General features: G+C 42.1%; 2 protein-coding genes and 1 non-coding gene across 4 annotated transcripts in view; all 3 read right to left on the reverse strand.

Moving 5' to 3' along the window:
• Nucleotides 1-7,526: 7,526 nt before the first annotated feature.
• On the reverse strand, nucleotides 7,527-7,601 carry Trnas-uga (transfer RNA serine (anticodon UGA)). The gene has a single exon. It is a non-coding gene; the product is annotated as a tRNA-Ser (tRNA).
• Nucleotides 7,602-22,013: 14,412 nt separating this feature from the next.
• Nucleotides 22,014-144,742, reverse strand: LOC126266716 (uncharacterized). 2 transcript variants are annotated; one of them, XM_049971185.1, is made up of 5 exons: nucleotides 71,973-72,163; nucleotides 53,375-53,480; nucleotides 43,654-43,847; nucleotides 32,686-32,940; nucleotides 22,014-23,046 (listed from the first exon to the last, which is right to left on the reverse strand). In XM_049971185.1, exons 2-5 carry the CDS (start codon nucleotides 53,451-53,453, stop codon nucleotides 22,861-22,863), a joined length of 714 nt encoding a protein of 237 aa, XP_049827142.1. In that variant the 5' UTR covers nucleotides 53,454-53,480; nucleotides 71,973-72,163; the 3' UTR covers nucleotides 22,014-22,860. The 2 variants fall into 2 exon arrangements, with proteins under 2 accessions (XP_049827142.1, XP_049827143.1); XM_049971186.1 differs by lacking the exons at nucleotides 53,375-53,480; nucleotides 71,973-72,163 and adding an exon at nucleotides 144,688-144,742.
• An 85,180-nt stretch (nucleotides 144,743-229,922) lies between these two features.
• LOC126267903 (uncharacterized) overlaps nucleotides 229,923-288,358 on the reverse strand; it is a 171,494-nt gene continuing 113,058 nt past the window's right edge. The window contains exons 3-7 of the mRNA XM_049973213.1: nucleotides 275,874-276,211; nucleotides 259,550-259,739; nucleotides 245,849-246,056; nucleotides 236,947-237,025; nucleotides 229,923-230,001 (exon numbers count right to left, since the gene is read on the reverse strand). Of these exons, the coding sequence (XP_049829170.1) occupies nucleotides 229,923-230,001; nucleotides 236,947-237,025; nucleotides 245,849-246,056; nucleotides 259,550-259,739; nucleotides 275,874-276,211 (894 nt within the window). The remainder of the gene's footprint in view (nucleotides 230,002-236,946; nucleotides 237,026-245,848; nucleotides 246,057-259,549; nucleotides 259,740-275,873; nucleotides 276,212-288,358) is intronic.

Raw genomic sequence — 288,358 nt, forward strand, 5'->3', positions numbered from 1 at the left:
GGCAGAATACGGCGCTGAGGTCGGCAACGCCTATATAGGAAAACAAGTGTCTGGCGTAGTTGTTAGATCGGTCACTGCTGCTACAATGGCAAGTTATCACGATTTACGTGAGTCTGAACGTTATGTTTTAGCCGGCGCACGCCCGATGGGACAAAGAATCTCCGAGGTAGCGATGAAGTAGGGACGACCATTTCACGAATGCACCGTGAATATGAACAATCCGGTAAACATTAAATCTGCGACATCGCTGCGGTCGTAAAAGATCCTGCAAGAACGGTACCAACGACGACTGAAGAGAATCATTCAACGTGACAGAAGTGCAACCCTTCCGCAAACTGCTGCAGATTTGAATGCTGGGGCATCAACAAGTGTCAGAGTGCGAACCATTCAAGAAAACATCATCGATATGCGCTTTCGTAGTCGAAGGCCACTCGTGCACCCTTAATGACTTCACGACACAAAGCTTTACGCCTCGCCTGGGCCCGTCAACACCGAGATTGGACTGTTGATGACTGGAAACATGCTGTCTGGTCGGACGAGTCTCCATCGAGCGGATGGACGTGTACGGGCATGGTTACAACCTCACGAACTCATGAACCCTGCATGTCAGCAGGGGACTCTCCAAGCTGGTGGAGGCTCTGTAATGGTGTGGGGCGTATGCAGTTGGAGTGATACGGGATCCCTGATACGTCTAGATACGACTCTGACAGGTGACACGTACGTAAGCATCCTGTCTGATCACCTGCATCCGTTCATGTCCATTGTGCATTCCGATCGAGTTGGGCAGTTCCAGCAGAACAATGCGACACGCCACACGTCCAGAACTGCTATAGAGTGGCTCCAGGAAAACTTTTCCGAGTTTAATTACTTCCGCTGGCAACCAAACTTCCCAGACGTGAACATTATTGAACATGCCTTGCAACATGCTCTTCAGAAGCGATCTCCACCCCCTCCCACTCTAGGGATTTATGGATAGATCTGCAAGATTCATGGTGTCACTTCCCTCCAGCACAACTTCAGGCATTAGTCGAGTCCATGTGACGTCATATTGCGGCACTTAAAGGTGCTCGCGGGGGCTCTACACAATATTATGCAGGCGTACCAGTCTGCAGTGTATATCATCTCGAGTAAAGTCACATAGAAATTCATCATTTAATGCAAGAGTAGCCGGGCAACTTAGGAGTGGAGTAAATGCGTCAGAGAAAATCGTACGTCATAAACGTCGGTAAAGTAATTATAGATCGCTCTGGAAACGTCACGTTGGTGTGAGTGAAGGACTCGATATATGCTCTTTTTCGAGGTGCCTTCAACCAGAGGAGATCAACAGCGGCCTGCGACTTGCTTTCATCATACGGCGGAACATAAGGAGGTATGGGATGCAGTACACACTCAGTAATGCCCGGAAAGTTCGCCGATATAATACGGAACTCAGAAGCAGATCAACGTTCATGCGATCCCGAAGAGATGGTCTCGGACTCAAGAGATACATTCAGATGTTGAACTGCAGCTGTAATGTTATCGTCAGGTCTCAGCTCTGTGAGACAAGAGGACTCCTCGAACGGAATCTTTTCAGTAGAGCAGAGAAGGGAAGAGGAATCGTCTCTCTAGGCTTGTTTTGAAGTGGAGGTGGATGTGACGCAGAAGCTACAGCGGCAAGGACCTACGTGAGGTTAACGGCCGATCACAGTCCTTAATCCCAATTATAGTTCATAAGGGCCATTAAGCAATGGCTCGCATTGCCCTTCAGGAACTTGGTTAGACACGATGGCCGTCACTTGGGGAACAAGGTGCATTGAAGTTAGCCTTTTACAATTTCAAGAGTGGTTTTAACACCGTGACACGACGAGGGTAGTTGGTACGGAGTGGTCCAGGTCACTAGATATAAAACAACTTTATGTTCTGTGTAAATTATAAGTACTCGGCATCCACACACCTGCAAATGAAAGGTGATATAGCGTTTTATCACAATGTCCATGGATCAAACACCACCATAAACTTGTAATCCACGTTGAGCGGGCCAGCGTTGCCACAGTCTATTCCCTATGTCTCCATACGGAAGCAGGACGGTCTTGAGAAAACTGTCAGTAACTTAGCGTTGGGAGTTAACCACCCTCACGTTTGTGTATTCCTCCCCCGCGTTCACCAGAATAAGCATTGTATTTGAACCATGGCGTTGAGTGAAAGCGACTTCTTGTCTGTGCCACAAAAGGAGCCTGCCAGCCTGAAGCGGGCCCCGAGACTAGACATGGAACACATACTATTCGGTATCGACATAAGCCACGTGACGCTGTTATGAAGTTACCTTGATCATATCTACAAGCCAATCATGAATTTCTAACGACCATCACTGCGCATGCCGAGCGGACTTTTCAAAGTTAAAACTAAGGCTACTTGCACAGGGTGACAGTTATTGAACTATATGAAATAAAATCATCACAACATCTGAACGGTTTGCGTTATAACATTCAAACTACGCGGTTGGCTGAGAGGTGCGACAGCAAGCATTATGTGCATGGTTTAGCGACGAAGCCCGATTTCTGTTGTATGCGTTCACCAATAAGCAAAATTGGCGCATTTTGGGGACTTAGAATCCGCATTCCACGATAGGTAAGCCTCTTCACCGTCAACGGGTGACTGTGCGGTAGTCAGTGTCTGGTCACGGCATAATCGGTGCGATATTCCATATTGCATGGTGACTGCCAAACGGTATCTGAAGGTTTTGGAAGATGATTTCATCTCCATTATCGAAAGTGACCTTGATTTTGACAAGATGTTGTTCATGCTGAACCCCATCGAAGCAGGAGAGAGTTTGATGTCCTGGAGGAAAACTGTGGTGACCTAGCTGTGGGGTACCCAGAGGCCACTGGCATCGGCCTCGATTCTCCGCCATATTCTCCGGATCTGAACGCATGCCGTTCCTTCCCGTGGGGCTGTATTAAAGATAACGTGTACAGCAATAATCGGAAAACCATTTCTGAGCTGAAAACAGCCGTTCAGGAGGTCATCGATATGAGTCATGAACGCGATATGATGAGAGACAAACTACAAAGCGACGCACACAAGGACTCTCACGACTTTGAAGAGAAACAAGGAAGCTCTCGCGACACTGCTGTATAGCGGGAACTGCCAGAAAGTACTCGCCTGACAGGTGAAGCGACAATTCACCATCGACTGAGCTACCCAAGCTGCTCATGAACCATTCCCACACCTGCGCTGATCTCCTTCCTTCCAAACTTCACAGAAGCGCTCCTGTCAAACTTAAATAGCACTCTTGGAAGAAAGGATATTGCGGAGATCCGGCTTAGCCACAGCCTGGGGGATTTTTACTGAGTGAAAATTTCACTCTGCAGGGGAGAGTGCACTGATATGATGTCCTGTAACTTGAGCGGGAGAGCGTCTGTGCAGTTTAGAAAGTAGGAGACGAGGTACTGGCGGAAGTAAAGCTATGAGGAGAGGTTGTGAGTCGTGCTTGGGTAGCTCAGACGGTAGAGCACTTGCATGCGAGAGGCACAGACCCCGAGCTGGAGTCTTGGTCCCGCCCACAGTTTTAATCTGCCAGGAAGTTTCAGACCACTGAACATTCCACTACAGAGTGAACATTTCGTTCTTTATCATTTCCTCTTTCCATATTATGCTCTTCCCAACTCTGGAGATTGCTTTTGCGGCTTTACGTTGTTTTCACATTGAAATTACACTACTTATTCTGATGAAATAATAGTAACATAGAGTGACACATGTCACACAGAGGGCGTTCCAAGCCCTGTCACACCGAGGTCTGCTGAACAGGTGCATGTAAACAGCGGTCTCACTTTTTATGTGTTCGCTCTAAGCTTGTTGATACCAGTACCTACCAATTTTAATTGTATATTACGGGTATGCTCCTACCAACTGTAATGTTCATACGCAGGTGTAGTTGTGATTTTTTGTTTTATACTCTCTGGTCGTTATGTGAAATTTTTAACTTCTAGCACTGAGGATGGTCTCTAAGTGACCGAAAATCGATTTTGCGGATAATAAAACAAAAAAATACGACCAATGCTGTTTCTCCTTCCAACAGAGACGAAGTTGCGAATTATCCCTTTGATACCTTATCTCAAACGAAAATTTATCTCTTCAGTAAGGGATAATTAATCAAATTTTAATGACAAAAATAATCTAAAAGTTGGTGTAAAATAATTGTAAACTCTATATGTAATTTGCCCCCCCCCCCCCATGACCCATGGACCTTGCCGTTGGTGGGGAGGCTTGCGTGCCTCAGCCATACAGATGGCCGTACCGTAAGTGCAACCACAACGGAGGGGTATCTGTTGAGAGGCCAGACAAACATGTAGTTCCTGAAGAGGGGCAGCAGCCTTTTCAGTAGTTGCAGGGGCAACAGTCTGGATGATTGACTGATCTGGCCTCGCAACATTAACCAAAACGGCCTTGCTGTGCTGGTACTGCGAACGGCTGAAAGCAAGGTGAAACTACAGCCGTAATTTTTCCCAAGGACATGCAGCTTTACTGTATGATTAAATGATGATGGCGTCCTCTTGGGTAAAATATTCCGGAGGTAAAATAGTCCCCCATTCGGATCTCCGGACGGGGTCTACTCAGAAGGACGTCGTTATCAGGAGAAAGAAAACTGGCGTTCTACGGATCGGAGCGTGAAATGTCAGATCCCTTAATCGGGCAGGTAGGTTAGAAAATTAAAAAAGGGAAATGGATAGGTTAAAGTTAGATATAGTGGGAATTAGGGAAGTTCGGTGGCAGGAGGAACAAGACCTCTGGTCAGGCGACTACAGGGTTATAAACACAAAATCAAACAGGGCTAATGCAGGAGTAGGTTTAATAATGAATAGGAAAATAGGAATGCGGGTAAGCTACTACAAACAGCATAGTGAACGCATTATTGTGGCCAAGATAGATACGAAGCCCACACCTACTACAGTAGTACAAGTTTATATGCCAACTAGCTCTGCAGATGACGAAGAAATTCAAGAAATGAATGATGAGATAAAAGAAATTATTCAAGTAGTGAAGGGAGACGAAAATTTAATAGTCATGGGTGACTGGAATTCGAGAGTAGGAAAAGGGAGAGAAGGAAACATAGTAGGTGAATATGGATTTGGGCTAAGAAATGAAAGAGGAAGCAGTCTGGTAGAATTTTGCACAGAGAATAACTCAATCATTGCTAGCACTTGGTTCAAGAACCATAAAAGAAGGTTGTATACATGGAAGAACCCTGGAGATACTAAAAGGTATCAGATAGATTATATAATGGTAAGACAGAGATTTAGGAATCAGGTTTTAAATTGTAAGACATTTCCAGGGGCAGATGTGGATTCTGACCACAATCTATTCGTTATGACCTGTAAGTTAAAACTGCAGAAACAGCAAAAAGGTGGGAATTTAAGGACATGGGACCTGGATAAGCTGAAAGAACCAGAGGTTGCACAGAGTTTCAAGGAGAGCATAAGGGAACAATTGACTGGAATGGGGGAAAGAAACACAATAGAAGAAGAATGGGTAGCTCTGAGGGATGAAGTAGTGAAGGCAGCAGAGTATAAAGTAGGTAAAAAGACGAGGGCTGCTAGAAATCCTTGGGTAACAGAAGAAATATTGAATTTAATTGATGAAGGAGAAAATATAAAATTGCAGTAAATAAAGCAGGCAAAAAGCGATACAAACGTCTCAAAAATGAGATCGACAGGAAGTGCAAAATGGTTAAGCAGGGATGGCTAGAGGACAAATGTAAGGATGTAGAGGCTTATCTCACTAGGGGTAAGATAGATACTGCCTACAGGAAAATTAAAGAGACCTTTGGAGAGAAGAGAACCACGTGTATGAATATCAAGAGCTCAGATGGCAGCCCAGTTCTTAGCAAAGAAGGGAACGCAGAAAGGTGGAAGGAGTATATAGAAGGTTTATACAAGGGCGATGTACTTGAAGACAATATTATGGAAATGGAAGAGGATGTAGATGAAGACGAAATGGGAGATAAGATACTGCGTGAAGAGTTTGACAGAGCGCTGAAAGACCTAAGTCGAAACAAGGCCCCCGGAGTAGACAACATTCCATTAGAACTACTGACGGCCTTGGGAGAGCCAGTCGTGACAAAACTCTACCAGCTGGTGAGCAAGATGTATGAGACAGGCGAAATACCCTCAGACTTCAAGAAGAATATAATAATTCCAATCCCAAAGAAAGCAGGTGCTGACAGATGTGAAAATTACCGAACTATCAGTTTAATAAGCCACGGCTGCAAAATACTAACGCGAATTCTTTACAGACGAATGGAAAAACTGGTAGATGCGCACCTCGGGGAGGATCAGTTTGGATTCCGTAGAAATGTTGGAACACGTGAGGCAATACTGACCTTACGACTTATCTTAGAAGAAAGATTAAGAAAAGGCAAACCTACGTTTCTAGCATTTGTAGACTTAGAGAAAGCTTTTGACAATGTTGACTGGAATACTCTCTTTCAAATTCTAAAGGTGGCAGGGGTAAAATACAGGGAGGAAAGGCTATTTACAATTTGTACAGAAACCAGATGGCAGTCATAAGAGTCGAGGGACATGAAAGGGAAGCAGTGGTTGGGAACGGAGTGAGACAGGGTTGTAGCCTCTCCCCGATGTTATTCAATCTGTATATTGAGCAAGCAGTAAAGGAAACAAAAGAAAAATTCGGAGTAGGTATTAAAATTCATGGAGAAGAAGCAAAAACTTTGAGGTTCGCCGATGACATTGTAATTCTGTTAGAGACGGCAAAGGACTTGGAAGAGCAGTTGAACGGAATGGACAGTGTCTTGAAAGGAGGGTATAAGATGAACATCAACATAAGCAAAACGAGGATAATGGAATGTAGTCAAATTAAATCGGGTGATGCTGAGGGAATTAGATTAGGAAATGAGACACTTAAAGTAGTAAAGGAGTTTTGCTATTTAGGAAGTAAAATAACTGATGATGGTCGAAGTTGAGACGATATAAAATGTAGACTGGGAATGGCAAGGAAAGCGTTTCTGAAGAAGAGAAATTTGTTAACATCGAATATAGATTTATGTATCAGGAAGTCCTTTCTGAAAGTATTTGTTTGGAGTGTAGCCATGTATGGAAGTGAATCATGGACGATAACTAGTTTGGACAAGAAGAGAATAGAAGCTTTCGAAATGTGGTGCTACAGAAGAATGCTGAAGATAAGATGGATAGATCACGTAACTAATGAGGAGGTATTGAATAGGATTGGGGAGAAGTTTGTGGCACAACTTGACTAGAGGAAGGGATCGGTTGGTAGGACATGTTTTGAGGCATCAAGGGATCACAAATTTAGCACTGGAGGGCAGCGTGGAGGGTAAAAATCGTAGAGGGAGACCAAGAGATGAATACACTAAGCAGATTCAGAAGGATGTAGGTTGCAGTAGGTACTGGGAGATGAAGAAGCTCGCACATGATAGAGTAGCATGGAGAGCTGCATCAAACCAGTCTCAGGACTGAAGACAACAACAACAACAATATGTAATTTGAAACTTCCTGGCAGATTAAAACTGTGTGCCCGACCGAGACTCGAACTCGGGACCTTTGCCTTTCACGGGCAAGTGCTCTACCAACTGAGCTACCGAAGCACGACTCACGACCGGTACTCACAGCTTTACTTCTGCCAGTATCCGTCTCCTACCTTCCAAACTTTACAGAAGCTCTTCTGCGAACCAAGCAGAACTAGCACTTCTGAAAGAAAGGATATTGCGGAGACATGGCTTAGCCACAGCCTAGGGGATGTTTCCAGAATGAGATTTTCACTCTGCAGCGGAGTGTGCGCTGATATGAAACTTCCACAGCCTAGGGGATGTTTCCAGAATGAGATTTTCACTCTGCAGCGGAGTGTGCGCTGATATGAAACTTCCTGGTAGATTAAAACTGTGTTCCCGGCCGAGACTCGCACTCGGGACCTTTGCCTTTCGCGGGCAAGTGCTCTACCAACTGAGCTACCGAAGCACGACTCACGGCCGGTACTCACAGCTTTACTTCTGCCAGTATCCGTCTCCTACCTTCCAAAGTTTACAGAAGCTCTTCTGCAAAGGTCCCGAGTTCGAGTCTCGGTCGGGCACACAGTTTTAATCTGCCAGGAAGTTTCATATCAGCGCACACTCCGCTGCAGAGTGAAAATCTCATTCTGGTAATATGTAATTTACTACAGCATAGTTCCTAAAACTTGTACACACAAGTAGCATACCGTTAAAAAGCGTGTCAGCGTGTAAGTTGCATGTAACGAAGTCATGGGCGTAATACCAGGTAGTTACGGTTTTCTCCCTTTGCCTGTACCCAGTTTTACCGCAAATCTACTTTTTCTGTAAAATACAATCCGCATAAGAAACCATCTGAGCTGTCATTTAACGCTGCACATATTCGTAAAGCCTGTTAAAAGTAATATTCATTGTATTTAATACTTTCAAATTTATAATAAGACAACATAAGTTCCTTACTGGAATCAAGATAAAAAACACACAAATCTAACGAATTATTCAGGTGTGACACCAAGAAACCTCATGGTGGTACTGAACTAGCCGGCTTCTTTCAAAGTCTAACGGGCGAGAACCATTGTTACCAACTCGCAGAGAGAAATATGAGGGTTCCTCGTTTCTCCCCCTCCCCATATACCCGAATATACAACAGTTCTCCATACATCTGGAATCGTAATGCGGCAGGGGAAAGGAAGAGGTTGGTTCATTTGAAAATAAACAAGATGGCTCTGTTGAACTCGTTTCCCTGGTACTAGTCATAAGCACAACTGGACAGCAGAAAAAAAAAATACTTGCGAGACTTCAGATTCGAGGTAAAAAGGCATGAGACGAAATAAATATTAAAATGTGCTTGAACACACACGTTTCACACTTACTCATCGGCCGTTGCAAGTGGTTCAAATGGCTCTGAGCACTATGGGACTTAACATCTAAGGTGATCAGTCCCCTAGAAGTTAGAACTACTTAAACCTATCTAACCTAAGGACGTCACACACATCCACGCCCGAGGCAGAATTCTAACCTGCGACCGTAGCAGTCGCGCGGTTCCGGACTGAGGCGCCCAGAACCGCTCGACTACCGCGGCCGCGTTGCAAATACTAAGGTAATGCCTGATAAGTAAGGGACACACTGGATACCAGCTTCACTCTCGGAACATGTTTTAGAGGAAAAAATAAATAAGGGCAAAAGTAAATACTTTGGTACAACTGTTAATCGATTAGCTTGCCACTACGAGTGTAAATGGCAGGAAGATCTTCCACAACACTGTGAAGCCTCATTTCTCTGAGGAATAAGGAGAACAAAGGATGAATGGAAATTAACAATTTTAAATATTTGTTTAATAATTCATATAAATTGATGGGCTAATTTTGCGGTATTTGAAAGGATTAAAATTGCCCTAGAGATATCAGTGTGTCGCTGAGAAACCAAAGAATTATCCTACAATTTCACAGGAGACAACGGACTACCCCTCGCAACTCCATCTGTCTGCTCGTAATACGGGTCATTAAATAAAAAGTAAGTGGATGTCAACACATACCGAAAGAAATTAGTTAATTCAGCACCAAACCTGGCCTCAATTAACCGCCACGAATCAGACAGAGGAACACGAGTGAAGAGAGAGACCACATCGAAACTCACTAAAATATCATTCAACCGCAGTCCCCCCAAACGACGTAAAAAATCAGCTGAGTACCTGATATGATGTTCACACCGACCTACTTGTGGGCTCAACAGAGAAGCAAGATGCTTGGCTACACTATATGTCGGAGTGCCGATGTTACTCACTATAGGACGGAAAGGAACCCCTTCCTTGTGAACCTTTGGAAGGCCATATAACCTAGGGGGAACAGCACTATAGGTGTTAAGACTCTTGATAGTGTCCTGCGACAAACCACTTTTCTTCAGGAGGCTGTTGGTCTCTCTCTCAACACTTTTTCTTGTGTCAGCGTATCGCAGAATCCTTGTTTGGCCTCATGGTAAGGAGAATTTGAATGTCTTTCTAGAACATCTGAACTCGATCCACCCGAATATTCGTTTTACGATGGAGGTGGAAGAGGATGGTTGCCTTCCCTTTCTTGACGTGTTGGTTAGGAGGATCATTGGGACATGCAGTCTAGAGGAAACGTAGCCACACCGACTTGTACTCACAGGCTAATAGTTGTCACCATCCGGCTCAGCGTGAAGGGGTACTTCGTACCTTGCTACACAGGGCACATGTCGTTTCTGACGCTGAGACTTTGCCAGCTGAGCTGTCCCATCTTGAAGTTACATTTCGTCAAAATGGTTATAGTGATAGATTGAACGTGTGTTGCGCTATCGACCAACTGTACATCTGGTGATTGATGATAATTTGAGTCAACACCTAAGTCTACTGCCCTTTTGCCTTACGTAGGAAACACGTCCAACAAGATCGATCGTATTTTACGGAAATACGATGTGAAATGTGTTTTCCGACCTCCATCTTAAATTAGAGCTCTCTTGAGTTCCGTTAAGGATGATCTTGGACTGCCTAAGGCGGGTGTATATCATATTCCTTGTAGCTGCGGCTTGGCATATATTGGTCAAACTATCAGGTCCGTGGAGGACCGATGTACTGACCATAAACGGCACGCACGGTTACAGCAGCCAAGTAGATCTGCTATTGCCGAACATTGCTTGGATACGGGTCACCCCATGTTATTATATAACCGAGATATTGGCATGCACGTCCAGCTATTGGGACAGTGTTATTAGGGAGACAGTTGAGATTAAATTAGCGCGAGCAACAGGCATGGAGGTTTCTGTTTAAACTTGTTTGGAATCCAGCTCTCTCCCTTGTCAAAAAACAGAGGCACAGAGCCAATGCTGCCTCACCTGCGAATTCATAGTCTCACTATCGATAGCTTTGACTTAGGTCATCTTTGGTGGCACTAGTGTTCAGTGGGTGTGTTATCTTTCCTGCTTCAGTCCGAGAACCGAGGTTTTAAAATTGCATGTACGCCCCCTGTCCGTTGCAGTTTGCCTTGAAAATGGCGGGGTGTTCTCCCGCCGAAATATCGGCGGTCGCTGAAAGTGTTACCTGGCTGAATTCCCAGAAGTTATTTGAAAGTACCTTACTGTGTTTCACCTGCCCACTTTCTGACGGACGCCCCTTCTGTTGTTCCCTGAGACCCTCTAACCTAAAAAACCGCACAGTCCCTTCCACACAGCCCCCGCTACCCGTGTAACCGCCTTTTGTGTGTAGTGGACTCCTGACATATTAAGCGGAACCCTGGAACCCACCACCCGATGGCGCAAGTCAAGGAATCTGCAGCCTACACGGTCACAGAACCGCCTGAGCCTCTGACTCAGACCCTCCACTCGGCTCTACACCAAAGATCCACAGTCGGTTCTATCGACGATGCTGCCGATGGTGAGCTTCACTTTAATCTCGCAAGCAAGACTGACAGCCTTTACCATTTCCGCTAGCAGCCCGCAACCAGAGAGAATGTCCTCCGATCCAAAGCGACACACGTCATTGGTACTGACATGAGCCACCACCTGCAGATGGCTGCACCCTGTACTCTTCATGGCAACCGGAAGCACCCTTTCACATCCAGAATGAATCGCGCAAGAATGTACATTGAGTGCACACTGGCTTCCGTCCCCTCCTTGGCAGCCATGTTCCTAAGGGGCCCCATTATGCGCCTAACGTTGGAGCTCCCAGCTACCAGCAAACCCACCCTCCGTGAATGCCCAGACTTTGCGGGCCGAGAAGCGTCCTCTGGAACGGGGTGGACGACTTCATCCGGCTCAGAGAGATCGTCAGCCACAGATAACCTCCGAAGCCTGTTCGTCAAACGAACCGGGGAGGCCTGACGATCAGCCCCACGGAAAGGTTTTCGCTACCTGTCAGACTTTGGAATGATCTCCCACTCGACCACGGGTGAGGGGTCAAGCTCAGCGCAGGCAGTACCCGGGGCGGCCACAGCAGTGGAGCGATCGGAGGACACGTGGGACGTGCCCGACGTCCCTCGCATCCCCTCGTCCGACTCCCCACAGTGACGCCCCCTGACAGCAGCCTCAAGCTGTGTGACGGAAGCCAACGCAGCCTGGAGCTGTGAGCGAAGGGTAGCCAGCTCAGCTCGCATCTGTACACATGAATCACAGTCCCTATCCATTACTGCACTCCTCTTGTTTGATTCTCATAAAAATAATTAACAAGCGAACGGTGAACTCACCTTAGTAGTAGCAGGAACTAGCGGTGCGCTCTCGCTGATGGTCTAACTGACACGGAGCTGTTCTAACCGTAAATACAAGAAAAAAAATTCAAAACCACACCTTCTGCTGAAAAAATTATGGCTACAGTGTTTTTCAATTCCGAACGACTCTTGCTTGTGGACATCATGCCAAGTGAAACAACCATAAATTCTGATGCATATGTGACGACACTGAAGAAACTTCAAGCTCGACTGAGTCGTATTCGACCACATCGGCAAAAGTAGGATGTTTTGCTGTTGCACGACAATGCACGGCCACATGTCAGTCAAAAAACTATGGAAGCCATCACAAAACTCGGATGGACAACACTGAAACACCTGCCTTACAGTCCTGACCTGGCCCCATGTGTCTATCATCTCTTTGGGAAACTAAAAGATTCTCTTCGTGGAACAAGTTTTGAAGATGGTGACACCCTTGTGCGCGCTGCCAAACAGTGGCTCCAGCAGGTTGGTCCAGAATTTTACCGTGCGGGTATACAGGCGCTCGCTCCAAGATGGCGTAAGGCAGTTGAGAGGGATGGAGATTATGTGGAGAAATGAAAATATTGTTCGTAAAGGATGTATCTACACACTATAAAACTTTCAAACATGTCCAATAAAAGATGGATTTAAAAACATAGTGTGCATTTCTTTTGGAGTTACCCTCGTAGAAACTTCAGAATGTGGTGAAACTTTTTTTTTTCAGTTTCCTAGCCAAATACAAAGTGGAAGAAACCGGATGAGGTATGTATTCATAGTCGTTATTTATTACAGTCGCAGAGCAATTAGCACTAATAAATGTACCATTCTGAATGTGTACCAAAGATCTTTTGAAAGCTGCTTCATACTGCTGGATTGATATTCTGCTCCCCCACGGCCTATCACAGCACTGGAAAACAGTTTAGTCAGATCGTGACTGAGTTTATATTCCATTACAAAAGTGCTTCATGGTGCATATCTGCTTCTGGCACCATCATACGCAACTAAAGACAAATACAGATTGTTGATTATACCTATGGAACCAGTTCTTGTTGAGTGGACCAGTAAAGTTCCCACAGGAGATTTATTAAACGTAAACTGGCAATCATTTGCTTGCTTTACATACTGCATCACTAAAAGTGACGAAACAAATAAAATACAAACCCTTATTTTGGGTGAAAACCGGAAACTATCGATATAAATGGATTTCCTTTCATATAAGAGCGTAGCAGAACATTTCACACGTTTGGTCTAGGAATCGTTAGAAACGTAATGCCCCCTGCCCACCTGATATTTTGTCTTCCTCTTCTCTAGAAGCGGTGGGCTAAAAGTCTCACAGTGCTACGAAAACAAGCATTCACTGAACAACTGTAATTCTGTTAGCTGTTAACAAAACTGTCAGTGCGTTTCAGGTGGCCACATATAAAAAAAGGTAATTATCGCATTAATATCAGCGGTGTATGAGAAATTAGGTTAACTGCACTATTACTTGTGTAATAGCAGTAAGACAAACTGACAAACTGTGTTAATGTTAAAGTCATTGCTTCATTTCAGCTATAAATGAGAAAAGCTGTAACTGTCGACTCCAATCCATACAGTACGTAATAACAGAAACTCGGCTTTGTGCTCCGAATCACGTGACTTACATATCGGTCTCAGTGTAATGCCGTCACGCGCAGTCTGTATTATTCATGGTCTATGGGTTTAGTCATAGACTATGATACAACATAACCCGCGCATGTCCGTATCTCTGCCGTGTTAAGGCTTGAAACCAACATCCAAGTCGAGTGACTCTAGCAGGACGTCGAGTTCCTGCCATTATGCGCTGTATGAAGCGGAGCTGGCAATTACAGTTTTTCTCATTTGTAGCTGAAATCAAGCACTGATTTTGACAATTCAATGAACCGTAGTAACACTGATACACTAGTAGCAGTGCAGTTGACCTAGTTTCTCCGAAATTTCTGGTAATAAAACAATGGTTATCGTTGTTACATGTGGTCAAGTTGAAACGTATTGAAAGCTCTTTTTAACAAGCGAAAGAATCACTGTTCTTTAATGAATACTTTTTTTTCACTGTGAGTTCTTGTAGGTCACCACTTCCACAGGAGTCGAAGAGAAAATAACAGTTTCTCCATCATCATTAGTTTTTTAACGATTCCACAAGAATGTATGTGATATGTTCTAATACGTTTTTATAAGAAAGGAAATTCGTTAATGTGGATAATGTCAGGTATTTACACAAAATAAGCGCATATATTTTCGACTTTTGCTTAATGCAGTACAGATATGGAAACGATAGCAAGATAGCTATCGGAATTTATTATAAAACGTTGATTACACTTGTGTAGTGAGGTAGATATTAATGATATGTAGTCTCAAAATTTTATTCATTCATCAAGTTTTACATCCAGGGACCAACATCCATCCTAACTTTCAACTCATGGAAATACATATGCGAGGACTTTTAAATAATTCCCTTTCACAATTACGATTTTCATCCGTTTGTGAAGCGTGTAGCGTCAAAGGACTTCTTCGGATATATACGAAGCTCATACATTATGCTGCTAATACAAAGTACAAAATTTGATCTGGAACAAAACTACCCTGTAGATGGAGAGCCCTCACGGACGTGGAATGAGTCAAGATCCACAGCAACAACAAGAAAATCTGTATTAACATTCATGTACCTCTCTCTATACTCCATAATTATATTCATACCTACAGCAGCTAGTTAATTAAAGTATAAAGAACGTTGCTGCTTTGAAAAAAGCTGCTGCATCCTCGGTTACAATCGATACTGGCTATTTGCCTCCCACTGATAGCTTAATACTAACTTGATTACACTTGAATTTTTCATAGAAAATAATTACTGATATCTGCACAAACTGAGTCTTGCTTGCAGCCCATTACTATTTTAAGATATAGTTCTCAACACACATTTGTACCTACCAAGTAACAACAGAACTTTTTAATTACTGAATCTAGATATTCAAGCAATAAAAAGTGTGGTTAATTTCAGTATTGTTTTCTTTTGAATTAATAGAAATTCCCTGTTGCTTGGTTATATTAGATGGGAGGTTGCTGAATACCTTACCTCTGCAACAGAATCCATTACTCCTCTTGGAACACTGGGCAAAAATGCAAAGTGCACATGAAAATGAGTATGATTGCCTTGTATTGTGTTAAGTACATCACAGTTCAGCTGAAACTTGTTTTTGTTGTCAGTAAGAAAAACCATTAAGGAGTATAGATATTGGGAAGTAAGAACTCCAAGAGCCTTAAAAAGCACTCTGCACAATGTGTGGTCAGCTTCCATAGCTTTGGACGACTAAAGTGCTGAAGTATGTGTGTAAGATCCCACTTCTTTAACGATAAATCTTACTTGAGATTGGCAGCCGACTTTCCTTGCTGGTTAGCTTGCTGCTCCAACCTCCTTTTCTCTTCTTCTCCGAAGTATGTTTGCTAGGAACAGGAGTTTTTCAAGACTCTTTACACTTATAAAAATAATCAGTCATACGCAGTTTCTTTTGCTTCACTCAACAACGTATATTTGTACATCAGACTTATACAAATCTCAGTCTCCACACAAACAAATACTATCAAGTAAGTCTCTTCACGTCTCCAAAGGTTTGAAACAAATTAGATTTACATATAAGGTAAGGTTGGCTTGATAACCTTGTACTTTCCCCAATACACGTCTTATCCTCTCTATGTCCATAACATACGTTAATTTAAAGTCTTTTTCCAAATTCAGTGGTCTTTTGTCACTACAATAGACAAAGTTACAGAACAGCACTAAATACATAAACATTCCTTGTTCTTTCACTACAGCTTTCATGGATCGACACGCAAACGTTTTTCGGTGCCGTTCGACCGCCGAGTCTACAGTTGTCTCATGATAAACTTCTAACTTGCACACACAGACAGGTGATGCGCAGTAAATAGGCTCTCTCACACTTATATTTAAAATACCGTGTGTTCGAGATGGTAGAAGGCCGAGTGGTTCTAGAATTTACGCGGAAATTCTCGAAGCACTACAAGATGCTTTACACAATAATCTTTTCTGGTCAATAAATACTATTTACTACACATGTCTAAACACTTTATTCAGTTAAAGTTCCCTGCCCCAGAGTATTTATTTACAGTAGAGTGAAAATATACCAACACTAATGTCCTACACCACCCACCCCAAAAAAAATCATCACTTGCATGATAGCAATGTATACCCCGAACACTTTACACATACATTAATCAAGCTTTATATCACTGCATTTGTCTTAGTATCATTGTATATTTCTTATAGATTAACTTCTATGGGATCTGCAATAGGCTATATTATGTTTGTTAAGGTTCCAACTTTTTCTAATAGAGTGTCAGGGGAGTACATTTCACTTCATGACCTGCTGCCAAACAGTTGAACAGAATTCTAAAATCAGTATTTAGTACAAAAGAAGAATGAAAGTACTGATGGTAATAACACAAGCACTTAATTTATCGTAGAAAAACAGCACTTACACAACATTAACATCCTTATACTGTAGAAAGTTATTGCTGTATCACGTAACACAGATCTTTTATATTCAACTTTATTTAATCCAATTTTTGCTGCAGTCGAAACTTTGTATGAGTGGCAAGAAGAAAAAAATAATTCTTAAAAATTAAAATGATAACACAGTTTTAAGGCAAAGAGATTTGGGGAATGCTATTCTGAATTACACACACTAACAAATATAAGGTATTATGTTTGTCGCTTGTCAGTGACAGAGCTTAAGACAAATACAGATAAGGTATACTGAATGGGATTTAAATTCATTAATTTATTTCACACAAAGAACAGGAAACTGCAATTCAGCTGTAGGTGATTTGACTTCTGCAGCTATGGGTGTCTTCTTCCTGTGGAGTCTCACGTCATCGTCTAGTCTTATTTTAGAATACTCAACAACTGCAACTTCTTTTTAGTTGAAGAATGTGATTACCAAGGAGAGGACAGTTTGAAACATGTTTATTCAGCTAAAGAGAAACATTATTCCTAACGTCCTGCAAAGGTGAGGTAACCGATTTCCTAAAAGGGTTCTCCACATAACAAATGGACATTTGTTTGTTCTTTTCTGGCCTATTTTTCACAAATAAACATGATCATTGGTAATAATAGATAAACCACTCCTGTATTTACTGTTCAAGATATTGGTATTAGTAATTTTAGGATATGGTTAAATTTGACAAATGTAACACTCCAGCTTTTTGTTCTGTTCCCTAGCCAAATACAATGTGTAAGAAACTGGATGACGTATGAAAACGTAGTCGTTGTTTATTACAATGGCAGATCGATTAGCACTGATATGTGTTCCAATCTGAATGTGTATCAAAAAAACTTGGAAGCAGCTTCAGGCTGCTGGATTAACATTCTGCCTCTCACAACTTACCACAGCACTGAAAAACACATGCAGCAGGTTTTTATTTAGTTTATTTGGCAGCACGAAAGTCCTTTGTGGTGTTGATCTGCTTCTGATGGCATCATACACAACTATACACAATGAATGTATACTGTTCCCAGAATGAGATTTTCACTCTGCAGCGGAGTGTGCGCTGATATGAAACTTCCTGGCAGATTAAAACTGTGTGCCCGACCGAGACTCTAACTCGGGACCTTTGCCTTTCGCGGGCAAGTGCTCTACCAACTGAGGCACCCAAGCACGACTCACGTCCGGTACTCACAGCTTTACTTCCCTCAGTAGATTCTTTTAATGTAAACAGGCTCTCTTTTACTTGCTTTATGTGCTGGCCTCACCAAATTGCTAAAGTGTAAAAATATGAATACTTATTTTGAGTAAAATGGGACCTTGTCATAATAACAGGGTTTCATTTCTTATAAAAGCATAATAAAATATTTCACACGTTTTGTTGAGGAATAGACAGAAAAGTAATGTTACCTGCCAAACTGATAGTTCGTGTTCCACTCCAGTGGAAACGGTGGTCTAAAACACAATGCAACAAAAGCAAGTATTTACTGAAGTACTATATTTTTGTTGTTTATAAACGTGTCAATACGTTTCACCTGGCCACATGTAATAATGGTAATGATCGCATGAATATTAGGAATTTCTGAGAAATCAAGTCAACTGCGCTACTGAATGTGTAATAGCAATAAGACAAATTATATTCTTCTTAAAATCTCTGCTTGATTTCAGCTATAAATTGAGAAAAGCTGTAACTGTCAACTCCACTCCCCACAGTGTATAATAATAGAACCTTGGCGTCTTGACTTAGATGTTGGTTTCAGTGTAATGACGTCATGTGGCGTCTATGTTATCTATGGTCTACGGTTTTAGTCACAGAGAACCAGTAAGCAAGATATGACTTTGGCCAAGACGGAACCTGCAAGGAAAATACACTCCTGGAAATGGAAAAAAGAACACATTGACACCGGTGTGTCAGACCCACCACACTTGCTCCGGACACTGCGAGAGGGCTGTACAAGCAATGATCACACGCACGGCACAGCGGACACTCCAGGAACCGCGCTGTTGGCCGTCGAATGGCGCTAGCTGCGCAGCATTTGTGCACCGCCGCCGTCAGTGTCAGCCAGTTTGCCGTGGCATACGGAGCTCCATCGCAGTCTTTAACACTGGTAGCATGCCGCGACAGCGTGGACGTGAACCGTATGTGCAGTTGACGGACTTTGAGCGAGGGCGTATAGTGGGCATGCGGGAGGCCGGGTGGATGTACCGCCGAATTGCTCAACACGTGGGGCGTGAGGTCTCCACAGTACATCGATGTTGTCGCCAGTGGTCGGCGGAAGGTGCACGTGCCCGTCGACCTGGGACCGGACCGCAGCGACGCACGGATGCACGCCAAGACTGTAGGATCCTACGCAGTGCCGTAGGGGACCGCACCGCCACTTCCCAGCAAATTAGGGACATTGTTGCTCCTGGGGTATCGGCGAGGACCATTCGCAACCGTCTCCATGAAGCTGGGCTACGGTCCCGCACACCGTTAGGCCGTCTTCCGCTCACGCCCCAACATCGTGCAGCCCGCCTCCAGTGGTGTCGCGACAGGCGTGAATGAAGGGACGAATGGAGACGTGTCGTCTTCAGCGATGAGAGTCGCTTCTGCCTTGGTGCCAATGATGGTCGCATGCGTGTTTGGCGCCGTGCAAGTGAGCGCCACAATCAGGACTGCATACGACCGAGGTACACAGGGCCAACACCCGGCATCATGGTGTGGGGAGCGATCTCCTACACTGGCCGTACACCTCTGGTGATCGTCGAGGGGACACTGAATAGTGCACGGTACATCCAAACCGTCATCGAACCCATCGTTCTACCATTCCTAGACCGGCAAGCGAACTTGCTGTTCCACCAGGACAATGCACGTCCGCATGTATCCCGTGCCACCCAACGTGCTCTAGAAGGAGTAAGTCAACTACCCTGGCCAGCAAGATCTCCGGATCTGTCCCCCATTGAGCATGTTTGGGACTGGATGAAGCGTCGTCTCACGCGGTCTGCACGTCCAGCACGAACGCTGGTCCAACTGAGGCGCCAGGTGGAAATGGCATGGCAAGCCGTTCCACAGGACTACATCCAGCATCTCTACGATCGTCTCCATGGGAGAATAGCAGCCTGCATTGCTGCGAAAGGTGGATATACACTATACTAGTGCCGACATTGTGCATGCTCTGTTGCCTGTGTCTATGTGCCTGTGGTTCTGTCAGTGTGATCATGTGATGTATCTGACCCCAGGAATGTGTCAATAAAGTTTCCCCTTCCTGGGACAATGAATTCACGGTGTTCTTATTTCAATTTCCAGGAGTGTATAACTTTGGTAAGAAATATAACTTTCCTATGTAAACAAAGATGTTGGCAGCATGGCAGATACTGTGCTGTATCCGTGGAAGGTGAAAGCAGAAAAGTGTTTTTGTCACATCTGTAAATGCGAAAATCGGAACAAGAAGCACAAAAGAAAGGAAGTTCGCCTAAAGAGCAATAAATGGTAAATATACAACTCGCGAAGTGTAGTAGTTAAACAAAATTGTTATCTCACACAGGTCAGCTGCAGCATTCAATTTGCCATCAATATTGCAACAATGTAGACTCAACATTAAAATATGTATTATGCTATATGAACATGGGTGAAAGTCCGAAACGCGCATTTGCTTAAATAAAAATAGATAAACAGTGTCTGGTGGCTCTTTTTCCCAAAATAATAGAATTTTAGAGTACTAGAGGATATTTGTCTCCTAGGCTATACAGACCATGGAGTCGGCTGTTGTGTGGCCTTGACGTGGTTCTTTCATCTAAGCCCAAAGGTGTAAAAATGTTCTAAATTGTTTTTAATCTCAAAATTATTTCAGTAGAGATTCCTTGAAATACCGGGAAAGTGAACACATGTAGTGCAAGAAGTAATGCTTTCCTTACAAGTGGTCTCTTCATCACTGTTCTTGTTCACTCACGTTTGCCAACAAAAAAAGTACAAACAAATGATTTCACAAAACATTAGACTATCTTTTTTAACTTATTTTTTATGTCAAATCTAACCAACAGGTGAGAAAACGCAATCTGAAAAAGATGTTTGAAATTTGGGAGCGGCAAGAATTTTCAGAAAGCGCGTCAGAATAAAAACCGAAACAAAACTGAAATTAGAATCCTCTCTGTAGCCCTCACGTATCTACTAACTATATGTAAGTAGCTGTATCATATAAACATTATCTGTGAAATGCAAATGTTTTTGTCATCTATGCCCTATGCTATCTAATAATCTGGAAAAAAACTGATCTAGTGTAGTAGAAGATATTACATTCATCTCTCAGTCTCTGCTGGATAGTGTCTCGATGTTGCACAACAGTACACACTTACCAGCGTAGGTGAAATTCTGATTAATATATTTTGTAATTATGCCCAAGGCAGGCAGCTTCACTCCAGCTGTGAATACACATCAAATGAATGGGCTACATTTCGAGAACGTTGTTCTTAAGTGAACACAAGTGGGAGTATGACACATGTGAGAAGATTCATTAAACAAAGGTCATGGAGAACGATAGCAAATTTGTAAGGTAACATCTTCAAATTTGGTATGATGATCAATAACCACATACAGCTCTGTGGAGCCTGTGCTTTTAAATTTCTGTCGTACAAATAGACACGACAAACGGAAAGCATATTATTACTGACAAGCTTCGTGCCTACCACTTTGCTTGCGTAGACTGTATGGTCTGCAGAATTTGTTTTTCTTTAAACAAATGTAACTCTACATATTGTGCAAATAGTGTATCGAATCCACGCAATCTAAGCTGCAGACAGTGTATTAAAATTTAATAGAGGGGTTGTTTGTACCAAGTGGCTGTAATAAAAGTCCAGCTACTCACATAGCTCCAGTGTGGGCTGTAATTATCGTATGGCAGCGAAGCTTGGTCGATATTGTAATGCGTTAATGCGAATCCTATTTACACTGGAAAAAAAGTTCCAATTTCGGCCACCAGTTGCAAATCTTGGACTGTGCAGCATCTCGACGCCGTCTGCGGTGCTCATATTCAACAGACTGTGTGAGCAGCGTCTGGTAATGACATCAACCGCATGCCTTTCACAGTTGTTTTACATTTTATGCCCACATCCAGTTCCTAATGCATTACGTATGGAAACATTTCTATGCGTCTTTCTCCCATTCACAATGCCAGATTTGCACCTTGTAGCCAAAACTGGAAGTCAAATACCAATATTCATAGGCTTATCTTTAAAACTATTTTAATATACTCAAATACTTTCATAAAAATTTTTTGGACACCTGTTTCACCCACTTAGGGGTTGAATTTCCACAAACACTGAGGGACATTCTTATATCTTTCTTTATTTTTTTAACTCACTTCTGATTTTCGAGGTAATATTTCCTGTATAAACAAACAGCATGTTGTAGTTAAGGTACAAAATTAACTAAAACTTGTCAAATCATTTTTAAATCAGGTTATGGAGCCCTGCTATCGTTATGTAGGGGACAGGACTTAAGTAAAAAACTGAAAAAAGTCGAATTCGTCTTTCTTCCAGTGACGTTCTTAGCTCCAAGCTGTTGTTTGCAAGTCGCTTACACCTGACTCGTGAAGAACGCCCTTGTGTAGAGAACGCTGTCAGAAACCTCTAAGTTTGCCTAACGCTAGCTCTCAGTTACAGAGGCAAAATTAGTTTCCAACAAATGCAAATCCTGTAAAAAATGTATTCAATTAATTCCGTAACTATTCATTGAAAGTCATAGTGACGTTTAGGTATATGATAGCGATAGAACAGATGCATGAAAACGAATGTAAGTCAGATTATTGCGGGTGTAGAACTTTCAGTTATGTTAGATAATTGTGCCAAATGTAATACACGAGTTCTCCCGATTTTACACCAGTGGCACTGGGGGATATTATGACCGGAAAAATATTATAGCACAATGACTCCCATCTCCCAGAATAAATTTCTTCGCCAACAGTTAGATTTTTTGTAAGGAATACCAGTTTCAACAATGTGAAAAAAAAAACAATTTGTGGAAGCCATGTCAGGGACGTTGTGGAACACATTTTTTTCCCACGATATAGAAATTTCCCTCACATTCGTTGGCCAATTTCACAAAACAACTGCGACAATAATTATTAGTCACACGTACAGGTTGTATGGAATTTCTGGGGAGGTAGGAACACAGTCAGTTAAAGAACGAGGAAAATATTTTGCCAAGTAATCCAGCACTGTGTTTTTTCTTCTCGCGGGGTCCCCAGCCAAACATAACAGTTAGAGATCTTCTGAAGCTTTCCATGTCCATTCCACCTTCTTCTAAAATGTCTGTAAGCTTCTTGTAACCTTTGTGTTGCATTGCTGCGAGTACCATGTCCTGTAACAAATATTTTCATCGGATATTAGCCAGTGATGTGATTGTTGAAATCAAACGAAAATAAGTACAGACCAAGGTAACTAAATGATTATATGGGGTGTGGCAATAACGTTACGGGACTGTTGCTGTAAAACATTTTATTTTAAAAAAAAAGTACTTACTTACTGTCGCCCTCAATACACTCCCTTCTTCTATTCTTACAACAATTCATGAGAATTTTCCATTTATGAAAGTGCTGGCATATTCCTCTGTGACCTCCCTGAGGACACGTGCCGCTTATATCCTCATTGATTCAGCGGACTGAAATCTTGTTTTTTTTTAGTGCAGATTTGAACTTGGGGAATAGATAAAAGTCTCAAGGTACTAGGTCAGAAGAATAAGGTAATGGATCCAACAGTGGGATGCTGTACTTATACTTGATGTAGAACCCTTGTCTAGCCCTTTCACGATTAAAGGCGCTTCTTTCTCTTATTTCTGACGGAGTTGAGCAAGAACCTGAAAGTAGTAATGATCATCAATATTTTTACCTTTAGGGATCCAAGGAAAATACACAACTCCATAAAAAAAAGCAAAAATCATTGGTTTGTATCCTGAATTGCTCATTCGGGCTGTTTTCGCTCTTTCTGATGTTGCGCTCTTCCACAGCACATGTTGGCTCTTAGTTTCTGGATCATGACTGAAAAAGCAAGATTCGTCACATGTTACCACTCTTTCCAAGAAATTAGGTTCATTTTCACTGGTATTCAAAGTGTGAGTAGGAACATTCTCACAACCTTCTTTTTAATGGACCGTGAAAATTTTCGGCAGCAGTTTCGCGCACTCTTTTCTTATGTTAAATTGGTGACGTAAAATTTTCCTTAAGCATTGTTTGTCAATCCCTCCAATTTCAGCAATCGATCGAATAATCGACTGACAATCAGGTCGAATCAGGTTACCGCCTTTATCGATATTTTTATCCGTTTTCATATTGAAGGGCGTCCTGGGCGTGAGTCATTTTCAACGTCTCTTCCATCTTGAAAATGCCTGATCCTCTCCAAAACCCGCGTAGGTCATGAACAGTCTTCACCATACATTTCTTTCAGTAATAAATAAATTTCGGTAGCAGCTTATTTTTCTGGCATAACAATATAACCGATCTTGACAAATGAAGTAACGGCCATGTTGATTTGTCTGTAGACATGACAGATGCCCGAATTCGACTGAGAAGGTTTCACCCTTTACAGCTCTTGGTCGTTAATTTTTAGCGCATGCGCACTTACGACGTGATAGCATTAGATCCGTTATCTTACAGCCACACCTTGTAGAATTAAGACTAAGAAGGTAACAGAAACACTTTCGTTTTAAAGCTTAACGATTCTTTTTATTTCCAAGGAAGTTAAAACATGTCATCTGTACTCTAGAGGCGCTTGGAAATGCAGCCAAAGAGGTCAGAAAGGCGCAAACTGCCTTTCCCCTACAGGCTGTGAATTCGTATTAAATCAGAGAACCATGCAGCTGTCGGAGGAGGAGTGGTTTACAGTGAAGGACGATAAAATGCGGTCACTGTACAGCGGTAGCGTCCGTCCTGCCTCTCACTCCAGCAGGATGGAGTTTCTCTGACCAACTTACAACCACGGCTCCATCCGCTAACACATGGCTGCATGCTCCCTTGAAAGCCTCCCAGACATGTGGTTTCTGGGATTGCAAACAAATTTTAGTAGAGACCTGGCCTCTGTTGTAGCTAATGACGAGACGAGCGGGCTAAAGCTTGTAAAATTTGATATAGTATCCAGCCTCGAGCTTTTAAGAGGCTGATTTTAGCACACTGAAGAGTGCTGGCTCATTCTTTTTATTCCAGTCATCGGCCAGGCACAGCTATCTACTAGACTATTTTAATTCTTTGCGCGGAATTCCTCTTCTTTTACCATACACTTTAAAAATGAATGTCACTGATTTTCGTATTTCTGTACGCGGGCGCCCGCGCACGCATGTGCGTGCGTGCTTGCGTGAAAACTCGCACACGCGTTTCTGTGTGTCTGTGTGGTGCATCTGTGTGTGTGTATGCCCTCGCACATTTTAGGGCATTTTTGATTTTAGATTATTGTTTAAGTTTTGTTATTGTGCACTTTTATCCACACTCGTCACATAATATTTTAGTATCGGCATCAAAGCCTTTCTGCCTTGCACCCTGTCCAAAACATTATCATCATCATCATTATCATCGTCGTCGTCATCATCGAATTCTGTTAACATAGTACATAGCTCAGTGCAGTAATACAGTTGCTTTAATACAACAATGAATAAAAAAGTTATGAGTGTTGTTTATACAGCAGAATATTAGCCCAGAAAGTCATCTCCAATCCCTATTAGGATTTTTGTGGTTTATTCATGCAACAGATCACAGACAGTTCCTTCTGCCATGCTTGTGTGCTAGAAATAGTGTTCCTACATGCAAAGTTATGTACGAAACAAGGGAAAAGATAACGTGTAAATGAATGGACAAACTGGCAAGAACTGTCTCCAGTAACTTGGAGATCAACTCTAATAACTCCAAGATCAAAGGGGCGTAAAATCAGAAGAATTGCGAAAAGAAAACAAAAATGTATAATCGAATAATAGTATCTTTCAATATGTACTCCCTTAAATGAGAGGAGGTATGAAATCAACACTATGTATTTAAAGGGGATAAATGGATATTTTTATCACTCTAAATGGCATAGCAAATATTCAAAAGAAATTACAAAAGATTAACGAAAAGTTAATCTTTGTTGCTCAAAGTGCAACTTGTGGATATCTGTCAACGAATTAATCAATGGGAAATTGCTGATATTTGTGTTATGGGTATACCTTAGGCCAGGGCCTAATCCCCATCATACAAATATAAGCAATATCGCAAATATGAGGCATTGAATTACATAATCAATTCAAAATTTATCTATTAGTAATAGATAATACAAATAAATTTGGTAACTAAAATAACCAGGAAACTTTTTCATGCTACAAATGCTCATAATGAAGTAATTGTAAATTTACTTAAATGTGATTTGCAGAGTATCCATGTAGATGTAGATGTAAATAACACCAGGAAACACTTTACTCTTCTAAAAACCGTTTACTGTTGCTTTGTCACTAAACTTTCACCTATTGAAGAAGGGAGCAGTTTAGAATGTCTGATTCAGTTTGGTTTCGAAATTTATTCTTTTAGGCTTTTTGGCAAATATCATAAGCTATTTAATAAATGATCAAAATTTATTATACAAGCACTTTCTGAGATATAGACGTCTTCTGTTAGGTTTGGTGAGTTTTCATTCTTTTTGTTGTGTCTTTGGGTGTTACTATTCATTTAAATTGTTATGGTCTTCATGAATAATTTCATTAGCAAATTTATTTGTCGTGGTTATGTGTCTGAAACGCCTAATTTGTTAAGAAGACGTTTGCAAGATGTGTTTGTGTACTGTCTCACATTGGTTGCACAATAGAACACAAAAAACTTTCTTTCTAATGAACTGCTTAGCAAAAATGTCACACAACAAACCACTATTGTGTATTAATTGTACCTACAATCTGAACTTATGTTATTTTCCACCCTTGAAGGTTTAAAAGTGGGGGGCCAGACTTATTTCCGGTTTACAAGACAGTCATTTTGTTTACATATCAAAACTAAAGTTTACATTCTCTGTTTTTACTTTTTTATTGGTTTACTTTGCTGGTGGTTATGTTTTTCTTCTAAATGTAAACATTTACTGATGATTTTGTTGAGATTAGAGTATATAATTTATTAATATTTATTTTTCATAATTTATTTATAATTTATTTTTTATAATTTTTTATAATTTATTTTTATAATTTATTTATTGAATTTGGTTATTTTCTGTCTTTTTTAGTTTCTTTTGTTCCTGAGGGAGTCTTAGGATTTCTATTTTGGTTTAATGAGTCGGTCTCATGCAACAATTTTTTAAATTCTTTTGGATTTTCATTATGTTAAAATATTTATTTATGACTGTTTCTTTCATCCAACTTTGTTTATTAATTAATTGTTGTTGGTTGTTTCATTTATTGATGTTCCTGTCAAATTTTACATCAATGATTTGTGTATTCTCATATGCAGATATGAATATAATTAAATATTACTTTGGTATTGACTATTTTCCTTTTAGTTTTTTATTGAGTTTTTGGATTTGTTCATTAATAAGCATTCTAATGTTTTTGGTTTTTATGGTTTTGATTTTAATAATTATGCTTCTCGTTAATTAGCTACTCTTGTTAATGTGGGTGGTTTATTTATTAATTCTTTATAGACCAACACCAAAGACTTATAATTGTGGTTGGTTTAAGTTTTTAAGTGGTTGTATATCTATATTTATGGTTGGGTTGGGAGCAAATTATGAGTTTAGTTTAAAAAAAATTATTTCTCTTTCTACTACAAGACAACTTGGTTTAATTGTGAGAATATTGGCTATGGGTTATCCAAAGCATTATTTCTTTAACTTTTTGGCTCAAGATTTATTCAAGGCATTATTATTTGTGTGTGCAGGTTTCATAATTCATAATTTAAAGGATTCTCAGGATATTCATTTTATAGGTTCTATACCTTTATACCTTTAACTTCTGTATATTAATGTTTCCAGTTTGTCTTTGTGTGGTATGCCTTTTCTGGCTGGGTTTTACTCAAGGGAAAAAATTCTTGAGATGGATTGTTTGAGTTGAATATACTGTTTAATTTTTTCTTATTTTTTTCTACAGGTTTAACTGCTTTTTATTCTTTTAGTTTGTTTTATTATTCAATATCTGGGCATAATAATATTTACTATAGATTTTCTGTTGATGATAAGCACTATGATATGTCATTTGGCATAATTGGTTTAGTATATGATGCTGTTCTTGGTGGTAGTATTTTGTTTTGATTAATTTTTCCTATTCATCATGTGATTGCTTTACCTTGTTGTTTGAAACTTTTAACAGTTACTGTTGTTGTTTTAGGTGCTTATTTAGGATATCTTATTTTTTGTTTGATTTTTCATAAAACTTATTTTCTTTGAATATTTTGTCTTTTGTTAGACTTGATGGCTCTATATGATTTACATCTTTCCTATCAACTAAGTTTATTAAATATATACCTTTGAAATTGGGTTATTATTCATAAAAATCTTTTGATTATGGTTGGTCTGAGTTATTAGACCATTTATTTATTCAATTAATTATATTTAAGGTTGGTACAACTCAAATCTTAAGATTTATCTTTTAAATTTTTTATTATTTATTTTAGTGACATTATTTTTCTTATACCTAAATACCTTATAATTAGAGCTTGACACTGAATATGTTACGGAGATAATTTTCTTTTTAGGTATTTATAAGTATAATTTATACAATTTTTACTATGAAAATGTAATGTTTTATTTAAACTATATAAATGTTAGAAATGTTAACGGAGTTTAACGACTTATATAAAAAGTTAGCAACTTTCATACTGGCGTTACATTTCCTTAATTGGTACTTTATAGTTCAGTTATATTATTGGCAGTAATATGCCTCATTTTTGCTTCAGTTAATGAAGAATAAGAGTAATTATTTACCATCCTTTCAGGTTGAAACTGACTGCAATATTTCGCTTCTTATTCTGTTTAAGGTTGATTAATTATATAAATACATTTTGAATGCAAACCCAATGTCATAGTTAATTGCAATCCTTTTATTCTGCTTATTTTAAATCTCCTTATTTTTATTCTTAATATAGTCCTCCTAACACAATGAAGAATATTGTTGATACTGTTCAGATTACAATGTCTGATGTTTTATAATAATTACAATTGGTAGAATTAATGTGTTTTTATATCAAAGATTAGAAACATTACAACAATTAGAAAGCCTCAGAGGGAAAATGGTATTTGTGACAAGCTTTTTGGGTCATATCCACTTTCAAATGGTGATCTTTTTTCTCAGTCATTGATTATTATTTTTGATACTGTTCTTGTGAGGAGTGTAACGATTACTGGAATAGTAAATCTAATAAATATTCTTGTAGATAATACTAGGAGTGTTTTTATTGATTTATATCAGCCTTTCTGATTAGAAGTCAAATGTACTATTTATACAAGGAAAACAATTATCTTTGTCATCAATAAGTTGAGATACATAGGAATAATCACACTACCCCTATGAAGTGTCAGTATCACATTGCTGCTTCATATCCAAATTGGTGTCTTTGTGACAACTGGTTTATTGAATGTCGAAGTAGGCACGTTATTAGGAAGATTGTTCTAATAATCACATGAAGTGCATGGAACCCAAATGTAAAAAAAGGGTATTGATCCATATACTGCGTCTGCATTAAAGGAAGGTGCTTCTTAATATTCACATGCTTGAAGTATTGTGAAATATAGTCCTAATAATACTGTAAAGAATAATCCTTGTATTTCTTGAGTGGGATTAGATTCTATAAGTCTGAGGTGTGCTCATGTTACAGTTACTCCTGAAGCTAAAAGAATAGCTCTATTAAGTAATGGAATTCGTATGGGATTAAAAGTTGGAATTCCTGTTGGCGGTCATAATATTCTGGTTTCAACTGTTGGGGCTAGTCTTCCGCTGAAGAAAGCTCAGGATAATGATACAAAGAATAAAACTACTGATGCAATAAATAAAATTATTCCTGAAACTTCCTGGCAGATCAAAACTGTGTACCGGACCGAGACTCGAACTCGAGACCTTTGCCTTTTGTGGGCAAGTGCTCTACCACCTGAGCTACCCAAACACGACTCACGCCCCATCCTCACAGCTTTACTTCTGCCAGTACCTCGTCTCCCACCTTCCAAACTTAACAGAAGCTCTCCTTTGAAACTTGCAGAACAAGCACTCCTGAAAGAAAGGATAATATTTCTAATCTTTGATATGCGCTCTGCTGCAGAGTGAAAACCTCATTCTGAAAATTATTCCTCATTGTAATCCAATAGATAAAAATCCTGTATGTAATCCTTGATATGCTCCTTCATGAACTACATCTTGTCATCACTGAATTATTGTTAATGAAGTAATTCAAAATCCAATTACGAATAGGTTAATACTGAGTAGATGAAACCATTTTGCTAATCCTAATAATACAACTATTGTTCCATTTGCTCCTGTCAATGATGAAGGTCTATAATCTATTAAGTGAAATGAGTGGTTTGAGTGGTTTGTTAACGCAAGTTCAGTATACTTCTCTAGAATATGAAGATTTTAAAATCGAGAAATCGTAAGTCTGGATTATGGCTACTGCTGATTCTAGGATTAATAGAAGTATTTGTCCAATAATTAATAATGAAATTAATTTATTGCTGTAGATGCCCTTGTATTTCCTAATATTGCTCCATTTGCTCCTATTAATGATCATAGTCTATAATCTATTAAGTGAAATGACTGGTTTGAGTGAGTTGTTAATGTAAGTTCAATATACTTCTTTAGAATATAAAGTTCTTAAAACTGAGGAAACTTAATTCTGGATTATGGCTACTGCTGATTCTAGGATTGGCAGAAGTATTTTTCCAATAATTAACAATGAAATGAAGTTTATTGCTATAGATGCACCTGTATTTCCTAATAAGGTTAATAATAAGTTTCCAGCAATTATATTTGCTGCTAGTCATACTGCTAAATTATCTGATTGAATAGGTTAGGTTAGGTTAGGTTAGTGGTGTTTAACGTCCCGTCGACAACGAGGTCATTAGAGACGGAGCGCAAGCTCAGGTTAGGGAAGGATGGGGAAGGAAATCGGCCGTGCCCTTTCAAAGGAACCATCCCGGCATTTGCCTGAAACGATTTAGGGAAATCATGGAAAACCTAAATCAGGATGGCTGGAGACGGGATTGAACCATCGTCCTCCCGAATGTGAGTCCACTGTGCTAACCACTGCGCCACCTCACTCGGACTCTGATTGAATAACATTTCTAATTGATTCAATTAGTACTATAAATGATATTAGTGTAGGTGGTGTACTTTGAGGTACAAGGTATCTAAATATGTGATTACTGTGTTTTATTCAGCCAAATAATATAGATCTTAATCATATAGGCAAAGCAATTGCGAAAGTTAGTACTAAATGTCTTGTTCTTATAAAAATGTAGGAGAATAGTCTTATGATTTTATTGAATGATATCATAATTAAAATTGAAATAAAGGTGAATGTTGTTCCATTAAATGATTATGGTTCTAATAATATTTTAAATTCAATATGTAAAGTTAAATTAAGTTTATTTCAGAAAATATTAATTCATGATGGTGTAATTCAAAATAATGATGGGATTAATAACAATCCTAGGTATGTTCTATTTCAATTTAATGATAAGTTAAAGATATTTGTACATGAATCAAATGTTGAGAATAAATTTGTTATCATTATCAGGTTAGATTTTTTATCTCAATTGTTCTTTTCTCTGCTCATTTAATATGAATACGTTAAAAAGAGTTTATTTAATTAAATAGAATTAAAGTGGCTGAAAATATAATCAATAGAAAGAATCATTTGACTGGTGATATTTGAGGAATTTGGATTAAAATTCCTCATCAGAAGTAGATGTTAATTTACTGTTATTTGGTTTAAGAGATCATTACTTAGTTTAAGTCATCTGATGTTTCAAGGTGTACTAATTATTTAGTTATTTTAGATTGCCACTAACTCCTTAAATTATCTTACATAATCACTTGATAAGTCAATTCACTGATGTTCTATCAATAACAATTGGTATGGTTCTGTGGTCTGCCCCACAAATTTCTGAGCATTGACCGAAAAATAGTCTGGGCCGACTTATTGTAAATGTTCCTTGATTTAGTCAACAAGGTGTGGCATCAGTAAATAATAGAATAACGTTCACAACAAGTATTAATATAATAATACTGTCCAATGTAATAATAATAGAACCCAACATCTTTACACTCAGTCATCCATGAACCCCTCCACAGAATACTGAAACGAAAAGTCAAAACAGCTGTCATCAAAGTTTTCAGCCACTCTCTAACGGCAAGCACACCCAACCCCCCCCCCCCCCCCCCACAAAAAAATTGGCTCTTCTCCCCCCTCTCTCTCTCATACACACACACACACACACACACACACACACACACACACACACACACACACGCGCGCGCGCGGTATAAACGTCATAGTTAGAAGTTCGTCACGAACATACAAAACGTTAGGTTGGCAACAAGTAGGTAAATATACCAAAGAAGATGAAACATGTAATGGAGTCGCAATATTTACGCCGTGAAAAGAAGTGAACGACGAAATAGTTGTATCGAGTGACAAAAGAACAATAGTGCACCACAAAAAAGAGTGAGAAACATGGTGGACAGTGTGTGGAAGGCGAGAACAAAAAGATGTGATTATACGACAGTGATAAAAGTGGTAGTGCGACCTCCAGCCCAGATGTGAGGAAACGCAGATCAGCAAATCGTAAGCATTTACTTTTTTTACAAAAAATCGCGAAGTGAACCGTTTATAATCTATAACTAAGAAAACTGTATCGTTATAGATCCCATTGATGATGTCTTAGAACAGGAGAAGGTGAAACGCGTATGGGATACATAAAGTAACTAGCAGCAGGAAAAGGCAGTTTCATTTACAAAACAAGTATTTATATGCTTGTGCGGAGGATGGCAACACAAACAAACTTGTTATTTACGTACGTTGAACTCGTCGGACCGGAGTATGTGGACGAATCTTTTGAAGTCCTTGCTGGTCCTCATCTTGCGGGAGAAGAAGCTGAAGAGGTCGAGCGGCGGGATGGAGGCGCGCACCTCCTGCGCCATCCGGTGGACGGAGCGCGCCGCGCGGAGGTGGGCGGCGGCGGGAGGCTGCAGCGGCGGCCAGCCCAGCAGCGACGTCACGTTGCTCAGCAGCGCGTAGCCCGGCACGCGGTGCCGCTCCAGGAACGACAGCGCCTGCGCACAGCGGCCGGTTCACAGTAAAGGCGTAAAGTGCCGATACCTTTCCACTGGCACAAAAGCACGGTCAAAAATAACCAACTGCTGGCCATTCAAATTGCTACACCACGACGGTGAAGTGCTACAGACGCGAAATTTAATCGACAGGAAGAAGATGCTGTGATATGCAAATGATTTGCTTTCCAGAGCATTCACACAAGGTTGGCGCCAGTGGCGACACCTACAACGGGCTGACATGAGGAAAGTTTCCAACCGATTTCTCATACGCAAACAGCAGTTGACAGGCGTTGCCTAGTGAAAAGTTGTTGTGATGCCTTGTGTAAGGAGGAGAAATGCCTACCATCACGTTTCCGACTTTGATAAAGGTCGGATTATAGCCTATCGCGATTGCGGTTTATCGTATCGCGACATTGCTGCTCGCGATGGTCGAGATCCAATGACTGTTAGTAGAATATGGAATCGGTGGGTTCAGGAGGGTAATACGGAACGCCGTGATGGATCCCAGCGGCCTCGTATCACTAGCAGTCGAGATGACAGGCATCTTGTCCGCATGGCTGTAACGGATCGTGCAGCCACGTCTCGATCCCTGAGTCAACAGATGGGGACGTTTGCAAGACAACAACCATCTGCACCAACAGTTCGACGACGTTTGCAGCAGCATGGACTATCAGCTCAGAGACCGTGGCTGCGGTTATCCTTGACGCTACATCGCAGACAGGAGCGCCTGTTAACGACGAACCTGTATGCACGAATAGCGAAACTTCATTTTTTCGGATGAGTCCAGGTTCTGTTTACAGTATCATGATAGTCGCATCCGTGTTTGGCGACATCGTGGTGAACGGACGTTGGAAGCGTACATTCGTCATCGCCATACTGGCTTATCACCTGGCCTGATGGTATGGGGTGCCATTGGTTATACGTCTCGGTCACCTCTTCTTCGCATTGACGGCACTTTAAACAGTGGACGCTACATTTCAGATGTGTTACGACCCGTGGCTCTACCCTTCATTCGATCCCTGCAGAACTCTACATTTCAGCAGGATAATGCACGACTGCATGTTGCAGGTCCTGTTTTGGCCTTTATCCTGCCCTGGACAGCACATTCTCCAGATCTCTCACCAATTGAAAACGTCTGGTCAATGGTGACTGAGCAACTGGCTCGTCACAATAAGCCAGTCACTAATCTTGATGAACTGTGGTATCGTGTTGAAGCTGCATGGGCAGCTCTACCTGTACACGCCATCCAAGCTCTGTTTGACTCAATGCCCAGGCGTATGAAGGTCCTTATTAGGGCCAGAGGTCGTTTTTGTGGGTACTGATTTCTATCTATGCACCGAAACTGCGTGAAAATGTAATCACATGTCAGTTCTAGTATAATATATTTGTCCAATGAATAACCGTTTATCTCTTGCATTTACTCTTGGTGTAGCAATTTCAATGGCCAGTAGCGTACTTCATATCTTTACACCAGCGATACTCAAAGTGTGCTCGGCGGAGCCGTGGGGCTCCAGAAATCCTCTGGGAGGGTTCCGCCAAAATAATAGCAACCTAAGGAAAAGCCACGTCTTGTCACATATGGAAAAAAAAACATCCCTTACAAATACAAGGGACATTCAATAACTACTGTATTACAATTTTTTTCTAAAAGCAGGTTGGTTTCATTTAGGAATCCTATACTATATTATTCCCCACTTTTTCCGCTACGAAACCCTATTTTTCAACATAATCTCCGTTCAGTGCGACAGCCTTATGACTCCTTCCAGACCGGCCGGTGTGGTCAAGTGGTTCTAGTCGATTCAGTCTGCAACCGCCCGACCCCTACGGCCGCAGGTTCGAATTCTGCCTCGGGAATGGATGCGTGTGATTCCTTAGGTTAGTTAGGTTTAAGTAGTTCTAAGTTCTAGGGCAGCAAAGGACTTGGAAGAGCAGTTGAACGGAATGGACAGTGTGAAAGGAGGATATAAGATGAACATCAACAAAAGCAAAACGAGGATAATGGAATGTAGTCGAGTTAAATCTGGTGATGTTGAGGGAATTAGATTAGGAAATGAGACGCTTAAAGTAGTAAAGGAGTTTTGCTATTTGGGGAGCAAAATAACTGATGATGGTCGAACTAGAGAGGATATAAAATGTAGACTGGCAATGGCAAGGAAAGCGTTTTTGAAGACGAGGCATTTGTTAACATCGAGTATAGATTTAAGTGTCAGGAAGTCGTTTCTGAAAATATTTGTATGGAGTGTAGCCATGTATGGAAGTGAAACGTGGACGATAAATAGTTTAGAGAAGAAGGGAACAGAAGCTTTCGAAATGTGGTGCTACAGAAGAATGCTGAAGGTTAGATGAGTGGCTTACATAACTAATGAGGAGGTACTGATAGGATTTGAGAGAATAGGAGTTTGCGGCACAACTTGACTAGAAGAAGGGATCGGTTGGTAGGACATCAAGGGATCACCAATTTAGTACTGCAGGGCAGCGTGGAGAGTAAAAATCGTAGAGGGAGACCAAGAGATGAATAGACTAAGCAGACTCAGAAGGATGTAGGTTGTAGTAGGTACTGGGAGATGAAGAAGCTTGAACAGGATAGAGTAGCATGGAGAGCTGCATCAAACGAGTCTCAGGATAGGAGACCATAACAAGAACAACAACAACAAGTTCTAGGAGACTGATGACCTCAGATGTTAAGTCTCATAGTGCTTGGAGCCATTTGAACCATTTGAACGCCTTCCTGGGAGGTCCTGTATACCCGAATGGTATCACTCTACTGGTCTATGTCGGTAACCACGTCTTGCTGCATCAATAACCTCTCCACGTTCCACATACTGCTGTCTCCAGGGTGCATCCGACATTGGGTCTAGCAGGTGGAAGTCGGAAGGTGAGAGATCTGGCCTGTAGGGTGCATGAGGACGAACAGTCCAATGAGCATTCGTGAGCTCCTCTAGGGTGCGCAAACTTGTGTGAGACCTTGCATTGTCATGAAGAACAAGTTCGTTTGCATTTTTGTGGTGACGAACACGCTGAAGTCGTTTCTTCAGTTTCCTGAAGGTTTCGCAATACTCTTCCGCGTTGATCAATGCACAATGAGGGAGAACATCAAACAGAACGCGCCTTCAGAGTCCCAGTAGACTGTCGCCATGACTTTACCATCCGAGGAGGTCACTTTAACTTTTTCTTCGGACAAGAGATGGTGTGGCGCCACTCCACCGTTTGTCATTTTGTTTCCGGTTCGAAGTGAAGAATCTCTTTTCCATCGCTTGTGACGATGTTCGGTGAAAAACTGGCACCATCAGCCTCATAACGTGCAAGAAAATAGGCAGAGATGGTCCTTTGTTGCTCTTTACAGTTTTTTGTCAGGTGCTGAGGAACCAGGTGGGCAGACACGTTTGAGAATCCCGGCTGGCGGACAAGTGTGTCAGCACTACCAACAGAGTCGTCCAGGTGTGCAGCGATGTGCCTGGTTGTGATCCGTCGATCATCTCGAATGAGCTGTGTGCGGCCAGCCGGAGCACGGGAGATTGGACATATTTCTGCGACCTAGTTGCGATGATAACAGACGCCTCGCCTGCCGATTCAGCGTGCTCTTGTTCACTGCCAGTTCTCCGTAGGTATTCTGCATGCATTCATGTACAGTGGCTACTTTGCTGACACGTCTTTATGCAGTATCGGAGCAGCGGTAATACGATCTCGTTCAAACTCTGTGGGGTGCTAATAATGGCGTCTTTGTTGCCTTAAAGGCATTCTTGACTAACGTCATCTCTCCACGTCTAATCTCAGAAGTAACTGACGTCATAAATGATGCAGCGTGTTTTTGAAGGTAAACGTGGAGTTACTAGCACCACTCTTATGTGACTGGCACGAAATTTGAAATGGCTCTGAGCACTATGGGACTTAACATCTGAGGTCATCAGTCCCCTAGAACTTAGAACTACTTAAAACTAACTAACCTAAGGACATCACACACATCCATGCACAAGGCGGGATTTGAACCTTCGACCGTAGCGGTCGCGCGGTTCCAGACTGTAGCACGAAATTTGAACAGACATCATCTGTCAGATGCGGGAACGCGTCCACCAACCTTCGTTATGTCGCACTGTGCTTCTTGCGGTTGCGATATTTTTTACGTCACTATATTTGGACGCAGCGAATCGAAAATTTAATGGTCACGTAGATTGTCAAACAAATAAACTAACGTCTAAATAATCGTGAAAAGTCACTCTCTCTCTAGCTGTCTTGCCTCTGTGTCACAGCAGCTTTTTCACACGTAACATCAAATTTGTAGTTAGTTTCTACATTTGGGTGACGAAGTGGATGGCCACGCTGCTGGTGCTATTCTGATTGTTATATACAGAAGCGGTTGTTCTGCGTAGAACAGTGGTTACAGCATACTGATCTTTCGAGCGCTGCAGCAAGTACCTACAAACAGCTCCTGGCCCGTTCATTGTGAAGTGTAGTATGAGCCCCATTAATGATCCTCTAGCATTCCGCACAACAGTGCACCACGTCAGTCGTAATTACCACCTGTCAATGGCGGACAGCACGACTAGGGTTCTTGTAACATGCCCCAGGTACACCATGCAGACGTTCATTATCCTTTCTGCCGCTGTACCACATGTGGGGGGACAATGGGTTTACGTATTACATAGCGATGAGGAGCTTCCGGATTGCAAGACTGTTCAGTTATTGTTACTGTACAGCAGGGCCGCACAAACACGGAAAACCGTACGCGTGCAAAGCGCGGTGCAGCGAGTGCCTGCACGGTGCATCGCTTCAACTCGGCATACTTCGCCTCAACTCGACTTTCTAGGGAGGCCGACGCTGTGCGCTGCCGAATGCGCTGCCAGACGGCTTAGTCAACATTGGAACACGTAAGCGCAAGACAATTACCGGAATAATGGAACCATCTGCTCCAAAAAAATGGAAAATTGCCGAAAGTCAATTTAAATCGGAATGGGAACTCTCCTACTTTTTTGTGCGTTGCGACGATAAAGCCAAATGTCTAATCAGCGGTACACTAATTACGTGTGTCAGAAAACCGTCTATTGAAAGGCACTACAGCAAATTGCATTCAGAAAAGTACAGTAATATAACAGGGGATGCCAGAGAGGAAGAATTACGGAAGTTGCAAACTCTTGCAGAAGAGAATTCTGTATCTACAAACGAGGTTTGTTGCAAGTACTTTAGCATGTATATTTTGGTTAAAGGTCATGCGAAACGAAATAACATTTGTTTAGATTTTTTAGTTTCCGTTTTCGCATAAATTATTTCTAAAATATCATTTTTCTCTGCTTTAGGGTGAAGAAGATGAGGGGTGTTGCGAAAGAACTCTCTGAGCTAGTTACAAAGTTTCTCTTCGTTAAGCAAGAGCTGGGAGGCCATTTATGGACGGGCCATTAATAAAAAACATTATGTTGGACGTCGTAGAGACAATGAATCTCACATTAGCCCCCGCGTACAGCAGAATACCACTCCCAGAATGACAATACATCGGAGAATCAACGACATTGCTGAGAATTTGCGTGAACAACTGGCAGCCAAAATTGAAAACTTGAAAACTTGATGAGTCCACGGATATTAACGACACGGCTCGGTTAGCAATATTTTTGCGTGGCGTGGACGACGACCTACATGTACCGGAAGAGCTCCTGGATATGATTTCGTTGAAGGACACTGTTACAGGGGCGGATATTTTAGCAGCTGTTGAAATGGCAGCTGAAGGAATAGGACTCCGTTGGGAAAAGCTGTTTTCCGTAACCACAGACGGGTCACCAGCAATGTGCAGTAAAGCAAAAGGGTTTATTGGCCTACTGCGGAAAATACTTAACATGCCGAATTTACTTTCCGTTCATTGTTTTGCACACCAAGAGGCTCTTTGTGCGATAGTTGTCGGTCTTCAAGATGTGATGAAGGTGGTGGTGCGTATCGTGAACTACATTCGTCCTCATGGACTCGCTCATCGTCAATTAAAAGAATTTTTGATTTCCTTTGAAGAGGAGTATCCAGATATTCCCTACCACGCTGAGGTGCGTTGGCTGAGCAAAGGGAAAGTGATTTCTCGACTTTTTCGACTACGCCACACTGTGGCTCAGTTTTTGGAGAGCAAAGGACGTCCGGAGCCACTTTTTCATGACCCTGAATGGGTAGCTGATTTAGGATTTTTAGCTGACATTATGGCTCTCCTAAATGATTTAAGTCTGAAACTCCAAAAAGGAAACAATCTCATCTACGATAAGATCAGCAAAATAAACGCTTTCCAGTATAAACTGAACCTCCTCAAAAACAGCCTTTCAGAGAAAAATACCCAACACTTTCCTGGACTAGGTAAGCGAGATATAAATTGTACCTTTATGAAAACAGCTTGATTTTTATAACCGCTCTAATCGAAACGGTACTATGTTTTTGTTTGACAGCATCTGTGAAGGAAGGAGCGTGCTTTGAAAAATACGTCGAGGTGCTACAATCCCTTGAAAATGCGTTTAACGACCGATTTCAGGTAATGTGCCGGTATATGACATACAGCTAAATAAAGGAGATTTCGTTACATATGCAAGTGTAACATTACATTAAAACCAATAGTACACATTACATGTTTATTAAAATCTACCGCATTTTAGTACTTCGAAACAACGGCTTACATTACTTTCATTTATTAACATTGGCGTTGTTATTGTTTCGGGAAATTACCTACCTGCAGCCAATTCTCGATGTTTCCGGGGAAACCTTTTTCGTTGGATATTGAAAGTGCGCCTTCAGATTTACATTTCGAACTAATTGATTTGCAAAGCGATGTTCACCGATAGGATGTGTTTTACAATACAAAAGGTGTACTCCAATTCTACCAGAATTTGCCGAAGGAAGAATTTCCCAAGTTACACAGAGAATCAGCAAAGATTATTTCTATGTTTGGTTCCACTTGTGTATGTGAAAGGTTTTTTTCTGTTTTATATTGTACAAAATCTAGATTGCGTGCGAGTACAAAAATGGTTCAAATGGCTCTGAGCACTATGGGACTTGACATCTATAGTCATCAGTCCCCTAGAACTTAGAACTACTTAAACCTAACTAACCTAAGGGCATCACACAACACCCAGTCATCACGAGGCGGAGAAAATCCCTGACCCAGCCGGGAATCGAACCGGGGAACCTGGGCGCGGGAAGCGAGAACGCTACCGCACGACCACGAGCTGCGGACTGCGTGCGAGTATTTATAATTGTAATTTAAAGAAATTATCTCAGAATTGCTGTCAGCCAATCTCTTGTTCCAGATCTTAGTAGCATAATTGCAAACAAAATAAGGAGCTCATAGAAAGATAAATTTGTGTTGAAACCAAATTTAAAGTTGTTACCATTACAGTTATTATATAAATCTCTTTCGTGCCGGTACACCAAACTAAGCTCTCCACCTAGTGTACATTAGTATTTGGCAATGAGGAAGACAACAGGGTAAAAGCTTTGAAACACGTCGAGACAGGCGGCGCGAGCGACGCAAGCTAAGGAAGTGAAAGGCAGCGCTGTTGCCCACTGTGCGATGCACCGGTGCAAGCACCTTGTGCGGCCCTGCTGTACAACTATAGCCAGTGAAATAACTTACACACCATGGCGTTTTTATATCTTTCACTCCGTAAACTAGCAACGGCGGCGAGCTTAATATGAATCGTGATCTTCAGGTCCCTTATACTTCGGCGTGAAGAAATCCACGTATTCACATTGTGTTTCCCTTGACAGCTGAGAGTCAGAAAGACTTTCATTTGACTCCACATCGGCGGCTGCACTGTCGTTTAAGTAATCATCCACTGTAGCAACTTCGTCATATGGCACCTCAAACTAAGTTGATCCATATTTGGTGAATCCCATCCTACAAGAATCCGAAATAGCATTCGTGAATCGAATCTAAAATCTCATTATGGTTCAAATGGCTCGAGCGGTTCCAGACTGTAGCGCCTAGAACCGCCAGGCCACTCCCGCCGGCAAAATCTCGTTAGCCAAAGTCATTAACGACTAGACAACGGTGGTAGAAAGTCCTATGGTTGCAGCATTGAAATCGGAAATTTTATCAGATTATTATCCAGTCATCCTCAGTTACATTTCCCGAGAATGAATAATACGGATACCGCACCGCATCGTTTGGTTTCGATACTCTTCGATTTTGGTGTCACAAGGATTAACGAGCGTCTAGATGGATAACTTAGGTACGGTGGATTGATTTCACCTCAGGCCAAAAAGTCTTTCGGGTTTTTTGATAAAGCGGCAGGTAAAGATCCCATACATGACTTGAGGCTGGACTGGAATGATTATTCGAACGTCATCGAAGGACAGCTGAACGCTAATCATGACTGACAACAGTCGTCACAAATGCAGCTCCGAGAACTTCGCAACTTCCAGAAACATGTATTGACAACCATTACCATAACTAGTTACGCATATTTTGCGATTTATGATTATTAGATAATCGTACATCACTCTTTCATCTGGAATCCCTTTTTCTTTAGTTTCTTACGGATGTCCGGGATGCAAGAACGAAACTGACTTTTGCGCCATTTTGTCATATGACGGTTGGCAGCCGTGGATTTTTCATGTTCTTTATCTGCGATCCTTCCCACTAGTAGCCTGATAGCTTTTGTGTTGTGAGCATTGTTGTTTGATGTTTATTTTCGTCATGGAGCAGACGACAATCGCGAAACGTATCCTAAATGATAAAAAGTTATTACGAAAACAGTGAAAGTCCCACGGCAACCCTTCGTGAATTGCGTGTGACACTCGGGCGTAATGCTGCTCAGACAGAGCCGTCAGTTCGGAAGTTGATCGGGAAGTCTGAGACACGGATTCTGTTTAAAACGTTAAGAAAACAGGACTACTGCGTTCTGTCCGCACGCAAGAAAATATTGCTGTGCGGTGACCGTATACCCCAGAAATTGGGCTCGGCGACTAGCTCAGCAACTGAATTTGTCACAAAGTTCACTGCATGAAATCCTTTCAAAAGATCTGAAAAATGCATGTGCATAAGATTCAACTTACACAAGACTAGAAACCTGCAGCTCATGGAAAGAGACATCGATTTGCTCAGTGGGTCTCTGCTCGACAAGCGGAGAACGAGAACTTCACAAAAAGAACCATTTTCTCGTATGAGAGGCACTTGCACCTCAGTGGGTACATCAATAAGGGAAACTGCAGAATTTGGGGTAACGAAAATCCACGAGTGACTGTAGTGTAAGTAGGCTGTTTAGGTTTTTTTATTGGTAATGCCACATAGCGTTCTGTATGAAAGGTTTTTTTTTGTTGGTAACGCCACATAGCGCCCTGTATGAAAAATCACTGGCTGTGCTGTGTGAAGTCAGTGGCTGGCTAGCATTGTTGTAATACTCGCCATTGTAGTGTTGGGCGGCTAGATGTTGACAGCGCGTAGCGTTGCGCAGTTGGAGGTGAGCCGCCAACAGTGGTGGATGTGGGGAGAGAGATGGCGGAGTTTTGAAATTTGTAAGACTGGATGTCATGAACTGCTATATATATTATGACCTTTGATGATATTAAGGTAAATACATTGTTTGTTCTCTATTAAAATCTTTCATTTGCTAACTATCCCTATCAGTAGTTAATGCCTTCCGTAGTTTGAATCTTTTATTTAGCTGGCAGTAGTGGCACTCGCTGTATTGCAGTAGTTCGAGTAACCATAATTTTTGTGTGGTAAGTGATTTGTGAAACGTATAGGTTAATATAGTCAGGGCCATTCTTTGTAGCGATTACTGAAAATCAGATTGCGTTGCGCAAAAAAAAAAAAAAAAAAAAAAAAAAAAATGTGTGTCAGTTTAAGCACAGTCATGTATAATTGTTCAAAGGGGACGTTTCATAGTAGAAGATGAGACGCATCCACAACGCACAACCGAGTGGTGTGAGTTCTGTACAGGAGGAACATGCTTCCTGATTAGTTTTCTCTCTTACTTATGAAAATGACGATCTTTGGTTTCAACAAAATGTTGCGACGTGTCACACTTCCGGTGAAACGATTTCTCCGCTGAATAAAAAGATTCCTCAAAAAATTATTTGTTTGTTTCACAACCAGGAATGGCCTGACACATCATTTGATCTTACGTCTTGTGACTTTTTTTGTGGGGTTTGTGATACGAAAAGTGTAAGTGAACAAACCACAAACAGAACACCAATTGAAAAATAAAATTAAAAGGCTTATTAACGGCATCCCACCATCGAGAACTTCAGTGAACACAACGCTCGTTGTCGGGGCGCATTATTTGGTCATATGGGGGATATAAGTTTTCATACATAATGGGAGAAGTTATTTACTGTGTTAGTAAAAAAAGCATTACATTTTGAATAAAATTTGTACGTTCTACAGCACTTTAATATTCCTCCCTACTTCCCAGATACACTCTACATTATTGTACACGCATTTATTGCACATTATGAAATGCCACAAAAAGTTGCTGTGAAAATCAGACCGCAATTGAGTGTTCAAAAAAAGTTTGGCCTAATGTATGAACATGTTAAGAGCACAGGAAGCGTCAGCAGTGAAAAAGGAGAAATCCTATCAGTTTTTTCTTCACTTCTGTGAACTGATTATCGATAGGTCAACAGTTTAAGTTTTCGGCTACAGCACCAATATTTACACAAAGTTTCATATAACATCTCCCAGCAGACAATAATCGCGTATAATCTTTCGTTTGCTTGAGTCACGTCATGTTGTTTCCTGCACGCAGGACTTACCTTGTGCAGCGGCGCCTGCTGGTACAGCCAGTCGCCATATTCTGTTATGTCAGGGTCCTGCAGGCGTTTTAGGAACTCCCTCACATCGGCGCTCGTCTCGTTATAGTGGTGGATAGTCTCGACTATTTTGTCGAATGGCACGATTTCACACAGTTCCGTATAATCTTTGTATAGCGTTGTCTCCGACACAGCACCTGCAATAAATACACGACCGAGGCAATAGGGGCCAAGTAAAGAAATAACACTTCAGCAAGTATTATCTAGGTGCTCGTGTTAGACATGTGAAGTAATTTCCAAATATCAGTCAAATGTTTCACACTATATAGTACATGAAAAAAGGAAATTTCGATTCTAATCTGCGACAAATTTTCTCAAGTGAAATGGAAGTGGTATATATTAATCAGTGACCATATGTGAGGAAACGTATAAAATTGTCAAGACATGAAACGAGTAGTATGTAAGAAATTATTTAAGAAAAAATTAATAATGGACTATTTCAAACCTATAAGTAACATATGTTAACATTATACCGAACGTTTCCCCAGAAAAAATCATTGATGTGGCCATTGATACAATAACTAATAGTAAAACCACAGCAACAAAAAGGCGTTTGGTTTGTAGATTAATAGTTGTGTAACCAGTAGGAATATTAGGATTTTAAGTGATTGCATTATAGAATGAGTTTTAATGACTATTTTAAATAGCAATATTATTATTGTTTTCTGTATACCATGTAGTTTGTGATGGAGTTTTTGTTTTAATTTACGATGTTCAGCGGTCTTAATGCTGCTCCTGGCATCTGAGGCAGGCGGCTTATTAAGGATTATTTTTACAGGGTTTCGCTGTACTATCATAACTAGTAGTTTGGCAAATACTGTTGTCACTGCAAAGGAGTTTAGTGTGTGTACAATTATTAGAAACCCGGTTTCACAGAGAAAATGTTACACTGGTTTAAAAACAGCCTAGTTTCGTGTAATGTTCGAGAGCTCTACATTCGTGAGGGTGTGTTGCCTTCCAATGATGGACTTCCTGTTATCTCCAGTTCATGCGAATGTATCGTTCTACGGATCTCACTTATCTATACGCACATATATCTGACGAATATTGAACACTTCTGGCGAAAGTCACACTGGATGTAATACCTGTACAATCCGGTCTCATTCTCAGTTTCTGACACTCGCAGAAATGAAAAACACTGCGCTGATGGCTCCGATATTTAAAAGCTATTTTTCAATCTAAATACAAGTCATCCCAAATGCCTACTTCAGTATCTACCGTCAATAAACTTAATTAAAAAACCATTACAATCTGTATCTCTGTTGTTCTGCCTTATGGTGTTGTTATGACATATACACTGAAGCGGCAAGGATCTGGTGTAGGCAAGCGTATTCAAATACAAAGATACGTAAACACGTACAAACGCCTACATAAGACATCAAGCGTCCGACACAGCAGTTAGATGTGCTACTGCTGCTACAATGACAGGATATCAAGTACAGCGCGAGTTTGAACGTGGTGTCGTGGTTGGCGCACGAGCGATGGGCACAGCATCTCCGAGGCAGTGATGAAGTGGGGATTTTCCGAGCAACCATTTCACGATTGTACCGTGAATATCAGGATTCGGGTAAAACATCAAATCCCTGACGTCGCTGCGGGCGGAAAAAAGATCCTGCATGAACAGGACAAACGACGTCTGAAGAGAGTCGTTCAACATGACAGAAGTGCAACCCTTCCACAGATTGCTGCAGATTTCAATGATGGGCCATCAACAAGTGACAGCGTACGAACCATCATCGATATGAGCTTGCGGATCCAAAGGTCCACTTGTGTACCCCTGATGACTGCGCAACCCAAAGCTTTATGCGTCCCCTGGGCCCGTCAACACCGACCTTGGACCGTTGATGATTGTAAACATGATGCGTGGTCCGACCAGTCTCGTTCCAAATTGTATCTAGCGGATTGACGTATACGGGTATAGAGACAACCTCATGAATCCATGGACGCTGCATGTCAGCAGGGGACTCTGTAAGCTGGTGGAGACTCTGTAATGGCGTGGGGTGTGCGCAGTTACAGTGATATGGATGCAACCATTCATGTCCATTGTGCATTTCGGCGGACTTGGGCAAATCTAGCAGAAATACGCGACACCCCACACGTTCAGAATTGCTACAGAGTGTCTCCAGGAACACTCTTCTGAGTTTAAACACTTCCCCAGGCCACCAAACTCCACACACATGAACGTTACTGAGCGTATCCGAGATGGCTTGCAACGTGCTGTTCAGAAGAGATATCCAACCCCTCGTACTGTTACGGACATAAGGACAGTCCTGCAGGATTCATAGTGTAAATTTCCTGCAGCAGTACTTCACACATTAGTCGGGTCCATGTCATGGCGTGTTGCGTCGCTTCTACGTGCTCACGGGGGCCCTACACAATATTAGGCAGGTGTGCCATATTCTTTGGCTCTTCTGTGTAAATGATACAGGACAGTGTACGAGGACATTAAAAAAAAAAACATACAAACAGTTCAAAGTTGAAGTAGCTAATCAAGAACAATGGCTGCAAATATTACCAATATTATAACAATATGAACAATAAAACAAATACAAAATATTAATCATTATAGTTCACCGACACTGTAAACTCAAAACTGTAAACAACACGTAGGATAATTCTAAGTAAGTCACAAAGAAAATCTCAATGAAAGTAGATGTAAAATAGCTTTAAGCAAACTTTGGAGACCTACAGGCTAAATAAACCAAACGAAATTGTAATTGCTATTAGTTGGGTGTAAGTTAAGTGGAAGACAGAATAAGTAAAATTGTGAAAAAGAAATAAACTAAAATTACTATGTAGTGATCCAAAAGAGTTAAAAAAAATCTGTCAGAACCAAAATAATGTGTCGTTGGCTGTTGTTGAAACATCTCACCAGTCTGTGAACCTTCAGGGAACACAAAAAAATGTTTGCTACACACACCGGGTTTAGCCGTCCTGTAACACGTGAAGCCCAGGCATGAAGTTTTCATCCATATTCGGGTCTCCACGCCAGTTTAGTCGGTGAAATAGAAAATGGGGCCATTACGTTTACCGGTGATAATTCTACACATCGTTTAGTATAACAACATGTCCTATTAACAGAAGTCCTCGTTAGGTGCATTTTGAGTTAGAGACGGATCCATGTTCGACATACAAGCAAATAGTGGGTATGTCCAATAAGAAAGAAGAAACTAGACGATACAGAGAAAATTCTTCAGTACGTACCTGAGAAACAGAAATAATTTTATAACGGTATCTGCCAGAGGCCAGCGAAGAATGGACGACGTAAATATGAAGCATATCCACCACTGTCTGCTTTGCTCTATTTTGATTATCATTACATTTTGAGAACATAAAGAATAAACCTGTATGCTCGTCAGAAACTCTTTTATGGCTACAATGATTATGAATCATCTATACTAGCGTAACACAATAATTCCACTGCAAACGGGACGCTAATTGCCTCATCAACAACATTATAAGGTTCGAAAAAGGGTTGTTTTCAATACTTTGATACTGGATTACTGAGCGCAGTCGATGGCTAAAGTGTGTTGCAACGGTGTGTATTTTTTCACGCTGGGCCCATTGCCACATAGCAACGCCGCAACGCCACACCATGCTTAAACCGTTGTCTAATACAACATTTTTTTGCGTCCCCTGAAAAATTTACCTTCTCGGACATGACCCCCTTTCCAACACTCCAATTTTTCTTTGTTTTTACTTCCGTAGTGACTGATCTTAGGTCTAGGCGCTTTAAGTTAGAAAACATTGGTGAATTTCCTTACATTTGGACTATTTTCAGTTTGAAGAGCCCCTAGTTTACACAATTAACCTCCGGCTCAATAGTTATTACCTTTAAGAGGAAAAATACTGTGTCATTTCCGCCTTCATTTATTTCCTCACTGTCGTAATGCAGAATATTCTCAAAATGGATTTTTTCTCAGACCTCTAGCGCACGTCTTGATGAAGTCATCGACTTTGCTGTGTACACTCATATACTTTCACGTACACTAGACTTTCAGTTTATGTATGGGACATGTTTTTTCGATGATTAAATTGAAAATAGCTCCTATCCCAGGCAGTAGCAGATACAGAAAATCCTCAAGGAGGGGGCGCTAAAGATACCTTGAGCTAACTTTACTTATACCATAATAAAAAATAATCAAGTCACACGCAAAGTTTAACAAAGTGATATGAAAAAGCTACAGTTGTGGTTCTCTTCCTTAAATGCTGAATTCTATGCGCCTATTCTTCCTGGAAAATTGGTTGATTACATCGTCAATAGGACAACCAATGTCAGGGTGGGTGTCCAACAGAGCCAAGCCATTAAGTCGATCCTCCTTGATTGTCGACCTTAGCCATGTCTTTGAACGCAAACTCATTTTTAGCTCATGGTAGAATGCTAAGAGCATGTTCTACTTCTGTCAGAGTTGTTCGACGAAAGATACACGCCCAAGACTGGAAAGTTGCACTTGCTACAACTAGGTCGTTTAACTTATTCATTCTTCAGTCTAATATTTCTGCTCCTGAATGTAAACTAGCATCCTATCAGGCCAATAGTCCGTATTTCTAACGCTACCTATCGGAGGTTCTCTGTACAAGAAATCAGTAGAATATTCGCGACTTTTCCCGAACAAATGCCAGACAGAATAACGTATCGATATCACTAGAATGGCCGCGACTTTTCTCGTAGGTATGTGCTAGCTATCCATGTTTCAGAGAGAAACGTATAAAATACGATGACGCGGATGCGAGTGCTGCATAGGAAAGTACAACTACTCGATGACTCGACGCAGTCGAGTCGACTGACGAAAGAAACGAGCGGATAGCGTGCCGTCTGATTGGCGGGGGCGGCGAGGGTGGCAATGTTGGCGGCCCCGCTAAGGGGAGCGGGGCAGCCCCCCCCCCCCCCCCCCCCCATATGTATCCGCCACTGATCCCAGACCTAACAAAGGTTTTCAGATGTTTCCATTGGTTGTGAAACAAATGCCAGAACTGTAATCTCGCCCCCCCCCCCCCCCCGCTCCCCAACTGACCCTTAACATAGACAAATGTAACGTATTGCGAATACATAGAAAGAAGGATCCTTTATTTTATGATTATATGATAGCGGAACAAACACTTGTAGCAGTTACTTCTGTTAAATATCTGGGAGTATGCGTGCGGAACGATTTGAAATGGAATGATCATATAAAATTAATTGTTGGTAAGGCGGGTACCAGGTTGAGATTCATTGGCAGAGTCCTTAGAAAATGTAGTCCATCAACAAAGGAGGTGGCTTACAAAACACTCGTTCGACCTATACTTGAGTATTGCTCATCAGTGTGGGATCCGTACCAGATCGGGTTGACGGAGGAGGTAGAGAAGATCCAAAGAAGAGCTGCGCGTTTCGTCACAGGGTTATTTGGTAACCGTGATAGCGTTACGGAGATGTTTAGCAAACTCAAGTGGCAGACTCGGCAAGAGAGGCGCTCTGCATCGCGGTGTAGCTTGCTCGCCAGGTTTCGAGAGGGTGCGTTTCTGGATGAGGTATCGAATATACTGCTTCCCCCTACTTATACCTCCCGTGGAGATCACGAATGTAAAATTAGAGAGATTCGAGGGCGCACGGAGGCTTTCAGACAGTCGTTCTTCCCGCGAACCATACGCGACTGGAACAGAAAAGGGAGGTAATGACAGTGGCACGTAAAGTGCCTTCCGCCACACACCGTTGGGTGGCTTGCGGAGTATGAATGTAGATGTAGATGTAGATCCCCACCTCCACCCAAGTTTCCCAATTGGGACTCTATCTTTGCCATATCAATCCGCTTGATATTTCACTGTAGACTCTCTATTCGACAATGGGTCATAACAAAAGAAAACCGATGTACCTATAAAATGAAAAGTGAGCTGTTCGACAACGACTGGAAGAATACTCCGATTTATTCACAAACTGAAACACAGTCACAGTACAAAAGGTACTATAGTTCGTACCTCGTTCGTGCCGAATCTAAGTTCACTAGAGCCCAAAACAAAACAAGACAACTCAACCAGAAAGTCGAGGAATCTAAAACCAAGTCGTCGCAGGAAATAACGAAGTCTTCCGAAGAAGCAATCCGATAAAAATCCAAGTCCACCACGGCAGGTTCACAAACAATTTCACAAGCTGCTAGACGTTTCGAAGTGAAGCTGCACGGCCAGTGCTCATCCTTATAGAGGATGGTCACAAACAGTCTTAAAACCTTGGAAGGGTGCTGCAGAGTAAGCTGCGCCGAGAAATAATTGTTAAGATAAAATTCTGACGTCAGACAGTTTCCAAGTTAATTAGCACTAAGTTAGCCAATGAGACAGTTGCGAGCGCAAATTCACGCGGTCCGCAAGAAGCGTCTCGCGCCAGTTGTTCTCATAGCGCACGAGGGTGCTCAGCCCTTTCCTCTGGTTCCATCCTTCCTATTGTCCCATGTACACCTTTTGTAGCGGTCTCTTCTTCGATTTTAGGCTACCAAACGAAGCATTCGTTTGGCGACACCGTCTCTGGCGGGTCGCTTGAATTTGCACTCTCAACTGTCAGATAGGTTAATTTCAGTGCTAATCAATTCGGAAATGGCGCAACATATCGATTTCATTCCTGACCATCATTTTTCAACACAGTCTACTCTGCAACATTCTCACAATTCTCTAGCATTTCTATGTTGGATTTTCTTATCGCCAGTCACCTTCCTTAAGGCTGTGTTTGTATAAAAGAGCTTTTCATCAACGAAAACATCTTCTTTGGTGTATGAAATCAAGGTGAAAAATTATCAGCCTGGTAGAAAAACGGCGTTGAGCGATAACGTTATACAGTGAAGCTTGGATCTCTGTAGATCAGCCGGCCGCGGTGGTCTCGCGGTTCTAGGCGCGCAGTCCGGAACCGTGCGACTGCTACGGCCGCAGGTTCGAATCCTGCCTCGGGCATGGATGTGTGTGATGTCCTTACGTTAGTTAGGTTTAAGTAGTTCTAAGTTCTAGGGGACTAATGACCACAGCAGTTGAGTCCCATAGTGCTCAGAGCCATTTGAACCAATCTTTAGATCATATTGATTGATTTTCTGCGCTCATTTAGTACTTTGAATGAGACGTGGAGCCACTACTGCACCCCGAAAACAGTCAGCAAACAGAGACGTGGGTGGACATCGGCGGTTTCGCATCCAGATAGGACGAAGTCGATTTCATAACATGGAATGGTTATAATTGGTGTTCAAGAGGAATTGCACTTGCTGATGAAGTTCCTAACGACAAATTAATAGTGGCGAACGCTGCACAAGTGTTCTAGTCAGTCTGGACGGAATAATGGGGGCTGAATCATAAGTGGATCCACATTTCATTCACTAATTGCACACGCCTGTGATACTGATTGGTAGTGGGATAACTGAGTAATTTGAATATCCGCTATGTTAACTAGTAGAGAGAGTGTGGCAGATATGATACACGAGTTGGGATGTAAGTCATTACAGCATAGACGTTTTTCGTCGCGGCGAGACCTTTTTACGAAATTTGAGTCACCAACTTTCTCTTCCGAATGCGAAAATATTTTGTCGAGCCCAACCTACATAGGTAGGAATGATCATCAAAATAAAATAAGAGAAATCAGAGTTCGAACAGAAAGGTTTAGGTGTTCGTTTTTCCCGCTCGCTGTTCGGGAGTGGAATAGTAGAGAGATAGTATGATTGTGGTTCAATGAACCCTCTGCCAAGCACTTAAATGTGAATTGCAAAGTAGTCATGTAGATGTAGATGTTTTAGCACTTTATGACTGGAACTGCCATCGACACCAGTAAAGAGATTATGATAACCGTAGATTGTCTACACATCGGGAAAGCGTACGATGAAGTGTATCGACTTAAAGGAATCACGTCGAAATGTAAGTGCACTTTCGAATTTCAGAACAGAGTCTTCTAGAATCCGGCACATAAATTTTCTCCTTGCATTTGTCCCCAAACTAACTAAATAAATAATTAGTAATGGACTGAGAAAACTTCGGGATATGGAGGGTATCAGTGTCCATTCTTTTCTCCACAGCTCAATAAAGTTCAACAAATTTTACGGTTGTCTTTATTAGGTTCCCCTCATTGCTCTAGGTGATCCAGTAGATTTCTAAGCTCTCAGTCTGTTTTCCAGATACAGAATGACGAAACAAAGAAGCAACACCAAAAAAAATAATGTAGAGTAATGAAAGTTCGCGAATACATTCGTTTATGCAACAGATTTGCGTGATAAACATTGCAAGCTCACAAGTTAATGTAAGCGCGAGATAAGCCATTGCAAATGTGAGATGCTAATAGGTTAATAACCTGTGTAACAACCAGAGCGCTGAACGCAGGCATGCAAACGAGCATGCATTGGTTGGACAGGTGCTGGGCGTCACTTTGTGGGATGGAGTTCCATGCTTGTTGCACTTGGGCGGTCAACACAGGGACGGTTATTGCTAGTTGTGGCTGACGCTTGAGTTGACGTCCGATGACGTCACATATGTAGTAAACTGGATACAGATCTGGTATCGAGCAGGCCAAGGCAACATGTCGACACTCTGAAGAGCGTGTTGAGTTACAACAGCGGCATCTGGGTGAGCGTTATACTGTTGGAAAAGACCCCTGGGAACGCTGTTTATCAGTGGTAGTACAATAGGTCGAATCACGAGCTTAAGGCACAAATTTGCGGTCAGGATGCGTGGGATAACCTCGACAGTGGTCCTGCTACCACACGAAATTGTACCCCAGACCGTAATTGTAGGTGCGTCTCCAGTGTGTGTACCGCGCAGACAGGTCGGTTGCAGGCCCTCAAACGGACTCCTAACCAACGCACAGCCACGACTGACAAGGCAGAACCAGCATTCAATAGAAAACACAGCAGTTCTCCACCCTGCCCTTCAATGAGCTCTCGCTTGACACCACTGAAGTCACAAATGGCGGTAGTTTGGGGAAAATGGAATGCATGCTACATGGCGTCTGTCTCAGAACTGTTCTCTAAGCAACCAAGATGTAACAGCTCGTTGTGTCACTATCGTGCCAACTACAGCTCATATTGCTGCTGCACATGCAGAACATTCGCCAGAGCCATGTGCACATTACGGTGGTCTTACCTCTCGGTAGTGCTGTGCGGTCATCCGGAGCCCGATCTTCTTCCGACAGTACAATCTCGTGATTACCGTTGCCTGCAATCATGCGCAGGATAGAATCTCATAGGTCATTAACTCTCACGACCTTTATAGCGTGTATTTAAAGCAAACTTGATCTGCAGCCTCACAGAGGAACTACTAGCGCCAGTCTTATACGACTGGCGCGAAAGTCGAATAGACATAGTCTTTCGGATTTAGAAACACGCCTACCAACTTCCGTTTTATCGTACAACTCCCTCTTGGTGTTGGCATTCCTTTCAGTGTCAGTGTAGCTGTGTGTCAGGAGGATAATCAGTCAAAACATTAACAGAGCAACAACAAGCCTCCTGCAGCAAAGCTCAGTGACACTAAAATTAACTTTCAGTTACATTATTAGACATGATGACACCACCATTAGCACGTAAGCTTACTTTCGATCTTCTCGACTACACTGAGACAGTTGTCATCGCTCTGCACGGAGAAAGCTCTATGGGATACACTGTAAAAGGGTTCAGTTTAAAAGGACGATCAGAGCTCGGCATCATTATGTACATCACAATGGAGAAAGTTTCACCTTTCGAAAGCAAGGCTGCCGTTGCTGCGAGGAAGTAGACCAAACACGTAGGTGGTAAATGCTGTCTTCCGAAATCCATTGGAGATGAAAAGATTATTTTCTCCTTCTGAAACAGACAATTAATTGTTAATATTAGCTTGTTACGAAGGGAGCACATAATTGGCATTGCTTTGAAAGCAAAATAGGATCAGCATGTTACGTAGAAGTATAGCAATTGCACGACCACTTGTTAAAATTAGCATGTTAGATAGGATAAATATAAATGGCATTTTACTGAAAATAAAACGAGTTCTTCACTGTTATAATTACAGACTGATAACGGGTGTATTGTAGCAGCGTAATGCTGATGCACATTTCACGTCTATAGCAAATGTTCCATACAAAGCATAATACAAACTTCCTTAATTTCATAATCGATTGAAGATACCGACGAGAAATTTTCAGCAAGTGATAGCATGCAAGGTCCATAGTTTGCTCTGTTTGTATTTACAATATTTTATATTCCGAAATTTTGTCGCAATATTCTGTTGATGCGATGAAGGAAGAAGGTAGGAAGATGCGGGTTCCACATCTCGTCGACAACAAGCCATTACAGAGGAAGTACGAAAAATGGAAGGGGAAAGAGGGCGTCCATGTTCTCTTCAGAGGAGCCATCCCTGCATTTACCTCAAGTGATTTAGGGAAATCTCGAAAAAGCTAAACCAGGATGACAGGACAGGGATTTAAAGCGGTGTCCTAACGAATAGAGGTAGGCTGTGTTTGCTGCTGCGTCACTTCATCTGGTTTTCCGGAGAACGGGTCCCATTGGGAAAGGGATATAGTGATACAACGCTTGTTAATGCAAGCAGAGAAACTTTAAAAAATTAGACGGGACAGTGTCATGTGCCACGATTCTAGCTATGAAAAAATAGCATAACGGGGTTGCAAGACTGATCGACGTATTGCTTAAAAAACTTCATATAGTTGGCTGCAATGTAATCGGTACGCATGCGACATCATGCATTATCTAATAGGTTCCGAAATTCCGCACATAGAAATGCTGTTCTGCCGGAGCTGATACCCCGGGTTCTGTTAGTCATAGGAAGGTAGGGTCATGTGCTCTGGGTAGCTATTGGGGGTAGGACCATCCGTATACCAAACAGAAGGACCGTCTTAATGTCACTACAGTGCAGTACAGCTGTACAGTGTGAAAGTTTAAACATTACACTCTTCCTCCTGCTGAGGCAAATGGAGTAAATCGGTTGACTCTTTTTGCATTCGATGTTGCCTACGATGTAGAGAATGGGAATAAAGAATGAAAGAGGAAGCCGCCTGGTAGAATTTTGCACAGAGCATAACTTAATCATAGCTAAAACTTGGTTCAAGAATCATGAAAGAAGGCTGTATACATGGAAGAAGCCTGGAGATACTGGAAGGTCTCATATTGATTATATAATGGTAAGACAGAGATTCAGCAACCAGGTTTTAAATTGTAAGACATTTCCAGGGGCAGATGTCAACTCTGATCACAATCTATTGGTTAGGAACTGTAGATTAAAAGTGAAGAAACTGCAAAATGGTGAGAATTTGAGGAGACAGGACCTGGATAAACTGAAAGAACCAGAGGTTGTACAGAGTTTCAGGGAGATTACTAGGGAACGATTGACAAGAGTGGAGGAAAGAAATACAGTAGAAGAAGAATGGGTAGCTTTGAAAGATGAAATAGTGAAGGCAGCAGAGGATCATTTAGGTAAAAATACCAGGGCTAATAGAAATTCTTGAGTAACAGAAGAGATATTGAATTTAATTGATGAAAGGAGAAAATATAAAAACGCAGCAAATGAACCAGGCAAAACGGGATACAAGCCTCTCAAACATGAGATCGATTGGAAGTGCAAAATGGATAAGCAGGGATGGCTAGATGACAAATGTAAGGATGTAGAGGCGCATATCACTAGCGGTAAGATAGATACTGCTACAGGAAAATTAAAGAGACCTTTGAAGAAAAGAGAACCATTTGCATGAATATCAGGAGCTCAGATGAAAACCCATTTCTAAGCAAAAAAGGGAAAGCAGAAATGTGGAAAGAGTATATAGAGGGTCTATACAGGGGCAATGTTCTTGAGGACAACATTATTGAAATGGAAGAGGAGGTAGATGAAGATGAAATAGGAGATATGATACTGCATGAAGAGTTTGACAGGGCACTGAAAGACCTGAGTCGAAAGAAGGCCCCTGGAGTAGACAACATTCCATTGGAACTACTGACGGCCTTGGGAGAGCCAGTCCCAACAAAACATTACCATTAGTGAGCATGATGTATAACACAGGCGAAATATCCTCAGACTTCAAGAAGAATATAATAATACCAATCCCAAAGAAAGCAGGTGTCGACAGATGTGAAAATTAGCGAACTATCAATTTAATAAGCCACGGATGCAAAATACTAACATGAATTCCTTACAGACGAATGGAATAACTGGTAGAAGCCGACCTCGGGGAAGATCAGTTTGGATACCGTAGAAATGTTGGAACCCGTAAGGCAATGCTGACCCTTCGACTTATCTTAGAAAATAGTGCGTTTCTAGCATTCCAGTGGAAGAATCTGCAGGAGAGACGCTCAGTAGCTCGGTACGGGCTTTTGTTAAAATTTCGAGAACATACCGTCACCGAAGCGTCAAGCAGTATATTGCTCCCTCCTACGTATATCTCGCGAAGCGACCATGAGGATAAAATCAGAGAAATTAGAGCCCACACAGAAGCATACAGACAATCCTTCTTTCCAAAACAATACAAGACTGGAATAAAAGGGAGAACCGATAGAGGTACTCAGGGTACCCTCCGCCACACACCGTCAGGTGGCTTGCGGAGTATGGATGTAGATGAAGGTGTAGATGTAGACTCTCTTTGAAATTCTTAAGGTGGCTGGGGTAAAATACAGGAAGCGAAAGGCTATTTACAATTTGTACAGACACCAGATGGCAGTTATAAGAGTTGAGGGGCAAGAAAGGGAAGCAGTGGTGGGGAAGGGAGTGAGACAGGGTTGTAGCCTATCACCGATGTTATTCAATCTGTAAACTGAGCAAGCAGTAACAGAAACAAAAGAAAAAATCGGAGTTGGAATTAAAATCCATGGAGAAGAAATAGAAACTTTGAGGTTCGCCGATGACGTTGTAATTCTGTCAGACACAGCAAAGGACCTGGAACAGCAGCTGAACGGAATGGACAGTGTCTAGAAAGGAGGATATAAGGTGAACAGCAACAAAAGCAGAACGAGAATAACTGAATGTAGTCGAATTAAATCCGGTGATGCTACCATAATTTGATTAAGAAATGTTGTTGTTGTGGTCTTCAGTCCTGAGACTGGTTTGATGCAGCTCTCCATGCTACTCTATCCCGTGCAAGCTTCTTCATCTCCCAGTACCTACTTCAATCTACATCCTTCTGAATCTGCTTAGTGTATTCATCTTTTGGTCTCCCTCTAAGATTTTTACTCTCCACACTGCCCTCCGATACTAAACTGGTGCTCCCACGACGCCTCAGAGCATGTCCTAGCAACCGATCCCTTCTTCTGGTCAAGTTGTGCCACAAACTTCTCTTCTCCCTAATCCTATACAATACTTCCTCATTAGTTATGTGATCTACCCATCTAATCTTCAGCATTCTTCTGTAACACCACATTTCGAAAGCGTGTATTCTCTTCTTGTCCAAACTCTTTATCGTCCATGTTTCACTTCATACATGGCTACACTCCATACAAATACTTTCAGAAAAGACTTCCTGACACTTAAATCTATACTCAATGTTAACAAATTTCTCTTCTTCAGAAACGCTTTCCTTGCCAGTGCCAGTCTACATTTTATATCCTCTCTACTTCGACCATCATTAGTTATTTTTCTCCCCAAATAGCAAAACTCATTTACTGCTTTAAGCGTCTCATTTCCTAATCTAATTCCCTCAGCATCACCTGACTTAATTCGACTAGATTCCATTATCCTTGTTTTGCTTTTGATGATGTTCATCTTATACCCTCCTTTCAAGACACTGTCCATTCCGTTCAACTGCTCTTCCAAGTCCTTTGCTGTCCCTGACAGAATTACAATGTCATCGGCGAACCTTAAATTTTTATTTCTTCTCCATGGATTTTAATACCTACTCCGAATTTTTCTTTTGTTTCCTTCCCTGCTTGCTCAATATACAGATTGAATAACATCGGGGAGAGGCTACAAACCTGTCTCACTCCCTTCCCAACCACTGCTTCCCTTTCATGTCCATCGACTCTTATAACTGCTATCTGGTTTCTGAAGAAATTATAAATAGCTTTTCCCTCACGGTATTTTACCCCTGCCACCTTCAGAATTTGAAAGAGAGCATTCCAGTCAACATTGTCAAAAGCTTTCTCTAAGTCTACAAATGCTACAAATGTAGGTTTGCCTTTCCTTAATCTAGCTTCTAAGATAAGTCGTAGGTTCAGTATTGCCTCACGTGTTCCGATATTTCTACGGCATCCAAACTGATCTTCCCCGAGGTCGGCTTCTACTACACTCCTGGAAATGGAAAAAAGAACACATTGACACCGGTGTGTCAGACCCACCATACTTGAAACGGACACTGCGAGAGGGCTGTACAAGCAATGATCACACGCACGGCACAGCGGACACACCAGGAACCGCGGTGTTGGCCGTCGAATGGCGCTAGCTGCGCAGCATTTGTGCACCGCCACCGTCAGTGTCAGCCAGTTTGCCGTGGCATACGGAGCTCCATCGCAGTCTTTAACACTGGTAGCATGCCGCGACAGTGTGGACGTGAACCGTATGTGCAGTTGACGGACTTTGAGCGAGGGCGTATAGTGGGCATGCGAGAGGCCGGGTGGACGTACCGCCGAATTGCTCAACACGTGGGGCGTGAGGTCTCCACAGTACATCGATGTTGTCGCCAGTGGTCGGCGGAAGGTGCACGTGCCCGTCGACCTGGGACCGGACCGCAGCGACGCACGGATGCACGCCATGACCGTAGGATCCTACTCAGTGCCGTAGGGGACCGGAGCGCCACTTCCCAGCAAATTAGGGACACTGTTGCTCCTGGGGTATCGGCGAGGACCATTCGCAACCGTCTCCATGAAGCTGGGCTACGGTCCCGCACACCGTTAGGCCGTCTTCCGCTCACGCCCCAACATCGTGCAGCCCGCCTCCAGTGGTGTCGCGACAGGCGTGAATGGAGGGACGAATGGAGACGTGTCGTCTTCAGCGATGAGAGTCGTTTCTGCCTTGGTGCCAATGATGGTCGTATGCGTGTTTGGCGCCGTGCAGGTGAGCGCCACAATCAGGACTGCATACGACCGAGGCACACAGGGCCAACACCTGGCATCATGGTGTGGGGAGCGATCTCCTACACTGGCCGTACACCTCTGGTGATCGTCGAGGGGACACTGAATAGTGCACGGTACATCCAAACCGTCATCGAACCCATCTTTCTACCATTCCAAGACCGGCAAGGGAACTTGCTGTTCCAACAGGACAATGCACGTCCGCATGTACCCCGTGCCACCCAACGTGCTCTAGAAGGTGTAAGTCAACTACCCTGGCCAGCAAGATCTCCGGATCTGTCCCCCATTGAGCATGTTTGGGACTGGATGAAGCGTCGTCTCACGCGGTCTGCACGTCCAGCACGAACGCTGGTCCACCTGAGGCGCCAGGTGGAAATGGCATGTCAAGCCGTTCCACAGGACTACATCCAGCATCTCTACGATCGTCTCCATGGTAGAATAGCAGCCTGCATTGCTGCGAAAGGTGGATATACACTGTACTAGTGCCGACATTGTGCATGCTCTGTTGCCTGTGTCTATGTGCCTGTGGTTCTGTGAGTGTGATCATGTGATGTATCTGACCCCAGTAATGTGTCAATATAGTTTCCCCTTCCTGGGACAATGAATTCACGGTGTTCTTATTTCAATTTCCAGGAGTGTAGTTTTTCCATTCGTCTGTAAACAATTCGCGTTAGTGTTTTGCAGCCGTGACTTATTAAACTGATAGTACGGTAATTTTCACATCTGTCAACACCTGCTATCTTTGGGAATGGAATTATTATATTCTTCTTGTAGTCTGAGGGTATTTCGCCTGTCTCATACATCTTGCTCACCAGATGGTAGAGTATTGTCAGGACTGGCTATCCCAAGGCTGTCAGTAGTTCCAATGGAATGTTGTCTACTCCCGGGGTCTTGTTTCGACTCTGGTCTTTCGGTGCTCTGTCGAACTCTTCACGCAGTATCATATCTCCCATTTCATCTTCGTCTACATCCTCTTCCGTTTCCATATTATTGTCCTCAAGTACATCGCCCTTGTGTAGGCCCTCTATATACTCTTTCCACCCTTCTGCTTTCCCTTCTTTGCTTAGAACTGGGGTTCCATCTGAGCTTTTGATATTCATACAAGTGGTCCTCTTTTCTCCAAAGGTCTCTTTAATTTTCCTGTAGGCAGTATCTATCTTACCCCTATTGAGATAAGCCTCTACATCCTTACATTTGTCCTCTAGCCTTCCCTGCTTAGCCATTTTGCACATCCTGTGGATATCATTTTTGAGACGTTTGTATTCCTTTTTGCGTGCTTCATTCACTGCATTTTTATATTTTCTCCTTGCATCAATTAAATTCAATAATTCTTTTGTTACCCATTGATTTCTACTAGCTGTCGTCTTTTTTCCTGCTGCCTTCACTACTTCATCCCTCAAAGCTACCCATTCTTCTTCTACTGTATTTATTTCCCCCATTCTTGTCAATAGTTCCCTTATGCTCTCCCTGGAACTCTGTACAACCTCTTTTTCTTTCAGTTTATCCAGGTCCCATCTCCTTAAATTCCCACCTTTTGCAGTTTATTCAGTTTTAATCTACATTTCATAACCAATAGATTGTGGTCAGACTCCACATCTGTCCCTGGAAATGTCTTACAATTTAAAACCTGATTCCTAAATCTCTGTCTTACCATTATATAGTCTATCTGATACCTTTTAGTATCTCCAGGCTTCTTCCATGATTCTTCTTTCATGATTCTTCTTTCATGATTCTTGAACCAAGTGTGTTAACTATGATTAAATTATGTTTTGCGCAAAATTCTACCAGCAGGCTTCCTCTTTCATTTCTTAGCCTCAATCCATATTCACCTACTACGTTTCCTTCTCTCCCTTTTCCTACTGACGAATTCCAGTCACCCATTACTATTAAATTTTCGTCTGAATAATTTCATTTATTTCATCATACATTTCTTCAATTTCTTCGTCATCTGCGGAGCTAGTTGGCATATAAACTTGTGCTACTGTGGTAGGCGTGAGCTTCGTATCTATCTTGGCCACAATAATGCGTTCACTATGCTGTTTGTTGTAGCTTACCCGCATTCCTATTTTCCTATTCATTATTAAACCTACTCCTGCATTACCCCTATTTGGTTTTGTGTTTATAACCCTGTAGTCACCTGACCAGAAGTCTTGTTTCTCCTGGCACCGAACTTCACTAATTCCCACTATATCTAACTTTAACCTATCCATTTCCCTTTTTAAATTTTCTAACCTACCTGCCCGGTTAAGAGATCTGACATTCCACGCTCCGATCCGTAGAACGCCAGTTTTCTTTCTCCTGATAACGACATCCTCTTGAGCAGTCCCAGCCCGGAGATCCGTATGGGGGACTATTTTACCTCCGGAATATTTTACCCAAGAGGACGCAATCGTCATTTAACCATACAGTAAAGCTGCATGCCCTCGGGAAAATTACGGCCGTAGTTTCCCCTTGCTTTCAGCCGTTCGCAGTACCATCACGGCAAGGCCGTTTTGGTTAGTGTTACAAGGCCAGATCAGTCAATCATCCAGACTGTTGCCCCTGCAACTACTGAAAAGGCTGCCGCCCCTCTTCAGAAACCACAAGTTTGTCTGGCCTCTCAACAGATACCCCTCAGTTGTGGTTACACCTACGGTATGGCTATCTGTAACGCTGAGGCACGCAAGCCTCCCCACCAACGGCAAGGTCCATGGTTCATGGGGGGAAGTAGTAAATGTGTTTTGCTATTTGGGGAGCAAAGTATCTGATGATGGTCGAAGTAGAGAGGATTTAAAATGTAGACTGACAATGGTAAGGAAAGCGTCTCTGAAGAACAGAAATTTGTTAACATCGAGTATAGATTTAAATATCAGGAAGTCGTTTGTGTGTGTGTGAAATCTTATGGTACTTAACTGCTAAGGTCATCAGTCCCTAAGCTTACACACTACTTAACCTAAACTATCCTAAGGACAAAAACACACACCCATGCCCAAGGGAGGACTCGAACCTCCGCCTAGACCAGCCGCACAGTCCACGACTGCAGCGCCTGAGACCGCTCAGCTAATCCCGCGCGGCAGGAAGTCGTTTCTGAAAGTATTTGTATGGAGTGTAGCCATGTATGAAAGTGAAACGTGGTCGATAAATAATTTAGAGAAGAAGAGAATAGAAGCTTTCGAAGTGTGGTGCTACAGAAGAATGCTGAAGATTAGATGGGTAGATCACATAACTAATGAGGAGGTATTGCATAGAATTGGGGAGAAGAGAAACCTGTGGCACAACTTGACTAGGAAAACGGATCGGTTGGTAGGACATATTCTGAGACATCAAGGATCAGCAATTTAGTATTGGAGGGCAGCGTGGAGTGTAAAAATCGTAGAGGGAGACCGAGAGATGAATACACTAAGCAGATTCAGAAGGATGTAGGTTGCAGTAGGTACTGGGAGATGAAGAACCTTGCACGGTATAGAGTAGCATGGAAAGCTTCATCAAACCAGTCTCCGGAATGAAGACCACAACAGCAACACACGATGTAGGCACCATTAGTTGATATGCGATTACTTATGAACACCCCAAAAATGGATTTTTTTTATCATTGTTTCGTACCAAAACTGAGCTGCGCCCTCCAAGACGGCTATGCTCAACAAATGGCTAAAATTTTGAAGATTTATTCCTAAGATTTCGATCTCGATAAAATCCCTAAAGCTTTATTGATTTATTGATCTCCACCAGACTACTACGAAAGTTGGCCCATCACTCCATACTATGCTTTTCTCTGTGCTCGATATTCCTTCTGTCACCAGACCGTGCTACTCTACTCGATCTTGGTCTTGTCCACACTAGATTACGGTAGTCAGGTTTGTGGCTCAGCGGCTCCTTCTGCTCTGAAATTACTTGAGCCTGTTCATCATTATTGGGTGCATCTGGCTGTTAGTGCCTTTCACACTAGTCCCATCGACAACCTCCTCGCAGTAGCGGGGATTCCTCTGCTACAAATACGTCGGAGCCAAATCCTGATTTCTTACGCAACTGTCAGTCGACAAACGATTCCCTGATCATCCCACGTGCGCCATCCTCTCTGAAAACAAGGGATGTGTCCCTCCTGATACCCGCCCGCAGCTCGTGGTCGTGCGGTAGCGTTCTCGCTTCCCGCGCCCGGGTTCGATTCCCGGCAGGGTCAGGGATTTTCTCTGCCTCGTGATGGGTGGGTGTTGTGTGTTGTCCTTAGGGTAGTTAGGTTTAAGTAGTTCTAAGTTCTAGGGGACTGATGACCATAGCTATTAAGTCCGATGTGCTCAGAGCCATTTGAACCATTTTTGAACCCTCCTGATACCGATCTCGGGCGGGACTGCTGGGAAGTGCCCCCCCCCCCCCGCCCCCTCCTTGGATGATGCCTCGACCACCTATTACGAACGACCTATTCCACGGTTCCAAGATCTCTGTCACCCCTATGATATTCCGGTGACTTTTACATTCCATCCTCTGCACTGATGGTTCTAACACGATGGATAAGACAGGATAAGCTTCTACGTTTCCTTCTGGCATGGAACACCATTTACTGCTGGGATCACGTAGTGTGTTCACAGCAGAGCTGCTAGCAATTAACGAGTCAGTCCATTTTGTTACTTAGGACTCCCTCCACAGTGTTTTAATATGCACCAGCTCAGTAAGCAGCCTGCAGGCTACAGACCGATGCTACCCTCGTCACATGCTATTCATGACCTTCTCTCTGCTCTTGGCCACGCCACCTACTCAGTTGTCTTTTTTGTGGGTCCTAAGGCATGTGGGTATCCTAGGGAGTCAACTGGATGACCATTCGGCTAGAGAGGTAGATATTTATCCCCCATTCCCTTTCATGATTCCAGGTGCAGATATGCGGATTCAAATCAAATCTCTTTTTTTTCGCAAAAGTGGAATGACATCTGATGCACTACCACTCTCAGTAATAAACTACACACAATGAAGCAGACTACTGCAGTTTGGGGCTCTCCTATCCGCTGTTCTCTGAAACAGTTCACTGTCTTAAGCCATCATACTAGACTCGCCCATTATTTTCTCTTGCCTCAGGAACCACCCCCACAATGTGGCTGTGGAACCAGGCTGATGGTACCCCATATATTGGTGCAAAGGCCAGTTCTCTTCGCACTTCGTACTAAGTATAGCGTTCCAGATTCCTTGCATTTAAGTTTAGCAGACGGTTCACGAATGGCTGAACTGGCCCTCAGTTTCCTTCTTGAAAGTGGTTTTTATTTTCAGTTATATTTTTATTTCCTCATGGAGCAGGGGCAAGGTGGTTGTGGTCGGGACCTCTTCGTGTTTTATTGGGTCTGAGATCCATGACCACTTCCTGTATAGAGACCACTCTTTTATCCCTCTGTTTTTCCAATTTTTATGTTTGACCTACCGTTTTATGCCTTCGAGTGTGTTTTTAGGTCCCTCGATTTATAGTTTGACCCCTCTGACTGGATCCGACCAACTGATGACCTGTTCAGTCCCATAACACCACTCAATCAATCGATCAATCTATCAATCAACCAAGAACTAATTTTTTTTGGTTAGACAAACATACTGAATATTGCACCTTGTAGGTAAATTACAGCAGCTAGTTGTAAAGAAAAGAAACGATCGCAAATTCTGCATGCACAAATGAAACACTGAGGAGGGATGCCGTCTGAAGATAAGCTGGAGAGACGGAAGCGATCACAGCGTAGAGTGATACATTGTAGCCACACTTTAAATTCATTTGCGTTAAAGAAAATGGTAGTATTTCGTAATTAGTGGGACTGTTTATAACTTGACAAGTTAAGTACATACTGTATTTGATTCTTTGACTAAATTTTGATATTCGCTTTCTTTTGGTATTAATGATATAGGAGCCTAAGGAAATGATTTTACTGTTTTCACTGTGGCTAGTGATGGTGTCCCTGCTCCACACTCAATTATTTACACAATTTTTTTAGAAAATAAAGTTATCGCTGACAATTCTAGCTCCGAATACAAAATCACCGCAAAATCTTATAATTTACCAGAATATTTTAGCGCATAGGAGACAATGTGTTTACATCTTTCGATAGTGTCAGTTTGTATAAATATTTTATGCTTTGATTTGGTTTATCATTTATATTTCATGGTGTAACTGCGAAGTCACTGACTCTTTTGCTGATTTGAGATATGATCTTTTACCATTCCCCGAAGAAATTCAAAAACAAGAACATCCTGTCATTCGAAACACTTGGTCCAGCGTTCCTCAGACTTTTTCCCTCATTTCATGTGTTCTCCCGACTTGTTAGCAGAACTACCCGAAGGCGAAGATGAGCACCGAGTGAAGTACGTCCACTTTGTTCAAAATGGCTCTGAGCAGTATGGGACTTAACATCTGAGGTCATAAGTCCCCTACAACTTAGCACTACTTAAACCTAACTAACCTAAGGACATCACACACATCCATGCCCGAGGCAGGATTCGAACCTGCGACCGTAGCGGTCGCGCGGTTCCAGACTGAAGCGCCTAGAACGCTCGGCCACACCGGCCGGCTCCACTTTGTATGACAACACCAAAGTTCACTTATTTCCGAACAAAACCATGTATTTCTTCTAACTGCGTGTACCAGAAAGCTGGAATAGATACTGCAGATAGTGTCTGTCTGTGTGCGTGTGTGTGTTTGCATGTGTGTTTCAAAGTGGCACTCAAGCTGGGCAATTGTTCCTAAGTATCGCAAAAAATAAAACAATTTCTAGTTAATATTTCAGGGAGTATTTTAAATTTAAAGTAGTATACACAGAATGTATCAGAGGTAGTAGCGGAAACTCGCAGGGGTGAGGATATACGATAACAGGAGGAAGAACCGTTTGCAAGAAAAATTGCGAATGTCTGGTTTATGAGCCGTCCCTGACTTCAGTGCAAAATACTCTACTGGTTAGGACAAAATTGTTTGAAATGTAGGCTTCCGATTAAGTCCCCGTTGAGCTGGGCTTAAATTTAGCCCATTACGAATTTCAAACATTAACGGTGAGAACAACACTACTCCTGTACGTTACATGTTACGAGGGTTTGCTGAAAAGTAATAGCTCCGAAATTGTTATGAGAAAAATCATAAAGCTTTTTAAACAATACAAACTTTATTAACATTCTAAATTATTATTCTTAATTTCTAAGTTTCTTCAACATAATCACTCTGGAGAGGAACACATTGCACCCAACGAGAGACCAGTTTGTTGACAATGTCACCGTAGAACGTTTGACTTTGTTGACGGAGCCACAACCCCATTTCTGCTTGCAATGCTTCATCACTATCAAAGTTGTCGAAGGTGTTCTTTAAGTTTTGGAAACAGATGAAACTCGGATGGGGACAAGGCAGGACTGTATGGAGGACGATCGACGACAGTGAAACCAAGGCGTCGGATTGTTTCTGATGTCGCAGCGGTCGTGAGTAGTCTGGAATTGTCATACTGGCGCAGACGGCGCTCCATGTGTGGACGAATTCTTCGAACTCGCTTACAGTACGCTGTTTCCCACGCACCGACATGGTTACACTGCACCTCGCCATGTTACACTCTACAGTTCGGAGCCCTCTAGCGGCGGAGGCTTGCAACTTGCATCAGCGAAGCGGGAAAGTCGACCCTGTGGTATGCATGACATGTAGGACAGGCGGGGTCAGAGGTGCGATTCTTGTGTTTTTTCCTACTCGTGAGTCTAGTCCGGCAGCCCTGCACCTTTAGCTGACAGCTTTTATGGGGAAGAGACAGGTGTCTTGTTTTAGCGATTTTGAAGCTTTCTAGATTTGAAGTGAGTTAGTGTTTTGGAACTTTCGATCTCAGTATTTACCTTGTAACTGATAGACATCTGTCTGCTGTAGCAAAATCCTAAAAATTACCAATTCCTCGTTTTTAAGTTCATAACCTAGCTCACGCTTTAAGGTTGGTTGTTTGTTAAACAAGTTCCCATATATGGCAGCTGATACCAGAAGTTCAGAAATCAGCGCCACGGGGAAAGGATCCTTCGAAATAGCTGGGGCAAATGTCCGCAAGCGTAGCTTTTCCCCACAACATTCGTCTTTTCTTTCTTTAGTTTCAGTACTGAACGAATAGGTGTACTTAAGATGTTTAATCGACATTAATTTATAGTTCACAATTTTGCAGCGACTGATTCAATATTAATAAGAGTAGTTCGACTTCGCCGGCCGGTGTGGCCGAGCGGTTCTACGCGCTTCAGTGTGGAACCACGCCACCGCTACGGTCGCGGCTTCGAATCCTCGGGAATGGATGTGTGTGATGTCCTTAGGTCAGTTAGGTTTAAGTAGTTCTAAGGTGTAGGCAACTGATGACTTCAGCTGGTAAGTCCCATAGTGCTGAGAGCGATTTGAACCATTTTGGAACTAGTTCGACTTCATGTAACAGAAACTAGGAGAGAAAAACACGCTCACACAGTTGTCGTGTATCAAGTGAAAGGAGGCTAAAAAGCTAGTAGAAAATACATCTTCCGTTAGAAATGCAACTAAACGGCTTGGATGTAACGAACCCGCATTGCGTAAAATAATTAAAGTAGGATATGGAGTGGCATCATTGAGGTGTTTCAAGACAGTATTTTCTGAGACAAACAATTGACGGGTTACTACATCAGCCTCAATCGTATGTTCTATGGCTTTACGCTTAAATGCGTCCGGCATTTTATCATTTCAGCTTGCCGAAAGTAATGGTGTAAACCAACCATTTAATAAAGAAATTCAAGTAGCAGCGGAAGACTGGGGCAACCGGAGAAAATCAGTATCAGGAGGATAGTAGAGTTCATTAAAACACAAGTGGAACTTTTTAGGCAGAATCTTGGAAACTTTGCAATCTATAGGGAAGACGAAACAGGAATACAGACTTTAGCGGGAAAACTGCAAAAGAGAGTGGCAAGAAAAGAGGAAATAATAATAATAATACAAGCTGTTTCCTTTCCTTGTGTTAAAATGTTTTGTATTTAAACTAGTTATGGCAGTGTCATGACTTGATGTTTAATAGGATCAGTAAGATGGAAACAATGATGGTGATGACTGTGATGATTTTGATATAGTAAAATATTATACAAGTTAATAGCGGCAGTACCCGACAAATATTATGATTTTCCTTTAGTCTACTCTAATTACAATAATTTCTTTTTGATGATGATGATGATAATGCTGATGATGAATTTCGTTTGTAGGGCGCTCAACTGCGCGGTTATCAGCGCCCATGCAAATTCTCACTCTTTTCACCGTCTAGTTTCGCCACTTTGTCGAATGATGATAAAACGATGAGGTCAACACCAACATCCAGTACTCCGACAATTGCTTTTTGTGTGGAATTTTGCTCCATAACAGTATGATGTTTACCCCAGGCTAGGGGGAGAGATCCATTTCCTTCATTTCTTTGATAAATAAAGCATTAATGCATTACACAAGCAATCTTGAACTTCGGCTGCCATGTAAAGTATGATCCTAGGTGTACTATGTACAATTTTCGTTGTAATTTAACCAGAAAATCAGAAGAAAAAAAATAGAAAAGTGTTAAGTCCGCACCTTTGCCTCGCCTGCCCTAATAGTTCGGAACAAAATAAAAAAATTCGGAGGCATAGCTTTTGAGCCCGCCCTCGTACCTACAACGCTTCCTTGGTAAAGGAGCTCGTTCTCTCATTTGGATGCAGCATTGCAGTCGCCCCTGCAGTGAACCACAAATTCCTTCAAACACTCCCGATCCTCTCGTGAAGCTTGACAAGACTGGACAAGTAGATGCTCCAATTCTTAAACCGTATCAATGGAATTGCTGAAATCTTCACTTTTGAGATGACCGCAGACAGAAAAATCTGAAGGATTAATATCAGGTGACCCAGGAGACGGAAGTCCGTGCCCTGCCCCACCTTTCGGAACATAGTTGCGCCTAAGTACCTTACATCAGCAGAACGTGCTCGTGAAAAATCGTTTACGTACCACATCCCCCAATCGTGTCCCACACTGTACTGTATGGGGACGTTTCCAACAGTTCACATTTCACTTTTATACTTCCCAGGAAGAACACAACACACTGGAGTCACTGCCGGCTTGTAACCTAACGTTCGCAGTTTTAACTCACAAACGGCTCGTTTGCACACTCCTGTCTATTAGAATGTCTCAGCTTACGTGGACTTGCACTTCCACCAGTGTCAGTTTTAGCTGTTAGCTCTGGTACACAGTGGGTACTGGTATGCACAATGCTGAGGTCAGTGATACTCCAAATGAAATATCCTTAAAGTACATCACGGTTAATGATAACAAATGACAGACCCTCAACAGCAGATAATACACCTTATAATAGGAAGTTGGTTCCAATTGTTACAGTTTGCTACTACACTGACGGGAAAAAAGTCACAACACCAAGAATAAGTTGTGCGACATAAAGTTTGCGAGAGTGTTTGCTTATCTGATGTTTATTCAAGTTTCGCGCCATTCGCTTATGAGATGCGCCAGCAAGAGAATGCTGATCAGGTTTGCTTTAACTGCCCCCTGTAGCGGTCGTGAGCGTTAGGAACCTTTGAGATGAAACTTAGGATTGGAGAGTTGATGTTAGTCATCTACATCATCATCTACATCTACATTTATACTCCGCAAGCCACCCAACGGTGTGTGGCAGAGCGCACTTTGCGTGCCACTTCATTACCTCCCTTTCCTGTTCCAATCATGTATGGTTCGCGGGAAGAACGACTGCCGGAAAGCCTCCGTGCGCTCTCGAATCTTTATAATTTTATATTCGTGATCTCCTCGGGAGATATATGTAGGGGGAAGCAATATATTCGATACCTCATCCAGAAACGCACCCTCTCGAAACCTAGGCAGCAAGCTACACCGCGATGCAGAACGCCTCTCTTGCAAACTCTGCGACTTGACTTTGCTAAACATCTCCGTAATGCTATTACGCTTACCAAATAACCCTGTGACGAAACGCGCCGCTCTTCTTTGGATCTTCTATATCTCCTCTGTCAACCCGACCTTTAAGGCGATAAAGAAGCCAATATCAGCACCTCATTTAGTTTGAACGAGGTCGAGTAATTGAGCTACGAGAAGCTGGACGTTCCTTCTGCGATACTGCAGAAAGACTTGGTAGGAATGTAGCCAGTCTACATGACCGGTGGCAGCGGTGGTCACAAGAATGTACGGTCGCAGGAAGACCGGGCTCCGGATGATCAAGTGTCAGTACCAAAAGTGAAGGCCCTCGTGTTCAGCGTATGGCTCTGGCGCATCGTAGTGCATCTGCAGCAGCAATTTGAGCAGCAGCTGGCACCACTGTGACACAGCGAACTGTTACAAATCGGTTACTTCAAGGACAGCTCCGATCCGGACGCCCTGAAGCGTGCATTCCACTGACCCCACACCAGCGCCACTTTCTACGTCGGTGGTGTCAAGCGAGAGCTCACTGGCGGTCAGGGTGGAGGTCTGTCGTGTTTTCTGATGAAAGTTGGTTCTGCCTCGGTGGCAGATACGGCCGTGTGTTTATCAGCACGAGGACAGTTCAGGGCGTGCAAGCACCCTCTCCGTGTGCTAGACACACTGGACCTAACCTCGAGTTGTGGTACGTGGTGCAACTTCGTATGCAGCAGAAGCACCCTCGTGGTTATCCCACGCACCCTGACTGCAAATCTGATGATTCGACCTGTTGTGCTGCCATTCATGAGCAGAATTCCATGGGGTGTTTTTCAACAGGAAATCACTGCGCCACATGTCGCTGTTGCAACACAACATGCTCTGCAGTATCGACACGTTACTTTGGCCTATTAGACCACCAGGTCTGTTTAAATGGCTCTGAGCACTATGGGACTTACACTACTGGCCATCAAAATTGCTACACCAGAAATAAATGCAGAGGATGAACGGGTATTCATTGGACAAATATACACTCCTGGAAATGTAAAAAAGAACACATTGACACCGGTGTGTCAGACGCACCATACTTGCTCCAGACACTGCGAGAGGGCTGTACAAGCAATGATCATACGCACGGTACAGCGGACACACCAGGAACCGAGGGCCAACACCGGAGTTCCTGGTGTGTTCGCTGTGCCGTGCGTGTGATCATTGCTTGTACAGCCCTCTCGCAGTGTCTGGAGCAAGTATGGTGGGTCTGACACACCGGTGTCAATGTGTTCTTTTTTCCATTTCCAGGAGTGTACTAGAACTGACATGTGAATATATTTTCACGCACTTTGGGTGTATAGATCCTGAGGAATCAGTACCCAGAACAACCACTTCTGGCCTTGATACGTCTGGGCTTTGAGTCAAACAGAGCTTGGATGGCGTGTACAGGTACAGTTACCCATGCAGCTTCAACACGATACCACAGTTCATCAAGAGTAGAGACTGGCGTATTGTGACGAGCCTATTGCTCGGCCACCATTGACCAGACATTTTCAATTGGTGAGAGATCTGGAGAATGTGCTGGTCAGGGCAGCAGTTGAACATTTTCTGTATCCAGAAAGGCCTGTACAGGAGCTGCAACATGCGATCGTGCATTATCCTGCTGAAATGTAAGGTTTCACAGGGATCGAAGGAAGGGTAGAGCCACGGGTCGTAACACATCTGAAATGTAACGTCCACTGTTCAAATAGCCGTCAATGCGAACACGAGGCGACCGAGACGTGTAACCAATGGCACCCCATACCATCACGCCGGGTGATACGCCAGTATGGCGATGACGAATACACGATTCCAATGTGCGTTCGCAATGACCCCTATAACTTAGAACTACTTAAACCTAACTAACCTAAGAACAACACACACACACACCCATGCCCGAGGCAGGATTCGAACCTGCGACCGTAGCGGTCGCGCGCTTACAGACTGTAGCGCCTAGAACCGCTCGGCCACATCGGATGGAGCCAGATCTGTCTCCAATCGAACACATGCGGGAAATCATCAGACGATAACTCCAGCGTCATCCACAAACAGCATTAACCATCCCTGTATTAGCTGACCAAGTGCAACTTCATCTCAGAAACTGACATCCGGCAGGTGCACAAGACAATGCATGCTCGTTTGCATGCTTACATTCAAGAGTCTACCGGTTAAACCGGTTACTAATGTACCAGCACTCAACATTTGCAGTGGTTTACCATGCGCTTGTCTTAACCTGTGATCTTACCGTGTTTATCACTTAATTATATTACGTAGACAAATTTATTCCCGAAATTTCATTAATCTACATTAAATATTTTTTGGAGTTGCGATTTTCTTTTTCGTCAGTGTATCTATGAGGACATATGTGTTGTATTGTGTGCTAACCTAATGTCATTGCAGACTAGTCTTAATGTTACGCTGCGGCCGGTACATACCTGGTACAGTGAGTTGAGGCTGGGTGAGCTGGTGAGTGTGCCCTGGTGGACACTCCACTCTGCCACTGCTGCCCGCAAGGTGCTGCGAGCGTGCCCCTACTGTCAACAAGCCCGCTGCACGCGCTACCTGGTCCAGCATACGTGACGCTTCCTCCCTTGTAGCCGAGCGTGTCAGCAGTAGCTGTACTGGTGGTAACGGAAAGAGCCTGACGTGCTGCAGCCATTAACTGAGGTCGCCGACGATCCGTAAGTATTTGGCGCTTTGCATCACAATAAATAAAGCACGGCAGAAAATCGTTTTCCCCGTATTGCGATGCGCGGAAAAAATAAGAAAAAAATTCAGGAAGTATCTCAAATTAAATTCTTACAGACATTTATTAAAACTCCATCTATTGCCGTCTAAACCACCTATGCCATCCGTTTCCTTAGTACTCTGGTATTAGTTTCTCAAGCGCTTCTCTAATTACAAAAGAATTGCCCAGGCGCGAGTAGGATTCGAGCACCGAGGGCCGTACAAATTTAATTATGTGTACAGACTGCCCATCCATTCCGAGAATTGAGAATCTCGACAATTTTGCCTGTTATCGACGTTGATACTGGCGACATATCGGTCCCAGGGATTTCAAGACCTTCCAGAATGCTTTAATTTCAAGTTTGAAGTCAGACAACGAATCGCAAAAGAAATATTTTCATTCTGATATAGTTACAAATTGACAGTTTTCAGTTTTATCCTTTACGTTTACTGTAAAATCTTTCTTCTTGCCAAATTTCATTATTCTACGTCAAGCGGAAGTACCCGTAAGTTTTTCATAAGTGACCATATATTTTTATTGCACTAACTTAGAAGCTTCGCTTTTTTACATCGCCAAGGGTTCGTAGACCTTAATATGGGACCTAAATTTCAAATTTGTAAGTCGACCCAGTCCAGAGAAAAATGGTTTTGAAAAGTCGGAAATACAGAGAGACGGACAATCCGAAAAACAATGAAAAATTCATTTTTTGTTTCAGAAATGTTGCAGGTGATAATCTGACTGAGTAATACAGAAGCATTTGATCAATGTGACACAACTGTTTTTCACATTATCATACAATTTGATGGACTTAAAGACCTGATACGCAACGTAAACGTCACTGCAAGACAGATTCTAAACACCCACTGCGACCCATTTTCATTCCCTTATTTGTGTATTTATTTACGTTACGAGAGTATCACTGGCCATGGAAGTGTAGTACTGTCGGATTGCGTATTTCGTGCAATGAAATTTGAAGGATACTCGTTGTGTGATAATACACACATCAAAAACAGGTTTGCATCACCTCGGTTCCGAGAGTTCCGGAACCTGTACAGAAAAATGTAATAGAGATCAAGATAAAGCTAATTTCCCCCTTTTTATTGCTCATGAACACGGACACCACACATTGCCTGTTGTACCACGACACAGCGAGACCTTCAGAAGTGGTGGTCCAGATTGCTGTACACACCGGTACCTCTGATACCCAGTAGCACGGCCTCTTGCATTGTTGCATGCCTGTATTCGTCGTTGCATACTATCCACAAGTTCATCAAGGCACTGTTGGTCCATATTGTCCCACTCCTCAACAGTGATTCGGCGTAGATCCCTCAGAGTGGTTGGTGGGTCACGTCGTCCATAAACAGCCCTTTTCAATCTAACCCAGGCATGTTCGATAGCGTACATGTCTGGAGAACATGCTGGCCACTCTAGTCGACCGATGTCGTTATTCTGATGAAAGTCATTCAAAAGATGTGCACGATGGGGGCGCGAATTGTCGTCTATGAAGACGAATGCTATGCCAATATGCTGCCGATATGGTTTCACACCTCCCCCCATGAACCATGGACCTTACCGTTGGTGGGGAGGCTTGCGTGCCTCAGCGATACAGATGGCCGTACCGTAGGTGCAACCACAACGGAGGGGTATCTGTTGAGAGGCCAGACAAACGTGTGGTTCCTGAAGAGGGACAGCAGCCTTTTCAGTAGTTGCAGGGGCAACAGTCTGGATGATTGACTGATCTGGCCTTGCAACATTAACCAAAACGGCCTTGCTGTGCTGGTACTGCGAACGGCTGAAAGCAAGGGGAAACTACAGCCGTAATTTTTCCCGAGGACATGCAGCTTTACTGTATGATTAAATGATGATGGCATCCTCTTGGGTAAAATATTCCGGAGGTAAAATAGTCCCCCATTCGGATCTCCGGGCGGGGACTACTCAGGAGGATGTCGTTATCAGGAGAAAGAAAACTGGCGTTCTACGGATCGGAGCGTGGAATGTCAGATCCCTTAATCGGGTAGGTAGGTTAGAAAATTTAAAAAGAGAAATGGATAGGTTAAAGTTAGATATAGTGGGAATTAGTGAAGTTCGGTGGCAGGAGGAACAAGACTTCTGGTCAGGTGACTACAGGGTTACAAACACAAAATCAAATAGGGGTAATGCAGGAGTAGGTTTAATAATGAATAGGAAAATAGGAATGCGGGTAAGCTACTACAAACAGCATAGTGAACGCATTATTGTGGCCAAGATAGATACGAAGCCCACACCTACTACAGTAGTACAAGTTTATATGCCAACTAGCTCTGCAGATGATGAAGAAATTGAAGAAATGTACGATGAAATAAAAGAAATTATTCAGATAGTGAAGGGAGACGAAAATTTAATAGTAATGGGTGACTTGAATTCGAGTGTAGGAAAAGGGAGAGAAGGAAACATAGTAGGTGAATACGGATTGGGGCTAAGAAATGAAAGAGCAAGTCGCCTAGTAGAATTTTGCACAGAGCACAAGTTAATCATAGCTAACACTTGGTTTAAGAATCATGAAAGAAGGTTGTATACGTGAAAGAACCCTGGAGATACTAAAAAGTATCAGATAGATTATATAATGGTAAGACAGAGATTTAGGAACCAGGTTTTAAGTTGTAAGACATTTCCAGGGGCAGATGTGGACTCTGACCACAATCTATTGGTTACGACCTGTAGATTAAAACTGAAGAAACTGCAAAAATGTGGGAAATTAAGGAGATGGAACCTGGATAAACTGAAAGAACCAGAGGTTGTACAGAGTTTCATAGAGAGCATAAGGGAACAATTGACAGGAATAGGGGAAAGAAATACAGTAGAAGAAGAATGGGTAGCTCTGAGGGAAGTAGTAGTGAAGGCAGCAGAGGATAAAGTAGGTACAAAGACGAGGGCTGCTAGAAATCCTTGGGTAACAGAAGAAATATTGAATTTAATTGATGAAAGGAGAAAATATAAAAATGCAGTAAATGAAGCAGGCAAAAAGGAATACAAACGTCTCAAAAATGAGATCGACAGGAAGTGCAAAATGGCTAAACAGGGATGGCTAGAGGACAAATGTAAGGATGTAGAAGCTTATCTCACTAGGGGTAAGATAGATACTGCCTACAGGAAAATTAAAGAGACCTTTGGAGAGAAGAGAACCACGTGTATGAATATCAAGAGCTCAGATGGCAGCCCAGTTCTTAGCAAAGAAGGGAACGCAGAAAGGTGGAAGGAGTATATAGAAGGTTTATACAAGGGCGATGTACTTGAGGACAATATTATGGAAATGGAAGAGGATGTAGATGAAGACGAAATGGGAGATACGATACTGCGTGAAGAGTTTGACAGAGCACTAAAAGACCTGAGTCGAAACAAGGCCCCCGGAGTAGACAACATTCCATTAGAACTACTTACGGCCTTGGGAGATTCAATCCTGTCAAAACTCTACCATCTGGTGAGCAAGATGTATGAGACAAGCGAAATACCCTCAGACTTCAAGAAGAATATCATAATTCCAATCCCAAAGAAAGCAAGTGTTGACAGATGTGAAAATTACCGAACTATCAGTTTAATAAGTCACAGCTGCAAAATACTAACGCAAATTCTTTACAGGCGAATGGAAAAACTAGTAGAAGCTGACCTCGGGGAGGATCAGTTTGGATTCCGTCGAAATGTTGGAACACGTGAGGCAGTACTGACCTTACGACTTATCTTAGAAGAAAGATTAAGAAATGGCAAACCTACGTTTCTAGCATTTGTAGACTTAGAGAAAGCTTTTGACAATGTTGACTGGAATACTCTTTTTCAAATTCTAAAGGTGGCAGGGGTAAAATACAGGGAGCGAAAGGCTATTTATAATTTGTACAGAAACCAGATGGCAGTCATAAGAGTCGAGGGGCATGAAAGGGAAGCAGTGGTTGGGAAAGGAGTGAGACAGGGTTGTAGCCTCTCCCCGATGTTATTCAATCTGTATATTGAGCAAGCAGTAAAGGAATCAAAAGAAAAATTTGGAGTAGGTATTAAAATTCATGGAGACGAAGTAAAAACTTTGAGGTTCGCCGATGACATTGTAATTCTGTCAGAGACGGCAAAGGACTTGGAAGAGCAGTTGAACGGAATGGACAGTGTCTTGAAAGGAGGATATAAGATGAACATTAACAAAAGCAAAACGAGGATAATGGAATGTAGTCAAATTAAATCGGGTGATGCTGAGGGAATTAGATTAGGAAATGAGACATTTAAAGTAGGAAAGGAGTTTTGCTATTTAGGAAGTAAAATAACTGATGATGGTCGAAGTAGAGAGGATATAAAATGTAGACTGGCAATGGCAAGGAAAGCGTTTCTGAAGAAGAGAAATTTGTTAACATCGAATATAGATTTATGTATCAGGAAGTCATTTCTGAAAGTATTTGTTTGGAGTGTAGCCATGTATGGAAGTGAATCATGGACGATAACTAGTTTGGACAAGAAGAGAATAGTAGCTTTCGAAATGTGGTGCTACAGAAGAATGCTGAAGATAAGATGGATAGATCACGTAACTAATGAGGAGGTATTGAATAGGATTGGGGAGAAGAGAAGTTTGTGGCACAACTTGACTAGAAGAAGGGATCGGTTGGTAGGACATGTTTTGAGGCATCGAGGGATCACAAATTTAGCATTGGAGGGCAGTGTGGAGGGTAAAAATCGTAGAGGGAGACCGAGATATGAGTACACTAAGCAGATTCAGAAGGATGTAGGTTGCAGTAGGTACTGGGAGGTGAAGCAGCTTGCACAGGATAGAGTAGCATGGAGAGCTGCATGAAACCAGTCTCAGGACTGAAGACAACAACAACAACAACAACATGGTTGCACAATCGGTCAGTGGATGGCATTAAAGTATGGTACAGCCGTTACGGTGCCTTCCATGACCAGCCGCGGCGTACGTCGGCCCCACATAACGCCACCTCAAATCAGCAGGGAACCTCCACCTTGCTGCACTCGCTGGACAGTGTGTCAAAGGCGTTAAGCCTGACCGGGTTGCCTCCAAACAAGTCTCCGACGATTGTCTGGTTCAAGGCACATGTGACACTCGTCGGTGAAGAGAGCGCGATGCCAATCCTGAGCGGTGCATTCGACATGTTGTTGGGCCCATCTGTACCGCGGTGCATGGTGTTGTGGCTGCAAAGACGGACGTCGCCATGGCCGTTGGCAGTGAAGTTGCGCATCATGCAGTTTATTGTACACAGTTTGAGTTGTAACACGACGTCCTGTGGCTGCATGAAAAGCATTATTCAACATGGTGGCGTTGCTGTCAGAGTTCCTCCGAGCCATCATCCGTAGGTAGCGGTCATCCACTGCAGTAGTAGACCTTGGGCGGCCTGGGCGAGGCATTTCATCGACAGTTCCTGTCTCCTTGTATCTCCTCCATGTCCGTACAACATCGCTTTGGTTCACTCCGAGACGCCTGGACACTTCCCTTGTTGAGAGCCCTTCCTGGCACAAAGTAACAATGCGGACGCGATCGAACCGCGGTATTGACCGTCTTGGCATGGTTGAATTACAGACAACACGAGCCGTGTACCTCATTCCTGGTGGAATGACTGGAACTGATCGGCTGTCGGATCCCCTCCGTCTAATAGGCGCTGCTCATGCCTGGTTGTTTACATCCTCGGGTGGGTTTAGTGACATTTATAAACAGTCAAAGGAATTGTGTCTGTGATACAATATCCACAGTCTTCAGGAGTTCTGGGTAACGGGGTGAGGCAAAACTTTTTTTATGTGTGTAAATGTTATATTCTGGGACTTAAATGATACTGAGTTTTCCGAGCAACTTTCAGGAATGAAGAAAGCAGTTATGAAAAGCATATTACACTTTTGTTATTTGTTATCCACGATGAACTTCCAAAAAACTCGATTTATAAATCACTTTAATTTTGTGGCGAATTTCGTAGTACCAAGTGCATCGCTGCCAGCTGTGCATACTGTAACTGCACCGTTTCTACTGGGGGCGAGGGGTTATTTCGGAGCCGAACATTCGATGGGTACAGTGCAGTATCGCCGATAATGCAAAGATTTAGACTCATGGTTGCTTCTGTTTTCAGGTTCGGGAGTCAGCGAATCGCTGCAGTCTAGAGAATATGATAAGAATTATGCGGAAACCAGTGACTAATGGATATGAAATGTTAAATTAGTGTCGGCGATATATGAGCAGGTGAAATCTCATTGGAAAAAGAAGATTAACAAGTAATACAGATGAAAGTGGGAGTAAAGTGTTATGAAAGCAGTAGCATTTCGAGTTTAAGTGGCTCAATTGCGTGGGAGTGATGACAAACAGTAAGTGTTCTAAAGGGTGTAAATTTTAATTTGGCAAACCAGAATAACTCGAAAAATAAGCTTCACACGAAAAAATGTGTGGAATCCAAAGTTGATTATTTTTGAAGGGGATATCTGCTGGTGCTAAAATTAGCCCGCCACCCCAACCCCCTGGGGGTAAATCAAGTTTTCATTTCTACGTGGAAAATGGTTACGGATAAATACAAATACTTATTTACTTTTTAAATTTTGATTCGCTAAAACTAAAACTCTCCCTATTGGGTGGTGTTTCAGAGAGAGGAATTAGTTTTACAAATGTTGACCCAGATATTAATTTTTTTCCGCAGATACGGGTAAGTGTGATCTGATTCTGATGACCTAAAGTCAACATATTGACCCAAGATATCCTCTAGATGTCTGTGAAAACTACATGAAAATCCGTCAAGTAGTTTTATAAATTAGTGTATTCAAACAGAGAAATTGGCAGATATTGTGATTTTAGGAAACCTTTAAATCAAAATATTTTTTCCGTGATATGATTTTGATGAAATAAAGCGTAAACGTTGCTCAAAGTTACTTTCAAGTTACTTTTGAAAACCTATTTAAAATTCGTCTAATAGTTTAGGACATTAGCTTGTTCATTCAGACAAACAGACAGACACAGCGGTTTCAGGAAAAACCTTTAAATTAGTATATTTGTTTCATGATCCGATTTTGACGCAGTAACGCCTTTATTTGGCCCCGCGCCAGGCTCTAGTTACCTATTAAAACCACAAGAAATTTCGCCTAGTAGTTTTTGGGATTATCGTGTTCAAACAGACAGAGACAACAGATTTATAGTTCTAATATCAGGATAGATTTTCCAAAGTGATAAATTATGATTTTTAAAGTATTAAATTCGTAAGAAGGACAAGAGTAATTAATGATCCAGTTTATTCACAGAAAGCTGCATGTGATTATATATGAAGTCTGTGGACGAGACAGTATAGACATTGTTGGTAGTTTCCATTGCCGGTACATATTATTGTGAGAACAATTATGAAAAGTCTTCCGTGAATTTTATGTGTGATCCTATTACGTTTTGAAGAACAAATTTGTTCACAGCGTGATCTAGAAAAGGCGTCAGAAAAGAACAGACAATATTACAATCTTGAACATGGCTAACGTTCAACAACTGTATGTAAGTTTTCATGAAGGATACAATCAGCGAACCGGTTGCACAAATTTTATAGCAATGACTAGGTTTCGATATCAGCTAAGCGTTGGAGTTGAAAAGGAAATATGTTTATTTATTAAATGGGATTATACCAAGTCAAGCCAAGTGGAGCAATGTTCCAGAAACTGTGTGTGTTTGTGTTTGTGCGTGTGTGTTGTTATGGGTGGATGTCGTTGTGGATCCCAGTGCAGACATGTAGCTTATTGTCCTCACCAACGAGGCCAATGATTTGAACGTTGCCGTGGATGACTATCAGATGCCACATGCACTAAGTCTGCAAGGCACATGGATTGACCGTGCGACTGGCAGTCAGGAAAGTTATTCCAAAAACTTACTCCACCTCCATGACATCAACTAGCATCAACTTCGCGGTCTAGTGCCACCACATGGGCTTGATTTAGTGATCTCAGATGCAGATGCTAATTGTGCTGTATTAATCTGTGCAGTAGCTAGTACTGTGCCGATAGTTCCACAAAAATTACATGGTAACCTAATCTAATAACGGAATAGTTCTCTTGCAGCAAACATTACGACAATGGAAAGCCATTTACAGTTGACGATAGTCATATCTCCATAAAATACACATAAGAAAGACAAATTACCCCCCGCTTCTTTATCTCGGTCACCAATCGTACGCAGCTTAATCCCTGTTATACGAAAATTAATTTCCCTGCTACTCAGAATTAATCTTCTTGTTTGATAACGAAATAATCCGTCTAAAGATGTGTTGTGGATAACATTATACACCCCATTCCTCTTCTGGCGAAGTATTTATTACCGTGCCGACGTTCTCTTTAATGGGATCTACTTCTCATTTTGTCATGACGATTGCTACCGTTTTTAAGATGTTTTTCAATTTCTCTGCCTAAGCTGGTTTAAAAACAGCGAAATTTGGGAGATAGTGGCTGATGAAAGTCGCGCAGATTAATTGTGATCACCTGCTTTATCTCGTTGGAGAATTATGTGTACTTAACATAGAAGCTCTGCACCTTTGGCCGACATTCATATTCGTGATTAGAAGAGCTGTTTACTAATAGAAACGTTGATTATGCGTTAACAATGTGCTACGTTTTTGATGGACGAAGATCTTTGTACTACTTAGGCATTCTATTTCTCCGTCAGTCCTGAGATAGTATCTAATCCTTTCCAGGCTTTGGTCGCCGTGACCTCGGGTAGCGAGAAAATTACATGGGTGTACCATTACTTTGAGTCTGTAGCATGATCCTGTGTGAACTTATCTATAAATATACAACGATAAATTAGTTTTTAATTTTTTTATTTTTTAAAGTGGGGCTTGTTAAATGCCTACCTATTGGAAAGCCAGATGTGTCTATACAGTGTTCAAAGGAATCAGGGGAACATTTGTCTGTTCTTGAAAGACTGCTGCGTTAACTTTGTTCTAGTACTTGTCCTTCTAGAAGTGTTTCGCGGTGGTCTCGCGGTTCTAGGCGCGCAGTCCGGAACCGTGCGACTGCTACGGTCGCAGGTTCGAATCCTGCCTCGGGCATGGATGTGTTTGATGTCCTTAGGTTAGTTAGGTTTAAGTAGTTCTAAGTTCTAGGGGACTAATGACCACAGCAGTTGAGTCCCATAGTGCTGAGAGCCATTTTTCTAGAAGTGTTTGTGCACAGCTTGGCTGGCACATGAGCTTCTCATGGGAGCACAGGTGTTCTGAGAGTGTTGTTACTGTGGTCGTAAGTCCGAAGACTGGTTTGATGCACGTCTCCATGCTACTCTATTCTGTGCGAGCCTCTTCATCAAATAATTACTGCAACGTACATCCTTCTGAAACTGCTTACTCTATTCATCTCTTGCTCTCCCTCTATTATTTTTACTTCCAGTACTTCCCCCCAATACTAAACTGGTCATTTCTTGATGTCTCAGAATGTGTCCTATCAACAGTCCCCTCCTTTCAGTCAAGCTGTGTCACAAATTTCTTGTCTCCCCAACTCTACCTCCTTATCAACTACGTGATCTTCCCATCTAATCTTCAGCATTCTTTTGTAGCACCAAATTTCAAAAGTCTCTATTCTCCACTTGTCTAAACTGTTTATCGTGCATGTTTCACTTCCATACCTGGCTGCGGTCCTAACACTTAAATCTAAATTCGACATAACAAATTTCTTTCTTCAAAAACACTTTTCTTACCATTGCTAGTCAACATTTAATATTCTCTGTACTTCGTCCATCGTCAGTCATTGTGTTGCCCAAATAGCAGAACCCATCTACTACTGTTAGTGTCTCGTGTCCTAATCTAATTTCATCAGAATCACTGGATTTAATGGGACTACATTCCATTATCCTTGTTCCACTTTTATTGATGTTCATCTTATATCCTCCTTTTAAAATTATGACCAACTGCTTTTCCAATTCTTTTGCTCTCTGCGATAAAATTACAATGCCATCGATGAACTTCAAAAGTTTTATTTCTTCTCCCTGAACTTTAATCCCTACTGCAAATTTTTCTTTTGTTTCCTTTACTGCTTGCTCAATATACAGATTGAATAACATCGGAGATAGGCTACAACCCTGCCTCACGCCATTCTCAACCACTGCTTCCCTTTCATACATCTCAAGTGTTATAACATCACACACATCCATGCCCGGGGCAGGACTCGAACCTGCGACCGTAGAGGTCGCTCGGTTCCAGATTGTAGCGCCTAGAACCGCACGGCCACACTGGCCGGTCCGAATTGCACGTCAGTTTGTATCGGACCTACTTTCCGCTTTTTTTGCAGTTGTATTAAACGTTTGCAGTTTTTATTGTTCTGTATTACAAGCGTTCATCACGTCTCAAATGCTGTAATTTCTGTGTTACATCTATCCGCACCAACTAGGTAAAGTATCCATTACTAAATGTCACGTAGCGTACAGCTTACCTCCAGTTCGACGTGTATGTTTACACGACTGTTGTCTTGTCACGGTCCGAGCGGCTGCCCCCGCCGGAGGTTGCAGTCCTCCGTCGGGCATGGGTGTGTGTGTTGTCCTTAGCGTAAGTTAGTTTAAGTTAGATTAAGTAGTACGTAAGCTTAGGGACCGGTGACCTCAGCAGTTTGGTCCCATAAGACCTTACCATAAATTTCCAATTTTACACGCCTGTTTTGTTTCACTGCTGCTGTTTATTTAGATGACGTCACATTTGTACAGATCTGTAAGCGTGGTTCTGTTTCTGCACTACGTCTGCTGATGCTGGTGTGTTTTAAGGTAAGATATGAGATTGCTGCTTTGGCTTCTTTGCGCTTTTTCTCCCTTTCACCTAATACTGTCAAAATTTCTTACCGGTTTATTTGTGTTATATGACTACGCCCTACCTCACACATTTTGTTTACCAATATTTATTAGCAAATATTACCTAAGCTTTCCATTTAAGGTATTTTCTAAATCACTTATTTACTCGTTGTAGAGTTCATGGTAGCAGCTTGCCCCTCCTCTTGTTAACGTTTTCTTTTTTTTTTTCCTTGCTTTGTAGACATCCAAAAAGGGGGAAACGCGTTCTTAAATTATCATTATTTTGCAACCGAAAATTTACGTATTACGTTATCTTTGTACACGGGATGTAACGTAATTAAGAGCGAAAACAGATATGGACGAAAGTATTCGATAACAGAAGCGAAAAAGTTCGAGAAACATGTACCCACGAACGAACCGTTTGCTTGACAGTTGCGAGTAAGTGTTTACAAACCGTCAGTGACATAAGTAGGAAATATTGTTCTTGTTGGTACAATTTGGTCTACAATTTGATACCCAGAACCCGTGCGTCCGCCTACTGTTGTGTCAACTAACACGCCGGGAGAAGATAACGAACGGTTTTGTCGACTGAGCGACAGCAACCGGATTTCTTGCTCTCTATGCTCAATCGCTAAAGTGTTCCGCCCTCCCTACAAGGCCGCCAACTCAACGTGAAGACTACTCGCCAGCTGGCAGATCTAGGGCAAGCGAAACTTGAGCGTGCCCTCCTTGTAAACAGCGGCAGCAGCTGATAGTTCCTCGGCAGCAGGAGCTGCTCTGACACGGGCACTTAACAGGAAACATGAGATTTCTCAAGACACAGCAACGACTTCTGCACAAGGCGAGTAGTCAACGTATGAATTCCATGTTCAGTTGTCCCGGTTTTTTATGGACAAATGGTTCAAATGGCTCTGAGCACTATGGGACTTCGCTTCTGAGGTCATTAGTCGCCCAGAACTTAGAACTACTTAAACCTAACTAACCTAAGGACATCACACACATCCATGCCCGAGGCAGGATTCGAACCTGCGAGCGTAGCGGTCGCGCGGTTCCAGACTGTAGCGCCTACAACCACTCGGCCACTCCGGCCGGCTTTTTATGGGCAATTCAAAAGCAAAAGTCTCACGAATAGACACGGTTCCTTGGAAAAAGTATTACCTATGTTTCGTTTAAATCATAGTTTCTTTGATTATGGTATGGTACTACACCAGATGAAACTCTTACATTATATGAAAAAATATTAACAGATGTTGCTTTAGTGATTTTCTTTCTTTTACGTCTGCCGCTCAGTTGTAGAATTTTGGAACACGTATTATGTTCGAGTATAATGTCTTTTCTGGAGACTAGAAATCTACTCTGTAGGAATCAGCATGGGTTTCGAAAAAGACGATCGTGTGAAACCCAGCTCGCGCTATTCGTCCACGAGACTCAGAGGGCCTTAGACACGGGTTCACAGGTAGATGCCGTGTTTCTTGACTTCCGCAAGGCGTTTGACACAGTTCCCCATAGTCGTTTAATGAACAAAGTAAGAGCATACGGACTATCAGATCAATTGTGTGATTGGATTGAGGAGTTCCTAGATAACAGAACGCAGCACGTCATTCTCAATGGAGAGAAGTCTTCCGAAGTAAGAGTGATTTCAGGTGTGCCGCAGGGGAGTGTCATAGGACCGTTGCTATTCACAATATACATAAATGACCTGGTGGATGACATCGGAAGTTCACTGAGGCTTTTTGCAGATGATGCTGTGGTGTATCGAGAGGTTGCAACAATGGAAAATTGTACTGAAATGCAGGAGGATCTGCAGCGAATTGACGCATGGTGCACGGAATGGCAATTGAATCTCAATGTAGCGAAGTGTAATGTGATGCGAATACATAGAAAGATAGGTCCCTTATCATTTAGCTACAAAATAGCAGGTCAGCAACTGGAAGCAGTTAATTCCATAAATTATCTGGGAGTACGCATTAGGAGTGATTTAAAATGGAATGATCATATAAAGTTGATCGTCGGTAAAGCAGATGCCAGACTGAGATTCATTGGAAGAATCCTAAGGAAATGCAATCCGACAACAAAGGAAGTAGGTTACAGTACGCTTGTTCGCCCAATGCTTGAATACTGCTCAGCAGTGTGGGATCCGCACCAGGTAGGGTTGATAGAAGAGATAGAGAAGATCCAACGGAGAGCAGCGCGCTTCGTTACAGGATCATTTAGTAATTGCGAAAGCGTTACGGAGATGATAGATAAACTCCAGTGGAAGACTCTGCAGGAGAGACGCTCAGTAGCTCGGTACGGGCTTTTGTTGAAGTTTCGAGAACATACCTTCACCGAAGAGTCAAGCAGTATATTGCTCCCTCCTACGTATATCTCGCGAAGAGACCATGAGGATAAAATCAGAGAGATTAGAGCCCACACAGAAGCATACCGACAATCCTTCTTTCCACGTACAATACGAGACTGGAATAGAAGGGAGAACCGATAGAGGTACTCAGGGTACCCTCCGCTACACACCGTCAGGTGGCTTGCGGAGTACGGATGTAGATGTAGATGTAGATGAACTTGTCTATTCCTTCTCACGTCATAGATGGCGACATCGTTGCATTATAAAGGGCCAGTGAGGCTAACTTTTCCATCCAAATGATATGACAACTTTATATGATACCGACCCTTCTATCTTTTCAAGGTGTAAAATGTAGTAATAATCAAGAGGGCAGAGGACAAAGACCCGACTGACCCTAAGACATATAAACCGATGTGTCTCATTAACATTCTGGCAGAGGTACAGGAGGGAGTGCTGGCTGTACGACAGACTTCAGTCGCACCGACAGCTCTTCGGCCATAGCCCGTCAGTTTGGTTTTCGACAACATAGATCCACTGACGACGCAGTAAAGAGGGCCATAGAAATGACACAGACAATACATGACAAATTCATAGTAGCAGTACTAATTGACATAGCTGGTGCTTTCGACAACCTCTAGGACATACCCATAGCTCCACTACTGAATACACTAGAACCCAACGACATTGCAAACGGGTTGATTTCGTTCGCAGATGACCTTATGGTCGTGGTATCTGCGAACTCCAGGTCCCACTTGGAGAGCAAAGCCACGCCGCCCTTCGCGTTCGAATTGGTTCAAGTGGCTCTGAGCACTATGGGACTTACCATCTGAGGTCATCAGTCCCCTAGAACTTAGAACTACTTAAACCTAACTAATCTAAGGACATCACACAACACCATCCATCACGAGGCAGAGAAAATCCCTGACCCCGCCGGGAATCGAACCCGGGAACCCGGGCGTGGGAAGCGAAAACGCTACCGCACGACCACGAGATGCGGGCACACTGAAAATAAATCCAATTATAAAGGTAACTAACATATCTATAAAAACGAAAGCTATGGCAATATACCTAGGCATTTATACTGACGAACATTTACGCATTAACGAAGATGCCACCCTGACAATTAATAATGCGACGAAACTCATGCATAAACTTACAAGACTGAACACTATAAGATACAGACTACCCCTGCAGACAAGGAGGACATGTTTCAGACTACTCTTTAAGTCAGTAATTTGTTTCGCGGCTAGTGATTAGGCACATCCATTATGCTCAGGTATACACAAAACCATTGTGAGGGGCGGCCAGAGGAATGTTCTTCTCAGAATCTCGGCGGCTTTCGCCACGACTTCGATTGAGTATGTTGTGTGTGGTATTGCGATTTCTCCCTATAGGTATTACAGTTCGTCACAAAGCAGCAGAATACTCGCTGAAGAGGGGAAGACGCAACAAAATAAGAGAAATAACTGGAAAAGGCTTAACCGGCTGACGGAAATTAAACAACAAGTGCAGAATTGATATACGGCAGACAAAATGATAAGGGAAGACGAGTCTACTCGTTCTTCCCCAGTATCTAAGAACGGATGAATTGAAAGTACAGGAATCCAGCACGCGGCATGGTGCACTTTCTCACAGGTATCGGCCCGTATCCTGTCCATCTCTACAGGTTTGGCCTAAAACAGGGTCACACCTGTGCCTGTCATGAGAATTGCACACCTGAACACACAGTGCTCATCTGCCAATCCCTAGGATACATGGGAACCAGTTTAGGAAACCAGGACACAGGACAGTTAATACGCAGACAAGATGACTGGAACTCTATAAACAACATCGCGAGAACTACATTCGGCATACAAACAGGAGAGACCATACGCTAGAATAAGACAGGCCCCACATATGACAGATCAGCAGTACACGATAAACGTCACAGATACAAACGCGGACACTGAATCCGATACTGCGTCACACACAGGAAGTGAAGACCAGATAAACGTACAAACATAGCAAAAGTGAAGTAAGGTTCTCTAACACTAAATCAAATCAATATGAAAATGAAAATCTGTATGTAGTTGGTTGCTATACCATTTCATAGAATGTAATACTATCTGAAATGTGACATATCTTCTTCTTTCGCTGCATCAAGCGTGACTGGCTCGAAGTTTTATCGAGCTCTCGCACCTTCTACAGCTGACTATGACATTTTATCTAAACTCTCAATATCCACTGTTACCTCAAGTTCGGAAACACATTGTAACCTAATTAATCAATATATTATTAATTAAGTATTACCATAGTCAAGACAAGTTACGTAACAGATGTAATTGTAATTACAGAAGGTAAGGAAAGAACTGTCACATCATAACTGCGTCAAACTACCATCTCTTGTTTCTTCCATTAAATACACTTTCAGTTTTAATTTAAAATACATTCACAACCTATTATGTATCTTATTTATTTATTTTTATGTAAGTTACCAACAAGTTTGAACAAAATTGTACCTTTTTATATATTTTTTATTTTTATTTTCAACCAAAAAATTACCAAAATTTAATTACCCTGTGAACTAATAAAAGCGTGAAGTAGAGAAAGAGAGAGAGAGAGAATCAGTAAAAAGTATTTTGTATCTTAACTCATTTCTCGTCGAATGTTATAGGTATCCGGGTTCTGTTTATCCATACATCAAAACAGTAGGCCATTATGCAGGAACATATTTTCTGATGAAAAATTATTTTAATTCATATTTTTCAGTTTTCACAAATTAATGCTCTTCTTAACAAGAACTGCTAAATTCTAACTGTAACATGTTACAACAAGAATTCTTTACAACACTTAGCTCCCGCCTAGATATGACTCATACTCCAAGTCAGTAAGAACAGAGATACATCAGTTTCAGTGTAAAGATAATCTCACATGATCGATATAATCGATGCCCTTGACCAAAGAATAACAGTTAGATTGATATTTCATGAAAGCAAAAATAAGTGCAATCTTCAGGAGAGAGCAGCGTAGAGAGCTGTATCAAACCAGCCTTCCGACTGGAGACTACAACAAGGACATAGATTTTATCTTTTTGAACAATTATGGAAAACAATAAGTATGATAATAATAATAAAGCTAAATGTTCTCGACGTCATAAATGAACGAAACTGTGAAGTACGTTAGAAATACAAAAACCGTTAATTTTATGTCAGCATTACGCCCGTATTTACGTCAAAATTATAGAAAATATACAATTTGCAATTTCGATCTTTTTGGATCGCGCTGTGAACTATCATGCATCGGTTCCTTCGATACTTGACGGAAAAACAGGTGTATTGAATAGTTCCGTTACATGATGTAGAAGGTCACTCAGGCAAAAATGTGGTTGAAGTGTGGGTGCACTTAGTTTTATGTTGCTCGTTTTTGCGTAGGTTGACAGACTGAGGAAACATGAGAACAACCTTTGTTACTTAGATGGGTTGCCACTTACCAAAAACGTAGTTTTCGACCGAAACTATTCATAATATATCATTGGATGTGTGTTACAGTCAATACTTCCATCAGATCTAATGTTCTCGGTGTCAGAGCCAACCGCGTCAAAAAACAATTTTTGCGTGAAATGTGCGTAGCTACGAGTTGGGATGCATACATCATTTGTTTATTTATTTTGCTTTCTAGTAATTTGTCTATTCAGCCACTTACAGTATTACATTTAACAGCTAACCAAAACGAGGTAAAATATTAGTTTATAATAAAAAAGTAACATCACATACAAGGTGACTCATCTAAGCTGTGCATGTCACATGTTTAATGAACCGTCTATGATATCGTAATTCTGTTTTTATCCAAATGAATTGTGAATAAGTCTTCACTTAAAGTCGTATGGTCTCTTTTCATAGCTACATCAATTGGAAGTTCGCTGGAAGTATGGTGACTTCTGGTGCCGTTACCGTTGTTCTAAAAGAGACGAATTCAACTGTGTTTCACTCTTCAAAATCTGATTTCTATTTCCATATTAATTACAGTACCGAGAACTTGGGATTTATTTGTTCTGAACATGAAACTTACTGCGTTGTGCGGAAGTCCGTCATTTCATACCCAAATAAGGAAGTACATCACCTCGGATAAGAAGAAAACTGAGTGGGTGCAAAATGCGGACACTGATAGATTATAGAGCACATATTGAACAAATTGAAAGAGAGATTCCATTTCTGAAAACGTCATCCAAAGTCACTACACAGCGTCGGAGTTACAGGGGACAGTGCCTGTGGCTGGACCACTCCATTGGTGGCGAACGTAGATCTGTTCGCTGACAGACCGCAAGCTAAACTTCTCAGAGTGGACGTTTGTCGTCTGTTTTTCAGTGACAGCTTTGATTCCTGTGATTTCGATACTACGTAGTGTCGTCGATGAAAGTTTCGGACGTGGGTCGCTTCCGGCTGTCTACTTTCCATTGTAGCCATAAATTCACTCCACGTTTGTCGCCATGAAGTGTGTAACACTATTACACCGACAACATCGATTCAATAGGGCATGTGCGCCTACACAGAACCTATCAACACATTCTCCACTGGACATTCACTCCGCTGGACTGCGGCAATCAGTGGCATTCAGTGAATAACAGACGTCACAATTTTCGAGAAACCAGTTGGTACGTACCCGTCGTTAGCGTACAGCGATCGGCTACCCATCAGACACTGAAGAGCCACGGGTTTGCTTATGTACAAAGCGTTACCTCCCTGGACTGCTTCGATCACAAGAACGACGACACGACAAGCACCGCAGAGGTCCTACGTGCGAGAGACCCACTTCCTTTGCCGTGTCGCGTCTGCAGAACTGGATCAGAACGAACACTTCCGCGTCCCGGCTATATAGGGCGGCGTAAGCCAACACGTCGGCGATTCTCTGCACCGAAGTTCTGGGCCAATTCACGAACCGGCTCTCAGTAGCCCATCAGTCCGATCGATAGCCACCACACCGGGAACTACCACATTCTAGAGATATCCCGAGACGTGCCTATTAGTCAATGTGCGGTGGTAAAAGCAAGCCGCAGCGCGTTGTGTGAAGCAGTCACCCTCCGTTCCTGGCGGTGGCGCTGCTGTTGCAATCGCAATTTTGGTGTCTCCCTCTGGTGGGGAAGGTTGCCTGTTCACGTGCATTTAAGGGCCGCTATGAGCTCGCCAGTCGGTCAGTTGGTCAGCCGGGTCAGTGTGGGGCAGTCAGTGTCTCTCTGTCGTCTGTCGGTCTGCCGTAGAATAATAGCTGCCTCTGTCATGTTTGTCGGATTCGGTGTCAGCGAGTTTATTGCTTGAAGTGTAACGGCCGAATTCCTTAAATATGATTTTATCTTGCCTATCATCTTGAGAGGCGGTATATGTGTAATGTAGAGCATGTTTGGCCAGCTTTGTGTATTTTATGTATGACTGCATTTCATGGGCTTTTATTTAAACGCTCATTTTAGTATATAAAGTTGCCACCCTTCCACCAAAAAATTTAAAAAAAAGAATCAACTTGCACATTGGGTGGCAAGTTAATCTTTTAATGTTAGTGTTTTGTGCCATTTCCATCCCTCCTAGGGGGTGCATAGTTTATGTGCTTGTGTGAGTTGTTAAAATTTTTAGTTTAAAGTAATCTGGTATGTTGCAGATTTGCACCAGTGTAGTCTTCCAGCGGTTGTTGCGGTCGTGACTACGGCCGTGTCAAAAGGGAGCGGCAAAGTTCTCAGACCGAAAGCTCATACAGTCACAAATTTGTTCTTTCTGCCTCTGAATAAATTGTAAATTGATATTTAGATGGTGCTTTATGATCATAATTTTAAATTTGTTTAAAAAAATAGGCTTTTAGGAATGAAATTTCCATTTGTTGAAAGAAAATTGATTTGTTTTCATCAGTCACCCACTGGCAACTACTTCCAGGCTCACATAGCGTGATTAAATGTGTTAATGTTCTTGGTTCACTAGTAAATAAAGTAAATTCTTAAGAAAAAGCGTGGAAAGTAAATTCACGGTTCAGTCAGCTACCTTAGGGATTATCAGTGCCATAGTCTTCACATCCTACTAAGTTTATTCACTGTGTTTTCCAGGCGTATACTTGTTCGTCTCTGAGAAGTTGTATTATTTGTTATTGAGAAGAGGAGTTTTCCTTTGTTATTTAATCTGTCCACTGTGGTTGTGACAAACACTTGTTCTTATTTACCTGTGGGTTGATATTTTTTATCAAGCATCTCCCCATCGGAGATACAGCAGTGGCGACGAGGTATTTGAACCCACGAGGTCTCGTGTGTGTTGTTGTTTTTCTGTGTCTTATTCTCCCAGGTGACCTGATATTCGGTTTCTTTTTCTCGTTTCTCCAGCCAGTATCCGAACCCACTGACTTGACGCCACAAATGTTGTCAGGTCATGCAAGGGTTGGTCGCCACAGTAGCGATCTTTCCAGCGGCGTGCGCCAATGGCTCCCAACGCCCTTCTCGGCCAGACCTCCGCCTAAAGAGCTTCGCGCCGTGCCTCCTCCCTTTCCCTCTTTCGACAGGAAAGTCGAACCTGGGGCGAACTGCGTGGCACGCCTTGAGCGGCATGTTCTGGCGTATGGTATCTCAGGCGACGCGCATCGTAGGAGATTTCTCCTCGCTTATGTTGGACCAGAGGCCTACCGCGGTCTTCAGCAAATTAAACATCAATTAGAACTACATGCCCTATGATACGAGGAAGAAAAATTTTACTTCCAAGAATGTTTTGAGTCGCAGGTACACGTTGCTGCAGCGTGGCGAAAATTTTTCAGCTACCATAAGCAACAGTATTCTACTGGGAATGGATCGTGACGCTCCAAGGTCTTTCTCGGGAATGCCAGTTTCGGTGTTCCAATGAAGCCTGTGAACAGTATCACGCACCGTCAATCCTTCTGGACATGATTCTGGTATACAGACCCAATGAGCGACTTCAGACGGACTTACTGAAATTGAACGATCCCACGAGACTTGTCTTCAGATCGTTCGAGCATTCGAGCAGTCCATCCGTGCATCAGCTTGCATACAAAACTCTTCTTCTATCTATGAGGCCTGAAGAACCCAACAGATGCCTTCCTGCATTAACTGTTTCATCGTGCATCCTCGGCAGCAGTGCCGGTTTCACTGCTCCAAATGTACTTCCTGTGGCAAGACGTGTCACAAAGCGTAGGTCTGGCTATCCTCCACCAAGATGGACGTGGATTCGGCTCAAGTGGACACTTTCCCGACGGATAAATCGGATTTGGCGGACTCAGAGGTGCTTAAGATCCATGCCGTTCCTCCAGGTGTTAGCCAATGATCGCCATGTCGACTTTCAGGAAGATACCAGTTCCAACGCCCGATCACCGTGGAGAAAACCTATCCGCAGATGGGCTCTCCGCCACTGCAACCATTCTCCCAGCACCTCTTCATGTCCAGCAGTGACATAGTGGAAGTCAGTTCGCGGCCCTCTTCCAACGTGGGACCACGACCTGTGAAGGGCTGATGACCCATGCGCGACTGACATGTACGGACTCGACCTCTTCACCGTTTTGGGACTGGAAGTGACTGATTCGACCAGTAGCGTCCAGCCAGGCACTGAAAATCTTTACTCCCACACTCTTCACGAAAAGAATCACTTAGTAGTTGAGCCTTCTACTCCAGGCATTGTGGGATCCAAAGCACATGTCAGCCTGCTCTCAATGGCCATGCCCACGTTTTCAAGTCTCGGAACGTCCCATTCGCCCTGAGGGATAAGTTACAGGTCGAGCTGCAACGTTTGCCAGACGCTGGCATCTTGACGGCACTCTCCAGTAGTCAGTGGGTGGCACACCTCCTGCTGGTCGACGAACCGGACGGCTCCATCTGCCTGTGTGGCGATTTCAAGAACACAACGCATGTCTGCGGCTTCTGATGGATCAGGTGTCCCGCGGTTTGCTGGCAATCAACACGCCTTTCGGTCTCTTCCACTCAATCGCCTCCCCTTTGGGAATACGAGGGTATCAGCTATATTTGGAATACTTTATGCGGAATGTACCGAGCATTCAACAACCTAGAGAACATCGTCACTGCGACACGGTCCGCACAAGACCTGATTGCTAACCTAGACGCTTTTTTCTATGTGCTCCACGTTGGAAATCTTCATTGTAACTTGGACAAGCGGAGTTTTTCGTTCCACAAGTGGAGTACCTGGAACATATTCTCATCGCCTCCAGCATCTGGCCGATGCCACAATACGTACGTTCAGACTGTGCAAGATTTACCACCATCGACAAATCTCAAGGAACTTCAATCCGTATTGCGCCAACTGAATTACTGTCGTGAGTTCATTACCCATGCTGCACCTAACGCTCCACTGCACATCTCTTACGCAAGAATGCCGTGGAATTGGGACTCGACTTGCGGCCGCGCTTTCCAGGCCCTTAAGCGGGATTTGCTTCAACCCCCCTGTCTGATGGTTTACAATCCGTCACTTCTCGTGGTCATCGCGGCGAACGCATCCGATAGTGGTACAGGAGCCGTTCTCGAACGACTGGTCGCGTTCATCTCGAAGACACTGATGTCGGCCCAGTGCCATTATCGACATATAGAAAAACAAGCCCTGGTCATTGTCTTTTCTTTTAAAAACAATTTCGTGACTATGCCTAAAATCGTCATTTTACCCTACTGACCTAACACAAACCATGGCTGCCACTGTTTCGCTCGATGCCAACATCCAACAAATTCGGTTCGTTGCCTTCAACAGGAGACTCTGTTTCTCTCCAGTTATTCCTACTAAATTCAGTATCGTTCTACGAATAACCATGCCAACCCAATCTCCTTTCCTGCTTGCTGGTGGGAGAGGACTCCCTCTTTGATTCACATCTGGAAGTATGTGGTCACTTACAGGTAGATAATGGAGACGAAGCAGCTCTCGTCTCACTCTCTATCAAAGCTCTATCAGTGGCCCAACATTCTGCAGAAAACCCAGTTCCTCACAAACTTCTCCTTCTGATCCCGCAAGGGTGGCCATGGGACCACTAGCAGATAGACAGTTCAGACATTCAAGGGTAAAGGCATAGATGGCATCAATTCTCTGCTCTCAATAGTGCCTTGTTGCTTCAGAGCGAGAAAGGCCCAAAATCGAGTGGTCATGCCATCTTGTCTTCAGCGCCAGTTCTGCATCTGCTTGCACCAAGGTCATTGGAGCGTTGTACTGACAACATTTCTGTCGCAGCAACATATACAATGGAAAGAAATAGACAGTGCTACCTTGGTGGGCACCTGCACATCTTGCCAAAGCAAAAAAGCATCCCCAGTGAGCCGCCACTTTCTGTGGCCAGAGACACAATTGCATTTCTTGGACCCTTTTCTCGTTCATTCGCAATTCATCGCAGTCGACGCCGGCTCTGGTTTTCCATTCATCTACTGGATTTCTTCTGTGTCATGTCAGCATGTCGTTCATGCCTTGACCCTTATCTTCATAACTGAAGGTCTTCCAGGAACAATAGTCACTGACAGTGAGCCTCAGTTTACATCCATTGTGTTCACGTATTCCTGCACATACAATGGCACTGCTCTTGTCCACACAGTGCCTTTCCACCCCGCACCCCACAGCGGGAGATCGTTGCCCAGGCACCCCCTTCGGTAATCCCTTCATCTTGCCCTGTGGAGGGTGGTCTTCCGCTGCCCACCCCAGACAAACAGCAATGGACGTCGACCAGAGTGTTCCACACTCACCAGGGGGCCCTACTGATGCCATGGAAATCGACTGTTACCCGAAAATCAACTACGGTCTCACTCATCCTCTAGCTGGGAAGGAAAGCCATGTACCCACCATTCGCCTACAGGGATCGCCAGTCACTCAGACACTGGACCATCATGAATTTGCTTATGTACAAGACGTTGCCTCGTCGGACTGCGTCGATGACAACACTCACGGCAGACGGCAAGACAAGCACCACCAGAGCTCCTGCGAGCCAGGGACCTACCTCCTCCGCCGTGTCACGTGTGCAGGCCTGGATCGGAACGAATTCCTCTGCGCCACGGCTGTGTAGTGCGGTGCAAGCCAATATGCTGGCAGTTCAGACCACTGGAGTTCTGGGCCAATTCGAGCACTGCCTCGTAGCAGCGCATCAATCAGAGCCTGGTGGAAGCCACTGCAGCGCGATCCACGACTTTCCAGCGATGTACCCAGCTGTATCTGTCAACCAGCTATCCCAATCGCTCAGACTCCTACCTTATGAATTATGAGTGCCGTAGTTTTCACATTCCGCTACGTTTATTCACTGTGTGCTCCTGTTTGTGTCCGAGGAATTGTATAATTTCTTTTGTTGAGAAGTGTTTCCCTTTGTTATTTAACCTCTCTACTGTGGTCGTGATAAACCCTTGTTCTTGTTTACCTCTGTCTTATTATTTCTTATCAAGCACCTCTCAGTGGGAGATATAGTACGAGTATTTTCATTTAACGTAAAAGAAAGACAATGTAAATACACACAAAACGAGAGGAAATATAAGAGCATTTGTTGACGCAGAGAACACACAACTTCAAAAGGATGAATGTTATTGTTTATCCTATTTTTACGAGAATGTAAATAAAAGTACAGGAGTTGTTCAAAATGCTTGCCTCCAGCATTGGAGCACGTTTGACATCTGCATGTCATTTATTGACTCAGGCACACAAGGACCCCGAGCACAGTCCAGACGTCTTCTCTTGCAGATATGTCCTTCGGTGAGTCCACAAGGGATTCTTGCACCACTTTCTTCAAATGAACCCGTAGGAAAATTTCCAGGGGGCTTCGATCACGCAACCCAGGCAGCCAAATTAAGGACCATTTGAACAATCTAGCGACCTCCAAACCAGTCCAATTTGATTTCTGGCAGATAGACAAAAATATATCATTGTCCAGTCATTCTGGAACCACGCACTCCGATCTACTGCAAGCGGCACCTCCGCCTATTGGTATGACTTTATCCAATAGCTGCCTTAAGCTCTGTGCTCCTCTAACTCCACCAAAAACGAAACAGGTATCACAGATGAAGTACCCGAGGACGCGGTTCAAACTACACGTGAGCACTTAGCTTTGATTGCATGTGTCTGACTTCCTACTCTATCGCAACTGCGCTTAGGCAAACCTAGATTATTGATATGTCCTATGTGGCTTAGATGCAGACTTTGTTATGCCATAACGTTTACATTTTGAAGTGGCGCTGAATTTTGTTTACAGACATAGATTCCATAACGAATATTTTTGTCTTTATGAGAGCCATTACAAACCTTCTAATATTGTTGGTATCTTTTTGGTACATACAGTATGGGCCGTACAAATTTCGGAATAAAAATGCTTAAGAATTAATTAAAAATTCTTCTGTAGTTATAATGTGAAGACCAGTGTAGCATTAAAATAACATTAAAAACCACTTGTAACATAAAATATATAAGCATTAACTTTATGTTAGCTGAATTGCTCTCTTATAAGAATGCGCAAATAGGTCTGTGCACAGACAGTCTGGTGTCTGTCGGAATAAACTTAACATATGTGGGGAAATATTTATTCAACATTTCTATGTTCACAAATAATTTTTAGTATGCATTTCAATCTTAAAAAAAACATTTAGTTTAAATCTCTCGATAAACTGATGTCAGTGTCACAATGACAGAGAGTGGTCTCCTTTATTTTCAGCTAATTAAGAGACGCCAGAAAATGACACGACTGAACCCCATCCTGATTACTGACAGTTTAATCTTTTAAGAAACGCCAAAAAATGACACGACTAAACCCCATCCTGATTACTGACACTTTAATCTTGCTTCTGAATCTAACGTTGTGGTACGTGGGGTATCTGCAGACATCAGATTGGATGCATCCATAGTACTGGCTTTCCCCTTTCCTACTTATGGCCCACTCGGACATCCATTTTGTATACGTTCTTTCTTTCCTACCTTAATGAAAATTGTAGTGTGAGAGTGGAACCTGGATAGTGCTTCCGTTTCCGAATGCTAGTTTGATAAGGTTATGAACTGTCTCATCAAGTTATCTATTACAGTGAGTCTTTATGGACATGATGTTTAGTGTTATAGCCCCTGTAAAACATTCTTCCACCTCTCACGGCATGCAGGTCTGTTGACAACAGCTGTAGTTTGCTGCGTGGAATGAGCTGAAGTTTTGTATGGATTGGTAAATGTCCACTAGGAGTTTCTTTTTCTTGCGCCTGTCCGTGAAGTATGTTCATTAACAAAGTGCCATAAATTACAACTATTCTACGTACGACTAAGTGAGCTGATTTGTTACATGTTCCGCAGATCACATGTATGATTTACATCGAAATCACGTGGAACAAATCAATTTCTAGGATACGTGTATATGATTTGTTTGTAATAGTAGCAACACGATGGCCATTTACAGGTTAACAAGTATCTCATCAGCTTAATCTGAATGAGACTGGATATGTTAACCTACAATACTACATACGTCATTTGCAACACACTTACGGTTTTTTAGTCACAAATGCTACCAGTCTTTAGTTAAAAAGTCGTCCATAGAAAGGAAAGTGTTCGACAGAAAAAAACACTTTGCGTTAGATTTAAAAGTTTCCTTGCTATCCGTCAGACGTTTTATGCTATTCGGCATTACATTCCTGCACATTAAAATTTCTGAGTCACTGACAAATTTAGTAATGAGATATAAAGATAATTTTTTGTTGTAGTGATGTAGCTGTGGACATCACCATTGTTCTCAGATTGTCTTGGATTATTTGGGACGACTTTCATTAGTGAATACATATACTGTGAAAAATGGTTGTAATGTCCTACTTCCTGAACAGGTATGTATAACATAATCTTGGATAATACGACATATTATTCTGACTCCTCGCTCTTGTGTAATCAATACTTCGTCATGTGTGATTGTTTACCCCCAATTGTTTGTTTCCAAAATTAGGCATTTTAGGAAGAACAAAAGTATTTCAACTTAGTGTCTGAGCAGTTCAGTAATATGTTCCTTTCAGTTAAAGTCTTCAGTAATATGTACAGTCAAAAATGTTGAGGATTCTCCACTGTTTACCGATTCCTACTCCTTAGGTACATCAACAGTTGTTGTTATTCCGTTAGTTGCAAAAAACTAAATATTTTTTTTAATGGAGGGGTGTTCATTTTGAGACAATTACTTAATAATTCTGTCCTGCCGTTCCTTTGACTCTTAAAACGTTAAATGTAACATTTAATTCATTTGCCGTAACTTCTCACACGTCTTGATGCGTGTAAAGCCGAAGGTCATTCACATGTGCGGGGTGAAACAGCTAAGACAGACACACTCAGTAATATCGACACGAGTAATTGTTTGTCGGGGAGTGGTTTTATCGAGTTACAGCGCACAATGTGGTGAGTTTTGCGACTTAAGACAGTGATTTTTAAAGTTTATAGCTGACAAATTATAACATCCATTTCGTTTTTAAAAATTGATGCATAATAATATTTTTCGTAAAGCGTTGCAGAGACCATTCGAAGCGGACTTCAACATCGTAATATGTGTGGAGCCTGATCAGGTAGTCACAGATTAAAACCGCAGAAAACCGGTTTCCCAACGCGGTTACGTGTGTCTTACTGAAACAAATGTAAACAAATACAAAATTCTGGTGTTTATCACTATGATTATCATATCAAACGCTCAAAATGTTGATCTTGAGCGCTGATACATGCCATGAAGTTATTCCTGGGAGACACATACTGCACGCTGGATAACATCTGGAATTATCACAGCACAGGTTCGTGTTATAAGACGTTCCATATCTTCGCGAGTCATCAGCGTTTGCACGTAAACCTCTTGTTTAGATTTTCCCCGCAGATGAAAGTCTAAAGGTGTTAAGTCTGCAGACGATTCTGCGATTTCAAAAAGGATCGATTCAATTGCGTCCAAATAGTCTGCTAAGAAGGTATGTGTGGAATAGGGCGGGGGGGGGGGGGGGATGGGGGAGGAGGTATCTGTCACGTTGCAACCATATGGATGTCAGGTGCAAACTTGCATCAGAATATCTACTCAGATTTGTAGATACTTTAGGGTATTTAGTTCACCGCCATTGCAGCGGGGACCAATAATGCGATTCTTGAAAACCAAGTTCAAGATAAAGATAGTTATTCGTCCACTTCTTTCAGCATTTATGGCTTGTCAATTGATCAGTAGCGTCTATTTTGAAGACTGACTTGCCCGTGGTTTGTGTACGATGCTTCTACAGTGAACTAAATCCTACCCTGAAACATCGCATTTCTTTACAGTTTTCATTGTCCTCATTCGAAGAACTGTAGCCGATTTTGAAAGCTAATTACCGTGAAGCTGTTGACGGAACGAATCGTGGAAAGAACGAAACGCAGCGGAGTATTGTATAGTATCCACAGAACACGTGTTTCGGCTGAACCCACTCACACATTCAAGCCGCCTCGCAGCAAAGCGTGAGGTGTGTCTTGCATTTCTCAGTTGCTGTTCTTCTCAGTTGGCGTACTAGTCTTCACACTTCCGGTTTTTTTAGTTTTTTTAAACTGATGCTTACAGAGATATATCCTTCTAGCATATAACCGCACTGTAGCACTTTCACGTTTGGCGACATTCGCCATAAACCAAAATCATATTCACAGTTTCGACTGATGTGTACGTTGTGAAAGTGAAAGACTCAGTAGAGTCACGAGCAAGTTGTCTGATCGCTACAATAGCAGAAACATACTAATGGGCCACAAGCGCACAGGTAAACACTTAAACCGAACCTGAGTTGCACGTTTGTTTACATTTGGTAAAGCAAGGCAAACATTTGGGGGATGTGTCTGTACTCGCAATGGCATGACACTACAGCGTTGTTATCTTGCCACTGTCTGATGAAGTCCGAAACATATTACATGTCTGTGCTTCGCCTTCGAAGGCCACTTGCAACGCCATAGAAAAAAAAATACAGTTTTGTTTTGAAAAAAGAAATTCAGCTACGAGGGTAAAAAAAACTCTTGCGAAGGTTGTAAAATTCGCCACGTTGTCTGCTACAATTTGGTGAAAACGTCCAGTAGTATATAAACACGTGGGCGGTATACCTGCATACCACTGTCCTAGTTGCCTCAGAGAGTATAAGAAATAGAAGCGGACCCAAAACTGAATTCTGTGGGACTTTCTTCGTCTTTTCGCCCGTCACTAGATTGATTATTCAACCAAATGTTTTGCATGTATTTTATTAAGTGTAATTTAAACACGTTGTTTGAAAAACCCGAAACATTGTCTTTTGCGAACAATGCTATTAATGACATTTTTTTAAAAAAATGAAAGTCTTTCATTCCACACAAATAAAATCAACTGCAACGTTGTGTAATAGTTGATGCAAAGCTCGCATTGATTATTGAACCAAACCTTTTGCATATATTTTGTTAAGTGTAATTTAAGCACATTGTTTGTAAAACCTGAAACATTGTCTTTCACAAACAATGGTATTACTGAACTTTTTTAAAAACATGAAAGTTTTTCATTCCACGCAAATAAAATCTACTGCAACGTTGTGCAATAATTGATACAAAGCTTACATGGATTATTCAATCAAACTTTTGGCATGTCTTTTATTAAGTTTAATTTAAACACGTTGTTTGTAAATCCCGAAACATTGTCTTTCACGAACAATGCTATTACTGATTTTTTTTAAATGAATGTCTTTCATTCCACCCAAATAAATTCAACTGCAACGTTGTGCAATAGTTGATGCAAAGCCTACATATTACCAATACATCGCTGGCAAGGAATTAAATAAATAAAAAATGTCAGTGTACGTTTTGCATCCACGGAAATACTGCTGTTTTTAAAACAACTTAAGTGTAAGCTACCCAGGTAGGCCTTACAACCCGCTCCACAGCTATTACAGGGTGATGTTTTCCACCAAGTAAAAACTCTAGAGATTGATCGATGAGAGGACTGGGAACAAAAACGGTCTAGAACTTAGGTCCGGGAATGCATGATTCCCATGCTAAATACCATTTATTCGGTCATACATTGTTACAGAGAGTGCGGTCTAATACGCGCTGTACCATGCAACCATAGTCACAGTATGGTTTCCATATGCCTTAACGCATGCCTGTACGTGCCATAGCATGTTTATGTCTCACACGTTCACATCGGCCAGGCTGCATCTAAACAGTGTTACAGGCAGCATGAATACGCTGCTCCAGTGTCTCCACATATGGAATGGGCTCTGCATGCACGATACTTCTGAGATGGCCCCATAACCAGAAATCACACGGGTTGAGATCCAGTGAGTGAGCAGGAGATGCAACTGGACCCTCTCGTCTGATCCATCGACCAGGAAAGACACGATTGAGATGCGTCCGGACGTTAATGGCGAAATGAACTGGAGCTCGATGATGCAGCGGCCACATAACCCTTCATATCTTCAAAGGCACTTCTTCCAGCAGGGGAGGCAAACTCATCCGCCAGAAGAGGCACTAGTTCTGGCCTGTTAGGCGACGTCGAAGGGGGACTGGTCCCAAGCTATGGTAACCAATTAGCCCATCACACGCATCTACATCTACATCTACATCTACATGACTACTCTGCAATTCACATTTAAGTGCTTGGCAGAGGGTTCATCGAACCACAATCATACTATCTCTCTACTATTCCACTCCCGAACAGCGAGCGGGAAAAACGAGCACCTAAACTTTTCTGTTCGAGCTCTGGTTTCTCTTATTTTATTTTGATGATCATTCCTACCTATGTAGGTTGGGATCAACAAAATATTTTCGCATTCGGAAGAGAAAGTTGGTGACTGAAATTTCGTAAAAAGGTCTCGCCGCGACGAAAAACGTCTATGCTGTAATGACTTCCATCCCAACTCGTGTATCATATCTACCACACTCTCTCCCCTATAACGCGATAATACAAAACGAGCTGCCCTTCTTTGCACCCTCTCGATGTCCTCCGTCAATCCCACCTGGTAAGGATCCCACACCGCGCAGCAATATTCTAACAGAGGACGAACAAGTGTAGTGTAAGCTGTCTCTTTAGTGGACTTGTTGCATCTTCTAAGTGTCCTGCCAATGAAACGCAACCTTTGGCTCGCCTTCCCGACAATATTATCTATGTGGTCCTTCCAACTGAAGTTGTTCGTAATTTTAACACCCAGGTACTTAGTTGAATTGACAGCCTTGAGAATTGTACTATTTATCGAGTAATCGAATTCCAACGGATTTCTTTTGGAACTCATGTGGATCATCTCACACTTTTCGTTATTTAGCGTCAACTGCCACCTGACACACCATACAGCAATCTTTTCTAAATCGCTTTGCAGCTGATACTGGTCTTCGGATGACCTTACGAGACGGTAAATTACAGCATCATCTGCGAACAGTCTAAGAGAACTGCTCAGATTGTCACCCAGGTCATTTATATAGATCAGGAACAGTAGCGGTCCCAGGACGCTTCCCTGGGGAACACCTGATATCACTTCAGTTTTACTCGATGATTTGCCGTCTATTACTACGAATTGCGACCTTCCTGACAGGAAATCACGAATCCAGTCGCACAACTGAGACGATACCCCATAGCTCCGCAGCTTGATTAGAAGTCCTGGCTACACCGATGCTGATGAATCGCTGTCGCCATATCAAAGGAGTTCTGCATACTGTCCCACAAATGACTGTTATAAAAGTTGAAGATACCACTCCACGTAAAGATGGCCTCATCTGTGAATAGCATGGATGACACAAATCTGAGGATCGTGGTTGACCGTTGAACTGCTGCTTCCGATGTCGAAAGTCTGTCGCTAGTAAGCCCTGCACATACTGCAAGTGATAAGGCAGTAACAGATGTCATGGAGAATGTTCCACTTGGTCATCTGGCTTACCCTCCGCTGGAAAGCCAACTGCCTGGTACTGACACGGCAGTCGCGTTACACAGTGTTAAATCACATTTTCCTCTAAGTCTGGTGTTCGATCACATCGGGTACGTCCTTCATGATTTTCTACTTCCTGAAACGACCCTGTCTCAGACAAACGGCGAAACGCTGTTGCGAACATTGAGTGCTGTGGTTGTTTTTAGCGGGGATAGGTCTCCTGATACAATCTTGCTGCCCGCCACCCGCTGCTATTTGTCTTTCCGTAAGTACACACCACGTCGGCAAGCTCTCGATTCTAATTCGGAACCGCTGTGTACAGCGCTGTACCACATCCACTACAAGGTGAGACGGAAACAGAAGTGAATCGGACACAACATTACCGATGACTAGGGTGGGAGACGGCGCTAGGGCCTGATGTACGAGGAACAGTGCCACCCTCTAGGATAATTTCATCGCCGATGTACTGTCAAGAATACCAGACGGTGGAGTGTCAACAATTAACATCACACACAATCAATCCGAGTACAAAATTCTGTTAATGACTAATAAAAAAGATAGGAAACATTTTCTAAGAATGTGTAAACACATGGGAAAACTGCAAAATGAAGATCCTCGTTGGCTTTCAATAAAAGAAGGTTTAGGAAAACCTGGAATCGAAGATCTGAAGAGACTGTACACAGGTGAGGACGATATCTTATTTTTCAGAGGGCACATTGATTCAGATTATTGGAGAGAGTGTATTCTCAAGAAAATTGAGGATGATATAATTTTGCACACACACATCACTTGGTGACATTTTGGAGTATTAAAATGTGCTGATAAGATTCAAGCATATTGCTGCTTCCCAAATATTCGCAGGAAAGTACACCGACAGCTAAGGTAATGTTAAATTCGTCAGCTAGCCAAACCAGGAAATTTTTGTGTGATGGATTTCCTACATCCTATTATCCCTACTAAACCACTGTCGATCGTTTAGGTCGACGTCTGTGCTCCTCTACCGTCATCAAGAGGAGGATGTAAGTATATTGTGGCCTTTCTCGATCTATTTACTAAATATGTCAAACTACATCCGTTAAAATCAGCTTCTGGTTCATCCATAACCAAGAAACTGGTCAAAGATTCTATATCCAATGTAGGGAGACCAGAGGCTATTCTTAGGAAAATCCTGTGGAATGTATCTTTCGGGAATTAAACCAGTTCATGTGGACATATTGCCACAACCAGCAAACAAAATGGATCTATTATTTTGACGATTTTCAGGAAATTGTGACCAACATGTCACATACTAAAACAGAGTACACCACGTACGAACTGATGTTTGGAAAACAGGTGCAGAATGACTGGATTCGACCAATACCTAAGACAGCAATTCGCATAATGTCACTAAAAAATAAAGTACACCACTCCTTACACAATAAAATCTACGATGCAAAGAAAAGAAAAATCTAATTAGGCATAGTTAGAAAATGAAACATTTTGATGGAGAACAAACAATGTATTTCCCATAATAGTGTTCAAAGGTCATACTTACATAGCCCCCATGCTCCCCACGACAAATTTTACAAATTATATATATATATATATATATATATATATATATATATATATATATATATATATATATATATATATATATATATCAGTTCATGACATCCAGTCATACAAATTTCCTTTTCTGATGGACGCAAGTCCAGATCGTCCACTCTCAAAACTTTCCCATCTCTCTTTACGCATCCACCACTGCTGGCGGCTCACCTCCAACTGCACAATGCTACGTGCTGTTCACAACCAACTGCCGAACACTACAGTAGCGAATATTCCAACAGACTGCACTCAGCACAGTCAGTGATTTTCATACAGAGCGCTATGTGGCGTTACCAACATAAAAACCTAAACAGCCTACTTCTATAGCCACCATGCTCCCGGCAAAAAATTTTACATACTGTTTTGGGCAGTGCCCAATACAGATACGAAATTTTTTTTCATAATTATTGTAACATAGTTGTCAAATGCACACACTTATTGATACAATGTTGGCCAAAAGCTAAAATTTTCTCATAGTCCATAAAGACAGTCCTAATCATTCAACACAGTAGTAATTGCAGTTTTTCTTTCTCAAAGTCTGAGCAATAAAAGAAAATGTACATGGAAGTAGTGGATTTCCATGCAGTCTTGAAGAAGTAGTGTTGTCCTTCCAACAGAGCTAATCCACAGCTGAGTCAGACGAATTTTTGAATAATATTGGTAGGTAGGTCATAACAGAGCAGATCTAGTGTAGTCCTGGTAGAGATTATGGTATTGGTGGGCCACCAGAGGTGCAGACCCAGTGCAGTAGAAAAACGTATTGGTGGGCCATCAAAGGTGTAGACTCACTGTAGTCCTTGTAGAGATGGCCAGCAGGCATCTGCTACGACTGTGCGGCTGCACAATCACCATCGAAGAGTCTTGCGGATAATGTAACAAGCCTATGAGCCACCACTTGTGCAATCAAAAAATAAAATTTTTTTGAGTAGTCCTTAAAACCAGCAATGCTGTTAACCAGATCCTTGCTGCATTACCAACGCACATGGAAGCACTAACAGCCCCCTCCCATTTTTTTCTTTTTTTACTTCTCACATATTGTGCATATACTATGACCAACAGAAACGTGTGCAGTCTAATGAAACTTAATTTGAAGGACTGGTGTCTATACAATTATAAATTTACAACATTAGAATACAATTACAAAGTTACAAAATACATCATTAAAGAACATAATAAAACACATAACATTTGTAGTAATACAGGCTTTACAAAAGAATAGAAATAACATATACATCAGTTTTACAGAAATTATGACATAAGTAAATAAATAAAATGATAATAGTTTTCGAAACATTAACTTCACACAAGAATATTAAAACAGAACAGAATAAATAATGTCTAAATATCTTTACAAAGTAAATAACTTATTATTAGAAAAATTCTACAACGTAACTCTTATCAGATAGACACATATAGACAGGAAGAACACACAAGGGTACACAAACACATAGTGGTATAACACAAAAGGAAAGGACAGGGTTTGTTTCAGTATGACATTTGGTACTGCAGTATTTATTGTATATGATTTGCCAACAAAACTTTCTTTACTTCTTGGAGATCTCCCTCAATGCATCATTATTCCCAAAAGTGCTATCTATACCTGCTTTCTGTATTCTATTCATATCGTCTTTCAAAATAATTATCCTTCATTGTATTCTACTTTTTTTCACAAACATTTTTCGTATAACTTCTCAATGCATTTCTTCAAATTCATCGTAACTCATTCTCTTATACAGCCTACCCACCTTAAGCTAATTTAAATATACTGAGCTCAGATATATATACTAAGGGATGAAGCAATGCAGTGGCACATAACAAATTAACATAAACAGCAATGACAAAAAATGCAAATTGGCAAAGCAAGCAGCAGTATATCTAAATTAGCAAAGTAAATGCAACATTACAACTAATATGAGCCAATGTGCAGCAAAAAGAAAAATTAATCAGTAGAAAAATTGGCTTAGCAGAGTAATACAAAGTAAAATTCAGTAGCACTATGCCTGGTAAACAATAGCACAAATGCAATAACTTATATATAAACATGACAAAGTTCAAGCAGAAAGAATATTAGAATAAAGGTAGGAAATGTCTAATACCTATGTCAGATCTTAACACTAGAGTGATGCATCACATTAACTTACTCTACTAAAAATGTTATCAAATTATGTGTGCAATTCCTGTGAAGGCAAATGTCTATTTATGCTCCCTTTTCTAAGAAGCTAGATCATAAAATCATTCTTTACTGGGTCTGTAGACAGAAAACTTTTCTATAATTACATCTCTTAAATTTTATTTTAACCAATGCTGCAGTATTAAACAAAATGAGCAAATATATACATAAAGCAAGGTGTTTCATAAGGCAGTAAAGAATCTCTCAACTAGCAAAACAATAGACGTAAAATGTTTCTCATCATTTCATTAGGCATTTCAGTAAATATCAGAAAGTACGAGCTCCAAAGTCTAATCATATGTTTTCAAGTATGGGCGATGATTTCTACAAAGAAATGTCAATAGCGAGGTTAACGGCATCTCCTTTTTTTGTAGTGCCTCTGAAAGGCACAGCTTGCAAATACCACATCAGCTAGGGCTCCTAGCACTTGCCACACGCTTAGTACACAAAGTAGGCGTGTACCCCCTGAGGATTAATGTAATTATACCCTCAGGTGTTATGGATTACAGCAATGGAATGAAATGTATCACGGAAAACCTACTTTGTATCTTTGTAATTCAAATATCTTTAAAAATAAATGTTGAAAGTACAAAAATTAATCACTCAAATACGAGTACTACAGCGCTGAACTGTGCATCTTGTTGTAAGAAAATCTGTGTCATTACTTAACCATAAAAATGTGCTAAGTGTCGTAGTTATCGTCCTCCATAAGCAAAGTTCTGTAGAAGTCAATGTACTTACCTAGTCACAAACAAAAGTGGAATGCTATGCGTATAGATATCATAGTTATTACGTACATTACCATGATCAAGAAAGTACTGTAATGTAACGTATTGTTGTGCTACGGATAAGGCTGTCTCATTGTAGCTATACCACAAAAGGTACTACTAAAACATGTTTTACTTTCCAGAACAATCCAGAAAAACAGTGCAGGTATAAAACAGATACAGCGCAAAAGCAATCATATAAATTCTGTCACTCATTAGTAGCGTCGTGATATAATCGTGTAGCTGTCAAATAAACGAACTACTGTGTCATCTCGTATCTCTCAGAAAGTACTTTAAATCCAGAATGTATTTTCAAGTTAACCAAAATGCTGCATTAAAATCTCGTTAGCAGTACCGGTATATGTTATAAGTATGTAAGCCTTATAGTCGTTACGTAATCGTGCAATGAACACGGAATAATGTACACACAATAACACTGTGCCGTCTGTTCCCTACAAACATGCATTCGTAATTACTGTCTAATTAATTCCTTAAGTTCTTGACTGGATAGTTAACTTTAAAAACATGGTTGCATGTTAACAGTTTCTAAGTGTGACAAAGCGTACTAGTAATGTGAAGTGAAAGATTTTATGGCAAAGACTAAGTTAAAAAGCAGATTATCTCTGAACGAACAGTTTTAGGTGTGAAATGTGGTGCAATCCTTTACTCTTCCTTGTACGCAGAGTTTCAACTTCAACGTAATTATCATGTGGTATACGTCAGATTCTGTAAGGTTCATTGTAAATCAGAAAGAATTTGTGACTCAAGTGTTTCTTTTTATGTGACAATGAATGGGATTTAATGAGAACTTTCTGATCAATATATAGTTTCTTTGCATTTGCTTTACCGTGTAGTTTTCTCCTTTTGTCTACAGCAGAATTTATATTCTTAATAGTAATATCAATTACGTCCTTGTATCAAAGCTTACGTGTGTTTGGAAAAGGTACAAGCTCTCTGATTCTGTTCGGTGGTTCTTCATTCTTCAGTACAAGAATAGATGGTAAACCAGTGGAGCCACGAGGCATTTCATTCAGCAATTTTGAAATAAGTGTAAATATCTGTCCCAATACTGATGCTTTCTGTGACAATAAAGTCTGCAAAACTTATTGATTCTTTCATAATCCGTTCAGACGGGTTACAATGTGGTGAGTACAATGAAATAAAAACAGGTTTGATTTTATGATTCCGAAGCATACGTGATCAAAATCTGAACTGCGGTCGGTTATCTGAAATGACTTTAGCAACGTGGCCAACTTCACATAAGAAATTTTTAACAAAGGCGCTGGATACAGACCGTCCAGTGGCTTTACGTAACGAAGTGAAAGATACAAATTTTTAAGTAAGTTCAACAGCTACTAGAACATACTAAAATCCATTCGATGTTCTGACAAGGGGTCCCAAGAGATCAACAGCAGCAAATTCTTTTAATTTAGAAGGAGTGATAGGAAATAACGGGGCACGGTGTGAGATAGTAGATGGTTTAGCTATTTGACAAAGTTTACAAATAGACAAGACTCTTCGAATTCTCTTTTCCATATTGTTAAAATAACATGTCGTCCGAAGAATATGATAACATTTTCGTGGACTATAATGTGCGTAGCTGAAATGAATGTACCAAATGAGCTTTTTAACAAATTCGTCTGGAATGCAAAGTTCCCATAGCTTGTCATCAACAGTGAAGCGTTTGAACAGTATGTTGTTTCTAACCAGATAATAATGCCGAATCTGAGTGTGTGTCTTTTCATGCCATTTACTTTTGATGTCTTTCCAAATTGGATCTGTATCTTGTTCATGAGCAATGTCCTTTAAAGATGTGGTGATGAAGTTTTCAAAGGCGACTTTCTGAATGTAGAGAATACTGAAATTTTTCTCGAGGTTGCCTTCTGTGTTACTTTTCTCAAGCCCAGCCGGTGCGCGTTACAGTGCGTCCGCAACAATGTTCTCCTTGCCGGGAATGTAGACTATTGTGAAGTGGAATTCTTGCAGAAACAATGACCAACGTTCTAACCTGTAACGATTTAAGTTTGAAGACATAAGAAACTGTAATGCACGATGATCACTGTACACTTTTACGTGCCTACCAGAAAGAAAGGAACGGAATTTGTTAATTGCCCAAACCATAGCTAAAGCTTCTAATTCAGCAACGGAATATTTTTTTTCAGATTTTGTTAGTACTCGGCTACAAAATCAATGGTTTTCTGAACAGTAGTGTCATTTTCGATGGCTTCTTGAAATAAATGGGCAGCAAGACCGACTTTAGAAGAATCCGTGCTAACGCAGAAATCTTGTGACAGATCTGCATGAGCTATTATTGTCGTATTAAGTAGCACTTCTTTCAAAGAACTGTGCCTGTTCGTCCCAGTTCCAAATAGTATTTTTTCCAGTGAGAGAACAAAGTTTTGGTGTAACTAGAATTTGTATATTCAGAAAACGACGGTAAAAATTTACGAGACCTAGAAAACTGCGGACTAGTTTCTTTTTTTTTTGTGGATGGAACTGGAATGGCTCTGATTGCTTCTACCTTTTCAGGATCCCACTGAATGCCTTCAGAAGAAATCATATGTCCCAAAAACTTAACCTTTGCCTACCGAATTCAGACTTTTCCAAGTTAACAGTAATTCCAGATTCTGCAAAAATACGTAACACACCGTTGAGGATACGATTATGTTGTTCCCATAAGGCTTCTGCTATTACAATATCGTCCACATATAAGGTGATGTGACGTTTTAAGAACTCAAGTAATATGGAATTTAGCCCACGAAAGAATCCTGCCGAAGAAATGTTCAAACCAAAAGGAAGTTTCCGAAAGTGATAACAAACGCCGAAACAAAGAAAAGCTGTGTATTTTCTACATTCTGGATGAAGTTTGATCTGATACAATCTGGATCTAAGGTTAATGGAAGACAACACTTTTACACCATTAAAATTTTTATGAAGTTCTTCCAACGTTGGCGGCCTGTCTGTTTCAGGAATGATGATAGTATTGATTTGTCTCGAATCTAAGGCAAGCCTGATCGATCCATTTTTCTTCTCAACAACATGTAATGGATTGTTGTATGAGCTTACTGCAGGCTCAATAATGCCCTCGTCAAGCATAGTTTGTATTTCTGTTCTAACACGGTCCCTACAATGTGCCCTATAATGTGCCGGATTTATGTATGCTCACGAACACGAAACTGGTATTGAAACCCCTTGGTTGTTCCTGTTTTGTGAGTAAAAACTGTGGAATGTGCTTGTAAAATCTCAAAAAGGTCCTGCCTATCAGTGTCATTACAATTCTCAATTGTTTGAATTTTATTGTGAATCAACTCATTAGTAACAAAACGCCGTCGATATCATCCCTGTCAGTGCTTGCAGAGTGATTGTTAGTGTCAAGTTCCGTCGAAAATACCGAAATGTTGTCTAACAGGAGGTAAAGCCGATTAATTTCCTCGTCATGGTTTGAGAGCCAATCTTCAAATTTCAAAGCTATTGACTTACCTTCTTTCTCTAAACTTATTTCAGCATCGTGAAAGTTTAAGATTGCTTTGTATTCATTCAAAAAGACTACTCCCAATATAATTTCTGTTGACAATAATAGAACGATAAGGAAGTTCATAGAGAAACTGTGGCTTTAACAGCCGGCCGCGGTGGTCTCGCGGTTCTAGGCGCTCAGTCCGGAACCGCGCGACTGCTACGGTCGCAGGTTCGAATCCTGCCTCGGGCATGGATGTGTGTGATGTCCTTAGGTTAGTTATGTTTAATTAGTTCTAAGTTCTAGGCGACTGATGACCACAGATGTTAAGTCGCATTGTGCTCAGAGCCATTTGAACCATTTTTTTTTTTTTTTTTTTTTTTGTGGCTTTGACAAAAGAATTCTAAGTTTTTCCAAAGACTGCACCTTGTAATTTAATCTTACGTGACGGAAGTGTGGGGGCAATCATTCGATTGGTTGCCTTTGCTAAAGGCTGTTTCATTAATTGCTACAACGGGACTTTCAGAGTCAAGTACTGCCGTAAATTTTACGTCATTTAGTATATGCGAATTACGGGATATACAATGTTGTTCTGTATTACGTTGTGTTCCTGGAGTAAGATGACCCTAATGTCTTCCATTTTTACGTAATTACTAGCCACGGCAGCTACGTCGTCAGATTCATAAGTACGTTTTGTGGCTGCCAGAGGAGTGAGTCATTGCCTACTGTCTCTTTGTTGGCGAGAGTCGTTATTGGGATTAGGAGACCTACAAATTCACCTTGCCAAGAGGGCCCTGCCCTGTTTGAATCCCGCCAGTTCTGATGAAATTCAGGTCTGTCGTTATGATTATATCGTCTGTCGTCATGTCGGTAGTTTCCATAGTTTCTTTCTTGTCGGTCATGTAGTGGAGAATTTCTCCCGGAATCTAACTCTGCGGTGGACCGTTGCGTCTGAAGTTATCCTGTTTCCCTTGATAATAATTATGTTGGTTCCCATATTGTCTGTTTCTCTGATTGTCTCTCTTATAGTCATTACCGCAGAGAGGTGATCTTTCCCTGTAATTATTATTACTCTGCCAAAGGTTGTCACACGGGTGGTGTCTGTTGTTGTCACGATTTGTGTTGTAAGAATAGCCTTCTCGTACCCAGTTATTATTTCTGTCATCGCAGAATTGTGACGGATGTGACCACCAATTGTTGTGTTCCTGTTTTCGCGTCCCGCGATTGTTAGTGTCAATTTCCAATTCTTGTAACAGTCCCTGAAATGCTTCGATGTCGTCTTTGCAACGTCCTGCAAAAATAATATGTCGTAAATGCTCAGGCAATTAACTTAAGCAAATGCGAATAAGTTCTGAGGGGCTGTGTGGGTTTGACAGATACTGATTCTTGTGCAACATATCGTTAAAATATTTGACGAGACTGGAAAAATCAGATTGTTTGAAATGTTTCATCATTATGGTGCCATGTTTTACGCGATATTGAGTAGCCTGAGACCAATATGCTGAGAGGAAGGCATGATAAAATTCTCCTTCGCTGTGACAATCGTGAATGACCGATCGCATTCTTACAGCTGTTTCATTCTCTAAGTAGCCACACATAAATTCTAATCTGTGCTCCAATGACCATTTGGGAGGAAAACAATGGGAGAATTGATGAAGCCATGCTTGTGGATGAATGTTGTTGCCGGAATTCTTAAATGTTTTGAATTTACGTGCAGTAATGAACAGCTTACAGTCAAAGTCATCAGGTCGGCGAGTCGCATATCGGTCATTGTTACATCGTTTTGGCGGTTCCATCTCAAAATTCGGTGTACCTTGCCAATTTCTTTCATAATTTCCGAAGTGCCCTGTGTTATTATTTTGTGGCTGTTCCGTATTTTTATGTCCCTCTTTCCTTATTGGAGAGCGAGTGTCGTCTGAAATTTGTAATTCATGTATTACCTATGTCAACTGATCTTGTACTTCTCGTATTTCTCTTTTGTACTGCGAATTGATTTGATTCTGATTTTATTTGAATTTTCTAATTTGTTCATACTCTTCTGTGTCAGTGAAGGCTACGGGTCTTGTGTCATTCAGATCATCATCTACCTTTTTAGATAAGTTAGTGAACTTACCTGAAAGTTCGTCTACTTTCTTCGATAGTGAACTGATTTCCTCAGTGTGTTTTTGAACCAAGTTTCAGAGTGTCCATTTGCGTTGAAATCGTATCTACTATGTCCTTTAAGTTTCCTTGAATTTTTGAAGTTACGTAACCAAAGAGGTTGATGCAATTGAATCAGTTTTAGCTTGCAAGGTGTCATGATTTTCATGAACACTAGTTTGCAGTTCCTTTATGGCTGCTTCGTGATTCTGTAATGTATTTCCATGACGCGAAAAAATAGGTTGAAAATGCTCACAAATTTGTGTTTTTACGTCATTGACATTTCGATTCGATTTTAAGTAACTCAGCAGTTAAACCTTCACGTGTTTGTTCAAGCGTGGTGTCTAACTTTTGAAGATTTTGTTCCATTGCGTCTAGCTTTTGAAGATTTTGTTCCATTGTGTATAACTTTTTAAGCTTTTGTCCCATTTGATGCATTAATTGTAATAACAATGCACTGGTGTCTGAAACATGTTCCTCAGTGCTATTCGGCAGAGCATTTGAACCGACAACATTCGCATTTTGAAAAGTACAAAATGTGTCTTATATGAGAAAACGGCGAGGACGCAAAACCTGACTCTAGAGTTTTTGCAAGATTGTGTCCTGTAATTTCGGATTCCTGAGGAGAGCTGTTGTCGACCGATCGATGGATAATGCTTCCCCCTTCACTAATTGTTTCACTGTCTACACCATTATTTGCCACCTGGTCCATTTCTCTATGCACAATTACCAAATTACTATCTTGAACATTAGTTAATTCATTACACGGTGGCGCTAACACACTGCTTTCGACTTCACTGTCATTTCTCAGTTTACTTTGAAGCCTAGTATTACGTTTTTCACACGCCATAATTGTCGCAATATTTCGGACAATGACACAGAAAAGCACAATTTGAAGAGTAAAATAAGAAAACACATTAACATAGGACTGAAAATAACATCTAGTTAAGTGCAAGTGCAACTAGGAAATACTTAGTTCAAATCTACGTGAATGCCACAACTGTTTTACAGTACAACAATGAAAAACTACAGCTGCATAAGATATTTCTCTCTACAATTACGTGTTATAAATAAACAATAGCTACACTAATTACACAAACTACAAGAAAAAATCAGAAGATTTCAGCGAGATATCCTCAGCTAAGGGTTGACATATGAAACGTCTCCTTAGAAAATATTTATAAATGACTGTGCTGGAAAACCACTACGTTATTTGATTTTCAAACAGCTGAGTAAAACTGAACCTACTCAGACATTTCCCTTTTTAGTTATTCTGATCAACGCTAAACTGACACACAATATTTTTAGTACAACGCAATCTGACTTTCAATGATCCCTACAAAAGAATGACCTGACTATTAATAACTTATACCTTTCATGAACAACTTACCTCGCAAAAATTTTTGTTACTCGAACTACTGGAATACAGCGAGCGCCAATACTGGGAGCTAAATAAAAGATTCGAACTACTGAAGGCACTAACTACTCTACTGGTAGGCATAGCTAGCAAATGAAAGATTTTGATGGAGAACAAACAATGTATATGCCAGTTCATGACATCGAGTGTTACAAATTTCCTTTTTGTGACGGACACAAGTTCAGGTAGTCCGCTCTCAAAACTCCGCCATCTCTCTCCCCACATCCACCACTACTGGCGGCTCACCTCCAACTGCGCAACGCTATGCGCTGTTCACATCCAACTGCCCAACAGTACAATAGCAAATATTCCAACAATGCCAACCAGCCACAAACTGCACACAGCACAGTCAATGATTTTCATACACAGCGCTACGTGGCGTTACCAACATAAAATCCTAAACAGTCTACTTACACACCTGCTTATGCTTTATTTGAATCTTTTGTAATGGACATTTGGTTCGTAACTGTATCAGTGTTGTAACATACCTCTGTATGTAAATTTTGTCATGTCAATTGTTACTCGCGAAGTCACCAACTAGGCGAATGCTGAGCACTTACAAGCACATAGACAAGTGTTAAGGTACATCTGAAAGATGACGAACGTAAGTTGAGACGGCATCACCAGTTGGATTAGCGTATAGTGCATCCTATGGTTATTGATAAGAATTAAGAACATCTAATAACTTCGGAATTTTTCGAATTCAGGACAGAGAATTAGAAAGGACTTTATGTTAGATTCTATTTCAGCTCAGCATCGATCAAACACTTTTTTCGCGGAGTTTATACTGACTCTTATTTTCATGTAAACTATATGCTGGAAAAATATAATACCCACGAGGATATAGTGAAATGGGAATAGAATTCGAATCAGCTACCCGGAGATGACATGTAAAGGGGAAACTTAGATGGACGGAACCCAACGCGTCGATGGTCGACTTCAAGACACAGGAGATTAACAGTGTTGTGTTTGTTGTGTGAAAAGTGTTTAAATTCATTTCAAAGGAAATTTTTCCGGAATTTTTTTTAATTCACTGTTATTCAATGAAATTTTTGTTTTGCATATGAGAAGTACGGCGATTATAAATCTACCCTGAGGTTTTCCTTTGTGGGGCTCGGCCGAATGGCTAGATTACAAGTTTGGGAAGTCCCAAGGCGTGTGACAGAAGCTTTGAGTGATGATGAAAACAGATTCTGCTCACATCTCATGCCACCCTAAACAAACTAACTAATGCAGGTTAAATGAGCTATGCAAATAAGCTGCATCTCAATAATTACAAAGCAACACAGACTTGTTAGCACAGTAGCGTACCACATTATGTATATGCGCCCAAATGTATAATTTAAGTTCAATTTACTATTGATCCTAACTGGACTAACACAAATAATGTTACTACAGATATATTAGAGAGTAATAGTATACAGCGTCTTGAACAATCATCAAAATAGTATTTGTTTTCCCCAAAAACGTTCGTCCACAAGAGGGGCAAATATAATGTATCATGTAATAAGATTGCTATGCACTAATGTGACAGAACGAGAGAGAAAGGTATTCTATATTACTCTGCGGCGTAGTGCGCTCGGATAATTATTCTTTGATGGTAAGCTTTTGTTCTTGCTAAGATTTAAATTCATGAGAGAGGAGTCTGTTCGTGTAGTACAAATTGACGCCATTGCGAGATTTTGAAGGACGTTTGAATACACATCTGTATATATCATAGAGAATCGCTAATTCATCTGCGAAAAGAATTTCATTGGCACTAAGGTGAATAAAACTTCGTTCTTTGCAAAAAGGTACGTATTATTTCCACAAACGGTGTATACTCAAGGGTGATCTATTAATGAATACCAGCTCGAGAACAATTCCGACGGGACTGTTCAGTTCTAATTAAATAATTTGATGCTTTCTTCGGGAAAGAAGTGATTTCACGTATCATTTTTTTTTTTTTTTTTTTGCCACCATTGTTTCTAAAAAGTGAAGGCAAATCTGATTGCTGTTATGCAGAGTCCAGACGAATATTTCTCAGCAACGTTAACACTTTCAGCTTGAATACAGCATTTGCAGCAGCTGGAGAAGATCCCCATAACAGCGGAAGAGTATAGTGTGAAAGCAGTTTCACCCATCGCCCTGTGTCCTGCCAACGGTCCATGTATTCTCTACAACAGAACACACACGCAGACAATCACTCATACATATAAAGCCACAACACAAGGTGGTGTGGGAAACATCTCAGTGTTAAAGGCTGAGTATAGGCAAAATACAAATAACAGTAAGTGAAGATAGCTGAGTGATTTTATAATGGCTCTGAGCACTATGGGACTTAACATCTGAGGTCATCAGTCCCCTACAACTTAGAACTACTTAAACGTAACTAACCTAAGGACATCACACACATCCATGCCTCAGGCAGGATTCGAACCTACGACCATAGCGGTTGCGTGTTTCCTGACTGAAGCGCCTAGAACCGCTTGGCCACCGGGGCCGGCAGTGATTTTATAGTGTGGGGTAAAAATAGTAGGGGGAGACCAAGAGATGAATACAGTGAGTAGTTTCCGATGGATGTAGGTTGCAGTAGATACTCGAAGATGAAGACGCTTGCGCAGGATAGAGTAGCATGGAGAGCTGCATCAAACCAGTCTTTGGAGTGAAGACCACAACACCAACATACTCTCTTACTCACTTTTAATAGCAACAATGCATATTCAGATGAGGACACTTAGGTTAATATGACTTGCTTCAGTATATATTCGGTGGTAAATTATAAACACCAGTGACTTTGCACTTTTCCATTGTTTGGGGTGCATAATATTCAGGAAAAGGAAAGTATAAGATATTAGTCGGTCAGCCGTATAAATTTTAAACTTGGTGGAATTCCATTATGATCTATTCTTTAATTCATTTTTAACAGCATCAGTTGCTTTTCGAAGCAGGTCTCTTATTTTAACGTCACTTGTTTGCAAGTAAATTGGTGGTGGCGTAATATCGTGTTTATATGAAAACTCCTAGCTGAATAATGTCCCTTTCAAGCAGAGCTAAGTCTCAGAAGATACGAAAATAAGTTTAACACTAGCGTCCGTAGGTGTTATGACACCTCTGGTCTAGAATTTTCTTACGCGCTTTTCGACCGCTTCTGCGAGAGCGCTTGCTGGTGTCACAGAGTATACATTCAGCGCATTCTGTTCGTCACTTGTTTAAACTTCTTCACGCCATCCATAGGTGGCATTAGCAGCTGAAAAGAGAGTGTTTCGACGATGTGCACCATGTCGGGAATTAAAAAAGGTAAATATTCTTATCTTTTGCAATTTCACACATTTAGAAGCATATTTATATTCACAAATGGTTCATTTATCCTGTAAATAAATATCTATATTAAGGAACTACTCTTCATGAACAAAATGTTCTACTTAATTGCATTTACCATCCCTGATAACTCGGGACTCCAGTACTATAAATCTCCTGTCTTTGTTTACTTGTATTAAATTACGTGTTTCCCTTACATGTAAATATATTGGGTACGTATTTATTGTATTACTTTAATGAAATTAATAAACCCAGTAATACCATTTTCCATGCTGTAGGGCTAACCGATGAAGAAACAGCGGAACTTTTCTCAGTGTAAGATCCAAATACTTGTGAATTTGAGCTGTCTGAAGAAGATATGAGCTTGATATAGCTATCAGATCACAAACACCAACAGCTGGTAAGTACTCATACGAATCAGATGACGATGGGGTACCTTTGAGTGAGATCCAACACAAAGGTGCAAAACAGACACACATGACAGAGTAAGTAAGTTGCTAGATACAAATCTGTATGGCATATTTAACGTACAGTTTGCAAAGATTTATGTTATTTTACTTTAATCCTGAAGTACCAGAATTTGCAACACCTTAAATTCCAACTGTGAAGTCACCATTTGAATATTTCACTATTTCACGCAATATATTGACCAAACATTGTCTGACGATATGGCTTATTATATAAATTTACGTCATGTTACACTAACAGGAAAGTCATTTGACTGTAGTGGAGCACAATTAAGAAAGTTTGGCGTGGGGGGGCTGGGGGGGGGGGGGGGGTGGTTAGTATGCTGATTGCTTTACTGGGTTACCTAGATTGAGAATGTGTTGGGAAAGGCAAACATGTTATCCACCGACTGCAGATACAATTAACATTGACAGGTTTTACCACATAATAAATAATCGGAAACTGGTCAATGACAATACTGTATTAGAGGAAACGAAACGAAGTGACAGCTATTGGAAGATACGACCACTCCTTGACAGACTAAGAAATGCATTTCGTAAGCATCCCTGACCAACTCATGCATGTATAGATGAGCAGATTATACCCTTTACAGCTCAAGTAAGAACAAGACAGTATCTTAGGGGTAAATCTCACCCAGTTGTCTTGAAGAACTTTGAGCTACCTACATCCAACGGACTACCACTTGAATTTTTGCTATACCAAAGAAAGGGTAAAGATATCACTGGAAAAATTCCAGTTACTGACAACCTCGATATTGGAGGGCGTGTTGTTCTAAATCTTTCAGGTTCCTTTCCACCTGGGCCACTCATACACATTGATAGGTAATTCGTATCTCATCTGTCCCCCTACGAGAAAGTCTTCTAACTCATGGTCCAATCTTAGCAACTGCGACTATCATGGCTAATCGTCTTCCAAAAGCTGCAAATTTCAAGAGAGATTTGTATTTGAAAAGGTAAGGGAGAGGTTCTTTTGATCAGCTTTTTAGGAGTGATGAAAAAATATCTGCAACGAAATCGTTTGACAATAAACCTTTTTAAGTTGCCTCTTCAGCTTTTGGTGTTCATCCCACTGTCCAAATTGAACGTTGATCAAAGAAAGATAAGGTTATGTCCAAATTCCTAGGCCAAATGCGGTGGTGTAGACTTCCTGGATAGGGTTGTGGGAAAATACCCAATGAGAAGCACAACTAACAACTGGACAGTACGCATGATCCACCACTTCACAGATTTTGCTGTTGCAGCTGCTTGGCTAAAATATAGTCAAGCAAGGCAAAATAATAAATTTATGAAAAAATACATCATGCAGTATCACGCTTTCAACCTTGATGTTGCACAAAATCTTATTTTCTATGGTGTGCCAGAAAAGGAAGGAGCAAAGATGGGCAATGATGATGATGAGAGTGGTGATGATGAAGGTCCACCACAAAATGGGCAAGAACACCAAAAGCTTTTACCATCTTCGATATTCAGGTTATCAAATGCTAAGCACAAGCCTCAGATAATGAACAACATACAGAAAAATAGATCAAAATGCAGGTTAGAAGGTTGTAGAGGTCTAACGTTTGTACGATGCAGCACATGTCAAATGTTCCCATGCTTCACATCTGAAAGAAATTGTTTTGCTCTTTTTCACAAGAAGTGAATTTTCTCACACAAAAACAGGATTATTTTATTTGTTAAGAATAATTTTGTTGTAACACTCATATGCATTACAATGTATTAACATAGACCGCAGTTATCACATATGATACCATCTGAAAAATATATATAAACATGAAAATGAAATTGTTCTCTGTATTTTTGTCTTATTCGTGTCCTTATCGCTTGTGAATATCAGTTTCAATAAAATCAGACTTCGGACCTACCGTCAGGACTCTAGAGGTTAACACAATTACGCAATATAATTTCAAGGGGCTCTACCTCATAAGGCATTGTGTGCATGATAATCGTACTGAAAAGCAACGTGTGTAATTTCTTGGTCTATAATTTCTTGGTCTATTGACATCAAACTAACATTCAGTAAGTACGATGACGCACTATTACATGAAGACACAAAAATTTGTAACGGTCTGAGAACATCCAATCTAGCTGTAATTCTATAAAGTGGAATCGTCTTTCTTCGGTTTGAAAGTTACTCGTGACACATTTTTTCTGTGCATAAGTCAAATATGGTGTTCTACCTGTAGACGGACTATTTAATAACTAGAAAGCGTTAATAAACAGTCCACACTCCACTGCAGATCGTGTTTCTGTTTAATACGAGGTAACAGCTTCTAACTGCGTGAGAAAGTGCGTTATGCATCGTTCCTCTCGTTGTCCAGATAAGATTCTGAAAGTGTTTTGAGATAAAAGTTTCAGCTATTGACGCTAAGATAATGCGTGGGAATCCGTAGAAAGTAGGTCTTACACGGTTTAGGCACAATTTATTTTCCGGACTCGCTAGCTCTGACTGTGGCAAACAAGACCATTAACTGATACGCTGTCAAAAGGAATATCTGAATCTTTCTTCCTATGCAAAGATACAGGAAGCTTATCTCCACTGTCCATCTGCTTATACAGAAGAAACAACTTATGAGACTTTCACCATATTTTCCCAGAAATCATTCCTCGCGATTTCAGAGACTTTCGCCTCGGCACCTGTCATGGAACATTTAATAGACCTTTCTGTTATGTAGTTCTAAAGTTCAGTTTCAGAGGTTAAAGAGCTTCGTCCATGAGATGGAACCATTTCAAGCTCTGTGCCATCCAGCGCATTTCATACTATTTCTCCACAATTCCACTCTGACAGACCACGGGAAAAACAGACAATTAAATCTTTCCGTGAGTGCTTCAGTTTCTCTCATATTATTACGATGACCATTTCTCCCTGTGCAGGTGGGCATCAACAAAACAATTTCGCACTCGGAGCAGAAAGTGGGTGATTTACATTTCGTGAGAATTTCTCGTTTTAATGGTTGTTCGTGCTAATGCAGAACCAACTGCTCCTCGACGTCCCCTGTCAGTGTTATCTGGTAGAAACCCGCAGTGCGCATCAGTGCTCTAGCAGAGCACGGACAAGAGTAGTGCAGCCAGTCTCTTGAGTCTCTTTATTGCCTCTTCTAAGTATTGTGACAAGTAAGTGCAACCTTTGCCCGCCTTCCCTACAACATCGTCTATGTCACTGTTGAAATTTGATTCGTTCGTAATTGTTATCCTAACGTTGTTAGCCGAATTGACAGTCTTTAGATCTGAGTGATTTATCGCGTATCCGAAATTTAACGGATTCCTTTTAGTGATCACGCGGATGACCTTATACTGTTCATTATTTAGAGTCAGCTGCCACTTTTCGCGCGATATAAATATATTGTCTAAATTTGTTTGCTGTTGGTTTTGATCTTTGATGTCTTTGCTAAATTATAAATATAAAAAGGATTTATGGAAATCCAGAAATGTGGAATAAACTTGAGATACACTGTCGATAGCACTCTTTTGTTCATGAGAATGAAGATCTAGTTGTATTGCACAAGAACAACACTTTATTAATGCGTGCTATGTGTCAGCAGATCGTTTATCCTTCGAGGTAACTGCTAATGATCGAAGTATATCGTCCGAAATCTTACTGACTTGTGCATCTTTCCAGTTTGTAGATACGGATCTTTCGTCGAGCAAATGGTTGTATGTGATTGATACGTACAGCTCTTATATCAGCAGACTCTGTGAGGAATGATTGGTATAGACTCTGGAGTGAAGGACTTGTCGTTATTAAATGATCTGAGTTGCTTCGCTACAACGATCGTGGTGCTAAATAGTGGTGTCAGAGATCAGCTCCAGCAATGGTAAATTTACTTTCACCATGTATCTGTAGATGACTAAATAGGTAGCGATGGTCAGCTAAGCCATCTTATATTCAGCTTGTAACTTTCAGAAAGCTACAACAAATTCTGAGGAAAAGAAAACGATTCTCTGTCTACAGCAGTGAATAACGACTATTCTGAAAATGACAGACTTACGAGACAATTGGTTAAATGATGCAACTGCACTCAAGCTTTCTCAGTGTTATCAATGCTTATTCTGAACTTATCTTCGAGCCACGGCATCTAATGGCATTCTGTACTAAGAATTTAATCGATAGTCGTAAGGCATGGGATCTTTCAGTCTCTTAGTTGAAATTAATCTTACACGCAATGGGAACAGGTGATCGAAGAAAGCCATTAGGAAGAAACATGTTGTCATACTATGTTGCTTAAGTCATTAAATCGAGAACTTTAAGATTGACAAGAAAGATAAGAGCAACTAAAGCTGCAGAGTGTAATGCTGAAGCAGTTAAGATACTGGATCCTTATCCTGGAAGAGTTAGTTAAAACTCCCGTCATGAAATAGTTGACCCAAACCATTCCTTAGTAATCTGATAAATTCTGAGATGGTTCTTTGAGCTGGACCATGTCGAGTAAGAACTCCCATTCTTGTCAAGTTCGCGTATGTGCACCGCCTCTAATAAGGTTAATGTTGTCGGGACCTTTCTTACGTACTTTATATTTTCCGCGAAGGAAAAAGAGTTTGAATAAGTCCTGTCGCAAAAAACATATCAGTACTATTGAAACACAAACCACTGATCGGTGGAAGTAGCAATGACTGTACATATAGATATTTAGAGTACAAATAGATTACCAGTCACCAACTTACCCCATCCCCAAGTCAGCGCACATTCCTGCGGCTCTAGCAACTGACTGCCATCTCCTGGAAGGATGCAGTTTTTTCGGTCTTTCACTTGCGCTAGCGCATAACAGACGTCTATGATTTACAAAGCCGTATTATCTATGAGGGATTGAGTTATAGCGTCAAAAAGAACACACTTAGAATAATTTTTTCATGACACCACTGATGTGCAAAATGTTTCAAGGGTCATATTGAAACTATGAGTTGCAGCACAAATCTCATAGGACTTGAAGTTTAATATCTCAAAGATAACTGAGAATGTCGTAGAAATTCTTTGATTAAAATCTCAGAACTGTAGTATTTTTGGTTCTTTTTTGTTTGAGATTGATGAAGTAATGTGGCGGATATAAAAACTGTCATGGCATATCAGACACACAGCACGGACCAGCAATCACATATGAACCAGGTTTCGAATTGGCCATCCGGGGCTTCCGAATGGCGTTACACTTATTTAGTCGTGTGATATAAATGGACGCCCACTACAGGAGATGCTGAAAGTCTTGTCCAGATGCATCGAGACACGCCTGAGATGGACACTGCATTGAACGGCGTAACCTCTCGAAGATACCTGGTGTATCTCGAAGATATCCTGCTGCTGCAAAGGCCAACTGCCCACTAGCTCCTCCGGCGACGTAACAGGTGTTGCATACACAAGGCCCTCACTTGTCTGATGATTCCATGCGCTTCTCCCATGTTTGTACAGCAAGGCCTCCTCGTAAACAAATGAAGCGATTTTTATGAAATTTGTTATAGACACAGCTTGAACGCTGAGGAAGAACGTAGGGTACTTCAGAAAGTATCTAGTACGAGATATTTGTTGATTTGAAGAATATAAGGCGAAATATGGAGCAATAATTAGTCTTTGAAAAACCTATTAGATGTTTGACTTTTGAACTTCATCATTTTTGTGAAAACACTTTCATTGTTAGATTTGTTCTACACACTACGATCCAATGTAATGAATGCAAAGCTTATACAATCCTCACCGTGTTTAATCCATACCTCCAAGCGTCATGTGCCTCTTATAGTTTGTGAGATGCTTGAAGACTCACAATGGCGGTGGCGTTTAAATGTTGTACGACAAACAGAGAGACGTCATGCCTTTACATTTGCACAAGGGGAAGCTTTTAATGAGCATGCATTCGACTATGATATGCGATCGCAGACGCGCAGGACACCTGGTGTCACTTCACGTATAAACATTAAAAAATTTGCGCGGCACGTAACTACAGTTTTTTCTTCCTACATCATCTTACGCTATTTAATAATTCTAGAAATTACGTATTCTATTTTAGTACAATGAACATTACTCATCATAAAAAACTGATATGCATCAACAGCTCGTGGCATTGCGCTTAGCGTCGCTAACGCTCGGTCACAGTGTCCAGGGTTCGATTCACGGCCTGAACGGGTTTTCTCCACGCTGGACAGGGTGCCTGTCTGTTGACGTCATCGTCGACCCGCAAGTCGCCAAAGTGGCGACAGATAGGAAGACTCGCATCAAGCAGCCGAACATTCCGAGTGGGATCTCCCGGCCAACAAAGCAGTACATAACATTTCATTTCCTTTTACTGCTATGTCAGCACAACTGCAGGCAACAGCTTAACTCCAATGCTTATAGAATCCTCGACGTGTTTAATTCATACTTCCACACCAGCGTTATAAAATGGAAAAACAACTCTCTCTGTTACGTTTGCAAGACTAACCTGCTAATGCGCCTTATCGGTGTCTCTGACGAAAAAGAAATTTGAATCATACACACGACACAACTTACGCGGTTGAAGCTATGTAAAACAAATATTGTACTGATACTTTTAAAAAGCTGGAAACAACGTTAAATAATGTTTTAAGAGGTCTAAATTTCAAGAAACCACCCTGGAAGGACTCACAACCAGAATCTCTTTTTTTTAAGAGTCAATCACTGCTATATCAATTAATTTTTTTGTGTTCCATGTAAACAGGGTGGATCACATAAGACATAACACCACTTTTATTTAGTGATCGGTTTCAGATATCAAAACGCGGTTTTCGACAAATGGTAGAGCCTCCAAGGGCACCTATATTTTTGTTTGATTGACGTTGTTAACACTGCTATTAACGTACATATTAAAGCAAGTACGTTTATTTAAATGGAAACTTGTACTTTTTATAACTGCATTCGTCAGCCCTTGAGAAAATTACAATGATATAGCGTTTCTTAATGTTGACTTTGAAATCTGTCATTAAAAAATTCTAAAAATGTCCTAGAATTTGAGAGCACGGTGGCCGGAATGGACATTAGCGGTGCAAATGCTGCGAAGCAGGGCTCACGTGCTCCGGCCGCGGTGGTCTAGCGGTTCTATGCGCGCAGTCCGGAAACGCGCGACTGCTACGGTCGCAGGTTCGAATCCTGTCTCGGGCATGGATGTGTGTGATGTCCTTAGGTTAGTTAGGTTTAAGTAGTTCTAAGTACTAGGGGACTGATGACCACAGTAGTTAAGTCCCATAGTGCTCAGGGCCATTTGAGCCATTTTTGGGCTCACGTGCTACACTGTGTCAGAATGTCAACATAGTTTCCTGTTTATTTGTCATCACTGCAGTCTGCTCATGCCTGCTTCAACATTCTTGGCGTACGGACATGTACATCAGTGAGGAGAAGTTGGATAGACTGCTTTCATACCGTGAACGTAAAAAAATCCGTAAGTACAGCGCTATCTAAACGGATCGTCAATGATGGACACGCCAGGCAATTGCACGAACTATCAAGATGCTAGGGCGGAACAAGCTGACTGAAGGTCAAAAAGAGGACATAAAACATGACTGCAACTGACAGCGAACACAAAGAACCTGTTGTGGTTACGACGCTAATGAGTCCGCACAGCGGTACGAGACACATCGCCAAGGGATCTTGAATCTGCCAGACGAGTGTCATTCGCATTCTTCATCAACAAAATTTCCATCCCTGTCATCTGTCACTACATCAGTCATTCGACGGCCATGATATTGAACGTCGCACAGAATTTCCCTTCAGCAGCTGAGACACGACGCTACGTTTTCCCATCGTGTGCTCTTTACCGATGAACTAACGTTTACTAACCACACTAATGTAACTTGCACTAATGGACAGACGGAAGTCCACACTGGCTTCGTCAAGTGCGACATCAGCGGAGGTAGATCGTAAACGTATGCTGAGGCATCATAGGAAATTATATTGTGGGACCTCACTTCATATCAGTCGTTCTGAATGGCCATTCTGAAGAACATTCTGCCGTTTCTTCTTGAAGACGTACCACTGGATATTCGCCAGTGTATGTGGCTGCAACACGACGGTTGTCCAACTAACTCGTCCCGTGTTGCGAAGCAAATATTGAGTGAGAACTTCCCTGATCGTTGGAGAGGACGAAATTCTGTTGTCAAATGGCCTGCGATTTCCCCCGAATAGACTCCTCTTAATTTCGTCCTTTGGGGAGCATTCAAAGATCCAGTCTTTGACGAAATCCCAACTACGCCAGACGATATGTGTCGTCGAAACGCCAGTGCGTGCTCAACCATATCGTCCTCTGTAGTTATATCTGTGCATCGTTCTTTCGAATGGCGATTGCTAATGTGCCTTTCAGTTCATGGTCAAAGGTTTGAACACATGCTGAAATAAAAGATAAAGTTACTTTTTGGAAGACAAAATAAATGTTATGTGATTTGGGTGGTTACAAAATCATTGTTGGTAACGTGTTTATTTCATTTACATGTGAGCGAAACCGCATTGCAATGCCAAATAAGTCGACAACGTGTATTGAACGTGGCTGGTCACACTGCGATTACGTGCTTACGTTCAGTATGGAACGACGTTTTTTTGCGGTGTACAGGTGGTCACGAAAGTATTTTTAATAAAATATTTAGTTCAACGAAAGTATCCCATATGACATAATTTACAGAATTTAGAGCAGTGTAGGCACACCAACTTGTCCGACAGCATGTATTGCACCTCTGAAGAGCACACAGCCACGTACAAGAAAAGATAGTTCAAAATTATCCTTCCAAGATTTGGATATTTAATATAGCTGTGATTTTTGCAGCGTGTGAGACATCTTTGTTTTTGACGAATGAACAGTTGTTTTCTCTGTTTCAGCTCACGTAAATGTGGGGGAATACACAAAGGTGAAATAGTTCTCCTAAGCCCTTTGTGATACACTAGATTCTAGTCTAGGCTGTATTTCCATACACAACACTCGTAGGTGAACCTGCATCTAGGTCGTAAGTTGGTTCAGGGGGAAATAAAGCTTGATACCAGAGCTAAAAATAATAACCAAATAAAAATATTTGCCGAAAACCACGCTTCGATATGTGTAATCGTTCACGAAATAAAAGGCGTGTTACGTCTTAGGTGATTCACTCTGTGCTTACACGATGAAAATTAATAAAACTGACAAACTGCAGGGAAGGATTTCTGACTGGAGATGGAGGAAAAAAGGCTCAATGAACATGTGTCAGGAAACGCATCGTTGTCGCCGTAGATGGCGCTGACGAATGAAAGTTTCTCTGACCACGTGGCATGCGTTCTTTGTGTGTTGGCTGTGTGAATGTCGCAGAGTACTGTAGCCAGCAGAACCGTCCAGTATTCCTGTCGGTAACAAGCCGAGATGGCGTTTGTGTACGGCCAAGCAGATGGAAACGATCTGGATGCAGCACGGCCATAACGAAACAAATATCCTCACAGACAACAGCGTCATCACATCACATTTGAAGCCCTTTTTGAGCGTCTGTGTGGTCGTGGCTCCTTTCAGACAGACGAGCGTGCATGAAGGCGGCGGACTGCGCGTATACCTGTCTTGGAGCACCGGGTTCTGAACCCCAGTACAAGTTCCACGCAAGTAGCGCACCATCATGGTGTAAGCCAAAGTACTATTATGTTTATCCTAGATGACGATCGCTGCTATTCCGATCACTTGCCACGAGTGCAGCGGATTACCTTCTATGAGAAGGATTCAATCTACGGTTTCTGTACCAGACCATCCCAACTGTAGTATTTTTGTCATCAATCCTCTTTACCGACGAATCAATCTTTACCAGAACTGGCATCATGAGTCTGCTTAACTGTCTGTGGGCTACAAACACGGCAGGTTGTCAGAGGAATTTTATTCGTCAGCACATGTGTACAGACACGTGTTAATATGACATTTTTCCCTCCATTTCCAGTCAGACAATCAGTTCCTGAAGTTTGTCGGTTCTATTAATTTCCATCCTGTATATATGGGCCACATTGCTGCATCAACTTCAGACAAATAACCACATAAAATGAGATTCTCTTTAAGCACTTTGTGTAAATATATTTATATAGATTTTTATTATTTTGGTACGAGGAAACATCCCCCAAGTATTTCTGGTAACGCCGGTAGTTAATTGCCGTTGCCACGTTCCAGCATACATTTTAGGTAACTGAATGCCCTAGAAATATAGCAACTTATCCATTCGCCTCTCCTCCAATCCCAAAATTTTCTACATCATTTTTACCCTCCTTTCTGTTGCTCAAGAGCTATTACAAAAAATATTTTGACAGTGTCTTATGTTGGTTTTTTCCTGCGTGCGTGGCCCGTCGCTATACATTTCTTGTTGCAAAGGGGCTTATGCAATTCCACAACCGTGACACTATTCGTTTCAATAGTACTAGCCTTGAATGTACCAGAAGACAGTAAAACAATGGAAAAACTGCCTTCATAAATTTTTTTGTGAATCTAGTGAAAGCGGCGTACCTAATGGTACAATAAAATGCGTGAAAGAAAGCATTAGATTAATGAAAAATAACGGAGGAAATTAAAGTATATCATAAAATCAAGGAAGCCCACCTCTCGTTAAAAGATTTAAAACTATTAGAAGAAATATTGGATGAAGTGGAAACTTTTTGTCTTGGAATAGACAGGTAAATTAAGAAATGAAGATCTCACGAAAAAAGATTATAGAGACCATCATCAGAAGAGGGTCAGTTTAGTGAGAAATAATTTGTCACTGCAAGGGACAGTGGAATGGAGTGAAATGTCAGGGACGTTAATGCTTTAATGCGCTGAGAATCCACTATCGGGATCATGGAGTGGAGATGGCAAGCACGTTTGACAAGACCCGTTTGATACAGGAGTGTATTGGCGACGGCATCAAGCTAGTGGAAGGACTGATAACTGTGTATAAAAATGCGTGAGCACCTGTGCTTCGCTTAAGATCTTTCACGCAGAGCTTAAAGATAATTGCTTATTATTTGATCTCCTGTGCTTATTCTTTTAATATTGATGAAGTAATGTGACGGATTGCTTCTTCTCGATAACACTCCATTAATCAAGACATGTCGTGACTGATTCTCTCTTTAGACTTTGTCGAGCGAAGTCTGTTTTTTTTTTTTTTTTTTTTTTTTTTTTTTTTTTTACTGTCAGCTATGTAGCTCTTTGTGTTATACATTAAAGAAAAAGAACATAAGTTGACACGTCTTTTCGTGTAAAAGCTACAGCTTAGTTACAAAGTGCCAAGTAATCAAACAAGAACTCTATATTAAATGCAAAAGCTGTTAGAAGTAACATTAAATTGAAAGAAAAACCCACAATTTTGTTTGTTTTTTGGAAAGAAGTTCTGCCCTGTGTCTTACAGTGCAATGTCACTATTGAATGCAGCTCGCTTTAAAATATTAGGTATCCACATGACAGCGTTCTTTTCCACATGCACACTATTCCACAGCAGATCCAATTCCTGGACACATATATAAAGTTTCATAGTTATAGCTTGGCGCAGACAGCACAGACAATAACGGAGGCACCAAGATGGTGACGAGATCGCTGACAACCCGGAGCTAAAAGGGCAAATGATCAGATCGCCTGTCACGATGACGTTATGTCCAGGTTAAATACCCCCCTTTCAGAATCGTCATTCTCAGTCTACATCTCCGATTCTGATGGAATGACAGTCTTGCTAGTTACAGGGTAATTTGGTTGGTAAATCTGTATGTGCGCGAAGACTTCCCCTCCGAGACCTCAGCCAGACAGCTGCGATGAGACTTAGTCGCCGCAACCTGACACTGCTGTTCAGCCACATACCTGACATAGAAGATGCAGATGGGCTGGGTGTCCCTGCGGTGAAGCGCCACTCGAAGTGACTGCAACGGGCCAAACTCAAGCTGTTGGCTGTGGGACGTGTTGCTTCTTGGAGTCCTGAGCTTCCGCCTTCACGACACCCGCCATCCCCGGTATGCCACTGATACACACCTAAGACCGCGGCCATCTTCGAGAGCTCGCCGTTGGAGAGCAACTGTAGGCTTGCGCCTACAGACTCCCGATCAGGCTACCCGCACGTCACCGCCACTGGGTCCTGACCTGCGGCAACGCCTGCAGTCTCCAGGCGTTCCACTCACATTCCTCCCCACACAATGGTGTGCTACTCAGCACGCCTTTCGCCACGCTGGAGAAGACAATGTATGTTGTAAAATGGCGAATAGTAAATATGTTTCCAGCCAACACTGTTTAACTGACGCCTTAGGGCGAATGACGGCCACCGCCACTGGTTCTCCGGGTGTCAACATCCTTCACCAGTAGAACAACCACCTCACCTGCCTAGCCTCCATGCCCAATAAAATTCTGAACAGAGAGGTTATTGCCACAACCCATTCACATACACTCCCAACCAACTAATCAATTTGTTGATAATGGTTTTTGAAAATTTATTATAATACTAGATCGCGACAAGGCAGAAATGTTTTCAGGATTAACAGGTCTCTACCCTCTGTCATTGGTGAGTCGTTGACTGATGCGTTCCCACGCCTCCTGCAGTAAGACAGCAAGAGAGTGATAATTTGAATACCTTGAAGAGCTTGGCCTTGCTGCAGTGGTAACACCGGTTCCCGTCAGGTCACCGAATTTAAGCGCAGTCGGGCCTGGCCAGCACTTGGATGGGTCACCGTCATGGTCTGTTCAGCGATGCTGGCAAGTGGGCTGCACTCAGCCTTTGTGAAACCAACGGAGGCGCTCGTTGATTCTGAAGCAGCTGCTACAGTCACGAAAACTGACAGTGTGCTGGCCACGTGCCCCTCCATATCCGCATACAGTGATCCCTATAGGCTGAGGATGACAGGGCGACCGACCGGCACCGTTGGGCCTTTTGAGATCTGTTCGGACGGAGAGTGAGAAGCTGGTAACTGACGCTAAGGCTGTGAAAGTAGTTTTCGAAGCGCAGTGGGCAGTGGAACAGTAGTTAAATCATGTGAATCGCATTTGGGAGGTGAGTGATTAACATCTCTTTCCTGCTGTTAGGATTTAAAGTTTCCAATATATCACTAAATCACTTGAAACCGAAGTTCAGATGATTCCTTTGAAAAGATCACAGCCGATTTGCTGCCACAGCCTTGCCTAACACGAAGATCTGCTCCTTCTCTAACACTCTCCACATCGGCGTTAAACTCTGATGTCTTCTCCTTCCTTTTCTGTATGTTAAGTCCCACTGCCCATGTAGAGGTCCCTCAGATAACTCCGTTTCTAGCACGTGATCTACAGATAGCTAATTTCATCTCGTTCTTCTCATTGAAGATCCAAGAAGTCCACTAAAGAGACACCTTACACTACACTCGTTCGTCCTCTGTTAGAATATTGCTGCGCGATGTGGGATCCTTACCAGGTGGGATTGACGGTGGACATCGAAAGGGTGCAAAAAATGGCAGCTCGTTTTGTATTACCACGTAATAGGGGAGAGAGTGTGGCAGATATGATACGCGAATTGGGATGGAAGTCATTACACCAAAGACGTTTTTCGTCGCGGCGAGATCTATTTACAAAATTTCAGTCACCAACTTTCTCTTCCGAATGCAAAAATATTTTGTGGAGCCCAACCTACATAGGTAGCAATGATCATCAAAATAAAATACACTCCTGGAAATTGAAATAAGAACACCGTGAATTCATTGTCCCAGGAAGGGGAAACTTTATTGACACATTCCTGGGGTCAGATACATCACATGATCACACTGACAGAACCACAGGCACATAGACACAGGCAACAGAGCATGCACAATGTCGGCACTAGTACAGTGGATATCCACCTTTCGCAGCAATGCAGGCTGCTATTCTCCCATGGAGACGATCGTAGAGATGCTGGATGTAGTCCTGTGGAACGGCTTGCCATGCCATTTCCACCTGGCGCCTCAGTTGGACCAGCGTTCGTGCTGGACGTGCAGACCGCGTGAGACGACGCTTCATCCAGTCCCAAACATGCTCAATGGGGGACAGATCCGGAGATCTTGCTGGCCAGGGTAGTTGACTTACACCTTCTAGAGCACGTTGGGTGGCACAGGATACATGCGGACGTGCATTGTCCTGTTGGAACAGCAAGTTCCCTTGCCGGTCTAGGAATGGTAGAACGATGGGTTCGACGACGGTTTGGATGTACCGCGCACTATTCAGTGTCCCCTCGACGATCACCAGAGGTGTACGGCCAGTGTAGGAGATCGCTCCCCACACCATGATGCCGGGTGTTGGCCCTGCGTGCCTCGGTCGCATGCAGTCCTGATTGTGGCGCTCACCTGCACGGCGCCAAACACGCATACGACCATCATTGGCACCAAGGCAGAAGCGACTGTCATCGCTGAAGACGACACGTCTCCATTCGTCCCTCCATTCACGCCTGTCGCGACACCACTGGAGGCGGGCTGCACGATGTTGGGGCGTGAGCGGAAGACGGCCTAACGGTGTGCGGGACCGTAGCCCAGCTTCATGGAGACGGTTGCGAATGGTCCTCGCCGATACCCCAGGAGCAACAGTGTCCCTAATTTGCTGGGAAGTGGCGGTGCAGTCCCCTACGGCACTGCGTAGGATCCTACGGTCTTGGCGTGCATCCGTGCGTCGCTGCGGTCCGGTCCCAGGTCGACGGGCACGTCCACCTTCCGCCGATCACTGGCGACAACATCGATGTACTGTGGAGACCTCACGCCCCACGTGTTGAGCAATTCGGTGGTACGTCCACCCGTCCTCCCGCATGCCCACTATACGCCCTCGCTCAAAGTCCGTCAACTGCACATAGGGTTCACGTCCACGCTGTCGCGGCATGCTACCAGTGTTAAAGACTGCGATGGAGCTCCGTATGCCACGGCAAACTGGCTGACACTGACGGCGGCGGTGCACAAATGCTGCGCAGCTAGCGCCATTCGACGGCCAACACCGCGGTTCCTGGTGTGTCCGCTGTGCCGTGCGTGTGATCATTGCTTGTACAGCCCTCTCGCAGTGTCCGGAGCAAGTATGGTAGGTCTGACACACCGGTGTCAATGTGTTCTTTTTTCCATTTCCAGGAGTGTACAAGAAATCAAAGCTCGATCAGAAAAGTTTAGGTGTTCGTTTTTCCCGCGCGCTGTTAGGGAGTGGAATGGTAGAGAGATAGTATGATTGTGGTTCGATGAACCCTCTGCCAAGCACTTAAATGTGAATTGCAGAGTAGTCATGTAGATGTAGATGTAGATTCACCGTGATGCTATTTCACGGCGTTTTTCTTTACTCTCTCAGTCAAAAGGCTGCCATTTTTAGATGTTTTGATACAACGGAAGTCTGTTAGACGTCTCTCCAACTCAGTGTACCTCAAGCCCACACACACTGATTTGTATATTAGCGCCCACAGTTTTCACGATCCAGTCCAGAAAAAAGCAGTTTTGAATACAGGGGTATATAGAACAAAAACTATTTCTGACGAGGACCACTTGGATTCCGAAAATAATCATTTGAAATACGTGTTCAGAAAGAACGGCTTTGAGTCAAATGATATGAAGTCAACGTTCTCCAAGAAAAGGATACGTGAAAATGAATATTCACTTGATGAGCCACCGCTGTATTCCTTCCTTTCGTCGGCGCTACATCCAGAAAAATAAGCAGTCCTTTGGGAAAGGGTATAAGACTTATTTCCCGACATCCTAAGGAGATAAAGGATGTTACGCCCTATTAAAGACAGCCTCGGTCTCTGGATCCCCGGAATTTACAACATCCCTTCTGAGTACGGAAGCAATTACATGAGTCAGTCTGTCAGTACCGTTTCCGACCGCTGTGAGGAACATCAATGGAATATTAAAAATCCAGAACTGAAAAAATCTGCAGTTGCTGAGCACAGACTTACAAATAAACACAAAATACTGTGTGATGAAACAAAAGTTTTGTCCCAGGCTCCTACCATACTGTAGAAGAAAGATTGTATGAAAAGAACTTCAACCGTGACAGTGGATATAATTTTAGCTGTGCCGGCAAAAGAGCTCTCGATACAAAGAGGATGCAGATACATTCGTTCCAATGCTTATTATGCAGCTACGGGAGCGGTGGCGCCACCATCGCAGACGTTGACGCCATCTGCGATAAAATTGCGTAATTAGCGACCAATCACAGACCGTCTATAGACTATAGATGGCCTCCACAGGAGTAATCAATAATTCAAGAACAGTCTTAATCACATTTGTTATTGTTATAATACCGCCAACCGGTTTCAACCCGACGTAGGGGTCATCGTCTGGGCTTTTACACCATTGGTCGACTGCTGGTGGTGTCACTCCTGTCTACATAACGGCAGGAAACTATAGATGACCCCTACGTCGGGTTGAAACCGGTGGGCGGTATTATAACAATAACAAATGCGGTTAACACTGTTCTTGAATTATTGCTTCATCATACTGATCGCTGCTTCTCTCCACAACCATTTTGTCCAAAAATCCACAGGAGTAGTTTAGGCAGTCAGTTGCTACTGACGCAGACGATGGAGGTAATAACCGAAAGCTCGAGGTTTTACCCTTAATTGAAGCGGCAAGAATTCCAAGAATGTTTTATACCATCGCGAAAGACTTCGCTCTCATATACCAGTGAAATGCTAATGTGTATGTGTACGTGTCATTTTATTGATATTCTCTGGAACTATAAAACATTAACACTGATCCTAGGTGTCTCCAGGATCGCAATAAAGTCACTGTAGACACCACATGAATAGTATGGAGTTGGGGTGTCAGAACACTTTTGATATCAAACTGATATTCAAATTAATTAAATTGATCAATCAATCACCCCAGCCCACCCCCGCCCCGACATGCCCACCCCCGCCCCCGGATGACGTCATGTCTTTTCTCAGTTACACGTGTGCCGCAGCCCCCTCCTCTCCGTCCCCCATCTTCCCTCCCCCACTCCCCACAACCTACCTCATTGGTGGGAATTTCGAATTCTGGCGGAAATTTCGAATCTTCATGGGAATTTCTTTGTCCCAGGGCTTACACACAAAATACCGCAATTGGGCTAGGAGTTACGCCGTGTGTATGACTGGAAATCATTGCCGTGTACCGCAAGTCTCTAGAGGAACGGAAGGTTCCAAATGATTGGAAAAGAGCACAGATAGTCACAGTCTTCAAAAAGTGTCGTCGAGCAGATGCGCAAAACTATAGACCTATATCTCTGACGTCGACATGTTGTAGAATTTTAGAACATGTTTTTTGCTCGAGTATCGTGTCGTTTTTGGAAACCCAGAATATACTCTGTAGGAATCAACATGGATTCCGGAAACAGCGATCGTGTGAGACCCAACTCGCTTTATTTGTTCATGAGACCCAGAAATTATTAGATACAAGCTCCCAGGTAGATACTATTTTCCTTGACTTCCGGAAGGCGTTCGATACAGTTCCGCACTGTCGCCTGATAAACAAAGTAAGAGCATACGGAATATCAGACCAGCTGTGTGGCTGGATTGGAGAGTTTTTAGAAAACAGAACACAGCATGTGGTTATCAATGGAAAGACGTCTACAGACGTTAAAGTAACCTCTGGCGTGCCACAGGGGAGTGTTATGGGACCATTGCTTTTCACAATATATATAAATGACCTAGTAGATAGTGTCGGAAGTTCCATGCGGCTTTCGCGGATGATGCTGTAGTATACAGAGAAGTTGCAGCATTAGAAAATTGTAGCGAAATGCAGGAAGATCTGCAGCGGATAGGCACTTGGTGTAGGGAGTGGCAACTGACCCTTAACATAGACAAATGTAATGTACTGCGAATACATAGAAAGAAGGATCCTTTATCGAATGGTTATATGACAGCGGAACAAACACTGGTAGCAGTTACTTCTGTTAAATATCTGGGCGTATGCGTGCGGAACGATTTGAAATGGAATGATCATATAAAATTAATTGTTGGTAAGGCGGGTACCAGGTTGAGATTCATTGGAAGAGTCCTTAGAAAATGTAGTCCATCAACAAAGGAGGTGGCTTACAAAACACTCGTTCGACCTATACTTGAGTGTTGCTCATCAGTGTGGGATCCGTACCAGATCGGGTTGACGGAGGAGATAGAGAAGATCCAAAGAAGAGCTGCGCGTTTCGTCACAGGGTTATTTGGTAAGCGTGATAGCGTTACGGAGATGTTTAGCAAACTCAAGTGGCAGACTCGGCAAGAGAGGCGCTCTGCATCATGGTGTAGCTTGCTCGCCAGGTTTCGAGAGGGTGCGTTTGGGGATGAGGTATCGAATACACTGCTTCCCCCTACTTATACCTCCCGTGGAGATCACGAATGTAAAATTAGAGAGATTCGAGCGCGCACGGAGGCTTTCAGACAGTCGTTCTTCCCGCGAACCATACGCGACTGGAACAGAAAAGGGAGGTAATGACAGTGGCACGTAAAGTGCCTTCCGCCACACACCGTTGGGTGGCTTGCGGAGTATGAATGTAGATGTCCGGAAGTGCAACTGATCAGTCTTCCGCGGTATTGAAAGTATTGACATGTATTGCTCCAAAGGGCTAAACATCCCTCAGCTGTTAGCGAGGAAGACAAGACCAACGGACGAACGCTTCGGTTTGTGGTTATCACAGCAGAACCTGGATAATCTGGCCACTGACATTGGCAACGTAAATTACACTGAAAATGGCAAACTACTTAGCGAGAAGAATGTAAATGTGCTTACACCTATTACAGAACCGTTTTGAGATAACATTATGGTGATTAAAATCTGTGATCAAGTCGATTGTCAAGAACAATTAGAAAGAGGACGGTCTGTAATGATATAGAAGGAGATGTGTGACTCATTTAACTATTATCTACGTAGTATATTGTCCAATTTCGTCACTGCAAGACATGTTGTCTAAGCGAATCTGCCTTTTCTCCTACACGGGAACGACAGTGTGACGGCAATAAGGATAAGGGAAAAAATCGGCAGGGAAGCACTGGAAACTATTTCGAAGAAATATAAAAATCCTGTGGTTATGCCATATAAAGTGGAATTATCTGACGTTAAAATAGACGTTCTAATCGAAGAGCTGCCTGGAATACTGCACCAGCTAAGTGTAGACAACCGTAACCTTTTGGATTTCGACGGAATTTTTAAAATGGAAATGTGCGACTACTTAATATCAACTCAGGACGTCTGCATGGAGGGAGATAGCAAGGGAAACACCAACGTCATTGGGACAACGATTTGAGGTGTCTCCACTAGGAGACAGAGAAGTAACTAGATTAAAAGAAAGGAAAAGAAAATCTGGCTTTCAAACTGACACTTGCTACATTTATTCCAACTTTTTAACTTCTTGCATAAATACATTATTAATAAAAGCATCTCGGTGCATTATGACTCTTTTGGCTTCACGTTCTGCAGTTAGTGGAATTTCTGCGTACACTGTTCTCCCAGCAAATACATCGTCATCAGATTCAGGCTGCTCCTCTGATGCACTGACAGCCATATCGTGCAGGACAAATGCTGCAGCTTTTGTAACTGCTGCATGATTTGCTTTCATTCTGGGTCCTAAACACAAGTAGGGAACTCGTCTTTTTACTACTCCAAACATCCTTTCACCTGTTTAATTGGTTTTCTTGTAGGCGCGACTATAGTAGGTTCCCTCAGTCGTCGTTTCTTCACGAAGTACCAGCGTCAAGAAATACCTGCAGCGCTGGTAGGCACTGTCTACCAGAAATATGCCTTCTGGAATTTCTTCTGTCTCCAAATCAGCATGAACGAGCGAGTTTCCCAAAATATTTCTGTCATGGGCAGATTCTGCCTATGTAGCTACAATATTTGAACATCGCAGGTTAGCGTCTGAGATCGCTTGTACATTTAAACATATCCATGGAGTTTTCTAAATATCTCAGCATTGTCGCCACCGGGCGATTTGATGGAGATATGAGTGCAGTCAATGACGCCTAAAAGGGCATGAAAGTGCGCTGGGTGCTCCTAACGTCATTTTCATCCATGGGTACTTTGATAAATTCATTTTTCAATGAGGCAATGCACGCCGATACCTCACGGACAGCTCTGAAAGCTGTTGCTATGTCTACTTTTAAAAAATCACCAACCACTATTAGAAAGTTCCTGTGGCGTAAAATCTTAAGGTTAACAGCAACATGCACATTGCAGTCAGCAGCTGGTTTCATTTGGTTGGTCTCATCAGATAGTCTCTGAACCTTAGTTTCAGCTGCTCTACACTGCTTTTCTGCAAACGAAATCTCAGCTTAACTTACTTGTTATTTGACTCCAAGAGTGGGTTCACCCTTTCACAGGACGTGCGGGTAGCTCGCTGGATCTCGACGTCATCTTCTTCAGTGAACACATCTGAATACTCAGAGAGCTCTAAAGTAAACGAAAGGAAACAATGTAATTCGCATTGCGCGGGGTTGTTTGCACGCAGAATCTTGCCCAACAATTGTCCAGAACTCTCGGTAAACGGATATGATTTTAATGGTGCGGAGTGGAGTGGTAATGTTTTTATAGTTATCTGTACGACCAATAAAGTAGAGAAAGTAGTAAAAAATAGAAAAAAATCCGTGAATTGACATGTGATCGAAGATGAAATATTCTGCTCTGAGGTTTACAACGCGACCCCTGAGCCACCGAAATGAATGGAACAGAGGTACGTGGTTAGTTTATTTCAAAATACTTGCTTATGTTATATTTATCAGTGCACGTGAAATTGTCATAGCAGTTTAAGAACGTCTTCGGCAGTTAAAAATTTAATACGAATTGCAAAACTATTGCTACTCGAGCCGAGAGGGATCACATATAACAGATGTTGAATCGTCGTTGGATGCTGTCAAAATTCCTGCACTTAACTGTTCACTGCAGACATTTCGAATTTTCAGTTATTACTCTGCTGCTAAGTGTCTGTAAAATTCGTTTGAACTAACCGCATAAATTACGTCTGCCAACAGCTGTTATGAGACTGATTATACAGTAGACATTGTAGCCGGTAATTTCCTTAACCTAACCTTCCAAATCTAAAAAGAAGTATTGCGAACATCAGCGGCGTGGCAGTGGCATAGTCACATATTTACCTACCATTTTTTGTTAATAACAACTTTTTTATGATGTCAATTGGTATATGCTAAAAACAACAGAAACGAATCGTAAATGTCACTACACGATTAACTGACGTTCAGAGCTGAACCTAACTCTGAATCGGGATTTTTCGCCAGCCAAATATGATCCGACTTCACGGCGATGTGGTCTGGGATTAACGTTCATACGGCGCAGATCTTCAGCTTAAGCTTGATCTGAGGTCATTTCCTGTCTTAACCTAAGATTAAATACTTCATACAATCTGCTCTTAATATTCTGGTAGTGTGTCAACCTCGATTTATCTGTTCTAGCAGAATGAATAAGTTTATCTAGGCAAGTGGTCGCGAAATCTCAATGACGGAGTAGCTTTTGTTACAAGACAAGTGACCGTTCGGAGAGTAAGGCATCTTCTAGCTACGGAAAATTTACTATGACGACTCTATCTTACAGATGGTATTAAGAAGCTGAAACAAATACAAGGTGTTTCAAAAAGAGTGACCTCGTTTTGGACGGTCATCATTACGAAACATGGGACGTGCTGGCAGGGAAATATGTCTTCTTTGAATGGTTGTGGCCAAGAGTATCAGAAAATCGCCGTTAGATGTCACTCAGTATGTCTTCTCAGTTTTCAGTCATTAAGAAGTAAGGTGATGTCCGCTCGACAGAAGTCCTTTTGTGTGCGCAATTTGCCAAGAGTGAGTCAGCGACTTCGGTCCACTGTGCTCTTCGTTGATGTTTTGGCATAGATCTGCTCCATCCAAAAACATTGGGCGTTGGTATCGTCAATTTGAGAAGAGGGTATGCTTGTACAAAGGCAAGAGTGCAAGTCGATCTCGCACCTCTGACAACATGGTGGAAAGAATTCCGCAAACATTTGAGCCGAGTCAACGACAGTCTACTCGCTGCACAAGCAGAGAACTGGCGATCTCTCATACGATTGTCTGGCGAGTGTTAAGGCGTCGTTTAGTGCAGTGCTGAAACAACTTTTCATGTTAGCGGTAAAGTAAACTGACATAATGTGTGCATGACATTAATAGAGCACGAAAGAAACTCAGCTAAAGTGGACATTTTTTGTGCCATTTCTCGTGAAAAAGTACACGGTCCCTTCTTTTTTGAGGAAAACACGTAGACTGAAATGAGCTGCCCTGAAATCCTGCGGAACTGGCTCTTTGTACAATTCCAGGACGACTGCGATGGCTTCATACGAGACACTGCCCCGAATTCTTGGCCTGCAAGATCGACAGACATGAGCCGAAGCGAGTTTTTCTTATGTGGACATGTAAAAGAAAGTGTGCTCATTTCCCATTTACATCGCGACATAGGAGAAGTGAATAACGTAACAACAGCTGCCACAACTTCTATAAAAGCAGATTCACTGCGTGACGTTTGTGACGAATTTAGCAAACACCTAGGCGTTGTTCGTGCTGCTGGTCGTGTGGTTGTAGGGCACCTGCAACAGCGTACCAAAAACGGTACGATTTTGTGAGTATTTTGCAAATCGTTTCATCTTTGTAAGTTTTTATCAATAAATATGAAGACTTGAATTAATCTAATTCTTTTTGGAGCACCCCGTAAATTAAACTATAAAATGCAATGGCTTTCATCTTCCTGTTATGTGCAGCAATTTACTACAAAGACCCAGTATTTAAAGATGACAGTAAAAAGTAAAATAAATAAACGAAACTGCAAAACGCATGTAGTGTTTTATCACCTTTTCGTTCGGCTTTTCTTTTGCTATTATCTGCAGCAATTCCGAGGAGTGATTGTCGACGAATACAACTTAGCTTGACACTTTTGAACTTCAGACCGTAACCTTCACTTATTTCACTGAATAGATAATAAGAGATTTGTTTCGTTACTATCACCTGTTCAGGTGGCTGATTCGCACATCGCAGGCGCTTGACCGTTATCCCCTTTCGTGGACCCGCATGCCGACTTCGATGTTCCTCCTAGGTATATCAGGAATATCATGGAGTTTTTGCTATGTGCGAATTTGTGCCAGATGGAACCTCATGCACAACTTCTATTTTGCTGTGTCTCTTGTGAACAGTTGGATTTTTCTCATATGGAACGGTTACTTTTAACGTGTCCACTGTGCTTTGCGCTCGGAATTTCACTGTCGGAAAGTGTAACACAAGAGTCCCTCAAGAACTTCATCCCTGCGCGAACTTACATGGTCGATTTTTCAGTCCACATGAGCGTCTGTGACTTAGAGAACAGGAACACAAGAGCACTCTCGGAAAGCTCCTACGAAGAACACTGAAGACAGTGACAGGTATAAGTGGCATTTTCCATTCCCCATTGTTACTCGAAACCCTTCAGTCGCTAAGAACTGCTTACAACAGAGTGAAGAGAATGTTTGCAAAACAGGAACTGCATCCAGAGTACAAGCGACTAATTTTGTTTTCAAGAAGCGCTAAGCATCCTTGTGCGACTGGTGCAGTTTCATCCACTAAATGTTGGTAAGACTGTTAGTTGAATCCGTTATAAGTAATGCAAAGTGTCGTCTTTCAGAACCGTTTCGATGCAGAGGTATTTTCCAGTATTCTACGTGTCTTCCTCATACGAGAATTATTTAGGTGATATTGCTATTTAGGATTTAATTGGTGGCCGGCAAACTGGCTATATTAATTAAGTGCCGTAATATAATAAAGACATTATTCGAGCAACACACAGTTACGTCACTTTCAACTGGTCATGTGAAATAAATCTCCGTAGCCTATAAACTAGCAATTACATTCAATGAGGATTTTAATCGCTGTCCGTTCCATATTAGAGGATGAAGGGTAGCCTTCTTTAAATGGAAAACAAATTGTTTGGATCCGGCCAGAGTAAGTTACTTGGCACGTAGGTGTGGCAAGCACCAGCTGGTTAGATCTCTATCGGTATTGGGAGATATGCAGTCTGTAACATGAAGCAGTTAAGATATAAGTCAGACTGATTTTTATCGATTCGATATCTTTGTATGAGAGTGTCGACTACTTTCTTCGGCGAGATATATATATATATATTTTTTTCTTTTTTTTTTTTACTCCTTAGATTGAATGCGGTAACGTTCTAGAATCACGCGATTAGGAAGGAAGCAATCGTTTCTTGTTCGTTGGACTGTTGAACCAACCTGTAAGGGATTCCCCACGATTAATTTAGAAGGACGTATTATTACGTCTGGAGTCACGCCACCGACGTGCTACGAGTTCAGCATTTCACTGCCTCTTCACTCTACTGTTTACATTTTTCTTGTCCAATTTCCGGTCACGTTTCTGGTAAAATAAGCCGTCTGGCTACCCTCTAACATTCTGTGTGGTGTCTGTTTGTTCTAAGTCGTGTCTCCCTACCACTTTCGCGCAAGGACTCTCTGAGCGTGTATTTTAGGGAATTGACTAGTTTGAACCTGGAACCTGTTGCTGGTACTGAGACGACAGACCACACATGACATGTAGAGTTCAGAAGAGATCAGTGAGACAAGCGACGATATACCCAAATACTTCATGATTCCAGCGTCAGCTCCACTGCACTGCCTGTAAAAGAATCTTAATACTAACTAAATTTAGCGGAAGGGGTTCAAGGCTTTCCTAGTTAGCTTGTGAAATAACATTGATAAAGCAGTCAAGTATTTTAATACAGGATGATAAAAACGTACTGCGTTCGACAAAAATGTGAGCGAATATTCCCTGAATAGGTTTCGTAGTTCTCTAATGGATCGAAGGATGACCTATGCCATATCTCATCTATAATCTAGGTTTGAATTAAGTTTCATAAAAGAGAAAACTATCAAAAATGGTCTACACTGCCCCTCAATTATCTTTAATTACTTATTATCTTGTCGTAAATTACAGTGGCTGATGTGGCTTCTCAGTAATTATATAATAGAAAAATCATCGCGTTTCAGATTTTTAACTTCTAATAGAAAATGTGAATACCACGAAGTTTAATTGACGATCGACACTAGTATTACGTAAAAAGGTGATGTAACAGATGAGACTTCTGCAGTTCTGAGTGAAGCCTTATGCGCTGTTCACATCTACATCTACATTTATACTCCGCAAGCCACCCAACGGTGTGTGGCGGAGGGCACTTTACGTACCACTGTCATTACCTCCCTTTCCTGTTCCAGTCGCGTATGGTTCGCGGGAAGAACGACTGCCGGAAAGCCTCCGTGCGCGTTCTAATCTCTCTAATTTTACATTCGTGATCTCCACGGGAGGTATAAGTAGGGGGAAGCAATATATTCGATACCTCATCCACAAACGCACCCTCTCGGAACCTGGCGAGCAAGTTACACCGCGATGCAGAGCGCCTCTCTTGCAGAGTCTGCCACTTGATTATGCTAAACATCTCCGTAACGCTATCACGCTTACCAAATAGCCCTGTGACGAAACGCGCCGCTCTTCTTTGGATCTTCTCTATCTCCTCCGTCAACCCGATCTGGTACGGATCCCACACTGATAAGCAATACTAAAGTATAGGTCGAACGAGTGTTTTGTAAGCCACCTCCTTTGTTGATGGACTACATTTTCTAAGGACTCTCCCAATGAATCTCAACCTGGTACCCGCCTTACCAACAATTAATTTTATATGATCATTCCACTTCAAATCGTTCCGCACGGATACTCCCAGATATTTTACAGAAGTAACTGCTACCAGTGTTTGTTCCGTTATCATGTAATCATACAATAAAGGATCCTTTTTTCTATGTATTCGCAATACATTACATTTGTCTATGTTAAGGGTCAGTTGCCACTCCCTACACCAAGTGCCTATCCACTGCAGATCTTCCTCCATTTCGCTACAATTTTCTAATGCTGCAACTTCTCTGTATACTACAGCATCATCCGCGAAAAGCCGCATGGAACTTCCGACGCTATCTACTAGGTCATTTATATATATATTGTGAAAAGCAATGGTCCCATAACACTCCCCTGTGGCACGCCAGAGGTTACTTTAACGTCTGTAGACGTCTCTCCACTGATAACCACATGCTGTGTTCTGTTTTCTAAAAACTCTTCAATTCAGCTACACAGCTGGTCTGATATTGCATAGGCTCTTACTTTGTTTATCAGGCAACAGTGCGGAACTGTATCGAACGCCTTCCGAAAGTCAAGGAAAATAGCATCTACCTGGGAGCCTGTATCTAATAATTTCTGGGTCTCATGAACAAATAAAGCGAGTTGGGTCTCACACGATCGCTGTTTCCGGAATCCATGTTGATTCCGGGTTTCAAAAAACGACATGATACTCGAGCAAAAAATATGTTCTAAAATTCTACAACAGATCGACGTCATTGCGTGCGTTCATTACCTTGTCGTTGGGCAGGCAGCGTCAAGGGTCGGCAGGCGGCGCAGCGCCACATATCTCGCCGTCTCGGAAGCAACTCCTCTCTAAATTCTCCTTACTACAATTTACCGAAGCTGGTTTAAGAAAAAGGTATCTGGCTGTGTTTCCAACTGGACGATTAGGGTCTCTATGTTAACCTTAAGCTCCGCCTACAAAAATTCTGTCTATCCAATGAGAAACGTTATACTTTTCGTGGTGGGGCAATGTTTTTAAAGTTTGCAACGTAACAGAGTCGCGTATAGTCTCACGCTAAAACTTGCAGCTGGCGTGGCCCTTTTAGTGTTTTTGCAAGATCCATACTGTTCTTCTGGCGGGCTCTATTATTTAACATGGGCTAGGGGATGGTCTTGGCTATCGGCCGGCGATGTGGGTATCCTTCACTTATCGTAGGGCCTTCCAGCTTAACATGGTACTGCTCTCGGCTTCTGTTCTCGTTTCTCCCCTCGGAACTGCTTTTGTTTCACGGTGGGAAGGTATGACATGTATTTAGGCGTTCTTGTTTCAGTCTGTGGTATTCCATTTGCTCACTCGTTGATCGTATTACTTGGGTTAATTTAAAGTCAGGATTTATTCGGAGCTATGTGACCTACTGCCGGATTTGCTATCATGTCAGGGTTTTCATGGAATGTGTTGGATTTGCCTGACACCTTACAACCCTACTTTGTAATACGGTATATGGAGAGCAGAAGCGGAAAGCGTTCGAGGTGCGGAGGGCGGGTCCAGCTGGAGGGAGCGTCCACTCTGCTCTGGCTGTGGTTGCTCGTCGGCAGGTGCGCGCCAGCCGGCCCGCCTTCACGCGTCCGCCCATGCCCTGCGGCTGGCCTTGCGCTGCTACCGCTCTGTCCCTCTAGCGGGCACTCACCTCCACGCCCGTAATTAGCAGCCACCAAACTCGTTCCTGTTGAGGCGAGACCGGTCGCTACCCACGGACTACACATCGCCATGCATTAAATTTCCGAGTAATCCCGCTACTTGCACCGAATTATACAGCTGCGTAGTAGGCAATTTATCATAATCTTCATTCCACTGTCACGTCCTAATGTGCTCCAGACAATATTTTCCCTAATAATTCCTTTCTCTACGTCATATCGTTCTCCCTAGATTAGTGTTTTACTCCTGTCATAGCATCGTACAATATGCGTTAGATGAGTATGTGCCAAGCAAGATCATAAGAGATGGAAAAGAGCCACCGTGGTACAACAACCGAGTTAGAAAACTGCTGCGGAACAAAGGGAACTTCACAGCAAACATAAACATAGCCAACGCCTTGCAGACAAACAAAAACTACGCGAAGCGAAATGTAATGTGAGGAGGGCCATGCGAGAGGCGTTCAATGAATTCGAAAGTAAAGTACTGACTTGTCGGAAAATCCTAAGAAATTTTGGTCATATATCAAAGCGGTAGGTGGATCAAAACAAAATGTCCAGACACCCTGTGATCAAAATGGTACTGAAACAGAGGATGACAGACTAAAGACCGAAATAGTAAATGTCTTTTTCCAAAGCTGTTTCACAGAGGAAGACTGCGCTGTAATTCCTTCTCTAGCTTGTCGCACAGATGTCAAAATGGTAGATATCGAAATAGACGACAGAGGGATAGAGAAACAATTAAAATCGCTCAAAAGAGGAAAGGCTGCTGGACCTGATGGGATACCAGTTCGATTTAGAACAGAGTACGCGGAGGAACTTGCCCCCTTCTTGCAGCGGTGTACCGTAGGTCTCTAGAAGAGCGAAGCGTTCTAAAGGATTGTAAAAGGGCACAGGTCATCCCGGTTTTCAAGAAGGGACGTCGAACAGATGTGCAGAACTACAGACCTATATCTCTAACGTCGATCAGTTGTAGAATTTTGGAACACGTATTATGTTCGAGTATAATGTCTTTTCTGGAGACTAGAAATCTACTCTGTAGGAATCAGCATGGGTTTCGAAAAAGACGATAGTGTGAAACCCAGCTCGCGCTATTCGTCCACGAGACTCAGAGGGCCTTAGACACGGGTTCACAGGTAGATGCCGTGTTTCTTGACTTCCGCTAGGCATTCGATACAGTTCCCCACAGTCGTTTAATGAACAAAGTAAGAGCATATGGACTATCAGACCAATTGTGTGATTGGATTGAAGAGTTCCTAGATAACAGAACGCAGTATGTCATCCTCAATGGAGAGAAGTCTTCCGAAGTAAGAGTTATTTCAGGTGTGCCGCAGGGGAGTGTCGTAGGACTGTTGCTATTCACAATATACATAAATGACCTTGTGGATGATATCGGAAGTTCACTGAGGCTTTTTGCGGATGATGCTGTGGTGTATCGAGAGGTTGTAACAATGGAAAATTGTACTGAAATGCAGGAGGATCCGCAGCGAATTGACGCATGGTGCAGGGAATGGCAATTCAATCTCACTGTAGACAAGTGTAATGTGCTGCGAATAGATAGGAAGAATGATCACTTATCATTTAACTACAATATAGCAGGTCAGCAACTGGAAGCAGTTAATTCCATAAATTATCTGGGAGTACGCATTAGGAGTGATTTAAAATGGAATGATCATATAAAGTTGATCGTCGGTAAAGCAGATGCCAGACTGAGATTCATTGGAAGAATCCTAAGGAAATGCAATCCGACAACAAAGGAAGTAGGTTACAGTACGCTTGTTCGCCCACTGCTTGAATACTGCTCAGCAGTGTGGGATCCGCACCAGGTAGGGTTGATAGAAGAGATAGAGAAGATCCAACGGAGAGCAGCGCGCTTCGTTACAGGATCATTTAGTAATTGCGAAAGCGTTACGGAGATGATAGATAAACTCCAGTGGAAGACTCTGCAGGAGAGACGCTCAGTAGCTCGGTACGGGCTTTTGTTGAAGTTTCGAGAACATACCTTCAGCGAGGAGTCAAGTAGCATTTTGCTCCCTCCTACATATATCTCGCGAAGAGACCATGAGGATAAAATCAGAGAGATTAGAGCCCACACAGAGGCATACCGACAATCCTTCTTTCCACGAACAATACGAGACTGGAATAGAAGGGAGAACCGATAGAGGCACTCAAGGTACCCTCCGCCACACACCGTCAGGTGGCTTGCGGAGTAATGGATGTAGATGTAGATGTAGAAATAGGAAGGGGAGGTAGTAATAGCACACTTCAGTTACTCTGCCATCTGTAACAAAAAGAAAAAAAACTGAGTGAAGTATTCAACGGTGACCTTCGACGGGTATAATGTCGCGTCCGCCCACACCAAATTCCGAGAACACTGACAAACAAAATGAAAAAGAGACCATAAGGTAGGTGCCTGGAACCAGAGAGGTTGTGGTATTCAGTAACGGTCGGACCATGGAAATTTCCAGTCTGCCTTTAATCTATTCTTCACCTCTCATAGGCGTGAGAAGTCCACTTTAAACTGTAGGTACCCTGTCCCGGTTGGATGACTGCAGCGGATCTGTGGCACGCAAGTCAACGAAGAGGCGTCCAATCGAAAGACTTGCATCTGACCTCAGCTGGTATTAGCAGCGGACCCGCCTTCCACGGTGATGTCGCTGTCTCCCTCACCCGTGTCTATCTATTCGTCGTCTGGTGTGTCAGCTGTAGACGAAGACTCGTCGCTCTGATGCCTACATACACATATTATATTTTCAGTTCCAGCAGAGCAGACGGTAGATATATATTTAGCGTGACATACCGCTTCCCTCCAGTCTTCTAATGTCACAACAATAAAAGTCAGCCGCCTTTTTTCTACTCCGAGAATGAGACGACTGGCATTTTACAACAACGGGTCGTATGCTTTCCAAGATTCTAGATTAATTCTACGAGATTTCCACCCATATGCTGTGGCGGCAAATTGAAGGCAACATATCTGTTTTCTTCCAAAGTTTTGTTAACGGAATAAATAGAACAGTGAATCTCCTGAACTACACTACATGTCAGTTCTAGTATAATATATCTGTCCAATGAATACCGGTTTATTATCTGCATTTCTTCTTGGTGTAGCAATTTTAATGCCCAGTAGTGTAAGTAATGTATATCGAAAAGTTTAGATATCTTGCGACCATTTCCATACCGTATGTGATTATGCGCATCACAGACTGTATGTCACTTCTCAGCGAAGCAGAGAAAGGAGATACGCTCTTCTTCCTGTTGTGTTACGAGAAGTTACCATAAAATCACTATACTTGTACATGATTATCCTGGAATAGCCTGAGTCTCCACAATCTTTTTAAATCTGTCACCGCCTCTCTCGGGCATGAGTGTGTGTGTTTGTCCTTAGGATAATTTAGGTTAAGTAGTGTGTACGCTCAGGGACTGATGACCTTAGCAGTTGAGTCCCATAAGATTTCACACACATTTGAGAGAGAGAGAGAGAGAGAAGTGTAATATTCGTCCGCTTTTCGCTGTATTTATAATGTTTTACTTAACGCTCGCTTATTTAATTAAAAATCAATTAAAAGTAATTAAAATTAACATGTCATTACATTTTCACGCAATTTGGGTGCATAGATCCTGAGAAATCAGTACCCAGAACAACCACGTCTGGCCGTAATAACGGCCTTGATACACCTGGGCATTGAGTCAGAGCTTGGATGGCGTGTACAGGTACAGCTGCCCATGCAGCTTCAACACGATACCACAGTTCATCAAGAGTAGTGACTGGCGTATTGTGACGAGCCAGTTGCTCGCTCACCATTGACCAGACGTTTCCAATTGATGAGAGATCTGGAGAATGTGCTGGCCAAGGCAGCAGTCGAACATTTTCTGTATCCAGAATGGCCCGTACAGGACCTGCAATATGCGGTCGTGAATTATCCTGCTGAAATCTAGGGTTTCGCAGGGATCGAATGAAAGGTAGAGCCACGGGTCGTAACACATCTACAATGTAGATTTGACTGTTCAAAGTGCCGTCAATGGGAACAAGAGGTGACCGAGACGTGTAACCAATGGCACCCCATACCATCAAGCCGGGTGATACGCCAGTATGGCGATGACGAATACACGCTTCCAAAGTGCGTTCACCGCGATGTCGCCAAACACGGATGCGACCATCACGATGCTGTAAACAGAACCTGGATTCATCCGAAAAAACGACGTTTTTCCTTTCATGCACCCAGGTTCGTCGTAGAGTACACCATCGCAGGCGCTCCTGTCTGTTATGCAGCGTAGGGTAACCACAGCCACGGTCTCCGAGCTGATAGTCCATGCTGCTGCAAACGTCATCGAACTGTCTGTGCAGATGGTTGTTGTCTTGCAAATGTCCCCATCTGTTGACTCAGGGATCGAGACGTGGCTGCACGATCCGTTACAGCCATGCGGATAAGATGCCTGTCATCTCGACTGCTAGTGATACGAGGCCGTTGGGATTCAGCACGGCGTTCCGTATTACACTCCTGAACCCACCGATTCCATATTCTGCTAACAGTCATTGGATCTCGACCAACGCGAGCAGCAATGTCGCGATACGATAAACCGCAATCGCGATAGGCTACAATCCGACCTTTATCAAAGTCGGAAACGTGATGGTACGCATTTCTCCTCCTTACACGAGGCATGACAACAACGTTTCACCAAACAACGCCGGTCAACTGCTGTTTGTGAATGAGAAATCGGTTGGAAACTTTCTTCATGTCAGCACGTTGTAGGTGTGAATGCTCTGAAAAGCTAATCATCTGCATATCACTGCATCTTCTCCCAGCAGGTTAAAGTTCCCGTCTGTAGCACATAATCGTCGTGGTGTAGCAATTTTAATGGCCAGTAGTGTATAATGGTAGAACAGAGATTGAAGAGCGAGGTTTTAAATTGCAGGATATTTCTGGGAGCAGATGTGGACTTTCACCACAATTTATAGGTTATGAGCTGTAGATTAAAACTGAAGAAACTGCGATAAGAATGGAAATGGGACCTGGATAATCTGAAAGAACCATTGTACAGAGTTTTAGAGGGAACATTATGGAACGATTGACAAGCACAGGAGAAAGAAATACAGTAGAAGAAGAATGGGTAGCTTTGAGACATGAAATAGTGAAGGTAGCAGAGGATCAAGTAGGTAAAAAGACGAGGGCTAGTAGAATCCTTTATGTAACAGAACAGATATTTAATTTAATTGATGAAAGGAAAAAATATAAAAATGCAGTAAAGGAAGCAGGCAGAAATAAATTCAAACGTCTCAAAAATGAGATCGACAGGAAATGGTTCAAATGGCTCTGAGCACTATACGACTTAACTTCTAATATCACCAGTCTCCTAGAACTTAGAACTACTTAAACCTAAGGACATCACACACATCCATGCCCGAGGCAGGATTCTAACCTGTGACCGAAGCGGTCCTGCGGTTAAAGACTGTAGCGGTTCCAGACGCAAGGCTACCAAGGCAGGTGACATGAAATGCAAAATGGCTAAGCATGGATGGCTAGAAGACAAATGTAAGGATCTGGAGGCATATATCACTGTGGGTAAGATAAATACTGTCTACAGGAAAATTAAAGAGACTTTTGGAGAAAAGAGAAATACCTGTATGAATATCAAGAGCTCAGTTGAAAAATCAGTTCTGAGCAAAAAAAAAAAGGAAAATAGAAAGGTGAAATGAGTCTATACAAGGGCGATGTGCTTGAGGGCAATGTTATGTAAAATGGGAGATGAAGTGGATGAAAATGATACGGAAGATATGATAATGCGTGAAGAATTTGACAGGACACTGGAAGATAAAAGTCAAAAACGGACCCAGACCTAACCTTCTGTTAGAACTACTAATACCCTTGAGAGAGCCCACAATGACAAAACTCTACCATCTGGTGAGCAAGATGTATGAAACAGGCGAAACACCCTCAGACTGAAGGAAGAATATATATGTCGAATGAGGCCTGGGGCACTGGAAGGTTTCTCATACATTATATAATGGTAAGACAGAGAGTTAAGAACCAAGTTTTAAATTGCAAGACATTTCCAGGAGCAGATGTGGCTTCTGACCACAATTTATTGGTTATGAACTGTAGATTAAACCTGATGAAGGTACAAAAATTTAGGAATTTAAGGAGATGAGACCTGGATAAACTGAAATAGGTGTCGACAGGTGTGAAAATTACTGAATTATCAGTTTAATAAGTCATGGGTGCAAAATACTAATACGAAATCTTTGCAAACGAATTGAAAAACTGGTAGAAGCCGACTTGGGGGAAGATCTGTGTGGGTTCCGTAGAAATGTTGGAACACGTGAGGTAACACTGACCCTACGACTATCTCAGAAGATAAATTAACGAAAGGCAAACCTACGTGTCTAGCATTTGTAGACTTAGAGAAAGCTTTTGACAATGTTGACTGGAATACTCTCTTTCAAATTCTAAAGGTGGCAGGAGCAAAACACAGAGATCGAAAGGCTATTTACAATCTGTACAGAAACCAGATGGCAATTATATCGAGGGGCATAAAAGGGAAGCAGTGGTTGAGAAGGGAGTGGGGCAGAGTTGTGGTCTATCCCCGATGTTATTTAATCTGTAAATTGAGCCAGCAGTAAAGGAGACAGTAGAAAAATTCGGAGTAGGAATTAAAATCCATGAGAAGAGAGGAAAATTTTGAGGTTTACCAGTGACATTGCAATTCTGTCAGTGACAGCAAAGGACCTGGAGGAGAAGCTGAAAGGAATGGACAGTGTTTTGAGAGGAGGATATAAGATGAACACCAACAAAAGCAAAACGAGGGTGATGAAATGTAGTCGAATTAAATCGGGTGATGCTGCGGGAATTACATTAGGAAATAAGACGCTTAAAGTAGTAAATGAGTTTTGCCATTTGGGGAGCAAAATAAATGATGGTGGTCGAAGTAGAGAGGATATAAAATGTAGTCTGGCAATTGCAAGGAAAGCGTTTCAGAAGAAGAGAAATTTGTTAACATCGATTATAGATTTAAATGTCAGGAAGTCTTTTCTGAAAGTATTTGTATGGAGTTTAGCCATGTATGGAAGTGAAACGTGGATGATAAATAGTTTAAACAAGAAGAGAATAGAAGCTTTCGAAATGTGGTGCTACAGAAGAATGCTGAAGATTAGATGGGTAGATCACATAAATAATGAGGAGGTATTGAATAGAATTCGGGAGAAGAGAAATTTGTAGCACAGCTTTACCAGAAGAAGGGATCGGGTGGTAGGACATGTTCTGAAGCATCAAGGGATCACCAATTTAGGACTGGAGGGCAGCGTGGATGGTAAAAATCGAAGAGGGAGATGAATACACTAAACAGATTCAGAAGGATGTAGGTTGCAGTAGGTACTGGGAGATGAAAAGCTTGCCCTGGATAGGGTAGCTTGGAGAGCTCTATCAAACCAGTCTCTGGAGTCAAGACCACAACAACAACAACAACAACAACAACAACAATATGTGAGCACGCTACACAGAGTTGTCCATGAGAAAATCACATTTTTTTCTAAAACCACAAAAAAAAATTGAGGATGTGCCGTTGGGCTATATGTATGGTCATGCCAAAAACAGTTTTTAGCGGGAATTGGGATCTTTTAAATTGAAAATGCAAATCCGTCTTTATAATTGAGATTCGTGGAAACAAAACACTTTCTCCTTTTGTTGAGCGACTAATTATAATAACCCTATCAATATTTCGGCACAGATGTGTAATTTGTAAGCGTGTACCGTCGCAGCAAGATTTCTAATAGTGAAGACTGCAACGCCAACCTTTACCCTCAGTTTATGAGAGGTAACTCCTAACAATCCCAAAGAGTTAAGAAGTTCTATAGGAAAGAAGTGACTTGTTCAGTGTCTATAATATTACCAACAGAAAGATACTCTACAATATGTTCTTCTACTTGTGACACAAATTTTTCATTCAGCTCTCCTATAAATTCGTTAGTCAGCGCCATAATTGCCTTTTACACAACCATTCTTTATTCCCACACTTGTTTGTAGTTCAGGATAGAGTTTGCTAACCAAGTCCTATGTGCTGCATAAAATATTACAGTATTCACGATGTAATGTAACCATGCCCTTGGCATCTGTATCAATACGATTTCGCCGATTTTCAGAAGTTCGTCCAGCATATTGTGCAGTTTCCGCTTCACTGTGCAGTCGCAGGTGTCTGTTTGTTGATAAACAAAATTTGTAACATGTTACCATAAAGCTGACGCCTTTAAACATGTGTTTCCTTCATCTGCGGTGTATCTTCAGTTATTATGCGCAGGGTCTGTCAAAACATCGTACATTCGCCCACGATCGCTATTTGTATTGATGTTTACAAGTAGGTAAGCACGTGTTCGCGAGCTTTCTACGGCAGCTTGAGTGCTGAATGCAGCATTGAGCAGCGCGGGAGCTGTTCCAGAGGGGTCTACTGCAGCAACATCTCTTTTATTTTTAGGAATTTTTGCTCAGAGAAATATTAAAAGAAAAGTCTTAACCAGTTCCTCCGGCCGCGTGTTGTAAGTCTTTTTATTTAATGCCACTTCGGTGGCTTGCTCGTCGGTGATGATAAAATGATATGAGACAACGCATATACAGTCAGTCGCGAGCGGAAAAAAACTATATCGCGGGAATCGAAGCCAGCACCGCAAGACTGAGGCCTAACAAGGTTCATCACACGACCACATATTCATCCAAATCATTACGCCTCTCAGAACACACAACGACAGAAACGAGACGCTGAGCTGCTAAAATCCTACGAGCTCGTCGCTTATATTAGTACGGAAGCGTGAATTAAAAACCTAGAGGATTGTATAAGCAATGTATTCATTACTTCGAATTGTATTATGTACAATATATCACACCCTAAACGCATGTCACAAATGTGACAAACGTCTGGAGTCGGAAAGTAAATAGCTATTTAAAAGCATAATTATTGTACCATATTTCGCGTTATGTTCTTAAAATCAATTAAAATGTTGTAGTACACACTTCCTAAAGTAGCCTATATTCTTTCTCAGCGTTGATGCTATTTCCGTACCAAATTTCATCAAAATCGGCTCAGTGGTTTGGTTTTGAAAGCGTAACAGACAGAATTACTTTCCTATTCATAATATTCGTATAGATTTCATTTAAAGTACAGATATAGACTGTCCGACGCACGAGACTTTGCAGATTAGACACCGAATTAGCCTGACATACGCGCAACCGTCCTGATGTACGAGTAATACAACATGTGACTGTTAAGGCTGTCAGTTCTTTTTGCGAGCTAAGATGCTTTTTCCATGCTTACGTTGTTTACCTACACTTCGATTTTGATCGGCTTTAAATATGTTGCAATATAGAGCAAAGTAACAGAAACATATTTTTTTATGCGTGCCCATGTGGTTGTTACGAGAGTGAAACACGCCTTCGAGAAAAATTGAGGATAATATTCCCGAATGAATACCGTTGAAACGGTAACAGGTATAGATGAAACTTCAAATAAAATTTTTCGAAATCCCCTCCCCCATACTATTTCATTTTTCTTTTCGACATTTGACTAATAGCAAAAAAAACAGAATCGTTAATACCAAATTCAATCATGTATGATGAAGTGGTGTTCCAACACGCATTGTCCGAAATTAGTTAGAAATGTCTCTATACCATTGCTTCAATGACATTTGATAAGCGTCTGCTTAAATGGAATTTGTCATACTGGGTTGTTTAATTAGTCTTTCCCAGATAAATATATTCTAAATGTTTATTCTACATAGCATTTCTGCCTAGTAAGTTCCGGCCGCGGCACAAATTTCAATTCATTTCTTCTGCTTCCATCATTATTGTTGTATTTGTGTTTTCTTTTTATATTTTTTGTATTCTTTTGTTTTCAGTTTTTAACCTTTTCAGATTTATGTTATATTTGAAATTATGTATACCTCATTGTCGTGATATTATTGTAGATCTATACAATTATGAGGAAACACAGAACTGTTCAAGTCAAAAAAATCTAGATGACAGGGAATTACGAAGAAATTACTTATTCGGTAAATATGTGTGCACCGTTGTAATGTACATCAAAAACCATACAACTTCTACTTGAAGTTTTTTATATATGTTATTGTTTCAACGGTACTCGTTTAGAAACATTACAACTCAATTTTTCGAGGAGATGTTTCACTAACTTAATACCTACATAGGCATGTACAAAAAAATATTTTTCTTATTTTGCTCTTCACTGCAACGCATTCAAATCCGATCAAAACTTAATCGTATCCCTCGCGTAGATTTACTTGTGAGTCAGGAACAGTAATCTGGTTTGTCAAAAATATCAGCAGGAAAGACTGCAACAGGATTATTTGACTAGCTGGTGAGTGGAACGGAAATGTTTAAAAAAAAAAAAAAACGCCTGTGCCAGAAGTGAATGCAATACGCCGTACAGCTCGCATGGGCGTGCTTGGAGAACTCCAAAGGCCGTCCTCCGGCACAGACTCCGCGAATATCCTGCAACCCGCTACGTATCCATGCCGACGCCGGAGCGGGCGCTCACGTGATGTCGGGCAAGCAGCACCCCGCACAGGGGCGAACAGCCACCAAGAAGCCCCTGACACGCCGTAGCGGCGAAGTGACGAAACTGTTCCCGAATTTCTTTTTCTTGTGTTTATTGGCTTTCGGGACGTCCCCATACAGCCATCTCAAGAGTGTAATGTCAGTTATGACGATACGAACGTATGGACAAAACAACACCCAGTACCTGACTGGAGAAAAACTGTGACCCGGGCGGCAATCGAGAGAATACTGCCGAGGCCGACCTGTTCCCCCATTGAAGGTAAAAATTTCAGGGGCAAATGTAATACTGGCGTGTGATTTAAAGGGCATGAGAAACTTCGGCAGAAAGGACGTTTACTTTATGATTCCTACTGAGTAATCGAGTCTGTCTTAAAAGTAGTTTCCTGGTTTTCTGTATTAGGTCTCCATCAAAAGAAGGGAAGTAATAAATATCTGTTCAAGTAGATAGGGACTGTTTCTTACAAACATAAACAAAAATGCGTTAAGTTTTCGATTGCTTAGTTGCTTAACGATGCAGGAGATAGTGCGAGTATTTTATCATTTATTAATGTTTTCACTGTCGATTCTACATCTACATCAACACTTATACTCCGAAAGCCACCCAATGGTGTGTGGCGGAGGGCATTTTACGTGCCACTGTCATTACCTCTCTTTCCTGTTCCACTCGCGTATGGTTCGCGGGAAGAACGACTGCCGGAAAGCCTCCGTGCACGCTCGAATCTCTCTAATTTTACACTCGTGATCTCGTCGTGAGGTATAAGTAGGGGGAGTAGCAGAGTGATTTCAGTTGCTTTTCTGTTGCTTGGACACTTATTTCGATGTCAGCCATTTTTTAGTTTGTACGAGGATTTAGAGAAGGAACTGCAGTGCGGTCTTCCTCTGTGAAACGGCTTTGGAAAAAGGTGTTTAGTATTTCAGTTTTAAGCGTGTCATCCTCTTTTTCAGTGCCATCATTATCCCAGAGTGTCTGGATATGCTGTTTCGAGCCACTTAGTGATTTAACGTAAGACCAGAACTTCCTAGGATTTTCTGTCAAGTCGGTAATAGAATTTTACTTTCGAATTCACTGAACACTTCACGCATAGCCCTCCTTACGTTAACTTTGACATCGTTTAGCTTCTGTGTGTCTGAGAGGTTTTCGTTAATATTTTCTGGCGCATACTCTACGTATGTTTTTGCGATTATTTTTGAGTCTTTAATTTATTTTTGTATGGCTCAATTTCATTTACTTTCTTTTCGTAAATTTTGTCGTATTTTTCATTAATCTAGCTTGCACTTGAATAGCTGCAATCTCCAGTATAACTTGAACTAGGCACTTCATTTTCAGACTTTTTTTTCTAACGACAGGAATGTATAGTCCTTATGAACATTAACTTCGTTTGGCATTGTGAATGCAACGTTTTATGAGATGGTTGTCATCATTTACTAAATGTAACAAAGTGTTGCCCAGCAAACGGCTGACTTCAATACGGGAACCCTCCACTAGCGCCAGCCTTGCACGCTCGCCCCGGTCCATATGTGGACGTTACAGTGACACACCGCGATGTGTAGTTCAGTGAAGACTATTCTTAGTCCAGTAGTTTAAACGGAATCGCCGGAGGTAGATGAAGATGCAGATATACCAACAGAAAGTGAAAGAACATGAAATGTTGATCTTACTAAAAACATGGACCATTTTTCACATACAAGAAGGAGGAAAAAATCATTTAAGTGGAACAAAAATGTAGGCCACTAGCCCATACAAGATTTTACTTTGTCTTTATACTTCTACATTTTTTTTGCTTAATTTTTTTCCTACAGTGGAATGTCAGGTCTTAAATGGCTACACAGGATAATTGAAATGACCTGGGAGTCGGGATAGGTTCCATCAGACTGGACAAAAGCAGTAATCACACCAATCTTTAAACATGGAAACAGAAAAGATTGTAACAACTACAGAGGTATCTCTTTAATCAGCGTTGTGGGTAAAATCTTCTCAGGTATTGTTGAAAGGAAAGTGCGAGTATTAGTTGAGGACCAACTGGATGAAAATCAGTGTGGCTTCAGGCCTCTTAGAGGTTGTCAGGACCAGATCTTTAGCTTACGGCAAATAATGGAGAAGTGTTATGAGTGGAACAGGGAACTGTATCTATGCTTTATAGATCTAGAAAAGGCATATGACTGGGTTCCTAGGAGGAAGTTATTGTCTGTTCTACAAGATTATGGAACAGGAAGAAAACTTTACATGGATAGTCAGGCAGCAGTTAGAGTTGACGGTAAATTGAGTTCATGGTTCAGAGTAGTTTCAGGGGTAAGAGAAGGCTGCAACCTGTCTCCACTGTTATTCTTATTATTTATGGATCATATGTTGAAAAGAATAGACTGGCTGGGTGAGATTAAGATATGTGAACACAAAATAAGCAGTCTTGGATATGCGGATGACTTAGTTGTGATGGCAGACTCGATTGAAAGTTTGCAAAGTGATATTGCAGAGCTAGATCAGAAATGTAAGGACTATGGTATGAAGATTAGCATCTCCAAAACGAAAGTAATGTCAGTGGGAAAGAGATATAAACGGATTGAGTGCCAAATAGGAGGAACAAAGTAAGAACAGGTGGACGGTTTCAAGTACTTAGGATGCATATTCTCACTGGATGGCAACATAGTGAAAGAACTGGAAGCGAGGTGTAGCGAAGCTAATGCAGTGAGCGCTCAGCTACGATCTACTCTCTTCTGCAAGAAGGAAGTCAGTACCAAGACTAAGTTGTCTGCGCACCGTTCAATCTTTCGACCAACTTTCTTGTATGGGAGCGAAAGCTGGGTGGATTCAGGTTACCTTATCAATAAGGTTGAGATTACGGATATGAAAGTAGCTAGGATGATTGCAGATACTAATAGATGGGAACAATGGCTGGAGGGTGTCCACAATGAGGAAATCAAAGAAAAATTGGGAATGAACTCTATAGATGTAGCAGTTGCGGCGAACATGCTTAGATGGTGGGGTCATGTTACACGCATGGGAGAAGCTAGGTTACCCAAGAGACTCATGGGCTCCGCAGTAGAGGGTAGGAGGAGTCGGGGCAGACCAAGGAGAAGGTACCTGGATTCGGTTAAGAATGATTTTGAAGTAATAGGCTTAACATCAGAAGAGGCACCAATGTTAGCACTGAATAGGGGATCATGGAGGCAGTTTATAAGGGGGACTAAGCTCCAGACTGAACGCTGAAAGGCAAAATCAGTCTTAAATGATGATGATGATGACTTTTTTCTTTGAAATTATTTTTTCGTTCCTTTTTTGTCTTGAAATAGTGTGATATATTTTATTTCACATTTTGCGAAATTATTCTGTGTTGCATAATCAATTAATTTCGAATGTTTTTATTCTGAGTGGAAAAAGATTGTTATACTAGTTATACACAGATTCTCATAAGAAACACTTCGTTACAGGATTTAATTACAATGGACGCTGGATAGTGAGTAGTGCTTGTTATCTTATGTAGAACAGCAACGAATGGTTGTTTTTTTTTTTATTGATAAATCAGAGAATAATTGTGAAGATCAAGTTTTGTTTGCAAGATCTATTAAAAATAAAACTAAAATTGACGTGAATTACGTATTTGTTAGTGAGATATTGCGTTTGGAACTTTCGTCTGGTGTGCCTATTATAAGTTACCGATCGACAGCGCTGGTTGTAAGAGAATAGGTGGCAATTAAGGAATGGTTCGAGTAGCGCTCCCCTGGCACATGGAAGGAATGCTGTCGGGACAGGACCGGACGGGGACCTGCTGCAGCGGCGTCAGGAGTGAAGAGGCGGCCGGCGGCGCTCGCCCATTCAGAGGCGACGACCCGCGCCGACGCGCTTCACCGGCCGTCCTTGGCGCCCCTCCCTTCCCCGCCGGGCCGACGGCAGCCAGCACTCCGTCCGCGCCGGCTCTGCGGCGTCACCCCGACACCAGTGCACCAAACCGCAGTGTCACAGCGCTCACTGCGCAGAGGCGGATGCTGGCGAATGGTTAATTTACCCAATAATCTTCCGTCTATGTTAACGTTTAACGCCCGATTACTCAGAAGGCCAGTTGCCATTTACGTGAGCAGCCTGCACCTCGTTGCCTCCACGTCTAAATATTGCTAACCAGTTGGCACTCGGCGGAAGCAGCAGGTGTACCGCTGAACAAATCGTATAATTTCTTGGGGTGCAAGACGTAGTCACGAAGTTTCACTCACTACCTCTAAAACATCCAGCTCCGAACATCAGACTTGGTGATAATCATATTTACGTTTGAACACGACATATTTCGGCACTGGTGAATCAACATGATTCCACTGCTTCCTTTGGTCCTCTGCTTCAGGGTCATACTGGCATACTCAGAAATCATCCATGGTGAGTAGGCGGATAAAGAAGTCCTACGGATTTACCTGAAACAGCTGCAGAATTTCCGCTGCTGTCTCGGTTTGGCAGGCTTTCTTAATGGTAATCAACAGTTGTGTAATGCAGCAGTTGGAGACGTTTGCCACGGACTTGGAAACTGATCCATGACTGTTTTTGACTTCTTCCACTATCGTCTCGACTGTTATATGCCGGCCTTCCGGCGGCAGAGTCTTCGAGTGCTATTGTCCTCACTTCTCCTGGAAATCCCAGTTCTTCAAAGACAGATAGTATGCCATTTCGTTCTTCGTTCTTAGTCTTCGTCGGTGAGCCAGCAGCGCTAACCATCGGTGCTTGTGGAACATTGTCCTTATGGATCTTAGGTAATCCATAGAGCCGAGGTGGTAGGGCTTCTGTGTTCCGCAGGTTTCTCTCTATGTCCGCCGGCAGAGAAGACGCCTTGATTAACAGATTCGTATTCCGTGTGATACGCTGCGTTGGATCTGCACTTTTACTAGGTATAAAGTGGCAAAACAGCGGGCCTCTCTGCTCCAGTTGTGGACTCAGGACATTTCACTGAGAATCTGAAGAAACTAAAACTTGCACCAAACGACGTTCTGATCAGCTTCGATATTGTTTCTTTGTTTACGAAAGTGCCTCTCAGTGACTCTCTGGAGCCCATCGGTCCCATTTTCCCTCAATACATCACGAAGCTCTTTCATACATGTCCTACAACGAGCTATTTCACGAGGAATGGCAAATCTACAATCAGTTAGAAGGCGTCGCCATGGGTAGTCCCCTTAGTACAGTGCTGGCCAACTTCTTCATGGAACATTTCCAAGCACAAGCACTCGACTTGTCGACTTGTAAACCTAAGGTGTCGCACAGATATGTCGATGATACTTTAGTTGTGTGGAGCCATGGTGAAGAAAAGGTTCGTGTCTTCCTAAGACACTTGAACAGACTCCATGCCAACATAAAATTTACGACGGAAGTAGACAAGGACAAGAAACTACCATTTCTAGATGTCTTGGTCACAAAGGATGCCGAAAACATGGGACACAGCGTGTATCCAAAACCGACACACACGAACCGATACCTGCACAACTTATCAAACCATCACCCGAACCAGAAAAGAGGCCTGATTAATACACTCGTAACGTGAGCAGGACAAATATGTGAGCCGCAGCACCTCAGAGAGAAACGCAACACCTGGAAGTGTTCTGAGGAGCAATGGGTAGTCAGCAGGTTACATCAGACGTGTAACAAAGCCAAACAATCGGCGAAGCGACATACCAGAAAAAGAAATGTCGGATATGGTCTCTCTGCCATACATTCCCAGAGTGACGGGCAGAATCGGCCGTATATTGCGCAGACACGGCGTAAAGACGATTTTCAAACCGACAAAGAAGATAAAAGAGTTTCTTAGATCGGCAAAGAAGGAAAGGGACCCGCATGCAATGTCTGGAATATGCCGCGTACCACACACATGTGGAAAAATGTATGTCGCAATAACTGGATGACAGTCAACACCGGGATCAAAGTACATAAGCGACATTTCAGGTGAAGAAATCGGCTATGGCAGAGTACGCACTATGTGAGACCGACCACGTAATAAAATTCACCGACACGGAAGTTCTCGCTGTAGAGAGGCACTGTCACACCCGCTTGTTCAGAGATGCGACAGAAATACAAAAACATGGGAATAGCTTCAACAAGAAAGAAGAAAGCTTTAAGGTAAACGGACCTTGGCGCCACGTGCTGCAGCGAACGACCGTTGCAGGTAGCAAGAGGAGAACCGCACCGGAAATGACCGCGGAGAAGCCCTACGACGTTGGCGCGGTAGGTCCATATAGTCTGCGGCTGCGAGCTTGGCTCCAGTTCACCACCCACCGATGGAGAGTGAAGCTTTGATAATGCCAGCCACTCGTGCTGGCGAAACGGCAGTAAAATCATCAGAGGAACGTCGGCCGAAGAAGCCGAGACAGAACCCAAATAGGCAGTTTACAGAAGAATAACAAGATGATAAGTTAAAACAAGGCATTAAATAAAGTCTGTTGTAAGGAATTAGTGAAGAATGGAAAGTCAGGAAAAGTCCAGCAAGCATTAATAAAACACAGGTCACCCAAAAATAAATGTGTTTTAAGAAGACGCAAGTTAATGTCATAATACCCCATTACAGGCGAAACTTAAAAAGTCATTACAACAATTTACTTTCATTGTATATTCATCATACAGAGGTTTTAATGTTCTTAGTTTGAATTGAGATTAGATGGGTGGATCACGTAACTAATGAGGCGGTACTGATTGGAATTGTGGAGAAAAGGAGCTTGTGGCACAACTTGACTAGAAGACAGCATCGGTTGGTAGGTTATGTTCTGAGGCATCAAGGGATCACTAATTTAGTATTGGAGCGAAGGGTGGACGGTAAAAATCGTAGAGGGAGATCAAGAGGTGAATACACTAAGCAGATTCAGAAGGATAGAGTAGCATGGAGAGCTGCATCAAACTAGTCTCTGGACTGAAGACAAGAACAGCATCAGTTTGGGTTGCTACGTGTTCTGCTAGATAAGTGCTTAATTTCGGCAAAATAATTTCTTGAGAATAAATGAAGTGATAAATCTAAGTGCTTTCAGGTTATTTTTGCGGCCGGCCGAGGTGGCCGAGCAGTTCTAGGCGCTACAGTCTGGAACCGCCCGGCCGCTACGGTCGCAGGTTCGAATCCTGCCTCGGACATCGGTGTGTGTGATGTCCTTAGGTTAGTTAGGTTTAAGTAGTTCTAAGTTCTAGGGAACTGACAACGTCAGAAGTTAAGTCCCATAGTGCTCAGAGCCATTTGAACCTTTTTTTTATTTTTGCGGCTGAGTCCTGTTTAAATTATAAACGTTGTAATTGTACTTCAATAACGATTCGTAACATGTCTGCTTTCAAGCATATAGCGCATTTAAGAAAACAACTTAGTTCGGAACAATGAACTGCCACACATAGGTTCAAAAATGGCTCTGAGCACTATGGGACCTAACTTCTGATGTCATCAGTCCACTAGAACTTAAAACTACTTAAATTTAATTAACCTAAGTACAGCATGAATTTAGCTGCACGTGTAAGAACAGATTTTGTTGCTCGTTTCAATTTCACAGGGTTGTTCTTAATTTCGTCTATTGCATTCATAATGCGAGCAAGTTATGCCCCACGTGTATTGACTCTGTCCTCATAAACTATGTCTTTCATCCATCCCCATACTCAAAAATCCATTAGTGTTAAATCGGGCGATCTGGGAGGCCACAGACGTGTAACACCACTACCAATCCATTTCTGGAGAAAATATCATTTAAATGTGTAGTAACGGCGTTGATGAAATGCGGAGGGGCGCCGTCAGGTTGAAAATACATTTGCAATACATTTGATGCAATAAGTGGAACATCTTTGAGTAAGCGGGGCATTTCTTCTTGAAGGAATTGTATGTAAGTCTCGTCAGTTAGACGTCTTGGGAAAATGAATGGTCCAATAAAGTGTCTGTTGATTACACCACACCACACGTTTTTACCAAATCGCTGATGCAAACTGCGTTGCACTGTTGCACGTGGGTTTTGTCAGCCCATACGTGCTCGTTACGTAAATTGTTTATACCATCTCGAGTAAACTGTAGCTCATCAGTAAATAAAATGTATTTGTTGTATCCGCCGATTAGTGTTTAACCAGTTGCACAACTCCAGGCGAAGGACAGCATCTTCCGAATGTAAACGATACACTTTTTGTTTATAGTAAGGATACAGATTATTGTACTTCAGTGTACGCCATACCTTAAATTGTGAAATACCTAATCACCGAGAGATACGTCGTGTACTGGTACCCAGGCTACGTTGAACAGCGTCCATAATATCCTCATCATCGTCTTCACGTATCGAGCGCTCGCACCGATTATGAACGCTAGGTAGAGAACCTGTCTCCCGTTACATTCGAAATTCTCCACTAACGGCTCGTGCATTCGGAATCCGAAGTGGATAACGTACACGATATTCGTTAACTGCAGCCGTACAGCCGTAGCTTTACCGTCACATTTGCCATAAATAAACACCATATCGGCGTATTCCTCTGTCGAAAATTTGAAAGGCATCCCTATTTCATAAATAATCTACAAACACAACAGTTGCTTTGTGGTTTCGATTAAACACACTGATGTTATTATGTTCTTTCACTGACCTATACAGAAAACTGACTCGTTTCAAGATTAGGAAACGACTGAAACAACTCACTAACAGTTGCCATCAATGATATAACCGTTTCTACATTCTTAATGGAAAGCAAACAAATTTACTTGTATAATAATCTTTACTTCTCTGGATGTTCCGGAAAACTATTGCAAATATACGTCTGGGATATGTCTTATTAGATTCACCAGATCAATAACAACAAAATAAATGGAAATCGTGCTTTTTCTTTAACCTCGTACAGTTTTGCGATGGCTTCATATTAGCGAAATTGCTAAATTTCAGGCAAATATCTTTTATTAGCCGTAACTCCGTGACTAAACATTTGCTGACCTATGTTTGTGTGAACTTCTCTCTTTTACTTGCAGAACAACATATTGAAACGTTTGCATATCTTCGTGAATCACCCTGTATAGTTTCGATACTGTTTTCCTCTATTTTCTTGCTGACTCAAATACATTTTTCCAATCCGTCATAAAAAAGCCAACAGAAATAAACACAATAACAAAGTTATTGTAAAACGTGTAAGAATCGTTTTGTCTTGCTTGTTGTGATGGAGGTGGACTGAGGTGCCGAATAGTACACTGGTCAGATTACCCACCGAGTTTCAGTCCAGTTACTTACCGAAAAGGCGTGCCTACGCTGTCATTCAGAAACCTATTCTCCACTATTTACACCCCACGCAGGCAGTCGTTGTGTGTTTGGAACCTCCTCATGTACCCTGCATCATTGTACTGTATTGTATGGAACTGGGGACCTAGAAAAGACGGAGAGGCTTCGTCCCTGCCGTAGCCCTCAGTGGTTCACAACCCACAACAGGCTACAGCAGTCCACTCACCCCACCGCCGCCCCACACCGAACTCAGGGTTATTGTGCTGTTCGGCCCCCAGTGAACCCTCCGGGAACGTCTCACGCCAGACGAGTGTAACCCCAATGTATGCGTGGTAGAGTAATTATGGTTTACGCATACGTGGAGAAAATGCTTGCGTAGCAATTGCCGACATATTGTGGCTGAGGCGGAATAAGGGGAACCAGTCCGTATTCGCCGAGGCAGACGGAAAACCGCCTGAAAATCCCTTCCACAGACTGGCCGGCACACCATACCACGACACTAATCCGCCGGGCGGATAAATACGGAGAGGTGTGTGTTATCGAACTTGTGGGCCTTACTCTTTCCCTAATGTTGCGTTTGACAGTTTGGTTGCGTCAGAAACAATTTCTGACCGTTATTCCATGATAACGCGTAACCTCGTCGTTTTCCAACTCTTCGGCACAGATAGCTCCTGTGACGGCGTTGTTTTTAAGTCAGTCTTTTATCTATAAATCTAAAGCTTTTCACGCTGTTACTACCCCTGCAGCTTGACCAATTTGGGTTTTCATTAAGTACAACTTTCGCAACTTCAAATCTTTGTTTTTGCTATATGCTGAATTTTCTCTACAAAGAGGCGAAAGCAGCGGTGAAATCCGAGACGGTATGAAACCATTTCAATTAGGAAATTCCATTTGCGAAAGGTAATATAAATAAAATATTTTCCTCCTTGTAATTTCTCCAATAAATCACTAGAATATACGTTGACACTCCATCGTCAATTTTGTTTCTATAATTAATGGAATGAATATACACTCCTTTACAACATCATTCATCTGTCGGAATAATATTTATTGTTGGCGATATACAAATATTTCACAGCAAACATATGCTGAGCGACATTCACAAATATTGTCTTTCTTCGTAACGTGAAGTGATGCTCTGTGCACAGTTTTCGCCGCGTTATGGCTGAACGCTGTTCGCAGTCGCAAGCATTTAGTTCGAATAGCAAGAACTGTTAAAAGTACATCTCTCATACGTCAGCGTATTAGAAGCCGAGTTTACCGTAATCTTCACCTTAAAGTGACTGCAATTTTGATGATCTAACGCGGTGACGCGTCAATAAGAGCAGCGAATTCGTATTCCGGAGGAGGTGGTTAGAAATCGTCGTCTGCCCATGATGATTAGATCTTCAGATCTTTCTTCCGTTTTATAATCTGTCAACTGATAGGCTGTGTAACTCTTCGTAAACTTGTACGTAAGATAAGGTAAGCGGAGGACTTGGACCTGGATTTCCATTGTACAGAAAAGCGCACCGTGAGCATAGACGTCCGCACGATGAAGCACTTACCTCCCCCCCCCCCCCCCCCCCCCCGCCGTCCACCCTGGGACCTGGAGTACAGAGTTTTTATTCATAATAAAATTCTCATACACTTCCAGAAGTAATTTCCATACTGCCGCAAAACCTCTTGGTTCAAATGGTTTAAATGGCTCTGAGCACTATGGCACTCAACTGCTGTGGTCATCAGTCCCCTAGAACTTAGAACTACTTAAACCTAACTAACCTAAGGACATCACACACATCCATGCCCGAGGCAGGATTCGAACCTGCGACCGTAGCAATCGCAGGGTTCCGGACTGCGCGCCTAGAACCGCGAGACCACCGCGGCCGGCAAAACCTCTTGTTTAGCCAATTGTAACAACATGTGGGTGACAATACAGGGTGGCGTACGACAAACCGGCCCCGAGTACTCCACTTGTCTTTGTCACTAGCCGGTTGTCAAGGGCAATTAAGTAAATATACACCTCTGCATCAGCTCATTTGTTATTTGTTATCAAATTTTTACGTATTTACCTATTTAAGGTTGTATCTGCTCATGGCAGGCAACAATTCGTGCGCTATTGGCGAGCAGTTTGTATTTGGGGCCGAGATTTCGTGCTCCACCCTGTACTATGGCACTTACCATCTTCTATTTAGAAAATGTAACACCAGACATTCCTTCTTTCTGTTGTGTCTTCTTTGCTTAAAACTGGGTTTCCATCTGAGCTCTTGATATTCACACAAGTGGTTCTCTTTTCTCCAAAGCTGTCTTTAATTTTTCTGTAGGCAGTATCTATCTTATCCCTAGTGACATATGCCTCCACATCCTTACATTTGTCTTCTAGCAATCCCTGATTAGCCATTTTCCACTTCCTGTCGATCTGATTTTTGAGACATTTGTATTCCTTTTTTGCCTGATTCATTTACTGCATTTTTATTTTTTCTCCTTTCATCAATTAAATTCAATATGTCTTCTGTTACCCACGGATTTCTACCAGCCCTCTCTTTTTATCTACTTTATCCTCTACTACCTTTACTATTTCATCTCTCAAAGCTACCTATTCTTCTTCTACTGCATTTCTTTCCTCCGTACTTGTCAATTGTTCCCTAATGCGTTCTTTGAAACTCTCTACAACATCTGGTTCTTTCTGTTTATCCAGATCGCAGCTCCTAAAATTCTCACCTTTTTGCAGTCTCTTCAGTTTTAATCTACAGCTCATGACCAACAGATTGTGGTCAGAGTCCACATCTGCCCCTGGAAACCTGGTTCCTAAATCTCTGTCTTACCATTATATAATCTATCTGAAACCTTCCAATATCTCCAGGCCTCTTCCATGTATATAACCTTCTTTCATGATTCTTACATCAAGTGTTAGCTATGATTAAGTTATGCTCTGTGCACAATTTCTCTTTCATTCCTTGCACCCATTCCATATTTACCTACTACTTTTCCTTCTCTCCCTTTTCCTTCTATCTAATTCCAGTCCTCCAATGACAAATTTTCGTCTCCCTTCACTATCTGAATAATTTCTTTTATCTCATCGTAGATTTCCTCAATTTCTTCATTATCTACAGAGCTAGTTGGCATATAAACTTGTACTACTGTAGTAGGCATAGGCTTCGTGTCTATCGTGGCCACAATAATGCGTTCACTATGCTGTTGGTAGTAGCTTACCTGTACTCCTATTTTTTTTATTCATTATTAAACCTACTCCTGCATTACCCCTATTTGATTTTGTGTTTATAACCCTGTATTCGCCTGACCAAAAGCCTTGTTCCTCCTGCCACCGAACTTCACAACTTCCCACTGTCTCTAACTTTAACCTATCCATGTCCCTTTTTAAATTTTCTATCTTACCTGCCCGATTAAGGGATCTGACATTCCACGCTCCTATCCGTAGAAAGCCAGTTTTCTTTCTCCTGATAACGACGTCCTCCTGTGTAGTCACCGCCGGGAGATCTGAATGGGGAACTACTTTACTTCCGGATTATTTTACCATTTAACCATACAGTAAAGCTGCATGCCCTCGGGAAAAATTACGGCTGTAGTTTCCCCTTGCTTTCAGCCGTTTATAGTACCAGCACAGCAAGGCCGTTCTGGTTAGTGTTGTAAGGTCAGGTCAGTCAATCATCCAGACTGTTGCCCTTGCAGCTACTGAAAAGGCTGCTGCCCCTCTTCAGGAACCACACGTTTGTCTGTCCTCTCAACAGATACCCCTCCTTTGTGGTTGCACCTACGGTACGGCTATCTGTATCGCTGAGGCACGCAAGCCTCCCCACCAACGGCAAGGTCCATCATGGTTCATATGGCATATACCTTCAGTGAATACAAGAAACAATTCAGATTGTCTTCTGCAAATCATATCTTCTTTTTATAACCATGCGAGGTGTCAGTGCTTAAGCACACATAAAAATTACATGAAATCACAACTGACGTGCCGCCCATAATTACGAAGAGCTGTACAGAACTATGTCATAAAACATATATCATTCATTATAGTCATATTTATTATTAACAATAAAAATGAATTTTATTCGCGAAAGGTTTTTGGGTCAGTTCGTTGAACTAACAGACACATCTGTCTCGTTTTTTATTTAACTTACGACGTTGTTGTACCGTTCAGCCATCTCACACTACTACAAAAATTCTAATTACTCAACACTCTGAAAATGATCTCGCTCAAGTATTGAAACGTCCCCTTTAAACAATTATACATGACTGTGCTTAAACGGACACACAATATTTTTAGTGCAACGCAATCTGACTTTTAATAATCCCTACAAAAGAATGGCCCTGACTAACATTAACCTATACCTTTCACAAATCACTTACCTCACCAAAAATCTTCGTTACCCGAACTACTGCAATACAGCGAGCGCTACTACTGCCAGGTAAATAAAAGATTCTAACTACGGAAGGCACTAACTACTGATAGGCATAGTTAGGAAATGAAAGATTTTGATAGAGAACAAGCAATGTATATACCTCAATAATGTTCAAAAGTCATTATATATATATATATATATATATATATATATATATATATATATATATATATATATATATATATATCAGTCAGTTCATGGCATCCAGTCTTACAAATTTACTGTCTCTGTCCAAAACTCCACCATCTCTCTCCCCACATCCACCACTGCCGGCGGCTCACCTCCAACTGCGCAACGCTACGCGCTGTTAACAACCATCTGCCCAACACTACAATGGCAGACAACAATGCAAACTAGCCACAGACTGCGCACAGCACAGCCAGTGATTTTTCATACAGAGCGCTATGTGGCGTTACCAATAAGAAAACCTAAACAGCCTACTTACAGTATGTTCAAGTGGCTATCACAATTAATTTATGATTGCAAAATACAGGAGACAAGATTCAAATTTCACAACACATCAATACATAATTAATTTATGATCGCAGAATACAGGAGACTATATTCAAATTTCAAGACACGTCAATAATAATCAGAAGATGTTTCTATCAGCCTTGAAAACAAAAATAATATAAGCTTATTTACGAGGCTTAACGAAGTAGATTCTGAAACTCGATTTTCAGACCACCTCCTGAAATAAATATCGTTAACTATCTGTAAATGTATTGAATGTCCGCTGACTGGATGCACTGAACATTAATAGAAAATCCAAATTTTTATGTTCATGCACAAACTCTTCATGTCTATCACACACCTCTTGAATTTAAAAACCACATTGTTAACATCGCTCGTTCACTAATCGCTGTAGGCACAAACGGTAGCGATGTAGTGGTAAATAATCATGGTCAACTCGGATTAGAGCCATTGAGGCGATGGCTTGTCGATTTTCTGACGCGTTTTAATAACCGAGCCGCAGAGGAGTAACTGATTAGTACGAGTACTTCTGTATTGGCGTTTTTTATTGATTGCCGTCTGCCTGTTTTCCCTCCGGGTGACTCTAATATTGGCCCATACACATTACAAACAATCTGTAAATGGTGACTTGACTTCCAGACAATGTTGTCAATTTGTTGTGGCGCGATTGTCTCCAGCGGGGACCCTCTCGCATGCTATTCCCAACTAACTCAATCCCAGGTGTAGCAAAAATCGTCTCTGTTCTACTGTAAGCGACACTAATTCCTTCCGTTAGTGTGTTACAGCACGAAAGAGGGAGAAAACTGGAGTGAATAAATAGTTTAGCCTTCGGGGTTGCGCCGGCCGGTGTGGCCGAGCGGTTCTAGGCGCTTCAGTCTGGAACCGCGAGACCGCTACGGCACAGGTTCGAGTCCTGCCTCGGGCATGGATGTGTGTGATGTCCTTAGGTTAGTTAAGTTTAAGTAGTTCTAAGTTCTCTAGGGGACTGATGACCTCAGATGTTAAGTCCCATAGTGCTCAGAGCCATTTGAACCATTTTTGAACCTTAGGAGTTGCAGTTACAGCCAAACAGTAGCTATTCTCCATAAAGACCTTTCGCTCATATTCAGGATCTTTGTAGACTCAAAAATTTAGCTAGTGCCTTTTGCACACGTTCCATTTGGACTCTAGCTCACCAACTCATCACTCAGACCCAGACTACTTGCCTTGAAATGTCATGTCTCGCTGATAAGTAACGACCTGATGGAAAGTTCTCTGTTTGTACTGTGCACTGGAGGTCAAAGATAGGAAGAGTAAACACTTCAGATTAATGATCAGATTAAAAATTAGTTTGTTATCACATCGTTGGCGATTGCTTTATGTCGCACGTACACTGAAACATAGAATTGGTAACTTACACCATCAGCTGAAGTCAAATAAACGAACCTTTCAACAATTGCGTAAGTTTTGTGTGTTTGGCAGTGGACAAGCCTGCACATGCAGCAGTTATTTGGTGACCTTGCAAAGCTAGAGGACCTGAATAATACGAAACTGAAATAAACAAGAGCTACTCATATGCCGTAGCAAGAATGGAATCAATTCCTCTTTCTCTGGTAATCCATATCGTTGAACGAAGGAATTCCTCACATAGTATACTTCAGGAATGCCTATGTCCTCGGTTTTCCCTTTCGTGCTGCTGCGTGTATTGTGTGTTAACGGAGGCTTAGTAGAAGGCTATTGAATGACTATCAAAACACTTTAAACGTTTAAAGAACTTTTCTTTAATCCAGCCCTCTTTCAGTATGTGATATAAAACATTTTTAATGTAAGAAGTTGAATAAGGTTCCTTGGAAGCAACGGCTAACATTAAAAAGTGTTTTTGCACACCTCGTTAAAAAATATTCAGAGCTGCACAGTGGGTCATCGTTCGCTAAACTGTAGCACTTCTCCACCTCCTCATGTCTGTCATCTCTCCCACAACAGAGTGGCCTATTAGGAGCTATTCCTCAGGTTCATGGTTGCTTATTTATCAGATTATATCATATCTACAGAAATTTAATGAAAGGGAAATCTATTTTGTTGAAGCTATCACAAACTACTATAGTAGTTAATGACTCAAAATCACACTGACTTTCGTTCTGTATTCGAACCACACATTTAGTTAACATGTACAGCGTGTTTTAATATCCTAGTGTAACACTACGTGAAGCATAGTTTCCAAATTCTCGGAGCTGTTTTCAAATTACGTTCTTCGCACCCATTGCTATGTTCTGTCATAGCAAGAGGGTAGAAGTGAAGGGATTCCAAACAAGCAAAAAGGGGTGTGGATGGGGAACCCTTCTCATGTGGCACTAACATGCTTACGTTGTAATCAAACAATGAAAAATTCAGGATGGAATGTAACAATATTATGAGAAAGAAAGTTACCACTCACCATATAGCGGATATGCTGAGTCGCAGATAGGCTCAACAAAAATATGTGTGTGCGTATGTGTCTCTATTGTTGACAAAGTCCACTGGCCGAAAGCTTTAAGTGTGATAATCTTTTCATAATATTGTTATGTTTACGTTGTAACGTATTTATGGATGAAATGGTCATGAATAAAGGCGTTGAACACACTTAACATTGAACTATGATTAACTTTAATAGTGTGCATCCAGCATAGCATCTGATTGGTGCACATCGGGCAAACAAATCAGCAAAAGTTCTTCTTGTTATGGATTATAGAAGTGTCCAGTACGAAACGAAGTCACTGTCACAAATTTCCAATGCACATCATACAGTTAACAGATGAGAAGTCACTTGCACAGATGTCCGTTTACAGATCACTCGCTACAAAGGTGATTTGCGAACTTGGAGTGATATTATATGGCATTCTGTGTTTGATAGGACCAAGTCTGGTTACTCAGAGCATCAGGACGTCAGGTATATTTCATCAGCTTGTTCAGTGGAGTGTAGATTCATTTTGTCCTTGTGGAAAGGATAATTGTCCTACGTGGTAATCTCGGGCGGGCGTGGAGTATGTTTCAGTGTGTCTCAGTCGAACACCCGCCATAGTACAGCACAGTCGCCAGTCTGTGCAGGTACGCCCTGGGAAAAGAGCGTGCCATGATAAGACTACCCGTGTGATGTAACGGGAAGTGTGAGTCATCTCAACATGCTGTAATCACTACGTTCCGTGCTCAGTGAAAATGTCGCTGATGATATCATAGTGTCAGCTAGATTACACGGACATATTGTCTGCTACGGAGGTCAGTGTGCGGTGAAGAACATAGATGGAAAACCTTATGTGTCAGTTAATGGTAATAATTGTATTAAAGTGGACAATTAAACAGAGTACACAAGATGGTTAGTAAGTAAATATTCGCAGACAATTAGGTGATACTATGCCTCATTCTAAAGAGAGAATATCGTATTAAGTATATGTTCCGTTCTCAATCGTTTGCGAGATTCGGCTATTATAAACAAGAAACTGGACGGTACAGTCGGCACTAAGTTATAAAATTATTACTCGCCCCTTATTATTTATTTCATTTTAGAAGTACTGCACAAAAATATGATTGTACTTCCTTCACGGCCAATGGTACTGTGTTTCAATAAAACTTGTCTTTGGTATTAGACCAATTGCTGTGGTTCTGTCACATGTCTCACAAGGTGACAGATGGTTTCTTTGTCTCTGTGAGGTAAATGTAAGACTGAAGTCTATAGAAAAAGCGCAAGCATTACCTTTCTTTCGTTTCCAAATGCTTCAACTCACGTTCCGATTTCACAGAATTTGTCTAAGAGGCAAAATGAATTGAAGCTGGTGGTGGCGTTTCTGCACATGGGTTGTTAACAGAAACTAATAACGAAATGCGGCACTTGATTTATTCTCATTTCCTTAGAATAAGAAATCTTCGAAACACCATGATACGTGGCAACATTGTGTGCGTCAAAGGTACCCTGGCAACATTGCGACTCGTCCCGATGTGGTAGAGATTAAAAGTGTACTGTAAAATTCCGTATGGGTTACACCTACCCATGTATAGCAACTCTGAGCCGGTAGCGTACAAAACGTCAAGACGCGGTTATGATGCACTACTCTAGCAGTACGGGACGCAAAAGCATTTCCATACTGTTCAACAGATCATCCAAAATTGCAGCAGTGTCATCCGGAATGGATTATGCTAACGCCAACCATTACTGGGCAAGTGCTGTCTGGGTATCAACAACAGTTTGGCGTCAGGACTTCAGTCCTCCGACCTAGAGCATTCCTGTGCTACTGAAGCAAAGTAAAATGAATATCTGTTGCCAGGTGACTAACTCTAATCTTTTATCATCTAAAAGGCCAAAAGTGTGGCCACTGACGACTGGTAGAAAGGAATCAGCTCCGTTGAAGTTTTCAGCAGCAGTGGCTGTCGAGAAGGTTCCGGTGTCGATTGTTTACTTCAGGGAGCAATTTTTGTTTTGCAACTGTCACAGTTAAATAACTGTTGAATCAGTTTTCACTTTCTATGTAGGACTGACAGCAAAGAGTAAAGCGATACTATATGTACTATATGGTATTCCCAACTTGAGCCCACTGAGACACTGACACTTGTTAGCTTCTATACATTAGGGCCGGAGTAGATTTCTTTCTTTGTCGTAAATGGCGACAATAAGTGTGTACTGCCAGACGAATACTCGGGAGGAATGGGAATCGGATCCCAGGCTAACCATCCAGATGTTCTTCTAGATCTATTCAGGTTAACGTCAGTATAATTCCTTTAAAAATGACACGATCGATTTACTTCCTTATCCCCACCCTATCAGAGTTTCTGTTCCGTCTCCACGTCATCGTCGACCGAGGTTAAATTCAACATTCTTCCCTCTCTTGCAGTGAGATCACTGTAAAAAGTATAATGAGTCTGAAGTGAGAAAATAGAAGTGTTGACGTAACAAACAAGCCTTCGCACTTTCGTCAAGGCAGTGGCTTTTCCTGTGTACTTCCAAATCTCAAATAATGAGTACATGAACATTTGGAGTGTTTTGAAGCAAACACCACCGTTGATCTCTCGAAAGCAAAGGTATCTAACTACCTTCAGTCTACGAAACACATTAAATCGATCACGCCATCCGCAAATTTCAGTGATAGCTAGTTTCCGTGCTGTTGTTCACGCTAATTTGTGTATTGTTTACCGCCAGAGTGCCTCATTAGGAGGTACGTGAGACTATCTGATCGAAGACCTCTCTCGTAACCCAGTAATCGCGGAGTCATGATGTACTTTACTTTTAGGGCGTTGTTTTATCGCTAGCAGATTATTATCACTGCGAATGAGATATCTGGGGCACACAATTTGGTCTTCTCGTAACTGTGTTACTGTTGCTATCCTTTAGTGTTCGCGTTATAAATAAAATACTGTCTCCGAGACACCTCTAAGTGTCATGAGGTTCACGTTGCTCGGGCTTAAGCTTTCCGACAGCGTCAGTGTGCCACAGAGCATTATGGAAGACAGAGTGCTGTTCAACACTGACATTTTTTCCGTAGGAATACCGTACTGACTCATGGGAGAGGTTCCAACGTGAACATATCACTGAATACCTTTTTGTGATTATTGGTAATAACAAGAATGGAAAAATGAATAGCCTACTATATGCCAGGGAGCGAACGAGAATCACGGGATAGCACTGTTCCTTTGTTAACAGTGCGTGGAGTAGAACGGCGCATCACACCAAGTAACAGAGATTACGTTCACTTCAACAGTTGCTGTCTAGCAACACCAAGAGAAGGTCCAGTAGCACCGCTACAAAGTTTCAATGTCGATTGTTCTCACCTTCACATCGAAACAAGAATGAAGTCCATGTAGGTCTACAAATTCCCCAAAATACCCTTTTGTTTTTAGTTGATAACTGAACATCATAAAGTTTACGTTAACCGCATTTCGAGGTAAAGCCCCGTAACTGAAGTCCATAGCCAATAATTAAATTTTTCTTTCTTAGATAATAGAGTGATATTATAGATACAAGTCAATCTGCTGGGGCTGTCATTTTATCTACTACAGCGATTAGTTTTTGGGAAGGTATTTGACATTTGATGTTAGTAAGTCTTGAGCGTTTCCGGTGTGGAGTACAAGTAGTATTAATCATGATGACGACTGATAAGTGTTTCCTTTAACCATGGCAGGATATCCACTGAGGCAGCAAGCAGATACTATTATGTTCTACTGCACAAATAGTAACTGAAGCTAAGCTCCAAGTCTGTATCAAAACTATTTCTAGACAAAAGACAGTCGAGTGATACAACAACTTCTGTGTTTCATCTCTTTACAGAGACACTAGCTGTAGCACCACAAACGTTGGATCGAAGAAGACCAAGATTCATTGGCATGTTTAACCAGAAAGACCGCATTCTCCAGTATATCACCGGAGTTCCATTTATTAGCAGGCGACACGTCTCCGCTTTATGTCATTTGTACAGAGTGGTTCAGCCAACTTGTTCACCTGACATATTTCAGAAAGAATTTGAGACACCCTAACTCTCCTTTCACCAAGTTCAATATTGTGACAAGGTTCTCACTACACGACATGTAGTCTCTTTTATAGATATGTTAATTACTTCGCTTTTTCAAATAGTACTGTAGTAATTTTTGCTACTGGTATCGTAGTTTAAAGAGAGATGAATCCAGTGACGTTTCACTCTTCAAAATCCACTTCGTAGTCTCGAACATGAGACCGATTGCTGTCTAATGGCGAAGTTCGTGATTTCATACCGAAATAGGGAAATACACTAGCTGATCGAGTCTGTGGACACCTATTACTAGACATTAATGTGGGGAGTGTCAACCCTTTGTCTTTATATGGACTTGAAGTCAGCTGGGGCCACTTCCAGTGGGATGTCTCAATGTCTGTTGAGGAATGGCAGCCCATTTCTCCTCAAGAGTCGAAACCAGGCAAAGTCGACTTTCTAGTTCGTCTCAAAGCTGTCCAACTGGGATCAGGTGGGAATGGTGGACAGGCCAGTCCATTTCAGGAGTGTTGTCCACAAGCCACTGGGTCGCAGATGGTGCTTCATGGAGGGGTGCATTTTCATGTTAATACAATCAACGTCTCCGAACTGTGTGCAGTACAAAATGTTGTAAGATATGTTCACATCTTTCCTTAGGCGCAAGGGGAAGACCATGCCGTTACCACGAAAGACTCCCACATACCACAACATCCACCTCCGCCGTACTTCACTGCTAGCACCTCACTTGAAGACTGGTAATGTTCTCCAAGGATTCGCCAGGCACAGCCGCTTCCATCGGACTGCCACAGGATACAGCGTGATTCACGCCTCTAAATCACTAATCTTCAGTTTCCACTGGCCGGTGGCGCTGCACTGTGCACCACCACTGACATCGCCTGGTACTGACCGCAGAAATGTGTCGTTTGTGAGGAACTACCCCACCACGGTACTCCATTGTCTTCAACTCCCTACACACAGTCATTCTGCTAAATGAACTGCTCGTAGCCGTTCGGTACTCACATGTGATTCCTTCCGCTGACTTCACGTGATGTTCCGTAACCACCCTCCGCATTTCTCGACGGACCCTGTCTGAGGGAAGGAGAGACGTCAATGAGGTCATTAGACATGGAGCACAACCTCAGATTTTCGAAAGATGGGAACGAAAGCAACTGTGTCCTTTACACAGGAACCGTACCCTAAGCGATTTAGAGAAATCCGTGTAAACCAAAATTTGGATGTCGGTACGGGGATTTCAATCGTTGTCCTCCCGAATGTGATTTCAGAGTGCTGACCACTGCAGCACCTCGCTCGGCACACGGTCCCTGTCTGTCAGTATATCAGGTCTGACTGCTCTTGGTGTCGCTGCGGTTGTTCCTTCGCGTTTCCACTTCACGATGACAATACTGACAGACAATTTCGGGACCTACAGAAGGGTTCAAATGTCCCTGATGGATCTTTTACTTAGATAACATTCAATGAGAAGTGCACGTTCGAAGTAGCTGACCTCTGCTGAGCAACCCACTCTGCTTTCACTGCTTTCCTGACAACAGAATACGCCCCGCCTTGTTTTACTTTGGCGAGTCCAACTCTCGAGAGACTGAGCGCTAAATTCTGAATTACATGGAAGTGTTCAACTACTTTTGGTAAGATGGTGTATGTCCCGTCAGGCAAGGAGGAAAAAAGTGTTCCACCCCTGCGATACAGGTATAGAATGAGCACAGAAAAAAACATAGCTTTCATTGTATCAGGGTCACTCAAGTGTGTCTCATGCTGATTAGTTTGTAAAAATAAAAATAAAAATCTTTCACCGACCAAGAGAATGCAGAAGGAAAGCGAAGAGAGCACATGAGTTGTACGTACAAGTATATTCCGACAGACAGGATCTAGCAAGAATCACAATTCAATGAATGTATAAATTTTTTTTATCGGAACGGCACTGCGTACTAGACGGAGCGTAAGGAGCAACCCTGCAACGAGCGGACCAAAAAGAATAAAAATTGTGGCTGTTGCTGCTGATAATCCACATGTTAGCTCTAAAGATTTTTCTAGTGCCTCTGGAATACTTCATTCCAGTGTTGTTCGCATTTTGCCGCGCAGGAAACTTCATCTGCATCTACATCTATACTCTGTAAGCCACCTGACGGTGTGTGGCGGAGGGTACCTGGAGTACCTCTGTCTGTTCCCTCTTCTATTCCAGTCTCGTATTGTTAGTGGAAAGAAAGATTATCGGTATGCATCTGTGTGGGCTCTAATCTCTCTAATTTTATCCTCATGGTCTCTTCGCGAGATATACATAGGAGGGAGCAATGTACTGCTTGTCTCCTCGGTGAAGGTATGTTCCCGAAACTTCAACAAAAGCCCGTACCGAGCTACTGAGCGTCTCTCCCGCAGAGTCTTCCACTGGAGTTTATCTATCGTCATAGTAACGCTTTCGTGATTACTAAATGATCCTGTAATGAAACTTGTGTCACTTCAGGAGCAGATTAAACAGTCGTATTGCAGAAGACGTACGGGATTATGTGGCCTGGTTTTTATGCGACATCAGGACAGTAGTTTCTTTCTTCACAGTATTCTCTTCAGTTATCAAGCTGCAGGAAGCTGAGTTTAGGAAACATGGATTATTTAACCCCTCAGAATCCGCACTGGTTCTGGCAGATTGAATAACAGCGGTAGTGGAGTGTGAACGATGGGTGCTAGATTATTGGAGACAGCGTGATTGGTTCTTATCCTGGACTGCCACTCGCCAGTTCGGCCAGCTCTCTCCTGGTCGCTGGACAGGACGGGACGTGAAGGCGCCTTCAACTGGCCTGCACGTCCGCCAGATTGGCGCCACTGAACTTTTTCTCTGGTGTGAACTCAGTTCCGACGACCTTCGACAATCAAATCGGAAGATGAAAGATAACTGGCTCGTACAAATATCCTGTAGTTTAGACAATACGATACGATGCTACGACAGAGGCGCTTTCGAGAAAGGCACTGCGAATTTCTATTAAAAACTATTCTTCGCATGCAAAGAATCTCAATTTCCTGACCTTTCAAGCGAACTAAGTGTTTGGTTCCTAGATAAGAAATTTATGCACGACTTCCACAAATTCTCTTCCGAAAGGAAACCGAGCGTAGGTCACTGGTCATACAAAAGGAACGCTTCCAGCGATTTTACCGAATGTCTTGGGCAGACAATGAGACGGTTTTCCACTCCGCATCGAATACACACTCCACGACAAAAAGAAAAGACGAACCACGAAGAAGTTATCTAAGTGGAACGGAAATCGGTAGCTGTACATGTACGTGTACAGACAAACACATGATTAAAGTTCCAGAAACACTGAATAATATACTCAAGAGGAAGAGCTTCAGAAACCGACCAAGTCATTAGTCTACCATTGCTCATTATGCAAGTAGTTACTCTGCTTAGCACTGATTAATAGAGCTATTGGGTGTCCTCCTGAGCGATATCGTCCCCAATTCTCTCTAATTGGCACGTCATATCGTCAAAATCCCTAGCTGAATGGAGGTCCCTGCCGATAATCCAGGACGTCTCCAGACCCTTCTTGGGACTGGAGTCTCATTAACTGGAGTAGAATGGCGTTGAGTGATGAGTCTCGCTTGAAATTGAGCCTCCGTTATCAGCGAAGGCCCCTCCAACTAACTGGGAATTTTCGCGATCTAAAGCGGCAGCTCGGCAGAATTCGGCAAGATATCCCTCAGGAGGACATCAAACAACTCTATCAGCCAACGCCAAGCCTAACAGTTACTTGCATAAGTGCCAGAGGTGGACCAACGCGTTATTGACTGACTCAATTTGTGGAGCTCTTCCTTTTAAATCAGTCATCCAATTTTTCTAACATTGCAATCTTTTGTTTGTCCGTAATGTACATTACATCTAACTACTTGCACCCCATTCGCATAATTTCTTCGTTATTTGTTGTTTTTTGTGTTAGAGTGTTCTTGTTGTCTTCAGTCCAGAGACTGGTTTGGTGCAGCTCTCCATGCTACTCTATCCTGTGCAAGTTTCTTAATCTCCCAGTACCTACTGCAACCTACATCCTTCTGAATCTGCTTAGTGTATTCATCTCTTGGTCTCCGTCTACGATTTTTTACCCTCCACGCTGCCTTCCAATGCTAAATTTGTGATCCCCTGATGCTTCAGAACATGTCCTACCAACTGGTCCCTTGTTGTCTTCTTGTCAAGTTGTGCCACAAACTCCTCTTCTCCCCATTTCTATCAATACCTCATCATTAGTTATGTAATCTACCCATCCAATCTTCAGCATTCTCCTGCAGCATCACATTTCGAAAGCTTCTATTCTCTTCTTGTCCAAACTATTTATCGTCCATGTTTCACTTCCATACGTGGCTACACTTCATACAAATACTTTCTGAAACAACTACCTGACACTTAAATCTATACTCGATTTTAACAAATTTCTCTTCTTCAGAAACGCTTTCCTTGCCATTGCCATTCTACATTTTAAATCCTCTCTACTGCGACCATTATCAGTTATTTTGCTCTCCAAATAGCAAAACTCATTTACTACTTTAAGCGTCTCATTTCCTAATCTAATTCCCGCAGCATCACCCGATTTAATTAAACTACATTCCATTATCCTCGTTTTGCTTTTGTTGATGTTCATCTTATATCCTCCTTTCAAGACACTGTCCAGTCCGTTCAACTGCTCTTCCAAGTCCTTTGCTGTCTCTGACAGAATTACACTGTCATCTCAAAGTTTTTATTTCTTCTTCATGCATCTTAATTCCAACTGCGAATTTTTCTTTTGTTTCCATTACTGCTCGCTCAATATACAGATTGAATAACATCGGGGATAAGCTATAACCCTGTCTCACTCCCTTCCCAACCACTGCTTCCCTTTCATACCCCGCGACTCTTAGAAACGCCATCTGGTTTCTGTACAAATTGTAAATAGCCTTTCGCTCCCTGAATTTCACCACTGCCACCTTCAGAATTTGAAAGAGAGTATTCCAGTCAACATTGTCAAAAGCTTTCTCTAAGTCTACAAATTCTAGAAACGTTGGTTTGCCTTTCCTTAATCCATTTTCTAAGATAAGTCTTAGGGTCAGTATTGCCTCCCGTGTTCCAGTGTTTCTACGGAATCCAAACTGATCTTCGCCGAGGTCGTCTTCTACCAGTTTTTCTATTCATCTGTAAAGAATTCGTTAGACTGTATACGAGGTGGTGAATCACGTAAAAGTTGCACAGGAGTTACTGTGGAAATAGAAAGCGCTATTGATGTGTGGTTTTATCATAATGGATTGGTGGTCAGAGCTTATATTTTTAGCCAATCAACAAATGGTTCAAATGGCTCTGAGCACTATGGGACTCAACTGCTGTGGTCATTAGTCCCTTAGAACTTAGAACTACTTAAACCTAACTAACCTAAGGACATCACACACATCCATGCCCGAGGCAGGATTCGAACCTGCGACCGTAGCAGTCGCACGGTTCCGGACTGCGCGCCTAGAACCGCGAGACCACCGCGGCCGGCGCCATTCAACAAACTGTAATAATATTCATAAAGTATATTTTTCTTCAAAAATACACTTTTTATATGGAACAATGCCTGCAAACACTGACAAACTTAAAGTAGTGTAAATTAGAATGTCAGTGGTGTTTGTTGCAGGATTCTAGTACGAGCCGTTTAAGAGACATCGTATTTTAAAAGTTCCCACCCCGACACTTGTACAATACCTGAGGTAGCGTACACTAAGGAACAAAACAATTTCATACACTAGTTACGTGGCTTCTGACCAGTAACGAGTCAACTGACCAGCACACGTTGTGTTCAAAACGACCACTTGCCGCGGTAATACACGCTTCCAGTCTGTGATGCAACCACTGCCGGACACGTGCTAGCGTTTCAGCGGAGTTGTCCTCGCAGGCTGCAGTAACATTGCGTTGCATATCATCGGCTGTAGTTGGCATCTCTTTGTAAGACGGCGTCTTTCGGCTTTCGCCACAGAAAAAAGTCAATAGACGTCATATCTGGGGGACGGGCCAGCTGAGTACAGGTCTTCTGCGTCCAATCCAACGATTTGAAAACAATTCGTGAAGACATACTGTAGGATTTCGTGCACTGTGGGCTCGGCAGTCATCATGTTGGTACCATAAATTCTTCCTAGTGTGCAGAGAAACGCCTTCAAGCATCAGTGGAAGATGGTCCGTTAGGATGCTGCAATACTTGTGAGCGTTCAGTGTTCCGTCTATGAAGCACAGGCCTATGAGGTGATGCTTCACTGTCTCACGCCACACGCTTACACTATGTGGACGCTGAGTTCCGCCTAACGAACCCAACGAGGACTGTCAAAAAACCAATAGTCCATGATTCGTTGGTTTACCATGCCATGACTGGTAAATGTGGCTACATTGATACTTGAGACATTTGGAGTATCCTGTCTTAATGACTATGTACAGAAGTTAACACGATTCTCATAATCGTTTCCATGCAGCTCTTGATGAAAAGAGATGTAATAGGGATGGAATCTCTATCGATGGCGAATGCGTAAGACACTTGTCTGACTTAAACCACTTCCTCGTGCGACTGCGTGGGAGCTAAGGTGCGGATCAACTGCACGGCGGGAAGAACATTAATTCCTCCTTCTTCTGTCGTCACTTGTTTCCTTATTTTAAGTTGTCTAGGTGTTACATTACCACTTTCACGTAAGTTGTTGAAGCGGTTGATAAATAAGTGCCAAAATGTCTGACATCTATTAGGATATTTCACCGCATACACCGTCGAAGAATTAACTGCATTCATCTTACACTCTCCATACGGCGTCAGCATGTCGGCTATTTCTGCGTTGGTAAATCCCACCCACGACCTCCTGCTTCGACTGTCACACACTAACAGAATAACAAGTCCAATGCACTCAGGGAATACACGAGGACACCACAAGCAAACATAACACCATGGTACCTAGTAAATATGCAGGCTTAATGGTACAACTTTACAAAATACGGTGATTACTGCAACAAACACTACTGACATTATAATTTTCCCCACTTGTTGTTTGTTAATGCCAATAGACAATATTACATTTCAAAAACTTATATTTGCTCAAAACTACACGTTCTTAGTATTATTAAAATCTGTTTATTAGTTGACAATACGAGCCCCTGACTACTAATCCATTTTGTGAAAACTACACATCAGTAGCACTTTCCATTTGATCAATGGTGTCAGTACACACTGTTCTTAATGTTTTACAGGCAGTTCAGTAGTGAAAGCTGTGGTACTTGCAATAACATGGAACTCGGCTTGTACTCATCCGTCATCATATGGAACAGCATGAACCGTACCCACTTCAGAGCTCTAGTAACAGAGTAAAAACGTAACGGAAGTGTGAGGCCGAAGATAAAGGTTTTCCTTGATCTCTTTGTAGGTAATTTGACATAACACTGTTCTATGGCGAAAGTTACCAAGAGACTGATCTCTTGTCACTCCACTCGGAGGCTGTTGGTTAAAACTGAGCTTGCAGAAGAAATTTTCTCATCTCCATTATGATGAACAGGATAAAATAGTGATCACGTGAAATTGTTTTAGTGCCAGACTATGTGTCAACATTTTTGTTTGAGTTTCAAGTATGAGTGTGATTATGTGCAACAGTGAAAGGTGTCCGCGATGGCGTACTTCCTGCTGCTTCTGCGCTCGAAGAGGCCAGACTAGACGCAGTTTCACCCATCACACTCCGCGAAGCTTACAACGCTAATGAAGCACACACTTTTACAAAGATATTTGAGGAAATGAAAACAAAACGAATATTAATGTTTAACGTCCCCTTGACATCGAGATCATTAGGGTCGGAGCACAAGCTCGGATTGAGGAAGGGTTGGGAGTGAAATAGGCTGTGCCCTTTCAAAGAAAACACCCAGACATTTCCTTTAAGCGACTTAGGGAAATCACGGAAAACCTAAATCAGGATGGCCGGACGAGGGTTTGAACAGTCGTTTTGAGGGAACGGGATGGGGCTTTAAGCTCAACGGAACCCGTGGCTGTATTCGACATCAGTTGCCACCTGGTTTCATTCTCGGCCTTTCCTTCATTTCCCTAAATAACGAACAAAACACGGTGGGGCATGTGTACGTAACAGAATTATCCACACGACATAGAACCGCTGTTGGTACACTACGCTGAAAAAAGAAGAGACACATTACCTCAAGATTTCTGTATGTTCTCCTAATGTTAATGACTTTGAAAATATAAATTTATGCATAGCGCATGAAATTTAATCTCCTTCTTCCCTTCCGAAAGATTTTAAGTCATATGATCAGTTTCGGTTACCATCACTTGAAATTTAATATACGTGGGTTGAATGAAAAGTAATGCCTCCATCTTCGTTAATTGGGTTTGGATGGGAATATTTTAATAAATCAAACGTAAAATAATCCTTAGAATGTAATCTTTAATTACCAATATTCACTGTTCGACATAAATATAAATGTTAATGCCGTGTGGCTAGGGCCTCCCGTCGAGTAGACGGTTCGCTCGGTGCAAGCCTTTGGAGTTGACGCCACTTCGGCGTCTTGCATGTCGATGGGGATGAAATGATGATGATTAGGACAACACAACACCCAGTCCCTGAGCGGAGAAAACCTCCCACCAGCCGTGAATCGAACCCGGGCAGTTAGCTATGACATCCGTCGCGCTGACCACTCAACTTCCAGGGGCGGACACTTTTCCACATAATCACCAGCCAATTGGATACATTTCGGCCAACGATGAACAAGTTTTCCGAAGCCGTCACGGAAGAAGTCGACGCTCTGATGCTGCAACCACAGTCTCACAGTTCTCTCAACGTCTTCATCAGAAGCATAATGATGTCCCCGCAGATCATCTTTCATTATCGGGAACAGATGGAAGTCAGACGGTGCTAAATCTGGACTGTATGGAGGAGGTCCTGGCAAATTTCAAGTCTGTGCGCTTTCATTTCAGGAGCCAGCATTTGGGGTACCCATCGTGCACAGCTTTTCCGATAGCAATGTACAACAATAATGCGACCCTCGCGTTCTTGTGAAATGCTGACTGTGCTTGCAGTTTCTCCCTGATTGATACGATGATCGTACTGAATCAATCTGTCAACATTTTGCTTCTGAAACTCGGTGATTGCTTTCGCAGGACGTCCAACTCTTTGTTTGTCACGCAGGTCAGTTGTTCCCGCCTCATCATCTTTAAACTTACTCGCCCAACGATCCACAGTACTCACATCAGCACAATCACCATAAACTGCTTCCATTCTCTGATGAATCTCCTTTGGGATGACACCGTCTGATGTCAAGAATTCAATGACTGCACGTTGCTTAAATCGCATTGACCGACCGTCTGCGCAGGGTTCCATACTTTACACTGTAACAACGCAACCGATCAGTGCTAAGTCTTCCCGCTATTTAGAACTGTAGACAAGAGGCTACGGAACAAGACAGTACCTGCGGCATACTAATGCTGCCAACTGTTTGGAGTTACGAAGGTGGAGGCATTACTTTTCAGTCTACCCTCGTAGAATCAAATAAAGGGCTCACTGAAGCTACGTGTACCCCATGTTGAAATACTTCGAAGTGACAGCATCAGCAGCTAAACGTCCCCCCCCCCCCCTCCCCCTCTCACCCGTGCATTTTAACTGGACTAGACAGCCCTTTACTGTAATGGCAGTTAAGTTCAGTAATAGGTCAGATAGAGCTGTCTCTCTAACACATAAAGAGAAATGCTTTTGCTTATCTTTTTGCTTTTGACAGAGACCATTTAATACAAGACAACATGAAATTTGGCGCAGACGGTGGGGATGACGTAGGGAGGAGACAGCTGGGCACGGCGAGCATCGGCTGCCGGCGTGACGTCAGCGGCGCGGCCACGCCCACACCTCGCGCCGCAGCCACACCCGCTCCACGCCTGGGCACACGGCGTCCAACCAAAAGTGGCGACATTTTACTCGAGAATAGTGGCATTAAATAGCTGTGATACTCAAAAAGGTATCGAGATACACAAATAATGAAGAGGAACATTACTTATTTTCAAGTTTTAAATAGAAAAATACAAGCCTTAAATCAAGAAATCATTTCCTAGGAGAGATTTTGCTGCCTTAATTTTTGAAAATCGGTTATTTCAAAAACTACTATTTTTCAATTAGGCGCTTCTTTCATCCGTGTCCGCATTTATGCATACTAACACATATATTACGCACTGTTGACTCTCTAACTGTCATCTTAAGTACTAAATAATTTTACCTTGTGCTGGGACTTCCTCTTAGATGGTTTAACCATGTTTCGAAAGAGATTTCGCACGTCACTTCGTTATCCAGTTCATCGAAAAAGTCTCAAGTGTCACTTTTGCTAGGCGCCATTCTGTCTGCTGATTCATTAATACTTGTACTTAAACTTTTTAGGCATCAGTATGAAAACAAACAGACCAGAACGATGGAAAGAAAGGGATTCTACGTGAACCAGCCGTGAGTGAAACGCTGCCAAATTCGCGAAGCGTCACGGATGTTGCGTACACACGCTCTGTCCTTCTCGCGCCCACAGCTTGTTCAAATGTTGGAAGTGTTGGAAATATGTCACGCGGCTAAAACTCTGCGTAAATAATAAAAAATTTAATAAAACCATTCGATACGAAACTTGCCACAAAATACTGACATGAGTGAAAGTATAAATTAAAATATATCGAGTAAATAAACTCTTCACTCTTGAGTCACATTCATGTGATCACCTGTGAAAATCACTTTTTGCTGCGTGGACCGCTGCGAGACGAGCAGGAAGACAGTCAGTGAGGTTCTGGAAGGCACCGAAAGTGATAAAACGTGCACTGCAAGCTTTGTGACACGTTGCTATGTCCTGCTGGTCCCGAGGAAAAACATACTGCATAAGTGGGTCGAGGGGTCGACATAGTCCTCAAGGAAAGATACAAACTTGTGTTGATCAATTGAGCTTTCCCAACGACGACACCACCCATTTCACGGCGTACACGCCAACGGGTATCCCATGGAGCAGCTGAAAAGGCCAGTTGTCGCCACTCAGTGGACATCCTTCCTGTCAGGAAGGTCGCAGTTCTGGTAATAGGCGGCAAATCATCGAGTAAAACTGAAGTGATATCAGGTGTTCCCCAGGGAAGCGTCCTGCGACTTCTGCTGTTCCTGATCTATATAAATGACCTGGGTGACAATCTGAGCAGTTCTCTTAGGTTGTTCGCAGATGATGCTGTATTTTACCGTCTAGTAAGGTCATCCGAAGACCAGTAGCAGTTGCAAAGCGATTCAGAAAAGATTTCTGTATGGTGTGGCAGGTCGCAGTTGACGCTAAATAACGAAAAGTGTGAGGTAATCCACACGAGTTACAAAAGAAATCCGTTGGAATTCGATTACTCGATAAATAGTACAATTCTCAAGGCTGTCAATTCAACTAAGTACCTGGGTGTTTAAATTACGAACAACTTCAGTTGGAAAGACCACATAGAAAATATTGTGGGGAAGGCGAATCAAAGGTTGCGTTTCATTGGCAGGACACTTAGAAGATGCAACAAGTCCACTAAAGAGACAGCTTACACTACACTCGTTCGTCCTCTGTTAGAATATTGCTGCGCGGTGTGGGATTCTTACCAGGTGGGATTGACGGAGGACATCGAAAGGGTGCAAAAAAGGGCAGCTCGTTTTGTATTATCACGTAATAGGGGAGAGAGTGTAACCGATATGATACGCGAGTTGGGATGGAAGTCATTAAAGCAAAGACGTTTTTCGTCGCAGCGAGATCTATTTACGAAATTTCAGTCACCAACTTTCTCTTCCGAATGCAAAAATATTTTGTTGAGTCCAACCTACATAGGTAGGAATGATCATCAAAATAAAATAACAGAAATCAGAGCTCGAACAGAAAGTTTAGGTGTTCGTTTTTCCCGCGCGCTGTTCGGGAGTGGAATGGTAGAGAGATAGTATGATTGTGGTTCGATGAAGCCTCTGCCAAGCACTTAAATGTGATTAGCAGAGTAATCGTGTAGATGTAGGTAGATGTAGATGCGGTACAGGCGTGCGAACTCCAACCTTGGCCACAGATCGACAGCAGTCAGCGTGGCCGCATGAGCCGGGCGCCTGCTGCGGAGACTCGAACGCAGCAACGATCACTGAACGGACTTTGAGGAGACACTGTTCGTAGTACCGTGGTTCGTCTGGACGGTCAGTCGCTCTACCGACTGAGCTACCCAAGCACGACTCGCGACTCTGGAGAACACGTGTCCGCGAAAAGCAAAGATCCCGAGTTCGAGTCTCGGTCCAGCACACAGTTTTAATTTGCCAGGAAGTTTGATACCAGCGCACACTCCGTTGCAGAGTGAAAATTTCATTTACGAAATTATTTTGTTTGTAGCAAGACGAGTATCAGCGCAAGTGATGCGAAAACGTCTGGAACACCATTGACTGACAACTCGGCCACCATTGTTGCTACTGGGGGCAACGCTGGGAACGGGAGTGTCTTTCCAGTCGGGCTCCAGTTCTACATACAAAATGACATACCCACGTGTGCAGGGACCGAGAAGAATGCATTTGTGACCGTCATTTCGGCCCAGATTTATATGGAAGACCATTGACTACGCAACGTCACCACCTCTGACTCACATAGCCAGAAATGTGGACAGCAGCCGTTATACTGGGTGTAACAGAAAGGTGTGACCAAACACTCAGGAAACATTCCTCATACGTAGAGGAAGGAAATACGTTTTATGGTCACGTATCCGGAAACCCTTCATTTCCATATTGCGGATCAGTTTCTCCAACACCTCACCGTATTAGTCATAGGAAACACACAGAAAAAGAACATATCAGCCCAGTACTAAACACTTTCGTAAATGAAATGTTCAAAATATCGTCCGTTAGCAAAGACACATGCACAACCCCCGTTGCATTGAATCGCTGACGCGCTGATGTATCCCTGAAGAACTGCATATTGTTTCACAACCTTCCACATTACGGGCATCAAATAGTTTACATTTTGTACCGGCATTCCATACACAAGAGCTTTCAAAAGCCCCCGGCTAGTAAAAGTCTAGTGACCTTAGGTACTGAGAGCGTGATGGCCAAAGAACTGATTCACCTCTACCTGACTATTTGTTTCGGACTCTTATTTAGAAGCCTGCAAACATTAACGCTGAAATAAGAAGCAGCTCTATCGTGCGTGAAGTACTGTACGCCCAAACAAAGTTGATACTCGGCGCGCTTGCTGATGGGTGCGACTGTAAAGGCATTTCCCATTTACAGCCGCTCCCATCAACCAGCGCGCCGAGTATCAACTTTGTTTGCGCGTACAGTACATGTTTTGCTGCAATCGTAAAGGGACTGTTCAAGCACAGCAAGTGGAATATACTCTAAGAAAGCATGGCAAGTTTCTACATTGACTCTCGAAACAGCCATCCAAAAATCCGGCCCAAACCTTTACAGAAAAACTTCGTTTTGACGTGAATGTACAATTTCGCAGGATTCTCGACAGCTAAAAAGTGTTGATTAAGAAAATATGCAATATGATCACGTTAGGACGAAGCCTCATCCACGAACAGTACATCTGCCCCACCGCAATGGTTGAGACATCGTTGAAGGAATCATTTGCGTAAATGTGCCCGCGCAGGAAAATCTGCTGCTCATAGTGCCTGCAAAACCTGTACAAGGCACCTAAACAGCAGGTTCTTATGTAACATTCTCCAGATCGTTGTGTGTTGCAGCTGCCTTACTCTGACACTATGGTTGTCGTCAATTAAACGAAAGAGTAGCCCCCCAGATCAGATGTCCTCTTCCTTCTAGACCTCTCCCAGTCACGAGTAGTAGACTTAACGTCTCATACTTCTCCAGACGGCATCAGTTGCTTCAAATGACCTCCTGTCGGGCCACCGTCGTTCTGAACCTTTCTACCGAAACAAAATTTGAGCGCCATGGCCATTACCACCTGCTAACCCGTTCAGTACATGGGCATCTGCCAAGTACCGGTTTAAGTACATTTCCACTGCGCTGTAACGGAAACCAAGTCCGTTATAACACTAACCAGCTAATGCTACGTCCTTCCACATTCCGTGATGAACACCAAAGAGTTTGTGCTACGTTCTTGGGGATAGAAGAGCACTGACGTTAGTCGCATGTCAACGCAAGCAATGTTGGTAGTCGCGTGTCAGCATTACCTCCGTTTCATTGGAACAACAGATACAGGCGGTGAACCTAAGAATTACAATTTACTGCACATTCTAACCAAAAATAACCAAGAGGGTATTTTGAATTTTTCGTGTACGAACACGTTTTAGATAATGCTGGTAATTTCTGTTTCTGTGTCTTTCTCATGATTAACGTGATTATGAAGAAAGCAGTAAATGAGCTGTAACATGGAAATAAAACATTTCCGGACGCCTGTCGATAAATCACATTTTATTGCTGTATGTGTGATGAATGTTTCCTGGAAGTTTCGCTGTACCTTTCTATTACAGTCTGTACCTCTATATTATTAAGGCTGGAGACTGTGTCCTAGCTTATCAGTCTCCATGACGTTATCTTTCAACAAGATAACGCGAGATCGGCTGTTGCAGTACTGCCCCGACTTACCTCGATGCACAGGTTGTTTGACTGTTGCCCTGGTCAACACATTCTCTAGATTTTGACGTCGATAACTCGAAGCAGCGTGGAACGACGTTCCCGTAGCTGCTACCCAAACTCAGTTCGGCTTAGAGCCGTTATTTCCACCAGAAGCGTCAGCTCTGTGTACTAAATTTCCCCCCATGTATATCGCCAAACCACCTACAAAGTTAATCGTGTATGCTTTCGATTATACTGCATACTCACAATAAGTAAAATTTTGTTGCAATTTTAATTACCTCCATATCTGACAGTTATTTCTAGAAGATTTTCCTTGCATCATGTAAGGAATGGTTCCCTATGGTGTAGCCGGAATCAACGCGAAGTTCTGTACTAGGAAAGTATTAGCATGCTATTAGGCTCACTGGTGCTAGATGCACAACAATGATGGGGAATAAAATGAGTTTCGAAAACATCTGCGTGTACGCGAAAATGTCAATAATGGTATTTGGATAACATTGAACAAATTCAATGAGAAACATGGAAAAATCCATGTTCTGAAAAGACTCCAAGTTTTGTTCACTAACGCTTCTTTGCTGTAGTAAGCCACTGCAGTAACAGTCAGCAGGTACCCCCAAAAAGTACGACTTCTTTTAAGATTAATAATATTAATTTAATTATAAGTGATTAGAGAAATTAAAAGGCTAAAAAATAACAAAGCATCAGACGCAGTCGGAACTGTTGCAGAACCCTAAAAATCAGCTAGTCCAAAACCTTAATTGATATTACAATGGTCGTGGAAAACATTTAGCACGAAGAGAAAATTCTCGGTAAATGGAAAACAGCATCGATAAATGCACTACTTATAGAGGGATTTCCCTTCTCCTGACCCAAACAAAATTCTATATCCATGTCTCTAGGATGGAGCACAATAACTTCAGTCCAAAACTGGCGACTATCAAGGAAGTATCAATCCCACTGTACCTTGCCCGGAACAGATTTTAGTTCAGAAACTAATTTTCCGGTACTAAAAACTTCATAGTAAGGAGATAGTTCATACCATAAGCCTTTTCTTCAAAATTCTGAAAGAACAAAGTCTGAGTGAGAAACTAAATAATACAAATAAATATGGAGATACACCACTTCAGTTGCAAAAGGCTTGTCTTTTTCTAATATCACGTCCGATTTCAGGCTAACAGATGCCATCGTCAGGTATAATATTACTGAAAACAAGCAAGAGATATGGCTAAGAAAAAAGTTTCCACAGATGCTTGTAAGCGTCAGGGAATGGATACTAATAAGAATTATCTTAGGTGAAATCTACCTGCGGACGGCCTAGATCGGGTGAAAAACGTAGGCCGGCCGGTGTGGCCGAGCGGTTCTAGGCACTACAGTCTGGAACCGTGCGACCGCTACGGTCGCAGGTTCGAATCCTGTGTCTCGGGCACGGATGTGTGTGTTGTCCTTAGGTTAGTTAGGTTTAAGTAGTTCTACGTTCTAGGGGACTGATGACCTCAGCAGTTAAGTCCCATAGTGCTCAGAACCATTTGAACCATTTGTAAAACGTAAGCAACGTCGGACAACAGTGGCGACCGGGAACTAAGAATGAAGCAGAGCTTACATAGATGGAAAGGTATAATACAGAACAATAGCTTGAAACTTACATCGCGAGTTGCAACTCAGAACGCCCCGGGACTGGGTAGAGCAGAGGCGACCACCACAAGCAAGAGCAGGGCACTCGGAGAAGGCAAGTAAGCAAGTAAGATATTAAATCGGTGGTGCCATGATACACCCATCTGTTATAACGACTAGGGGCTGTCGCTAAAGCGACTAGCCCGCCCTTTCACGTGAAATTGATTTCTTTAATACAAACTGAGAAAATTTGCTATGAAATGATATAAATGACTTCGAAGGCGAATAAAATGTAACAAGGTATGGAAATAACAAATCGACTGTTTAAAAATGCAAAGTTGAGAAAGTATACTATAAGGACATGTGAACGACGCTGAAGGTGCATAAATTGTAGTGCGCACTATAAAAGAGACTAATGGAATCGATGAGACATATTATCATCGCCCATCCTTTGTTTTATGTTTTGACTTTCGACAATTTTCCGCCATTTTACAATTTACGTCACGGTTTTATCGCTTGCTTTTATTGTTTCTTATCTTCTTATGTTTTAAAAATTCTGCAGGCTGAAGAGCAGCGTACTAAGCTGCTTCCAGCTCGCTCCCTTCGGGGGAAACGAAATTCAATAAAGGAAAAAAAAGTCGATGAGACGCCTTATAATAAGAGAATCGTTTTCACGTCCACAACAACGAAAAGCCCGAGAAACCTTCCCGGGTACTAAACACGTGTCATTTAGTGAACAAACATTTAACTGAAATGCAGTAAAACTGCAATCAGACATTATGAAATGATTATCCGTAGCCAGAAAGGAGAAGGGATGAAGCTGGACGTTGTTTCAAAAAAGAGAAATGGCCCTGTATTTAAGCGAGGTTTGTTCATTCAAAGTGTGAGCCGCGTCGTGGTTGATGCTACGAAGTTCTGCATTTCGATTTCCTCAAGAATATTTATGGCGCGGTCATTAAGCCGGAGGTGTAGGTTGCTGCAATCCATGTTTATGTCTGAAATAGAGTGGCCATTATTTTTAAGTGCTTCGTCAAAGCCGATTTTGATTTGCTAAGGTCTTGATGCTCTCTGAAGGAACGACTGGGGCCTACACAGACAGCCATCTCGCTGAATGTGATAGGTCCCTGGTTGACTGTAGCGACTGTACTCCTTGGTTTCGTGATGTATCAGTTGGTGTCCAAATTTACTGGGGACGTAGAAAGCGAGTGTGCTCCGTGATTTTCTAAGCAGACATGATACCCAGATAAGGTACCCTACAGTGAATTACAAGGTTGTCTGTACTAAGAGGTTATAAAGTAATCTGTTAACGGTTGTTAAGTGAGAATAGCTTTGGATGGGTGAATCAATAACATTTGATTGATAACCATCGGAATGCACGATAAATACAATTGTATCAAGCTTGGACTGATAGTCTTGTTCAGAAAGCGGGACCGATTTGCACTATAAGCATTGCACAGAGAGCATTCATTTTATGCTGTGTTGGGTGATTTGAAGAGTAGCGAATGATGCAATAAGTCGTTGCATGGAAGGCTGGGCTAGACGCTTTCGCGACGCTCCCTACTCGACCTACTAGGTGGCTATACATCGCACCAGCGACTTAGTATCTCACCCACTTACTTGCCTTCTCCACCTGTACCATTCCTTGCCCTGCTCTTGCTTGTAATGATTGTCTCTGCTCTATCAAGTCCAACGGCGCTCGGGGTCGCATCTCGCGATATAAGTATCAACCTAGTGTACCGTATTACACATTTCCATTTATGTAGGCTCTGTTCCACTCTTGGTTCCTCTGTTGCCACTGTTCTCCGACGTATCTTGTGTGTTTCACCCCAGCTATCCCAATCGCAGGTAGATTTCAGCTAAGATAATGCTTGTTAGTATTCATTGCCTTACGCTTACAAGCATTTGTGGAAATTTTTTTCCTTGGCCTTATCTCTTGCTTGTTTTCAGTAATATTACACCTGATGATGGGCATTTTGTTAGCCCGAAACTGGTCGTGATATTGGAAAAATAAAAGCCTTTTACATCTGAAGCGGTTTATCTCCATATTTACTATGATGCTCAGTTGTGGATGTTTGTTCAACAGGATTACAACAAATAACACAAAATGTGATGTAAAATTCAGGTAAGAAATTTCAAAGCACTTTGAAAGTAAAACAAGAGTGCGATAAGGTGATGTGCTATCTCCATTCACTGTCAACTGTGTCTTACAAAAAGGCATAATAGAGTGGCGAAAACGAAAACCAGACCCTAAAAAATAGCACGTGTCCTGGATCAGTGCGACACCTAAAATTCGAAAAACTAAATATGGAAAATCAGAGGAGTCACTCACTTCAAACATTCAGGGGAAACCATTCAGAAAACAGTCCTAAAAAGACTGGTTACGGAATTCGCTATCGCAAAATGAAAACAGGTAACAGGTTTACAGCAGACACTTATAACAAAATAGGTATCTCAGAATACACTGAAATTCACTGAAACACAAGCATGAAACCCGAGTTTCTTTTGGAGAAACGCAAATGGGCGAACGAAATGCACTGAGGAGAATTTTAGGTTCAAATGGTATTAATGAATAACATACAGCCTAAGAGCAAGTAGAGAATATGAAAAGTTTACCAAAGGAGATGATAGAACGTAGGCTGAAATTCTATGAGCATATTAAAAGAATGCGGCCAAAAAGATTAAGTAGGCACGTTGTGAAATCCTACGGAATTCGCACGAAATCAAAAACTGAAACAATGACATGAAGATTCGAAGGAAGCAAGAATAATACAACCTGTCATACGAGGCATGAAAATACCTTACCCGGAAATTCACCACTGGACAGTTTCCCTTACAGAAAAACTTACCTGAAGAGCGAAAAGGGCTTATTCTGATAGAGTGAGTGTAGTATCAGCAGTATCACAAAAGTCTGGAACTCGCAGTGGTCTCGTAGGACCCAAACATGACCAATAATATTAATAATTATTATTAGCGATTTCCAAGCTTAAGAGAATTCACGTTGTTCTAGAGAAGGTCTAGCCTAATAATATAATGAAGCCTCTTTGAGCTGGTGTCAGAACAGACATAATTCTACGGGGCGCAGACTGAGCGGAATTACACGTCATGTTTATTTCACAGTGATAAACACGCTTTTCGATGCTATTCCGGCCTGTCGATGCAGAAGCATGCACCGTTTACTCGCGTTTTCAATCAGATCTGTGCTAAGACATTTACAAACATTCATTGTGTTCAAGGGCATCATTTCCATTGACAGATAGAGAAACTAGTTTTCACTTTCACGGTGTTATGATGTAATTCGGAATGGTGTGTATTAATAGGAGTCAAAACCCCGTATATTTTATGAATACATATTTATTTGGAAAATTACAACAGTAGAATACTACCGACGCAGCGATGCGAACAGCGAGTCACGGGATCTTGTAGCCGCCTCATATCACCGAGTGTTCTGACGTACTCAACTCGGCGCTAGCCAGTTCGACTCTTGGTGACTGCAGAAACTTTCACCACCAGCTTTTGGCTAGCAACATGAGGACAGCTGATAGCATAAACTTCTTGATCATGAGGCATTGAGAAAATCCGATGGATTAAATTCTAAACCTCTCTCCAGTTTCAGAAAATTGGAGCACATGGCGCTCTTGATACTGATCTCGTCCGTCAGATGTTCCGTCAGCACCGCCGGTTCCCTTCGTGCTGTTTGTGAAGGAACGAGCTACTTGCCGGCACCAAGTTTCACACTCTTCTTTGTATTCTCATATAACAAAAACATGATACAGTACTGTACGCACCAGTTACAGTCACCAAAGCTCAATGGATTCATGTAAGACATTGAGCAAGTGTACAAGGACTATGTGGGAGGAGGAAAGAAAACGCTGAGAAGGTAGTCGGCCGGCAGCTATTTTGAGAACATCAAAAATCTTCTGTTCCAGATACGATAAATTTCTGAGTAGTCAGCTCTGAAGCATCTCTGAGACGCCACGATACACTGATGACTGTTTCGCAGTTGTCTGGTTACCCATCAGATAATTAGGAACACTGATCTTTGGTGCTGAATACATTGATACATGTTAGAGAGAAACATTTGTTGCGACGCCTGACTGTTGATGGCACGGTACACTGTTACGCTAGTTGGGCTGCATACCTTCAAGGCGCTCACCAACTTATATCCAACAAGGACGAACACTACTTTCAATTCTCATTTTCGCTACTGTAGTTGATAAATGATATTATTTCTCCAAGTGTATGTTTGGTAACAGGCTACATGTGAAATACAGTGTTTTTCTTTCAGAATACAATAACAATATGATACCATATCCTACGCGGTTGTTTCAGTTTAGAATTTTGGTACAATTTATTTCATTAAACGCAGTAGAGTGCGTGTGGAGGAGAGAGGGGACGGGGAAAGTTCAACCCGTTTTCTCTTTAGCTACTCTAACAGTACACCGAAATTCGTTTGGTAACTGAGTTGATGAAAGGAGAAAATATAAAAATGCAGGAAACAAAGCAGGTGAAAAGGAATACAAACGTCTCAAAAATGAGATCTACAGCAAGTGCAAAATGGCTAAGCAGGCATGGCTAGAGGACAAATGTAAAGATGTAGAGGCTTATCTCACTAGGGGTAAGATAGATAATGTCTACCGGAAAATTAAAGAGACCTTTGGAGGTAACAGAACCACTTGTATGAATAGCATGAGCTCAGATGGAAACCCAGATCTAAGCAAAGAAGGGAAAGCAGAAAGGTGGAAGGAGTGTATAGAGGGTCTATACAGGGGCGATGTACTTGAGGACAATATTATGGAAATGGAAGAGGATGTAGATGAAGATGAAATGGGAGATACGATACTGCGTGAAGAGTTTGACAGAGCACTGAAAGACCTGAGACGAAACAAGGCCCCCGGAGTAGACAACATTCCATTGGAACTGCTGACGGCCTTGGGAGAGCCGGTCCTACCAAAACTCTACCATCTGGTGAGCAAGATGTATGAAACAAGCGAAATACCCTCAGACTACAAGAAGAATATAATAATTCCAATCCCGAAGAAAGCAGCTGTTGACAGGTGTGAAAATTACCGAACTATCAGTTTAATAAGTCACAGACGAATGGAAAAACTAGTAGAAGCCGACCTCGGGGAAGATCAATTTGGATTCCGTAAAGGAACACGTGAGGCAATACTGGTATTGAATAGGATTGGGGAGAATAGGAGTTTGTGGCACAACTTGACTAGAAGAAAGGATCGTTTGGTAGGACATGATCTGAGGCATCAAGGGATCACCAATTAAGTATTGGAGGGCAGCGTGGAGGGTAAAAATCGTAGAGGGAGACCAAGAGATGAAAACACCAAGCAGATTCAGAAGGATGTAGGTTGCAGTAGGTACTGGGAGATGAAGAAGCTTGCACAGGATGGAGTAGCATGGAGAGCTACATCAAACCAGTCTCAGAACTGAAGACCACAACAACAACATCAACAACTCAGTACTAGTTCTTTGTAGCTATTCCGGCGATTTAAATATTTTATGTTATTCTATTTTATTTGCTAGTAATAAAGCCATGAACATGGCGAAATACTGAATATCTCTGAAGTATCCAAGGCCAGTACGCAGATAATACCGTGCAAATGTGGGCCTGCATCAATGATGTTCCTCCACCCTGTAATACGAGCCAAATTTTATGTTACATACTCCTCTTCCTTTCGTTGGGAACTCTCAACTTCGGAAGTTAATGCAGGGTATATTTCTGTTTTTGCTCTACACTATGCTCTCAAGTAGAATGAACTCGCTACCAATTGTTGCAGGCATTAGTTAAAAGTAAACAATTCTTGGCAAGGACCAACTGTGAACTTGGGATTATCAACAGGTGACGTAAAATGAAATGCAACAGGAGTACTGGGAAACAATGCTCTGAAGTAGCTGGTATGACGGAGTTTGTGGGTATGTCCTTCCCGTATATTTTAAACAACTGGGTTCGAGTTTGCATATTCATAATTTCCATGCAGCTGAGTTGCACATTTCATCAGGATTGTTCATTGTTTCCAGTAAAATGAGTGGAGTTGCCTGGTGGTTCTGCCCTACATAAAGACACACACTTTGCATACTTATCCCAGCAGACCGAAGGCGTAAAATTTAACAGCAGCAGGACACTGCTGACGCTTGGCTTAGGTGATGAGCTGTTAGTTGTAAGAATACACTAAAGGCGGATTAGAATCTAGTATTTGTGAACTTAATCTGATCTGTTATTAGTACAATTTACTGATCATAGAAAATAAAACGAAAGCGTTGCAGAAAAATACCCACGTATATGGAAAATAACTATCGATAAGAGCTAGTAGAGAAAATTAGTCATTACGCTGCGATATCAGCTATAATAGGATAATGACAAGCAGATAAAATTAAATAGATTGCAACGTAATCTAGAAGGAAAACAGGAATAGAAACACTACTCGTTCTTGTTAAATTGTGTGTGTGGCAGTATTTCATTATAGAAGTTAAACGTGGGTAACGATAAAAGTGGATGATGCCTGCCTAAAGATTGCGGAAATGTAATTCCGTAGATGACGGTAGGTTATACGGTATGTGATAATAAAAAGAAACAAAGTAGTCTGAGAAAATGAAAGATTGCTGGACAAAGTGAAAGGGGCATCTAAATAGAATGGAAGATAGCAGAATAGAGAGAATATTTCACTACTACAAACCAGCGTGCCGGATGAGAAAATCTAGAAAGAGAGGGGAAATGATACGGGTGATATGGCTTGAATTCCTTGCTGGGTATGATGATACTGGTTTTGGTGAGCCCTACAGTGTGGTGGTCAGTGAGCTTACCGGATGTTAACATGAACTTTCCAAGGTTTGAACAGTGTCTGTTCTCAAAGTAAAAATTGCTGAAAAGGTTCACCAGGAACACATACTAGCGCTTTTTATCAAAACATCTTGGCGTGTCGACACAAATATGCCGTTTATCGCTGATAAACTTTATATATTGTTGAATTTATTCTGCGTTAAAATCCGCAAATCATGTGGAAAACTTCCATGTGACACATTAAATGAAATACGTGGATGGCTCATCACTTAGAAAAAGTGTCTATCTCTCCCTAGCACTTTAGTTAGGAGACGTGACAGCTTGCAAAATGTTAAAATAAGAATTACCATACTACCGTTGTTAGATAGGAAGGCGGAGACGTCCCCTGCCAAGCAGAGCGTTACCCTTATGTCAGCAAATAAAATACATGTAGTTAAGATATGTTGTACCGAAAGTGGAAATCCACAAGCTTCACAGATTAACGGAGTTTATCACCACAAGATGAAAATTTTCGGCAGCCGACAGTGTCCTATTCGTAGCCTGGTGAGCACCACTTTCTTCCATTTATGTGGCTCGTATGATGATTGCCATACCAGCGTGCGTGATTTGATTCACATCTACATCTACATCTACATCTACATGACTACTCTGCAATTCACATTTAAGTGCTTGGCAGAGGGTTCATCGAACCACAATCATACTATCTCTCTACTATTCCACTCCCGAACAGCCGCGGGAGAAACGAACACCTAAACCTTTCTGTTCGAGCTCTGATTTCTCTTATTTTATTTTGATGATCATTCCTACCTATGTAGGATGGGGTCAACAAAATATTTTCGCATTCGGAAGAGAAAGTTGGTGACTGAAATTTCGTAAAAAGGTCTCGCCGCGACGAAAAACGTCTATGCTGTAATGACTTCCATCCCAACTCGCGTATCATATCTGCCACATTCTCTCCCCTATAACGTGATAATACAAAACGACCTGCCCTTTCTTGCACCCTTTCGATGTCCTCCGTCAATCCCACCTGGTAAGGATCCCACACCGCGCAGCAATATTCTAATAGAGGATGAACGAGTGTAGTGTAAGCTGTCTCTTTAGTGGACTTGTTGCATCTTCTAAGTGTCCTGCCAATGAAACGCAACCTTTGGCTCGCCTTCCCGACAATATTATCTATGTGGTCTTTCCAACTGAAGTTGTTCGTAATTTTAACACCCAGGTACTTAGTTGAATTGACAGCCTTGAGAATTGTACTATTTATCGAGTAATTGAATTCCAACGGATTTCTTTTGGAACTCATGTGGATCGTCTCACACTTTTCGTTATTTAGCGTCAACTGCCACCTGCCACACCATACAGCAATCTTTTCTAAATCGCTTTGCAACTGATACTGGTCTTCGGATGACCTTACTAGACGGTAAATTACAGCATCATCTGCGAACAATCTAAGAGAACTGCTCAGATTGTCACCCAGGTCATTTATGTAGATCAGGAACAGCAGAGGTCCCAGGACGTTTCCCTGGGGAACACCTGATATCACTTCAATTTTACTCGATGATTTGCCGTCTATTACTACGAACTGCGACCTTCCTGACAGGAAATCACGAATCCAGTCGCACAACTGAGAAGATACCCCATAGCTCCGCAGCTTGATTAGAAGTCGCTTGTGAGGAACGGTGTCAAAAGCTTTCCGGACATCTAGAAATACGGAATCAACTTGAGATCCCCTGTCGATAGCGGCCATTACTTCGTGCGAATAAAGAGCTAGCTGCGTTGCACAAGAGCGATGTTTTCTGAAGCCATGCTGATTACGTGTCAATAGATCGTTCAAGCAATCGTCGTCCCACTACCACGTTCGATCTCTCGTACAGAGAGATGACAGTGCGCGGCAAACTCATGCTTCCTTGAAACTTTCTGGAAGATTAAAACTGTGGGCAGGACCGACACTCCAACTCGGGACCTTTGCCTTTCGCGGGCAAGTCCTCTACCATCTGAGCCATCGAAGCACGACTCACGCCCCGTTCTCACAGCTTTACTTCTGCCGGTACCTCATCTCATACTTTCCAAACTTTACAGAAGATCTCCTGCGAACACAGTTTCAAGGAAGCGTGAGTTTGCCGCGCACTGTCATCTCTCTGTACGGGAGATCAATGGTGATGGTGGGAAAACGAGTGCTTGGGGGTCGTAATCAACAAACTGATGTAGGAGATGAGGTACTGGCAGAAGTAAAGCTGTGAGGACGGGGCTTGAGTCGTCCTTGGGTAGCTCAGATACTAGAGCACTTGCCCGAGAAAGGCAAAGGTCCCGAGTTCGAGTCTCGGACCTGCAGACAGTTTTAATATGCGAGGAAGTTTCAAACCAGCGCAGAATCCGATGCAAAGTGAAAATCTCATTCTGGTGACGTTTCCTTGGCTGTTTCGTAGGCCTTACCTCAGTACCCAGCAGAACATCTAGTCCTTTGGTTTTGTAACTTCTCTAAGGCACCTTGGACAGATTGAATAATTTTTTTCCCAATTGGATACATTTGTAAAAATTTAGAGCGCTGAGAGAGGAGATGCAGGTGAGAAGCATTAAACTGCAATGGCTTCTCACCTGCTCTAGTGCCTTTAACACTCCGTGTTCCACGGCATCATAATTTGTTCATTTCTGGAGGCGACCTCTGAAGACCCTACCAGGGGTGACGGCTGAACAATCGAATGCTTTCCCCTACTTGAGTCTATCCGTAGCTGTAGCGATAAAATCTTGATGCAGACTTAAAATTAAAGAAAAACTTGGAAAGTGTAGAAAAGAAGAAAAAGAAGAAGAAGGTGAGTGAATTAAATAAGAGACACGCACAGTCGTGAGAGAAATTAGCAGTGAATGGTATTGTGTTGTTGCTGTGGCTGGATAAAGATGAGGGGAAGCGCCGGTAGATGCGCAGCGGCGCTTTGTGGTGAGGGAATGTACTGGGGACGCTGAAATGACGGGCGGCGCTGGTGCTTACCGCTCTTGGCAGCGATCTCGTGCGGCCTGCGGAGCGGCCCGTGGAAGCAGAGGACTCGCAGGCGGGGCAGGGCGGCGGCCATCTCGAGCAGGAAGGCGTCCATCGGCGGCCCGCCGCGCAGCCAGCCGGCGCGCACGTCCAGCTCGCCTGCACACAGCCCGCTCTCAGACACCCGCAAAACTTCCACTTTGTCCGCGAGCTGCCTTCTAACTCGAGGGCTCGCGTCCAAGTCAGGCAAGTGACAATGCTGTAAGTGGCATCCATCTCGCAGATGACATACAGCACAAGCGTGTCATGAAAATGGAAGTTATTTCGTAATACCTGAAGGCTCTGTGTTTAGCCCTCTGCTATTCTCGGTTTTTCTAAATGATTTACTTTGCCATCTGTCAGCAGCAGATCCAGGGTTGTTCGCAGTTGTTGCTTGTATTTTTATTAAACGCTGAAATGATTTACACCGGAAGGTCTCTGGGTCGACAGAAAAATTGAAGTGGTTTAGAGACAATATCACGGTAGTAAATGATCAGAAGAAAACGGCATAGATGATTTTTAGGGACATAAGAGCAGAAGCTAGAAGCAATTATAATGAGCTCCGGAAAATTTAAGGACAAGAACGTATTAACTACTCTGTGGAAATTAATGGAAGTTCCAGAGCATGTTGCCAGAGGTGTCCCGGTCGTGTACAGAAAGCTGGATGTCTCGGAACACAAAGTACTGGCGTGGTGCACAGAGACCACTGCCGTGCAGTCTCCCTGTCACTGCCATCTGACCGCACACTGGGCAACAGGCTGGAAGGGGCTCAGGTCAAACAACATTTAACAGTACTTCCCTAAGAGCATAGGGACTGGACCACGAGAAGAGGGGCCCAGTGGCGGATAAGAGCAGATTCAGTGGGAGTTATAGTTCTGGATGTATCCTCATATCGGGAGACAGGGGAGGACGTAACGATCCCATTAACACTGTAGAAAATTATCGTCTCGGGGGTCCAGGTGTTATGGTGTGGACAGGCATAATTGATCTCCAGATCTTTGAAAGCGGTACACTCGTACGTCTGCGTCATGGTGACACTGTAAAAAGGTGCAATAACCAGAGATTCACCACGTATTCTGTATTTAGCTTCAAATTAGGATTTTTATTACGGAATCACAAGTGTGTTGGTTTCCTAGTTAGTATTTTCTTCAAATTTTACTGTTCACCCATACGATCGTAATGGTATTTTATTCTGTGCTAGGAAAATTCACTTTCAAGTTAAAAAGTATTTATTTGGAGACTCCAGCTGGTAAACGCACTTTGTATGAAAGTGATATACTTATGATCTTGAACGAAATGTAGGCCATTAACCTGAAGACAATAACACTAAGGACGAGTGTACTATATTCATTCCAGTGAGCGATATAAATGACATATCTTTTGAAGAAATCAGTGACACAGAAATTTTCTAGCAGAAAGAATTTATTCTCTTCGCAATGATTTATCTCTTTGAGAAATAATTTTCACCTTGTAAATACTAACAAAGAGAATAAAGAAGTAAAACGATTCAACCTGTGAAAAGTTCAAGTAATTATCGACACCGTTAAGAATATTTACAACCGTCTTCTAGATATTACCAATCCTTTTCAACTGATTAACAGATAACTAGTTTTTCAAGAAAGTGTCACTTCAAGCAATATGCCAAAATTAAGGCTAGACCGGTATGTTCATAAATTTTTGTGAAGTCACCAACCTCATGTCTAATCGATTTTTAAATGTACCAATGTTTGGATGGTACTTGGTACTTCTGTGGTTCTTTGGCTTGTATTGCAAAACCATTCCTCGTGGAGGCCTCTTATATTTTTATAACTATTTCCCTACAGGTTCATTTCTGGAGAAAACAGTTGTCACGGGGATCATGTAACGCGAACAATTATAACAGGATACGGGAAGTAAACCTCTGAGCCACTTCAAAGTTAAAAAGAGCAAAATCAGTACATACGATTTGGAGGGATGGAAAGGTAGTCTTGGCACAACAGGAAGATAGCAATTGGGTTGTAATGGCAAACATATTCTAGAATTCATTCGGAACCTAAGGTGGAGTTCTAGTCCAAAAAGGAACTAGAATGATCCTCTGTTGTAAACAGCTTCAAACCAGTAAGTGGGCAGGGTGAACATGTGTGAATACTTGGTTTAGAAGCAAATGGACTTTGAAGGTTATTCTGTGCTTCCCTACTTAGCTGCAGTCAACAGCTGGTTAGCATACTCGTACAGGATAGTCACAAAACGAAATAAAATTCCAAAGAAAAATATCACTTTCGTAAAATTTGTTTGAAAATTTTTACGGTTGTACTCGTAACTCCTATAAAGAAAAGATATGAGGATGAAGCAGAATGAGGCAAGTAGAAGATCAAAATGTTGCAAATCTCAAGCCCCTATTCCTTGGGTTGACAAGAGATTAGATGGTTATAATCATTTTCTGGCCGTTGATGTTCTAATTTCAGGACTGTGTAGAGGATTATCATGTAATAGAGCCCAAATCTGTAGCGAAAGGTGCAATATTTATTTGTCTTTTAAAGCTCAGAATTTGTTCTTGCAGTTTCACGCAGAAAACTAATATGCTCTTTTTGAGTTTTACATTGTTATTAACAATGTTTCAATGATCGGTGACTTATAACTTTGATTATTTAAATTTATATTCTTGAACTGAATAATGAATGAATAATAAAGTATATAATTACTATAGCATGAGATAAATACGCGGTTTCTTTGTCAATCACAGCCCTATGTATCTGTGAAATATACTGCATGTATTTTATAAATAATTCCAAATCTACATGATAGTATGGATTCTTGTTTAGATTGCTGAATGAAAGAAGAAATTTTTTAGTATTTTTTCCGACACAACTCTACAGTCTAAATCAAACTAAAATTAAAAGGTAGTGACATAAAAAGTTAAAAAATCAATTTACCGTATAAGAGCTATATATCAGGAAATCCCCCCATGAACCATGGACCTTGTCGTTGGTGGGGAGGCTTGCGTGCCTCAGCGATACAGATGGCCGTACCGTAGGTGCAACCACAACGGAGGGGTATCTGTTGAGAGGCCAGACAAACGTGTGGTTCCTGAAGAGGGGCAGCAGCCTTTTCAGTAGTTGCAGGGGCAACAGTCTGGATGATTGACTGATCTGGCCTTGCAACATTAACCAAAACGGCGTTGCTGTGCTGGTACTGCGAACGGCTGAAAGCAAGGGGAAACTACAGCCGTAATTTTTCCCGAGGACATGCAGCTTTACTGTATGATTAAATGATGATGGCATCCTCTTGGGTAAAATATTCCGGAGGTAAAATAGTCCCCCATTCGGATCTCCGGGCGGGGACTACTAAGGAGGATGTCGTTATCAGGAGAAAGAAAACTGGCGTTCTACGGGTCGGAGCGTGGAATGTCAGATCCCTTAATCGGGCAGGTAGGTTAGAAAATTTAAAAAGGGAAATGGATAGGTTAAAGTTAGATATAGTGGGAATTAGTGAACTTCGGTGGCAGGAGGAACAAGACTTCTGGTCAGGTGATTACAGGGTTGTAAACACAAAATCAAATAGGGGTAATGCAGGAGTAGGTTTAATAATGAATAGGAAAATAGGAATGCGGGTAAGCTACTACAAACAGCATAGTGAACGCATTATTGTGGCCAAGATAGATACTAAGCCCACACCTACTACAGTAGTACAAGTTTATATGCCAACTAGCTCTGCAGATGACGAAGAAATTGAAGAAATGTACGATGAAATAAAAGAAATTATTCAGATAGCGAAGGGAGACGAAAATTTAATAGTAATGGGTGACTGGAATTCGAGTGTAGGAAAAGGGAGAGAAGGAAACATAGTAGGTGAATATGGATTGGGGCTAAGAAATGAAAGAGGAAACCGCCTAGTAGAATTTTGTACAGAGCACAACTTAGTCATAGGTAACACTTGGTTTAAGAATCATGAAAGAAGGTTGTATACGTGGAAGAACCCTGGAGATACTAAAAGGTATCAGATAGATTATATAATGGTAAGACAGAGATTTAGGAACCAGGTTTTAAGTTGTAAGACATTTCCAGGGGCAGATGTGGACTCTGACCACAATCTATTGGTTATGACCTGTAGATTAAAACTGAAGAAACTGCAAAAAGGCGGGAATTTAAGGAGATGGGACCTGGATAAACTGAAAGAACCAGAAGTTGTACAGAGTTTCAGGGAGAGCATAAGGGAACAATTGACAGGAATAGGGGAAAGAAACACAGTAGAAGAAGAATGGGTAGCTCTGAGGGATGAAGTAGTGAAGGCAGCAGAGGATAAAGTAGGTAAAAAGACGAGGGCTGCTAGAAATCCTTGGGTAACAGAAGAAATATTGAATTTAATTGACGAAAGGAGAAAATATAAAAATGCAGTAAATGAAGCAGGCAAAAAGGAATACAAACGTCTCAAAAATGAGATCGAGAGGAAGTGCAAAATGGCTAAACAGGGATGGCTAGAGGATAAATGTAAGGATGTAGAGGCTTATCTCACTAGGGGTAAGATAGATACTGCCTACAGGAAAATTAAAGAAACCTTTGGAGAGAAGAGAACCACGTGTATGAATATCAAGAGCTCAGATGGCAACCCAGTTCTAAGCAAAGAAGGGAAAGCAGAAAGGTGGAAGGAGCATATAGAGCGTCTATACAAGGGTGATGTACTTGAGGGCAATATTATGGAAATGGAGGAGGTTGTGGATGAGGATGAGATGGGTCATACGATATTGCGTGAAGAGTTTGACAGAGCACTGAAAGACCTGAGTCGGAACAAGGCCCCCGGAGTAGACAACATTCCATTAGAACTACTGACGGCCTTGGGAGAGCCAGTCATGACAAAACTCTACCAGCTGGTGAGCAAGATGTATGAGACAGGCCAAATACCCTCAGACTTCAAGAAGAATATAATAATTCCAATCCCAAAGAAAGCAGGTGCTGACAGATGTGAAAATTACCGAACTATCAGTTTAATAAGTCACAGCTGCAAAATACTAACGCGAATTCTTTACAGACGAATGGAAAAACTGGTAGATGCGGACCTCGGGGAGGATCAGTTTGGATTCCGTCGAAATGTTGGAACACGTGAGGCAATACTGACCTTACGACTTATCTTAGAAGAAAGATTAAGAAAAGGCAAACCTACGTTTCTAGCATTTGTAGACTTAGAGAAAGCTTTTGACAATGTTGACTGGAATACTCTTTTTCAAATTCTAAAGGTGGCAGGGGTAAAATACAGGGAGCGAAAGGCTATTTACAATTTGTACAGAAACCAGATGGCAGTCATAAGAGTCGAGGGGCATGAAAGGGAAGCAGTGGTTGGGAAAGGAGTGAGACAGGGTTGTAGCCTCTCCCCGATGTTATTCAATCTGTATATTGAGCAAGCAGTAAAGGAAACAAAAGAAAAATTTGGAGTAGGTATTAAAATTCATGGAGACGAAGTAAAAACTTTGAGGTTCGGCGATGACATTGTAATTCTGTCAGAGACGGCAAGGGACTTGGAAGAGCAGTTGAACGGAATGGACAGTGTCTTGAAAGGAGGATATAAGATGAACATCAACAAAAGCAAAACGAGGATAATGGAATGTAGTCAAATTAAATCGGGTGATGGTGAGGGAATTAGATTAGGAAATGAGACACTTAAAGTAGTAAAGGAGTTCTGCTATTTAGGAAGTAAAATAACTGATGATGGTCGAAGTAGAGAGGATATAAAATGTAGACTGGCAATGGCAAGGAAAGCGTTTCTGAAGAAGAGAAATTTGTTAACATCGAATATAGATTTAAGTGTCAGGAAGTCATTTCTGAAAATATTTGTTTGGAGTGTAGCCATGTATGGAAGTGAAACATGGACGATAACTAATTTGGACAAGAAGAGAATAGAAGCTTTCGAAATGTGGTGCTACAGAAGAGTACTGAAGATAAGGTGGATAGATCACGTAACTAATGAGGAGGTATTGAATAGGATTGGGGAGAAGAGAAGTTTGTGGCACAACTTGACTAGAAGAAGGGATCGGTTGGTAGGACATGTTTTGAGGCATCAAGGGATCACAAATTTAGCATTGGAGGGCAGTGTGGAGGGTAAAAATCGTAGAGGGAGACCGAGAGATGAGTACACTAAGCAGATTCAGAAGGATGTAGGTTGTAGTAGGTACTGGGAGATGAAGAAGCTTGCACAGGATAGAGTAGCATGGAGAGCTGCATCAAACCAGTCTCAGGACTGAAGACCACAACAACAACAACATATCAGGAAATTATGGTATGTAAACCGAAGATAATATACAATTCATTGCCTACAAACACAAATGATACAGAACATTATAATACTGTAAAAAGAAGATAGGTAACATGAAACAGTTTCTGTAGCATCAGGGAATATATAAATTATTCACACTGGCACTGGTCTGACAATTTCTTGAAGAATATCTAAGATGTGTTTTCTATGTGTTTCACATAAACAATGTTTCTGCTGCTTGTAATGCAACAGCTTACAATTCACACAACAATTTTAAAAAATGGCCAATAATATTGTGACAACCAAAAATCGATATCGCTATTTTTCAAATTATGTTAATATTATCGTTGTTTACAAACCGTGTTAAAGGTCTTTGACAATCTGTAAAAGAAACCGGAAGCATCACAAGGAATGTTTTTTTTAATAAAAGTACCGACTGTAGTATTCACAGCTTACTTAATATTGTGTATTTATTTTGACAACTTACTGAAGAAAATCGGGAATCCACTTAGTGTTTTCAAGCCACCGTTATGTGGATGACCTTGGTGCTAGTGGCGGGAGGGAAAGAACAGTAAGAAACGAAAATACAGCTGTCGCAGGCAGGGTACCATGGTGTATGTGTGTGGCTGCATTATGTCCGGTGACGTAAAAATTTTGACTGCTAAAACGGTACTTATACAAGTGAAAGTTGGTGTGGCAGCGGTATTTGTGACCTATAGTCGTCTCCAGTAATTGTGGGTTTTGCACAGCAGGAATATCCAACATTTGTCTAAGATGGAATCTGGGGCCAACGCAACTTCAAGGGAAATGGCTACCGCAAGCAACGTGGTAGTGACAAATTAATTCCATCTCACTGGAGACGTGAAGAGCCTACCTAATTATCATTCAGCGGCAGTCATCTACAGCACCGCTACGACAGCGATAACAAAGGCATAATTTCTATTTAACCCAAGTAATCTGAAGTGTAATGCATATTACATTGTTTAATTACTGAATATAATATTTTTTTCTGAAGAGTTTCTGGAAGCCATTCTCCTTATGTAACAAACTGAATCCTACGTTTCTTGTTAATTTGTTTAAATAAGTGCAAGTCAGTCTGAATGGTCAACAGAGGGTATAAAGAAATTTCAGAATCACAATGGCGAAAGATTGTTGCAAGAGGAGGTACCTGTAAAGCACAGTTTTGAATTTTTTTGTGTGCATATAAAATTATCTGGTCTAATTGCTCATTCACTTGAAGCTTCAAATTTTGATATTCCTGTCACTAAACAACTGTTACAATAGATAAAATTGCTACTTTCATACTTAACGAGAAATACTTTCCGTGCTACGAAAACATTAAAAATATAGATTACGGGCAATTCAGTTACTCTGAGATTAGAAGACGAATGGAACGCATGTGGAATCGGTGAGTTCGGTTACATACTGCTTCATTGATTTGATTGTCCCTCTCAGCTGGGCACCAAGAAGGCTGTTGCAGTGAACTTGGCAAAGAGCAACAACATCTGAGGGTGTGAAATAGCGTGTTTGAAGCGGTTGGAGTGGAGCGGTATTAGGTTGTTTTTGTAAAATTATGTTTCCAAACATGACCTTGCTTGTGATATGAATTAGAAAATAAAGATGCCTTTGTTTTTTACGTAATTAAGGCCCATAAACCATGCCCCTTGGCATTGGTGGAGAGGCATGCCTGCCTCAGCGATACAGATGGCCGTACCGAAGGTGCAAACACAACGGATGGGTATCTGTTGAGAGGACAGACAAACGTGTGGTTCCTGAAGAGGGGCAGCAGCCTTTTCAAAGTTGCAAGGGCAAAAGTCTGGATGATTGACTGATCTGGCCTTGTAACACTAACCAAAACGGCCTTCCTGTGACGGTACTGCGAACGGCTGAAAGCAAGGGGAAACTACGGCCGTAACTTTTCCCGAGGGCATGCAGCTTTACTGTATGGTTAAATGACGATGGCGTCCTTTTGGGTAAAATATTCCTGAGGTAAAATAGTCCCCCATACGGATCTCCGGGCTGGGACTACTCAAGAGGACGTCGCTATCAGGAGAAAGAAAGCTGGCGTTCTACGGATCGGAGCGTGGAATGTCAGATCCCTTAATCGGGCAGAAAGGTTAGAAAATTTAAAATAGGGAAATGGATAGGTTAAAGTTAGATATAGTGGGAATTAGTTAAGTTCGGTGGCAGGAGGAACAAGACTTTTAGTCAGGTGAATAAAGGGCTATAAATACAGAATCAAATAGGAGTAAAGCAGAAGTAGGTTTAATAATGAATAAAAAATAGGAGTGCGGGTAGGCTACTACAAACAGCATAGTGAAGGCATTATTGTGGCCAAGATAGACACGAAGCCCACGACTACTACAGTAGTACAAGTTCATATGCCAACTAGCTCTCCAGATGATGACGAAAGGGATTAAATGTAAAATGAGATAAAAGAAATGATTCAGATAGTGAAGGGAGTCGAAAATTTAATAGTCATGGGTGATTGGAATTCGAGAGTAGGAAAAGGGAGAGAAGAAAACATAGTAGGTGAATTCAGATTGGGGGCAAGAAAGGAAAGCGAAAGCCGTCTGGTAGAATTCAGCACAGAGCATAACTTAATCATAGCTAACACTTGGTTCAAGAATCATAAATGAAGGTTGTATACATAGAAGAATCCTGGAGATACAAGAAGGTATCAGATAGATTACATAATGGTAAGACAGAGATTTAGGAACCAGGTTTTAAATTGTAATACATTTTCAGGGGCAGATGAGGACTCTGACCACAATCTGTTGGTTATGAACTGTACATTAAAACTGAAGGAACCGCAAAAGGGTGGAAATATAAGGAGATGGGACCTGTGTAAACTGAAAGAACCAGAGGTTGTACAGAGTTTCAGGGAGAGCATAAGGGATCAGTTGACACGAATGGGGGAAAGAAATGCTGTAGAAGAAGAATGGTTAGCTTTGAGGGATGAAGTAGTGAAGGCAGCAGAGGGTCAAGTAGGTAAAAAGACGAGGGCTAGTAGAAATCCTTGGGTAACAGAAGAAATATTGAATTTAACTGATGAAAGGAGAAAATACAAAAATGCATTAAATCAAGCAGGCAAAAAGGAATACAAACGTCTCAAAAATTATATCGACAGGAAGTGGAAAATGGCTAAGCAGGGATGGATAGAGGACAAATGTAACGATGTAGAGCCTTATCTCACTAGGGGCAAGATAGATACTGCCTACAGAAAAATTAAAGTGACCTTTGGAGAAAAGAGAGCCACTTGTATTAATATCAAGAGCTCAGTCGAATACCCAGTTCTAAGCAAAGAAGGGAAATCAGAAAGGTGGAAGGAGTATATAGAGGGTCCATACAAGGGTGATGTACTTGAGGACAATATTATGGAAATGGAAGAGGATGTAGATGGGAGATACGATACTGCGTGAAGAGTTTGACAGAGCACTGAAGGACCTGAGTTGAAACAAGGCCCCGGGAGTAGACAACATTCCATTAGAACTACTGACCATCTCGTGAGCAAGATGTATGAGACAGGCGAAATACCCTCAGACTTCAACAAAAATATAATAATTCCAATCCCAAAGACAGCAGGTGTTAACAGATGTGAAAATTACCGAACTATCAGATTAATAAGTCACAGCTGCGAAATACTAACGTAAATTCTTTACAGACGAATGGAAAAACTGGTAGAAAACTCGGGGAAGATCAGTTTGGATTCCGTAGGAATATTAAAGAGACTGACCTTACGACTTATCTTAGATGAAAGATTAAACCTACGTTTCTAGCATTTTTATACTTAGAGAAAGCTTTTGACAACGTTGACTGGTATACTCTCTTTCGAATTCTAAAGGTGGCAGTGGTAAAATACAGGGAGCTAAAAGCTATTTACAATTTGTACAGAAACCAAATGGCAGTTACAAGTGATGAGGGGCATGAAAGGGAAGCAGTGGTTGGGAAGGGAGTGAGACAGCGTTGTAGCCTCTCCCCGATGTTATTCAATCTGTATATTGAGCAAGCAGGAAAGGAAACAAAAGAGAAATTCTGAGTAGGTATTAAAATCCATGAAGAAGAAATAAAAACTTTGAGGTTCGCCGATAACATTGTAATTCTGTCAGAGACAGCAAAGGACTTGGAAGAGCAGTTGAATGGAATGGACAGGGTCTTGAAAGGAGGATATAAAGTGAACATCAACAAAAGCAAAACGAGGATAATGGAATGTAGTCGATTTAAGTCAGGTGATGCTCAGGGAATAAGATTAGGAAATGAGACACTTAAAGTAGTAAAGGAGTTCTGCTATTTGGGGAGCAGAATAACTGATGATGGTCGAAGTAGAGAGGATATAAAATGTAGACTGGCAATGGCAAGGAAAGTGTTTCTGAAGAAGAGAAATTTGTTAACATCGAGTACAGATTTAAGTGTCAGGAAGTTGTTTCTGAAAGTATTTGTATTGAGTGTAGCCATGTGTGGAAGTGAAACATGGACAGTAAATAGTTTGGACAAGAAGAGAATAGAAGCTTTCGAAATGTGGTGCTACAGAAGAATGCTGAAGATTAGATTGGTAGATCACATAACTAATGAGGAGGTATTGAATAGAATTGGGGAGAAGAGGAGTTCGTGGCACAACTTGACAAGAAGAGGGGACCGGCTATTAGGACACGTTCTGAGGCATCAATGGATCACAAGTTTAGCATTGGAGGGCAGCGTGGAGGGTAAAAATCGTAGAGGGAGACCAAGAGATGAATACACTAACCAGATTCAGGAGGATGTAGGTTGCAGGAAGCACTGGGAGATGAAGAAGCTTGCACAGGATAGAGTAGCATGGAGAGCTGCGTCAAACCAGTCTCAGGACTGAAGACCACAACAACAACAACAACAACAACAAAGTAAAAACGTGTTTACACATTGTATTAACTAATTCTGTCCCTTGTTCACTTGCACTTGTCTGAGGGAACTCGCATATTACAAACCATGGCCTACATCTCAACAAGAATGGAAAAGGAAAGCAGCTGAGTGATAACAAGAATCTTTAACGAGGACGCTAATGTTCATAGGCATATCCCAATAAACAGCAGTTTGAGGGCACCATCTTTTTTAGGATAAAGCTAGAATGCAAGCTATTACTACTAAAAGATGTAAACATAACTGAAAGTTTTAGGTCTAAACAGGAGGTTAGTGTAACTGTATTGTATCGAAATATTAGATTTGAAAGGTAACATTAACGAACATCTCATGTGATGACATGAATTCAATCCTCCAAAGATGTATTAAGTGTTTCTGAACATGTTTTGACCGCTAGTATACGAATGCTGAATATGGATGGTTTTAACATAGCATCCAGCTATTGCAGCTAACGTATAAATATAGGAACATTGGTGTCCATAGATTTTGCAGTGATCAACATTTTGAAACTAGTTCTGCAGAAGCTGATTTTCATGGAAAGTTAATAGTAATAGCCACGACATAGAGGCACGTGGTAATTGTGAAACATTTATAAAATAACTTGACGTATTATTAAATTTCTTATCTTACAAACAGGATGCGGTAGTGTTAAGTGGTGATTTTAATTTCAATTTTTAGAGCATAAATAGCCTAAAACTATACTACAGTCCATTACCACATCAAATACTATGGTCTCCCTTGACAGTTCACAACAGGTGCTATAGGAACCAGCAACAATGCCACTGACAACATTTTTATAGTTACATCAAGACTGCAAAGTAATAGTGAAAATGCGTATGATTAATGGTGGTGGTGGTTAGTGTTTAACGTCCTGTCGACAACGAGGTCATTAGAGACGGAGCGCAAGCTCGGGTTAGGGAAGGATTGGGAAGGAAATCGGCCGTGCCCTTTCAAAGGAACCACGTATGATTAATGGCCTCTTAGACATCACACTCACATGCTGACGTTTAATATCAGATTGAGTACTATAAATAAAAATAACTGGAAAACTACAGTTAATAAATGCAAGAAAAAATTTGGAATTCAAGAAGTATTTGCGAAATACTGACTGGAATGACGCCGACAACACCTCTGTTACTAATTTATAATCTAATTTATTCCGTAAAGTAATCCAGACTACATTGAGAACTGTATTCCTAAGCAATTTATCAGTCAAAAAGGGTTAATTGCACCTATGTCCTGCATTACAGATGGAACCAACATGTCATACAACACTAAGAAAAGAATTTACTTGGCGTCAAGGGACACTGATGATGACAGGTTCAAATCACATTACAAACTGTACAGCTAGATTCTAAACAAAATGGTCAGAACATAAAAACATATATACTTTCAAGAAAAATAAGTGCATACAGCAACAAGATAAGAACTGTTTGTAACGTAGCAAAAAATGAAACAGTGAAAATGTATCAAGAGACTGAAGACATTTCTTCACAGATAGATAATGACTAGATAAAAGATAGCCCCAATCTGCAGAACTTTTAATTGCTTTTACTGTCAGTAGCAGATAACGTAAGTTTGAACACATCCTTAGCAAATCTTGTACAGTTCCTAAAGAAAGCCTTTGATAACAAGTTTGAGAAATTTTGACTTCATCCTACATCTCCAGTAGAAATTTTCTGTAACTCTCTTAAACATAAATGTTCAAGTGGTTGTGATACAATAAATAGGAAAATAATGAAATATTACTCAGCTGAATTTAGTAATGTATTGCTTTAGTTTGCGTATGCATTTTTTCACAGTACTACTTTCCCATAGGGAATTAAATATACCACTGTCGAGTCACTACAGACAAAAGAGGTGAAACATTGGTAAAGAATTACTGCCAGTTTCTTCAAATGCTTTTCAAAAGATCATGTACAACAGACTTTATAAACACACTCCTGGAAATGGAAAAAAGAACACATTGACACCGGTATGTCAGACCCACCATACTTGCTCCGGACACTGCGAGAGGGCTGTACAAGCAATGATCACACGCACGGCACAGCGGACACACCAGGAACCGCGGTGTTGGCCGCCGAATGGCGCTAGCTGCGCAGCATTTGTGCACCGCCGCCGTCAGTGTCAGCCAGTTTGCCGTGGCATACGGAGCTCCATCGCAGTCTTTAACACTGGTAGCATGCCGCGACACCGTGGACGTGAACCGTATGTGCAGTTGACGGACTTTGAGCGAGGTCGTATAGTGGACATGCGGGAGGCCGGGAGGACGTACTGCCGAATTGCTCAACACGTGTGGCGTGAGGTCTCCACAGTACATCGATGTTTTCGCCAGTGGTCGGCGGAAGGTGCACGTGCCCGTCGACCTGCGACCAGACCGCAGCGACGCACGGATGCACGCCAAGACCGTAGGATCCTACGCAGTGCCGTAGGGGACCGCACCGCCACTTCCCAGCAAATTAGGGACACTGTTGCTCATGGGGTATCGGCGAGGACCATTCGGAACCGTCTCCATGAAGCTGGGCTACGGTCCCGCACACCGTTAGGTCGTCTTCCGCTCACGCCCCAACATCGTGCAGCCCGCCTCCAGTGGTGTCGCGACAGGCGTGAATGGAGGGACGAATGGAGACGTGTCGTCTTCAGCGATGAGAGTCGCTTCTGCCTTGGTGCCAATGATGGTCGTATGCGTGTTTGGCGCCGTGCAGGTGAGCGCCACAATCAGGACTGCATACGACCGAGGCACACAGGGCCAACACCCGGCATCATGGTGTGGGGAGCGATCTCCTACACTGGCCGTACACCTCTGGTGATCGTCGAGGGGACACTGAATAGTGCACGGTACATCCAAACCGTCATCGAACCCATCGTTCTACCATTCCTAGACCGTCAAGGGAACTTGCTGTTCCAACAGGACAATGCACGACCGCATGTATCCCGTGCCACCCAACGTGCTCTAGAAGGTGTAAGTCAACTACCCTGGCCAGCAAGATCTCCGGATCTGTCCCCCATTGAGCATGTTTGGGACTGGATGAAGAGTCGTCTCAAGCGGTCTGCACGTCCAGCACGAACGCTGGTCCAACTGAGGCGCCAGATGGAAATGGCATGGCAAGCCGTTCCACAGGACTACATCCAGCATCTCAACGATCGTCTCCATGGGAGAATAGCAGCCTGCATTGCTGCGAAAGGTGTATATACACTGTACTAGTGAGGACATTGTGCATGCTCTGTTGCCTGTGTCTATGTGCCTGTGGTTCTGTCAGTGTGATCATGTGATGTATCTGACCCCAGGAATATGTCAATAAAGTTTCCCCTTCCTGGGTCAATGAATTCACGGTGTTTTCTTATTTCAATTTCCAGGAGTGTATATAGATTCCAAGTCATTACCATTACGACAGAACAGAGTCAGATAGATGGGCCCATATGTATTCAACAGCCTACCTGAGAACACTGGATGTTGGGTCAACAATGTGGTGAAATTTAAGACTGAATTAAAGAACTTTCTTCTGACCAATTCCTTCTACGTCACTGAAGATTATCTTGACAGAAATTCTTAATGTTTGGTTTATAATTAGAATTAGCATTGTTTTATTTAGTTGTTGGGCGGTTACAAAAGTTTTCATCACAAAATGTATTAATTAAGGTACTCTGATAACTCTATATTCAGTTAAAATATTCTCTTTACATTCGGTACGTTCTTGTAGTACTATACAATATTACAAATATTCTTCAGCCACTCTGTGGCTGCGTCAGAGAATCTGTGCACATCCTTCAGATCACCCTCATAGTAAATGGCTCATTGACTCGTTTTCCTCGCACTCACATTCAGGAGTTTCAGATATGTCCCATTTGTTTATTACTTGTTTACATCAAACAACCCTCATCCAGACACAGTTCGAAACTGTCCACAATTTTCTCCCGAGAGGGGAAAAATAATGCTGTAACATAAGCACATAAGCATATTGCACTTAAATTAAGTAGAATGCACAACTTTGACTTGTTAGAGCTTCCCAGAGGCCATTCTCCATGGGACTCATGGACTACAACTAATGTAATGTAACTGAATAGTCAGAAAAATAGTGTGTGAGACCAAAGACGACTATCCGTGCCATTATTAACGGGACTGATTATTACTGAAATTTAATTTAATAGGAGTTGTTTATAATGCTAAATGATACCTTGTAATCCGCTTGTGAGTGAACTTCTGGTGACTTAGGTTTGCAAACCAGTAGCAACAGAATCATGTAATTGAGGCTTTCTGGGTCTGAAGAATGCTGACTGCCACACGAAGAGCGTCACTACTGGAGTCGATGTTTGCAGATTATTGACAATAGTTTTTATAAAATAAAAATATACTCGCTGCCAGTTAATTGGCAGAACTGTTGGTCTAAACTTCATGGGTAAATGCACATATTCTTGTTTAGGTCCATAATTATAAAATGACAAATAATGTTCAGTTTGGGAACCTACCTCACTATTCGTTGGCAGGGGCTGTCTCTATGCACTAGTCGTTCATTTTGCTGTTGTGACGAAAGTGGTACGGTGCCACATCAGGTGCTGCGTGGTGTATGACAGTCTGTTAGCGCCGTGAAATGTAGTCTGTTGACTGTATTTCATGGACGCTTTCAAGCTCACAGTGTCACGCGTATAGCATACAGCCATAGGTGTGAGTAGTGCAGAGTTATGTGATTGGCAGTGGTGTGCCCGTGACGACATTTGGAGCTCTGTTCTTGTAGATAAGTTTTTAAATAATAGATTAGAAGCGGCTTTTAAGCGTTTATTGTTGTTATAAATAAATTTTGTCATTTCATTAGGGTAAGTCTTATTAATTGTGAAAAACTATATTTTCTTATTGAGCCTACATCGTAATCTTAGGTCTACATTTACATGTGAAACCATACTAAAAGAGTAACATAAATTTTCTTCTCATTTCATTGTACCTAGAGAAATCAATAAGCCGTTTTTGGAAAGTATGGATGTTGTTATAGGGAGTGTTTTGGGAAAATTGTGGGTTGTGGTTTCATTGGGACGATTGCAGTAGGGAAGAGAACGGGGTGTGCAGTAGGGCTGTTCCATGGAATTCTAGGCTATGCAGGAAAAATCACAAATCTAGAGCATTAGTGCAATATTTGTGCCCTTCAGGCAGAATTAGAAAACGCGAAATTTGGATTACAACAACTGAAGTGGGGGGAAAGAGAATAGAGACTCGGAAAAGGTGGCAAGCAAGGGCTAACAGGGGAAAATTTTGCTTGCAAATTCTTAATTCAGTTAAGCAATAGATTCCGATTGCTACCAGAATTAGAGAAGGAAGAGTCTCATGTAGATGATTGTATGGTGCAACAGAATAACGCTAATAAACTTACAGGTAAATCGAGTGAAAAATAGACAGGAGAAGCAGAGTTCTGCTGGTAGGCAGTAGTCATGGAAGGAGTGTAGGCCAAATTAGGTGCAGGGTATAATGTATTCATTCAACAACAATAAGCTAAAGAGATACATGCCTACCCAGTGCTAAACGAATTCTCAGATCACAATGGGCAGTTACGCTGTATAATTTAGCTCAATGTACAGTTCAGAAACACTTTACGAAAACAGTATAGCTATGCCAAAGCTACTGACGATTTTAAAGAAAGCTTAAAAATGTTGACTCGGTTAAAATTTACAATCAGGATAATGATAACGTAAATTCACCATATTACTTAATTTTTTAAACTAGTTTTCCTAAAAAGATTAGATCACTACAGATATCAGTCTCTTACTCCTAAGTAAAAAATACTTGCCAGAAATGCTTTCTTATTATAAACGACACAGTAATATGTGAAGAAAAGTTTTAAAAAATCCAGGAGAGGCTCATCTTGCCAGAAAATTGCAGAACAGATAGTAAAATAAAATCAGTATGGAATATTCTTAAAAGAGAGATAGCGAAAGAAGCCATAGAATATCGCATTATTTCTCTTAAAGAGAGTGGGTACATGGTAAAAGAAAGTTTATACATTGCAGATGTTTTTAATAATTACTTTATAACACTAGTTGATGAAAATTGGTGCAAATAGTTCAGAAGAAAAGCAAAACATGACACTGAATAAGCAACACAGAAGATATTATGTGAATAAATAGCTAATCTCAGATCCTCATCTGAAAAAAGAAATATCATCATGACTCTAGACTCTAAAAGTACGCGTGCAGTAGAGAATATCTTCAAAAAGACGCTAAAAGGTTGTGGCCCTATAATATGTAATGTTCTGAGTCACTTACGTAAACTATCATTAACGCAGGATGTTTTCCCACAAAGATGGAAACATGCCATTGCTAGGCCTCTCTATACAAGGTGAGTCACTAACTATTGCCACGAAGAATAACTCTGAATGTGCGATAGCAGCTGCAAAGTTTGTGGGACAAAAGTTGCTTGGAGCAACATAATATGACGTTGGTTTTCTGTTGCTAGGTAGGGTCGCTTCAGAGATATGATGGTCAATTTTTTTTTAATGGGATGCTATAGTTTCATACTTCTTTTCTGATATCAGCTATCGAGACGAATACAGTGATGTGTAACAATAAGGTCTTTGAAGGTCAACAAAGGTCACAAAGGTGGCATGAACATCTATTTGCAGAAGGTGTTCGAAGTGATGACCATTGGTATCAATGCAGTGTTGCAGTCTACTACTGGTCTTACCGTTCCTATTAGTATTGTATTGCGAAACCGTGGAATGGTGTTGACATGTCAGTGGCACGTTAGATGGATACGCCGTATTCGGCGAATATTTACTATTTGCACGGTATACCAGAGAGAATTGTCAGAGCATGTGCTTCGATAAGTGCCGATGTGATGAAGAATACCACTCAATCCATGATAAGAAGATTGCAATACCTTACTGTTACACATCACTGGATTCGTCCCGATAGCCGCTATCAGAAAATAAGCACTAAACTATAGCATCCCATTAAAAAAAAAGTTGACCTTATCTCTGACGTGACCCTAACTAGCAACAAAAAACTGACGTCATAATATGGACCCCGTAGTCCCATGCAACATTTGTCCCACAAACTTTTCAGCTCCAGTCATACTTTCGGAGTTATTCTAGGTGGCTATAGTTAGTGACTCGCCGTGCATAAAAAGGGTAACTCCGGTGATGTCAGTAACTATTGTCTCTTCATACACCATTCTCTAAAAATTTTGAGAGGGTAATTTACACCATCCTTCTCATCCAACTATGTATTAACGAGATACTTCCACAATCACAGTCTAGATTTCAAAAGGACACTTGAACTTATTTGTACATTTACATCATAGAATCTTTTGATGACAAAATACCACCAATTGGGATCTTCTGTGAATTGAAGGCATTTGATCGTGTCAGTTCTTACGTTCAGCTGGAAAAGTTATGATTTTGCGTGCCCAGATAGCCATGCATTTTAAGTGATACTTCCTGGAAGGTGCACTGGCCCCAGATCGAATACGCCTCGCGAATTAATGATGGCTGATGTATTTAGGCAGTTTCCCACATCCCACATCGCAAACATTTAAAAAACTTCCACTCACTTTCATATGAATCCCACTACACACATACTACTGGAGCGCACACATTCTGTCCGGGGAGAGGGGGGGGGGGGGGGAAGGGGGAGAATGTAGAATGGAATCCGACCATCCCGTAACCTAACAATACGATACCCATATAATAACCATGCCGACTCTGAATAAAGGCACAAGAAGAAGAAGTAAAGTGGCTGGCACAAAAGTAGAGTCCTGAAGGTCACGGCCGCTGCCTGCCGCTAGCAGTGGCTGCGGAATGTGATTTGCCCACCTCTCGGCTTTATTGCCCTATAGGTACCCCATGAACCATGGATCTTGCCGTTGGTGGGGAGGCTTGCGTGCCTCAGCGATGCAGATAACCGTACCGTAGGTACAACCACAACGGAATGGTATCTGTTGCAAGGCCAGACAAACGTGTGGTTCCTGAAGAGGGGCAGCAGCCTTTTCAGTAGTTGGAAGGGCAAAAGTCTGGATGATTGACTGATCTGGCCTTGTAACAATAACCAAAACGGCCTTCCTGTGCTGGTACTGCGAACGGCTGAAAGCAAAGGGAAACTACGGCCGTAACATTTCCCGAGGGCATGCAGCTTTACTGTATGTTTAAATTATGATGGCGTCCTCTTGAGTAAAATATTCCGGAGGTAATACAGTCCCCCATTCGGATCGCCGGGCGGGGACTACTCAGGAGGACGTCGTTATCAGGAAAAAGAAAACTGGCGTTCTACGGATCGGAGCGTGGAATGTCAGATCCCTTAATCGGACAGGTAGGTTAGAAAATTTAAAAAGGGAAATGGATAGGTTAAAGTTAGATATAGTGGGAATTAGTGAAGTTCGGTGGCAGGAGGAACAAGACATCTGGTCAGGTAACTATAGGGTTATAAACACAAAATCAAATAGGGGTAATGCAGGAGTAGGTTTAATAATGAATAGGAAAATAGGAATGCGTGTAAGCTACTACAAACAGCAAAGTGAAGGCATTATTGTGGCCAAGATAGATACGAAGGACACACCTACTACAGTAGTACAAGTTTATATGCCAAGTAGCTCTGCAGGTGACGAAGAAATTGAATAAATGTATGATGAAATAAAAGAAATTATTCAGATAGTGAAGGGGGCCGAAAATTTAATAGTCATGGGTGACTGGAATTCGAGTGTAGGAAAAGGGAGAGAAGGAAACATAGTACGTGAATATGGATTGGGGCTAAGAAATGAAAGAGGAAGCGGCCTGGTAGAATTCAGCACAGAGCATAACTTAATCATAGCTAACACTTGGTTCAAGAATCATGAAAGAAGGTTGTACACATAGAAGAACCCTGGAGATACTAAAAGGTATCAGATAGATTATATAATGGTAAGACAGAGATTTATGAACCAGGTTTTAAATTGTAAGACATTTCCAGGGGCAGATGTGGACGCTGACCACAATCTATTGGTTATGACCAGTAGATTAAAACTGACGAAACTGCAAAAAGGCGGGAATTTAAGGAGATGGGACCTGGATAAACTGAAAGAATCAGATGTTGTACAGAGTTTCAGGGAGAGCATAAGGGAACAATTGACACGAATGGGGGAAAGAAATACAGTAGAAGAAGAATGGGTAGCTTTGAGGGATGAAGTAGTGAAGGCAGCAGAAGATCAAGTAGGTAAAAAGACGAGAGCTAGTAGAAATCCTTGGGTAACAGAAGAAATATTGAATTTAATTGATGAAAGGAGAAAATATAAAAATGCAGTAAATGAAGCAGGCAAATAGGAATAAAAACGTCTGAAAAATGAGATCGACAGGAAGTACAAAATGGCTAAGCAGGGATGGCTAGAGGACAAATGTAAAGATGTAGAGGATTATCTCACTAGGGGTAAGATACATACAGCTTACAGGAAAATTAAAGAGACCTTTGGAGATAAGAGAACCACTTGTATGAACATAAAGAGCTCAGATGGAAACCCAGTTCTAAGCAAAGAAGGGAAAGCAGAAAGGTGGAAGGAGTATATAGAGGGTCTATACAAGGGCGATGTACTTGAGGACAATATTATGGAAATGGAAGATGATGTAGATGAAGATGAAATGGGAGATATGATATTGCGTGAAGAGTTTGACAGAGCACTGAAAGACCTGAGTCGAAACAAGGCCCCCGGAGTAGACAACATTCCATTGGAACTACTGACGGCCTTAGGGCAGCCAGTTCTGTCAAAACTGTACCATCTGGTGAGCAAGATGTATGAAACAGGCGAACCACCCTCAGACTTGAAGAAGAATATAATAATTCCAATCCCAAAGAAAGCAGGTGTTGACAGATGTGAAAATTACCGAACAATTAGTTTAATAAGCCACAGCTGCAAAATACGAACGTGAATTCTTTACAGACGAATGGAGAAACTAGTTGAAGCCGACCTCGGTAAAGATCAGTTTGGATTCCGTAGAAACACTGGAACACGTGAGGCAATACTGACCTTCCGACTTATCTTAGAAGAAAGATTAAGGAAAGGCAAACCTACGTTTATAGCATTTGTAGACTTAGAGAAAGCTTTTGACAATGTTGACTGGAATATTCTCTTTCAAATTCTAAAGGTGGCAGGGGTAAAATACAGGGAGCGAAAGGCTATTTACAATTTGTACAGAAACCAGATGGCAGTTATAAAAGTCGAGGGACATGAAAGGGAAGCAGTGGTTGGGAAGGGAGTAAGACAGGGTTGTAGCATTTCCCCGATGTTATTCATTCTGTATATTGAGCAAGCAGTGAAGCAAACAAAAGAAAAATTCGGAGTAGGTATTAAAATCCATGGAGAAGAAATAAAAACTTTGAGGTTTGCCGATGACATTGTAATTCTGTCAGAGACAGCAAAGGACTTGGAAGAGCAGTTGAATGGAATGGATAGTGTCTTGAAAGAAGGATATAAGATGAACATCAACAAAAGCAAAACGAGAATAATGGAATGTAGTATAATTAAGTGGGTGATGCTGAGGGAATTAGATTAGGAAATGAGACACTTAAAGTAATAAATGAGTTTTGCTATTTGGGGAGCAAAACAACTGATGATGGTCGAAGTGGAGAGGATATAAAATGTAGACTGGCAATGGCAAGGAAAGCATTTCTGAAGAAGAGAAATTAGTTAACATCGAGTATAGATTTAAGTGTCAGGAAGTCATTTCTGAAAGTATTTGTATGGAGTGTAGCCATGTATGGAGGTGAAACATGGACGATAAATAGTTTGGGCAGGAAGAGAATAGAAGCTTTCGAAATGTGGTGCTACAGAAGAATGCTGAAGATTAGATGGGTAGATCACATAACTAATGAGGAGGTATTGAATAGGATTGGGGAGAAGAGAAGTTTGTGGCACAACTTGACCAGAAGAAGGGATCGGTTGGTAGGACATGTTCTGAGGCATCAAGGGATCACCAATTTAGCATTGGAGGGCAGCGTGGAGGGTAAAAATCGTAGAGGGAGACCAAGAGCTGAATACACTAAGCAGATTCAGAAGGATGTAGGTTGCAGCAGGTACTGGGAGATGAAGAAGCTTGCACAGAATAGAGTAGCATGGAGAGCTGCATCAAACCAGTCTCAGGACTGAAGACCACAACAACAATAGAGGACATACTGCGAATGTTTTTCCCTTATAGTAGACGTCTGATAAATTTATCACAAGTGGTGGTGATTAGTTTACTCGACAGTAACTGTCAATTAAAATAATGTTGACAGTTCTTCATTGATTAACAAGTTCTTCCTAAAAACCTGTATCGAATGTCTTTACATACGGATATAATCTTACCGCATTCAGTTTACTTATACATTCGAAATTTAACTCCTTGTTTTTCATAGAAGGATCTACTGGCTGTTTCGTAGTAAGCTTATTGCAGTCTATAAAATGACAAAACGTTGTGGTGCTTCTGTATCAACTGTATATGTGAACAGTGCAGTAACATCAGAACAGTCCAAGCATCTATTCTGATTCTCCGAGAAGAGCATAGAAATCTATGATATTTGACGACTTTTACAAAAAGTTAAAAAGTGCAACTGTATTACGTTAGTATGACAGAGGATAGTATCCGATGGCTAGTGAAATGCAGGGTGATGTCCGTGATAAAACTGATTATTCTGGCCAGCCGCGTCAATGCACTGTCTTCTCCGCCGACTTGGTTTTTGATTCAGAAACTGTGATGGAAGGAATTTTTAACACAATACAGGGACATTACAGTACTAAGAACGACGTTTTTGTGTACCAAGCACGTAGTGCGCGCTGAGAACAATAGGCGTACAGCAAATTTAGAAAAACTTGGGTTTCACAAAACCTTTTGAAAAAATAATTTGCTCTACTTCAGTGAAAATATTGGCTTGAAAATAACTACAATTACTTTTTCGTAGCGTATATTGGCGTTTGAGTGATGGATGGAATGACGAAGGATATGTATTAGCAGCCAGAAAAATATTTTCTGGAAGTAGAGAATATTCTCGGTCATATTAAAGCGAGACATCAAAACAAAGCTCATGGTGACGGCCTACAACGACTCGATCGTTTCTGTCCACTGAATATCACGGAAGTAATTTGCCTCTGTACGTGATACGATACAATAATGATGTCTGAAATGTCACCAAAAATAATTTTGTAGTTTTTTGACAGGTTTCTGGAGGGAAGTTTCTTCGCACTCCTATAGAACGAAAATTTATCAGCTACTACATTTTTCGCTACGTCGTCGGCACAGTTTCACACCTCTCATAATATTTTTTTTATCTCAGAATACTTTTATGTTTCCGAAATAAAAGACGCAGCATATACACCTGTAAACTATAAGGATGTTCATTTTTTTAGTCCAATTACATTAGTGACTCTGTTACTACCACAAGTTGAAGTGAAAAATTATTTTCCTCCAAACTTTCTTGTAAAGTTAGTTTTCATTTTTTCCCTAGCAACTAGTTAGAGTTTTTTTTGAAAAGTTCCCCATCATATTGTGGACTAAAAATAGTGTTTCCCAATATTTTTTAATTATCACTATAAGAAATGGCAATGCCGTAAGGTGGCAAGATGGCCTTCAAACCCTATTTTCGTGCCGGCCACTATAATTAAGTTTTTATGGAATGTACAGTTCAGAGAATGCCTGGGTCAGAATGCAGAAAGTTGCTTGAGTCTGTTCAAGTAAAACCAAGACAGACGCCAAATCATCTTCATGGGGAGACATTGCAAAAGGAGTCGCACAGAGATAGATCATGGGTCAAATAGTGTCCTTTCTTTATGTTAATTATCTGCCATTTTATTTGAATCAGGAGGCAGAAGTTTAGTTAGATAGTTATTCATTACCGGCATTCCTGCTTTTTTATTTATTACTAAACCTACATCTGCATTACCCTTATTCGATTTTGTATTTATAACTCTGTTTTCACCTGACCAGAATTCTTGTTTGTCATGCCACCGAACTTCACTAATTCCCACTGTATCTAAATTTAACCTATCCATTTCCCTTTTTAAATTTTCTAACCTACCTGCCCGATTGAGGGATCTGACATTCCACGCTCCGATCCGTAGAACGCGTTTTCTTTCTCCTGATAACAACGTCCTCCTGAGTAGTCTCAGCCCTGAGATCCGAATGGGGAACTATTTTGTCTCCGATATATTTTACCTAAGAGGACGCCATCACCATTTAACCATACAGTAAATCTGCATGCGCGAAAAATTACGGCTGTAGTTTGCCTTTGCTTTCAGCAGTTTGCAGTACCAGCACAGCAAGGCTATTTTGGTTAATGTTACAAGGCCAGATCAGTCAATCTTCCAGACTGTTGCTCCTACAACTACTGGAAAGGTTGCTGCCCCTCTTCAGGAACCACACGGTTGTCTGGCCTCCCAATAGATACCTCTCTGTTGTCGTTGCACTTGCGTTACGGCTATATGTATCGTTGAGGCACGCAAGCCTCCTCACCAACGGCAAGGTCTCTGGTTCATTGGGCCGGGGATGGGGCTTGACGTCAAAGATGCTGCATAGTAATTTGGTGATTTTTCTCTAGAGGCGACTTGTCGGAATTTCCTAATATTTCCCTTATGCTGTATCATCGAGAAGTCCATACATTTTCTGTTTTTATCCTGAACGCAAGAGCACCCCGAAGAGATCTCTGCATCAGTAGGCAGGTGACCGGATATGGATCGTCAAGGAACTGGCTGATGGCCGCTCTTTCTTCTTTTGAAATAATGCACTTCGGTGGTGCAGCCGTAGTGAGAGGTGCATCATATTTCATCAAGTATTTTCAATCTCGTCGACTGTTGGAACATATGTGGCCTTTTCCACACAGTTTATGGTGAGAGCGTAGATGACCTGCTCCACACTGCTTATGGTGACCACGATTGGTAGTGATAATGAACTCGAGGTGAGATTTAATCCTTTTCCAGCATTGACATTGCTGCAGCGTCGATAGTTCTCTCTGTGAGTTGATCACATCTAGCTTAGGTGGTTCTTGTGTGGTTTAATGTCATGCAGCAAGACATTCATACTTCGAAGTCTGTTTAGTTGTAGATTTTATTTGTGCACTGTCAGTCCGTACTCATGTGACAGCATTCACCCCCAACCATGTAATGGGAGAGTGGTGCATGGGATGATGGCAATGTATTTTAGCTCTACCGCTATTTCGGCGCCGCTCAGTGCCACAGATATTGCAAAAAGCCACGGGAGCGGACCAGTCTGAAGCTGAGCAAACACTGTTACGTCGGATACAGCAAAGACTGCTGCTATAACACCGGGCAGTTAATACATTATGGAGTAGGCGATGGACCAGCACCGTAATACGAGGGTCGCAACAAAAGAGAGGCACACTATTGTTTTTTTAAATCTATCTTTCATTCTACATGTTATTTTCATTTCTCCACATAATTTCCATCCCTTTCAACTGCCTTACGCCATCTTTGAACCAGCGCCTGTATACCCGCACAGTAAAATTCTGGACCGACCTATTGGAGCCACTGTTTGGCAGCGTGCACAAGGGAGTCATCATCTTCAAACCTTGTTCCACGAAGAGAGTCTTTCAGTTTCCCAAAGATATCATAGTCACATGAAGCCAGATCAGGACTGTAAGGCCGGTGTTTCAGTGTTATCCATCCGAGTTTTGTGATCGCTTTCATGGTTTTTTGACTGACATGTGGCCATCCATTGCCGTGCAACAGCAAAACATCCTGCTTTTGCGATGTGATCGAACACGACTCAATCGAGCTTCAAGTTTCTTCAGTGTCGTGATATATGCATTAGAATTTATGGTGGTTCCACTTGGCATGATTTCCACAAGCAAGAGAATCGAAAAACACCGTAGCCATAACTTTTCCAGCAGAAGGTGAGGTTTTGAATTTTTTTTTTCTCGGGTGATTTTGCATGATCCCACTCCATTGATTGCCTCTTCGTGTCTGATGAAAAATGATGGAGCCATGTTTCATCACCTGTCACAATCCTTCCAAGAAATTCATCTCCACCATTCTCGTACTGTTCCAAAAGTTCGCTGCATACCGTTTTTCTCGTTTCTTTGTGAGCAACTGTCAACATCCTGGGAATCCACGTGGCACAAACCTCTTTTAACGCCAACAATTTCAGTATTCTGCAAACACTTCCTTCCCCTATCCGAACGTAGCGTGACAATTCGTTCACTGTGATGCGTCTGTCCGCAGTCACCAATTTGTTAACTCTCTACACATTGTCTGGAGTGTGTGCAGTACGAGGCCTGCTGCTGCGAGGACAATCCTCAATACTGCCGTGCCCGCTTTCATCACGTAACCTGCTTGCCCACCGACTAACTGTATTGCGATCGACAGCACCTTCTCCATGCATCTTTCTCAACCTCTTGTGGTTGTTTCCCTCTGTCTCGTTTCCAAGCACAGGAATTCTATGATAGCACGTTGCTTCTGACGAACGTCAAGTGGTGCAACCATCTTGAAAACATGCTGTGACGGCGCCACTCACGGGAACAGGTTGAACTAAGTTGGAAAACAAGGATGTATCTACACACTGTAAAGCTTTCACACATGCAGAATGAATATTGTATTTTTACAGAAATAGTGTGTATTTCTTTTAGAGTGACCCTCGTAACAACAATGCAGTCGAAAACCATAATTACTAAGGCACAGAGGCACATTACTTCACGCGCGTGCCGATGGCTCTGTTGGGAATATGCGTCAGGAAGTGGTGTTTTGCTAAGACAAGCTCGCACGAAGCCACTATAAACAGTTCTCTCACTTTAAGGTAGGCATATGCCGTCTGGTAGCCACCACCTACGAGGAGAGCTCTACGACAGTCTACAAGGCGATACGATTCTACAATGTGCCACGCATACTGGCCTCCACCAACTGCAGATCTACTGCCGGCTCTGCTGTGGGCTCAGCGTCTTCCAGCACCGTGCCTACTCCCGGCCACTGCGAGGCTTCTGTCTTGCAGTGCAGCTGTTAGATAGCAGGGCTGTGCAGCCACCCTGCCACCTTTTCCTGGTCGGCCATACTGTCGCTGTCCACCTCTGCTCGCAGAGCAGGCGCCACTGCTGCGGTCTGTCTTCCGCCATGTAGTCCCATCAGAGTAAGTACTTCCCGACGTGACCTGCCCTGAGCTGTGGAGCGGCGACCAGGCAGTGCACATACGCCACCGCGCGCACCCGAGTCTGTTCCTGCTGAGCCGCTGGCATCACTGCGCGCGTCGAAGGCTACAGGCAAGTTCCTTGCACGGGTCCTTCAAACGTGGTGTCTTCCGAGCGCGTCCTGGCGGGCGTTGCCTCCACAGGGCGACGCCACGACTGCTGTAGCTGGCTCACTAATAAAAATGTTAATCCATTTATTTCCAAAGTTGCGTACAAGCAACTCGAAGATTGACTACACAAAGTGCTGTCAGAAACAACTTATTATGCAAAAGTCATCATGCACGTGACAGAGAGCTTGTGAATTTCCCTTTGGTGAGATTTGACGGATAGCAGTTTCACATGTTCAGGTCTGAGATACTGGGTTGTTCATGAACGGGAGGCAATTAAGTCCTTCATAAATCAAGTAGTGCAGTTCAAAACAAATAACTGGGAAATGCATAGGCAGCTAGTTGCTGTGAGGGAAGATTGGACCTCACCCAGCTTGATCGCTCTTTCATTAGATTCAGTTGTCGTAGGTCTGAATCCCTCTTTCCTCTGATAACCTATGAAGGATGTGTTTTCATTTTTAGATTTGATTAGATTCAGTTTTGGTTCCCTAGACGCAAAAAATAAGATGATTCTCGTGGGTGTGGAACATTTCAGAAAGTATAACATGAAACATTTGAATACAATACTTGCTACCCTGATCATTTGTCAGGAGATTGTCAGAATAGATGGATACATGACAGTAAACTGGAACTGCTAATAATTACAGAATTAGCACACTGTCAGAATGAAACATAGTTATGCGCTTTTAATAAATTCACCATCAAAAAATACTTAATCTTGACCGTCGTGACCAATTGCTGTCAATACTGAAATCTAACAGACATTTTACTTAAGTTGATCTAACAGTCCGTGATAAGATATTCATTTGTAGGATAGGAGGAGTTCCCTATCAAAAAGTCTTTCAAATTCTGTTGAAACCGCGCTTTGTCTGAAACCACAAGTTTTTAATGGTTGATGGCAATTTATTGAAAATGTGTTTTCCTGAATATTGGAGACCCTTTTTGGACTAGTCAAGTGATTTTAGGTCTTTATGTAGACTGTTCTTATTCCTAGTATTGATACTGTGTATTGAGCTATTGGTTGGAAACAGAGATACATTACTTACAACAAATTTCATTGACGAATAAATATACCGAGAGGCAGTGCTCAGAATACAAAGTTCCTTGAACAGGTTTCTGCATGATGTTCTTGAATTTTCACCACAGATGATTCTTATTACACGCTTTTGCAAGCTACAAACTTTTGCTCCGTTTGATGAGGTACCCAGAATATGATCTCGTATGAACCATGGACCTTGCTGTCGGTGGGGAGGCTTGCGTGCCTCAGCGATACAGATGGCCGTACCGTAGGTGCAACCACAACGGAGGGGTATCTGTTGAGAGGCCAGACAAACGTGTGGTTCCTGAAGAGGGGCAGCAGCCTTTTCAGTAGTTGCAGGGGCAACAGTCTGGATGATTGACGGAGCTGGCCTTGCAACATTAACCAAAACGGCGTTCCTGTGCTGGTACTGCGAACGGCTGAAAGCAAGGGGAAACTACAGCCGTAATTTTTCCCGAGGACATGCAGCTTTACTGTATGATTAAATGATGATGGCGTCCTCTTGAGTAAAATATTCCGGAGGTAATACAGTCCCCCATTCGGATCGCCGGGCGGGGACTACTCAGGAGGACGTCGTTATCAGGAAAAAGAAAACTGGCGTTCTACGGATCGGAGCGTGGAATGTCAGATCCCTTAATCGGACAGGTAGGTTAGAAAATTTAAAAAGGGAAATGGATAGGTTAAAGTTAGATATAGTGGGAATTAGTGAACTTCGGTGGCAGGAGGAACAAGACTTCTGGTCAGGTGATTACAGGGTTATAAACACAAAATCAAATAGGGGTAATGCAGGAGTAGGTTTAATAATGAATAGGAAAATAGGAATGCGGGTAAGCTACTACAAACAGCATAGTGAACGCATTATTGTGGCCAAGATAGATACGAAGGACACACCTACTACAGTAGTACAAGTTTATATGCCAACTAGCTCTGCAGATGACGAAGAAATTGAAGAAATGTACGATGAAATAAAAGAAATTATTCAAATAGTGAAGGGAGACGAAAATTTAATAGTAATGGGTGACTGAAATTCGAGTGTAGGAAAAGGGAGAGAAGGAAACATAGTAGGTGAATATGGATTGGGGCTAAGAAATGAAAGAGGAAACCGCCTAGTAGAATTTTGTACAGAGCACAACTTAGTCATAGGTAACACTAGGTTTAAGAATCATGAAAGAAGGTTGTATACGTGGAAGAACCCTGGAGATACTAAAAGGTATCAGATAGATTATATAATGGTAAGACAGAGATTTAGGAACCAGGTTTTAAGTTGTAAGACATTTCCAGGGGCAGATGTGGACTCTGACCACAATCTATTGGTTATGACCTGTAGATTAAAACTGAAGAAACTGCAAAAATGTGGGAAATTAAGGAGATGGGACCTGGATAAACTGAAAGAACCAAAGGTTGTACAGAGTTTCAGGGAGAGCATAAGGGAACAATTGACAGGAATAGGGGAAAGAAATACAGTAGAAGAAGAATGGGTAGCTCTGAGGGATGAAGTAGTGAAGGCAGCAGAGGATAAAGTAGGTAAAAAGACGAGGGCTGCTAGAAATCCTTGGGTAACAGAAGAAATATTGAATTTAATTGACGAAAGGAGAAAATATAAAAATGCAGTAAATGAAGCAGGCAAAAAGGAATACAAACGTCTCAAAAATGAGATCGACAGGAAGTGCAAAATGGCTAAACAGGGATGGCTAGAGGACAAATGTAAGGATGTAGAAGCTTATCTCACTAGGGGTAAGATAGATACTGCCTACAGGAAAATTAAAGAGACCTTTGGAGAGAAGAGAACCACGTGTATGAATATCAAGAGCTCAGATGGCAACCCAGTTCTAAGCAAAGAAGGGAAGGCAGAAAGGTGGAAGGAGTATATAGAAGGTTTATACAAGGGTGATGCACTTGAGGACAATATTATGGAAATGGAAGAGGATGTAGATGAAGACGAAATGGGTGATACGATACTGCGTGAAGAGTATGACAGAGCACTGAAAGACCTGAGTCGAAACAAGGCCCCCGGAGTAGACAACATTCCATTAGAACTACTGACGGCCTTGGGAGAGCCAGTCATGACAAAACTCTACCAGCTGGTGAGCAAGATGTATGAGACAGGCGAAATACCCTCAGACTTCAAGAAGAATATAATAATTCCAATCCAAAAGAAAGCAGGTGCTGACAGATGTGAAAACTACCGAACTATCAGTTTAATAAGTCACAGCTGCAAAATACTAACGCGAATTCTTTACAGACGAATGAAAAAACTGGTAGATGCGGACCTCGGGGAGGATCAGTTTGGATTCCGTCGAAATGTTGGAACACGTGAGGCAATACTGACCTTACGACTTATCTTAGAAGAAAGATTAAGGAAAGGCAAACCTACGTTTATAGCATTTGTAGACTTAGAGAAAGCTTTTGACAATGTTGACTGGAATATTCTCTTTCAAATTCTAAAGGTGGCAGGGGTAAAATACAGGGAGCGAAAGGCTATTTACAATTTGTACAGAAACCAGATGGCAGTCATAAGAGTCGATGGGCATGAAAGGGAAGCAGTGGTTGGGAAAGGAGTGAGACAGGGTTGTAGCCTCTCCCCGATGTTATTCAATCTGTATATTGAGCAAGCAGTAAAGGAAACAAAAGAAAAATTTGGAGTAGGTATTAAAATTCATGGAGACGAAGTAAAAACTTTGAGGTTCGCCGATGACATTGTAATTCTGTCAGAGACGGCAAAGGACTTGGAAGAGCAGTTGAACGGAATGGACAGTGTCTTGAAAGGAGGATATAAGATGAACATCAACAAAAGCAAAACGAGGATAATGGAATGTAGTCAAATTAAATCGGGTGATGGTGAGGGAATTAGATTAGGAAATGAGACACTTAAAGTAGTAAAGGAGTTCTGCTATTTAGGAAGTAAAATAACTGATGATGGTCGAAGTAGAGAGGATATAAAATGTAGACTGGCAATGGCAAGGAAAGCGTTTCTGAAGAAGAGAAATTTGTTAACATCGAATATAGATTTAAGTGTCAGGAAGTCATTTCTGAAAATATTTGTTTGGAGTGTAGCCATGTATGGAAGTGAAACATGGACGATAACTAGTTTGGACAAGAAGAGAATAGAAGCTTTCGAAATGTGGTGCTACAGAAGAATACTGAAGATAAGGTGGATAGGTCACGTAACTAATGAGGAGGTATTGATTAGGATTGGGGAGAAGAGAAGTTTGTGGCACAACTTGACTAGAAGAAGGGATCGGTTGGTAGGACATGTTTTGAGGCATCAAGGGATCACAAATTTAGCATTGGAGGGCAGTGTGGAGGGTAAAAATCGTAGAGGGAGACCGAGAGATGAGTACACTAAGCAGATTCAGAAGGATGTAGGTTGCAGTAGGTACTGGGAGATGAAGAAGCTAGCACAGGATAGAGTAGCATGGAGAGCTGCATCAAACTAGTCTCAGGACTGAAGACAACAACAACAACAACAATGACATAATAGAATTAAAGTAAGCAAATATGCAAGTTTTTTTTATAGTTATATCTCCTGAATCTGGAATCATTATCACTGAAAATATAGGCTTGCATAGGCGCTTAAGAAATTCTGCGGTATGCGCTTCCCAACTGAATTCGAGCTGTAATCCCAGTAATTTGACACTGTAAACCTCTTCGATCTACATGTCTCCTTAAGTTACACAAATGCTGGAAGGAAATCTCTTATAGGTTCTGTACTGTATTTGGTGGGTCTTCTCAAAGTTTAATGACAGTTAATTAGCTTTAAGCCTTCATTAATGTCAATGAAAATTTGATTAGCTGCTATTTCTAAATCTGTACTTTACTTGCTACTTATTGCAATGTTTGTATCATCTGCAAATAAAACAAACTTAGCATCTGACAATGTAACATATGAGAGGTCATTAATGAACACTAGAAAAAGCAAATAAAACAAACTTAGCATCTGACAATGTAACATATGAGAGGTCATTAATGAACACTAGAAAAAGCAATGGACCCAAGATGCAAATTTAAGGAATACCACATGTAAATAACTCCCAATCAGATGAAGACCGACTGCTTACTGCACAGGTATTTCGCAACGAGACCATTTGTTTCCTGTTAGTCATATAAGACTCAAGCCATTTCACAGCATTGCCAATGACGCCGTAATACTTTAATTTACTTAAGACAATGGTGTGGTTATAGATGATTTGATGGCAACTGCTAGGCTGTGGTCCTGGATGGACGAGTAATTCTTACAAATGACTAAGTTATGCTAGACGGAGGAAGCCAAAGCATTCACTAGATACCTCGAAGGGTAGAGGAACGCACTCGCATTCGAGCAGCTAGTGGAATATCTTCTGCAGCGCTATAACAAATAGAATAATATGAGACTTTTTCGGAAGCAGCGAGTGCGATGTCACAGAGGCAGAACGAGACAATAGGAAGTTTTGACGATAGAATCAGAAATATCAATGCAAACACGTATGAGCAAACAAAGAATGAGAAATTGAACAAAATTATTCTCCAAGAGGAGGAGCATAGGGCGCTCGATGATTTTCCAATGGGGCTGTCACCTGACATGTCAAGGTAGGTACAGGCAGGAACCCCGAAAGATTTGGCCGCCGCCGTCACGACAGCCACACAGCTGGGGAAGAGTTTCTCCACGGACACGACATGCACGCTCAGGACACTTCCAGGAGCAATGCTGACACCCACAATGTGGAAGGTATGGCGTGATTCGGCACCAACAACGAGATTGTTGGAACAGGACGCGTAATGGTCTGTGGAGGAATAGTCAACAATTAAACACTAACGGGAAATCCTAGTCTGAGGGGTGGCATTTCCACTAAATTTCGAAGTTGTCAAAACGTATGCAGAGGTTGAGTGTCTCTTAGTTCACGTAAGAAGCGTAAGAAGGTAGATTTGTATTGGACACAGGGGCGCATGTTTTACTGGCGAGTCGGGACCTACGGGCGAGAGGCAGTTAACCTTCCTAGTTATAAGATGCAGACTTGCTGTGGGTAGCATGTTTGTGTTTTCAGACAGGGGCGGAAGGATTCCGGGTGAATATAGATGTTGTGCCTCCTATAGGTGTAGTTTCCGGTTAGTCATCAGGCTAAAATTGATCTTTGGCGACGCACAGTGGAAGTTACAGGAACATTGTTTCAGTTAGGGGAAGCTGTCGTCAGTGAAAACAGGTACGAGGTTCACCTATCATAAAAGACAAACCAATTAAACTGCAGGAAAAATCACTAAGTTTCAATCAGTGTGATAAAGAGCTGCAAGGCTTAGGTAAATAGGTGTGGGGGTGAGCGAGAGGGTCTCATAGATAGGTGTCTTCCATTTTCTCACACTTATAGGATCTGGAGTCCACTGCCCAGACATCAGTTTTTTTACCCAGAACATTGCACTTCCCAAAAAAAGGGGTCCCCTAGCCAGATTACAAGATTTCCGAATGCTGTTAATTACAAAACATTCGCATTAGAACAAAATAATCAATACATACCGCAAAAGTCTTCTGACCACGAGATCCTTGGATCTGTTCGTGCCCTTAGCATTTCTTACATCTATATTTATTATCAAATGGAAATGTTAAGTAAGAAATAGTGAATCATTCATTTTAACAAAAATAAAATATTTCTACTTTGAATTACTGAGCACACGAAAATGCGATTTTCAAAATAAATTAAAATTTGCTACAAAAATGCGATTCTTCAAATAGAAAATAAATCTTTTTCTGGAAACGGAGCGGTATTATTGATATCTACAACTTTATTATTCAACAGGAAGTCATATCACGTGCTGTACCGGACTTTAGTTTACTCCATTGTGACCGTGTCGTTTATCGGTTGGTAGTGGGTACGGAGACTGCAGCCTACTCACTGAGCGTGGCGGAGAAGCAGAGCGCGGCGAAGCGCAGGCCGGCGGCCAGCTCGGTGGCGAGCAGCGAGGCCGTGGCTGCCGCCGCCGCCGCCCCCGGGGGCCGCCCCCGCAGCCGCAGCACGCCCACCGGCGCCGACACGCCCTCCTCCGGCAGCAGAGAGCCCAGGCCGCCCACCGAGACCACGCCCACTGCGGCAGACCACACGCCGCAGCGTCGCCCGTCAGAACGCTCCGACACCCACAACGTGCACCACACATACAAATACGTGACTGTCCAAACATCAGCGAAATCCAGAAAAGAGACTATAAATAACTTGAAAATCTCTTCAACAACGGAACAGTAACATGGGGTACCCTTACAGAACGTGCGGTGTCGTCGAGTATCGAGAGAGGCGCAAGAAGTATCGATGACGCAGAGATACTGCATAGCAAAGCGGTATGACGAGGCGTCAGTGAGAGGATGGGAAGAAGCCATACCTCCTGCAGTTACTGGGCGCCACCGCCACGTCGCCAGAGTCTAGGAGGGCAGACTTGTTCAAGGTCGGATCCTACCCACTTCCAGCAGGTTCCAGTCGGAGTAACGTCGTCGTGTTGCCTACTCTCCATGACACAGTCCTGTCAGGGAGTGAAGATACTTCTATCTCCTGCGAATGGTGCCTACGTGCCAACAATATCGGAACTGCATCAACAAGTGTCTACGAACTTGTGTTTTCTAGTGACTGTAGTGAAGCCACGGCATGGCCATTCTGAACTTGTATCAGTTGGCCACTCACTTATCGTCGCTCATTTAGTATGTTCTGGATTTCAAGTCCGAGTGTGCAGTTCCGTAGCCTGGCGAGCAAAGACAAGTTTTGTTCCAATTAATAAAATATTACTTCTTCAGAGTGTTCTAAGTAACTGTATTATTATTAGCAACCACACTGTCCAAGAACTCGGACACTACACTGTGAGCCCTGGCCTTCTCCCGCCTATTCACTGGCGAGCTCACGACAACGTGTGTGCTAGTGACCACTTTCCACTCTTCCTGTCCCTCACTCATCCGGACACTTGTACAGATGGGCTCTTACCAAGGCTGAGTGGAACGCTTTCACCTCCGCTACTACGATCGTATCTCCATTGCATGGCAGCATCGATGAGGTGATCCACACCAAAACTACTACCAGTGCTGCCGCAGCTGAATCGCCAATCCCTTCTCCCTCAGGTTTTCCCTGGCAAAAGTCAGTGCCTTGGTGGTCGCCAGAAATCGCTGCAGCCATTGGAGACCGTAGGCGCGCCCTCCAATATCATAAGCCCGAACCGTCATTGCTTAAAAAGGCTCCGTACCCACGTCTGCCTACTCACAAAACGATGGAAGCAGCGGTGCTGGTAACGATACGCCTCCACCACTGCAACACGAACCACTCTTTCCCAAATTTGAACCATGCACCGACCCAGACTGCAGCCATTCTCAAATGATTGAACATCTGTCAGCGGATTGCCACCGCCACGTCCTTATCGTCTTCGAGTGCATCTGGAGCGATGGCGGATTCCCGTGAGGGAAAGTGTCTGCGTTCCAGTGGAAAATCCTGGTGAAAACCCTCTAGATGTGGGTAGCTATCGTCCTATCAGCCTCACCAACGTTCTATGCAAGCTGCCCAAATGTATGGTGAGCTGGTAGCTGTGTAGGTTCTTTGAGTCTCAAGGCCTTCTGGCTCCATCCCAGGGCGATTTTCGACAAGAGCGCTCCACCGCCGATAACTTGGTCCACCTGGAGTCTGCCATTCGATCGATCTTTTCTCGGCAGCAACACCTTATTCCCGTCTTTTTTGACCTGATGAAGGCCTGTGATACCATTTGGCGACACAACATCGTCGCTACTCTGCATGCGTGGGGTCTCTGGGCCTGCTCCCAATTTTTGTACAGAACTTCTCGTCGCTCCGCACTTTCAGAGTTCGTGTCTGCGCTTTCCACAGTTCGTCTCATCTCCAAGGGAATGGGGTCCTGGGAAGCTCTGTCCTGAGCACAACACTCCTTTCAATTGCTGTCAATGGTCTCGCACTAGCACTAGAGTCCTCACATCTCCCCTCCTATATGCTGACGATTTTTGTATTTCCTTCTGCTCCTCTTCTATTGATGTGGCTGAATGGCGACTCCAGGGAGCCATATGAGAGGTGCAGCCATAGCCCCTCGCTCACGGCTTTCAGTTTATGATCACCAAGACTTGTGTCATGCGCTTCTGTCCTCATTGTACTGTCCACCCCTGTCTGGAACTGTAGTTCCATGACCAACTACTTGAAATAGTGGATACTTACTACGTTTTGGGACTGGTCTTCGATACATGCTCAACTTGACTTCCCCATCCTCATCAGCTTAAAGAGAAGTACTGGGGGCATCTTAAAATTATTTGGTGCCTGAGCAACACCGACTGGGGTGCTGATCGCCCTATACTGCTGCAGCTGTGCAAAGCCCTCGTGCAGTCTGGCCTACGGAAACATGGCGTAAGGTTCAGCATCGCCCACTGCATTGTGGCTGCTGGATGCTATTCACGACTGTGGAGTTCGATTTGCAATCGGAAGTTTCCAAATGAACAGTCTCCACGTGGAGGCTGGTGTTCCTCCATTGCAGCTCAGGCTGTAATTGGTGCTTGCGAGTTATTCCGTCCACATTCGTAGTTCGCCTCTCCATCCAAATTACAGCCTCCTTTTCCCTAATATGATGATACATCTCCCACAATGATGGCCCAGAACAGGGATTACAATTGCAGTCTGTGTCCGGTTGCTTCTTACTGAACTCGATACTTTCGGTGTACCATCTTTCCTGCACATCCACTTATTTACACCTCCATGGTCCATGCTTCGGTCACAGTTTCGTCTGGACGTATAACAAGGCCCAAAAGGCTCAGTTACACCTGAGGCCCTCTGGCAGCGATCTTTCTCTATTCTCAGCGAGTTTCAGAGCTCGGGCGGCCGGTGTGGCCGTGCGGTTCTAGGCGCTTCAGTCGGGAACAGCGTGACTGCTACGGTCGCAGGTTCGAATCCTGCCTCGGGCATGGATGTGTGTGATGTCATTAGATTAGTTATGTTGACGTAGTTCTAAGTTCTAGAGGACTGATGACCCCAGATGTTAAGTCTCATAGTGCTCAGAGCCATTTGAACCATTTTTTTCAGGGCTCGTAAACAGTTTACACCGATGGACCAATGGTCGACAGTCTCGTTGCCTTCGCTTACGCTCACGTTGTACATACTGAATAGCGCTCCTTGCTGTATGGCTGCAGTGTTTTCACTGCAGAGGTGGTAGCCATATGTCGCGGCTCTGGAGCATAACCGCTCCTGCACATGTAAGTCCTTCATATGCAGTGACTCCTGAAGCAGCCTAAAAGCTCTCGACCAGTGCTTCCCTCGCCATTCTTTGGTAATGACTATCCAATCTCCTTATGCCCTCATAAACAGTGGACATTCAGTGACCTTCATTTGGACCCAGGACATGTCAGGGTACCAGGCAATCAACTTGCTAATAGCCTGACCAAACAAGCTACCAGTATACCAGCTCTGGAGGTCGGACCACCGGAGCCTGATCTCCGATCGTTCTTACAGGGCAAACTTTTTGGGGCTGGGATGCTGATTGGCGCATCCTCAGTACACAAGACAAATTACGTGTTGTCAAGGAGACAACGGAATGTGTGGTGGTCATCCATGCAAGGCACTCGCACCCATCGTCTATGGTTTGCCATCAAACACAGTTGTGCTCCGAAAATAGCTTTTCGAGAGTCTTTCTCTTTTTCCAGACCATATACGACACCGTTCTTTCTCGTCTCATATCCAGATGAATATGTCACAGCAATTATTCTACAAATCGAAGCAAGATTCATTCGTGTACATCAAATCCTTTCATTTATTCGCGAACCAATTTCGATGCTTCAAACTCGCGTTCATTTCTGCACTGTAGTTTGTCGAACACCTTGTGCCTACAACTGCTCTTCTTGTTTCATTGTCAGTTTGTCGCGAAAATGCCATTCCTGAGACACTTCTAACCTCTGCAGTTAGCGGTCTTGGCGGACATCGTTAGTTATAGGTGTACACGTAAAGTGTCGCTTCCGTTGTGGATTGATTACTCTTGATCGATATTCCACTGGTCTCGTTGGAAAGTTTCTTGTGTATGGGAAAATTCACGATACTTTGTCACTGCTTCAGAGAGGCGATTGGTTCTGTCCAATAAAACGAAGCCCAAACTCCGTCTGCACGGCATTTCAGTGTGAACTACAATAAAAGACTGCACGGTACTCACAGGTTAAGGGTAAACAAGGCTGGGGTTTTGAGTCTGAAGCACTGCTTGCATTATGCTTTAATAATCTGTACATTCTTTAAGAGGAACTATTTCTTTTATAAGAGAACAAAATTATAGAACTAACGTTTTTAATATGTATCTACGTGATTATTTCTCATTATTGCTTCTAAAATAAATTATCCTCCTGAAACAGAAAAAAATTGGTTATGATATATTAATTAAACTCTGAAGGTCATTCTGTAAACCCTCCGCCCACAGAACTTGGCAAGTCCATTGGTACCGACCGACCACCGCGTCATCCTTCCCCAAAGGCGTCGTTGGAAGCTGTATGAGGGGCTTGGGGCCACCACACTCCTTATCGTTCTCAGTTTTCGTAGCCAGGAGCCGCTACTACTCGGTCAACCAGCTCCTCAGTTGGAAGCTGTATGAGGGGCTTGGGGCCACCACACTCCTTATCGTTCTCACTTTTCGTAACCAGGAGCCGCTACTACTCGGTCAACCAGCTCCTCAGTCGGAATCCCGACTCTGAGTGCCGCCCCATACCAGTCCTCCCATCAAGGAAAAATCGCTGGCAGTACTGAGAGTCGAACCCGGATCCTCAAGACTCTAGTCACCTGCGCTGATCTGCTCAACAAAGGAGGCAGACGTAAACGTGATCACTATCTGGAAATCAAATGTTATTGTAGAAAAACTTGGATAACAGTGACTGCTTCGAGAGGAACGGCATGATAGGGAGGGAAGTTCTTGCAGACGTAGTTCTTTCTGGTGGAAATACAGATTCCATGGTTTCTAAGCTTAGCGATTTGGCTATGAAAGTATCTACACATGCTTCTGTTAAAATTTCCGGGTTGTGTGTATCCCTGTCCATCCTGAAACGTTCCATATTACTGAAAGAATTTTTCGGAATATCGCGGATGGAACGACTGAGAAAATGTTATGCAGAGAAAGAGTATGAATAGTAACAGTAAGTCCCACAGGACCTTCAGAAGCAAGTTTATAGGTACATTTGTTCACATAACTCCACGAGGATTGCTGCCGTGGACCTTGACCTAATACTTGGCTTAACAATAAAACGTTGCCCCAAAGTATCATTAATCAATCCATGCTCTGCGTTAACACAGTGACTAGAATTATCCCTTGCATGAAATCTTAACCTGTAATTAGGAATTTCTCTCTCCACATTGATGATGCAAGTGTTAGTAGCTGCTTTCGAATTCTCCCCGCAATGTGAGTTCAAAAGGAGAAAACCTTTCTTGTTTATGCTATGCCCTGCAAGTATTTAACCGCAGTGTTTAAACTTGTAAGGTAGAGAGATTAACCAAGCTCTTAAAGAGTCTGTGCGTTGGAGAAGTGATGAGTGCTTTAGTACACTGGAAAACATGAGGGTCACTTTTCTAGCGGATACACACATTTTTAAGTGAAATGGTTAACTGTTTTCCAGTCTCCCCCGCAGAAAACAACGTAGAAATGGTTAAAATACCGAGAGACAGTTGACGATATACCTCTCTTAGGGTTACACGATTTTAGCGAGAGCATGGGTATCAGACCACGTATTTAGAAATTAAATGATCGCTAAATAGTCGGTGGGCTACTGGTTACCTGTCATGAGGGGAGCCTGCTAATGACAGCAAAAACCACGAGGAAAGGGAAGAATAGTTCGTTTTTTGTAGCTTTGTAGTTTCATTTTATAGTCTTTAGTTGACAGGAACGCGAACTTTCTTCAGATTTGAAAACTGAGAAGTGCAATTAGAACACCATAAATAACCAATGGAAAATTAGAAGAGCTAAAAAATGTCACACACACGTGTATGAATCATATATCACGTTATACTGCTGACAAAAACACGAAACACTTCTACAAACCCATCTTTAATAAAACTAATAGTCAACATTTGGTTTGCCATTAGGTTTTTTTCTGTAATCGATTCCAAAACATGCTCCTGTAAGATATGCTTTAGTGTTAGAACTCAGATTTCTTCTCTTATCTTCAGTTCACAACAGCTCAACTCCAGAACTGCATTGCCATAGCAGAAAAAAGTGAAAATGAAAAAATATTGATTTCATTGATACCAGAGAAATATTATCCATTGAAGAGTGTCACTCAGATGCTGAAACAGCTTTCAAGAGGACCTTAGCGTCACTCTGTAATGATTTCAGAGCCTGTTTTTACCAAGTGAGGTCATGGTCAAGTAAAAGGCACTTGTAAAGCAAAGATAGAAGGTTGAAACTGTGAGACTAGTCATGCAGTGCCCTGCATTTTCTCAGTGATAGGGTCAAAAAACTATCACGGGAGACTGAACAGCAGTGAAGTGTATGTAGATACGTTAAAAGTAACGCTGATTCCCCCAGAATAAACTTGTACTCTGCAGTACAGAGTGCACTGTTAAGAAACTTCCTGGTGGATTAAAGCTGTGTTCTCTTTCTGACTGAGCTATCCAGACACGACTCGTAACCTGCCTTCACAGCTTTGCCACAACAGAAGTTGTCCCCAATACTTCGCTGGATGTGGACTCCTGGAAGAAAATTTCAAAAGGTGCACACACCATTGCAAGATGGAAGATTAATTCTGGAAGCAGTTCCTTAGTCCAGGGTCTCTATCCACGTAGGTGGATGTGGGCACAGGAGGGGACGAGGGTGCCAACAGCTGATGTGCAAGCAATCTTGCACCAGTTTTGTAGTTGGTTGGTTGGTTTAAAGATTAAAGGGACCAAACTGCAATGGTCGTCCGTCCCTTGTTTCATAAACACACAGAGCACATTGAAACCATCCACCAGTCATTCTAAACACTAAAAGAAAAATTCTGGGGGAAGAAAAGCCCCATGGTCAATAGTAAGGCAACACGGAAAACGGAGCACAGCAGCAAACACAACATAGAGAAGAAAGGCAGAAAGAATTAAAACTGTACAGCAGAGGATCGTGGCTGGCTGATCACGAAAATAAAAGGATGAGCCAGCCACTCTGCAACACGTTAAAACCTCCAGCCTAAAAGATTAGGGTGAGGTCGAATTACAGCACAAAACTAAGTGAAATATACAGCACAAAAGAGGGTGACGCAATAAAATTAGATGGACCTATAAGAGCTGCTTGCGGGAATAAAACTTAAAACCCGATGTGCCATAGAGACATTGTCATTTAAAAGATATGATAAATCACCCTGAAGATTAAAAGTTCGCCTGAGGGCGGTTAAAAGAGGACATTGCAACAACATATGGGCCACCGTCATGGTTGCACCACAGCGACAATGAGGGGGTCCTCTCGACGCATCAGTTGACCATGCATCAGCCAAGAGTGACCAATGCGGAGCCTACAGAGAATAACAGAAACCCTGCGAGAGGCTTGCGTGGAGGAACCCCAGACAGTCGTAGACTCCTTCACTCGCCGCAGCTTGTTGGGTGCAGAGTGCGCCATTTGTCTCCCCACATCCCAAAGACCCGACGGCGCAACACCGACCGGAGATCAGTTGCCAGGAGGCCGATCTCCAACGTCAGTTGAAGCGGGTAGCTTCTTTGGCTAACTTGCCGGCGAGTTCGTTTCCCGCTATCCCAACGTGTCCCGGGGTCCATATGAACACCACCGAACGTCCACGCTGTTCAAGAGCGTGAACGGACTCCTGGATGGCAACAACAGTGGGATGGCGTGGGTAGCACTGGTCAAGAGCCTGTAGACTACTGAGAGGGTTACTGCAAATGACGAAGGACTCTCCAGTACTGGTACGAATACGCTCAAGGGCACGAAAAATGGCTGTCAGTTCTGCGGTGTAAACACTGCAGCCTTCCGACGAGGAGCGCTGGTCGACATAGTCCGCATGAGCATAAGCTACCCCACACGGCCATCAACCATCGAGCCATCGGTATAGATAAGAGTCACGGGATGCGTCTAGGAGAGCAAGAACCTGGCGGCACAAGACTGCAGGAGGATCTGAATCTTTTTGCCATCGTGAGAGGTCCAGCCGAGGCTGCGGCCGACGAATACACCAAGGTGGTGTATGTGGGTTGACCTGAAAAGGAGGCAAAGACACGAGTTCACTAAGGAGTGACCAAACACGGATCCCAATTGTATGGCCTGATCGCGGCGGCCGGTGTGGGATATGGACTGCCGCATCAGCGAAAAGGAGAAGGTGGTTAGGGTGACGGGGAGAACAACGGACGTGGGCAGCATAGTTGGCTAAGAGTTGTTAAGGCCAGACGCGAAGCGGAGAAACCCCAGCCTCAGCAATTAGGCTATTAACACGACTGTTTCGGAATGCTCCTGTCGCCTGTCGAACCCCACAGTGCTGAATGGGGTCCAGCAGTTGCAACGCTGAGGGCGACGGTGAGCCATACGCCACACTCCCATACTCCAGTCGGGACAGCACGAGGGCTTTGTAGAGCTGCAGCAGCGTATTACGATCTGCACCCAGTTGTGTTGCTTGTAGTATATTCAGTTTTACTGCACTGGCTGAGCACAGACTAGTAGGGGTGGTTGCTGCGCTCATGTGCACAGAATGTGTGCAGTTTGGCCAGCTGGACTACACTACCTACAGCTGACCCCAGGAATCACGAGGGGCGTCCTTTCCCAATGGGGCAACGTTGCAACAGCGTGCCCTAGGCCGTGGCTGAGCCGTTTCCGTGCATTATCCTCTCTGCCACACACTATCCTATCTTTCGTGCCAGTGCCACACAGTATTCAGGTGAGTTCCTCTGGAGTTTGCGAGGTAGGAGAGCGGCGGTCGTGGCTCAGGCCCAGCGCACAGCTCGGCCCCACACTCACCGAGCACGAGCTCGATCGTGAGCGCGGGCAGGCGGCGCGAGACGGCGGTCCAGGCGTCGGTGGAGACGAGGCAGGGGTCGGGCGGGTCGTCGCGCCGCGCCACCAGCACCAGCAGCACCAGGGAGCCGGGCAGCGCGCCCAGCAGGTGGTCGCACAGCTGGCACGGCGACAGCGACAGCCTGCGCAGCGACCGCAGCGGGTGCAGCGCCTGCCGCACACGCCCGTCTTGTCCCACCCGCTCTCCGCAAGCTACAGGTCATCACTATAAGCACATATGACAACACGCTCGACAGCACACGCTAATTATCAATTTAATCACACTCTGGTGACAAAGTCATGGGATACCTCCTAATATCATGTCGAACCTCCTTTGTCCGGATGAGTGCAGCAACTCGGCGTGGCATGGACTACTCGCTGGAAGTCCTGTAGAGAAATATTGAGCCATGCTACATCTATAGCTGTTCATAAGCGTCAAAGCCTTATCAGTGTAGGATTTTGTGCACAAACTGACCTCTCGATTCTGTCCCATAAAATGTTCCGTGATATTCATTATGGGCGACATCGGGGGTCAAATCATTCGCTGGAATTCTCCAGTATGGTCAAACCAATCGTGAACAGTTGTGACCCCATGACACGGCGCATTATCATCCATATAGGTTTCATCATTGTTTGGGAACATGAAGTCCATGAATGGCTGCAAATGGTTTCCAAGCACCCAAGATTATCAGAGGACCCAGTCATTTCGACGTAAACACAGCCCGCAGCATTGTGGAGCTACCAACAGCTTGCACAGTGCCCCATTCAGAACTTGAGTCCATGGCTTCGTGGGGTCGGTGCCACACTCGACTCTACCATCAGTTCCTACCAACTGAAACCGGAATTTGCCTGTCCAAGCCACGGTTTATGGCCTAGGGCCCAACCGATAGGATCAGGAGCCCTGGAGAGGTACTGCAGATGATGTCGTGCTATTAGGAAAGGCACTCGTGTCGGTCGTCTGCTGCCATACCGCATTAACAGCACATTTCGCCGCATGTTCGTCGTACGTGCCACATTGACAGTTGCTGACACTTCAGTCAGTGCTGCTTATCTGTTAGTACTGTCAACTGTACGCAAACGCCGCTGCTGTCTGTAGTGAGACGTAATACCTGAAACCTGGTATTCTCGGCACACTCTTGACATTGTGGATCTGGGAATACTCAAATCCCTAACAATATACCAAAAGGAATGTCCCATGTGTCTAGCTCAAACTAACATTCCGTGTTCAAAGTCTGTTAATTTCTGTCGTTCGGCCACAATCACGTCGAAAACATTTTCCCGTGAATCACCTGAGTATAAGTAACAGCTCCACCAATACACTTTTTACACCTTGTGTAAGCGGTACTACCGGCAATTGTACATCGTTATCCCATGACGTTTGTCACCTTAGTGTAGAGGCACATCCCTTGTAGTCTTTACCACCGTCTCTCCCCTTCTTTTGGCAATTATCTCGCAAAATGCAGACTGCAATAGGGTCAGAAAATATCCCACCTATCTCAACAGCATCCCAGGAGTGTCCAGTGTTGTAAAGCCCTGGGTTTCCCTGTGCGAATGCAGAAGACCTGCCATCAGACACACTGGGGCATTATGTGCAGCTATAGTAGCCCATCTGTCTTCCCTACTGGTTGCCTCCTAGGTCCCCTTGTCTCATCAAAGCCTACAGGTACAACAAGTGGCTTAATCCGTGTCAGACAATACCACACTTTCTTGTCCAAGAGATTAGTCAGGAATATCTATTTAGCTAAGTGAGATGCATATCATTTCATGGAAATTAATATAACTGGCTTTTAATTCACTTTCTTTTTTTAATTCTCCGTTTTTTCGTGGTGGATACCGTATAATTCTTATGTAGAAAGTTCATCGAAATATCTCTGAAAATAAAAGTGTTAGGCAAATATTACTTTAGGAACATAATGAATTATATTACGCTGCACCTAGAGAACTGGAGACAATTGTTTCATTTCGTTCAGCTCCTGTGACAGAATGGGAAATACATAATATTAGTAATGACACGTTCCATCTGCGATGGGATGGCCTCTGACAATTAAAGAGCTGATATCTACTGTAGAACAATAGGTGAGTCTACTGGCTCGTTGTTTGCAACTTAATCAGTTAGTGGCTGAAAGTAATTTATTTAAAAAAAAAGCACACAGAATTACAGAACGTGACATTAAGTTTCATATTGGCTCTGTTTAGCAACATTTTTAGTTAATAGTTTGGAGCTATGAGAATTTCCCATATTACACGCTACTAAAGTCGTCCACTCACACATCTCTTAGTCAAAGTACAATACAAGATAAGTGTGGACAAAGTATGTAGCTATAGCCACAAAAGAAAAAACGCAATCAAGAAGCCAATAACGCATGTAAGAATTACAGTATTGGCTTTTCACATTGCAAGTGTTTTGTCTTTCCCCTGTCAGACAGCCGGCTGACCAATAGTGGGGACCTTGCGCTGAAATATCTTTTTGTTACGAGGATAAATAAACTATCAGTAAACATATTGGGTTACATTTATTGATATGTTCTGGAGGGCTAGACAATAGATAGTGTGCTGTTGCGTAATACTTCACACATGTATGTTGGTACATGTCAGTCAGTCCATTGTTGGACTGCCACATCTATTTCATTTATAATTAATTACATTCATCACAATCTGAGTTCTATTCCTGACAATTAATAAATATTTAATGCTGCAAATAAGTAATCTCGGTTATTGCAAGGATTAAGCCTTCTCTTTACTGGTGGGGCCGGCCGCTGTGGCCGAGCGGTTCTAGGCGCTTCAGTCTGGAACCGCGCGACCGCTACGATCGCAGGTTCGAATCCTGCCTCGGGCATGGATGTGTGTGATGTCCTTAGGTTAGTTAGGTTTAGGTAGTTCTATGTTCTAGGGGACTGATGACCTCCTCAGATGTTAAGTCCCATAATGCTCAGAGCCATTTGAACCATTTTTACTGGTGGGAGCTCAGCATTTAAGATTTCTGTAGTTAATCTGGAACAATGATGAGCCAGGCGAGGAAGAGAGTTGCAGTTCAAGCCCTCCCGTGAGTTTCGGCTCACCTTCCACGAGCTGAAAGAGAGTGGATGGGGACAAGAGCCCACTCACTGCAGGTACAACGAACTGTTTACGTTGTGTGTCAGACAATCGCCTTCCACAAATTTTTCTCATAATGCATTCTGCACAATATGGGATGGAAGCTGTGCCATCCAGCTAAAACACATTTAAAAAGAACTTTGTTTTAGCCTGAGGGTCACCTTCCTAGAATGCAGTGGAGTGAGAAGTAAGTCGCAAAAACAGATCTCTGTGTCCTGTGAGGAGCGATGAAGTCACATTTGGGTTCAGAAATTCTTTTCTGCCTTTGTAAAAGAGTGGGGTGAACAACCTCCTACCTAAAATGTTGTAAGAGGACCAGAGGAAAGGCAGTCAGGGCGTCTTTTTTTCCGAGAAATTCAGACGTGAAGGCAAGCAGATTGGCTGAAGTGAAAAATTTAACTGAAGAGTAGGACTGTTTCAGGACTACGCTAGTGTGCGTTAAACGATTGGTTTACATCGTACAACTTGGACCAGGTGGGAAGTCAGCTACTATGTTAACGACAAAATCATTGGCCCGAATTTTTAAGGGCTTTTATTGGTGTATGGGAATCGGACGGGCTTACAAGAGAGGGGAGAGGAGTCGGATTCAGTGGGAAACAATTTATTTGGGATCTCTGAGTAGAAGACTGGAGAGAAGCACCGGGTCCTCAGAGGTTGAGAAGAACGCTTTGCCCGCAAATGCAAAGAAGGTACGTTGCCACAATCAGCAGCTGATGTGCTGCAGAGAGCAGCATAACACGACTCTATTTATTTACATGTCGAGTTCCATAGGATCAAACTCAGGAGCAAATCTCCAAAGTCATGGAACGTGTCAGTACATGAAACTGCAACAGAAAAGTAATAACAGACAAAAATAAAATGTTAATGAGCCAATAAAGTCAATCCATGAATAAACGCAATTAACAATACAACAAGAATCAGCTTAATTTTTCAAGGAACTCCTCAACAGAACAGAAATAGTGACCCATGACGAAACTCTTCAGTTTACTGGATTACTGCTAAGATTTTCGAATTCGAGCTCATTCGAGCTCATTCAAAATGGATGCAGCAGCATAGTGCACACCTTTCTGCACAAGAGTTTAGGAAGTCCGACCCAAAGGCAGGTTTGATTTCTGCCGAGTATTAACTGAGTGAACGCTGCTTATTGTTTGGAATAAGCTAATATGGTTAACAGAAAATGACATTAAGGAATATATATATTAAGAGGCCAATATCAAAATACTGAGACTCGTGAACAGGGGTCGAAAAGAGGTTCGTCAACTTACACCACTTATTGCCCGAACCGCCAGTTTCTGAGCCAAAAATATCCTTTTAGAATGGTAAGAGTTACCCCGAAATATAATACCATACGACATAGGCGAATGAAAATAAGTAAAGTAGACTAATTTGCGTGTCGAACGATCACTTACTTCAGATACCGCTCGAATCGTAAACATGGCAGCATGAAGTCTTTCAACAAGATCCTGAACGTGGGCTTTCCACGACAGTTTACTATCTATCTGAACACCTAGAAATTTCAACTGTTCAGGTTCACTAATAATATGTCCAGTCTGTGGGACTCAAATGTCAGGTTTTGTTGAATTGTGTGTTAAAAACTGTAAAAACTGTAAAAACTGAGTCTGACTGTGATTTAGCGTTAGTTTATTTTGTACAAGCCATGAACTTAGGTCATGAACTGCACTATTTGCAACCGAGCCAATGTTCCACACAACATTCTTTACTACCAAGCTACTGTCATCAGAAAACGGAAATATTTTAGAGTTAGGGCATACCATTTACATATATAAGGAAAAGGTGTGGCCCCAACATTGATCCATGGGGCACCCCCTACTTGACCGTACTCCACTCAGACACCACATCACAGCCATTCTCAACGTTGTGACTAAGTCCTTTTGCCGTCTGATGTTAAAGTAAGAGGTGAACCAATTGTGAGCTACTCCCCGTATTCCATAACGGTCCAAATTCTGGACTAATATCTTGTGATCAACACAATCAAACGCCATAGTTAAATCAAGAAATATGCCTAGCGTTCGAAAATTTTGGTTAAACCCATCCAGTACCTCACATACAAAGGAGAATATAGCATTTTTAGTTGTTATACGACTTATAAAGCCGAACTGTACGTTTGATAGCACATTTGATAGCAAGTCGCCCAATATAAAACGATCACTTATCCTTACATACACAAACTTCTCGATAACTTTACCAAACACTGTTGGCATAAAAATAGGTCTAAAATCGTCTGCAGCATCCCTTCTCCCTTTTTATAAAGCGGGTTTACTACTGAGTACTTTAATCGATCAGGAAACTGACCATTTCTAAAGGAAAAATTAGAAATATGGCTAAATACAGGGCTAACATGTGCAGCACAGTGATTTAATATTCTGCACTCCATCATAATCTTGAGAGTCCTTAGTCTTAAGCGATTTAATTATTGACTCAATCTCCCCCTTGTCAGTATCACAGAGGAGTATTTCAGACATCAGCCTCAGAAAGGCATTTACCAAGAAAGTTATATGATTTCCTGTAGAAACTAAACTTTTACTTAATTCACCAGCAACGCTCAGAAAATGATTGTTAAATACTGTAAATATATCTGATTTACCAGTAACAGAAATATTTTTACTACGAGCTGACTTTATATCGTCAACCTTGTGATATAGTTTTAATTTGATCCTGTGAATTAGCTATTCCATTTGTATACCACATACTCTTTGCCTTCCTAATAACATTTTTAAGCACCTTACAATACTGTTTGTAATGGGCTACTGTAGCTTGATTATGACTACTTCCCACTTTGTTCTATGTGATATCCTTATCCCACTAGCCAGCCACTCAGACTGCCTATTACTGCTAGAACCCCGTTTAAAATGTTCTAACGGAAAGCAGCTCCCAAAGATCATGGGCTATGTGTTAAGGAAATAATTATATTTATCATCTTTGTTATTGGCACTCTAAACTTCCTGTCACTTTTGTTCCTTGACAAGGTTTAAAAAACTCTCTATTGGTGTTGGATTAACTTTCCTATATAGTTTGTAATTACATGTGACTTTTTTTGAGTACAAAAGGCTTTTAACGTTAAAATTTGTGCATCATGGTCGGAAAGGCCATCCACTCTTTTACTAACAGAATGCCCATCTAGTAATGAAGAATGAACAAAATTTTGTCTAGGGCTGTGCTACTGTTCCCCTGCAACCTAGTTGGAAAAACACAGTCTGCATCAGATCATATGAATTTAGAACTCCCAACATCTTTTTTCTTGCACCATCATATACAAAACTTATATTGAAGTCACCACATATAACTAATTTCTGGTACTTCCTACAAAGTGAATCAACAACCCTCTCTAGTCTGAGCACAAATGTCCTGAAATCACACAACAACAATTAGAAGTTAAGTTTCACTAAATTCAGCTGCTGCTGCACAACATTCAAATTTCTTTTCAGTGCAGTGCCATGATACTTCTATGGACTCAAATGGAATACTGTTTTTAATGTACATAGCCACTCCCCCACCCCGCAATGAACTCCTTGAAAAACAGCCAGCCAACCTGTATCCTGTAAAGGAATCCTCTGAATTGTCAAATTATTTAACTGGTGCTCCGACATGCTAATAATTTGAGAGTCAACATCTATAGGCAGTTCACTAACCTTATCTCTAATAAATTTAAGGAGGTATACCTATCAGCTGACTATAACCTAAAAAAGGTGCAGCTCTAACACCAACGAGTACAGGTATTTTTCCATGAGTGATCCCACCACCACCCACTTCACTGTCACCTATAAGCTTTGCTAGCCTCCCCTTCCCATACCTATTGAGATTCAGACCATGCCTAGTAAAACATTATTATTAGAAGAGATAGAGAAGATCCAACGGAGAGCAGCGCGCTTCGTTACAGGATCATTTAGTAACTGCGAAAGCGTTACGGAGATGATAGATAAACTCCAGTGGAAGACTCTGCAGGAGAGACGCTCAGTAGCTCGGTACGGGCTTTTGTTAAAGTTTCGAGAACATACCTTCACCGAAGAGTCAAGCAGTATATTGCTCCCTCCTACGTATATCTCGCGAAGAGACCATGAGGATAAAATCAGAGAGATTAGAGCCCACACAGAAGCATACCGACAATCCTTCTTTCCACGTACAATACGAGACTGGAATAGAAGGGAGAACCGATAGAGGTACTCAGGGTACCCTCCGCCACACACCGTCAGGTGGCTTGCGGAGTATGGATGTAGATGTAGATGCAGATGTACCGATAGACCCAGCTGGCACCATTGAAATGTGACCCAAGCCCTCTGTCACCAGCGCCCTCTACAGCCCCATGTTAACGCACCTGACAGCCGTATTAAGATGAGGCCTATCATGACGCTGAAACAGTTGCATGAAATGCACACTAATGCCACCAGTCTGAGTAGCTATCTTTACCAGATTACCACCTACATCATATTCCCCATACCTATCAAGACCCTTGCCTGCTCCGCCCACTTTCACTACCTGATCTTCCTCTGTAAAATTCCTACATAACTCCCCTATGCTGTCAGTCACCTGAGCCAACCCTGCACTAGGCTTCACAATGCTGGTGACCTGGTACTCACTCCCCAACACTTTCTACGACTGCTGGCCTAAGCCTCTACCATGCCAACTACCTAGCAGCAGAACCATCTTCTTTCTGTTAGACTTTGCAACAGACCTAGGCCTCCCGGCTGCTGAGGACTGCTGCATGTTCCCTAGATCTACAGCTACATGAGGCTCCTCTCCACTCAACTCTGACAGTTGGTCAAATCTATTGCATACACATAAAGTATAACTGTCTGAATACCTCCTCCTCCTAGCTGCCTTATTGCCAACTGCCAGTTCCCGTCCCCCACCACCCTTCACCCTCCTCAGCCTATCTAGTTCCTCCTTTGCGCGTGGTAACTGCACCTGAAGTGTACAGATCTTTTTCTCCTGCTCCTCTGACAACTTATTTCTACGACAGATTATGCATTCATAGGAGAGGATCCCGCTAGAATGATCACATGATTCTCCATTGCATTCCCCCGCAATGAAAATACTTTGAACAAATCCTACTACCCACAAACCCACGACAGAGCCCACACTTTTCTCGTGGTAAAATTTTACAGTTACTGAAATAAATACACATCTAGGTTACATTGTTCAGTTACACGAGCAGAATTATTTATAGAACTAGCAATAGCGGTCTCGAAATTCTCCGTCTACTAAGAAAGCAACTACACTACCGGCCATTAAAATTGCTACACCACGACAATGACGTGGTGGCGACACCTACAACGTGATGACATGAGGAAAGTTTCCAACCGATTTCTCATACACAAACAGCAATTGACCGGCGTTGATTGGTGAGACGTTGTTGTGATGCCTCGTGTAAGGAGGAGAAATGCGTACCATCACGTTTCCGACTTTGACAAAGATCGGATTGTAGCCTATCGTGATTGCAGTTTATAATACGCTACATTGCTGCTCGCGTTGGTCGAGATCCAGTGACTATTAGCAGAATATGGAATCGGTGGGTTCAGGAAGGTAATACAGAACGCCGATCTGGATGCCAACGGCCTCGTATCTCTAGCAGTCGAGATAGGCATCTTATCCGCATGGCTGTAACGGATCGTGCAGTCACGTCTAGATCCCTGAGTCAACAGATGGGGACGTTTGCAAGACAACAACCGTCTCCACGAACAGTTCGACGACGTTTGCAGCAGCACGGACCATCAGCTCGGAGACCATGGCTGCGGTTACCCTTGACGCTGCATCACAGACAGGAGCGCCTGCGATGGTGTACTCTACGACGAACCTGGGTGCTCGAATGGCAAAACGTCACGTTTTCAGATAAATCCAGGTTGAGTTTTTAGAGCATCATGATGGTCGCATCCGTGGTTGGCGACATCGCAGTGAACGCACATTGGAAGCGTGTATTCGTCATCGCCATACTGGCGTGATAGTATGGTGTGCCATTTGTTACACGTCTCGGTCACCTCTTGTTCTCATTGACGGCACTTTGAACAGTGGACGTTACATTTCAGATGTGTTACGACCCGTGGCTCTACCCTTCATTCGATCCCTGCGAATCCTATATTTCTACAGTATAATCCACGACCGCATGTTGCAGGTCTTGTACGGGCCTTTCTGGATACAGCAAATGTTCGACTGCTGCCCTGGCCAGCACATTCTCCAGATCTCTCTCTGACCAACGTCTGGTCAATGGTGGCCGAGCAACTGGCTCGTCACAATACGCCAGCCACTACTCTTGATGAACTGTGGTATCGTGTTGAAGCTGCATGGGCAGCTGTACCTGTACACACCATCCAAGCTCTGTTTGACTCAATGCCCAGACGTATCACGGTCGTTATTACGGCTAGAGGTGGTTGTTCTGGGTGCTGATTTCTCACGATCTATGCACCCAAATTGCGTGAAAATGGTATTACATGTCAGTTCTAGTATAATAATTTGTCCAATGAATACCCGTTTATCATCTGCATTTATTCTTGGTATAGCAATTTTAATGGCCAGTAGTGTACTTTTATTAATACTACAACACCACAGCTAATACAAATACCAACAAAACTTCTCAAAATTATTAGCTAAAACCAAATATTCAAGGGACCACTGCAACACTCAACGAAGTTACAACACTGAATGAAAATTTTACTGAAATATTCACTAGAAACAATAAGAACCATCAGCTGAAAACTTAAGCACGAAATTTACTAAATGACTTCAACGCACAGAAAACTCTAAAAAACACAGCGAGCGAACATTGCCAAAAGTTTATTAAATCTGTCTTTCTATGCTATAATATGCAGACCATCTTCAAAAATTGAAGGCTTATCGATCGTTTGTACGCACATTGTTCGGGCCAAACAGGTTCTGCGAATCTTATACTTTTCTTGCGTGAATGAGCGCTCAGTCATGACTGAACCAGTGATGATGTTTGGATGTCGTAGTTTTCCGGTCTTCTGGCGCAATCAGCCAGCTGTCCACCACAATTTTTTCTTTCCTTATCTAACTTGCAATGCCAGTCTCTCTAGTTCACCTAACGTGTCTGGTCTTTGCCACGTTATTTATATGTTATATTAGAACTATTGTAAGTCATTAATTGTTAGTTTTAAAGTTCTCTGTATTTTTCAATCTCGAACAGATTATGTGATCAATTCATTTTCGTCTAAGTGTTAGCAGAGAACTTCATAACAAATTTTTAATATTTGGTACCATTATTTCTTTTCATCACCTATCATGTGTCTTGTTTGCTAGGACCATACTTTCTCTATCATTAATCCGTTGCACTACAGTTTTATTAAAACATATCTACCGACCGGGAGGGATCTACTGGTTAGTCCACTCCATGGAGATCATCCTGACACTCACATAGGTATATAGAAAGCTCAGTTGACACTTTACTATGTTATAGCAAATAGTTTGCGTTGAGCTTTATTGCTAAGCAGATTCCATTGCCTCATGTATTCCGCAGTTCCCTTGAACATCGGTTCTATAATACTTGTATGAGACAACGAGATGTCTGCAGTGTTTTGACATTATACAGGCATTTTATTCCACTCCTGCTTCTGTTATACTGGAGCCAAGGTAGCCACTGAGGGCCAGCAACCCGTATTACACCACAGAGAACGTGGTTGTCTATGCCCCAGGTGTACCAAAAGCACCATGATGAACATCGGCTATTTACATACAAGATAATGGAAAACAGACTTTCCGAGCACTACTTCCTGCAGGGGGAGCTCGAGCCACGGCCTCCAGGAACTATCACTACGCCAAAACCTGATTGGCTGGACACAGTTATTTAGGGACTAGATCCAGCCCCGAAGTTCAGTTCACGCTGGATGCAGATCTCGTGTACTGCGACCGTTGAAGATTACGTCTTCGTCTCTGAATTGGAGTGTTACTAGTATGTGTTTGTTACCACGAACCTTTGTGGAAAATTAGAAGTGAACTTTTGTTTGCTTCAATTAGGAGACTATTATTGGCGTCGTGATTGTTACCTTTCGTTTGTAGTTCAGTCATCAACCTTGTGAACTTACATCAATAAAAGTTGTGTTTGTGAAAAATTGCGAATTGTCAGTCACAACAGCTTCGATACTTCAAAGAAAACTATAAGCTCCTTTTCATCTTGACACACACAGATCTAATAGTTTCTGCACTAAATTCTTGAATTACACTTGATATTTTGGCTGGTTCAAATGGCTCTGAGCACTATGGGACTTAACATCTGTGGTCATCAGTCCCCTAGAACTTAGAACTACTTAAACCTAACTAACCTAAGGACATCACACACATCCATACCCGAGGCAGGATTCGAACCAGCGACCGTAGCAGTCCCGCGGTTCCGGACTGAGCGCCTTAACCGCTAGACCACCGCGGCCGGCTGACATTTTGGTTTGTTGATTATTGTACACATTCAAAAACTTCAGAAACAGACGGCAGTCCCCGCTAGGGAATACTGTTAATATTTCAATGAACAACTGTGTGCCAACATGGTAAATTATAGCCCTCTACGCAGTTTGGAGGTCCTAACAATAAGCTGTACCGCTGCAGTGTGGAGTAGTTGTTTTTAGCATCGCAGGATGGTGTCCAGGTCTCTCTCTCTCTAGCAGGCAGTTCTGTTCTCTTTGTATATTGGTGTTGGTAATAAACAACGATCCTGCTCTCGGAGTTAGATTTGACTGTGGTAAAGACATGACGATACCGTAAGTGCAGAACATATCATAGGAACATCTTGTACATTTTCATGTGATTCATATTCTATGGACGTTGAGACAAAGTAATTCACACATCGATAATAAAATTTCCGCTGTCCAGCAGAGTGTGCGCAGATAGAAAAGCTCCTGGCAGATTACATCTGTGTGGTGGATCGAGAGTCAACTCAGGACCTTTGCCTTTTATGGGCAAGCGCTCCTAGAAGGTAGGAGACGAGGTACTGGCGGAAGTAAAGCTGTGGGGACGGGTTGTGAGTAGTGCTTTGGTAGCCTAGTTGGCAGAGCAGTTGCTCGCAAAAGGAATAGGTCCCAAATCCGAGTTTCAATTCAGCACAAAGGTTTAATATGGCAGGAGGTCTCAATTCACACAACATTTATTGTATCATCAACGATGGCAGTTCTTTGGTGGTAGGTGTGCTGTTCACAAAAATCAAGTGGGAGATCTAGGAGCAATAAAAATATGGGTCATATTGGTGCACTGTCGTCCTGGATAGGTAGACTATGGTGTTCTTGTGCTTTCCAAAATACCTGCTCAAACTAGTGTTCCCGGATTCTGGTGTGTTTTGGTTCTGGCTGCACGTTTATTTGTTTGTCCTCAGCAACTGGTGTCCAGCATCGCTCTGCGTACTGAAGCGGAATTCTTCTGAGACATTCAATTTGGCCTCCTCCTGCTGATCCCAGTAATGATGCTGAGTACACCATTGCAGTATGGCACTAGGGATGTTGGGAGTCAGTGGAATACACTTCGCAGCTTTTAAATCAAACATGGGTACTTGAAGCATTAGCACCACAAATGTGCCATTTATAAAGAGGAAACAGACGATATTGATCTTCAAGACAGTACAATTGTATGTGGAGACTCAAACTGAGACGAAGTAAAACAGAATAATTGTGCTTCCATCTCGACAAAAAAGACATGAACTGTCAACTGCAAATCAGAGTTCATTGAAATAGTATAAAGTGTAAAAAAACTAGCTCCTTGCCAGGGCCCAATAGACGTCTATCAGGAGCCGTATCATCCTCTGCGTTGCAGCATCAAGTGGAAGCCCAAGCGGTTTTGCAGACTTTCCACAAGTACTCGGTCACGTAGATCCTCAGTTGGCATCGCGAAGCTGAGTGCACTCAGTACCAGCCCTTGTCGCTAGCAGGAACCGAACGCAGCTCCCCCACACGGCAGCCATCTACGCTGACCACTCAACTACGAGTACATACTATAAACTATTACTCCACCTCCAAACACATCGATGTCATAGCTGACAGACCCTCCGTCTATCTACCAAGCTCGTCTAATATTACGGTCAAATTCAGCACCAGGGGCAATATCCTCCAAAAGTTGTGTGTATCCTTATGGGTTGTACTCTTGTGTAGCTACTCAGCAATCATACTAGAAAGCTGAAATCCCAATTCAATGCAACAATGGACACGTCCACACAATGTGCAGGAAGTTCTCCACCTTACTGGCTCACAAGTCGAAGCCACGTCTCTCAAAGTAGTTGGACAGTTTGCTACACAAGCGTAAGAAGATACCGGACAAAAATGAGGCTCCCATTCATACCTATACTCCAGGTGCTATATATGAAAGGCTAAAAGCCAGGCAACAGACAATAAAAACTGCCGTACAACTTGTCGATGAAGAATTTGATAAACTCCGTAAATGGGAGTGGATACGGATCCAGCATACAGCACGTGGAGAACAAACTAGCGAAAGCACCTACAACACTGACAGGTTCAATTTGCCTCGACATACGTACAAGATAGTTAATGCAATTTGTTTAAACGTGGAGTACGCGAACAGTTTGCGACTGGGTAGCTACAGTATACTTGGTGTGCGTGACTCTGTGCTGACCATGTGCGGCAGCGGGAAGGGCAGCAGCGTGAGCGAGATGGCGTCCAGCTCGGCGCCGAGCGCGCCGTCGAGGCGCACGTCGACGAGCGTGGCGGCGCTGCGGTAGGCGGCGGCGCGCACCAGCCACAGCGCGTTCTCGCCCGCCAGCGCCGCGTCGCGCAGCTGCAGCATGCGCAGCTGCGTCTGCCCGCTGCGCAGCACGTGAGCCACTTCGTAAGTTAGTTAGTTAGTTACTTGTTTCATTTATCAATAGCGTTGAGAATCCGTTATGATGTGGAACGTGTCAAATGCACAAGAAATGTGCACAGGAAACAAGGCTTTTTTTCTTTTTTTATAGTAATTTCATTACTGAGTAAATGTACTGTGAAGCACTTGTAAGAATTCCTAACTTTTTAAACAGATGGCTACAAGATATGCGACTATGAACCCCACACATTATTCTAACTATTTTCTTTTGAAAAGTATATACCTTTTGCCTAAGTGTTGAGTTACCCCAGAATATTATTCTGTATGGCATCAGAGAGTCGAAGTATGTAAAGTATGTTAGCTCACTAATTTCTACATCCTCAAAATAGGCAATTATTCTGATTGCAAAACTTGCTGAACCTACATGGTTTGGGAGATCCAAAATATGAATTTTACAATTAAGATTCTCGTCTATATGTACACCCAAAATCTTAGTATTCTCTACCCTGGCTACTGACTTTTTTGATATGTTATGTTTATTGAAGGAATTACACTTTTTGCAGCGGAAAATTGGATGTACTATATTTTTTCAAAGTTCAGAGCTAGCCAATTCGCAGAAAACCAATTAATAACTTTTTCAAAGACCTTATTTGTATCATTTTCTATCTAACTTTCTTTTACTGGATTAATAATTATGCTTGTATCATCAGCAAACAGTGTCAGTTACCATCTTGTTTCACACAAGAAGGGAGATCTTTCACATATATCAAGAACAGGAGGGGACCCATGATCGAACCTTGTGGAACACCTAATGTAATTTCACCCCAGTTAGATGAAGTGTCAAATTCCTTTGAATCACTTGAAGCATATAAAGGGACTTTTTGCTTCCTGTTCTGTAGATACGACTTAAACTACTCATATGCTGCTCCATTTATAGCACAGAACTGTAATTTATGTAACACAATATCATAATTCTCACAATCAAATGCTTTGGATAAGTCACAGAATATTCCTAATGGTGACATTTTACTATTTAAAGGCTCTATTATGTGGACAGTGAAATTGTACATTGCTGTCTCAGTGGAACAGCATTTCTGAAATCCGAACTGTGATTTACTAAGTATCCCATTACTGTTGAGATGGCTAACCACTCTTGAGTACATTACTTTCTCAAAGATTTTTGAAAATGCTGTAAGCAAGGATACTGGTCGGTAATTATTGACATCTGTGATTTCCCCCTTTTTGTAGAGAGACCTGGCAGTGGCATATTTTAACCTGTCTGGAGAAATACCCTGAGTCAGTGATGCATTACATATGTGACTCAAAACATCAGCTGTAATTGCTCCACATTGTTTTAACAATTTGTTACAGATGTCATCTACTCCAGGAAACTAGAGGTGATGTTATCATACAAATCTCAACACTATTACGGTGACATTTTTTGCGGACAGAACATTTACCAGCACTAATTTCTGGAAATAGTGGCCGTAAGATGTCTACTCGCACTGTCGGTTCATAAGACCTCGGAAGCAGTTCCATCATGCAGCCCTCAAGCTGATACCAAATTACTTCATTGTGAGAGGTCTTTGATGCAGTTCCACATTGCTCCATGGCAGGTACTGCTCTTTCTTGATGAAAACTACAATATTTGATGAAAATTAATATAAATCCCATGATAAAACGTATAATTAGCCATCAATGCTAAGGCCATCTGCTGGTTATCAAGACAGTCAACTATGAGGTCTCATAAAAAGAAAATGAAACTGCCGACTTTTTAAATGGCATACTGTCGTGTCCTGACGCAGGATAGAGGGAAATTAGGGGAATTGTGGTCAGTCGGCAACTTCCGAGTGGTTAGGAGCAAATGCGAAAAGACAAACAACCTCCAATGAAGGCAGGCTCGGTGTGGATCAGTGCGAAACCCTGTCACAAGGCACCTACGAGATGTGTGGATCATGAGACGCGATTGGATGGTCAGTACAGGAGACTGGAGGGAACTCAAGGGTCTGATTAGCACCAGTGTTTGCAGTCAGACTAACTACTACACTGAAGTCTAATTCTAAACATTAGAAAATGCAAAGGACGCAACTGATTGCACAACAGAAGCCAGTGTTTGAATCCGTGTTCTGATCGCTAACAAAAGCAGAGAGAACAACATTTCAAGTGAGAAAAATAGACCTGGTGGGCCTTACCAGGCCTGTCAAACAAGAATACGGAACTGGCGTCCAAACGATGTGTCTGAGAACCCTTCTGGATACACTAAGCTGGCGTTTTTAAAGGATTGTGGTGCTATTTATCCCTTCCTACAGTTGGCCCACCAATCCACTGGCACTTTACATGCTTCGACCAATTTGACCCTCTCTACCTCCAGAGTGCTTCTAGCCAACTACATTCAGATTCCTCTCTTCCTGCTACTCAGTAGGTAGGGAAGATTCTGGCCTTTACATTAACAGACTCCAAGTCTTGCAGCAACAGCGTACAGCTAAAAGCTGCCCTTCCTCTTATGGCCAATAACAACAGTGTTTTACGTCACTTGGCTTCGCCCACAGGCCTTACATGAGTGGGGACCGCAGTTGTAGCACTAACCTGTCTAAAGCCATTGACGTTGTGGTTCTCAGGGGAAGTATCAAGCTTGCTGCATTTCCTAATACGTGCATTTTTGTGACCAATTTCATCTGTGGCACCTTACAATAGCATCTAGGTGGTAGATGGAGTTACCAGTTAATTCTCTGATGTGAAACTTCTCCTCTTGTACAGCTTCCCAGAACGTCTGCAGATCTCAGGGCTCCAGCCTCACTGTTTCACTCTGGAAAGCTAAACACTAACACTTTTGCCTACTCTCTGCATTGTTTCTCTGAGTTCCTATCTTGGAGTGTCCTTGCTGGCTTCCAAAATCCTTTAACTTTAACAATATACAAATAATTACATGGCCAATATATGACAATATAGTGCATCCTGATTATGCGACTTGAATTGTTTCCTTCCAATGTCACAACTCTGATCGAGAGCAATGAAGTTAGTTGGAATGGACGATCAGTATACTACGGACATGTTCTTGCTTACAATCAGAAGATAAATATGAAATAGCATCGTGGAAATATACATTCAGAAATATTTTGAGAAGAAACGAAAGAGACGTATCCGAACTCAAATAGGACCCGCTTCGAAGATCACCACGGCCAATTCAACGCGTCTGCTATGTCCATAAATTTACATCAGTCATGACTCTGTAAGTGATACTTTCTCCTCGGGCGTAACAACACCTCAGTAGCAAAGTTGTTCGTCCACTGCCAGGGAGTTGTTGGATTTTGATGAAACTTGTTCAGTATCAGAAGCTAGCCGTGACATGTACTTCTTCAGTAATCCTAGCAGTAACACTTCCTTTTACGGAGCTTGTGGCTTACTGCACGGTCGTACATGCTCTCAAAGCAAGTGACAGCCGTCGAATATTGAGGGGCTACTGCCAACAATGATCTAAAGTCAACTGATAATTGATGTCAGGCAGAGTTTCATTCAATTAACTTTGAAAAGTGTAGCTCGTTTATGAAACACAGTTACAAATCTCTCACTCTATTCTTTGATCAGTAACTGTTTACATATATGATGACAGCACATTCTACAATTCATTCGTTTCTCCGTTTCTAAAAGACTTTTTCAGCGGGCTGATTCAAATCGTCCGAGCCGGCAGTGGCCTGTGCCTCCTCCCCCCTTCCGCATACCCTCACCACTCATCACAGTCCCCATCGACCAAAATCTATTAATACTATAATAACTGAAGACAAGACTTCCACTCACAGTTAAACCTTAAACTATGCATGTATTCATGTACTATCAAGTGATCGAACATGCAAAATTAAAGGAAAACCGTACAGTATCCGAATTCTATCTTTTGTTGTGAAGCAATGTACAACAACAATTTTTTTCCCAAAACTCAGAGCGTTGAGGCACTGAGTTAGCAATCACTAATTTGGAGGCGAGGTGATTCGAATCTATCCGCCGGCCATCTTGAAAACACTTTTATGTGGTTTCCTATTTTCAGTTAGGTAAATACAGTGATTGGTCCCGTAGCATAGGCCACAGCCAATTCCTTCTCAACTCCTTTCCTTCCTGAAAGATACCAATTTTCTTAAAGATGCGTAAATGAAAAGAGCTGCATAGGAGGTCAGCCAAACATCTCCTGCAAAGATGTACTGATATACCTTGTCTTCAAGGTTCACTACAAGAACGATGTTCTACAGTGAAATGTCTTACTTGTAATATCTTTGGAATAGTGAGTCCAACCATGACAGCTCTAACATATTTGTAAATAAAAGTTATGTAAACGACAACTTATGTTACACATCGTAGAGGGCTTTGTTAGCATCAAGTCTGTATAAGCATATTACCATGGATTAGCACAAACTGATTTATGAGGTCGCATACATTAGAAGTCTAGTTTAAATCCGTGTATGAAACAATGTTGAGATCCTGGAACTGTAGGTCATAGAATTTATATATTCAGTTTTGTGTAATATATAAAAATAGTTGCTCTGGTCCAGGTTAGCTGTTGAAATAATAATTTTAAAAAGGTTCTTGATACTGTAAGGAAACTTAATTTTAATGAAGTGAAAGATACTTTAATAAACTTTGAGACTGAATTGAGGAAGTCGCGATGCTTCGACGTGCTTTAGAAATTCTGACTTGGTTTTATTGTCAAAAATGATTGTAACCTGTTTAACGTTATTAGTTATTTATCCCAATGTTCCTTTGTTGTGGGATAGTGAAGAAGATTGAGCTGTTTTCTTTCTTTTTTGAAGCAAAGAAGCAATGCATTAGGTTAGAATGTTAATTCATTTGAGTATTTCTCAGCTACATACATAGTGTGTGTTATACTTTTTAAGGAAAAGCTTTTCTTCCTTAAATTTATAGACCAAATTCTATTAGTAGCCTGGCCGCAGTGGCCGAGCGGTTCTAGGCGGTTCAGTCGGGAACCGTGCGACCACTACGCTCGTAGGTTCGAATCCTGCCTCGGGCATGGATGTGTATGATGTCCTTAGGTTAGTTAGGTTTAAGTAGTTCTAAGTTCTAGGGGACTGATGACCTCAGATGCTAAGTCCCATAGTGCTCAGAGCAATTTGAACCATTTTGAACCTATTAGTATGAAGGCCTCCAGAAAACAAATTATGTTCATAAAATTAAAAATTAAATAAATGTGTTTTTAGAACAAATGGAATCCATGAGAGTTCTTAAGGTCCTCTTTAACAAATCCGATCCCCCACTTGGTAAAATCCTGGCTACACCCCTGCACTAAGTTTGAACGACATCGTGTAACAGGTCTATGAGAAGCTGGATATTCCTTCTGCGATATTGCAGAAAGACTTTGTATGAATGTAGCCACTGTACAAAACTGCTGGCAGCGGTGGTCACACCACTGTACAAATAATAATAATAATAATAATAATAATAATAATAATAATAATAAATGAATAGCTCTCAGCACTATCGGACTTGACTTCTGAGGTCATCAGTCCCCTAGAACTTAGAACTACTTAAACCTAACTAACCCATGGACATCACACACATCAATGCCCGAGGCAGGATTCACGGGGTTCCGGACTGAAGCGCCTAGAACCGCTCGGCTACTCCGGCCGGCAAGACTGTACAGTCGCAAGAAGACCGGGCCACGGATGGCCACGTGACAGTACCGAGGGGGAAGAGCATCGTGTTCGGCACATCATACTACATCTGCTGCACCAAAGTGACACAACAAACTGTTACAATTCGGTTGTATCAAGCAGCGATCCAATACATACTGCCTGTAGCGCAAATTACAGCCACTTGCAACTTCAGTGGTGTCAAGCGAGAGCTCACTTTAGGGAAGGGTGGAGGTCCATTGTGTTTCCTGATGAAAGATGGTTCTGCCTCGGGGCCTGTGATGGCCGCGTGTTGGTTATTAAATATACTACCATTTCACATTTTCAGTGAATTCTCTCTCACCTACACTAACGTATGATTTTGCAATATTAGCACTTACATGTGTCACCTTGACATGTGTATTCTAGAATATTCATTACTCTACATTAATTATTTTTTTGTGCTGAAATTTTTTCCGAGAGTGAATTTTTATGCTTCTCTCATTCGTGTAATTGTTTGTTCCTTAAACAGCATAGACATGAAGGATAAGAAAAATAAATGTTTATATTCATTAATCGTGCTGCTAATAACATTATTTTTGTTTCCCTGAGTCTGAATCTGCTTAGTGTATTCATCTCTTGGTCTCCCTCTACGATTTTTACCCTCCACGCTGCCCTCCAATACTAAATTGATGATCCCTTGATGCCTCAGAACATGTACTACCAAACGATCCATTCTTCTGGTCAAGTTGTGCTACAAACTCCTCTTCTCCCCAATTCTGTTCAATACCTTCTCATTAGTTATGTGATCTACCCATCTAATCTTCAGCATTCTTCTGTAGCACCACATTTCGAAAGCTTCTATTCTCTTCTTGTCCAAACTATTTATCGTCCATGTTTCACTTCCATACATGGCTACACTCCATACAAATACTTTCAAAAAAGACTTCCTGACACTTAAATCTGTACTCGATGTTAACAAATTTCTCTTCTTCAGAAACTCTTTTCTCGTCATTGCCAGTCTACATTTTATATCCTCTCTACTTCGACTGTCATCAGTTATTTTGCTCCCCAAATAGCAAAACTCCTTTACTACTTCATGTGTCTCATTTCCTAATCTAATTCCCTCAGCATCACCCGAATAAATTCGACTATATTCCATTATCCTCGTTTCACTTTTGTTGATGTTCATCTTATATCCTCCTTTCAAGACACTAGCCATTCCGTTCAACTGCTCTTCCAAGTCCTTTGCTGTCTCTGACAGAATTACAATGTCATCGGTGAACCTCAAAGTTTTTATTTCTTCTCGATGGATTTTAATACCTACTCCGAATTTTTCCTTTGTTTCCTTCACTGATTGCTCAATATGGCTATATTGGCAGTATTTTAATGGACTAATATAAAACATATTACAGCTGTTGAGCGTAACACTCATCATTCTGTTTTCATAAATGTTACGCTCGAGAAACAAAATGAAACTTAGATTGGAGTCATATTAACCCCAGTGATACTCAGTGTGAAAAACCATGAATAAATTTTAATGTGCTGTAAATATAAAATTGATCGAAGTATTATTGGACTCAGTTGACTCAGGAAAAAGGTAAAATATTTCTTAGTATAAGAATAAAATGTACACCCGGTTGACAGCAAATCCTATTTGTTTACTGTGGCTGCTCTTACACTGTTCAAGACTCCTTTGTGTGTGGAGAACATGGAGAGAATCTATAAAATGTATTGTCTTCAGCTTACTGCCAAGCGCAATGGTACTTCTGTTACAGTTTGGGTTATTGTATTGTGGTCTAGGAGTAGCGTCTCTGATTAGTAATCAAAACGTCATCAGTCCCCGGTTTGGAACCCGCCACTGCTTAAATTTTGATTAATAATCAGCATTAGCGATGGTAGGCTTCTGGCATACGAAGTCGTCCTCATTCTACCAACGGCCTTGTCAAAGAGGGATAGAGGTTCAGGGCACTCTCTTGTACTTGGGGTAATAAATTTCCCCTAAAGGCGGAAGAACCAGCATTGATCAACGGCATGAAGATGCACAAGGCAATCGAAACCATTGCATTTCAAACACATAACGTGTGTCCACATGCCATGTGCCTGTAATTGAAAAAGTGTCATGATGATCTCTTCATTGGTAAATGAGTCTGGATCTCTGGGACCTCCGGGAGGGGACTACAAATGGGGAGGCGAGCATGAGAAAAAGATTCAATAAGCAACGAAAGGTTAATGTTCTCCGAGTATGGGCACGGAATGTCAAAAGCCTGAATGTTGTAGGGTAGCTAGAAAATCTGAAAAGGGAAAGGCAAAGCCTCAATCTAGATATAGAAGAAGCCAGTGAAGTGAAATGGAAAGAAGACAAGGATTTCTGGTCAGATGATTGTAGTTAGTATCAACAACAGCAGACAATGGAATAACGGGAGTAAGATTCGTTATGCATATGATGGTAGAGCAGAGTGTGTGTTACTGTAAACAGTTCAGTGATAGCGTTGTTCTTATCAGAAGCGACAGCAAACCAACATCGACAACGATAGTTCAGGTAAACATGCCGACGTATGAAGCTGGAGATGAAGATATAGAGAAAGTGTATGAGGATATGAGGATAACGAAAGGGGTTGGTTGGTTTGGGGGATTAAAGGGACCAGACTGCTTTGGTCATCGGTCCCTAATGAAAGGGGAATACAGTATGTAAAGGGAGATGAAAATCTAATATTTATGGGGGACTGGAATGTAGGTGTAGGGGAAGGTGTAGAAAGAAGAGGTTACAGGAGAATATGGTCTTGTGACAAGGAATGAAAGAGGAGAAAGAATAATCGAGTTCTGCAATAAATTTCAACCAGCAATAGCGAATACTCTGTTTAAGAATCACAAGAGGAGGAGGTATACTTGGAAAAGGCCAGGTGATACAGGAAGATGTCTGTTAGATTCCAGCATTGTCAGACATATTCTGAAATCAAATACTAGATAGTAAGACGTACTCGAGAGCAGATATAGACTCAGATCACAGTTTAGTAATGATGAAAAATAGGCTGAAGTTTAAGAGATTAAAATCAATATGCAAGAAGTGGGATAAAGAAGCAATAAAAATGATGAGATAACCTTGAAGATCTCTAAAGCTATAGATACAGAAATAAGAAATAGCTCAATATTCAGTACAGTTGAAGAGACATGGATATTTCTAAAAAGGGCAATCACAGGAGCTGGTAAGAAAAACATAGGTACAAAGAAGGTAACTGCAAGAAAACCATGGGTAATAGAAGAAAAACTTCAGTTGATCGATGAAAGAACGGAGTACAAAAATGCTCAGGGAAATTCAGGAATATAGAAACACAAGTCGCTGAGGAATTAAATAAGTAGGAAGTGCAGGGAAGCGAAGACGAAATGGCTGCATGAAAAATGTGAAGAAACCGAAAAAGAAATGAGTGTCCGAAGGATTGACTTAGCATATAGGAAAATCAAAACAATGTTCGGTGAAATTAAAGGCAAGGATGGTAACACTAAGAGCGTAACGGGAATTCCATTGCTAAATGCAGAGGAGAGAGTGGATAGGTGGAAAAGTACATTGAAGACCTGTATCAGGGGGAAGTTAAGTCTGATGTGATAGAAGAAGAAACAGCAGCCGATGTAGAAGAGACAGGGGATCCAGCATTATAATCAGAATTTAAGTGAGCTTTGGAGGACTTAACATCAAATAAGGCAGAAGGGATAGACAACACTCCATCAGAATTTCTAAAATCATTGGGGGGAAGTGGCAACAATACGACTATTCCAGTTGGTGTGTAGAATGTGTGAGTCTGGCGACATATCATCGAGCTTTCGGAAAAATATCATCCACTCAGTTCCGAAGACTGCAGGAGCAGACAGGTCCAAGACTTATCGCACAATCAGCTTAGCAGCTCATGCATCCACGTTACTGACAAGAATAATATACGGAAGAATGGAGAAGAAAATTGAGGAAGTGTTAGATGACGATCAGTTTGCCATTAGGAAAGGTAAAGGTACCAGAGAGACAATTCTGACTTTTCGGTTGATAATGGAAGCAAGATTAAAGAAAAAACAAGACACGTTCATCGGATTTGTTGACAACGTAAAACAGTACAAGATACTCGAAATTCTGAGAAAAGTAGGTATACGCTCTAGGGAGAGACAAGTAATATACAATATGTACAAGAGCCAAGAGGGAATAACAAGAGTGAACGACCAAGAACGAAGTGCTCGGATTAAAAGGGTGTAAGACATGGATGCAGTCTTTCGCTCCTACCGTTCAATCTGTACATCGAAGAACCAATGATGGAAAAAAAAGGTTCTGGAGTAGAATTAAAATTGAAGGCGAAAGGATATCAATGACACGATTCGCTGAAGACGTTGCTATCCAGATTGAAAGTCAAGAAGAATTACATGATCTGCTGAACGGAATGATCACAGAATATGGACTGAGAGTAAATCGAAGAATGACGAAAATAATGAAAAGTCGCAGAAATGAGAACAGCGAGAAACATATCATCAGGACTGATGGCCACGAAGCAGATGAAGTTAAGGAATTCTGGTACCTAGGCAGCAAAACAACCAATGACGGAGGGAGCAGTAGACTTGCACTGGCAAAAAGGGCGTTCCTGTTCAAGAGAAGTTTACTAGTATCAAACACAGGCCTTAGTTTGAGGAAAAAATTTCTGAGAATGCACGTTTGGAGTACGGCATTGTGTGGTACTGAAACATGGACTATGGGGAAACCGGAACAGAAAAGAGACGAAGCATTTGAGATATGGTACTACAGATGAATGTGAAAAATAGGTGGACTGATAAGATAAGGAATGAGAAGGTTCTGCGCAGAATCGGGATCTAAAATACTGACAAGGAGAAGGGACAGTATGGTAGGCCATCTGTCAAGGCATCAGGGAATAACTTCCATGCTGCAGCTGTAAAGGGCAAAAACTGTAGAGGAAGACAGAGATTGGGATACGTCCAGAATATAATTTGAGGACGTAGGTTGCAAGTGCTACTCTGAGATGAAGAGGTTGGCACAGGAGAGGAATTCGTGATGGTCTGCATCAAACCAGTGAGAAGACTGATGACTTAAAAACCTATCGTGCTTTCAGTGGATACTAGGACAGGCTGAAAGGAAACGTAACACATATATCTGGAAATGTACAATGTTTGTCTGATGAGCATGGGAATCAAACAACGCACTCCCCTTGCAACCACATTCACTATATTTGCTTCTTAAAGAGTTGGAATGCGTCTTGAGGGGTAACTGTTCCAGATAATTGTACACACTGACGGAACAATTTTGTTTCATTGCACATAAAAGACATTTAAAAGCTTTTAGACGTACAGCACAATGTAACTAAGAGAAAGAAGCCTGAAATCAAGAAACACACGGACATGAGAGTGTCGACGAACAGAAAATAAGAGGATAGAGAGGTTTTGAGGAGGTGAGAAGAACAAGAAGTCCAAAGCTAGCTAGTGATTCTACATGCTGTTTAAAGAACCAAAAGAATTAATAGTAATAATAATAATAATAATAATAATAATAATAATAATAATAATAATAATAATAAATAAAATAAATAAAACCACTAATAGGGCTAACCCCCCTTTTAATGTGATTAGTTGGTTCAGGACAGAACTAATGGAGCCTCGGGCAAGTGCTGTCATGGTCGGGGATGACGCTTGACCCCTATGCTCGTCCACAATGGTAACGACACTGCTGGCCACATGGAAAATGATTTAAATCCAAATAGAGGTGTTTTGCAAGATATGCTTCCTGCAACCACTCTAGAAGGAAAACAAAGACAGAGGATGAGATGGTCAGACGAAGTTAACTGACACCTCATGTTCTGTTATTACCAAGCAACAAACTTAGGAACCAACACAACTGGATACAGATCACATATATACACAACATTTATTACCAGATACCCAGAACTAAAATTTTTAACAGAACAACGGCTAGCTGATCAGATCCATGTAATAATCAAAAATAACAGGAAACCCCAGTCAGAATTAGAAAACATCAAACAACAAGTACAACAAATACTGGAACAAAATAATGTGCAATCAGAAGTAGAAGAAAATACAGGAATGGACTCAAACATCCCAGAGCAAACAAAGAACACCATGCAACAATTATACAGAGGAAAACGAAATCTTAAGACAGCCACCACAACAAGTACAAATAGAACACAAAGTGACACAAATGTTAAATATAGAAGAAAAATTTCAGCTGACATATTTAGAATACAAAGACACAAATACAGACATTCTTGAATAGACCACCAAATAACCCACAAGTCGAAACAACAATAACAACTATCAACACAATCATACATAACAAAATAAATGAAAATACAACTATGCAAGAGTTACAACTACTGGTTTATATAGGAGCACTCACTACACTAAATATACACACTAGGCAGAGATCAGAACCAACCAACACACAGAAGAAACCCACAAAACCAGCATGGCAACACAGGCTACAGATCAGAATAGAAAAACTGAGAAAAGACTTCAGACAGCTAACACAATTTATAAGAAATGAAATATCAGACTAAAAACGAAAAAGGTTAGGTAAAATCTCACAACAAGAAGCAATAGAGCAATTAGATGAAAAGAAGCAGAAATTACAAGCATTGGCCAAACGACTGAGAAGGTACAAAAAAATTGAAAATAGATGGAGACAAAACCAGACATTCAACACAAACCAAAAGAAATTTTACCAGACAATAGATAACACACATTAAAATAGACAATCCACCAAACATAATAGACATGGAACACTTCTGGAGCAACATATGGTCAAACCAGGTACAATATAGCAGGCATGCATGGTGGATACAAGCAGAAATAGACACATACAAGATAATACCACAAATACCTGAAGTGATAATTTTGCAACATGAAGTCACCCAAGCAATTAATTCTACTCACAATTGGAGGGCCCCTGGAAAATATAAAATAACAAATTTCTGGCTAAAGTAGTTCACCTCGACACATTTACATCTAACTAAATTATTTAACAGTTACATTGCAGACCCATACACAATCCCTGATACACTTACACATGGATTAACTTATCTCAAACCTAAACATCAAGCAGACACAGCAAACCCAGCTGAATATCGCCCCATGACATGCCTACCAACAATATACAAAATATTAACTTCAGTCATTACACAGAAATTAATGACACATACAATACAGAACAAAATTATAAATGAAGAACAAAAAGGCTTGTGCAAAGGAGCACGAGGATGTAAAGAGTGACTGATACTAGTTGCAGAGGTGACATATCAAGCTAAAACTAAACAAAGGTCGCTACATTACGCATACATTGATTACCAAAAAGCTTTTGATAGTGTACCCCACTCATGGTTACTACAAATATTGGAAATATACAAAGTAGATCCCAAACTGATAAAACTCCTAAACATAGTGATGAAAAATTGGAAAACCACACTTAATATCCAAACAAATTCAAATAATATCACATCACAGCCAATACAGATTAAGCGTGGAATATATCAAGGAGACTCATTAAGTCCTTTCTGGTTCTGCCTTGCTCTGAACCCACTATTGAACATGCTAAATAATACAAATTATGGATACAACATTACTGGAACATACCAACACAAAATCAAACATTTGCTATACATGGATGATCTAAAACTACTGGCAGCAACAAATCAACAACTCAACCAATTACTAAAGATAACAGAAGTATTCAGCAATGATATAAATATGGCTTCTGGAATAGACAAATGAAAGAAAAATAGCATAGTGAAGGGAAAACACACTAAACAAGAAGATTACATATTGAATAACCACAGTGACTGCATAGAAGCGATGGAAAAAACAGATGCCTATAAATATCTAGGATACAGACCAAAAATAGGAATAGCTAATACAAGCATTAAAGAAGAACTAAAAGAAAAATATAGACAAAGACTAACAAAAATACTGAAAACAGAATTGACAGCAAGAATTCAGGACAAAAGCTATACCAATATTGACCTACTCATTTGGAGTAGTGAAATGGAGTAACACACACCTAGAAGCACTCAATAGACTTACACAATCACAATGGCACAAATATAGAATACATCACATACATTCAGCAAGAGAAAGATTCACATTAAGCAGAAAGGAAGGAGGAAGGGGATTTATCGACATAAAAAACCTACATTATGGACAGGTAGACAATTTAACAAAATTCTTTATAGAACGAGCAGAAACTAGCAAAATACACAAAGCAGTCTCTCATATAAACACATCAGCTACATCACTGCAATTTCATAACCACCTCTACAACCCTTTAGATCACAAAACATCAACAGATACAAAGAAAGTAGATTGGAAAAAGAAAAGTGGCAAGCACCTATATCATCTAACACAGCCACACATCGATCAAGATGCATCCAACACATGGCTAAGAAAAGGCAATACATACAGTTAGATGGAAGGATTCATGATTGCAATACAGGATCAAACAATAAACACCAGATATTACAGCAAGCATATTATTAAAGATCCCAAAACCACAACAGATAAATTCAGACTTTGCAAACAACAAATAGAAACAGTAGATAACATCACAAGTGGATGTACAATACTAGTAAATACAGAATACCCCAGAAGACATGACAATGTAGCAAAAATAATACATCAACAACTTGCCAAACAACATAAACTAATAAAACAACACGTTCCCACATAGAATTATACTCCACAAAATGTAGTGGAGAATGATTAATACAAATTATACTGAAACAGAACCATTATAACAGATAAAACAACACCACATAACAAACATGACATCATACTCACCAATAAAAAGAAGAAATTAACACAACTAATCGAAATATCCATACCCAATACAACAAATATACAGAAGAAAACATGAGAAAAAATTGAAAAATACATCCACCTGGCTGAGGAAGTCAAGGACATGTTGCATCAGGATAAAGTTGACATTATACCAATTATACTATCAACTACAGGAGTCATACCACACAATATCCACCAGTACATCAACGCAATACAGCTGCATCCAAACATATATATACAACTACAGAAATCTGTAATTATTGATACATATTCAATTACCCGAAAGTTCCTAAATACAATGTAACATATACCATACAGTTAAAAGGAAGTCACACTTGATCAAGGTCCACGTCACTTTCCATTTTTAACCAGATATAACGTCTGAGAAAGGAAAGAAATAACAATAGTGATGAAAGTGCCAGTGTACTCTATATCAAAAACAGTATTGTTGTCTAGTTTTTCTGAATAAGTTGAGATAGTGAATTATATACGTAATGTGACATTTAATGCAACAGAATATAAAGTTTGTATGAGGGATGTTACAAACTCTTACACATCAGCCACAAAAACTGAAATTGAGATTTTTTTTGTTTTGCTTTTTGGCTGGTATATACAGAGTGACAATTATTGAGCTATATGAAATAAAATCGTCATAACTTCTGAATGGTTTGCGTTAGGACGTTCAAACTGCACAGCTGGCCGCAGGGGCAGAATGGGAAGTAGTAAGTGCTGTGTGGTTTGGTTTAGTGACGAAGCCCGCTTTCTTTTGAATGGACTCGTCAATAAGCAAAATTGGCGCATTTGGGGCACTGAAAATATGCATTTTACGATCAAGAAGTCTCTTCGCCTTCAATGGGTGACTGTGTGGCGTAGAATATCCAGTCACGGAATAATCGGTGCGATATCCCATGATGGCACGGTGTGTACCGAATGGTACATGAAGGTTTTGGAAGATGATTTCGTCCCCATCATCGAAAGTGACACTCATTTCGACAAGATGTGGTCCACGCAAGAGGGAGCTCGACTTCATCGAAGCAGAAGAGTGGCTGATGTCCCGAAGCCGCACTTCGGGAACCGCATTGAGGCTGTGGGGGTACCCAGAGGCCACTGGCACCGGCCTCGATTGGCCGCCATATTCTCCGGGTCGGAATACATGTGACTCCATTTTATGGGGCTGCATTAAAGACAAGGAGTACAACAATAACCCGAAAACCGTTACTAAGCTTAAAATAGACATTCAGGACGTCATCGACAACATCGATGTTCGACACTTGAGCGGGTCGTGCAGAATTTCGGTATTCGTCTGCGCCACATCATCGCCAATAAAGGCAGGCGCATTGAACATGCCATAACCTAATTCAGAATATCTGTAGTGACGTTTACATGTTGAATAAAGTGTGTGCACGTCGTAGTTTGTAACTAATTTATGTTTATTTTTCATATAGTTCATTAATTGTCACCCTGTATATATCGTGCAGGCACACACTGGAATTCCTGCGCCACAGTGCTACAGCTCGCCACTGGATGAGCCAATACAAGACGTGCAGCACACCTTCACTTTACTAGGGAGTTGCTCGATTTTGTTGTGGCTCGTCTAACAGCACGATGTGTTCTTGTAGCACAGGTACGTTAGTGTGTCCCTGGACTGCAGCGCCTTTTATTTTTTCGAGGCGACAGCTGCTGCGCGCGCCACCTACTGGAGGAAGCGAGCGAGGGCGCAGATGATGCGGCCCGTGGCGCGGCCGTCGCGCCACTCGGCGAACCTGCGCAGCCCCCAGACGCGCAGCAGCTGCAACCGGCACACGCCGCCGCCCCGCAGCGCGCCCAGGCACTGCGCCGCGCAGCGCGACTGCCGCTGCGCGCACCACCAGCTGCGGCCGCTGCCGCGCGCAGCCGTCGTGCACGCGTGCCTCGGGCCGCAGTTCTGCGTCACGTGCAGCGTCAGCCGGCGCACGTGGCGCCCCACGTGGCTCGCCAGCGTGCCCATGCGCTCCGGCGTGCTGCGCTGCAGCCGCAACTCGCAGCTCTGCCACACCTACTGGCAGTTACCAGCAGTGCCTGTCAGTCAGTGATTTCTCTCAATCGTTATAGCTAAAACTACACCTCCCTGCAGGGGTATCATCCCGTAGCACACAGAAATACAAGAGAAAGCGTACATTCTTTTTCATTAAAAATACGTTACAAAGTGATTATCGTAAATTTATGGTAATTTTTTCCGCCGTATACACACTCTAGAGATAGATCGATGAGAGGATATGGAATGAAAAAGGTCTAATGAAATTATGTCTGCAGATGTATGGTTTCCATGCTGCAGACCATTTATACAATCATGTTTTGTTGCAGAGACTGTGGTCTAATACACGCTGCACCATGCACCCACAGTTACAGTATGTGTTGAAACTGATTTCCATGCCCCTCAATGCACACGTTCACATCGGCCAGGCTGCACCCGAGCAGTGTCAAAGGCAGCATGAATACGCTGCTCCAGTGTCTCCACATCTGAAAGGGATTCTGCATACACGATACTTTTGAGAGACCCCATAATCATAAATAATACGGGTTGAAATCCAATGAATGACCAGGACATGCAACTGGACTCCCTCGCCCTATCCATTATCCAGAGACGAGACGATTGAGATGCACCTGGATGTTAATGGCGAAGCGTGCTGGAGCACTATCACATAGCACCCACACAATCCCTTAGAGTTATCAGTGGCATTTCCTCCAGCAGGAGCGGCAAAGTCACCTGCAAGAAATGCCAATAGTTATGGCATGTTAGGAGGTGTGGAAGGAAGACTGATCCCAAAATATGGTCGTCAATTACCCCAGACCACACATTCCAGCTGCACCGATGATGATGATTAACTGTCACCATACCATGAGGGTTCTGCACACTATCCCACAGATGACTGTTATGAATGTCGAAGATACCACTGCTCATAAAGGTGGCCTCATCTGTGAAAATAGGATGGATGACACAGATCCTGGAATCGTGGCTTCCTGGTGAAAAAACAGTGGAAAAGCTGCTCCCGATGTGGAAAGTCTGTTGTCAGTAAGCCTTGCACATGCTGTATGTGGTTATGGTAGTATTGTCATGGAGAATGTCCCACATGGTCATCTAGCTTTACTTGTACTGGCAGGTCAACTGACTGGTATTGACATGGTTGTCTCCTTCCACCATGTTGCCGTGTGCCTTTCCGTAAGTAAACACCATGTTGGTAAGCTCTCGATTCGAATATTGAACCATTTTGTACATCGCTGTTATTACATCTGCTACAAGGTGACTCAGCAACAGAAGTGAATCAGCACAACATTACCAATTACTATGGCAGGATAGGGTGGTAGGACATGATGAATGAGGAACAGTAGCACTATTTGGGAGGAAACCATGCATACTGTAACTGTGGCTGCACAGTACAGTGTATATTAGACAGTAGTCTCATTAACAAAGTATGACTGAATAAATGGTCTCTAACATGGAAGCCATGCATTTCTGAACATAAGTATATTAGACCTCTTTTGTTCTGTACCCCCTCATCGATCAATCTCTAGAGTTTGTACAGGTAGGAGAAAATCACCCTGATATATATCAACATGTTACCTTCATCATAAAATTTACATCTATGAAAGAATCTTATTTACGCCAAATATTTAATATCATATGAATTTCAATTAGAGGAGCAGGTGTGGCACAAAGATAAATCCCCACAGGAAATATCTGGTAATCGAGGTTAGGTGCTGCATTAATGAGCTCAATGGATAAAATATTGTTCACCCCTTAAAAGAGCACACTGGTCGTTTTGGATCCATGCAAGTGGTGAAGACCTGGAACCAGGTGGTCATGTGACTCTCCACCGCTTACGTAAGTCCCGTCAAACATTTGGTGTGTAGAGTCAGCACATTAGATAAATCGACATGAAGACGTGACAGAATCGAAGAAAAGAGCTACCACGTTTAGACCCACCTAGGACCATGCCGTAAATGAAGTTGCTCGATTCGCTGGTGCATCGACACGGACTGTACAGCGCGTCTGCAACGATTGGAGTCGCTCTCAGAACCACATAACACTGTGCAAGGTCAGTGGCTGTATGAAGAACCTAAGTAGCGGGGGCCTTAGACGAGCGTCGTGCCTTATCAGTTCCAGTCTGTTTCAAATCTGCCACGAACTACTACAGGTCCATGTAAACCAGTTTCCGACCGAACACTGCGAAATGGAGTCGGGTACCACGCCAAAGGTCACTGCTCGCAGCAGAATATGAAGTGCCACATCTTCGGTGTGTCAAACAACATAGAAAACGGACTCTAGGTGACTGGAGGCCTGTGGTGTAATCCAAATAGTCGCGAAGTTGTCCATTTTCAAATTATATAAGATCTCAAATGCACCGACAGCCCAATAAGGTGTTTAACCGGAAGTGTCATGAAGATTTATTTCGCCCTAGAAGAGGTTCTGTGACGCTTTGATACCGTTAACACGAGCCATTTCAACATTCTCGATGACTCAGCCGAGACCTTTCTTCTACATCTTCATCATGAGTTTACCGTGGACACTTCCTTCTACCAAGATGACAACAGCTGTATTCACTGGGCTGCACACATACATTCTTCGTTTAAGGAAACTTAGGCACCCTAGCGCACGTTGGGAAGCCCGATAAATCGCCCGATTTTAGTCGCATAGTAAATGTCTGTGACTGTTTGGAACAGCGGATGAAAGCAAGCAATCAACATCCCCACTGTCTGGCTAATCTGTGACATCTAATCACCTGCTAAGTGGTTTCAGCTGTTCAAGAAACTCGTGGTCTTCCTTCTTTACAGAACTGAGCGCTTAATCAAGGCTACAAGGAGTGTTACACGGTATTGATACGATGCCTCCATGAAGTTCATATTTTTTCGTGTAGATATTTTGTTTGCTTGTCATCTGCCACCTCTCTCTCTCTCTCTCTCTCTCTCTCTCTCTCTATGACAAATTTTAGGGATACTTAGCCACACTGCTGTCATGCTGGAAAATGTACCTATAATGTCCCCACGCAACTATGCCAAAGTTAGTTTTCTAATGCATTCAAGTAAATGATGTCCGTAGATTTTTAGAATAAATATGGTCCATGGACCTTTCTTTCAAATTGCGCAAAAGACATTGATTTTGGTTGAGTACCGTACTGCGCTTGTTCTAGGGCTATCCCTCAGTTTCGGCTCTCCATACATGCACGTAGCAAGCACCCTGTCTTCTTTTTTTCCGTGTTGATAGTTTTTTTGTCGTCAAAGTAGAGAGTTCTGAAGCCATCAACTGAAAATTTTTGTGGTACTTTAGTAGAGAAATTCAGTCACACATCTTCGGTCTTTCAACATTATCCTTGTGTACCTAAAGTACATTCAAGCATTTTTGTTGGAAGATTAGCCATACAACTGTCACTAAAATTTTGTGTAAATGAGCTCTTATGCTTGAAACTAACAGGTTATAACTATGTGACATACTATTTCATGGAACGCTTCGTCGCAACTCATTACTGAAGGACCGCGGCTCAACAAGCAACTCCGCATAATGAAAAATTTTCTCATGATGTTGACACTATCGGCAGAAATATTGTTGCGACATATAAACTGTTGGTACATCATTTATTTTCAGTGGCAACTTTCGGAATAGCTCAAGTTGTTCAGCTACAATTTTCTGCAAAAGTAATTGGGTTTGTTGCACTGATACGAGACGGCGACGTGACTTCGAGACGCTTATGCTTTATATTGTTGCAAATTGTGAATTATAATACACGCCCCTCCAATAGGAAATCGTCTTTCACGTCGTTGCTGCGCCTCTCGCTACGGACGCTTTTTTTAATGTATTGTGGTTTTTACGTTCTGCAATAATTCGTGTGAAAATTAATCCATTTCTTTAGCTTCAAACCTTAACAATTTTTGATGGAAGGAATACAAAGTAACAAGTTAAAAAGTAACATGTTATGGGTCCAGTGAAACCATTTCCACCAGTATCACACAAAACAACGGCTTGTTTGAAGCAGAGAAAACTACATCTTTCTCCGTTCCATAAAGCCACAAATACAGAAAGCTCATATTATGACTTCCTTCAATGTTAATGCGTTTCATCAGTCAAGAACTAAAAGATCTCCTGCAAGGGCTAAAATATACTGTCAGCTAATCCTTCCACAAACATGCATCTACAGAACACTTCAACTTCAACAGAAGCATTAAGGCAGAAGAAAGAAGAATAAATGCAAATATACAAGACTTCAGGACTTCATCTAAAATTGGCAGTCCTGACCACAATGTTAAAAACTAAATTGGAGAAGAGTTGATCTGTGGAACAATGTGAGTCTAAAATCATTTCAATGTCAAACATATTCTTTGGAGAAGAGTTGATCTGTGGAACAATGTGAGTCTAAAATCATTTCAATGTCAAACATATTCTTATCTTCGAAATGAAAGACGACTGATAGGGAATTATTTTGTTAACTGGGCGGCCTAATGACTACCAACTAATATAACGGTTTTAGAGGACTCTAATGAGAGATTCCATAAAAAATACAAAAAATAGTTGCAAATCAAAAGCTGATGTGTGTGGAATTTGAGTTTTAATGAGGCCGTTCTTTAAGCAAATAAAAAAGCCATCCAAAATAACCCAGACTACTCTTTCAGAAGTACTATCAACATACTTAATTGAAATTCGTCTACATCTACATCTACATCTAAATCTACATAGATACTCTCCAAATCACATTTAAGTGCCTGGCAGAGTGTTCGTCGAACCACCTTCAAAATTCTCTATTATTCCGATCTCGTATAGCGCGCGGAAAGAGCGAACTCCTGTATCTTTGCGTACGAGCTCTGATTTCCCTTATTTTATTGCGGTGATCGTTTCTCCTTATGTAGGTCGGTGTCAACAAAATATTTTCGCATTCGGAGGAGAAAGTTGCTGACTGAAATTTCGTAAATAGGTCTCGTAGCAACGAAAAACGTCTTTGCTTTAATGACTTCCATCCCAACTCGCGTATCATATCTGCCACACTCTCTCCCCTATTACGTGATAATACAAAACGAGCTGCCCTTTTTTGCACCCTTTCGATGTCCTCCGTCAATCCCACCTGGTAAGGATCCCACACCGCCCAGCAATATTCTAACAGAGGACGAACGAGTGTAGTGTAAGCTGTCTCTTTAGTGGACTTGTTGCATCTTCTAAGTGTCCTGCCAATGAATCGCAACCTTTGGCTTGCCTTCCCCACAATATTATCTACGTGGCCTTTCCAACTGAAGTTGTTCGTAATTTTAACACCCAGGTACTTAGTGTACTTGACAGCCTTGAGAATTGTACTGTTTATCGAGTAATCGAATTCCAACGGATTTCTTTTGGAACTCAAGTGGATCACCTCACACTTTTCGTTATATAGCGTCAGCTGCCACCTGCCACACCATACAGCAATCTTTTCTAAATCGCTTTGCAACTGATACTGGTCTTCGGATGACCTTACTAGACGGTAAATTACAGCATCATCTGCGAACAACCTAAGAGAACTGCTCAAATTGTCACCCAGGTCATTTATATAGATCAGGAATAGTAGAGATCCCAGGACGCTTCCCAAGGGATCACTTCAGTTTTACTCGATGAATTTCTGTCTATTACTATGAACTGCGACCTTCCTGACAGGAAATCACGAATCCAGTCGCACAACTGAGACGATACCCCATAGGCCCGCAGCTTTATTAGAAGTCGCTTGTGAGGATCGGTGTCAAGAGCTTTCCGGAAATCTAGAAATACGCAATCAACTTGAGATCCCATGTCGATAGCGGCCATTACTTCGTGCGAATAAAGAGCTAGCTGCGTTGCACAAGAACGATGTTTTCTGAAACCATGCTGATTACGTATCAATAGATCGTTCCGTTCGAGGTCATTCATAATGTTTGAATACAGTATATGCTCCAAAACCCTGCTGCAAACCGACGTCAATAATATAGGTCTGTAGTTCGATGGATTACTCCTACTACCCTTCTTAAACACTGGTGCGACCTGCACAATTTTCCAATCTGTAGGTACAGATCTACTGGTGAGCGAGTGGTTGTATATGATTGCTAAGTAGGGAGCTATTGTATCAGCGTAATCTGAAAGGAACCTAATCGGTATACAATTTGGACCTGAAGACTTGCCCGTATCAAGTGATTTGAGTTCCTTCACAACCCCTAAGGTATCTACTTCTAAGAAACTCATGCTAGCAGCTGTTCGTGTTTCAAATTCTAGAATATTCCATTCGTCTTCCCTGGCGAAGGAATTTCGGAAAACTGGGTTCAATAACTCCGCTTTAGCGGCACAGTCGTCGGGAACAGTATCGTCAGCACTGAGCAGCGAGGGTACTGAGTGCGTCTTGCCGCTTGTGTACTTTACATACGACTAGACACGTAGTAAACATTGGTTTTCTTTCCCTTCTTGTCAGCCAAGTCCCTAAGGGGCCCATAACGTGCCTAACGTTGGAGCTCCCAACTACCAATAATCCCACCCTCTGTGACTGCCCAGACCTTTCAAGCTGTGTGGTTTCCTCTGAAACATGACAGGCGACTGCAGCTGGCTCTGAGACAGTGTCAGCCACAGACAGCACCTGGAACTTGTTTGTCAGACAAAACGGGGAGGCCGTACGTGAGACCACCTGGGAAGTCTTCGCCACCTGCTTCGCCCCAGGGCGACCTCCCACTGGACCACAGGTGAGGGGTCAGCCTCAGTGCGAGCAGTAACTGGGTCGGCCACAGATGAGGACACGTCTGTTGGATCCACACGGCCAGCCCACTACACTGGTGCCCATCCACTGCAACCTCTTGCTGTGTAACCGAACCATCACAGCCTGAAGCTGAGAGCAAAGTGTCACCAACTCGGCTTCCATCAGCACACAACAATCGGAGTCCCTGTCGATAGTAAAGACCATGGAAAACTAAACTATCCAGATAAACGGACTATCGGCACATGCTGCGCAACTCTGCTGCAGACCCTGATGAAAACGCACGAACTGTCTCTAGTAATACTCATATATTCTAGAACTTGACTACCGAAGCACTCAGGTGAAACTAAATAATTTGCCCCTGATTAGGAACTTGTAACACATCACAAAATCGGTTTACTTTCCGACGCAAGCGAAAACGCTAGAACTATGGCTATTAGATATTAAATTTACGCGCAGAAACTCAAAAAACTAAACTATGAAAGCACACAGTTGATATAATAAAATTTGCTCCTGGTTAGAAACTCGTAAATGTCACAAAAGCTGTTACTTCTCTGTTGCTGCCATCTGTCTGGGTCGGCTACTTCTATACTACAATTATAAAAATTCTAAAAGAGTAAAATCTCATTGGTGTTGACTGAATTTCAATCGGAAATCGGGGAATACGCTAAATGATATATGTAATGCATCACTGGCACAGAGGATTTTTCCAGACAGATTGAAATACCCAATAGCTAAACAACTTCGCAAAAAATAAGGCAAGACGGACTTAATCAGTTATTGTCAAAGTACCTAAGTCCCTCACTGGGTCTTTTTCCAAAATTTTCGAACAAGTACTGTACTCAAGAGTAGTCGCACACTTAAGTGGAAATAATTTACTTAGCATAACAAAGTTTGCATTCGAGAAGGATTTTTCGACTAAGACTGCTACTTGTACATTCGCTCATCAAATATTACAAGCCTTAAATAATAATTAAGGCCAGCTGGTATTTTTCGTGTTCTCTCCAAGGCCTTTGACTGTGTATATCATGATAGTCTCTTAGAAAAACTCTAGTTTCATGGAACTGATAGCTTTATTCAGCGCTAGTTTGAATCATGCTTATCGAACATAATGCTAGAGGTTGTGCTGAATTATTCAGACAATGTTACAAAGGTAGAAAATTTTAATGGTTGGGGAAAGAAATTACGAAGTAGACCCACAGGGTTCAAATTTTGGTCAGCTCCTACACTTTATATATGTGAATGGCCACACAGTTAACATGCAACAAGCCAAAGTGGTACTTTTTTCAGATTATACTAGTGTTATAATAAATTCCATTACAGAATAAACGACAGAAGAAATGGAAAATGATCTTTTCCAAAGAATTGTTAAGTGGGTCACAAAAAAATGAACTCTCCCTAAACTTTGAAAATATACACAACGATCTGTTTTGTACAATAAATAAATCATTCTAACAATTGATATAGGACATGAGTAGGAGTTAGTGAACAGGGTAGAATGCTCCATATTTTTGGGTGCACACTATAATAAAAACTTTAACTGGAAGAAGCACATAACTGAGTTAGTGAAACAATGTTCAGTAAAATTTAAACGGATTGTAAATGGTGGTCTGGAGAAGTATGTGCCGAGTAAATGGATTAATAGATGGAAAGAGCCCACCTTGGTTTAACAAAGAAATTCTGAAAATGATGAGGAACCAAAGGCTTTCAGAAGAAAACGTGCAAATGATGATAGGATACATTAGCAAAGATTCGTGCGTCTGTAAAAAGATCGATGAGCGAAGCATGCAACATATACCACCGTCAAATCTCAGCTTTAGATACAGACGAGAACTGAAGAAAGTTCTGGCCCTACGTAAAATTGCTAATCTAGTCTAAGGCTCCCATTAAGTCTCGTGGGACAGCTGAAGACAGCAAAAGTAAAGCGACAGTTTTAAATTTCACATTCAAGAAATCGTTCACGTAGGGGAATCACCCAAACGTACCATTGTTTGACCATTACAAAGGCTCCCGTATGGGGGGATATAGTAATGGGCATCCCTGACACAGAAAAACAACTGAAAGGGTTGAAAACAAAGGCATCGCCAGTACTCTACGGCACTGGCCAGTAGCTTAGCTTACACTTATCGCGAATCTCTCGTCCAGGAAAAGTCCCAAGGGACTGAAAAAAACCCCAGGTAACTTCTATACACAAGATCGGAAAAAGAACGTCCCACGACAACATATTCTCAGATCGAATATAATAAATATCCTTGAAAGAAAACTTCTGTCCACAAATCAGCACGGTTTTAGAAAGCATAGCTCGCGCGAAACGCAGCTTTTGCTTCTCTCGCATGACATCCTGCGAACTATGGATGAAGGGCAACAGGCGGAATCGGTATTGCTAGATTTTCGGTAAGTATTTGAGACAGAACCACATTGCGTACTGTTAAAATCACATGGAAACAGTTCCCAGATATGTGAGTGGCCAGAAGACTTGTTACTCAAAAGAACCCAGTATGCTGTCCTCGACGGCGAGTGTTCATGAGACAAATGGTATATTTAGGAGTGGCCCAGGGCAGAATGATAGGATCGCTGTTATTTTCCATACATGCAAATGACCTAGTACACAGGTTGGGAAGCAAACTGCCGCTACTTGCTGGTGATGCTGTGGTGTACAGAAAGATGTCGTCGTTGAGTGACTTTAGGAGGATACAAGATCAGTTAGACAAAATGTTTAGTAACCGTAATGAATGGCAGCTAGCTCTAAATGTAAAAAAATGTAAGTTTTTGGAGATGACTAAGAAAACTGAATCCATAATGTGCTAATACAGGGTTAGTAGTGTACTGCTTAATACAGTTATATCGATTAATATTTGAGCCTAATGTTGCAGAGTGATATCAAATGGAACAATGACACAGGCCAATGATGGAAAAGTTTTTCGCTGGTAATACCTTATTCTTAATTTTTTAGGGTGTGGAAATCCAAATATGATACTTAACAAACTGTATACCCTACCATTTCTTCACAATTTACACTTACATTTATTAAATTACGCGAATTTTAAAGAATGTAGCAGCTTTTATACAGTTAAAATAATTTAAAAAGGAGGTTTAATGAATGTGGATGACGTTGGTAGCACTGCTGAAAAACATTTGGTGGCAAAAAGATCGATTCTATTTTTGTGTTAACAGATGGTGTTTTGTTTAACTTCAACCTAACCTCACTTTCTCGTTTCCTGTACATGTGCTCAGTACAATGGCTAATAGTGGTTGTAAAAACTCTTCTGACAGTTTTAGTTATATTTGTGGTGAATTTGTGATTAAAAAACACCACAGAAACATTACAGACTTTGTGAAAAGCTTTATCTATCACACTTTGCATCTAAACTTGGTGATGAAGATAACTCTTGGGCGCCTCTTAATGTGTTATGTTTGTGCTGAGGTTCTGAGAAAATGGTCCAAAAAGGAGAAAAAAAGCGTTTAGATTCGCTGTTCCTATGATATGGAGGGAACCAAGAAATCATTCTGATGATTGATAGTTTTGTAGTGTTGATATTACTGATCATCATTCGAAAAAGAAGAAGGTAATAAGCTACCCTAACCTTCTGTCCGCCATCTGACCAGCAGGGCATGGTGTAGATTTGCCAGTTCCTGAACCACCAGACGATTTCAGTTCTATTCCAACAGAAGTATTTTCTGAGGTACAGTCTGATTTAGATGAACCAGATGGTGATGAATTCCATTGTAATACAGAAAGTCTAGAGCCCAAATTGCTTACTCAGACCGAACTTAACGATTTGGTTACGACCTGGGCTTAACTAAAGAAAAAACTGAATTGCTTGGCTCTAGATTAAATGAAAATAACTTATTGGTAGTTGGAACCAGCATATACATCTATAGAACGAGAGAGCAGCAATTTTCCAACTTTTTCGACAAGAAGGCGATTTAGTGTGCTGCTGAGACACTCCCAGTCTGATGAATAAGTTTGGTATTGAATACAGAAAGGAAGACTGGAGGCTGTTTATTGATTCATCCAAAACTAGTCTTATGGCTGTTTTACAACACAATGGTAACACGTATGCATCAATACCTGTTGGATATCCTGTACATATGAAAGAAAGTTATGAAAACCTAGAAATAGTGGTAAATAAAATAGACTATTCTGCTCATGGTTGGATGATATGTGGCGATATAAAGTAACAAGTATGCTCCCTGGTCATCAAGGTGGCTTTACCAAATTACCATGTTTCTTGTGTGAATGGGACAGTAGGGCTAAGGATCAACACTGGTGCAGAAAGAACTGGCCTGTGAGGGAGTCTTTAAAATCTGATGAGAAGAACATTCTATGCAAAAACCTTGTAGATCCAAAAAAGGTACTCCTATCACTTGTACATATAAAGTTAGACCTAATAAAACAGTTTATAAAGGCTTTGCCTAAGATGGACCATGTTTTAGTATGTCTACCAAACATTTAAACACCTTTCAGAAGCTAAACTAAAAGAAGGCATCTTTGTCGGAGCTGTCATTATAAAATTGATGTTTGATGTTAACTTTCAATCGACAATGACCTTAAATGAGAAAGAAGCATGGGTATCATTCAAGCAAGTTGTTACAAATTTCTTAGGACATGAAAAAGACCCCAAATATGTTTCTATTATAGCTACAAAGTTAAAGAAGTTTAAGACTTTAGGATGGTTAATGATACTGAAAGTTCACTTTTTGAACAGCCACCTTGATTACGTCCCAGACAATATGGGAGATGTTAGTGAGGAGCAAGGAGAGCGTTTTCACCAGGACAAGTGATGGAAAAACGCTACCAAGGCCACTGGAACAGCAACATGATAGGGAATTACTGTTGCTCACTTCACAGAGAATTTCAGCATACGACTCATCATAGAAAAAATATAGCTTCAAAGAAAAAGAGAAAGAAAATACAAACCAATTCCAGCTGACAAGTGAAACCCCTTTTAACATATATCATTGTTTTAAGTAGCTTACTGTACATACAAACCATACTTACGTTTAACTAAGCTTTTCATTAATTTCCCCATTTACTGTATAGCATAGGCTTTTCATAGTATATAATAAAAGCACATTGCTCGAAAACTATGAGTGATACAAAAAAACTAAGGCTAGATTTGGATTCAGCCCATAAAACTCTATAAAGATCAGCTATCAAAGCAAAACAAACCTTTTTCAAAAAAAATTTTCATTGACCTGTCTAACCTAATGACTGTAGCAGGGAAGGCAAATGGTCGACTTCGTTTCAGTGGAAGAATTTCAGGAAAGTGTGGTTCATATGTAAAGAAGACTGCATACAGGAAAAAGTGCGTACCACTTTTGAGATTACTGAAAGTAATCCCCACCAGGCAGGAATGAAGGAAGACACCAAAGCAATTCAGATTTTTAATCGAGATGTTCGAACAACACGCATGTATTGTGGGGATGCTTCGGGAACTCAAAAGGGAATCTGTGGTGGAACATATCACTTTGTT

Source organism: Schistocerca gregaria, chromosome 4, assembly GCF_023897955.1.
Source record: "Schistocerca gregaria isolate iqSchGreg1 chromosome 4, iqSchGreg1.2, whole genome shotgun sequence".
NCBI classification, from domain to species: domain Eukaryota; kingdom Metazoa; phylum Arthropoda; class Insecta; order Orthoptera; family Acrididae; genus Schistocerca; species Schistocerca gregaria.

Excerpts from the sequence above, each read along its gene's own strand:
- LOC126266716 (XM_049971185.1), bottom strand. The coding sequence starts at position 53,453 with ATGGATTTCGGAAGACAGCATTTACCACCTACGTGTTTGGTCTACTTC. Across the intron at positions 32,941-43,653 it reads AGCAGGCGCCGCTGCACAAG|GCGCTGTCGTTCCTGGAGCG; the intron begins GTAAGTCCTGCG and ends CGCTGTGCGCAG. Across the intron at positions 23,047-32,685 it reads TCCGGTCCGACGAGTTCAAC|GACATGGTACTCGCAGCAAT; the intron begins GTACGTAAATAA and ends TATTTGTTACAG.